Raw genomic sequence first — 243793 nt, 5'->3', positions numbered from 1 at the left:
AACGAAATATTTAAAGACCTAATATCAACTCTTTGTCTGCGAAGCCGAGTTTAGTTTGTTTAAAGAGTAGAACCTCACACAACGTTCATTATGTATTTCTATATTTGACCCCAACCCCCCCAAAAAATTCAGTTTTACCTAAAATATCTAACATAAATTTAAACTTTTACAGACTCTTGCACTTCTTTTGTTTTTCGTTTTTTTATTGATGGCCTGTCTTTAATAAATACATAAAAATAAAAGGCAAAATAAAACAATATATTAACTTAAATTTACGTTTGTTTATTTATTTTTTATTTTTTTTACAATTTACCCTGCAAAATAGATCACTCCATCATGACTAAATGGGTTTGTGGTTCACCTTGACAGTCACTTTGGAATCCTGAAGTCATACAATGACAATTCAAATCAGTAACTTCTAAATATTCAAGTCTTTCCTTTTTTCCTTTCTAAAAAAAAAAGAAATAATTAGTGTGTCATGTCAAGACACTGGAGTTATGAGAACTGAAATGGCACCAAGAATCAGAAACCGAAGAACATTTTACAAAAACGTAAAATCACAGAAACAATGATCAACAGACAGTGGAGAGAAAATCCCACCTGAATCACTTTTTTTTTTTTTTTAAATAAAAGTGTTTGATCAATACACGAGAGTCAGCTGAGCTTTGGCTCGCGGTGTTTGACTTTGGAAAGTCACATCACTGTCCTATGCGCACAAACCAGGTCCTTGTCGTGGACGACGCTCCACATCCTGAGAAGTTCCTCTGGGCTCAGTTTGTGCACCACGATGAGGTTTTTATAAAAGCAGGGCTCTCTGTTCATGGGGCTCACCTTGCGCCTGGTGATACCAAAGGTCCTGAAGCCCGGGTGCGTCTGTGGACGCAGGTGAAGACTCTGCAGACACATTCCCATAAACACGTCATCGATGGGGTATAACTCCCGCTCCTGTGAGGCCACGAACAGCTTCCTGGTCATCTGTGAGGACATCAGAAACCCCCCACCGCCGACGTACGGCGGGTACGGCTTGTCATGAAGCTCTTTGGGAATGTAGTACTTGCTCTGTCGGTTTCGGATCGGGGTCGCCTTGTTGATGGTGTCCCCCACAAACAAGTTGTCCACCCTGCCCCCCTCCACTTCGAAGCTGATGAGCTCCAGCAGGTTGTTCGTGTTCACAAATATGTCGTCGTCTCCCTTGAATACGAACTGGACGTTGGAGCAGTAGATGTGGAACCACTTGAGAAAGTTGACCTCTTTCAGTGTCAGGTTGAAGAAGGTGTCCATGAAGTCCCACTGCAGAATGTCCCCGTAGATCTGGTCCTCGAACTCGATCAGTTTCTGGAGGTTCTTTGTGTCCTTGCCAGTGGTGGCTCTTCCCAAAAGAAACAAAGTTTTGATTCTCTTCCCGTCTATGGTTTGCTCCTTTCCCCAGGTTTTACGCACAGCGTCCCGCCGGTCGTGCTGCTCGATTACGGACTTGACCACAATGAGGAGGTGCGCGTCTCCGCCTGCGCATTTCTCCGGGTGGTTGATGAGCATTGGAAAGTATCTGCAGTGTCTGTGCAATACAAACTGGTGAAACCTCGCGTCCAGGCGCCGGAACCAGTCCTTCGTCCTGATCGACGCGTCCTCGCTGCAGTTGAGAACCTGCGCGTCCCAGGAAGTCGGTGTCCCATTGGAAGCCCGGTGCGCATCCAAATCGTTACGCACCGGAGAGACTGAGCTGACCGGAGCACTTTTCCCCGCTCCCTGTTTGAATGAAAAGCACTCGGGGCCACACCAGTCAGCACCCCTCGTCTGTTTCACTCCAACCCCGTCTTTCTCCGCCAGCTTCAGTTTGTGGATCATGAGAAAAGACGCAAAGACCAGAGACACACTGAGCAGCGGCTTCAGCAGACCGAGCCGCTTTCTCCGAAAACAGTGATCCATGTCAGCAGTGAGCTGTCAGCGCGGCGTCCTCTGTGTCCTCAGATGCTGGACCCTCTGTCTTCATGCTGTTCCACAGCACAGAGTGTTTGTGGAGCAGCGTTAACCTCCACCACAGTGTATCTGCTCCTACTATCCTGCGTCCTGCGCGCTGACACTCGAGTGGCCCCGGGGCCTCTTTTCCATATCACGGCACGCTGAGTCATTAATAGTCGCTCATCTCCCCGGGCTATGTCTTTACAGTGTGAGTGTGTGTGGAAATATGCTGCAGGACAAACCCACAACACCATCCTCCTCCAAAATATCTCCTCCCCTAACGACACGCACTCATGTGAGAGCAACAGCTTCACACCACATTACAGTCCAAGTCTTCTTCTTCTTCTGAAAATATTGCAACATATTAGAAAGGACATAAAATGGACACAATCCTCAGGTTGTCAGAAAAATGTTAAATCTAAATCTAAATGATAAATACCAACAAATACCGATATCAGCCCTTTGAGTATATTATATGATATCAGTCTAATTTACTAAATCAGCTATTTTGATTTTTTTTTTCATTTTATCGTTATTATGTTTAAATGTTGTGTATGTGTAAAATACCAACACTGAATATTCTATCAACGTATTCCTAATTAATTAACACATAACAATTTAAATATAACCTGGACTAAAGCTTATAAATAACAAACAAACACTGAAACCTGTACTGCACTGTTGTATTTGGATAAGCGAAACAAAACGACAGTATGCAAATCACGTGCAACTCGCATCGAGGAAGTTAGAAAACAAACTTGTTTTTTTTTAACTTCCTCGATGTTATTTGCATGTGATTTACATAAACTTGTGAAACAGCAATGAAAAGACATATGGCGCCATCTTGTGGACAATCTGCGCAAATACATTCTCCCGCTCACCCTATAAAAAAACTCGATTGAAACTCGACTACGTCAGTAGGGGACGTAAAGCGGAACAAGCAAAATAGACCTTCAAAATAAATGTCTTTACTTGCAGCTGATGAATAATTTTGCAGTTTGTTGTTTCTGCACGGAATAAAAAGGCATCTTATTCCTCGTCTCAACAACAAACGAGGAAATGAATAACAGGAAAAAAACAACAGGAAACAAATGAACACAGGAAAAATGTATGTATTTATTAACTAACTAAATTTGCAAAACAAAAATAAAGAGCATTAAACATAGTCACGAATGTGCTTTTATAAATTTAGAGGTGCATTTTAATTGTATTCCCTTTATTACATTTTCCTGTGTGTTCTGAGTAATAATACAATGACAGCAACACAGTGACCGTATCTATGACGAATTATAAATACCGTTTTGAAGTTTGATGACAGCAGCACAGTGACATTATATGACTGTTTATTCACTGTGTGTGACAGTATATATGACGGATTATTAATCCTGTGTGTTGAAGTTTGAGGGGCAGGGCGACCGTAAATACTCCCTGACCTCTGCGTGAACCCGAGCAGCAGCAGCAGCAACAGGAAATACAGCAAAGCGGCTTCAACAGAGCTAACGACGCCACACATCATGGACACAGCCGTGTTTGAGTGGAGATAACCGGGCTTGAGTGTGCTATTTAAACTCACTATGAACCACAGAGTCGAAACTTTATCACAGGAGTCGCCAAAAAAAGTGAAGAAATACTCCCGGCACATTACACACGAGGTAAGCGTTGAGCTAAGATGGTCGTTGTTAGCATTGTTAGCTTGTGTTTACTTTGTGTGTGTGCCTTTATCGATAATCAAGAACTGTTTTCAGGTCGTATTTGAACATGAACATTTAATTGTAAGCACAATCAGGGTGCGCTAATTTCTACATTTGTATCTCTATTTATTTAACTTCTCTAAACGCTCGGCTACGGGACACGCGCTGTTGTGGTACCAGTACGTTTACGAATACTCTATTTATTGACTTCAATATGAGAGGTTATAAAATGATTTACTGTCACGTTTCCTGGGCGAACTTTCAGAATTTGAAGACGGTCTTGAGAACTTGTAACGTGAAGTTAAGTCGACAACTTGTTTGGGAGGAGTTTGGCGAGCGGAGGGTACAGTGGCGTAGCGGGGAGGCGCGTCTGATAGATTTCAGACTATGTTCATGCATATGTCTCAGCTCTCTATCAGAAGTAATCTGGTCATCATCAACACATGCAAATACGTGTACCATGTGACTGTTCAGGTGTCAGAACATGGCTTTCTGAAAGACAAGCAGGTGAAACTCCTAATATTCAAACAACCTTGTGTTTAAGCCGGTTACAGAAGCCTATGTTATGGTGTTTCTCAAATATGATGGGTTTTCTTTTCATAAAACGACAAAAGAACGATTTCTGCTTTTTAACCCAGGTTATATGACATATTGTTCATGGTAAGTACATTATTCACTAGATTCAATCTCTTGATTTATCAATGAGATGACTTTAATAAAATAGCCTGACAAACAACAAGCTCAAATTATTCACACTTACTAGTCCAACAGTAACAGGTCACCCATGGTCCAGTATCGCTGGAGTGAAAGCCGGATCTATATGTATATGTGTGCGTATATGTGCACGTGTGTGTTGAATTTTTTCCCATCTCTACCATTAGGGATTGAAAAACCACATTGTTGCTTTGCAGATGTCAAGTCAACTGGACAGCTCAACTTCAAGAAAAAGGAAGACCAGCTCTGCAGTCAAAAACTCCAGAAAGGTTTGTGTTGTGTGTGTGTGTGTGTGTGTGTAAGGAGTAAACGGCCTTTATAAAGAGCAAGTGGAGAAAAGAGAGCAATTTATGTGCTGCTGTCTGCAACTTTAATTTTCACAGGTGCATATTGTACAGTTAAATTAATGCAAATAAATCAATGAGTATATATCAGTATTTGTTAAGCAATGCATCATCCTCACCTTTGTAATTAATTATTATGTCCCAGGTTTCTGCTACCAAGAGGAGATATATGAAAAAATCAAAGATGCACTCAGCAACAGAGAGCACTTCATTAGCCGGTGGTTACAGCGAAGCAGCCATTCCGCTGAGGAGAAACTCTGGCATCAGCTGTGAATGCTACCAGTATGCGGACCGGAGGAGATGCTCGGCATCGCCGGAGCCCGAAGGACAAGAGGGCAAAGAGAACAAGTTGAGGACGAGGCTGGACGTGGATGGCTGCAGCACGACTGACATCCAGGACAAACCAGAGTGTGAGGAGATGGAATATGAAGAAACCAGCAAGCACCTTTTCCCAGATGATGACAGCAATCAGATTCTTCCTGTCGAGCAGTTCTTTGGAAATTTGGATATTGTACAGGTGAGATGTTTAAGGCTAAGTCATAGACTGGAACATCCTGTGACTGAAATGAAAGTAAGTTAAGACAAACATATTTTAAAGACATTGTGGACTTAAGATGGCATATATTCAAGTATGTTTGAAGTGTCTACCTCATACAACCACACTTCTTGTCAAGAAAATGACTCAGCTTTAAACCCAAGTATTGCTTATGTTCTACCAGTGTTATATTTAGGCAGAATTGTAATAGTTGACTTTGCTAATTGTTAATTCTCAAGGACTTAATGTAGGTTATCCCCACTGCATGACGTCTGACAGCTCGACACGTATGACTTGTGTCCTAAGGTTGAACAAGGTTGGACTTTTCTTTGTATTCCAGGACTTTCCTCAGGGATCGTCGGCCTCTTCTGTCCAGAAGGAGAACAGGAGGCGACATTTTTATGCACCAGAGGACAGCGATGAAGACGAGGTGGGCTTCAGCACTACACCACAGAACTTCACGAGAGACATTTAGTAAACTGATCTGATGACTGCGGTGGACTCAAAAGTAATGTCAGGGGGTGGACATAAACCCCTCAGCACTTACAAAAAACAAAAAAAAACGGCCAAATGAAACCATCCAGACTCTCAATCTAACCAGTTCCTTGTCATATAATGTGGGAGGATTCCGTGGCCCCATATGCTGAAATGATTTGTGGCAGAGTTGAACTAGGTTGTCCATTGTTTGAAATGTCCGTCCATTTGCACAACAAATGCCAAATTTGCTCTCTATACACAAACACTGGGTTGAGCACTAAAGAGTTAATAGTTCAATTATTTGTAGAAAATGACCCAATGCAGTTGTACTTTAATTATTTATTGCTAAATTTGGGCTCAGACCACCCCAGTTCTAGTCACGACAGTCTTGTACCTAGAGGGTGTGTTGACGGCACTTTAGATCAGTCCATGTTAGGATTGGGCGGATTCCATACTCATACAGGACTGTATATCGGAGAAAGAAAAAAGGTCAAAACTAATACGATCTGAAAACATTTAAAATGAGACACTGTCACATCTGCACACAGATGGAGCATTATGTTTCTGAAATGGCTGCTTATTGATAGGCGGTAAATGCATTAACAACTAAGTTGCTTAGAGGGGCAATATGTAGAATTAATATTTTTTTTGAATCTCATGGTTGTTGCAAGATTCTCAAAGTGCGAGCATAGTGATTAGGCTGCAGATCAGTTACGGCTACAGTCGTCACTGTCGAGAACTGTTCCTGGAACTTAAGTTTAGGAAGGTTGGACTGATACCAGCATTGTATTTTAGGTAATGGAACCATCTATATTCCATGTGTCATCCTGCTTCATTATTTAATTTAAAGTTTCAGCTTGAGAAATGTCTAATGTCTAGTGCTGGGAGTTATGTATCAACAAACTTTGAAAGAATTCATCATTATTTCTCTCAAATCTACGTCGTAAAAGCAAAAGAATGTCAAACTCAATAGTCACATGTGGATCAAAGCAGCATAAGGAAGGGTTTCAGTCTGTTCATGGAATGGAGGAAAGAGTGAACACGCCAAATTAAAAGGCTTAAAAAGTCATAATTTATTAATGCATTAATTGTTCAAGGTGAATGTTAAGTCTGTAGTTCAGTTCTGTTTAAGGCTCATTATTCAAGTCTGTATCAAGTATTTGTGTGTGCAGTTTCTTTTTTGGCAGCTTCTTAGCACAAATACATCAGTTTATACAATACAATAATATACATATCAGTGCAGCTAATTATCTGACCTGACCTGTTCCCATTTGGCTAATATTTGCAACATTTGACAAAGTTACATACAAAAAGGCATTATATATATATATATATATAAAAAAACAAATCAGAGGTTTACAGTAACTGCAATAGAGATGTCTGATATAGATTTTGTATATAGTCAATTATCCTGGTATCTATATTTTTACTGTCATATTTATGCAAAAGTGATTTTCATATTATACTATGCAACTTTTTGACTGAGCAAAATGCCTTGCAAAGTAAGCAGTCATTGTAATCAGTTTGTGCCATTTTACATCACTGTGCCAACATAAAGAACAAATAAATGTTTTTCATGATTTCAAGTCAGTCTAATTCCTCCTGTCAGCAGAGTTCTGGTTCAGAATTCATTATAGTGAGGTAGAAATTAAAGTAGTCTTACAAAATAGGCCTGAGAATTTGTCTTTCAACACATACCATACCTACATACCTCAATTAATCACAAACACTTTTTAAGTCATTAAGCGCCTCTTTTTTCTCTTGACCCTTTGATTTGTCTTGCCGGTGTTTGTGGCCTGTCTGAAAATCTTCTTGGTATCACACAGCAGGTTGTGAGCTCCTTTTTTGTGGCACACGATGTGAACCAGCTTCAGGTTGTCAGTGGTGAACAGCAGGCCGTAGAAGTAGGTCAAGTTGACATCAGCGATCTTGTGATTTTGCAGAGCTTCCAGCAGAGTGGGAATGATTGTCCTTTTCTTCTCGATCCTGGACACAAGACCAGGAAGAAATGTCATTTGTTCCTACACTGGCTCCTACGTGGCATGGACACATTAATTATCGATTAATTACTGGTTTCATAGTGATTAAGTTTACATTATAATATGTAGTGTAAATTCTTCTTCAACAGAACATGACGCCAAATTTAAATTATGTTCTCAGAGAAAAATAACTCTTGGCGCATGCATACAAACAAATATTCTTATATGTCCATTCTAATTCATGTTGAACAGCCACATGTCTGATCTAGGACAGATTACCAGATTTAAAAAATCTGGTAATCTGAGTGAACCTTAATGCCGCTTTTCCATGATACAGTTCTAGCACGTTTTTTTTTTTTTAGTACCTGCTCAGAGGAGCTTCCAAGTGAGATGAGCTGATAATAAAATGTGACGTCAACAGACTGCCGGCCACTGATTGATTGTCGTCACTGGAAGAGTCATGAGCACGACGTATGACACAAAGCAACAATGCCGGACTGTAGACTAGTTAAAAAGACTTAAAAATCCTGAAAACATGTGGTAATCTCTAACATTTAGTAAAGGAAATTTTTGTATTTCAGTTCAGTGACTGTGTCAGACAAAGTCTGTGCTCTGGTCATGCAGGAAGTACTGAACTATTTAAATGAACTGATTCTAATGATTCTGTTACACCGAAAACAATTGCTTTGCTTGTTACTATTTTGTGTGTTTGTTGTAAAAAAAAAAATCAATACAGCTTTGTGCATCCGTGCTGTGGCGTCCACACTGAGGGGGTACGATGGAGTAATGGAAAAGGAACGTGGCTGGAACTATAGAGTGGAAAATACTGTCCAAGTGTCCAACCTGTGGTCCAGATTCCACGTGCTGAAGACAATCCTGCTCTCTCTGCTGCCGTACGGGTTGATGGAGTGGAGAGACTGACACATGTCCTGGTCAAATGGTCCCTAAAGAGGCAACAGGGATGTTCAAAATATGGTCTCTTCTTTTTTTTTTTAAATGATGCATCAGTTACTGGTGACGCTGTAATCTATCGTACATTTATGCAGTTCTGGTAAGTATATGTGTTTATGTTCATGTGCTACCTGGCAGGTGAACCATCCCTCCTGGGTGCAGAGGCGATTCCGCTCCTTTTCAGTCCTGTCAAAGTAACAGCCGTTGAACTTGGCTGCTTTCAGCATGTCTGCCAGACACTTTGACATTTCCAAGAACTCTGCCCTGTCTTTAGCTTTCTGAATGGTTTTGGTGGCATCGTCCACCTGAGAACACACAAAAAGGCCGTCAGAGATGAAAGACCCGAGGAGCCGCGTTTCTGTTGGTCTCTGAGTTTGACTGACCTCCTTCATGTAGCCCCGTATCCTGCTTTCACAGTTGAACTTCATGTAGGCAGACTTTGTCTTGAAGCGAGTGTCGATGCCTGGAATGAAACCAAGCTTCTTTATTATCGTTCTCCACTGCAGATAGTGTTTCTGTTTGCTTTCCTACTTTTACTTGCAGTGCTCGAACCACATTATAAATGAGTTGTCAGTTAAAAAAGCAATGAAAAGTGCTATAAAAATACAGACTATTCATATTCAAGTCCTACAGCATTTGTCTCTTGTGTTTGAACTCCCCCATTTGTCGTGTAGCCAGCAGCCACCCTGTGTTTCCTTTCATCTGCTGTAATAATTCTGCACTGTGTGAGTTGACGCATGACATAGCATGGATTATAAAAAAGACATGACTTAAAGAGAAATGTTGGTAATATCACTGAACAGAAAATCATTCAGACTCTACTGATTGAGTCAGAGCAGGACAAGAGAATAACTGGAGGCCAATATTTCTAATACAATAGCAGATTTTATAGTTTTACATAACACGGCCAAATCAGATCACTGCACTTCCTTGTTTCCATTATCTCTTTTTGCTTCACTATTCATAAGCACGCTTGCAGCATGATGCCTCTTTCAGCCTGACATGCATGCGAGATAGGAGGCTGATTATAGCCGGTAACAGCTTCCCACTTCTCAGACTTCAGAACCAAATGTTTCAGGCTCGAATCCCCAAAGCTGTGCTAATGGTCCCTAAAGAGTGCAGCGTCCATTACACCTCACAGCGTGAAAAGCATCTGTTGCAAAGAAGTGACTGAGATTTTATGATTTATTTTCATTTCATGGAGCCTGTTTGCAATAAGACCATAAATATAAAGTGTTGACACCAGAGGAAAGCCACAGTGTCAATATAGTTACAATGGTTTATCCTTCTGGGAGCGTAAATGCTTGTTTTCATGGCTGATCTGCTATGTGGATTAGGAGTTAAAAATGAGCACATGATGCCACAAATCCAAGAGGTTTAGAGATTTAAATGAAATTGCTACAACATTACATTAGACCGCAATGTTTTCTTGTTTTAATAAGAATAAACAATGTCAATATTATTTGTGGCAGCAATATGTTGCCGCACCACATCATGAAGCATGCAGCGGAGACCTTGTACCTTTAAACCACTCCTCATCCTCCTCTCTGCTCTCCACCTCAGACCTGTCCTTCAGATTCAGCAGCAGGTCGGTCAGAATTTTCCGTCTCTTTGGAGACTGTGTACCAGACAGGAGCTCCTTCGCTGCTTCGATGAGGCCATTGGTGTGCTGGTCTGAGCTCAATAAATGACCAATGTCACACATGACTGAAATGGGAAGCAGGTGATGTGAAAACACGTACACAGTTTGATTTGTTAAAAAGGTGTTGGGAGTGTTATTTCTCTTACTCCCGCTCCACGTCTGCTCTCTGGAGAGAAGAACCAGTTCAGTGTGGTCTGGCAGAGTTGGGAAGAATTCCTCCGTCACTTTTGTCCCATCAGAATACAAACATACATGTGCACCTGCCTCTGGCAACTGGAACATGTAGAACATGATTACTCAGGACTCACAATACAATAAATAGGTTACATGAAAACACACTTTACAGGTAATGGATACAGTTTAGTGTGAACGGTGCAAGAATTTAATGTAGCTGTTGCTTTTGGACTTTGTGTAGATGATTTGGTTGCTGCAGCTCTATCTTTTTAGGTTGGATTAGATTTTATCCCACACCGAGGAAACATAATTATTTTTTTTTTTAAATAAAAGCAACATATAGTTTTGAAAAATAGAAATAGACTTTTGTCAGTTTATGCCATCAGTGTCTTGCACTGTGACCATCATGACTGTGACCTTGAATACCTTTATACATATGTGGACAAAAATGTGTAACACAAGTCCAAAAGTGGGGAATAATTTAGACAAGAGTCAGCTATATTCTCAGAAAAGATAATATTGGTATGTAAATAGACCTATGCTTTAAAGTCTGTCCTAAAAGGTGACATGTTTTTCAGTGTTTACACTACAGAACATTTTATTTGCTGTTAAAAATTAAACTAATTATTATTATTACATGAGTCAAATGCCTAACCCTTTCTGTAAAGTGAACTGTATGAATTGCCTGGGATTAGGAATTAATCTGTCGATTATTTTCTCAATTAATCAAGCACTTGCTTGGTCCATAAAATAAAATGTCAGAAAATGTTGAAAAATGTCGATCAGCTTTTGTCAAAACTGGAAATGATGATGTTCTCGAATGTCTTGTCGGCCCATAAACCAAAAAGATTCACTTTGAATGATTTCTTTGTTATATGCAGCAAATAAACCAGAAAATATTCACATTTAAGAAGCTGACAAATCAAAAATTTAAATTTTTCAAAAAAAAAAAACCCACACTCAAACCAATGAATCAGTTATCAAAATAGTTAGCAGTTTTGCAGCCCTGCCTGGGACACATTGAAAATGGCTGACTGTAATTGACTATGCCTTATGTATTATACTGTTGGCTGGAATTGCAGTGTTTGTTTTAAGTTAGTTGTTTTTTCAATATTTAATACTAATTAACATTTTGCTATTTTCTTAAACATATACTTTATGCATACCATACCAATTCACACTTGATCTCTAAACTTAATAGACTGATCAAAGTCCATAAAACTGGGCTTTGATCATGGTCTGTGTTTATACCAGAGAAGCTCCTGAAGAGGCAAAGGAGTTACACACCGTGAGTACACTCACTCACTCACTACACATTACTGAGTGTAGATAAACTGGTCTTATCGTGTGCGGGGACTCGGACATGTCAGGGAAATGTTAGCGGTGTAAAAACGACAGATATGGACCAACAGCAGGAGGTAATCTAATCCGTCAGAGCAGCATTTATATCCAGTAACTACAGTTACGTGGCTAATATCTTGTGCATTTTCCTTTGTTTATCTACAGTGAAGACATTTCTTTTCCCTGTTGAGCATAAACAGGGACGAACGATACACTGGTTAAAAAACAAAAAAGAAACACACGGACTCACTTGTAAAGTCTTGCAACCTTTTTTGAGCAACTCCTTAAGATCTTTTGCTGCAATCCCATATTTTCGGCTTTCATTACAAGTCCTGATTTTCACTGGTTTAATTTTCTTGAAGAACCCAAACATTGTTTTGTACCTGCCGTTGTCACTTCCTTTTCCTCATGAAAGCTGACGACAGGCGGCGCTGTGTTGGTGTTGCTGCCCCCTGGTGGTCGCCGCCAGTCTTCTTCTCCTCATTTTCAGACTGTCTAGAAATGATTTAGTGCACTACTGCCTCCAGCCGCTTTCACATCGTCATTGCAATTTTTTGCCAGATTAGACCCCTAGATTTATGGCCCCACGAATTATAATTAATACAATAAATATGTATATAGCATAATACGGATCCTGAATGCAAATCCGTATCACCACCAAAACCTAGTAATTCCTGTCGTGGGAATTACCTATGCTGCTTATAGGCAGACAAACTGTGTCATTGTTTCATTTGAGATACCCTAACACGTTAAAATAATTCATGATGAAATAAAATATATTATAGTGTATGAAATTATATCATATTATAATAACGTATTCGACAATTATCATAACTTAGAGTTATTATTATTCATCCATGCTTGAGACGGCATGTCAACGCGTAGGCGTGAACGTTACATTACCATAGCAACTGATGCAGCGCGGCAGGAAATACCAAATGAAGGGTCCAGAGGGAAAAATGCGACCTTTGTGACATCATATTTACGAGCTCCGTGTCTTAGTAAAACATTGCATGATCATATTTTTTGTCATAGATTGACTGTTGCCATGTGTGTTGCTTTATTTTCTCTTAACTACCCTCAATAAAAGTTCGGGTGTAGTGGGAAAAACCCCTTTGTACAGAATAGTAGAGTCCGATTTCAATATGGCGACCGCGAGTATGAAACATGAAAATCTAAGCTGGTGGTATAAAGATAACATTCTCTGTCAAAGTCGCTTTTGTGCTACATGTTTGAGTAGTTTGAGATGCTAAGTCTACATTTCCACACACGGTGGTCTTGTGTTCTTCATTCATTATATTATTGTTTCACCAGTTTCCGCTGTTTGTCGTCGTTATCTTCTACATTTGCCAGCCGTTATAAACACTTCTTACGTTTTTGTCCGTTTATTGTCTTCTACAGAAACTGAAAGGTTAGTACTCAGGACGAGAACTCATAAGTGAATGAAAAGAAAAAGACGGACTCACACACACGATGAGAGAACTCAGCATTCTCAACTGTGTTTTCTTTCTGATTTGTCCTCCCCCAAGTAACCCAAGAACATGGTGAAAAGTGAAGATATGTCCATGATGGCGGACGACTGGAGGGAAGTGTTTGAGAAGAACCGGGTTCTTCCTCCGCCCAGCCAGACAGTCCGCCTGGCCGTGGACAGCCACCTCGCCCAGTCCCACGGCTTCCAGCTCAGCCTCAGACGACTCACCGCAGCTCACCTGCCGCAGGTGAGCGCTCACAGAGTCACGCGTGGTAGAAATGTAGATGGCGTTGGTATTAACATTGACTTCATTAGGTTTTAAGATGATGATATGAGTCTGTACACTCTTCTCCTCAATTCGGCTATGAAATAATCCACCACACTTCATCCAAACATGCATACATCTCTCACACTTTATGACAACGGTCTCCAAATGAACTGATGTTACCTCAGAGATGTGTTGGGAGGTTAGTGGAATGTAATATTTCAGGACTAGTATTAACCAGTGACATTACTTACGTTCTTCATATCTTCTCCTCATAGTCACTGGAGATACCAGAGGTGGAAGAGGACTTGAACTACCAGCTGCATGTGACACTGTTCGATCAAAATCGTCAGCACTTCTTTGGGAAAACATGGAAGAGCCGACCTCAGAGGATGAAAAACAACAAGATATCCCTCAATGAGGTACAGTAGCTTCATTATGACAGACATTCCACTGTTGGCTGTTCTACATGACACACACTGCTGAAAATCACTGGGTCAAATGTGTAGACTCATGTCAAAATGTGTAGATGTCATATAAAACTCCTGATGTTGATTTCATAAGCAGTGGATTGGTAATAATCTAATATACTCTGTGCCCATTCAAGCGTAAACAACATTAATTTAACATCGTCGTTATTGAATTAAAATCAGCTCAAAAGCTCCACCACTCACAGCCAAATAAGCACTGATTGCAAGTAATTACGTTCACTCGTATCTTACAAGTCCCTCATCCTAAGTGTTCCAGTCCATTTCCTCACACTGCAAATTGAATAACCTTATATTATGAAGTTGTGTAGTCTAAGAAACGGGTATTAACTGCTCTTATCTTCCCTGAAATTTCTACTATTAAATCATTTTGACATTTAGAATTTTAAATGTCACACTCACCTTGTCACCTTCATCTGCACTGAGTGCATATGTGTTAGTTAGTGATCTGTCATCATAGACAAAAAAGCCAAAAAGCAAAGTAACATGAGTAAATATCCTTTATTATGATAAATGTTATTTCACACTGCTGTATCAACGTATAAGGCAGTACACTACATTTACTGGAGGATTGAAATAGAAGAAGCCCTTAATGGAAAGAACAACCAGACAGCTATAAAGCAGTCCTGTGCTCTGTGCTCAGGCTTTGCAGCGTTGCAAATCAGTGCCCATAATGATATAATACGTTACGGTATATTACGAGGAAAGCTGTCATTGTGTAAATCTTACAGAAGAAACTCTGGCAGTGGGAAAAAAATGGAACAAAATGAAAAAGACTATGCCAGAAGAGGGGAGTGACATGCAGCAAAGGTCCATGACAAGTAATAGACTCATGGTCTTGTGCACCTCCACGGGGTTCCCTTCCTTAATTAGACTTCTGCCCAAGTTGATGTTTGATGGAGCAATGCTAGTATTCCTGTGTAACTTCACCATCCTATAGCATAGTAGCTACAGGTTGGTGTTAGAAAAGTGACAAACAGAGATGAATGATCTTGCAGCCAAAAGTTTGTTCATTTTTAAATGTGCTGGTCTAGTGCTGTTTCTAGCTTCATTGTCCTGGAGCAGTTGCACTTGGCTTTGCATTTCTGGAGCCGGAATACAATGACAGCATCCTGTTTGTGTGTTCCAGTTGTTTTATGGCCGTTACCGCGATCCACTGGCGGTCCCACAGCGCAAAGACTGTGGTGAATAGATACAGTAGGATTGAAAAGCTTTGATTGATTTCATCCAACCTTCACATACAATTTAAAGCTGCAGTGTGTAACATTTGGTGTTTGTTGTTGATTGGTTTGGTTCTCTGGTTTGTTTTTTCTTTATCTGTAAACGGGCTCTGTCAAGGAATACTATCAGACATGACTGAGGGAGTGTTTGTGCGTATACACCGGCAGTGCAGGGGCAAGACATGTTTTTGAACAGTAGGATTCACTTCTTCGTTTTCAGTTATACTCCAACCTTGTTCCTACTGTCTCGATTCATTAGCACAGAGTTGCGGTTGCCTCCTTCTGTCTTGGTGTTAAACAAACCACTTCATGTGTGCAGTGTGGGAATGTTGCGACACAGGACCTAAACAGAGCTATGCTGAGTTTAGATCAATTCTGCCTCCTTGAATGCGTTCACAGCTGTAACTCAATTCTCTCCTCATCCACTCAAGTGAACAATAACACAGTTCAGCCCAGTTGTCACAGTCATTACAGGTTTAAGTATAACAATCAACAGGTTCAGCAACCCTGCTAAGAACCAGTCGCAGCTTGTTAACAACAGATACAAAAATATCTGCAAGAAGCCTGATGTATTCAAAGTAGACAATTTGACTTAACATCAGTCTCTTTAAACATCACATTCAACTAGGGATGAAGTTACCCTGCAGCGCTCCCTGAGGTAGGCAGCCGGGCATCCGAACCCAAGTCTTATTATTTGTTCATTTGCGCCCAATATCCTAAGTGGAGGATATCCGGATATTGGCATTTTAACTGTATTTAACCTTTTTTGGCTTTAAAGTTGGTTGTTCATTTGTACTTGTTTTGTACTTTGTTACTTGTTTTTAATATGTAGTTCCTACGGTTGCAGAATTACTTGAATTGACAGGATAGCGATTGATAAGTTTGACTTATCTTATGAAATGATCATTTTTTATTTTTTTTCAGATTGATTTTGAACGTCAGATAAACTAAACAATTCTCAAGGCATCACATTTAGCCTAACCTTATCACCTTTGTACATAATTAGCCTGACACTCTATAGCTTAACCTATTCATCAAGCCGTTGGAAAAAAGAATCAACAAATGAGTGCTTAAGAAAATAGTTGTCACTTGCAGCTGCACATGCAGTATATGTCTTTGAAGAAGGTTGCAGCAGTGATCATCTCCTCACTTTTAGCTTCATGTCATTTGTATTAAGCCTGTTCTATTGCAGAGACCAACATTCGTTGGATACTCTTATTCAACACCATCCGCATCTGTTCCTGTTCCTTTGCAAGGTTGACACTGCACACCCCAGTGTGTTCTTTGAAGAGCGTTCAAGTGAGTGTGTTACTGCCATGGTTGCAGCAGAATCTGCACATATAGATCAAACGGCGGTGAGTGCGGCGTCCGAGGTGAAATCGGCTCGTTCAGTGACATGTCTGTTGCATTTCTGCTGATACGTCTTGTATTTCTCGGCCAAAGTCGACACCGCACACACTGGTGCTCTTAGTAGGTCACCTGGCAAGTTTGAAGCCTGTCAAGTGAACTGTAAGCGTAAATACATGTGTTTACTCAGGTGTTTAATTTAAAGTGTCAGTACTTAACTTTTTCGTTTATTCATTGTCTACTGCTTTATCCTTCACATGAGGGTCAGGGGGATGCTGGTGCTCAATGACCCTCTGCATGTTTTCGGACCAGTGTGTAACTTCTGTAACTTAAACACCACTAGTGTTATTCCCCCCCCAGATTTACCCCACACTTCAGGTGAGCCTGCAGAGCTCTTGGTTCATATTCCAACTGTTCTCTTTCAACATTGGTTTTGGTAGCTTACTCACCTCACTCATGTTTCAGAGAAAATATTGGATTACACGCTGCAACTTTAACACCTTTTTTTTTTTTTTTGGTTGAGCTCATCTATACAATCCGTAGTGATGATTTACTGGTTGCTTCACTTTGAATTTAACATCCATTGTCATGGGGGAGACTGTGGACGACATTGCCCTGCAGTGTCCTTTAAAAGTGGGGTCTGTTTCACGAAACTCATTTTTTCCCATTTGCTTTAGTTTTCCCAGCCATTGTTCTTTTAGTCTGTCCTCCTCTGCAATCATCATTACAGAAAGGGAACAAAGAAACGGGCTTTTTGATGTCAAAATATGTGGTGTCGTCTTTGAAAGATGTGCTTTGATGATGAAATGCTCTATTGGTTCTGGAAATTCAAAAGACAATGTTGCAGCAACGGAAGACAGAATGTACAACACTGATATTGAAATATGGCACCGATCAGCGTATCTTCATGGTGTCCATTTATCTTGAAAGGATTTCTCGTGTTTAGCTCGGGACCCTCTGGTCCTGAATGTCTGTCTGGGCTTGTTTCTTGTCCGATGAGTGGAGATGAGATCGAACTGTGCAAACCTGTGGCACAGCACTACTGTTTTATAAATAAACTGTTTTCACTATGGTAAAAACAACAGTGCAACACAAGAACTGCAATTATTTTAATGTGGGGGAAAAAGGTAGTTGTGCGCTCAAGGACTGACTTTATCTTCATCAGAATCAAGATGGACACAGGTGCTTGTAAAAGGACAGGGCTCAACACATGAGAGAAAAAAAACAACAAGGTCAAATCAGGTTGGTTTTATACTTCCCTGTGAGTAGCCATGTTTGAATAAAGCCTTTTTAACTGGTAACAAATAGACTTAATCCTCCTGTTTGAAAAGTAAAGCCAAGGAATTAGGGCTTAAGTAGCCGATAGCCACTGGGGGCGACTCTACTGGTTGAAAAAAATAACTATGGGAAAATAAGCCCACTTCTCACTTGATTTATAATGTCAGTAAACGTTTTCCTGAGGCGTTAATGGTCTCAATTGCTAGTTTCAGGTCTTCTTCAATAGAGTGAAATGTCAGTTTTGTAAATGATGTTCCCATTTGGACCCTCATGTGGAGGATAAAGCGGTCGAAAATGGATGGATGGATGTTCCCATTGAGAGGAAAATAGATGGAGAGGCACAGCACATACGAGTGGACACAAGTGTGATTGACAGCTTGTATTATCCAGTAGATGCCTGGTTACAGGTCACATCTGTTCACTATAGTCAAATCGCTTCACAATGGGAGTTTGTTATGCATCCCAAAGATTTCTATATACATAGTCTTATGTTTTTGGGCCAATTTAAATTGATACTGTGTATCAGCAAGAATCTGGCTATACAACACACATGTGGATACAGGGGTTATGATACCATGTAGTGGGATGTGCTGGTATACTACAAGCAAGATGATGTATTTTGATTTGCCTCCAGCGCCAAAATAGACTATTTTAAGTAAAACTCAGGTTGTTGATATAGCAATGATATATGCATGACCACTACAGTTTTCTTAGTCTGGTGGGAGGAGTGCAGGAGGGGAGTCTAATGGCTGAAAATCTGCTACTAGTTAGTGGTTAGAGGCTTAAATACAAGACTAAAATATATCAATATTGATACAGCACTTCAAAGAATCATGTTTTCACAATGTTTTACACCCCTACTCCACCCAGTGCCGAAAGGTAAATATTATTTTCTCATGCAATTCGTTTTTACTTTTCATCTAAATCTTCATTTATTTCATTCTGTTACATTTATCCTTGGTTAGCATACTGTGGCAGGAACTTTTAACTATTTAAAACCAGAACGCTTATTCAGTTAGCCGAAATTAAAAAAGCTGTCTAATTGAGTTCAGGACTGGTCAGTGAATTAGTGGAACAAAATGATGAGCCTGACCAAAATTCCACACTGGACTTTAATACCGTTATGGAGAATGCAGTTGGGGATCAAACAAAGCTGAAGTCTGATACACAGCCCAATAAAGCCTCTCAGTGATGAATGATACTGTACTGTGTAAAACAACTAAGGCTTTCATGGTCGTCAGGGAAGAGGAAATAAGTGTAAGAAGTAAACTAATGTTGCAATCAAATAGTTTGCTCAACCAGTAAACGTATGCATTATCATGTCACACTTGCCTTGGATTTTGACGTGGCGTCGAAACAGCTATTCTTTTTTTTTTTCTTTGAAAGAACAATGATAGAAAAAATGGACAGAATGTTTTTTTTCCTCGGCGTGCCTTACTTCATGTCGTTTGGCAGTCATCTTTCATTCAGGCTCTCTGTTATCTTACCCCCCTCTGTGACGATCAAAACCAGATTCCAGGATCAAATGGAAACGAAGAGAAAGGCAAACCTCCAATGGCATCGCTTTACTCAAGACTCAACACCTCAGGAGGGATTTCTGCTTTTACATGACCTTAGCCTTGATCCACCAGCTAACAGACACAGTCTCAGTACAATGCTTACCAGAGGAGTTTGTTGTGAATGGATCATGAACTACAAAATGCACCCTACTTTAGTCTTATCCCTTGAAAAGCCATCTCATCCCGCATTGTTTATTCCGTCATTTCTGAACAGATAAGCAGTAATAGCAGGGCATCTGTGTTCTCTCTCCATCAAACATCTGATGATCGCTGTGTGGTCGGTGGAGGCCAGTCACCCGCGACTTGTTGATGTCGTCAGAGCACTGCTGAACTCTCTTCCAGCGTCACAAGACACCTCATCTGTTTGTATGGTGTCTGCTGTAGAACAAAATGTTTTCGAGAGAAACACTTTCTGGTGGAAAGAATACCCGGAGCTCTTGCTGACTGTTGAATGCAGAGCGTTGCATAAGTCTTTTTTTTTTACAGAGGCACCAATGAGTCACAGCTACGGCACATTCTGATTTCCACTTCTGTCACCATCTGTTTTCTACCCTTTCCTCTGCTTGATATTATTTTGATCGAGCAGTCTCTTACAGTGCGTGGCCTTACTTTGATCCAACATAATAGTCGTAGCCTGTATTCAAAACCACTTGGTATCCCAATAAGCATCCAAATCCCATTACCTATCCGGGGTAATAATACAAACCACATCATATCCTATCAGGATGATAAAGTGGGCTTGGCCCTCTCTGTGTCGTGCTGTAAGAGCTGCACCAGCTTTTTTTTTTATTGGTTTTGGCCTGATGCACTCACATTTATGCTGGTGTTTATGAATGGCAAATAGCTGTTTGATATCCAAATAAAGTCAGAGGGGGGATCATCTCCTGAGTTACAGGAGTGCAGTGAAAATTGTAAGGACCCCTCCTCCCCCCTCGGCCCCCACTCACTCATTGAGTTTCACCAATAATGTGGTGAAAAGCAAAGATGCTGTGTGATCGAAGACAGAGAGGAAGTGCTCGTAATGGGTCTGTTTTCTTGCTTTGTCTGTGTATTTTTCTTCCCTGGATAATGTGAGATTCATTGACAGTGACATTGTCACTTGGTTTTTGTGCCCGTCTCTATACGAGTTGTTTATGAATTGTCAAGTCTGTCTTTTTTAAAGTAGGGCACGCTTTATGACAGTTTGATGTGTTTGTCAATGCTCCGGATGCCTTCACATCTTCTGAAAGCTGTTTTTTTTTGTATGGAATAGCGCAAGTTTCAAATTCACACTGAAAATGTGGGACTTGCGTCGTCTGTTTGCTGGAATGCACAAAGGGAAATGTTTACATTCCCTTTGATTTGTGTCTGATACTGTGGCAATAAGCCATAGGATTTTGTGTCTCTGTATTTTAATTTTTTTCATAGTCTTCATTGTCTTAAATCACCCAGACTACACATACACTTACACATTCTGCCAGTTTTGTCAGAGTGTTTGACATTTTGTTTAGATATTTTCTACATGGTGTCCCTACATTTAGTAGTGAAAGCGTTGGGCAGTAGAGGGCAATGTTGAGCTACTGTTGGTGCTGGTGGCGGAGTGGAGAGACCGGAGGGGCAGAGAGGAATGTGCATCTTTCTGCATTGTCTCTCACTGTGATCGCTCCATTTGAACTCCCTGCCTTCACAGGGAACCAGCGGTTTTCTTCTCATATGTGCAACATCATCAGGCCGACAGCTGGGGCTTTGGAGAAAAGGCCACGTTTTGTCAGTGCAACCTCTGTTTTTCTAAAGATCTCTGAATGTTGTTTGGTGTGATGTAAGCAGAGGTACTTTAAACAAAGTGGGAGGAACATGGACGCACAGCCTTTTTTTCTTTGTATCATCTCCTGCCTTTAACCACACGTCTGAAACTGTAACACCTCCACACACACATGCACACACAGAGCCATATTACAAGACTTCACAACACTGGAAAGCAGGAGATGGCTCTGTTGCACCGATGGGAAAACGTTGGAACATCAGTCGAGAAATTCCTCTGCTTTTGTTTCTAGTGTAGTTGTTCTCTAAAGATTACACTGGTTTCAAAGTGTATCCCATATGGCTCGGTGAAATGAATGACAGTCACATCCTGTACAGTTCCTCCTTAAAGCACAAACTAGGATGTCAAATTTAAGCTGTCAGTACAGTAAAGAAGCTCCTGTTAAAGCCTCCACTCCTCCCTTCTTTTCATGCTCTCTCAAAGAGACACTTACTCCAGACAGGCTGGCTCAGCTAAGGAGAAACTTTCCTCTTTGCTGTCTAGTATATTGGTTGTGCTGTACTGTTTTGTACCGCACCCTGTGTCTTTGCAGTCTCCCACGTATGATGGCACATGAGTGTTGTCTAAGAATGAGTGTCCATTCACAAACTTTAGGTAAAAGGTGTCACGCTTAATCTGTGTGTTACTCTGTGTTCGTCCCTCTTGGTAAGTTTACTAAATAAGCAAGCGTGTGTGGAAGGAGCACACTTTAGTTTAGCTGGTTGGTTTATGGGTGGCTTGATACCACTTTTTCCACATCCACTACAGTGCTGATATCACAGTCTTGATTGTTTGCCAGTACTGATGTCAGTCCAATTAAATAATTTGACGTCTTTTAATATTCTGCGCTGTTAACAACACATTTTGTCCTGATGCATTTACCATCACTTTAAAAACATAAAGCTACTGTGAAGCAAATATTCTTCTATTCTAAGAAGAACATACAGTGACTCAATTCAAATTATTTTGCTGCTTTTATTTACATTTTTGAAGTATCTACTTAATAAAGCAATCAAGATTTTTGGATTGTATTAGATTTCCAATATTTGATCTTGTGATTTTGCCCAGTATTGCCAGACCAATACTGATCATTTCGTATTGATTCATCCTTAATCTGATTCACTGTAGGGCCCCAGGAAGAAGAACCCAAAGTCCCTTACAACACCTATGGTATCTTCTTCTATACAGTATTCCTGCTTGTCACTTTTACTTTTAATTAACACTTAATTTTAAAACTACTGTGCATAGCCATAACCCACACATATTAACCAGTCCACTGTAATTGCAGCACACAGAATATAAGTAGAACAACTCTTATTGGACAAATCACCTGCAGATAATTACATAGAGGGGAAAACATTGCCTTTGCAGCTCTCATGCGGAGGATAAAGCAGTAGAAAATGGAAGGGTGGATGGAAAAGTTGATTTTACAATTAAAGTTTAATTTAGTTGCTGGCATTCTGGAAAAATCCTATCAATAAATAACTGATTGGCATTCAAGTGTCCTTTATTTGAGTGGGTTTGTTTCTGAGGAATCAGCTAATGCTGGTACCAGAGAAGGCCTCAGTATCATCCCTACTTACAACGTAAAATGATTTATTTTTAACAAAGGAAAAATGTGACAGTATTCCCACTGAAAAACAAACATGACTAAACAATATATGCTAAATGCAAGGTTGAACGATTATTCATGAAGCCTTTATTAATTAATTTCCTCGCACACCCATGTATTCTTTGTTGGATAAGAAAGGCTTAAAAATGTATGACGCTGACGGTACTCTGCTTTGGCTTCACTGTGTTTGAGTCGTCATTGCCCTTCAGGTATTAGGCATTATAAATCCATGGCATAATAACACGTGCGACGCCAGAGATTATCGAAAACCATCTGCTTTCCCTCACTGTGAATGTGTGCCTGGGTGAGTTTTGAGCATCATAACTGGTTTGGAAATGTTTAGTGTGTAATACTATAATTATGTCTGCAAATTGTTGAATGTAAAGCGCAGTTAAAAACAAGAAGTGGGCTTTTTGTGAAAGAGTTATTGTGAATCAGGAAACTCTGCGATCGTCAAGTTTGGGGCTCACAGTGTATCACACGCAGCTGCATGTGCTATTCAGTGATTGTGTTGTTCCCACTTGTACAATTGGCTGTATACAGTAGATAGTGTAGTCAATCTTTGGGAGCCGCTACTCCATTCAACATTCAGCTTCTTTCAGTATTTCTTGAAGACATGCATTTTTTTTTTACCTTGTTTGAGAAGCTCACACTGTGCAGTGTGTATGTGATTTCTCGTTCATGTCTTATTTTTCGGGACATTTTTCCCAGTCATTTTAACCATCACTGCCACTGTGGCAAACTATTTTGGAAAGAAAATACTCTGGAGTGAAATATTGACAGTTACGTGTTCTTGTCAGTATTCAAATATCATCACATCTGACCCAGAAAATCTCCTGCTGAGTTCTTGCAAAGTCTGGAAAAATGTCATGACTGAGGTTTGCGGCACTTTTCCCCGAGTCAATTTCTGAATACAGCTTATGAGTCGTATACCATTCTGCTGCTGTAAAACCTCACCATTATATATAATTAAACAAGATCACCCAAGAGGGAGTGATGTTGTACTGAGTATCAACTCGACTGTGATGCGGTCATAAATATCAGAGCCGCTATTTAATAGTTGAAAGGTAGAGGCTACACCAGATTATGATATGTTTTTTTATTTAACCAGTTGTATGGCTCCACCAGCAAGACCTGGGTTCCCGACCCGAGCCTTGCATGCAGGTTAATTGAATGGGAGAGTGAATGGTAGGGTTCTCATGAGTCCTTGAATTACTTGAAATTTCAAGTTCAAGAATGAAGTTAAGTTGATATATAGGTAAATTTCTCCCTTGTTTGTTACGACGCTACCTACTGTTTCATGCCCTGCATTGCAGACTAGGCCTACGCAGAACAAACATGGAGTCATAATTACTAGCGGCTTTGTGGACTAGCAGCGTCCGTTGTCTTTCTCTGCCTCTGACGTGAGATTCCACACAGAAGAATGAGCGAGTAACGTTAAGCATGGGAGACCAAATGACATGATGTCTGGGAAATGAAAATTCCAAGATCTCTGTCTCGCCAAAGAAAATTTCAAAGACCGACTTTGACCAAGATGCCAAGGACAATCACTTGTCCAGATACAGAGCGTGCTGCAAATCAATATAAGTGGATGCCATGGGTGAGGTGGCTCTTATAAGTTGCCCTCCCATCTTAAGCTGTGTCAGCACATTCAGTCCTTAAATTTGAGGGAATTAGTCCTGGAAAGTCTTTGAAAAGTCCTTAAATTTGAGGTCAGCCAAGGTGTGGGAGCCCTGGTTCATCTCTGTGTTGTTCCTACAATGGACTGGGGGACCTGTCCAGGGTGTACCCCGCTATTCGCCCTGTGTTAACTGGGATTGGCTCCAGCGACCCACAATCCTCATGCGGAGGATAAAGCGGCAGAAGATGAATGAATAATTGAACACCTGTGAAGCAGAGTGATGCTACAGTTCAAGTGTAGGCACTCATGGAATGCCTCTCTTCCAACCAAGTGACTTGCTCGCAACTGGACAGACCTGCTGTATGATATGTATTAATCCGTGTGTAATTTATGTTTGAAAAACCTTTGCTCTTGATCTTGTGAAGAAAGGAATGGGCGTGTAGTAAACAAATTGTAAATAGTTGACCCAAAATATCTCCAAAGACTATGGCACCACCACCCATTCAAAGTCCTCAGCTAAATGGTCAGAAGAAAAACATAAACCAAAATTGAGTCTTTGTTGTATTTTGTCTCACATTCTCTATTTTGTGATACAACGTATATAACACTTCCTACAGTAAAAAGTATCAATGCTCCTCAAACCTGCCGACACAAAAAATGACATGATTGACAGACAAAGGAGTCGCTGCGGCAGCATAGACAGCATTTCAACTTACCTCTGCTCAAGTCCCTCTCTCAACTGCCATTTCATACTCGGATACCGCCTGGGATCGCGTTAACTGGGAATTTTTTTCTACCACGACAGAAAAATCCGAAGGCTGTCCGTCATTTTGACGGATTGAACACTGAGGGCGATCAACTGTAACCAAATAATTCTCACTCAACACCTTCAGTAACCACTCGCAGACCACCTGTAATCCTGTACAATTACATATACTGGCACAGGTAGACACCCAGGCCTTCTCCGTTTATGGCGATACAGCTATCAAAAAAAAAGAGATTCCCCACAGAGCGTTTAAGCATCATCGCCGACCTCGACACCACACTCAATGCCTCTCACTATCCAGATGCTGACAGTGCATTGAAGAGTCTCAGGAGAAAGGTTTGACTTAATTCAGGGCAGGCTACACAAGAGAAGAGATCAGAGTTGATCTTGATTGACGGACAGCTTAAAAGTCGAACACAACCACTGGATATGCTATATACAGTATGTATATATGTGTGCAGCCAAGTGAACTGATCAATATTTTAGCTTCAAGGAGGCCAAACGCCTAGCGGAGCAGCTGCTGTTTAACGACTTTACACATTGGAGTGGCTCACCTCGTAATACACAGTCAGTGTGTGTGTGTGTGTGAGAGAGAGATAGAGGGAATTCAAGAGCTACTGCTGAGGTGATGGTAGGGAGAGACGAGAAGTGTTGGGAGTGTGTGTTTGTGACTTGGGGAGACAGATGAACTGAAAGAAAGTTATCCTGTCTGTCTTGCACTTTGTTGTTCTTTGACATGTCAGTTCCAACTTTACCAACTTTGTTTACTCGAGTTCTTTCATGGTTGTGTATTTGCTGGATTCCTCCTGTATTGTGATGCATTCATAGTCTGTGTTCATAGATTGTCTCTGTGAGGCATTTTAGACAGGATTTATAAAACATGTCAGGGGAGCGCAACCTGGGTGACAAACTAAGACTTTACCCAGCAACCATAGATGTCTGTTGTTGGCAAAGCCGAAGATGTTGTAGAATGCAGGATCTTTGTATTTTGCTTGAATCAGGGACAAGGCAGTGTAACACCAGAGGCACTGAAGCTAAAAATAAGGAATGGGGACTCAGGGAAAAGATTATGGTGCGTTGTTCTAATTAGGAGTTTTTTTTTTTTTTTAGGCACAGGCATATGTTATGAAAACTGGAGCCATGCAGTGCTGGTGCTGACAGTAGGTTAGTGGCAACTTAACTTCAAGGAAAGTGCCAGATACTACATTGTTTTCTCTTCTCATCAGCCTTGGTTGTTATTCAAAGCAGGACTGCAATTCAGAGTCAACATTCTCACTTTTTTAGGAGTTTCGTTTTCGTCACCCAGTCCATTTGGAGCCATTTTCCATCCTTGACCGTGTCTGTTAGATATATTTTATCTGAAAGAGAGAAAGCGTTTGCATGATTGCTTCAGGCAATAACAGAAGAGTGCCATTTAAATGCCCACAATTAAAACTTTTTATTGATCAATAACTCAAAGGATATTATTTTCAGCTTGAACTGGATTTGTCTTTTGACCTTGCGATGCAGACAATGACCTATGACATATTTTCTGTGAATTTGAGGGAGAATATGAGAGCAAAAGACTCGGGCAGCAAATGAAGCAGTGCCTTGGTGTTGATGTGTAAGTGAAACCGCTGCATGGAGCAAGATGGTCAGCTGTGATACTAGACATGGAGCCAGAGCTGCAAGATAGTGGAGCCACTGTGGCAAGATCCACTCATTCTTTCAATGAGTCAGAATCAGTGGTACAGAGAGAAGAGCACTTTTGTGCTGTTTGCTAAAAATGTGGCCCTGCACCTGAAAACCTGAAATGATGTTTGGATTGTTGTTTTCATGACAGGTGACAAGAAAGGCATGACAGAAAATGTGTGTGGTTGAAAGTTTTTGCCCTTCTCTTAGTCAACAAATGTGTACTGTAGTTGACATCCTCTTACTATCACGCTTTAAAAAACAAACAAACAGCCATCACATTTAAATGTGCAAATTTGCAATTTTCACCTTAGTCCTTAGTGTTGCAGGTAATATTTATTTATCATTATAAATTGTTAGACATGAATCGGCCTGCAACTAACGCTTATTTTCACAGTCAATCGATTCATCTGTCAGTTATTTTCTCGATAATAATTGAGCAATCATTTGGTCCACAAAATGTCAGAAAATGTTGATTCCAACCTCAAAATGACGATGATCTCAAATTACATTAGTTTTCTCCTGATTTCTGATTTGTTATATGGAGCAAAGAAACCACAAGATATTCACATTTAGAAAGCTGAACGATCAGAGAGGTTGATTTAATTATTGAAAACCCCCCCCCACACACAAAATGACTCATCAATTATTAAAACAGTTGATTGAGACAACTTGAGAAATCTGAGGTGCTCAGAGGGATGATAGTTAAAAAAGCCTTTGATATTTCATGGCTATTGAATCATATCGACAGTAAAAACATGCCAACGCATTTTAGCCATCAAGTCAAACAAACAGAATGGCCATCCTTTGGCTGTTTTTATACCTTGTGGCCATGTGACCACTGCAGGCAGTTCAGGTCAAATGGCAACATGTACAACAGGAACATAAGAAGTTGGCGATTAATTTATCAACTGATAATGATAGAATCATCACATCACGTGACCCCGCATCATCTGAATCTAATCATTAGTCACTGCATGGCTCCCCAAGCTTTAATTATGGGATACTGGAGCCACTATGCATACATACAAACACGAAAACATATATATATATATATATATATATATATATATATATATATATATATATATATATATATATATATATACATATATATATATATATATATATATGTATGAGGGAGAATATGATTTTTATTGTTGTTGGAAACTGTTCCCCTCTACCAACAAAGCACACGTGAAACACAATAAGATGTGACAACTGTGACATTCAGTGGCACGTTTTTAGGACTTGTGTCTTTGTTCTTAATGCTATGGCAACGTCTTTGTTGGGGCCAGAAATGCATACACAGGCAGGCTCGTCCTGTATACACCTAAAGAAAAGGAAAGTCACTTAGAAATCGTTCCATCCTTCCATTGTCTACCGCTTTGTCCTCCATGTGAGGGTCATGGGGCCACTGGAGCCAATCCCAGCTGACACAGGACAAAAGGCGGGGTTACATCCTGGGCAAATCGCCAGTCCATTACGGGGCCCACATATGAAGACGAACAACCATCCACTCTCACATTCACACATATAATGTATGTACAGTCAATTTTGAGTGTGCAATTGGACTGTGGGAGTAAATTGGAGAGCCCAGAGAAAACCCCCCCACACACACAGGGAGAACATGCAAACATGCAGAAAGACCCTTGTTCTGACCGTTTGTTTTTGGTGCAAGGCAACAGCAATGACCACTACTCTGCCAACTCTGTGTAGCCTCTGAAAAGTTCCACTATGTGTGAAATTGTTTATAGTCTGAAATGACCTGAGATGGAGATTTTTGAAAAATGAGAATGACTGTCTCTGCTGGATAAAAATCACATCACTGTCACCCTCATTCCTCAGAGGGATACAACATAATTGGGCTGTTTCTCCAGTAATTGCAGCAGTCCTCTCATATTTGGCTGTTAGATCAGCTTTCCCCTGTCCTCCGCCTGTTCCCTTTCTCTCTCATTTATATCAAACCACTCTCTTTTAAAGTCATCCTCCACTGCCTCTGTGGGTCTCAGTGCCACTGCAGCTCAGGCCTCATCAATATAGTGATTTTTTTTCTGTTTGTTGCTGATGCTGCTACTCTTTTGTGCAATGTACCGATCTTAATTATCATAGCAGACTTTTGTCTTTTAACAAATGAAAAGCTACATTAAAGCATTAATGATTTTCTTTTTTCTTCCCACAATAGACATAATGAGTCCTTTACAAAATGTCTATAAAGTGCTGAAATGTCAGTGTCAGTTTAAAAATTGTGCAACTTTGAGAATATAAAATAGCATTAAGGAAAAAAAAAACAAGATTCATTTCATGGTTGCTGTTAATTTTGCATATATTTGATTTCTTTTGGATATATTGGGTCTAAATATTTGAAGCTATGAGGAATTCTTGTTAAAAGTATATATTTGCTGACAGCATTTAAACTTCTACCCACACACTCTTGTCATTGGCCTTCACTGGAATGAGTGTTGTCGGACTCATTCCAGTGACAACACTCTGACCAATCAGTGTTGACGTCACATTTTAGTGTCGAAGGTACCACCCCTAATGGAAAATCAAAAAAACTGATTAGTGGTAGAAAGGTATAGTGGAAAAGCGCCATATCATATAAAGGAAACCTTATGAGCGCCCTCTGCTGAATCCTAAGGGATTCTACTTCGAATGGCCTGAGACGGCAGCATGAATTTTCAAACGGGTCATTGAGGCTCGAAGACGAACTTTACTCCCTACGATTGAAATAATATCAAATTTGGAATAAAAAGTGACAGCCCTGTCTCTCATCGGTCCTGTGCTGGTGACCGTCCTAGAATTATACAGTGAGATCGTCTGTAATGCTGATACCCGTGCTGATACTCTGTGACCGTCAAATGACTTACTGTAACTCTCACTCTCTATTTCCATCTCTCGCGCTCTCTGCCATCTCAAGGCATGAGCTAAGTGGTAATGCTGCCAAAATTAAAATCAAAACAACTGTATCCAAGAATATTCTTTTTTTTTTGGTCTCATTTAGCTTGACACTGCTTAATGAGCTCAGTTCTTGCTCGTGTTAAAAGTTGTGTCAAACTTCTTTTTTTATTGTATGACATAATCGTCAACAGTTTCACACCAGAGTTACAGAATGTATATCAAGCATCAAAGCCTGACTGAGGGTTCATGAGCTATCTTTCTATTCTGAGAGATGTTATTTTTCTTAGAGGAACATGGAAATAATTAAAACAGTCATGCAGAGAGATGGAGCAAGTCTATTATCTAAGTCCCAGGTAGCTGAAATGAGTGCTTTAGTCTTTTCCGTGAGTAAATGGAAATGCCCTGTTAGCTCTTCTTTTCTTTTTAGCCTCCAGAGACCAAACACCAAGGCCCTGTCAATTACACTCCTGGTGCTGTGGACCTCTCCATGCAAAACCAGTGTTCATTTATAGGTTCTTGTTACAGGTTTTGTGCAGTGCCTTCCATTCCTTCAGTGCTCACAGTTGCCCACGAGTTGAACATTTGAATGACCACCTCGAGAGGGAAGGAAGGAATTAGCTTTAGCTTTTACACTCTGATAGCTCTGTGAGAGCTTCATTATTGCCTGTTTATAACCAGCAGCCAGTCGCTGGGATCTATGAGTCCACATAATTGGTTTTTTGGCATTGTCCAAAAGGAAGTTCCACGCACACATTATAAAACACGGATTCCTGAATAATGCCGTGGCACACTTTTTGTCATCACCTTTGTGAAACTGTAGATGGTGACAGTGAATCATGCCGCTGTGCTGATGATGTTTTTAATATCAAATTATTTTATGTTTACCCCCTTGGTACCGAACGTTGTGGAGACACGGTGGATATTTAGAATTGATTACTGCTTTGTTGACAGTCATTGTGGAGTACAACCTCTCATTAGGTCCAACATGCACGGGGCCAGGCGCTGCTGCCAGTGCAGGCTGTTTTCTCAATAATACTCCCACTGCTCCCTTGGCACTGGGAACTAACAAGATCGCACAACATTGGCTTGATAAAAAAATTCTGTTGGTGTTCAAACGGTAAGAATTTGAAGGTTTACTCAGACACACCAAGTCAGATTTCAGGGCTTGAAATTTGAAATTGAAATGAAAACCATTTAATTTTCAGAACATTTCTTAGTTCTATTATACCCCTCCATATTATCAGATAACATGTTTTCTCACTGTATGTCCATTGGACTTGATATTGATATTATCTCATATTAGAACTATAATTAAGGTCGATTTAGGGGTATTCCATGGCTTGGAGGTTAATTTGCAAACCATTAAAAGCAATGTTCCCACTTAGATTCTGGGTTTTTATACTTAAGCCCTCCTGTGATACAGAAACTAACACACATCAGCCAGGAGATATCCAGTTTGGAAAGAAGACATTCTGGTGTGAAAGGACCCAGCCCAAGCATGCAGTCCAATCACTTTACAAATCAGCTCATTATTAGAGCTAAAATGTAGCTTGAAATATTTATTTATCCATACATCAGCTCCTCTTTCTCAAAATATTCATAGATCTGGCTGCTTTCTGACAAAAGCACTGACTCTCTGGAAATCTTAGAGGATTGAGAAAGCACAAGCTGTTTAGATTTTTTTTTGCAGGAGATTGGACCAGAATCAATTTGAAGATGTGTCAAAGCAGCGAGGTAGATGGAAAAAGTCATTCTGCCTTTGAATTGGAAGTCCATGCATATACATTTCTCAGAGATTAGAGAGTTCCTTTGACTACGATGGAAATTCTACTTTATTATACGCAAAATAAATATGACTCAACATGAAAACCCCAAACATACAACAATTCTTAATCGCATGTTTACAGAAAATGGGATTGGTTTTAGAGAAGTGCATTCAGCAATAAGGCTTTGGTTTGGGAGTTAAGTTTGAAAGGAAATAAATAATATTTTCAGTTTATGTATGACATGTACTTAGGATGGGTGATATTTTTACTTTCTCGGGAAACTTGCTTAGTACCTTGGAAATTGTGAATGATCTTTATTGCGAGATGAGCCAGACATCAGATAGGGGCGGCAGATAAACTGTATCAAGATTTCATAAACAGTTTTTATTGAATGCCTGGGGATGAACATTTACCCACAAATTCTGAGCCTCTATGTTCAGCTCCCAGTTACTCATCCCATTCTCTCTTATTTCTTCATGTTGACAAAGCCATGGGGAAAAAAAAAACCATGCTATTGTAGAATCGCTTTTAGCTGGACACATTTATTCCAGCCGATGAACCAGTCTTTGAGCCACAGTGTTTTGTGAATCTCAATATGCTTGTGTCAGCAAGGCATATAAATATATATACGTGTAAAAAAAACCAAGCAGGTAGACAAATAACTGAATCAAACCATGGCTTGACAACTATCTTTGCCCCCATGTTTTTCATTTGTATTCAGCAGTGTTTGAATTTGAAAAAAAACCCCAGTCATTTAAACTCACCATGTCCAACGATAAAAGACGGATGTAGGCAAAACGGAGACGCCTCTGAGGTTCTGAATTTGAATATATGGCTCTGTTTTGGCTGATACCTGGGTCTTAAGTGCAACAGGCTATATTTTGGGACATTGGCTTTTGTATTTCAAGGTAGTTGATGCCAGCTTGTGTCTCTTTTCATTGTTTTGAGAAATCAAGCGTTTTGTGTATTTAAATCATAGAGACTCTGTTGTTGGTAGACTATCATTTTCAATTTGAATGGCAGACGAGAGCCTGTAAACAATAGCACCTACCTGTCGAGGACTAAATATAGGCTCCCCAAATGTCCAACTTGTAAATTTAAACCCCCAAAACGTTATTGTACACTTCAGTTCAGTCCATCACGCAGTTGGTACCAACTGGTACCAAAATAACCGATCTGCACCATCCTCATTTTTGGTACCTTCACATTGTGAAGCCGGACACACTGCAGTCCGTTTATTTGTCAGCAGAGACAAATATCTGTGATAAACAGCAACATTCCACGAAGAAAGAACACTGAGTCCTCCATGTGTTCCACTGTCGCTCATTGTCTACTGTGCTTCGTTCTTCTTCTGTTCTTCTGAGCTACACTGTGTGATGCTGGTATGACGTTGCACTGACGCAGGTGCTTAAACTCCATTCCAAACTGCACCGTGGTGAGCTGAACTGCACTTTACCGCTTGGTGTAAACGAGGCCTAGAGGGCCTCCTCACCGGAGAAACACACAGTACCCGCCCTCTCTGTGTGTTAGACATTTGAAGTCTCATCCCCACTGAACAGGAAGTCTTCTCGTCCCTTGACTTGCAATATGGAGATGCAAATGTGTATGGTATAACCACAGAGAATCTAAAACAGCAAAACTACTGGATTTCACTCATCCTCTCGAGGAAGGGATAATACAACAAAGTGAATGTTTCCTGGTAGTGCTCAAGGCATCAAATGGTCATTAGGACCATTTTATTTACCTCGCCGTTCTGTACATTCAGTTATGTCTACATTGTGACCCAAACACGACCTTTACCCAGTGGTGCAGTATAATGTGGATTTTTCTTCTCTCCTTGTGTTAATCTTACAGTATTTAAGATTAATAGCATATATTTGTTATAAATTGTTTGTCAATTTCCCAGGAAATTATGCAATCCTCTTGCCACTCATTTCTATTATTACTTGAACTCGAAAGACAAGGCCTTAATGGTAGTAGGCACTCTACAAAGTGCCCTTCTAGGTTTTGAATACAATTATTTATCCAGTAAAGCTTTTAGGGTAATCTCAAACTTTCTGCTAATTTGCTGACGTGCTAATATGTTTTTTTTTTTTTTCACTTGCCAATGCCACAGTCTGGTATTGCATTCAATGACACATTACCTCTTTTCAAACAATTTCTGATTTTAGCCGCAGACCATGAAAATGTTCTGCCACTCGGGTCGGAGAAATTGTTAAGCCTCATTTCATGGCCCTAGATAAAATCCAAGCTCAATTCTGAATATATCAGAGTTGTTGGATTGATTTTGTTGATGTTTCCCTAGGTCCTATACTTCCATACATCTCTGCGGTTGCCCAGCACGGTGGTGGTCCTGGAGCTGGTGTCATTGTCACTCAGACCGGACGGTTCTCAGCTGGCTCTGGGCAGAGGATTCACTGTACTGGGGCTTTTTACCAACAAGTCAGAGGCTCAGGCTGCCGATGGGGACAGAAGGTTAGTAGTCAAATTAGACAGGTCAAATGAAACCAGTCTGGGATTAATGATGTTTGTGGACAGGTGGAGTTCTAGTGTAGAGATTGTGCTGGGGACTTGTGTGGTCTTAAGGGTTGTTCACATGCAGCGAGTACAAATGTGAAAAACGCTTCAAAGGTGTTTTCAACTAAGGTGCTTCTGTCATGTTTGTTGTTGCTAAGCAGCTGGAATCTGGGAGCTGCTGCAGCCTCACTGAAATGCCTTCAATTAAGATTAAAATCAAACAAATCAAAACTAAGAAAATGGATTATGAGCACCGCAGTTGCCTCACAGCAGATGCATGTGTGGAATAGAATGAAAAAACTCTCCATACCAACTCATTCAAGACATTGTTTTTTTGGATGATGGGATTTTCAAAACGGATGGTTGTTTGATGTGGTCCTGTGATGATTGACAACCTGACCAGGGTGGTACCCCGCACTTTGCCCTATGTCAGTTGGGATTGGACAAAGTAAATGTGGGCAAAGACTTTGTCTAACTTAAATGAGTGCAAAAATACTTCATACTTCAATAATTCATTCATTCATTTTATCTCTTAGGCTGAATCTACACCATGGATCGCCCAGAATCCTCCTGCATCCCCTGCTGAAGGACACAGTTGACTGTAAGGATCCTATTTTAAAATAATGCAGCATGAAAGCTGAAAAGGCCACCACACATGTTGGGTGTTATCCGTATTTATTTCCAAGCTCTTAAGCCTGTATTTGTTTCCAAGGTAATAACCTCAAAACCACACCCACAATGGTTACCGCTAACATGGAGGAGGCGGGGTTTTAAGACCTAACCCTAACCATTAGATAGAAGTCTTTGTTGTTTGGCTTGACTTTTACGGGCCGTGGTGTTGTCCATCTTTGTATAGTCCATGGATTTGACTTTTGGAAATCCATAATGATGGACCAGTGTTGTACCAGTTTTGCTTTGAAGGCAGAGAACCTGAAGGCATTGATATAACTCACCAACAATTTCTCCGTGTGCTAAATAGTCAAGCATTGAGATCAGAAAACGATTATAATTCAAAGCATATGAAAAAAATGGAAGTTTGGTCAGTGGCTGCAACTTTTGTCCCATATGTAAAACAATGAACTTAAACTTCTTATCTAAAGGAGACCTCCCCCTTCACAGCTGGCTTGAATTAAATTATTCTCAGACAGTAGGTACTGAAGGTAATATAATTCTCCACATTCCCATTTGAGGTCTCCATGTGTACTTTTATGAGCAGTTTGGTTATTTCTAAATGTGCTTCACTGTTTCAAAGGACTTAGTTGTACAAGTTGAGTCTCAAGCTCTCAGATTTGATTGTTGCCATCGTTTTGATTCTCAACAATTACTGTTACACAGTAATGAAGAAGGTTATTGCATCTGGTTGATCAAATGTAAACACACATCTCTGTGTTGAAGGCTGACAATCCTGACTTTGGTTTTTTGTTTTTTGTTATAAACTGGTGGAAAGAATATTTCTGACTAATAGGCAAACATCAGTAGAGAATTTACGAACAAATGTTCTTGAATTATTAAATTTGCCTCTGAGGCTCTGGGTTGGTCGAGATCTGCACTTGCTTGGCCTAAAACCAAGGCTATGAATTACAAAACGCTGTAGTGCCTCACAGTATGAATAACACTGTGCCCAGTGAGAGCAAGAGTTCCTGTCTTGGCGATCATGTCACATGAATATTAGAAAAACCTCTCTCAAACCGACTCTTAAGCTTGCTAAATTATTAACGGTGTGCCTGTTGTTTAGCGGGAATGCTGCTTTTCTGTTTGAAAGCCTGAACTGCTGTCACTCCTGCTGTGACTCTTTTATGGTCAGAACCCTTTTTCATTTCTCTCTGTCACTTTTATTCTCGTCCTGTGTGACAGGGACTCAGCCCTTGGATCTGCTGCTTGGTGTGAGACATTTTAAGTGTGAATTTGTGCAGTGAAACAAGTACCTAAAGCTCTTTTGTGCTACACTGAAGTATGTCTGGCTGATTCTGTAAAGAATCTAAAATGAGAAAACACGCCCCGGAGCCTGACATTTTTTATATTCTTCATTACAATTTCCACATTATTCAGTTTGCCTGACTTTGTTTTGGAAAAGAACGCGGCTCCCGATTAGAGCAGAATCTTCATTATTTCTGGATGTGTCGCAAATTTAGTTGGGGGCAAAAGTTGAACCGAATAAAAGTGAATTAACGCTACCATATAAATAGCTGTTTTTCAACATATCCATGGTATTAACGCGACATCATCATCATCATCATAACAATAGAGTGTACTTTCTCGTAATCCAAAAACAAGATGGCTTTCTAGATAAAGCTGACACAGACGGGGAACTCAGTTGAGCTCTAATGATACTACACTGGGTGTCAGCATGTATATGCTAATACAATTTAAGCTTGTTGTGATCATGAAGATATAAGAAGTTATGCATCACTTTGACCCTTGCATGTGGAAGCAATAGAGTACATTTCTCAACAAGGGATCTCAGTAAAATTCTCTTTAAAAATTAATGTATTATATTCCCACCTACCCCCTTAAGCCTACTATTTTTTTTTTTTTTTACTACTAACTAGTAGTTTTTAACTTTACAAAACCAAGTTACGCATGCAAGTAACTACATGGCATTAACCAATTAACAGTGCACATGCTAGGTAAGGTTTTACAAAAAAAAGGGGCTCAAATGCAGGGCTGAAATAAAAAAAAAACCCAAACATAACCTTTAACAGAGAAATACCTTCTCCTGGGAACACAAGGAACAAATACAGTGACAGGGAGAACGGACAAAGCAACACAGAGGCTGGGGAGCAGAGAGACAACACACCCATGGGAGACAGGGATCATTTGGACATAGGTGAAACACATCAGGGAGAGGCAGACAATTACCACAGAAGGAAACCACAATGACATGAAGTAAAACTAGTTATAAGGAATTAAACAACAGAGGAAATCAGGGAAAAAAGTGCAGTCATGGTCCAGGACACATGACGCACACATCATATGTACAACGTTACCAGCAATTGCACACCACTTACACAAATATCCTGTAGCAATAAATTCCTGGCTTTACTTGAGCCAAAAAAACAACACAGTGGGTTAAAAATGCTCTGAGACTGTTTTTAAAACTGTAACATTATCACAACAGAATGCATAATATTATATTAACTCCAGGCTATAACACAAGCTTGTTCTCTCATGTCTTTGAATGTCTCTACGTCTTTAGTGCTGTGCGAATATACTGTATGAACTTCTGTGACAAGAGCATTCAAACCTTGGCCTCGTCCTTTACACGATGGAGCTTATTTTCCATTCCAAGGCCAGCAATTGTACTCTGTCCCTAGAAAATACTGCAGGTAGGTCAGTAGGCTGTCCTCTGTTTGCGGTGTAGAAGATGGTCTTTGTCTTTACGCTCCACTGAGAATTGTTGTCTGTATCATAATATAGCAGAAGCTGATAAAATGAAAAGAAGGTCACGGAGGGGACTTTATGCTTCACCACTACATGAAAGGTAGTTTCATGCTACACTTTCAAATGGAAAATGTGCTTATTTGGGTTCTTCCCACAGCAGAAATAGCGACAGATAAATGGACACTTCAACCCTTATTTGTGGGAGTTGAAGCTCAAATGTCAGGGAATTCAAGTTGGTAGAGTCTACTCACCTACATCAATCCATTGCATGTCAGTGTGATGTGTTTTTACTTTTTGATATTTTACATGTGTTTTTATTGGTGTGGTCACAGAGAAATATAGCGAATAATGGATAGGACACAACATATAGATTACAGCTACCATGTGATGGTGTTGTGAAGCTTATTGGATTCACAGTTTCATGAAAACCTGCTGGTGGTGCTAGACTGTGTGGATATGGCTTTAGTCTGACCACATTAGTTAATTAATGCCAGCTCTTTTGAAATAGTCATACAAACAGGGGATAATTAAAAGAAATACTACCAGAATCTATAATTTAGCTATAATTATCTTTGACAACAGACCCTTTGGAAACATGGAACAAATTGTATCGCAGTGCCACTGCTATGAGTGTGAGTCTTTGTGGTGTGGTAGATGTAGGGAGATGTCAATGGTTGTTATGCAAAACAGGGGCAGGAACAGACACGGTACATGTACACTATATACTGCATCAGGCAAACAATGTGCATGCATTCTTTTAAATAAAAACTTAACCTCGTGCACAGAGTATAACTCAAAACAACAAGGTCTAATGCTCCAAAGGTCCAGAGTTATACACAGAAAAACAGTCGGCACACTCGATCTTACACAAAGATTGTCTGGAAGAGAACAAAAGAGCACAGGGCAGCATTATTGGGTTCAAATGGCAACAGCAAGGCCAGGAAAAGGGGTGGAGAGCAGGTGTGGGCGATCAAGATGCTGGGAAGCACACAAGGACACAAAGATAAATCGGTAAAAACCTGATCCATACAGCGAGATTGGATGGTACAGTTCTGCTGCTTCACCAGGCTCTGGCTGCACGAGCATGCATGCACATAAATACATGCACTCACACACGGTCAGGGTCAAGAGGCTGAAAATGGAAAAGGGATGGAAGATAAGAGAGGAAGTTGCCTTGGGGCTTTTGAAAGTCTTAAAGGAGGGGACGTGGAAACAAGCGCTGGAGGGAAACAAGAGGCCCAGTGGTGTGAGCAAAGCTTCCACTCTCATCCAACTCGGAGAAAAGGAGAGAGAAACAACCGAATGAGAAGGATGGAGGGCTCCTCTGTGGTTCTCCTAGTGTGATGAGAGGACAAACAGATGGTAAAATGTGTTCACATTTACATATCTTATTGAAGCTACAGCACGGTGCATTAATTTATTGTTTATGCCTGTGTGGATATGGAGGCCAGAGTACAGATTTCTAGCACACACTTCCAGAGGTGCACGAGAAGAAAGAGAAAAAGGTCCATCGGGGTCAAAACTTAGACTGACGAGTCTCCGTCTATGGCCTTCATCATGGTCATCCCTGTGTAGTGGTTAAACTTTTACTTTCTTTGTAGATAAAACAAAGATGTTTGCCTGTGTCTTCAGTAGGATTTTCCATGAATATGTGTCTCGGAGGCACCTCACCCCACATAAGTGTTTGTATCTACCGCCTACGCCGAGTTTTATTGCTGTTTGGGTGAACTTCAGATTTCCAACAAACATAATGAAGTTGAACAATGCTTTTCCTGTTGTGGCTTCTGCAACTGTACTTGCACCACTTTATGCTCATATCGAGACAGGATAAACTCTGCTTTACGACTTTGTCTGCAATTAATTGTGAGGAAAAAACATTTTCCTGGAGACACTTAATCCACCTACAATAACATTTTATTAGACTCCGATCTATGAAATACTGTGTCTTGTCAAAATGATTCCTTGAATGTAAACCATAGACTGTATATAAGAAATGGACATTGTCTTCTGATGAAGTGTTGCCCAGGACGTAGGACGGAAGTAGCAGTTAGCTCTCAGGGAGCGACCCCGCGAGTTGTAAGAACTCCATTTCACTGGAAATCTTCTCCCTTGATTTATAACATCAATAAATATTTCCCTGAGGAGTTAATGGTCTCAATTGATAGTTTCATGTCTTTTTCAATGGCACCCCATGTAAATCATGTTTCCATTTAGAAGAAAATAGGCAATAAAACACAGCACAAATTGGTCACTGGTGTGACTGACAGCTGTAATTGTCCAGTGACCGTTGATGGCTTTGTTTAGTGTTTAATTTAGAGAATTTTCGATTAGTTTTATGTTGACCTGTCCATGATTCTGAAAGTGAACATAATGCTTTGACTGAAGCCAGTTGCTGATGCCATACCCCTCCAATGAGTTAGACAGATATTGTGATGTATTGATATATGACTTTGTATATCACAGATATCATGATATTATTGGTATCGTGGACCATGTATTTCATATCGCGTCGTATTGTTTACCATACCATACCAAATGAGACGAACAAAAATTGCAGGTCACCATCCTCCATGCTTGGCAATAAAACAAAACCTACTCATCTCATCTTTATTACCTTCGTCTTTCAACCTTCTCCCAGAACGTCTGCCTCTGTTTGTCTGATGCTGAGCCATTTTTTTCTTTTTTCTTTTTCCCTTTACCTTGGTTTATCTCTTGCCAAAGTGACTGCGAGGTACCACACCACTGCTGTAAGGAAATTCCCAGGTATTTTTCTAATCTATGCACAGCATCTGACTGAAACCTGAGTTTGATGCATAATGAATAAGAAGAAATAAATGAAAAAGTTGCAGACACCTGGGCACCATCTGTGTCAAGAAAGTTCAGTTTGATTTTTGCCTCTCTTTTTCTCTTCCTTCATACCCAAGGACTTTTTTTATATGTCCTTTTATGAAATGTGCTCTCATGGAAAGCTGCCGTCACCTTTGAACACGGTTGAAACTGTGCTGCAACTTCAGAGATTGCTTCAAACTGTTGCCTATACTGGCTTTGGATGTAAGCACATTTTCTAGTTAGTTGGGAAGAGTTAACGGGTTTGACGGGGAAGAGTCACGGGCAGTGTGGGGAAGAGAACAAGAGTTATAGTCCGTCATCATATCTTGCGCTGTCGTGAAAATCAATGGAAGCTTTTCTACAGTGGATCCTGGCTTGTGTGATTGGGAAAGAGCAATGTCATTAAGTTGAAATTTACTCAAACAGATCCATCGCATAATCTTTTTTCTTTACAGCCATCCGTGCAGCTCATCCCACTTTGATTTATTTGTTATGAAGCCTTTTTTTTTTGTGAATCTTAAAATACCTTGCATAAATTTTAGCTGAACGCTTGTACTGTATTGATGTCAAGCTGTTTCTCCATATTTTGACAGATAAAAACAACAAAAGTCTCTTTTGTCTTGTGGAACATATAGGAAGCATTACTTATGTATAGTTCATTGAAACAACCAAGTGGTCTTGATATGAACAGCTATTATACCACTTTTTACCACAACAATTACTCAACCCATCTCTTAACTGCTCTCAGATCTCACCTCCATTTCACTATGTATAATTACTCTTCTTCGAAAATTTCACTGTCAGCTTGTAGAAACACCCCATGGGACTGAATGGAGCTTTTTGTATTGATTGCCACTGATATTGTTGAAGGTGCAATCATTAGCCCTGTCAGACTGAAAGATTGTGATGCTTGCTCAGGCTTGATGGAAGCCGACACTGTCAGCGCATCAAACGCCACATTGCTCACCCTCCAAATGGTCCATGCTTTGTGTCGACGGTAGGAATTGTGGGTTGTCACTTGTCTGTGGATGACCTGCCTGAAAGATGCAAACGTCTGCCACGTTGCTCATACATTTAGCCTCAGCTACGCTGCTGCTCCACATCGAATGTTCACAATTTCGTCATAGCCTCTGTAAAATGGCTTTTGCGGTGTAATGGAACGTCGCACCGAGGTCACCAGCGGCCAGATGGAATATTGAAAAATTAAAGTGTTTGCATGTTAGGTGTCATGTTGTCAGGTTGCTCGCTGCTTCTGAAGAAATATTAGACTAAGGTGCACCAATGGGATGGATGTCTTTGGGAATGACGGGGAACATTAGATCCAACCCATTTGCATTTTCCATAAAATGCCTGTGAAATATTGGATCCTTATGTTGTATGTCTTATTTTTGCAGACAGCATTCTCCTGAAGACTATTGATGGTGCACATTTGGACTGTGAGGTTAAAAGACACCCTGCATTGTTTTCCATGATGCACCTCCTACCAGAGAATGTCCTCGCATCTGGAGATGAGAACATCCCTGGACTTGCAGCTTCTCCATCAGGTAAATTCACAACACAAGGGGGACACATTGGTAAACAATGGTTTTTTACTTCTAGATACGAGTATGTGAGAAGGGTAGAAAGCAGTAGTAAGCAATATTTCAAACATTTCAGTCTTAACTAAGGCCTAAAGGACACTTAGATTTGCAACTATGAAACAACAACAACAACAACAAGGAACCAACTCCACCTTTTTGAAGGAACTGAAGAGAAGAGTTTTCAGAAACCTGGTTCTATCAGAAGTTGAAAAAGTCTATAGTACTTAGGAAGTAAGTTTCTAAGGGGGAATGTAATGAAGTCTGACAGTGCCGAGCTATAATCATTGGGAGTCAGTGGGAGGTATGGTAGCAAGCTAATCCTCTTCATGTTCTGGGGCTGTGAGCAGCAAGGACCTAAGCTGCCTTTTAAGACCACAGCCACTGGCTTGATATTCATGCTGCATTCTCTGCTCAAGAGACGAGGACTGCAATGAAATGCATGGTGGCCACATTTCTCTGGAGGAGATTAGAATCATACGAGCCATTTTCTCTTTGTTGTTTCTGAAAGGGGCTGTTGTGGACTTCACAGGCTTTTCCACTTCATCTACTAGCTGAGACACTTTCGTCAAACAATAATAATTCAGCTTATTTCAAGTGTCCACATGGAAACAGTTTGGGTTGGACTGTTTGGCACAAACTTTGTTGTCTCTCTGTATTTAATAATTACACCAGTGACTGGCACTGGGCAGTCCACCACTTGTGTGAAAAGTCATTCATAATCAAAGTGCGAGGGTTGCTGCCAAAGAAGTGAGTGTTTTCATCGCCCTGCTGGACTGACGTCTCCATGAACGAGTACGAGGTATAACAATAAATGATGATGGGGGTGGAGTGGCTCAGTGGTTAAGACCCTACCTTGTTTACCAAAGACATCATGGTCGCAAGTTCGATTCCACCCCTGGCTAATTGTACTTGATTCCATTGTAAGTCGCTTTGGATAAAAGCGTCTGCTAAATGACATGTAATGTAATGTAATGATGCATAGCACAATAGTCTGACAGTGTTTGTTGCAAAATTACATTCTTCTACCACTCATACACATCGCAAATTCAGTCACTCTTCACTGCCTTCCAAAAATCTCATCTTCATAAAATATTACAAGGACTACTAGCAGAAAGACAGAAAGCATTTTTATTTGCCCTCCACTGCTCCCCGATGCCAAAACAAACCATTATCAGTTCTTAGCGGAACGTTTAGTGCCACTGTTCGTCAATAACTTGCTGAATCAAAAAATTGTACTGGCACACTATTTTGCACCCCCGATGGCTGTCTACATCAAGCTTTTTAAAATACCCATCACACACTCTGTAGGTATATGCTTATTACAAATGACTACAAAATAGTCATATATTATGGTATTGGACAAATCAATATTTCCTTTCCAAGTTGTCAGTGGATGAGTACAATTCCCCTCTTGACATATTAAGCCTTCAAACTGTTTCTAAGCACTAGAGAGAATTAAGAATCACCATCTTTTTGGGGATTTACCCTCTGGGCACCATGAGTACCTCTGACACATTTCAAGATATTTCAGCTTGAAGCAAAGTGGTGGTCTGACCCCCGACCAGTCCACACAGACGAATGCTGGTCTGGTTAAAAATACAAACAGAAACAGTGGAGGTTTTCTTTAAAACATACATTCAATGAACACATGGAATTTGAAGGAGAGAGACTGGTGTTGAGGCAGACAGGTGAAGTAAAACTGCCTTTGAAAGAGTGTCACCCTCTGGCACTGAGGAGGAGAGTTCAGCTTAGATGACACACACACTTTAGTAGAATGTCATGGCTATAAAGCTAAACGGGTCACGCAAAGCAATATATATATGTATATATATATATGTGTGTGTATATATATGTATATATATATATATATATATATATACACAGTACATATGTATAAAAAAACAATATATATACGTATGTATGTACATTTATTTAATTATATCACAACTTGTTTCACTTATTTGGTATAATTGTGGTTTTCAGATTGTTTTCCCTTGCAATTGCAATAGCAAAGCCAAGAGATCCACCTTTACTGAGCTAAAAACAACATTTGCACACCAGCAGAGGAGTAATCAAGTTACATACCCAGAAGGAATCTAAATATTATATAACTGTAAAAGGGAATGGCCCGTTGACTGTTTGATTCCATGTTTTTATCATCACCAGGAGATGCTCTGCTGAGGCCTCAGCTGCTCAAGATGCTGCCCTTCACCGTGAACAGACTGACCATCTCCCTCCAGCCGTCTCTAGAGAAGTTTGAGAGCCAGCTGCTACAGCTGATCACTGCTGACTGCCATAACACGGTGAGACCATAACACACACACACACATACTCATACTCATAGACATAATGTAGCCCCTTACCCTAACCCTAGGAACAGCCAACATGTTCTCACTTTGCCAAAATTCCCTCACTCCTCTCTGTTTTTAAATGTAAAGGTACCTAACAATCTCAAGACATCACTTCCATCCTTCTGTGTGAACAGTTCACACCCTTCAAACCAAAGATTTCCTTGATGCACCTCCACCACCAAGATTATTTTCTCCAACCTTCTGTTTATCCCCTTTATCGTATATTTCCTGTCTTTATGAGTCCTTATACAGCTGTCATACACACATTCACCTCGCCTCCCAAACTAAATAGAGCTTATCTGTTTTCTCTTCTTATTGTCCTGTGTATGAAAACCCCCACATTTTTCCCTCTATTTGACAGGTGCAAGTATAGACCAGCAATTATCTTTACTGCGATTGTGCTCAGGCACTATCTGCTCACTTCAGGCTAAGGAGATGTGTCTTCGGTTTGGATGATAATTGATATGACAATGTTGTCACAGGGGTGATACCGCTGGGCCAGACCGTCAAACTCCAACACAGGGGGATAACCGTTTGTCATGTGGAGCAAAGGTGGTCACTACTGTCTTTGTTTGTTCCTTTTGAGATTTGTGCTGCATGTGAAGTGGAGCTAGAGGTCGACCCATGTTCTATGGCTGATGCCAATGGCGAAATCAGTGCAGCTGATGCCAATTACTTTAAGCCAATTTGCTTTTGTTTTTATTTTTATAAGAGTTCAATAATAGAATGATACACAGAATTGCTTCACTTAAAAAATATTGAACAACACTTCAAACTGCAGTTTATTCCTGCACTGAACTGTACTTACATACACAAACAAGGTCATTGACAAAACTAAACTTTGTCAAATAAACTATTGGATGGAAAAAAAATGAAGATTTATTGGCTAAGCAGCGTTTACCAAGTTTCTTGGTACGATAGTTTTCTTCGTAGATAGTATTTGCAGGATTCTAAGGGCAGTCTGGCAACTGTAAGAATCCAAGGGTACAAACACCACCACTGGCCCCATGTCTAAGGACATACAACAATAAAACCAAAGGGTTTTCATATTTTTAGCAGCTTTTAGCAGCTTTTGTTTTTTAGCAAGTAGCCTGATAGTGTGAGGGCCAACACAAAATAAGAATAGAATGTTTATTATAAGAATGCATAAAATCTCAAGTAAGCAACCATGTTAAGCTTCTAAATCCAGTTTTGCTCCCTTTTTTTAAAAGCGTGAAATGTTTTTACGCTTACATAAAAATGTGTTTATGTTTTTACGCTCCCTCCCGACCAATAGGGGATGGAGCCAGTTCTTTAGGGACTCCAAGGCCTATTTAAGATTAATTATATTTAAATGGAGGCTGTATAGAGAATTATCTCTCCCTGACTCTTAATGCTACCTTGCACTAATTCAGAGGGTCTCAGATAGCCACTGTGGCAAAGAAGCAGCAATAGAGCAGTTTGTGCAAGTACCCGGTGCAGCTTATGTGGCCAAAAATGAGAGGAGAGCGATGAATGAAAGAATTAATTAATACATGGACACACAAGGACAATCATAAAATAATAAGCAGATTGCTGTTAAATTTGCTAAGGCACATTTTGTACTCTCAGTGGAATAAACTCCACTGCCAGTGTCGTCGTCAGGAAGACAGTTAAAGCCTCAGAGGCTGCTAATCAAGTGAAGGATTTTGTTATGTTACTGTTTAATTATTGTTACTTTTAAGAGGCATTTTTTTGGGCAAATAGCTTGTCAGCGATTAGTTATAATAGTGGAAGTGAAAAATGATGTCAAATATCATTTTGGAAAATGGACCCCTCTGCTTCACGAATGCATCCCTTTCCCAGAACCATATCCTGATTATTTGATTTAGGCTTTTATAGGCTTGGGAGTTTTTGTAAGCAAATTTTATGTATGTGAAAAATATAAAAAATAAGTGGATATATGGTATAGTGAAGTATATAATTAACTACAACTTTTGGAGTAAGCTACAACTTTTCTGTTCCACTGTGAGGTAAGTGACATGTTAGCGTGAATCATTTTCTCACCCCACGTGAAATGTTCCGTGAAGCCCTTCACAACTAGCATAAGTTGCGCAGATTAGTTAAGTGTTTGAGACTTTTATAACTTCAGTGGTGTGACGACATTGTCAGGTCTGCGAGAGGTGTTAATGTATGCAGAAGTCAGCTTGATTGCAGCTTTTAATTAAAGTGTGTGTGTGTGCGCGTGTGTGTGTGTGAGAGAGAGAGACAGACAGAAAGAAAAGGAGTGAGTGTGTGTGTGTGTGTGTGATCTGTGTGACCTTTAAAAGTGTGACTCCAGCTGGATTGTCATCAAGCTGTCTCTGAAGTGATGCTGACACCTCACCCGCCAACTCAGATTTACCATTGTGTGAATGTGTGTGTGTGTGTGTGCGCTTTGTTGAGCGAGGCTCCAACCTAATACGTCTTTTCCTAAATTGGTTTCGAGGCAGAATTGGAGTGACACAGATGAGGAGGACTGGGGTGGTGGATGTTTGTACAGTGCAGCATGAGACGAAACCTTTATGCTGGTTGCTTGTCTGACATACAGCCAGAGTGTGGCTTCTTCTCACAAACCACTCTACCATAGTTGAAGTGCGCTCATGTGAGCGACTGGAGAAGTCGTGCAACCATCATAGTTTCCTAGCCGACTATAATAAGCACTGGGCTAATTTCAGCTGGGGTTTCGTAACTCTTTGCTCAAAGTGTGACTTCCAGTCTGAAAATCCAACATTATTCATCTTAAGGGTTGCTTGTACAAATCTTCCTCCCCCAAGTTTAAGTAAAGCTGGAGGCTGCATCCCCTCAAGTGACCCATAACAGCAAGTCACCTACACATCTCCCTATTATGCTTGATGACAAAGGGCTGAGCACTTGTCAGAAATTATGTAACATCTTGGCTTGTGATCAAAAGACCAAGGAGCGCAGAAGATGGTGAAGCGGAGGAGCGGAGCAGAAGAGGAACTGACGCCACACCGCAGGCAGAACAAAACGCCTCCGGCTGATTAAATGAATTTAGAAAGACTGGCAACAAAGCTCCAGGAAGTTTTCTTTTGTCCTAAAAGAAGAAAACTGGGACTGCCCCAGTGGTTGTGGCACTATAAAGAAGACAAAGGAAGTGATACATTTCCATAGTAGGTGGCATCTTGCACTTTGTTCTCTGAGGACACAGAGTTGGGCTGCACTTTTGAAAGTACTGGCCGAGTGCGAGTGGCCTTTTTCTTATCTTAATCAAGCCTGTACGCACTGTAGCTGCTGCAGTGTGAAGGAATGGGGTTTAATGCACTTAACCTATATAAAATATTTATGAAATGCAGCACACTGTAATGGCTGAAGATAAGGTAATTAGATAAAACAGACTGCGGCTGGTTATAGACTCTATACAGTATGTCAAACGAGATGGAGTACGTCCAGTGACTTATGGTGAAAGCAAAGCAGAGAAGTAACCCGATCCTTTATGGCGTGTTTCCATTGAGATTTTCCATTAAGAATAGTACCAAAATACGACCCTATTACATTTTTTGGTATCCTTCCATTGGTGTACCAGAGTAATGGTATGGGTGGAGCCGCTTTCCCTTTCGGTTATGTATATTGTGTGAACTGCAATGTTATGTGATGAGTGATCTAAATGTCATGACCGAAATAAATAAATAAATAAATAAATAAATAAACCCACGTTAGTCAGCTGGCATAGGAAAGCATCACTCCCTCGCCTTGACGTCATGTCGGCCTCAAACCGAGCAGAAAAAACGAGCTGCTCGATGTCCTCCGTTGTCCTCTGTTGTGTCGTGTTCTATGCAGTTGTTTATTGTTATTGTACTGTACCATTTTGGAAACACGGCTTTAGTGTTAATCAGATAGATGCAGGGTTTGGCACAGAAAACCAGTTTCACTGGTTCATATACGATTGATATGCACAAGTCGGTCACAATGCAAATTTAGGTCTTCAATTTTGGTTATCTGAGCTCTTACCATGAATCACTGTTTCCTCCGCTTCACATCGTTTCCTTTGCACCTTCATGCAAAATCACAACTTCACCATCATTCCACAGACCTCTGCCACAGCTGTGCGGTGATGGAGGCGAGCTGTGTGCTCGAGGCAGTGGCCAGCGTTTTTATTCCTCCTTGTCTGTCTTGCTCGATCACAATCCAGATGGACACTATGCGCTGTGGCATGGAACAAAAACGAACCCTCACGTGCGCACTGTGCAGAGTTCATTTAGATGTTTGATTCCGCCTGGTGTTAACAGATCTGACAGTAACAGTTTTTGCACCAACATGGGTAAAAACCTCAAAATATACCCAACGCTAGGAAGATGTTACAAACGCACACGTCACTGACATTAACGCTGACTTCACCACTGAACGTCCCCGCTTAGGTAGTGTTAAGAGTGCTCCAATTAAATCCTGTCAATGAGGCAAGGAAAGCAAAGTACAGTTTCCTAAATGACCTTTTTTTGTATCTGGTGATAAAGGAATGCAGTCGGTGATACTGTCAACAAATCCCATGAAGACCAATGAAAGCACATCACAAAGAAATGAGAATTTCTATTGTTGATTGTTGTGTTTCATAGAATCTGTTGACTGCATGTATAATTTGAACAACCGTATACTTTTAAGGTTGTGATGTTATGTGTCTGTTTCCATCCCTGGACTGGACAGAGTGAGCAGTGGGTGTTTTATGACATGCTTAGAGGGTTGCGTGTGATGGGAACGGAAAAGGGAAGGCAGCAGTACGAGTGTGTTTGACTTAATATTTTCGGTTGTGAATTATGTGAGTGTTTCAGCAGTAGGGCAACAGTGATTTATCGGTGGAAGCGCTGTGCCAGTTAAAATCTGTTAAGGAGTACGAGAGTGGGAGGATGAGAGTGGCATGCTAATGATGCTGCCAGTGTTTCTTGCCATGGATGACTCACTCTCAATATGGGGGATTTAACATCCACTGTGTGGGTAGCGGCACATTGGCACGCATGCACGCACGCACACACACACACACACACACACACATTTGCAGATTAACAAAAATCTAAAATGATGTGAAGTCTGAAATAGGTTTGATATTATTATGGAAAAAACACGAAACATTTTCTGTTCCAACACAAACTTGTACTTGGTCAAACCATGAAAAATGACCAACCAATAAACATCTTGTTCGTGATTTTGTGAGACACATGAAACCAAGAAGAACAGAGGCATTTTTCCTTTGTCTGCTATAGTTTCACAGTGAAATCTGCCCGAGTTGTGTAACTCACTTGGTAATTGTCATATTTAAACTCATGCGGGACATCATTTCACCTGCTTTCTCAGTCTCACACTCTTTTGCTCTTTCTCTCCCTCATACACTCTCGCACACACCTCCTGAGATGACAGTTGCCGTCTGTAGAGTTATTATTACCCAGCCCACACACTCATTTCACAAACACAACCAACACAACTTACTTTTCTGGTAGAAGCATTTATTTACACAGAGAAATGTTCTATTGTAAATCAAATCCAGTTTTTTTTTTCAGCTCAATCTGTTTTTTTTTTGCCAAGTGAAACTGGACTGATGAATCAAAAAGTGCAAAGAAATGGTTAAAGCTATGAACCAAAGGAATACTTTTGATTACCGATTTGCATTTAGCTATTAGCATTTGCATTAGCATTTAGCTCATTACTAGAATAGGGGTAGTATTTTTGAAAAATTTTGCTTCCCAACCTCTGTTTCCCCTGAGTTGAGAAATATCTTCACTTGGTCCTGTTAGCGTAACTGTTGGCAAAGATGGCGGACACTGTTTACATCCTGGGAATAAGGTCCTGTCCCCCTACGAGTGGGTCTAAAAAGTGCAGAAATAGGTGTTGCAGATTCAAGCCTCGGACCAAGTGTCACTGGTGGGCACGTAACAAAGAAAAGAATGAAGATATTTCTCAACTCAGGGGACAATGAGGTTGGGAAACACAATTTTTCAAAAATACTATCCCTATTCTAGTAATACAAAGCTAAATGCTAATTGGTGAAGTATTTCTTTAAGTTCAACCTTCATGCTTTTTGTTTTGACACTGTAGTTGTGTAAAGACTAGTATTTTCGACAAAGAAACCCTTTGAATGTTGTTGCTGTCCTAAGTTATTATTAAATGATATAAAATATGGCCAGGTAAATATGTAGTATGGTTAAGAAGAAAAGTAGACATCGGTTTTAGTGGTTGTTTCTTACCCTCTCTAATTGTTATCCCCAGTGAAACTGTGTGGAATAAAACTTTAATAATTCAACAAATAAATATCACCTCTACTTGGAGGTCTCTACATTTGTGGAGAGGTTACTCGTTTTTAAATTAGCTCATGAATAATTGTGGTTGCTAAAGAGCTGCAGTTTGCCACACACATGCACAAGTGTGCGGGGTTTGTGCACAGAAACACTAATATAATGTGAGAGGGAACATCATTAAATACACTGTCGCGCCAAAATGGAAGATATAATAAAGACTGTGATACAATATTTGAGCCGAACTCTGCTTTGGCAGCTTGGTCATCACACAGACATGAGGACTTTACTCTTACAGTTAGTTGTAGGACTGCAACAATTAATCCATGAATTGATTACTGATTGATTACTAAATGGATCGTCAACTATTTTGATGATTGGTTAATGTTTGATTTTTCAAATGTGAACATGTTCTGATTTCTTTGATCATGATTTTTAGTATTGGAAACTACTGATCAACACTTTTCAACATTTTATGGAGCATACTTTCTTGATTCATCAACGCATTAATTTATGAGGACAATAATGGTTAGTTGCAGCGTTAGTCGGTTGACATGGCTTATCGATTTGTGTTATTCAGGGTCAGCTAATGATGAATTGGATTTGTTTGTACCTCAAACTCCTCTTCTTAAAGAGTCTTTCCTTCCTCTTTTTCACAATTCAGAGTGTCTGCTGTGTGTGTATGTGCACTCGTATTTGGACCTTCTTCTTCGGCATACACATTGACCATGTAGTCAGTAGTCCCCAAGGAGACCAAAACCTGGTCCTAATGAGGCAGTGATTAAGGTCAGGGATAAAGAAAAAAGATGAGAGGAGCTGAGTGAATCAAAGCTCTGTTCATACTGATGTTAAATGAACACGAGAAAAAATAAATCATATGGCGATCAGTGTTAATATTGTGACAGCTGCTGTAAATAAATTAACATATGGGCACTGATGAGCAAAAAACAACAAAAACAAAACTGAAACTGCTGCAGATGAGGCAGTTTTCTAATGCGTCCTGAAGATAAATTGCATTCACAAAGCTCCTAAGCACCATGTGCCTCCTCAAACCACCTCCGATTTTGGCTTCTGTGATTAGATTGAGGATGCGTTCAGGACAGATTGGTGTTCAGACCTGTTCTTAGCCTGATCAGCACGTGAACAACTTGAATGACTCAGGATCGATGTTAATGCCAGGTCTGTACAGGGTCTATGACTCACTTAATCTTGTCATGATTGGTCAGCTCTTTATATTCATTCTTTTTTTACACAACAAAGTGTGTCCAAATTATTAGCCTGCCTTCCACGGCTCTAATAGCAACAGCTTTTACTGCAGCTACTTCAAAGTACTTCTCCCCCCGTCTGGTCAGATCTGTCCCGTCCTCTTGCGACTAAATGGTGAAAGATTGGTTTCAGAGATTTTATAGCAGCAGAGTAATTAATAGTCAGTGGTTATAGTAATTTTTATTGTGGATCAAGCTTTGAAATAAGTTTACATCATCAGAGTTTACATCGATCATGTTAATATATTTGAAATCTCTCAAAATCAGAGGTCTGTGACCTCTAGGGGGTCCGCAGAGATACTGCAGGGTGTAACATTTAAAAATGTTGTGGTCTCTTATTTCCGTTTCCACATTTATTTTTGAAATAAAATCATAAATTTAAAGAGCTTGTATGGATGATTTTCATGCAATTGACAGATATTGTTGCTATTGGCATCATCAGTTAATGTTTATAAATGGCAGTGGCACGACCACCCTACTCACTGTACCTTGCACATGTATACAAACATGAATATATGAACCTGTGTTTTATTTGAATAGCTTTGTTAATGAATGCACAATAACATGTTATGTTTATACAGTATATATAGTAGTGGCTCCCTGTTCTACCTCTCCATCAGTTTGGGGGCTCTTTGTGAATGTTGAAGACTCCGGCTTTAAATCACTTTGTCCTGAAAATACTGTAACCATGGTCTCTCTTGTGAACGACACCAAGTCTATTTTTCAGTAAATGAGGATTTTCATGAGACCATATTTAATGATTTGTCACATCAGTTTTTGAACCTACCCAGAGAATGAAGGAACAAACCCCCTTTTGTTTTTCCTTGAACTTTGTACTGTATGTCCATGTCAGGGCCATTAAAAAGTACCACGTTCTCTCTCACTTTGTCTCCTCTCCTTTGAGCACAAAGAAATAACCTTCAGAAACTAATTTATCCTCCTCTGGAAATCTACACTCATTTTCCTCAAGCTCACACCTGGCAGCTGCTGCCTGCTTTCCATTTCTCTCCCAACCCCTATTATTTCCAAAATTGCTCTAAATGACTTTCTTTCTCAAAAGTTCCATTTTATTTGAACATCAACAGTGTCCCCAACTCAATCAACCTTGCTTACTTACCTTTTTCACTGGCTCCCCTGCAGTTGGCCCTGCAAATTGAATGTATGAGAACCTTTCTTGTTAATATTAACTGTTTACCTTTCTGCATTGAATGTGCATGTTCTCCTCATGTGTGCATGGGTTTTGTCCAGGTTCTCCGGTTTCCATCCACAGTCCAAAAACATGCAGATTTGAAGGACTGGGCAAAGTGGACACTCTAAATTGACCATAGGTGTGAGTGTGAGACTAAATGGTCCATATATGGCCATGTGATGGACCTCATTTGGAGGAGAAAGCAGCAGAAGATGAACAATGATAATGCTGTTTTCAGGTGTAAATTAGGAAATGATCTCTTATCTCTGTACTTTGTCATTTTATTTTAGATTGAAATTCAAATGAGGAACTGGGGACTCAATAGAAAAGTTCAATCTAATAGTCCTCCACAGGCCAGCACTTTATCCCCGACACAGACTTCTAAGGAACCCAGTCATTTTTCTTAGATATTGCAGATGCTTTAAAAGTACAAGTTTTGCAGTTTAAGGAACATTTATGTTGAGCCCTGAAGGCCATGTTGGTGTAAAGTCTGCTTTGGCTTGATGTTGATGTACTGCTAACAGCCATAAGGAGAAACATCATGGATAATAGTGATGCACTGTCTCTCCCTCAGTTTATAGTTTTTTTTCAATAGGAAATGGATGGTTGAGCAAAATGTTTTGTTTCCCTTTTTACGACTCCCACACAAGGGTGACTTGTCTAATTGGGAGACAAAAACCCACCACCAACCCTTCTCTTACAACGTTCTCATGCTTTTGTTTACTCCGTTAACAAAGCCCTAAAACAAACTGCCTCTAAAAGCATGTAAATGAGTTTTTATTCTGCCTCCTCCTCCTTCCTTTCCCCTCTAATGATACCTAACAACATTTAAGCCCATTGGCTTAAAAGAAATTCCACTTTTTCTAACCTACGTGTCAAGTTTGCCTCATGATTGCTGTGTGGGGACCATGCTGATCGCTTACGCAGCTGTTACCTGGCTCGGTGATGGTAGAAGCAATATCTGGGGAAATATCAACAATATAAGATAAAAGTAGGAGAAAACGAGCCCGTGTGTGAGTGTGAAAAAGAGGAGAAACACACCCGCGTGGCACTGGTGCGCTCATCACTCAGAAAGGTCCTTCCTCAGTGACTCTGGAAATGGAGAATAATTTAACGTGGGGACCATTTCATTGTTCCCTTTAAGCTTCTTAGCTCTGAAATATTCATATTTCAGGCGGGGGAAGGAATCTGTGACGGAAGCAGACAGAGGCGAGAGGGAGAAGAAAGAGGATAGTGAGGCAGAGAGGTGGAGAAAGAGAGAGAGAGCAAAAATGACAGAGTAAGAAAAGAAGAGCAATGAAGTAAATGAAAGGGAAACTCGGTGGATGGGAGTGAGGGATGCAGGGAACAGAACGCAACACTCAAAGTTATCTTCTATAAACAACTTTCCTCTCGTCTTTCTTTTATTCTCTTTCAGAAACACTTGCTCAGTAGAAGACAAAACAGTTTCTTTGTCATCTCCGCCAGCACTTACTGCCGTGCGGAGTGAGAAGGAATCAACTGGGGCTCAGTCATACTTATAATCTGGATGTGCTTGAAAGCAGTTATTACAGATATTCTGTCATACCTACTTCACTGATGAGGATGATCTATTTGTATCGGTCACGTTCAGGCAAAAAAAAATTAAGTGTACGTAGGTAAATTACCCTCGCTGTAGTAAGAACTGCAGCTCGCTCCAAATGATCCACAGTAAGATACGATTGAGCTCATTCTTCCTAAAGGAATTTTCTGTCTCCATAATACTGTGATAGTGCAGTACACTGTTTTCATAACTAAAGCGTTCATAGAATCACATCTGATCCATTTTAGATCAAAGGCTGTGACTGGACACAGTCGGACAAGATGTGGACATGAAAGATACACATGTGGTAGTCCGACTGAAATCATACTAAATTGAATTCATGAAAGTCAGACTAACGCACCCAGATAATGCGGTTGGGAGTGCAATTATTACTGTTAGTCCAATCAAAGGTGATCTGCATGTGCTCCACAGTTTCCACCCCCAGGCTTTGACCTTGGAATATGCTCTGCCCCCTTTAAGATTTTTTTTTTTTTTTGAACTACCAACTAGCCGCCAGGTTAAGACGTTATTGTAGGTCGACCGGAAAAACGCCTAAGCTGAAAGGAGGCATAGTGAAGTCGGGCACAATTATTCTATAAATTCATTTCTTTCCCTTTAGTTCTTGTAAACTGGGACAAGGACAGTTGTCCAATTAAATGGCAACTGTTGATGAGCCACGACTTATAGCTCAAATATTTTTAAGAGGCCTGATATAAAAAAAATGATAACAAAATAGTTGAGTGACACAGCATTGAATTAATCTTCATTAACCCTTTAATACCTAACCCTTAACATTCTTTTTTTTGTTGTCTTTTGACCATTTTTCCAGAATAACTTTCATTATCTATCAATACAATTTACTGCCGGTTAAAATGCTGTTTGAACGATTGAAAATGAAGAAGTTTATTTAGAAAAAAGCACTGCAGTTGAACACGAACAAACACGTGTTAAATTAGAAATGTTAACAGTTTAAAACATATTTACAATAACATTACATTCAGAACAGATAGTGTGAAAGACTGACATTTTTAAACAATTCAGTTATTTTATTATTCCAAAGGTTTTTCAGTGTCCCTGCTGCAAAAGAACAACAAAACAATACGAATCGAATGTTTTTGTCTGTTTTCTATGGTGCTAATTTTCAGATACATGCAAGTTTGTATTGTTTCACTGCGACACCTGATCTTAACCACACATGGGGATTTCAAGGATGTTTGTTTTTCATTATTTTCTCTGGTAATTATACCGCTCATTATGATGCGTGCACCGTGCATGTGGCGGAGTCCCACATTTAAAACATGTGATGCAGGCTCCTCTGTGAGGGAACATCTTAGTCTTGGCACTCACACAGCTAATGTTAATTGAATGAAGCCTCAGTCTACATTATCCAGCTGGAAGCTAGTTATGTTAACACGCCCAGAGCCAAATCAGAGCTGACACCGTTTGAAAACTACACCAAGAGCAAGACATTAATGAGTTGCCACGACTCCCTTTTTTGGTCAATGCAAAGCAAATATCTGCACAAAAACACAAAACAAGTATCCACCTTATTTCTGGAGGCAGTATTGGTGAAATGATTATGGGTGGAACTTCCGGAGCAGAAGCGGGTAAGTTAGCAGTAAGTTAGTTATGTCCAGTGTCAAAACACTGAGGCTAATTGAAACTAAAACCCCGGCTTGGTGATGGAGGACACCAAGGCTATGACTTGGTTCAACGTCTGCCTTTAAATCAATAAGATTGTGTCCCATCTATTTTGAACAAAACACAACTGAGCTTGTTGCTGTGTAAATACTGATACACCTCAGAGCTTTTCAGCATGTTTGTTGCTTCACCGTCTCTAGCTATGGAGTTAAATTAAATTAAATTCTTAACATTTATTATTATTACAATTATTATGTGGGAAATACAGATGCTGTTGCATTGCATTGTTCTAATGTGATATTTACACACAGCTAAGCAGACTAACAGTGTTAAAGTATCTCCAAAAGAGTCAGTTTAACTCTTTATATTTAACTCTGTTAATGTTATGTTCACACTAAATGTGTTTAATTGAACACAAATTCCAGTTTTATCTTAATGTGACACTTTTAGTGTTACTTTCACGCTGCAAAATTGACTCTGCAGAAGACGACAGACAATGATCTCATCATCCCTCATGAGGTGTAACAGGGTTTCATGGGCCAGAGGGAGAGGAGGGAAGGAATGAATATCAGGAATTATTTGAAGTTGTGATGAGAACGCTAATATTCCACTTCTCTATCGGCTGTTGTTGCTGGTAAGTGAGAAAATGACCAATGATAACAAGGGGACAAACAAGGAGTCAGTCAGTGCAGAGATGTAATATGAGGAGAAGAGCAGTGAACAGTGGTGTATGTGGGCTGTGTGGTAACCAGGCAGGCTGAGCTCCTGCTGTTTTAAAAGGAAAGTAGAAAAGAAAGGAAGGAAAAAAACCCAAAGCTAATTTGATATGCTAATTTGATTGAGAAGATGTGGGTGGATATGGAGCAGGTTTTAAGTGGTGAGATGGAGAGAAGGACAAGGAATTGAGAGGGAAAGAAAAGGAGAGTGGGAGTGAGACGTGACGGAAAGCGAGGGGAGTGAGTGAAGTGAAACAAATGGGAAGGAGTGGGATGAGAGGCGAGCTCAGCATGGCTCGACACATGGGGCACGAGAGTTTACAGTTCACACTGAGCAGCGGTTGGTCACTTGTGCGCTGACAGCAGCCGCCATTAACACGTCGGCTTGCTTTTTTAGTATTTTAAAACTGTATTGTGCAACTTTTCTTTTTTTTTTAAACTGTCTGTAAAACTAACCACTGTCAAATGAGTTCAGACAATGACAATTAGGCCTACCAGCGCCTTGCAACTCTCTCTGTGTTTCTCAGTATAGCTGTATTTAGATTTCGTGTTGGAGGCAACGAAAACCTTGCACTAATAAAGCGAGACATCTGCAAATAGGTTGGAGAATGACTGAAAACAAACCATTTAAAGTCTCAAAAGGTAATTCTACGGCTAAAAAACGTTGCGAGCATGGAAGGATGCAGCATACAGATACTGTTGCATCTTTACGGTTCACAAAGACTAAGCAGACGCAGAATAATAATAACAGCAGCAACAAAAATCACCAAACGCTACGCACTGTAGCTTTACTGTTATTGAAGTATAATTAAAGTGGTAAATCTAGGAGGGCAGACGTTGGTGATATAAAGTCCAACAGAGGAAGAAATGGGAATGATCGGACCAAATCTAAAGAGGCTTAATCAGATTGTCTACACCTATTTTTTAGAAACATAAAACTGAAAGTGGCTTTCTGCTTGGATGGAGTGTGCTTGTTCTTCCTGTGTTTGCTTAGTTTTTTTGCTGAGGGTTCTCCGGTTTCCTGCCATGGTCCAAAAAAATGCAGGGCATTAGGCAAATTGGACACTTTATATTGACCGTAGGTTTGAGTGTGAGAGTGGATGGTTGTTTGTCTCTTTATGGCCCTGTGATGGATTGATGACCTGTCCAGGGTGTGACCCCGCCTTTTGCCCTATGTCAGCTGGGATTGGCACCAGCATCTCCTGCGACCCTCATGTGGAGGATAAAGCGGTAGAAGATGGATGGAAAACTGAAAGTGAAATATTTGGAACCTGTTGCTGTTACAGTACATGTGTCTTGCCAGATGTGTGGGATGGGCCTGAGCAGGTGCGACATGCATTTGTATAGAAACTCATGTTTATTTCTTATTGATTCTCAGAAGCAGCTGGGACCAGAGGGGACACTGAAGACAGTTGTCATCCAGGAAAGGAGACTCCATGTCGGTGTCCACAATGGCTGGTGCTTCCTTGATAAGCCACAGGTGGTGGTGCTGGAGCCCCTGGCATCAGGGAGCAGAGGGCGAGCGGACAGCACGTTCAAGCAGATCACCCTGGTCAAGGACAGGTGAGCAGAGGAAACACATGTTTGACTGCAGGTTACCAGACACGATGAAGCATTGATAAAATATCCCCGACAAAATATGTTCAGGGTTGCATTTTCATGGTATTCCATCAGCCTCCCTAGACTCAGTTCCTTCTGCTGATGGATAAGTATTGAAAACTAAACTAAAGTAAAACAGTGAAAACTGTCTTTTTTTATTTTTCTCAAAAAAGTGAAAGACATACAATTTTATTTTCTCTGGTGTCTGATATCTGACACTTTCCTGCTTTATTATGCAACAAAGAGTATGGAATAGGAAAAACACATTTTAAAATATATCTCATATTACAACAAGGAGGGGATTCATTTCTATGTCAAGAAGAAAGAACACTAACAAATCCTTGATTTTCTCCATTATTTCGGAATAATTACGGCGGTGCACGTGCTGGTGCGATTTCACGCGATACTTATAGCATAGCTAACACACCTATCGCCATCTGGCATGTGGAAACAGAAGCCAGCTCAGCGTTTACTGTTTTAGACTGCACTGTGCTGCTTGACTTCCCTGCTTTCATACAAGGAAAATAATGGTTTGGTAAATATGCTTTCATATGCTTTCACATTCACTGTGATGACATAAACTCTTGGATACTTGGAGAATCTTTGCAGAGAAGCAGTGAACCTGTACTCGAGGCAGTCTGCCATGTAGCCAGACATACTGTAACTGCTTCAATTAGAGCTCAAACTCTTTCAGAGTGAAAGGGTTTGAGTGATTGGTCCCCATTCTCTACTGTCATTTTCTCCATAATGTCCACTCCAGTAAATCTATATTGCTTTATATTGACTACCAATCCAAGATCTTTTACCCTCAAATTAAAAATCTGTTTACCTAGAATATTCCTAACATAATGTGAACATGTCCAATCTTGGTTATAATATGTATACAAATACGGTTTTAAACACTTGCAGGTTATGTGTCCATTAGAGCTGAAACAATGAATCGATTACTACTCTGAAACTACTCTGATAATCGATTTATCGGTTTGAAGCTTTTTTAATGATTAAAACAAGATTTCCGATTGTTTAAGCTTCTTAAATCTGAGTATTCAAACGTAATCATTTTGGTTTGTGGACAAAACAAGACATGATTAACACCAATCAACATTTTTTTTTAAGGTTTTCTGATACTTTATGGACCAAATGAGTTGCAGCTCTACTGTCCATCAACTTCCACTGAGTGAAAGTGAAATTTGCAGCATAAATAGGCATTACAACATGACTTCAACTGGTTAACATGCAATAACGTTTCAATTTAAAAACAAATGTCTCTTTTTTTTATGACTTTGTTAGTCACCCACTGACTTTGCTCATAGTGGAAATGCTATTCTGGTGGGGGCGTATATATGTCCTAACCCAACACCCCACCTCATAATTCACTCCGAATCCCAAAACACACTGGCTTTTACCCCATAAAACAGCCTCACAGTACAGTCCAGTGCATCCCATCTTTCTTTATAGCCAGTCAAAGACATATGAATCCATATAAGCTCCAGGTAATGTTGATTTATATTGACTATATTGATAGTTTTTGTTTTCTGTGTAGAATAAAAAGAAACCAATACTTTTTATTTTATTTACATTTGAAGAATCCACAAATGCCGGTTTTCGGTTCACTGTGTTTTGTTAATGAATCAGCACTGGCTGTAAAAAGCCAGAGCACTTAGGATACATTATACTTCGAAATACATTTCTTCTCTGGGTATACCAGCTGTCATAAATGCCATTTCCATTGATTTAGCATTTAATGTTAAATCACTGGATTATTTCCTGTGACAAATGTAGCAAGTGAACAAACAGAATGTGCTGTGAGTGGCACAAGTAATCAACAGCCAGCAGTTTCAATTAATAAGTTGTCAGGGTGTCTCAGTGAATCACTGAGCAGAACTGCTTCCAGTTGAAAATGTTGAGTGCTTTCTTCTGTGACATTGTGCAGGTGTATAATGCCACTATTTTTCTTTATTTTGAGGATTGGGAGAGGCTGTGACTGTGCATGTATATCACATACATGTGGGGATGGTCTTTGCTACATCAACAGAAATGAAGAGATTTGAAAATGCTCGTAATGCTGCGATCGTCCACTGCTGGTTTATTGCCTTTGTTACTTACACCCCTAAACTTTGGAACACATATCCTTAGATATCAGGGAAGCCAGCTCACTAGATATCTTTAAAAGAAGACTTAAAACTTATCTCTTTACTCTAGCCTTCAACTAGTTCCTTTTTATTCCACCCTGTGTTGTGTTTTATTTGCATTTTCAGTTTATTTTGTAGTTAAAATGGGGTTTTTAACCTCCCGACTCGACCTCTAGTCTTTTCCTATTTTATTCCACCCTGTGTTGTATTTTACTGTTTTATTTGCATCTTGAAACAGGCTTTTTACTTTTTGACTTGAGACTTTTTCGCTTCTCCAAAACGTGTGCTTTCAAACTCAACAGACGACACAAAGACGGTGGAAGGGGAATTTAGAGTCTTATCTGAATCAAAATGTATTGTGTTTGCTGCTTCAGTTGATAGAATAGCTGATATGATGATTACGTACTGCGTATGATTACATTGGTATCTAGGATAGAAAAAAAAAGTGTGCAAATGCAAATTTGTAATCAACCCAATCACATGTAAACCAACAATCTGGATTTAATTACTGGATTATATGAATAACAATAATCATCATCACCATCATCATGCATGTTTGTGTTTTCTTACCAAAGGAACATGCTGTGTAAAAGTGGTTAAGTATGATGGCAGCAGTGTAGGCAGTAATTATGTTGTTTGGATTTTTTTGTTGTTGTTGGGTCCTACCAGCAAAAGCTGACAGTCTGTCTTTACTTGTGTTACGCCTGGAGCTTCCAGACAGCAGAGAGGGAGAGAGAGAGGGAGAGAGAGGGAGAGAAGGATGGAGGAAAATAAAACTCAAGCACTCGCTTGTCCTATTCTCTAAAGAGTCCACGAAGCGGAAAAAAGAAAAGGCGCTTGGCCTTACCTCATGACATGCCAGCGCTCTGCAGTATGCTCCCGCCGATGGTGTATGCAAACTGTGAATGACGAATACCGAGTGTGCTGTTCCACTGCTCACACAGGAGGCCAGAGCTTGCCAGGGAACATTTAGCAAGCGAGAGTAAAACTCCCATCACATTGACTTCTTTTACTTTTAATTCAACATTTAAAAGACACAAACATTTTTTGTATGTACACAGTCTTTATTATTTGTCAAAACACAATATTTGTCACAAATATTTCCTGTAGTTTGTCCCCTCACGAGTGCCTTCACTCTGTCCTCAGCTCTGCTGCGTCACCCCCGTCTGACATGCTGAGCCTTCGCAGCAGCCTGGAGCTCAAGTTGACCAATCATCAGGCTCTGGCAGTCGTCTTCCAGCTGGAATACGTCTTCTCTGCTCCAATTGGACGAGAGACTATGGTAAGTGTGAGGCGCATGAACACCACCGTTTCAGGTGTTAATCCAAACCCAGATCTCAGTTTGAAAAGTAACCCCTTGGTAATCACAAAGTTTCTAACTTGAATGCTCTTATCCGCTCACTCTGAAGTTAGAAAACTCTTGACGCGTCGCCACAGTGACAGATGGTGACAGACAATTGCACGCACACACACACGCCATTGTGTTGTCATCCCTCCTTTCTTCTCTCGCCACCTCTCTTGTTCTTGATGAAGTGTGAGACAGAAGTAAGGAACCAATGATGATTTGCTTCTTGTCTTGCCTGTGCATCCACATATCTGTCACAAGGAGGTTCATCTATGCCTGAGCCAACCTCCAGCTACTCTTTTGAAATTCCACCATTACGAGTGGCGCCAGTGATTCATTTAATTACTATTGAGAAATGATCAGAAATCATATGCAAGGTATAGCAGATTAGCTTGTACAGTGGGAATTTCAGTCCATTGGTAGTGCCGCGTGTCTTATCCAACATTTTCTCCATCTCAAGGGACTGAAGGTCTTTACACACCAGGTGCATTTCTCATGTGCAATTAAAGTGTTGAGCTCCGGAGGTCACGTGATGCAGTTTGTTTACAAAGTGAATATGGTCAACTGCCAGAGCTGACATCAACATCTTCTATAGCCCCTTGTCCACCTATGGTCCCAGCTCGCCTCGGCACGACGCGGATTAGGTTGTGTCTCTATTGCAATATAGTACCTCCACAACGTGGGTGGAGTTAACGGAATTATTAGAATCAGTTAATTGAAAAGATTTGTTCAGCACTTCATCCATGACCGGAGCGCAGACACCGCCTGACATAGTCACTGGACTGAAATACAGCGGCAGGGTTTGTGATGCCACTCGCAATTCCGATAGACTCCTCTTTAAATAATGAGATTTTAGACATTTCCCTGGTCATCTTTGGAGATTAACCCATGTTTTTAGGATCGTGAAGTCTTTTTAACCGACCTACAGTTCAGCTTGATTCTTCTGTCAGACGTCTTGCTCATGCCTCTTCCTGTGACGGCAGTCTGACGACATCACGCATAGTATCACGTCAGCTCGCTTGGATCCTCGCCAGAGCAGGTACTAAGAAAAGAACCAGTTATGTAATGTCTATGGATTTGAACAGCATGGCTTCCGGCCAATATTGCATTTTTTGGGGGCAGATTGTTGCACGGCAGGATTGCGTGATGTCAGCCACACGCTCTATTGTCTTTCTAATGCAGAAGCTGTGTAGACGTACTTGTTTTGGAAGGAGGTTGATTTTTCTGGGGCAATCACATCTTCGTATGTTCCTACCTCCCCAGCAGGACCTCAGCTGTCTCACAGAAATTCCAAACTCTCTCTTAAATGTGCGTGTGGTGGAGCTACAGCTCCTGTGTTAGACAGTGAGTCTCGTATTTATTTTATTCTTTTGGGATATACCCACAATTTAGATCTTCATATAGACCAAATATCAAAAAAGCCTGTAGTCTTCCAGTTTCCTCCTTAAAGCCAACCTGGAAGTAACAATACATTGAATAGCCTATAGTTTTGACTTCTTAAAAGATTTTCTTGATTATCATCGTAGTTTTCAGTAGATTCCCGTGAACTTACATCTACTTAATGTTCTTTTTAACATAAATCAGTCAAACTCAAGTCAGTCTATCTCTGTTGCACACAGTGGATATCCAGAGAAAGTGTTGTCAGGTGCAAATGTAACACCTGAGATTCAACACCAAACCTGAAATGATTTCCTTTTTTTCAAGGAAAATTATCCATTTTGTGTTACTTTTGCAAATTATGCTAAGCTCCTCAAATGTGTCTATTTTTAAGCACATGTCAACGCAACCAGACACACAACTAAATAAGATGGTCTTTAAAGTCTTGACAGTTTTTGGTTCGTTTTCTGTAATTGTAAAAAGATTCAGACACAATTAGAACATTTCTCATTTCTCTTTTAGCACGAGTCGTTTGACACTACCCTCACTTTGCAGCTTACTGTAATAAAGGATGGTGAACAGCATGTAATAGTTATTTTTAGGCGTCTAATCTTTTAAAACTGACCGAGACTCATCAGAACTGGAAAAACATCACAGTGATAGTCCTTTTCACACGATACATTACATTTCTTCAACATATTCTATTGTACAAACACACTTTGAGATAGAACATCAACAATACTTTTGTATATTTTACCTCAGATGTGAAGCACTTCACTGTGTTTGTCATTTTCTGTCCCTAAGTGAGTGGTTTCTTTAACTGTCAGTCAGGTTTAAAGAAATCTATCCTTAATTATCTGACAGTTATCATGATACTTCATAGATATTGATTGATTTAGTATTTTGTGATAACATCTCCTGCCATATCACCCAGCCCTAGGTCTCACCATGTTTTTTTCTCTTTTTCCACGTGACTTACTTAACTAGAACCACGGGTGGCACGTGTTGTAGGCCGACACTGTGAACACATCCCCAGGGAAGTCGTTCCCTAATTCAAGCCACATCACTAAACGGTGTCATATCACTGATGGAATGGAATATCACTGAAAAACTGTGGTAACTCATTACTGTGTGTGTGTCTGTGTGTGTGTGAGCCTTTACAGTAATGCATGCCAAGGCTGTGCTCACGCTGTGTTCGTGCATGTTGTTCTCAGCACAAGCAGGGGGTCAGAAGGTCACCAATTAAAAGCAGCATAAGCACTATTTGAGGTATTGTACCTTTAGTTAACACTTTTTTCATTTTTATCATGGATGAGTGTGACTACTCAACCGACCTGTTGACACATGATGTTTGTTCACATAAAAAAACAAGTTTGTTCAAGTGATTAAAACACATCCCAGCTCCTCTTATAGCTCATCATCATCACCTATCCACCGTGTTGTTGCATACACAGGGGGAGTCGTGTTAATCAGCATTGTATATTTAATCAGCATTTGTTGATATTTGTGTATGTATATATATATATATGTATATATATGTGTATATATATGTGTATATATATATATATATATATGTACACTAATATCACGATACAACGATTCTGTGATATTGCATACATTGCAGGACAATCACGTAGCGATACATGATAATAACTGTCTAACTTAAGAAGACAAAACATCTGTGAAAAGTCCCTCTTCTTTAGCTATAGGTAACTTCCGCCCTAAATTTCCTTCATTCATTTGAGCAGCGCCACCGTGAGGAGACATCAAGCAGCGACGTCCAGCAACAGGGCCTGTTTACTTTAGAGTGCCTTAAGTTTTAATTCAAATATCGATGTATCGTTTATCATATTGCACAAGATGATATATGATGCGTATCACCAAATCGATATTTTGACCCACCCCTAGTTTAATATCATACGGAATGCGACAGGTTAAACAGCATATTGCTACCCACCCCTCAAAGTCAAAGTTGCTACCTCTGAAGTGAGAAGAAAGAGGTTGGTTGTCATTGTGGGGGAGGAAGTTATAGAAGTGAAGTTTTAGTTTGCACAGGAGATTTATAAACAAAAAGTTCTATCCATCTTTATTCTCCACAGTGGAAGAAAGCTTCCCATTTTGGGCATTTTTCGAGCTTTCCGATCACACCTCCAGTCCAAAATGTTAACTGTGCACACAAGATCTCTAGAAACTTGACACATTGTCATTTTTTTATTTTTTATTTTTACAAAGAAAACCAGTTCTTCCAATGGGATTCTTGGTTTTATTGAAAAAAAAAGAAAAGAAAACTCATCCAAGAAATTCTAATAAACCTGTTCAAGCCCATCAAACTGATGTCTGTCGCCATCCCAGAATAGCAAGGCAAAAACTGTCGTGTGGGTGACAAAAAAGATCTCCTGCCACACTCTTCTTCAGCACCTTCGCCTTCTCTGACATCAACGTTTGATGAGGTGAGAGATATTTAGTGTGTTGGAGAGTAATTTGTATTTGTGTGTGGGAGTGGAGTTTGTGTGTTGATGTGAGCATGTGTTATTTGAGAGTGTTAACCCACAGCGAGATCTGTCTTGGGTGTTGACTGACGTGGGTTTCGTATGAGCTTGCCTTCCGAAGACGGCAGCAGTCATGACACCCTAAATCTCAACCAACCACCCACCCACCGCATCGTTTCTAATCAGCTGACGGCTTAAACGTCAGCGCGTTCTGCTTCAAAAGTACAGTGTGTGTGTGTGTGACGGGATGATGGGATAGAGAACGTATCCTTGCAGCATGTCACAGCTTTCCGACATGATACTTTTGAGGTGTTATGGCAGTGTCAAGCTAAGGTGTATACTGAGGGCAAGCAGCTGCTGCGCACTGTCACCAGCACTTCACACCACTTGACGTCACCTGTGAACTAAAGATGTAGAGGTTCACGCTGGATTCCTGTAGGTCCCACTGTGACGTGAACCTGCAGAAGAATAACATAAATCAATCGATCGTCAATGTCGATTGATGTTTCTTATCTCACATTTAACTCCCTTATATTCTTGGAAATCACTTTAAATTGACTCGAAGTGTGAGTATGTGTCCCTGTGACCCCGCCTATCGCCGTATGTCGGCTGAGATTGGCACAGCTCCCCCCCACGACCTCATGTGGAGGATAAAGCGGTAGAAGATGGATATTCTTGGAAATGCAGCAGAGGCTTTGGCCTATGACCTTTGTCCAGTTTCTAATCTATATATATATGTATATATACATATATATATATATACATATATATATACAGTGTGTGTGTGTATATATATATATATATACATATACTGTACATATATACAAAAGTACAGGATATTTTTTATCCTGTACATTTGTGTCATTTTGTTATTCTTGTTTAAACAAGAGCTTTGTGCTTATTTTTAACTTAATTATCTTATCTTTATTTTAATTATCTTAATTCTTTAATTCTTTTTTCTTTTTTTAATTTTTTTAATTTTAACTTGTGTGCTGTTTGGAGCAACTGTAACAAAACAATTTCCTTCGGGATAATAAAAGTATTCTGATTCTGATTCTGATATATATACATATATACATATATACACATACCATTTTTTTTATAACCAAAAAATGGTTGTTCGCAGCAGTATTATTATTAACTTGAGGCGATGGGGAAGAAATCTTCCCCAACAGCAGCAAAATAAATGTATAGAAATGCAGCAGAGGTTTCTGCAAAGTAAAGAAAAAATAAAAATAAGTAGAATTGCACCATGAATCACTATTAGAAAGAAATAAACACACACACACAAAAGAAGCAGAGTAGAGAATACATTGAAAAGCTCCCCCACAGATTTCAATTAAAGAGCTACTGTACACTGTGTATACACTCCACAATGCAGTGTCCTCGGCTTTGTTACTTGTAAATGTGGATTAACTGTGTGCAGACAGAAGAGGGTAAGGGCAGAGAGTAGGTGAAGTCAGGACATAGGCAGTGGTCAGTAACGGGAAAATAATGTAGTAAAAATTAGGTCTGAAACAGTTACCTGATTAACTGATTATTAAATTCATTGTCAGCTATTTTAATAATCGGTTTGATGATTTTTTTTTTTTTTAAGTTTTCTCATTTTTCATTTCTTCTTAAATGTGAAATTTTTCTGTTTAATTTTTGCTCCATAGTACTAAGAAATCATTCAAACAGAATCATTTTGGTTTGTGGACAAAAACAAGACATTTGAGAACGCCATCATTTCCAGTTTTGACAAACGCTGATCAACATTTGCTGACATTTCATGGACCAGAACGATCACTTCCATTAAACGAGGACGTAATCGACAGGGTTAATTGATCGTGAAAGTAGTCGTTCTAGTTGCGGCCCTATAGTAAAAATGAACATGCAAGGCGAGAAGCCTGGGCAGCAATGGCGTGAAAAGCACAGTTGTGATGGGGAAACGTGCAGTAAGAGCTGATTAGGGAATGGGGAAAGGGTTGAGTGGGTGGGTGGAGAAGAGACAGGGGGTGAAAGATGAAGGCGACTGCAGGACATGTCAGGGTCTGAAATGACAGCAGAATTGGTAATGTGGTGAAACGAAATGAGTGCACAGATGAAATGTGACAGCAATGTACAGTCCATGTAAATTTTTAATTAACGGCCAAGTTCACTGAGTGCAGTCGTAGAATGTAGAATACTACAGTGTATATATGTATATATATACATTTACACTTTTACATTTATATGTCGTTAAAATATACATACTTTTTTCAGCATGTTGTGTGTTTCATATCGCACATAAATTGAACGTGTAGAAGCTTACGATACAATGAAACGAGTGGCATATTGCGTTTACTAAAGAATAATAGAACATGTAAAGTCATACAGAAATGATAAAATACCTTATAATACAACATAAGAGTATTTACTTCACAAACAGATCACAAACAAATTTGCCACCACCCTTATGTATGTATTCTTATTGTGTGTGTGTGTGTGTGTGAAGATGATAATAGAGCAGAAACCTCATTCTCCATCATTTCTCTGTCGTTTCCAGTGTTGCCATTCCTCTGACATTGTGCTCTGCCACTAGATGGTGCTGGGTAGTGCAACTTGAGAGAGAGCATCTTCTGCTCTGGGGCTGTCTGATTGTGGATGGGTGCAGCAGCAGCAGCAGCAGGAGGAGCCTGTCTCACTGTTGTTCTTCCCTCTTATTAAATAGAATTATGTCTTTTGATGTATTCTGAGGCGACTAAGGTGGATGAAGAAAGTGAAACAGTTTTGTTGAGATTGCTTCTCCCTCAAAACATTCCCACTGCAATACAGAGGCAATCTCTCGGTGCACTGAGGCTGCCCACGTCTCATCTGTGCTGTGTTGCCAGACTACCTCTCATTGTAACAGGACAAAAAACGGCCTCTTTTTTTTTTTTTTACAAAACTGCTTTTTCCTCATGCCTTTGGCCATGAGGAAAGAAAATCATGCAGTGTCGTGATTTGTCCTCTTCTACATCATTTGATTTTGGTTATGATTAGGTTGCTCTCTCGGCTGCATGCCGTCTCTCCCTCAGAGCCTTTGAGCAGACTTTTTCATGCTCTTTAGCAAAAGTCAGACAGATGGAGATAACAGTTTAAATGAAGGAGGCTGGGGATGAGGAGAGGAATTGGGAATTAGTCTGATAGGCTGTTCCCAGCAGGAATCCGAGTTCAACGAACTTCAAATAATCAACTTTTCTGGCAGAAAGATCCCCTGTCCACTCCCTGAATGCCCCCCCTCTCCTTCTTTTGTTAGTTAGCTGTTTTATTTTCTCTTTTTCTCCATGTTTTTTCTCTCTCCCTTGCTCATCAAGAGCTGCATTACTTTACCCAGCGTCTCTCTCAGTGATTATGCCTCAATGGTCTGCACTCACACAGGATGGACTCTATCCTTCCATGTCCACTCCAGCCATGTTTCCACACCGTTCCACTGCCTTCCGAAGAACAATAGTGAGAATAGATGGATAATGAACCCCTGGAAACTGTGGAATGGAGAGAAAGTACGTTCGAGGACTGCAATTAGTTTCTCTTCTCACTGCTTTGCTCAGTAATTATGACGCCCCAAAATATTAAGATGATGGCAGCCCTAATTACAGCTCCCACCATATTATTATTGAATCTCGTTTATGTACTGTATTGACACGGAGGCGTGGCAAAGTATGACGCATGCTGTTAGTAGGATATGATAAGCATAATTTATGTGGTGAAGTAAACTGCCCAGGACACAATTTAGATTCTTCCTCTTTCCATTCCATTCTATTCCATTCTTTCCATTTGCACATAGTTTTAATTTGCTTACCTCAAACTTAAAAGCCCAACAACTGCAACAATTCTCCTTACACAATAAGTGTCTCATTATTCTGGACAGTCCGTGGGTTTCATACAGTGGAAGTAGTTTCATTGTATCTCATTGCGTTTTTATTTCTGTTTGGAAGTGAGTCTAAAATAAGCCATTCATTCCTTTTTTTAAATGTCTGCTATTGATGCTTTACATGTGATCTTTTAATGATGATGACATGCATGCTACACTTGTATGCTCTGGTCATACCATGTCAATGTGACATTATGTGCTACTTCTTTTGTTTAAAGGGCCAGCGTGTAACATCTTTGAGTGTATGCTCACTTTAAAATAAAAATGGTTTGGCTTTTGTAGCCTTAGAATAAAGTAAGGGCCTTGCTTTATGAAGGCCATCAGTTTGCCCTGCCACGGTTTTGCAGCAGCCTGACCAGACAAACCAAAGTTTACACAACGCAAACTGCTCCGTTTACACAAAGCATCTAAAAAGAAGCACAGAAGAGTGGACAGAATTGTGAGAGGATGCTTACATCTTTTCTGGTATGTCAAGGCTACTGTATTGATGTGCCTGAGAAAGGGGTGGGGTGTGGGGGGGAGGTTGTAAGCTGAGGAGTCCTCAGTTCGTTGCACTCTGCTGCCTCCCTTGCTTTTCTATTATACAGTCTAGCACAGTTTGGCTACTCGTTTTTCCAGCTTTTCGATTTGGGAAAGTACCTGGTTCCTGGTACCTGGTGCTTTTTTTAGTACCTGCTCTGGCTTCGGAAACAACAATCAAACTGAACAATGCCAAACTGTAAATCCGTTAAAAACATCCAGCAAAATCCAGCGCTAATCTCCACAATTTAGCAAGGAAATGTCTAAAATAATTCAATCAATATTTAAAAAAGGAGTCTGATGTGTTTGATGACAACCCTGTCGAAAGTCGGCAATCACGAGCCGAAGTAGAACTGAGTAGTGCTAGAACTGTACAACGGAAAAGCGCCATGGTCACTGAAAGAGCTCATGCATGTCTTCACAATAACTTCAGAGAGTTTTAAAATGAGCACATTTTATGCGAAAATAATTTGTATGCATATTCTTTGGCTGGACAGTTTTAGCCTTGAATCTGCATTTAAATGATATACTTTGTCCCAGGAGTCATTGAAGAAAAATCAAGGCCGGTCACATTCAGTGCCAGTGACGGTCATTAATCAGTGACGGGGGTTTCAGTCCTTCAGTTAATATACAACCACATGTTCCCATGACAAAGGTCAGCATGGTGACATGTTGTGGAAGGAAATGTGTATGAAAAGTAACATGAGAAAACATGTACACATTACAAACGGTTGTTTGTAATTGTATTAAAATGATTGTAAATGAAAGAACATTGAACATGGTAGGGTGGCACTAAGGTTCCTGGTTTATATCCTTCTTTAACCCTTACAACACATAGTATTTCGGCTGCTTTTTTCCATATATGTTTAAACGTACAGTATACAGAGAGTATAAGAATGTGCAATATAAAGTGTCTTATATCCTTTTCTTCAGCACAACCTGATGGCAATCAAAACTATATAATATTATATATATATATATATGTATAAACACACCTCAGCAAAAACTACTCAAAATGTTTAAAATCAGATTTCATTTGTGAAATTTGGGAATAATATGTCACAGTTCAAAGTTCACTTGGCTCCTTTTTATGAACAAAAATAAAAGTGCAATATAAAATGAATCATAACTTTGACTCAACGACACATAAGCTGGGGAAAAAAACACATTTTTTTTAAAGCCTGAATATGTGACCTATAAACACACCCCAGGATGCCCATATAAGGAGTTGTGCATTATTCCCATGGCAATTTGCTGTGGGTGCACCTGCGGCACAGATCTGTGTCGCATGAGCACTAAGGGTTAACCTGAGTGCTTGTTGTCTGTGTGTGTGTGTGTGTGTGTGTGTGTGTGTGTAGGGTACGTTTCCTTCCCCCAACACAAAAAAGATAAGTAGTAGTATAATGATCATATAAGTTTATTTTTCCTGCTTGTTTACCCACACGTGCCCTTTTCACGGGCCTCTCATAGAAGCCACACACACGTGTTTATACAAATACTTGATGATATGAATGATTTGACCTTTTTTAATTGCACCTCACTCCGCTCCTTGACACAATAATCGATTTTGTAAGTGAATAAAACTGTATCCATCATGCATTCAGTTATCCACTGAGGACACCTTGAACAGTACATGATTTATTCACTTGGGTCACTGACAACTGATGCGATTCAACAACGACTCTCCTAATTGTGTTCTGTCAGCACCAATTTAATCCTGCCTGTAACTTGATCTGAGACATCTCCGCCTCATCCGTGCATGTCCACCGCTGCCTCTTCTCAACCTCTTCTCGCTTGGCATTGCTCATCGGTTGAGCCATGTAATGCAGTGGCATACGGTTTAATGTGAGAGGACTGTCTTTTGCTGACAAGCACTAGCTCATTGCTAATGGAAGGGGACGGTCCAGGGGAAATCAAGGCGCTGACTCACATGATGTTGTCCTTTTGCCAGGAAATAATGTCTCAGGAGGCGTGACAGCATTTTTAGTCATCCAAAGCACTGAGGGATGAGCGACTCCTCGCGTGTCGCAGCCACAGAAAGGATGGAAGCTGAGCAGTTAGATGGATGGACACTGAGGAGATGGTGAGATGTGGGGAAGAGATTGTTTACTGCATCCTCAAATTGACCTCTGTTATGTTTCTGAGAGACTGTCAGACATGGTTCACGTCCTTGAAACAGTAATTGGCAACTTTCCCAAGTTGATAGCAAACTTGTGTTGCTGAAAAAGGATGTTTTCAGTTTTGTTATGTGCCATGCACGAAAATAGGTTCACTGCTTGAATAACTGGGCCAGCGTACAACCAGTAATGAATGTGTCACCCACATCATATTTTCATGTTGTCACCTTTAACCCCGACTGGGCTTGGTGAGTGGCACAGTCGATTACTTAGCGTCTGAGGAAGTGTAGCCATTAATGCACGACCTTTAAACATACTTAATGTTTTGCCCTTTACTAAGCTTTCGTATAGATAAATGCAGACGTACAACATAACTTGGCAAGAAGCCCATTTCCTCTAAAGCAACATTTCCTCTACATGTCTCTGTGTGCATGCAGCGCTGCCAACAAAGAATGGTTATGTTTGTTTACACTATAGCATTATAGTAGCATTAGTATAGCAATATTTCAACAACCTAATCCAAATTTATATGCCCTATAATAATAAAAAAAAAACACCAGTGTCCTCATTTTGAAAATTTAGGACTAGGGCTGTCATTTTTTCCCCAAAATGATGTTAAAATAATTTTTGGGACACGCTTATCCCCATTCCTGTTGCACCCAAAAACACTTCCACACACTTTGTGATCGTAGTCGTCGTGCTCGTCTTATTTTTCTGAGGGGCCCAACAATATCAAATGGATCTTAGGCGTACGGTAATTACTTCAGACAGTCTAATGCCCTTCTAGGCCTTTGAACTCGCCAAGTTCAAACGGATGACACAAAGGGGATGAAAATGATAGCCGCTTTCATGACTTTATAGACCAACTTGAATCGGAATCCTTGACTCAAGTCCTTCAGCATCAATACAGTACATACAGTTGACTAATGGGCTGTTACAGTGGTCAAGAATCTTACGCTATATTGTCAGACATGCTTTCATGAGCTGTGGTATCTAGCAAATGTCCCTTTCTAACTTATTCGTCTGTCTCTGATGTCACTGCCAGAGGATTTACAATAAACAGTAAGTGGTGCAGAAAGCGGTGACATGGGTAGCGGCTGGGTTTATAAAAGGTGTTGGTGTAAAGTGTCTCCTCTGTGCCACAGAGACTCTTGTTTGGATTTTAATTGGCTCACTGACAGGTGCATGCCATATAGATTGTTGTGTGTTTTCCCTGTGACTTCCCTTAAGTGGCTGGTTGAATGTGGTTGTGTGGGGATTGTGTGTGTGTGTGTTTGTGTTTGCACTTGTTTTGTTCCTCTGCGTTCTTTAATGATGCTTGCAGAATGAAAAGCATCTTGTGTAGCTCTCCACAATCTCATTAAAATGCCCAATAACACCATTCGTGAAACTTACGAACCCCTCTTTTGATTTTTGTTTCCGTGCGTTTCATGACATGAACACAAAGTGCCCCGCAGCCACTGTGCTCTTTCTTCAAGAAATCCAAATTATATTTTTCTGTTTGGTTCGGATTTCAAATGTCATACAAATGTTAATGAAATGTTAATCAAGCATCTTAATCACAGTAATGTCATCAGGATTGAGAAGTGATATATTTAGCTGATTTGTGGTCTATTGTTGAGGTCATTCTTCCCTGGGGGCCTCTTTTCTTTTCTCGCAAGTAGAAGAGAAGTTGAGGGGAAGGAGGCTACATGCCACAGAGACAATATTTCACCTGCCTAATTAAAATGAATGTCAGCTCTCCCCCCACTGAGATGTGCATCAATCTCCCCCTACGATAAGCCCAGAGTGAGTCTTACCCTGTCAGTGCCTGCCAGCAGTGCCATCCTTCTCCAGACGAATGCATTGCCCTGGCAGCTGTAGGGAGGCAGTGGCAATGATGTTTGCACATCTAATGGTTGCCATGTGGATGACCACCTCAGACTGAGGCCCCATTTCAGTGTAAAAGAGCTGCAGCTCAGAGTCTGAATAATTTTCACTTGAACCTATTTGAAGCTCAGGCAGCTGTGGGAGCCTTTGTCTCAGTTGTCCATTGTTCAAATATCACAATCCACAATAAAAAACAACAACACGATAGTTATGATCTAGGTGCCAAAAATAAATGCACAGAGGAAAAACAATGTCCGAGTTCAGGCTTAGTGCTAATGCTTTTTTTCCATGCAAAGGAACTCGACTGAAACATTTGTGTATTTGTTCTCCTGCCTTTGCCCAAAGTCATTAGCCCCTTTTGCCCTCCAGCATCCACTTTAATGCAGTAAAACAAATGAACAGGTTTCATTTCAAAGCTGAAGCGATGCATAAACTTTACGTCTAGTCCATAATGTTACACTATATATTTCTCCATGTCCTTGTTTCTATAAAATGTGTTACTTATTTATTTAAAAATATGTGCCAAACATGATGGAGTATCTAGATGCTACTTCCTCCATTGGCAAAATGTCAAAATATGCACACCAGAAAATACCTGCACACTTCACCTTTGACAAAGCTTTGACATCGAATCATCTCATGCAGCGAATATGAAAATATCCTCACAAGATTAATATGACAACGTAAGGAAGATGAGGTATTATCTTGACATATTCTGTTGAAAGATATTTATGGAAGAGGTGTTGCTGTACAAGTTTTGATGTGCATCTAATTTATTTTCAGTAGTTCTTTTAGTGATCATTTTTCATCTTTATCACCTTCATCTTGAGGTGATTCTGTTTATTCAATTCAATATATTTTTTAGTGCAATGTTACTACAATGTGCAAAATACTGTAATACCTTAAGTTTAAACCTCAATTAACTTTCATTTAGGTTCACAAATCCTATTTTTAGTGACCTGACATTTATCGCGATAATTATCAATTTTATTTATTGTGATCGCGATAATTATCAATTTTATTTATTGCGATAACCTTTTTTGACCACATATCACAGGCCTTTATTTATCACCCATGCTGAAGTGACTGTAAAAGGCAGTAAAGACGAAGACAAAGGAGCTGCTGGATAAATGATGACCAAAGTTAGATTTTTCATCCCACAAATTATGTTTTGTAGTGAAATAAACATGATGATGATCATGTTGTGAAGGAGGTGTTTTTATGTGTTAATGAGCGTTGCTTTGTACATCTCAGATCAACGGGGATGTCATTAACTTTGTGGGTATTTGCTAATAGCCAGAAGTACTGGGCTGAATGAAACTTTGACCTTATAATGGCTCTAGAGAAAATGTTAAGCGGTCCACAAAGTTATTACAATTCACCCTGAGTGGAGCAGATATCTGCGTGCAATTTCATGGCCTTTTACTGTGTAACTAAAATGTCAAGTGGCTGATGGCACAAGAGGAAAAATCAGGGGGGTCACCAAAGAAATTACATTCACCTGGGTCTATAAACCTTTTTTTTTTGATCAGTTATTGGTAGTAGAAGTATATTTATCCCTGTATTTGTTAAGATATTCCCATCTAGACCAAAGTGGTAAGGATTGAGTCAAGTCAGTGTTATTTATACAGCCCAATATTACAAACACCATTTGCCTCGAAGGGCTTTACAGTGTGTAGTAACAAACTCTGTTCTTAGACCTTCTGTCTTTAGACCCTCACATCGAGTGAGGAAAAATTCAACAACAACCCTTGTACAGGGAAAAATGAGGGAAACCTCAGGGAGGATCCTTCTCCCAGGATGGACAGTGGGTGTCACATTACAAACATTAATGCTAAGTGCCACGATAACGGCTTTTATGGCGGCTGGAAAAATTGATGTGTGTAGCAGCATGGCAGAAATAGAGTGGGTGATGAAGAACTTCACATTTGTAAAAACATACTACTCCAATGGTTAGTAGTGTAATTAATGCCACTTTCTTCAAAGGAAGGCATATATTTGTCAGTATAGGTTTAAAACATGTCTTTATATTGTTTTAAGACTATTCTAAAAAAGCAACACAAATCCTGAATTACAGCACAAATTATATATTAACTACATATGCAGTTTAATCATCATCAGCAAGCACCTTTTTTTTTACTGGAGCATCAACTCTAGATATAAAAATGAGCACATTTGCAGTAAATTGGCCTGAACGATGAAAATGTCTTTCATGAACATCTTTTAAGTTTTGCTGTCATTGAAGACTAGATCTGAAACTGGGCACAATTCTTTCAAAGTCTCATTTGGCCTGAGTGAGCTGGGTAGTGCTCAGCAGCCTGCTGGGCTCATTTAGACTGCTTGTGCAGGTAGATGAAAATGTGGAGTGGTTTACTGCTCTTAAGTTAATGATCTCTGTGCATGTTCCCTCACTTCCTCCAGGGCTTCTCATTGTGGGGCATAAGTAGCAGGAGCTGTGGGCTGGTGCTTGTCACAGGGTCTTAGCTGAAATAATGACACGAACAGCCCAACAGACTGCAGTCATAGTAATAACTGTCAGACTTCGTCTCCCATCAATGCTCACATCCTCCTAATTTAGGATTAATTTCTGCTGTACTCCAGAAAGCCCTGAGTTGCTCAGTGTCTTGACATTTACTTTCAAAACTATGTCCCTTCTAACTGCTTCATTTCAGCTGCTCACTAACTGTGCTGTTTTATATTTGGACCTATATTTTTTCCACTTTTATGTATAAGTAGACACTTCTCAAACTTTTTTGCCTGTCTAGTGAGTGGTAGCGAGTTGGACTGGTTGTGTGTCTGCTTCCAGTTCCAGTTCCTCATGTCTGTTGAGAAATACAGTTTCAGCCCTTTGATGTGCAAAGCTCTCCATCTGTCACCTTTTGATAATTTCTGCCTCTTTTCCTCCCCCTCCTCTCCTCAGTATTCGCCCCAAAACTTTGATGGTTACTTTTGTAGCTCCAGGTTACAGACGGGGGATCTTTGTTTCCATGCTGTTGTATGTTTGAAACAGACTTCTTAGGGGCTGAGCACTAACTGCTGCAAAGGCCCTGTTGTATCTGTTGAGATGATTCTGTTTTTCATCATCATCATCATTGTCGTCTTTTTCTTTTTCTATCACTTACTGTTTCAGCGCCCTTTTGAGGGCCTTGCCATGCATGAAATCTCACCAAACTTGATGTCCACGCATTTATCCACCAACTGGTACGACCACTGCAACTGTGGTAAACAGAGTTCGAGATACACGTGGAAAAGAGTCTAGGCTTATAAATGGCTTATAAAAGCAGCTTACCCGATGCATCTGGTGAATAGGTCATTATATGCCCTCGTCTAGTCGGAGGTGTCTTGATGCAGCAGCAGTGTGTCTTTTTATCGTCGTCAGATGTATGGCATTGTTTTCTCGGCGTAGCCTAGTCGCTCGCGCAAATTGAATGTGTTCATTTAGTGAACACTGGTCTATCACCATCCAGAGAACGGCAGATTTCTCAAAATTCGAGTCGAGACTGGGGTTGGGGTTAGAGAATGAATGGGATTGAGGTAAAGTGCAGCATTGTAACATGTTACTCCCTGAATCACAACGGAATAGAGGTATGCAAGTAGCCTTAGGGGGCGAGCCGATGACTTTAGCAGGAATGAGAGTTCAAAACACATTTAGAATAAAATGGCTTTTATTACCATTGCACATAAAATACATAAACAGTGATGACTAATAAAACACATACATTACAATACATATAAGCTGTACACTACAGTACATCAATCATAATAGTCAATAGTAAATACATTCACACACACACACATATGCACATTGTGTGTTCCCACTAGCCACGCAGCAGACTTTCACCCAGATAGACACCATCCTCACCCTCCTTTAATCTGTATGCGGGTGTTACAGCAGCAACCATGGCAGTGGCCAAAATAGTATCTTTGCAGAAACAATCGTAAAGAAAATGCTGCACCCATTATCTTTTAAACCCCTGAACAAGGTAGATACATTCTTCTAATCACAACTGCTCTGTCAGTTTGAACATTTATGTGTGCAGTGGCATCTCCTCTTATCGTTTTCTCATCAACTTTATGAAAAGTTTCTTGTTCCTTGTTGTTGCCTCAGGGCAATGTTTATACTTTCTTCCCCCTATAATGCATTACTGAAACAAATGCCACTGACTTAAATGTATTCTCTCTTATTTTAGATGTTGTCTTTAACATCCAAAACAGCACAATAATCACAAAACTAGCCATTGATCATTCTGCCTGTAGTCAGACATAATGACTCGTGACTGGGAGCAACTTTTCCTTCAAACGACAACAATTCCTTGTTTAATTTGAATGTTTCTCGCCTAAAACAGTGCAAGTGAAGTCATACTTTACTTCCACTGTAATATAATATCATCGATTTGATGTCTTCTCATTGTCACCGGCAGGCTTTGCAATGGATTAAGACTCCCTGAGTTACTATGGTGACCAGAGTGAGTCGATGTGTCTGACCCTCTCGGCGACCGTCTTCTTGCTGGAAGCCTTTAACTCATGCATATATCAGCGAACCACCTCCTACGGTTGGTTTTTTCCTTCTTACCACAATGTCATCAAACCACCTACACTCTTTTGGTGATGTAACATAAATCTCACTGTCATATATTCAAGACAACCACATATTATAGTTCTTAAGCTCATATGTTGCCTGGTCCTTCCAAACCTATTGTTTCACAGCCTAAGCTGTCAGCTCTTTATTTACTTCATTTGTACATCAAAGTAGTGAAAAAAAACTATACTACAGTCCTGATATTGACGCGTGTCCATAACAGCTTTGCGTCTCAAAAACAATGATTATTTTGCTGCGCTTTCTTTTTAATCCCAATGTTAACTGATCATTAATGTCAGAATTCAAAGTTTTAGAATTTACTTTGAAAGATCCTCCCTTTTGCCCATTGATAAATCATTAATGGTTTCATTCTGAATAATAAAACACGTTTGTTTGTTTGTTTAAACATTTTTAATTATGTTACATGTTTTTTAAATGTGGATAAGTCTCAGTGGATTTGTGTCTCACAGCCGCTTTTCTTCTCCTTTTTCATCCAGTTCAGTGCAGTTTTGAGTATTCTCAGTCCGTTCCTCCTGACTGGAAGACTGAAAGTGTGCGATAAGCATTGAGTGTTGGACAGATAAAAGCTTTTTCCAAGACTGTTGGCATCCCTGTAGAAATGGCCTCTGACTGGTCCCTTGACTGTCTCACAGCTCAGTCACTATTTCTGCAACTGAATATTTTTCTTATATAAAAAGCAAGTGTCGGGTCATGTGCCAGAAGACAGTCATTTTGCTCTTTCCAGTGACTGCTTCAAATAAAGAAAATGAATTCAAATAAAATCAAAGCAGGACAAAGGGGATATTAGATCAGTTGGCTCAAAGTTTTTACTGACCACTCCCTGTGCCATAAAATGATTTCACTGGAGTTGGATCAGTTTTACAAAATCATCACTTTGAAAATAGACTTGTTTGATTTAATGTATCATATAAAGTATCTTATTAATTAAACCCCATGAGATGGAAAAACAGGCAATGCCTCAAAGGGGTGGGGGTGCGGGGGGTGTCTGTCTGTTTTATGACTGCCATATAGACTGCCATATATTTGTGAATTTACAGCTCATAGGAATCGCTGTTAATGTCTGTGCTACTTGGGGATAAAATTATAGTCTGAAACAAACTCCCTCTTGAGAGGAATGGAATATTGATCTGCATCTGGGGGGGCTGCTTGAAATGTCTGAAGCTTTGGAGAGGTCTTTCTTCTCAGATGTACATACCTGTTGTTTAATGGTAGGATTTGGTTCCCAGCAGGGCACTGTAAATGTTTAGCTTAAACTGGGGGTGAATTCTTTTTTTTAACAAACAAGATCAAAGCTCCAAATATTGACAAAGGAAACAACAATCGTGCAACTTTACAATACAGTATTTGTGGCTGTTGTAAAACTGAAGGCTGACTGTAGAATGTAAAAAGACCACCAGTGTGAATCTCGAGGCTTCACACAGAAGTTAGTCTTGCAACGTGGAAGACTACTTCAATTTACATGTATATACATACAGTGTATATATATATATACATGTATATATATATATATATACATGTATATATATATATATATATATATATATGTGTGTAGAGAGAGTCCAAAACCTTGACACCTTCAGTTCTCTCACTCCCTGCTGCAGTTTTCTATTAGCCATGGTGTTCAGAATGTCAACTCCATTAAGGTATCCCAACACTTGACCTTGGGGTTAGCTGCTTAGGTAACTGGAAGGCAAGGTCATTTTGCATGATGCATAATAATAATAAATCGAAACAGCACAAAACGTTTCATAAAATCATTCAGCGTAAAGTTACAATATTTCTGTACACGACTACCAAATTGAGGCAGAATCATGAGATCAACAACATAAATAATAAAATGTCACGTACTGCAGCTTTAATTGCCAGCAGTTGCTCTTTGCTCTACATGTTTCATCTTTTTCCCCTCCCTTCACCAATTAAATCCTACCAAACAATCATTGCATAGCCAGTACGTATGCTGTATGTATGCTGTAGGTTTGATGTCTAAATAATGTATTTGAATGGTGTATTAACTTGCACTATATATATCTTGCACTTTGACCCCTCCCCCTTAGGACTACAGATGGAAATTAGCCACTAAGCTACAGTCTGGTACAAGCATCTCTGCTGTTTTACGCATCATGTAACTGTCCTGATAAATAAAATGAAAAAAGCTTGAAATAAAAAAGTGTTTGTGACACCAAACCTTAAACATCTGAGTGACGGATCAGAACACTCAGTCCTATGAATGTTGGATTTTGTCATTTTAAAAGGCATTGGCAGACCTGTTTGTTGTTGGAGAGTTTTACCTCTCAGATACTGTCACTCTTCCTAGCTGTCCTCCTTTCTCTTTTTCTAGCTGTCTGCCAGCTCCTAGTGGAGGACTTTTTGGTTTTATCAGGTGCCTGCAGATAAGGTTCTGTCCAGCATCACTGTTGTCCTTCCCTTCTGTTTTATACTTGTTGTCATATGCAACTTCAACTTTCATTCTCCTGGGGAGCGACGAGTGCAGCACTGACAGTGATCTGCTGTAAGCTGTCCATCTGTGGGCATATACTGAAGGGCTGTGGTGGCTGAGGAGAGAGTAAATGTATCACGGAACTATAATCCTTGTGGAGCTTACTGGAAATCTGTTTTTGTCCACAGAATGTTTGATTTTATTTAGTATGATTAGTTTATTTTTTATTTTATTTTTCCTTCTGGGATTTGCTCTTGGATTCTGAGGACAGTGATAACTACAACCGAGTCTGGAGTCTCAAGTCTGGTCTGAATCTGGGGGAAACAACTTCTCATGGATGACAGTGTTACTGCTGCTGTTTCACTCCTAGACAGACCATAAAACACAGCACTGCCTCAATCTCTATCACTCTTTCCTGCGTATGGGTCGGTCTCAATAGTTATTGGTCTCAGTCACATGTTCCCACTGATGCATTTATCTTAATAAATCATCAAGATCATAATGATGAGTGAAGTTCTGATGTCATGATGATATAACAACAGCACTGATGGCACAATCTGCACAATATGACTATAGGCAGTTTTTGTTTGTTTCAGTATCACACTATGTGCACTGCATGACATTTAGAATAAAGAGACTCCTACAGTATATGAATAATGATCTATAGTATTGGATTAAATTATTACATGTAAAAAAAAAAGGTGTGCTCAGGGAGATTGTACGCATTGTGTAAATCATTATAGGCACCACTTGATCTTGAAACAATGTGGACTAGCAGGCTCCTGTGTATTCTTTACTGTCCCAACTATGATTGATTACAATCGTCGGAGGCTGACCAGCTTATTAATCGATTCAGCAAAAGCTGTGGGTCCCCTGTGGATGATTTAAAGCAAAGGGGTTTTTAAGTGCTCCTGGGATGCCTGAAGTTGAAGCACAGTGGAACTGATAGTAAATCATGTTCAAATACCACACAACTGCTTCTAAACTGCATGCGTGACCTAGTATTTAGGTCCTTTTATGTTTTGACTGCACACAGAAATGTTACCTGTGCTAATATGCAACCTCACTGCAGAACATAGTTTCAAAGCTTTTTGATAAACTTATTTTCATGTTTATGTAGTTTATAGTATCTTAACGACTTCGTTCAAATGAAGAAATGTAATAAATCATTAAAGTCTGCACACCCCACTTAAATCCATTGTCTCACTAAATCCTCAAGTCAAGTCAACTTTATTAATATAGCTCAACATCACAAGTACAATTAGCCTCAAAGTGCTTTACAGTTTGTACAGCAAGTGACACCCTTTGTCCTTATACCATCTGACCTTAGACATTCTGTCCTTAGATTCAAGATTCAAAGTGTTTATTGTCAAATGCACAGTAAAGAAACACATTGCCCTGTACAATGAAATTCTTACTTTGTAAGAATACCAGTATATAAATAGTATATAAATGGTCATATAAAGAAAAAATAATAAATATTAAAAAAAGATATGTACATATATATATATGTATATATATATATATATATATATATATATACATACATACATATGTATATACCCTAAGTCCAGATAATGGGGATGATCTGAAAAATATAATTACCTTGATGAAAAATGTACCATTTCTGTTGTATGCTGTTTGCATGTAAAGTAATCAATACCTTCACTAAAACACAAACCTTTTATGTCCACCCTGTAACATCACATTTGTGTCTGATGTAAGACCCGGAGTGTGACGTTGATCCTTTACATATGCAGTGGAGAAATAACACACACCGATGTTGCCGTTGAGGTGCTGATGACTGAGAAACAAGACTAAAAACAGGACAACACCTGCTGCATCTCCCCATTTTGCATGTTAACAAAGAATGTAGAGTCAGACACAACTGGAAATATAGCAGAAGACATACAATATCTGCAGCATTATTCACAGAAGCCTGAGAAGTCAAATAAACAGTATCAAACTGAATGGTATTTTTGAATCATTAAATTTATCAGCCATTTTTTTTTTGTAAATACACATTGCAAAAGCCTGTAATTATTTTCAATGGCACCCTTTAGGATTCACACACATAACATGCAGACAAAAGTTTATTTTTTTGTTGTATTGCTGTCATTTTATTTTCTCATTGTGTTTGTCTTATAACAATCACTGTGATAGATTAAAGGCTTGAATCTGACGAGAGAAGAGTTCTATGTCGCTTCAAGACTGATGATCTTCAAATGAGTCATGCAGTGATTAAAACACAGGTTGTTTCCATTCGTGTGAGAATAATAATAATGTCAGTGTCTGAATGTGCTCTGTACTTGTCTTCTTTCATTTGTCACACAGCTGTCTGCCACCTCCTCATCCAGAGCAGCCTTCTTACAGTGCCTCCGCTGGGGGATTTTTTGCCCCTTCCAGTCGCCCACTGACTGGAAGGGGGAAGAGATACAGCTTGTTTTGCAAGGAGGTGCGAAGCCAAACCCTTTCGGGGTCATGGTCTACAGCACAGAGATGTCTGCCAAGACTCAGGGCCTCGTGCCACTCTCAGCTTCAGGCACAGCTCAGGTAACACAAAGAATTCAATGAAAGGTGTTTTTTTTTTTTTTTCTCGCTGCCTTTCCTTTCACATTTTCTGAATTATTTAAGTTAACAGTATGTGGTTCTTTATCACAGCTGTGATTAAAAGCCCTTTATATGTTACCTGTAGGTTCATGGACAAATTAAATAGTTATTTTAATCTTTATAACAGTTTGCATCACGCTGTCAGACAAGTAACTGTATGCAAGTCACATCTATTTAGTGACTGTATATAAAAAAAAAATTAATGGGTGCAAAATTTGTCATTTTGTGAGGACTTAACTGTTCACACCTTAGCTGTGAATTTTCACACTTCTCAGATAGTTGGAAATAACGGCCTGTCACTGCTACTGTTTGCTCTCTTATCAAATGCAATTGTGTTCTTGTGTCCAGAACATTAACCTTTCAGCCTCTGACTGCGTTTGTGTTTCTGAAATGTTTGACAGCCTGTCTCGGAGGCGAGAGATACGATAACTTTTCGGCTGTTGTCGAGTCTGGAGAGGAAGGTGTCCAGCCCGAAGGCATCTCTGAGGACAAAGCAGGAGCAGGCGTCTCATGAGAGGAGATCGCCTTTATCACCCTCACAAGGTAAATTACGATAGTCGCGTGGAGAGTTTTCCTCTAACAAAGAGGTGAGAGAGTTTTGCGGGACCAGACACTTTTGTGGGTGTGGCAACACCCAGCAGTAATCAGCCACAGCTCAAAGCAATGAGCATTAAACCAACCTGTCTTTTGCCTCTGTAGCGTTATCTCAGTGGCACCACCTGCTCGCTGTACAGTATGATTAGCACACTCCTTGATTTGTGTCTAAGGGGAATAATGGGATAAACTCATACGGCACTTTTACACTCTGCAGTTCTAGCACCACTCGGCTCAACATGACATTTTTTTTTGCTTTTCCATCAGTGGTAGTACCTGTTACTTGGTGTTTTTTTTTAGTACCTGCTCTAACGAGGTTCCAACCGAGCTGAGCCGATACTAAAATACGCCATGAGCGCGACGTCCGACACAAGAATCAAACCAAAAAATGCCAAGTTGTTCAGTAGTTCAGTTAAAAAATTTTTTTTGTTTTTTTTAAAATCCTGAAATCCTCCATAAATCTCCAACATTTAGCAAAGGAAATGTCTAAAATGTCAATATTTAACAGAGGAGTCTGTATTTAGTGACAGCACTGCTGAAAGCCAGCGACCGCGACTCGAATCGCAACCCATTGAGTAGTATTTCAGTTCAGTGACTGTGTCAGATGGAGTCTGTGCTCCGGTCATGCAGAAAGTACTGAACGGTTCTGTGAAGAAATCTTTTCAATGAACCGATTCTAATGATGGAGTTACACCGAAAACAACTGCTTCGACCGTCACTCGTTTGTGTTTGTGTCACATCTAAAAGGATGTCACAGCAGTTTCGCGCAGCACCCTGCCGCCTGTTACCAAAACTGAGTAGAGTAGAGCTGAGTCCTGCTAGAGCTGTATAGTGGAAAAGATACAATATTGTTAGGAGTAGACTTTGGTTGTCCATTATATTTTATGTCCTCATGGGAACATCTGCTCTAAGAACCATTGGCCTGAAGAAAACATGTTTAACATTTACATTGGATTTTAAATAAAACATGTTTTAAAAAGTAAATACTAGTACAGATAATTAGTATTTTTTAGACCTGGCTATCTTTCAGAATCTTAGTCAAAGCAAAGTCAAACTACTATAAAACTTTGTCTGACTGGCTCTGAATAAGGTGTTTCCTGTGTTGTTGCTCTATTTCTGGAGCACAGTAATTCATTTGCTGAATTCTGTGTTATTAACTAGCAGAGGTCTGCCCAAACCTTTGTTCTTTGTTTTAGTCGCTAAGTCTATAATTGTATCAAGGTAGGTCCCAGTTCTTTTAAATGTAAATATATGTAATGATATTGGTCTGAAGTTTAGACTGCATTGTGCCACATTATTATTAATAATAATAATAATAATAATAATAATAGTAATAATAACAATAATAATAATAATGATAACTGTTAACATCTCTCCAGTATTCCACAAACTTCCTGCTCCACAGAGCTGACTACACAAGATGAACACTGTCGCCAAAAATCAGCACGTCATATTAATCAGCTCATCAGCGTCAGAGTACATTAAAATATTAGTGCAGTGATTAAGGTGAACGTAATCAATCATTTCCTCCAATCTGTATATGCCCCAGATTTCGCTGCCAATTTTCTCTTTTCTTACTGGATCTCTATTTTCTCTTCTTTTTCCCAGTCAAACATGACCGTTCCACTATATCTGAACAAAAAAAAATATCCCCCTAATCCTGATGTTCCACTTCTCGCACACAGCCAAAGATAAATTATGAGCCAGTGTCGGTGTCTGCTCTTGAGTCCCACACCTCTCGTTTGCTCCGTCTTTGATTCAGTTGATTAAAAGTGTAGTAAACACTCCACACAGCCGCTCTGTCCTAGTGACAGTGGAAAGACCTTGGAGTGGATTGTGGTCAAACTCGCCCCCTAATGACACTGTCAACTTATCTCAAGCAATAAGGAATAAAAGTGTTTAAACAAAGAAACCCAAGTTTCCAGTGAGGATTGCACAGATTTAAGCTACCGTTCAGTGGAGAATGATGTACACAAATCTATGTATCATTCTTTTGATCCCCAATGGTGGAAAACCTGTTTAAACCTGTGAATCAACAGGTTTTTTTTTTTGACCAATAAGAATGTGGTACTGTATATCCCACTGCCAACAGTACATTTAGACAAATGTGAAAATGGCCAGTCTAATTTATGTTATTCTCTTTTCACTGCACACGTACTTATCAATGTGGGAAGAGCTCAGTGCTTCTCACAACATTTGAATCAGTCATTTACTGGAAAGAAACGGGACACTTTGCCAATGATGCATTCTCAGAATGGACATTTAAGTTATTCATGATGGGCATCGACATGACTTCCAGTTCCACCCCGGGTCCATGCATTTACATTAATCATTAATTAGCCACAGAATCCCCCTGTTGTTTGCATCACCATTACAGCCCACTCTCTATCTCTCACAATGAGATGGAGAGAAGGAAAATATAGAGACTCTCTTGCTTCTCACGTGCTCATGAATGAAATTTGATGATGTGCCATCTTCGCATATTGACGTCCTCCATCCCCGATGTCTTGTGCTTGTGTACGTGATTGCATAAACCTCATGTACATGTGAAGTTTGCCTTTCACTGATGACGAATAAACGACCAGTTGCATTTCGCTCTGACTAATGGGGCGACACACGTCTTCCATCAGCTTACGATGTAAAGCAGTGAGAATTGAATGGAAAGCCCTAAAATCAAAATGGCTTTCAGGGTGCAGGGGCAGTGTGCGCGTGTGTGTGTGTAGTGGTGGAGATGCCAGTCCTGCACTGTGTCCACGCTGTTTGCATGCAGTCTGAACAGATGGGAGCTACAGTACGACTCCCTGGGGCAACTGAAGTCATTTCCAAAAGGCCAGTCCAGCCCAGCCCAGCACAGAGAGCGAGAGAGAGTGGGAGATGAGGACAAAGAGATACTGGAAAGCCTTTCATTTCACTATCACCATGGCTACAGACCAAAAACTCAGGGAAACATTGTTTGACTTAAAACTCAGTGTGACATCCAAATCTACCGTTGCCTCCTGATCTGTGTGAAATTGGATAGATTTGTTACTAATTCTAAATAGCTTATGGTGCCCTGGCGTTCAGTGGCAGTATTTAATTTGAAGCACATATAATCACAGTATCTTCTTTGCTCAGGACGCCAACAGACACCAAATCCAATCAACAGAAAAGCAGTACGAAGAGACGACTTTTCAGAATGAACTCCCAGACTAATAATCTATCAAATGTTTGAAGGCAACTCATTCAAATGAGCAGTTCCAGCAGGTGCTGTATGCAGAGCATGGGGAACATATTATAACGTTGTTAATGGAGCTTGTTGAATATTGAACAGGGGCTGTTTGTACACAGGCAGTGATGAGCAGATGAAGACCTCAACAGGAAAACACATGAAGGGGATAGACTTAATGAGTTATTACTCAGCGAGATGGATATGATGTTGTTGTTTTGTCTGCATCTTCATTTGATTGTGTGTGTCTTTCAGGTCAGAAACGCATTCCAAGTTCTCCTCCAGCTTCTCCTCAAGGCCCCGGGGTAAGACAACTTTTTACCTACTCAACTGTAATCAAACCCTTAGCCCTAAAACAGCTGCTGCTCTATGACATAAAGTTGTGTTTATATTTCTCATGCCTTTTGTACCTTTATGGTTAAAGCCTGTGGTTGTCACGGTCTCAATGGCACTGCTCTTACCTCACCCACGGGTCACTCACATCGACTGCTGTAACCATCCGTAGATAATCGCTTGCCTCTTCCAATCGTCTGTCATTCAAATCTTCACTTAATAGATTGTCTTTGTTCCTCTTGGCCAGTTGAGAGCTACAGAACAAGCAGGAAACACAACCTCTGACATAATATCATCATATAAAGTCTTTATGGCTGACAAACTGTTGTCTATTTGCACAGCTTGTGTTTCTGTCAACCTCATAAATCTGGTGTCACTCTCATTTGCTCCGTCTCCACCGTTCCCTGAGAAAAATATTTGCGCTGCATAGTGAATGAAATTGTCCTCCAGACGTTTTTTCTTTTCTTTTCTTTCCTTTTTTTTTTTTTGCTCTGAACTAGCCGCCTGTGTCATCTGTAAACAACATTTTTAGAGTAGATAAAATTGGACCGTAGGCTCATTTCTCAGCTTTTGATTAGGTGTAAATTAAAAGTGAAAATAATTGCAAGCATAGAAGAAGTTTCAAAATATAAAAATATTTTATTGTATGTTTTATAGTATTGGCCAGGGTTTCCTAAAATATATATATGGGCACCCACTTTTTGCCATTTTAAACACTTAAATAAATCAGACCCAGTCTCTGGTAATGACTCTGGTGTGCTTGTGTGCTGTTCAACGGTAACAAATCAAACAGACAAACGGAGGAAAAACATAAACGCTGTGGTTTGGCCAGACTTTGGTCGTCACCTCGTTATAAAATATTTTTCTTTTCTCTGTTGCGAACAAGCAAATGATTATTTGCTTGTTTGTCTGTACTTGTCAAAGATAAAGGATACAAATGGATTCCGTTTAACAGCTGACAGCATTGTATTCAGCTTTGACGACAGGATCAGGAGAAGTCTTTTGCAGTTCCCTGTACATACTGTCCCTTAGACCAAAGAAACCATAAATCTGGACTAATCCATAGTTGTGCTTTGTTTAGTTTGACAACAAAGACTATTGGGCAATCTGTTACTTTGAAAAGGTCAGAATAAATAAATAAAATAAGTTAAAGTATTATCTGTCCTAGAGTTTCAGGATATTTATATAATTCACCTCAAGACATTCTAAAATATTTCTTAAAAAATATGAAATTATTCTGTAGCTGACAATCCATGCTGCTGGCTCGGTAAGGGGAAAATATATAATCATGTGTGTGCCTGTGTGTTAAAAAGGTACATTTCTGCTTAAAGAAGAAATATTCTCAATCATTCAACTACCACACCACTCCACAAACCTATAGAAAAACTAGTAATAATCATCATAATCATTCTTATTTGCATCAAATCAGATTAAATGTCACATTAGCATGAGGCACTATTCATGTGACAGAGGTTTTCCATTGGGAGTTGCTGTACATTTAATTGCACTGTGATTATCCATCTATCACATTCCGCGTGAGCAAGGATGACCGACTCAAAAACTACCAACGTCGTTCATTTGTAATATTCGGTGTTCTGTTTATTGCCATGTTTCTGTTTTGGCTAATGGAACATTCCATTTACATCAGAAGTCAGACGTTGGAACTAGGAGTGATGCCACCTTCGAAGTTGACTGCGATCCAGTTAAAACATGGATCTTATCTCTTAAACTCTGTTTAATGTGAGCCAAAGCAGCCAGTATAAGTCGGTTTCGACTCGGTTCAAATTTACACCAACAGGGACTGGGAGAACTGGGAGTGTTGCACCCATGAACTTTACAAATCTACCCTCATTCCCATCAAGCAGCCAGGGCAACTGGGCAGCTCCCAGTGGCTAACAAGAGGAGACCGTGGTCATACTGCACAGCTCTTAGGGGAAGAGATTAGTAGATGGTGGTGCTGAACTGGATATAACACTTGTGCATGCACAAAGTCTTTTATCACACTGCAATTCCCCGATCATCTGCTCTACCAAACAGGCGATTAATATATTAAAAAAGAAAATCTTACATTCCCTCTGAATTTTTGACAAGATGTCTATAATATTCCCACAATTCTTTCCTCTGCATTTTACTACATTTGCTTACATCATATTTACCAATATTTTGGGTTCTTCTTCTTTATGTTTTGTGTTTTACAACATTAATGCATTATTGCCTTCCTTTAATGGTTCTGCACACATGTAAGCATCGCGTGAATGCTTGATGTTGGGCAGGCCTGATGCTTGGTGCTATCATGCAGCTGTCAGACCTGAGTATAGCTGTGTTGGTTATGGCCAACAATGTATTAAGAGTTGCTAAATGTTACTAAAGTAATGGTGGTGTGATGTTTGCCATTGTTTGGTATACACTTTGTCCAACAAAAGGTGAATAACCTTATCTGAGAGCTCTGTTTGGGCTGTGTGGTTTGAGCTAAATGCATAACCCTTTAAAACCTAAGCCTCAAAATGTCCTTATAGACTGTTTGTCCTGTAAATGTCCTGTAACTAAGTACTTTTGCCCATTTTTCCAGAATAACTTTCAATATCTATCTATCTATCTAGCAGTTATTTACAATTTACTACAAAAAAAAGGATTTAGGAAAAACCTTTGCATGTTAAATTTGAAATTTGTACAGTATAAAACATGTTTGCAATAACATTTTTCCAGTCTTTGTCTCTCAATGTGCAAAACCTGGAAACTATCTACAGGTGTTCTTCCCACTCTCTCCTCTCTGGCGACAAAGTTCTGCGGTCTTTACCTTAATAACCTTATTTGCTTTGACCGGCAATTTCTCAGCTTTCAGAAACCGTTGGATAGCTCAAACCGTTGCATAATTACGGCAACACAACAGTGCAGTTTGGCAGTGCTCATGCTGTTCCATTCAATGTGAATGCGAAGCATTTAAGTTGACACCTCCACTGTGAACTGGCTGTAACAATAAAATGTGTAGAGTGTAGTTTTATGGGAGGGAATAAAATCTGTTATCAATGAATGGTAAGTAAGAACGGTGAATGCATGGAATATTATTTATTTATTTATTTATTTTTATGTTTGCTGTAATTGTCCTGGATATACATATACACACACACATGAGTGAGCAGTCATTAGCGCCTTGGCTGCTTGGTGTGCACACCATAGATATACAGTTGACTGTCATCCAAGATTTTGCTTAAAGAAGTGAAAGGGAAAACTGTGTGTGAAGCCATGCCACTGCTGTTGGCAGTCACCGCTCAGTCCTTCACAACTCCAGCGTTAATGCAAAATCCACATATAACAGCTCTCTGTTTCTCCCCATGTCTCTGTCTCCTCTTTGTTCCAAATATACTGTTACCGAATAAAATGATTTTCCCTCCGTTCAACAATTATTATTTTTTTTTTTATCTCCTCTGCTCATCATGGCTGTCAAACGCTGATTAATCAATGGCATCCAGACGGCTCTGTAAACAAGCTGTATGCTCTGGCTCTGCTCGTAGCCATTGTTGGATCTGACAACTTTCTCTTTCTCGCATAAATTATTGATCCTTGACACTCTCGGCTTGCCTCCGTGCAGAATGCTGAGGATCCGGTGCTATTTATAGTCAACATTTTGGAGAGCAGCTGAGTTTGTTTGCCCCTGTACATGATGATTACTTGCACAGAGCTGGGCTCATATTTCAGGGTTGTGCCCGTGTTGTGTTGACCCAAGAGGTCTTGTAGTCCGTGGGCCGGAGGTGAGGCCATGTTTTATTTTGTTGCTGGCAAAGGTTTGTTTGGCAGCTGGCACTGGTTCAATCTGACAGTCTTTGTTATTGTTACACTGTGTATCATATGTCTCTTCAAAAAGGAGATGACGCTGTATTTCTGAGCTATAATTCAACATACGTTTTAGCGCTCTGTTTTAGCGCCAACACTGAGCAAATTGTCATTGTAATTATCACCGTTTAACTGCAACTTATTTCCATGCGATAAAGTGAATGCTTCGTTATGTAAAATATTGACTCAAGCTAAGAAAGAAAAATCAATTTTTGTGTTAAATTGATTTCTCTGAAATTACAATAGGTTTATGTGTTGTGTGATAATTGGTCCTTGGAGGTTACAGCTCCACCGCGACTGCTCCCCGTGATTAATGGGGCCGAAGAAATACTTCACAATCATTTGCTGGGAAACATCGAGTTGGCAGAAATGCTTTAGCGCAATGAATCAAATTTTAACTAATAATTATGCCGGCGTGGTGGCGTTGTAGGGGTAGTCTTGTCTAAATGGAAACTGTAGTATTGCATTAGAATGTTGCCAGATCAATGGGGGCAGTGTGGTTTCACAAGATATAGACGTGTAATGGCACCTCAGCGTGTGTGATAAGAACAAGCAAAAATATCCAGATCAATATGATAAACATTCTAAACATCACTTCAGTCCAAGAATGCCTGGTGATTACATACTGCATATATCAAGTAGAGGTCACGATAATACTCATTAAAAGTCTTGTATTCTACCGTTGAGGTGAATGTAGAGTTAGTTCCGTTCAATACTTGCTACATCACAGAAGCGATGCTGCCTGCAGAGCCACTGTACACAGCTGTGTGGTGGTTAGCAGTGGTGCTTCATAGCAAAACTGTCTTTCTTCATATTGCAGTTTCTCCACATAGTCCATCTTCCTGCCGCAGTCCAAAGACATGCAGATTAAAGTTAGGTTACTTGGAGACTCTGAATCGAGCTATGAGTGTGAGCAAGATGGATGGGTATGTTGACCGTTTTCCTTTCACAAATCTTTTTTTTTTATTCAATTGCGTCCAAACACATACAGACAATGGCAGCACAGGAAGGTGAAGCCAAATGTCAGTAGCACAAAGGCACGCACCAAAGGTGCTGTTAGACTGCTACCATGCTGTTTTGAACCAAACCCATCCGACCCACAATGTGTTAATATGGGGGGAAGGGGGAGGTGCAGGTTTGTAAATGTATTTACATTTATTCTTATTTTATTCATATTCTTTTAACTTTGTAATTTTATTTTTAGGTTTATTCTCACTTATTCTTATAGTTCTTAACTTTGTAAAAAAAATAATTTTTTAAAAATTGCTGCTGTAATATTCGTTACCTTTGTACACTGGAGCGCTGTGACGAAAGAATTTCCCGCAAGGGATTAATAAAGTATATTCTATACTATTCTATTCTAAGTAAAAAAACAAGAAAAAAAAAACCCAATATTAATACAAAATAATACCAAAACAAAGAGTGAATTTAGAGTCTAAAAGGACATAATGACCATTTTTAATTGCAAATTGACTCCAGTTGACTGGTTTCAACTGGTTGACATGTTTTCTTCTTGAAAGTAGCTGCACCATTTAATCTTATTACCAATTATTATTAAAACTCTAAAGGTGTTTGGTTTGTCCATTAAAAACGCGGTAGTCCAACATGGCAGTCTGCATGGAGAAGACCCGCTACTATAACTATAAAGCATAATTACTTTTTTTCCAAATCTTACTCAGTAGATCTTTAAGATAGACAGATTATCATGCTTGCTGCAAAACATCTTGTTCAGTGCTATGAATGTGACGCTGGCAGATATTTTAGATTTTAGATGCAGAGGGCACGGCGTGTGTTGAGATAACAGGTGTTATCTCTACTCACAGTCCAATGTATCATAATCAGTCACGAGCTGGAAAGAGGCAAGAGCAGAAGCAAAGCTCTAGCTTAAACACTAGCAAGTGTCCCACATGGAAAAGCAGTGTAAGAAAGATGCTGAAGTGCAACAAGACCATCAAGCACTAGACTAGAGCAAAAGCTGACTATTTAAAGGGGTTCACTGCTGGTAAAGCAGGGACAGGAAACTAATCTGGTGACAAGTGAGCAGTGGAAAGAGATACAGGTGTCCCACTACATGTACAATGCATAATAACTAAAACATTGATACATAACCCTACTGTTATAGTATTTTAGTTTGTGCTCCATTTTAATTCCTCTGCTATTTCTCATGTTTATTGTATCCTGCGTGTCTTTAAATCACTGACACACAACTATCACTCATCCTTATTTCACTTTTATTTTTTAGTATTTCATTCCACGGGTTCCTCCACCTTTCTCACTGCATCCCCCCCACCCTTCCTTGGTTCTTTGACTCCACCCTATGACATTATATTAAACCTCAAACTCGTAAATAAGTTGAGTTGTTTGTGAGTGTACTGTAAAAGTTCCTATATGCAATGCTTTGGACACATTTACACACTGACATACACACACTAAACTCCCATGGAGTCGGAATATATGAACAGATGAACTTCTCTGCCATCATCAGGGCAAACAGGCTGAGTTAAGAACATTGGCAGCCACAGGGATTTCACAACTAACTGCCTTTCTTAGTGTGTTTAAAGGCAACATCGAATGCTTGTATCGCACATATATGTTAGTTATGGAGGTCTACTTACATATATTAACTTGTTTTCATGGTTAAAAGCCTAATAGTCGCTGCAAACGAGCCGATCAAAATATCTCCTCACTGACGCTCTCGTCAGCCACGCTGTTTCAGACCAAAACCACACCCCCAGAACGTGGACTGTGTTGTGATTGGCCAGCCAACGAGAGCTTTCCTACTGTCCTGTGATTGACCAGGTACCTGGAAGTGACGTAATTGGTAGGCCAGCTACGAGAGTAGTTCTTCTTCTTCTCCGGTTGAATGTACGCAACCGGATGTGCCCGGACTAGTGCCGCACCAAGAGGCGCTACAGTGGTGAGAGGAGTGGTGAGGATTTCTGATGACGACATCAAATTACGGAAATGCCGATCCGCTTCGCAGAGCCCAGGAAAACAATACAACACTATTTTCTCAGCAGTGGCTGAACTGTGTGTTCTGAAACTTTAGGGTTTTCATAAACGAGGTAATGACGCAGCTATACACACACAAACGCAGCGTTAATTGGAGCTTCCTGTCTATGTGGCCTTTTAGGGCTTAGATTTGTGTTGCGGTTAGGTGAAAGACAGAGTGAGGCATTCACTGGTTGTGGCTAAGGTTATAGATAAAGTGTTATTTTTGGTTGTCCCAAGGAATGGAAGTCAATGCATGTCTTTAAATAAAAGAGAGCAAGAGAGGGGTCCTCACATGCAGAGAGAGTCTGGTGTTTTTCACACCTCTGTGTGTCAAACGCAGTGACTCAATGTGCAATTGTGTGTGCTTATGTATATGTGTATACATTGTGTGTAAAACATGAACTGGCTTAACGATGGTTGTAAAAAAGCGACTTGTAAAAGCCCGCTGGTCTTGACTTTAGAGTGAAGAGTTCTTGACTTTAGGACATTTTTATTTGTACGCCATCCAAACAGCTCATGGTTGGGTCAGCTATAAAACTTGTGTTTCCATGGGACAGATCGTGGTTTTGACAAATGGAGAAAATGCCAATGTAATTGTGACTGCGTGTTAAGTTTTGAAGTTTTAAAACCTATTAGCTCACCTTCATTTGTCAGATAAAGGTATCGGCCTCTGTTTATAGTCAAATATTGAATTAAAACTGTATTTTATGGCGTTAAGATTATGATTTGGCCTGAGTCCATACTTTTGCCAAGTGCAGACATGAAGATATACATTGTTAATGATTGATATGGAGTATTGGAATATGTGTGTCTGAAGGATCAATGGGTAAGTGAACATCATCCCTTTTACCGCTCAGTATGGTTCAATGCAGTATCACTATTGATCCCAGAGAGCCATTTGTTTTGACTTGTCATCTAACGTTCCTGCAGGGGAAGCAGTGTGTCCAGTTTCTGTGTAATAATAAGTGCCAAAGCATAAGGCTGAAACAAAAACCCAACCCCTAAAATACTTCTTTGGTTTCACTTTGTGGAAAGGGACATAACTTTTTTTTATGTTTTACAAAATAAATGGCCACACAGTTGGTGTAGTGGTTAGCACTCTTGCCTTTGCAGCAGAAGAAGTGGAAATGGAGTTTGCATGTTCTCCCCATGTGTGCATGGGTTCTCTGGTTTCCTCCCACAGTCCAAAAACATGCAATATGGGGATTAAGTAAAGTGGACACTCTAAATTGACCATAGGTGTGAGAGTGGATGGTTGTTTGTCCCTGTGTCCCTGTGATGGACTGGCGATGTGTCCAGGGTGAACCCCCGCCTATCGCTTCATGTCAGCTGTGATTGGCACGTGACCCTCATGTGGACGATACAGCGGTAGAAGATGGATGGATGGATGAATTAAAAATAAATAGACCTTTGTTGAGAATGTCCGATTATGTTAGATGAGCTATAATTAAAAGCCCAGAATAGATTTCTGGGCTTCTTGGCAAGGTGAAAGCGTCCTAAAAATGCTCAGATTTGCAGGGCGTAGAGAGCGAAAATTTCAAAACTTGGGGCATATGCATGCCAGAGGGGGAAAAATATGTTGAGCCTGGAAGGCCATAAAAAATACCTAAGCTCCTACTTTCTTTGCTTCCTCTGGTAATCAAAACCACTCTGGATAAATGGCAGGAAATGATGTGGATTGGAAGAATTGAAAGAGAATTTCTCTTTTTAAATTCAGTTAATTTCAGGTTGTTTTCCTGTGGTGTCAGCTGTTGACAATAGCTGTCTAGCTGACTTTGACAGAGTGAATGTAGACTTGATGAACCATCTGCTCAAATGACTGATGCTATATTAGAGTACCAAACCTCTGGTCTCTCTCAGTGTAGATGTGAAGCTGAATGACTTTTATCTCTTGTTTTCTATCATGCTGAGGCAAAGGAGCCATGCTGTTCTGTTGATTGTGTTTTACTGTTGATAGAAGTGCACTATTATTAGTTGTGTACCTGTTGCTACCGCCAATGCATGGCCCTTATGACAACTGTAAAGAGCAACGGCAACAAACAGAGCAACATTCCATTTTGTTTGCATTCAGAATTCTTCACGGGGGATGACAGCGCTAAAGGATTGTGGGTGGAGTAAGACGGGCTGCCAAGACAGTGTAATGTTCTGTTGCTGTTGTCAACTGAGACGACGCATATGTCTCTCTGGTGTAAAGTGTATTCCTGGGCCCTGTTGTTCATAATCATAATAATAACAGCGAGTCATTTGTATTGTTTCTCTGCAGCTCTCACTGTCTCAGCTGGCAGCTTCATCACGTTACCCGACTATCAGTCCCTCCAGCTCGGCGTTGCCGTGGCAACAGTCGTTTCCTTCTGCGCTCCATCCTTCCCCGTTGGCATCGGCCCACCAGCTGTCACATGTCGTAAGATTCCCACCCCCGTACACACAGACACACACACCCTTTCACGTTACTCACAAAAACAGGAGTCATAGATGCATTGAACACAATGTACACACTGGAATAAAGTGTCTGTGGAGACTCTCAGTCACTCAGGTCATTGTATCTTCAAGAGTGTATCGGCAAATGGAAAAGTAAGTAAACAGTGTACTCCGGAAGATTCAAATAATGCAAAAATATGGAACCGATGCCTTTAAACATCCCCTATGAGTCAATCAACTTAAGTTCACTTGCACCCATCGCACACATTCTTGTCTTACTGTATTATGACTCTAACTGTAATAATGCATTACTTAGCCTAAGTCTTTGAACCAAAGTCTGGCCTCGCACACAGACGCATGCCACAGCGACTAACTCAAACCTAACCACTCACCTGTAAATCAGCTTTTTTGTCACCACACTGCCTCGGTCCCCAAAATTGGAGATGTCATCCACAATTCGGCCCTGAACGTAACCTATGAGTGAAAACCACAAACATAGATACTGATTTACAGCTTTTGTCTGAGAGGCTACTGAAGCTGCTGGTGGAGCTTAAGTATAACATTGTTCTTTTACTCGTCTCTCACTGAAAAGAGAACTTCAATTGTCTTGTTGCATTCAGTTTGCTGCATAACCTTGTGTTTTGCCCTCTGGTGAAACATGTTTAATCTACCTTGTCCATGACTACATTTATTAATGATTTACCCTGTGTCTTCCACATTTAACTACTGTAGTTCTGTATCAATCTCTACTTTCAAGTATAATACATGGCCTTTTAGGGGGTCACAGCAGCGGTTTAGGTACATTTAGGTGATTATAGTGGCCTTTTCTAATCCCTGCAACTCCAGATGACATCATAGCACTCCAGGGGCGTCAAAATAAATGTCCCATAAAGTCCCCATAAAGAAACACTGAAGTGGTAATAGGAATCATATCTGAGAAGATATCTGGCTGGCTCTACTTGCTAACAAGCTTTATGCATCTGAACAAAGTTCTGTCATTGCTGCCAGGGGATAGCAGGAAAGTGAAAGTCAGCTTTACTGTGCTGATTTTAATAACTGTGCTGAATAATTTCCTGAAATGATGTGTGGGTATCTGATCCACTCCTCCAGCTGTAGGTGTTTGCTGCTGGGAATTAGCAGACAGAGACATTATGCCTTTGAAAGCCACCTTGTCTTTGCTAATGTAGACAATTTTCAACCACAAAGACTCATATATTCGGGAATCACCATGCTGCGCAGTAAAAAAAAAGCCTCTTAGAATACAGAGACAATCATAAAGCTGCAATCCTTGGATTAACCCTGAATCGTTTTCTGTGTATCAAAGTCAGTTTTCACCTTCTTAGATGATTTGCACTATCTTTGATGTAGAAAACACATCATCATAACAACATATTGCTGCCATTTGAACAGTGTATGGATTTATGTGGCATCTGTAAATGGTTTCAGTTCTTTCAGATGCTATAGCAGTGGATGGCCTTTTTTTTTTTCTTACCATGCATGTATATGAGGTGAATGTTGTCCTTTTCATGCTACATCTCATGCAAAGTCTTTCATTGTATATAACATTTTCTAGTACGTCTTTATTTCAGTCATAATCTTAGATCATAATTCTGCAGTTGATATTGTAGAAAGCGCTTTGTCATACTATGTGGTCTCACTGAAAAAAACAACACTTTATGTTCATGTATTATTGATTAAATCTGTCTGCCATTTATTTTTATGATCCTCTCAGTGATTTTCAATGGCATTCTCCTTGCATGTCATTATGTAATTTCACTAAATGTGTATTGGTTAACCCTTATTTTGTCCTTGGCCATGACCTGAACACAGCTACCTATAAAAGGCAGTTATTCCTGTTCTGTTTCACAGCATACGTTTGACGGCTATGGCTTCTACGCCACATATTGGCATCCACTTAGGTTATTATACCACAAGTAGCTTGATCAGAGAGGGAGCATAGATGTGTGTTGTAGTCATACAAGCACAGTGACATTGGATGAGGTTATTACCACCGTGTTTGATGGAACACTCAATAATGTACGGCCAAGCATGATTGGCCAGCTGACACGTTCACATGTATCAAAGACCAGAATAAACACTACTTGACTGGGAAATCGCACAATTAGCACTCTTTAGCTAATTATTGCTAATACCCTTCCAGCTATGTGTGAGTGTGTGTCAGTGACAATGAAGACGGAATAATGTTTACCACAGAAAGTTTAAAAGAAACATGACAACTGTATCCACAGGCTTTAGCTGTTTGTTTTACATTTCACAAATAAGCCGAAGGAAAATGGAAGAAAATGAACAATAAACTTAATTGTAGATTATTTATCCAATTGTGACTGATCATTTCCTTGTTCCAGGCCTGCTCAGCTGTCAGCAACATTGCCCACTTGGAAATGGACCTTCAGCGGGAAGGTGATGTGTCGCCTTCAAGTCAGAAAGAAGGAGAACAGCTTCAGGAGCTTCCCTTTACACCTATCCATGCCCCTGTCATCACTGTGGGGATGCACGTGCCCAGGTGAGTGCTTCCTGTTGTCTTCTTCTGACATGAACAATTGTCTGTCTTCAAAGGCCAAGAGGCTTTAATGTTGTATAAATTATTACTGACAGTTTTTGTTGAAGCTTCCACGCTGTTAAAGTCCCCCCAAAAAAGGAGAAAATTGTCTCTTAAGTACAGTATCCCTCTTTTCTTCCCAGTAACCTTCATAATCATCATCGTGTTATTGTTAATTATTATATGCATAAACTAAACTAAATCCAGTATCTAGGACTGTTTTCATTCCTGGACCTCTGTGAGGAAAAAGGGAAACACCACTCCATGCATGTTGGGTGTTGGCATCAGCTGTGTAATTTGAATTCCAATAAAGAGGCCAGCTGTTGCTCAGCCTTAAGCACTGGCCAATATAATGATAGATGTTCCTGATGGTTAACCTTGAAAAGCCATCAGCTGAACACTGTCTTGTGAAAATCTGTGTGCTACGAATATTTTAGTAGTTTACCTCAGACCTGTGGAACCAGCTTGGTTTGATCACCTGGCCATGAATGAATTGTTTCAGATTATTTTGTGGTCTATGGCCATTTAAAAAAATGCAGTACATAATAGGTAGGAATTATTCCTATCTTCAAGCTCGTAGCCTTGTTTTAGAGTGTCATAGTTGCTATTTCTGATGGCATCTCATGTGGCGATACATATTCAGGTGTGCTAGAAGTGTTTCACACAGTTGACAGGAGACATTATTTAACGAAGCTACTTTCAACATCCTTTTACTTGTTGCTCTTATCAGGTCTGGTATCTCCGGCCTCTCTTCACAATACGTGACTGTCTTGCTCTCTACAGAGGGATATCGATTGGCTCGCTAATTGGCAGCATTTCTGCACTGTGAAGTATAGAAGCGCTGTTCGTAAAAAAGCTCTGAGCCCGTCGTTCTGTCAGCCTATACATTCCACTTTAGCTAATGGTCTCAGCATTGTTTGTTTGTGTGAAATTTCATTTTTAAATCCAGCATTTGGATTCGATTCAGTGAAGCACCCTCAATGAAATAAACTCCCAATTTACATGCAGCACATAATGGAGATTGGAGAGGATATCCTAATGGCAGTGGAAATGCGGCCAGGTCTGCTGAGGTGCGACACAGAATGGGAATGTACACTGTGCAAATGATGGGCCCCAGTAACTCAGAAACAAGGCATAGCACTAGTACAGAGAGTCATCATAAGTCAGAATAAGCATCTGGCACCGAAACAATCTCAGAGATTGGATCCAGACGCAGCGTTGCTCAGTTCAGTGGACTGAAACATCTCTGCCTCTCCACTCACAGCCACAATAACTTTTTGACTTTGTTTAGTGTGGAATGACCCACTTCTTTGAGAAGAACAATGAAGTCTAAAGGAGTTTAATTGAAGTTGCTGTGCATATCTGATTGAGCCCTTTTTGAACTAAAAATGACAACTTGAATATTAATTGACTGGCACTCAATTAAGCCGTAACTATTAGCGTTTAGGAAGAAAGGGGAAGCATGACATTGCAGCAAATTCGTTTGATCAAGGCTCCATTCTGTCACAAAATGTGACGGTGGGTGATCGACTGTTTACTTTAGCAACGTTATATGTAATTATCATGATGATAAGCCCAAATATCTTTTTTTCTTTTCCATGCATGCACTTTAGCCAGCCATCTGTGCCCCGTGTTTATCATACCACAGTGTTTGGTGTCAGTGTTGGAAATATAAGTTATAAATGTTTCGATAGTTGCAGAGAAACAGGTGGCCACCATGATTAGAGGTAAATGCCAATTACACTAGAAGATCCTAAGGGAGCACTTTGGCACCCATTTTCTCTCCCTCTCTCTTGTGATGCTGCTGCTTAACAAATCTGACTGCTGTCCTCATGCTGCATAATCAGTGTTTCACTTCTTTTTTTGTGACGTCCATCTGGATATTGGAATTCAGGTTCAACTAGATGGCATGAAGAGAGTTATTTGGAGCTTTGCCCCCAAAGGTGAACATCTTGAGACAGAATGAAACAGATCCAAGATTAATTGTGCTGGATCTCAAATGATAAAACAGCATAGGGTTGTTTTTACTTTGATTCAAACATTTGAACGTGTCTTAACTCATCTCCTCCGCCTACTTATAAAGCATCATTTTTGTTGCTTGATAAATGACTTTAACTTCAGCCTTCTCCTGTAGACCCTCCTCAGTCAACGCCAGGAGCTCATTGGGCTCCCTCTACTCTGCTGGCTTCCCTGACATTGTCAGCTGTAACGGGGAGGTGGCGGAAGTTCTGGACCCCACAGAGCCAATGCCCTTTGACCCCCAGCGTGAAGAAACAGACACTCTCCAGGGCAACTTGCTGGTCTTCCAGTTCCTGGCATTTAGCAGGTGAGGCATGCAGTGCTGGGTCACATGAGTGTATGTGTACTATTGACTGATAACAGCAGATGATTTTGTGATGTTGTGATGTTGTGCACAGTTCATTTTCAGGTAAAAAGATGCTTTCATGGGATTATTTACAACCCAAGTGTTACTGTAAATATGATTATTCATGTCACCGGATTGTAAATTTCATATTGAAACTGAAAGAGGTCAGATTTGTAATTTAACCATTTTACTATACACCCAAACACTTCCGTTTACAGTGGCAAGAAAAGCTGAGTGAACCTTCGTCGTCACTGCACAAAATGGTGGCATTAGTAAGTCACTCACCAAGTTTGAAGCCTGTTAAGCGACCCATTGGGCAGCTTAACTACACTACTCTCTAAATTACCACACGCTATTCTTTACACAACAAGAAGTGTCATCACAAATCCAATCTCGTGCGAGTACCTTATATGTGCAACTCCAGTTTTTGCAACATGGGGATGCTTTCATCTGCATTCATAACAAAAAACTGTACATTAAAATGGCACAATACGTTCAAAGAATTAACCACGTTCTATTTTAACAAATAAAACACAAACCGTTATGTCACTCATCCACACTGTGTGGATTGTAGGCACAGTATATAAACCTTGAGTCAAGAGTTATTAAATCTGGAGTTAAGTCAGTCTAACCCAGTGGTTCCCAAACTTTTTCTGTTGGGCTCCCCTTTGCAGGAAGAAATTTCCCGGGCGCCCCACGACATTTTTGCTTTAGCGATACAAATAAGCTCAATATTGCTTTGTGAGAAAGCAATTTTCAAATAAAAATATGAAATGTGCAATTATAACTATAATAGCGTCATTTTTTTAAACGATAAATACAAACAATACTTTGCTGTGCAATTCATTTTTTTGTTTTAACAAAACAAATGTGGTCCCCTGCCAATGTTTTGAGACACAACACACAGGGATGTCTTAGGTGGCATTTTCTGGTCTTGGGTTTTGGTCGTCGTGAATCATGGTTCCGTTCGGCCGACGTTGGCTTATTGTTAGTTGCACAGTTTTCTTTTGCCCCTCAGAAGCTTCTCTATTATCCAAACCTTGTCACCAGTGTAGGTTTTGTTGTGGTACGTCACTTAAATGAGTCCAGCTTACAGCGAGACCAAAAGATCCGCCTGCTAAACTTTAGTTAGGACTCGTGCCACCCTGGAGAGTCTCCACGCCCCCCCAGGAGGGCCCGCCCCCCAGTTTGAAAAAGGCTGGTCAAACCAAAGTAGATGTGTCGGCCAGCGCTACCTGGACAAATCGTCTTTAAAAGTGAGAAAGATTCAGCTCTGTAGCTGCTCGTCCTACAATTTCTAGTCCAGCTAAGGTGACTCCTAGTGCAACAGAAGCTCCGGTAAAAAGGGAACTGCATAATAACTTGAACACATCCTCACAACAGTGATGCATGGTGGGCAGAGGACTATAATGTAAGGCTGCCTCCTGCTTTGGACTGCTAAACACCACTGAGAGGAAAACAAACTCAGAATATGTACTCAGATAATGTCATCTGAAGTCAGTGATGCGGCAGGACAAGTAAACGCACTGCAGAATGGCTTTAAACTAAATGTAACACAGTAAATATTGTTCTGTATCTTGATTAAAAAAAGTTTTATCGCCACTGAAATTGCTGTCACAATGTACACTGCCTGGCCAAAAAAAAGTCGCCACTTGGATTTAACTAAGCAAATAGGTAAGGGGTTGCTGCAGTTGGTCAGGTCTAGGTTCAGCAACATTTTTTGCCCAAAGAAGGAGGTCAGCTGACTACCTGAATATAATGAATGACCAGATTATTCCATCACTGCATTTTTTTTCTTCCCTGATGACATGGGCATATTCCAAGATGACAATGCCAGGATTCATCAGGCTCAAATTGTGAAAGAGTGGTTCAGGGAGCATGAGACATCATTTTCACACATGGATTGGCCACCACAGAGTCCAGACCTTAACCTCATTGAGAATCTTTGGGATGTGCTGGAGAAGGCTTTGCTCAGTCGCCGACTATCCCATCATCAATACAAGATCTTGGTGAAAAATGAATGCAACACTGGACGGAAATAAATCTTGTGACATTGCAGTAGCTTATGGAAACAATGCCACAGTGAATGAGTGCCATAATCAAAGCTAAAGGCGCTCCAACCATGTGACCCTTTTTTTAGGTGGCGACTTTTTTTAGGTGGCCAGACAGCGTAAAATGGGATCAGTCGCTAATTACGTGTTTTACCCAAATCGTCCAGCTCTTATTCCACCTGAACATTTTGTGCAGTTTTTATTTACAGCTTCTGGAAGCACTTGTTTGAGTATATCACTGTCAAAGGAGATTTCAACCAGTTATTAAGTCAGTGGATCACTTCCCCCTCAAAAAGTAGTGTGAATAAGGTGTATCCACTGAAGTCCGTAAATGAAAATAGAATCAATTAGATGAGAAAATAAATCAATTAAATAAAGAAATGAAAGTATATACTCCGGTAGTAGCTTAAGCATGTTGTTTCTCTATTATTCTGATATCAGTTGAGATCAAATCACATCTTACGATCAATTCAAACAACCAGTTCACCTCCTGTATCATGCCACTGTAACTGCAAACGAGAATACATATATCATATTTATGTGTTTTGTTTGATGGCTACAGTCAACGTCCACTGAAGTGTGGATGTGACTTTTAACTGCAGGCAATACTGCAATGCACTTAAACTTGGCATGGAGTCTCTTTCCTCTCATTCTTTACTCTCATGTCATGTAAATACACACACACACACACACACACAAATGTCTGTGCGCGCACACACACACAATCACATCTAAACCCATTTCCCGTCACTGGCCCATCACAAAAACCCTGGAGCCAGCATCCTCTTTGTCAGGGGCTGACAGGGGAGGGGGGCTTCTGATGGATTGGCACAAAACACACCACTCTTTGTGTCCTATCTTGTCATCAGTACTGTCAGCAGTTTGATACACCCAATTCACATATGTCGTGTTTATCATAGACTGATCCAGCCTGCTGCCATTTCCCGTGCAGCCGTCTCAACTCTCTAGATTCGCTTGCTGTGACGCCAAATGCTCACCTCGGCGCTGTGTGAATAGATCTGCTTTCAGTTTTACATCTAAAGCCTTCCCTGTGTGTTCAACTCAAGGCTGCTGTAGACGGAAAAAACCTGTTGATTTAAATAGCCAATAACAGGAATATATTTTTCATATCGTAATTTGTATCACAGCTGTAAACTTTCCTTTAGTTCCCAGTTTGTATTTTGTAGATATGTAGAGTTTGCTCCAGGTGTTGGCCACTCTTTCTGTTGATATACTTTCAAAGTTGTTGTGTAATTTAAATGTACTTTAGTCACCACTCATCCTAAGGGGTGTCAGTAGCAATTGCAAGTACGTACATGAAATGTTGTTCCAGGCCAAAAAACGTTAAAAATTGTTAGTGCTGCAGCTGTCTGTCCTTCTAAAGGTTAGTAAGTCATAAACATGTCAGATATGAGTGAAAAACTATGTAAAACCTTTAGTTTATGTCTCATAGAGTGACATGTTGTTTTTGTTTTGTCATTCTTTTTTCTAGTAAATGGTCTGGTAAATGCTGTGGTAAAATGGCCTGTATTTACATAGCACTTTCCTAGCCTTGATGACCACTCAAAGCCACTTTACACTACATGTTTTGCCATTCACTCACAGTGCATCTATGTGCAGTGCATTTTCTATCACTCGTCTTTCAAAGTCGTTCACGCGCTGCCGGCACAGCCGCCAGGAGCAACGTGGGGTTAAGTGTCTTGCCTAAGGACACATCATCGGCATGTAGATTAGCGGAGCCAAGAATCGAACCCATAAACCTTGGAGGTGAAAGACGACTCGCTCTATGACTGAGCTACCGTCGTAAAGTTCAGTACCTTTGCTACTTTTGCTTTACGGGCAGGCACAGACAGACCACGCTGAATTGAACTGGCCATTTGATATTCAATATTAAAGCATTTATAAACAAAACCAAAGATTAACCAAATGATTACATAAAATGCTGATGAAATCTTCCATCATAGTTCATGCTCCCTCGTTCATTCCATCATTCCTGAACCTGCCGTACTGCTGTGAGTGTTTGTAACGGTATGTTTCTCTTGAACATATTATCACTGTCTTCTTTATTTCAGTGCAATGAAATCTCCTTTTCTGGGGGCGAGTTTGGCGTAAGAAGCATAGTTGTATTATAAGTTTACAGCAACACATATTTGAAGCCTCTGGGTACAACACTGTTGTATTACCAACAATGGAAACAGTCAAACAAAATAGATATTTTTATATGAGAAAGCCTGGGATTTTACTTAGATTATTATTTTTTGTCCCAGTAATATGAGTTCTTATTTGATTGCTCTGCTTCTTTGTAACAGTCACCTGAAGGCAATCACGAGTGTAACCTGAAACTACACAGTGATACATTCAGTGTATATTTTGTGGCTGGCTGTAGTGTGTGGTTGAGGTTGCCTCATAATTATGACAAACAGGTATGGCTGGCAAGGTTTAGGCCGTCGCAGCAGTCGCACTCAAGCAGGCAGGGAGCCTGTGGATAGGCAGCGTCATTTCTAGCTCTCACTCGGGCGCCATAATTATCAATCTTGTCTGTTTACAGAATGAATATTAATGTGGGCTCCCCTGTGAAGATGGATCGCGGTAGCATCTTTAACAGTGGAATTTCATAACGTGTGATTGAATGGGAGGTTCACACACACACACACACACACACACACACCGCTCTTATTAGAATCAACTTTGAAATCTCCAGCTCTGATGGCTTGTCCATGGTCATGGGGAGCCTCACGGCTCTCCCTGTTTGCTGATTGCTGTGCTTACTGTATTCATAAGATCAAACACAAAATTCGCTAATCCTGCAAGTCAAACTTAACTCTTTAACACCTAAGCCTCAAAATGTCCATCTGGGTTTGTTTTTTTGCCTACTTTAACCATAAAAAGGGCCAGAAAATGTCCTGTGAGTAAGTTCTTTTGCCCATTTTTCCAGAATAATGTTCAATATCTGTTTAAAATAACATTCTTTTGAGTCTTCGTCTCAATGTCCAAAAACAAGCCAAGAAAGGGAAACTGTGTAAAGGCGTTTTGCCCTCACCGTTGCAATTTTTTTTCCAATGGCGCAAAACGTCGTGTAATTGCAGTAATGCAAAGTGCGCTTGCACAAACGCTCGGTGTCAAAGGGTTAATTCAGTGAATTCATGGCTCACAGGTTTGCTGGGACAGTTTGAAGGCCAGTTTCAAGTGTGTGTGTGGATGTGATGGCTCAAAACCATCACTGTGAGGACATTTTGGCCAGTCCTTACGACCTGTAATGGCTTTGTGAGAGAAATAGATTTTAGAAATGGTTAGAATAGGGTTCAGGTTAGTCTAGGAGGCATTAAGATCAAACATCCACAATATGGATGAACCGATAAGACACTTGGTCTGGTACTAGCCAGAATCCCTTCAGATCAGATCTCAGAAATGAGAAAGTCAAATCTGATACAGTCCATAAACCCCATGTGGGATGCCTTACAAACACAGGCAACGTGCTGAGAGATGTCTGAAACCTTGTCACAAAAGTGTTTGTGAGGCTGTAAATGTCTGCCACATAGTTGGAGCATTTTGGTTTTGGTTGTGATATTGGTATCACATTGGCCACAAAGTGGTATCGAGTCATCCCTAATCCACAGGCATCAATGTGTATGATGGTTTGTGCGTGTGTGTGTGTGTGTGTTACATGTGATCCACCGTATCAAAGTTGGAGTTTAGTTGCTAATTGAGCAATTCCAGTTATTATCAATTTTATGTTGTGATTTATCCCTTTAATTTGTAATGCAGAATTTGATTCAAGGATTTTCACTCTTAAGTAGCTGTGAAGCCAAATTACTCGCGCTGGTTGGACGTGAATGTAATGCATATTTGATTTTCTTTGTTTTACTTTCCTTTAATTGTTTGCGATACAGTGAATCATTATATGAATTGTGATTTACCCCCGGTTTTAATGGCATTTTTAAACACTAACTTTCCAATATATACATACTGCATCACTCTTCTTATAGATTTTGCCACAGTTAGCATTTAATTGATAATATCATAAGTAGGTATTGCATTATTATTCTTAAATTATATTAATTGTGTTTATTTATTATTTTCTGAATAATAATTGACCCTGTCTTTTGGCAGAATACCTGGAGCGGGTGTCGGTACCGATTGGCCAGACAACATCCACTTCACCTTCCAGTTCTATCGCTTCCCACCAGTGACATCGCAGCAGCTCAAACTTCTGACCAGTGACAAAGTCCCACACAAAAGTAACAGTCCACTTCCCTGTGTCCTCACCTCGGTCAACAAAGATGGCACTGTCAATTCCGGTAAGAATCCACTGCTGCAAATCAATAACACTCTTTATTTCTCCCTCCATCAACCAAGTCAATGTTTATGGTGGATGAAAGATAATTTGTGGGATTCATTTAGCCACTGGCTTCCAGTAATATTTGTATCGCATGAAAGTTGTTTAATAATGAACGATACGTGCAACAACAGTGTGCCGTCAGTTCATTGTTTCACAGATCGGGGCATTGATGTCCCTCTCACAACTTTATATACATTACAAAACAGTGTTCAAGCCATGTTTACTTTTACGCTCTCCAGGTTAACGTTGCTCAATCAGTGCCTACGAACTTCAAACTCGCTCCGTGATGCTCCGCGATGACGCAGAGGCACTTCTCTCTCAGTCAGGCAAGCGGGTGCTGATTGATGTCAAGTCTATTCATGTAGCAACTAATGAAATGGAAGCGATATTACAGCTTCTGACAGAGCGTGATATTGAACACACAAACAACGCCTCCCCCATTCCTAAGCCTACCCGTATTCTCCATTCCCTAGACACACACTCCAGTCTACCTCCGTCAATATTTCTTCTGCCTGTCTCCGCATCGCTCTCAGTCTATATTACCCATGGTGCACTTTTACAAGGCCCTCCTACATACACACACATCCTTCCTTATATTATGAGGATACGACCTATACCACTTTCTTCCTGACAACTGCTGAAACTCCTTATGCTAATGTAGACAATATTCTGTCTCTCTCCTATTATTTAACCAGGTAAGTGTTTCTGCTGCTTCTGTAACTTCAGTGAAGCATACAAATATACAGTTTGGAGCTGCTAAGAGCAATTTGATAGTACATGACATGATGCTACTACAGTAAATGGCTTCAGGGTAAATTGTGCCATGGAATGAATTCCTTTTTTTGTTTTTACTTCTGTAATACCATGACAAGCACAATTTTGTGGAAATGATCTGTAATTGTCCTCCAAATTAAGTCTCAAGTTAAATATATCGGATTACAAACAAGGCTGGACGGAAATCTAGACAAAACAAATGGGAACGTAATCCAATTTTGTTTTATATAAGATATTAGTAGTAATACAATATAGTGTAGTCATATAAGATGAAGAGGCATATGGGCGGAGACAAATGGAAACTTAATTTCTTTTTATTTACATAAAAGGAAAAGTTTGCAGGTGACATTTGTGTTTAAACAACTAACTTCTCATGGAAACTCGTATCATCTTCCATTTAAGACTTCACAGAGATGCTGTTGACATAATTCAAAGTGAAGACAAAATAATTGTCTTTTTCTTCTCGGAAGTCAAACTTTGAACACACAAGCAATTAGCTGCAACTTGGCTTAATTTAGTACACTTGTCACTATAGCTTTATTTGAAGAGCGAGGGAGAGAGAGCCGGGGGGAACCAAACCAGCTCCAGAGTTAAATAAGATTTTACCCAATGTAAGCTCAATATACAGTGTGTATGTGGATGTAAACACTGCTATTGTGGTAGGGAAACTGCAATAATGGACAAACACTGAAGCATAAACACATTCAGTTGATTGTGAAATCCTTGCGAGTAGTTTGTCTTCACTGTAAACCCCACGTGTGTTTTCATTTATTCCACGTAGTCAGAGTCAGAACCTGTACTGAGGGACATGAACTCTTTAGACCATACTTCAACTCCACAATCATACGTGGACTGTTTGTACACGTTAAGCTCTCCCACATAAAACACTGGAACTACTGTATTTGCCTCACATCAGTTTTAATAGATTTGAACAGGACGTCAAGTATATGAGCAGACAGTTTACATTTAATTTATAGCACTTGAAATGATTTGCAGTTATAATACAGTGAGAAATATTGCCATATTGTACATAGTTAATTTAATTTCCTTTCCTATAACACTATTGTAGTTATCTTACACTCGCTTATTGGACAAATTAATGTAAATGTAAAACACTGAACGCTGGCTGTGGTTCAAGTGATCTGTAAGGACAAGAATAACTCAAATATTGTCTAAGATCAATTACCTACTGACTGCTCTCATCAGTCAGTGTGTGTGTATGTGTGTGTGTGTGTGTGGGTGTGGGTGTGGGTGTGGGTGTGGGTGTGTGTGTGTGTGTAAGAGACATAGACAGAATTTGAAAGAGTCTGACTTTGAGCTTCAAAGCTGCTACACTTTCTCAGCGTTGTGACTGTGTCCTACTGAGTGGATTCCTAAACCCTGCTTCAAGCTGTGGGTGGACAGACCCTTTCATGTCTCTTCATGCACTCATTAGAATTAGTTTCGGTCTTCACTATCAAGTCAGTTTTACAGCAACATTTGATCAGATTTTACGCCACAATGTGGCTGCAAAAGAGGAACATCTGAGATCTGATCGCTCTTCAGATACATTTTGGATGATGTGCCTGTTTCACAGGCAGGAAATCAACTGTGCACTCAGGAAGTTTTACAATGAAAACTTCATCGTATTAATGCAAACTTTATATCACTGACCTGACAGATGCCGTAATTTAGAAGAGGTGTAATTCAGCAATGGTTCATTTGGTGTCCGAAACATTCAAATTTGCCAGTGCAGCATTTATTGCCTGGTCCCACGTAAGCAGATGTCTGAAATGACATCATTATTTGAGTGCTTGTACTGAACTTTCATCAATGAAGTCATAATCTTAATTTGAGCCAATGAAGTTTGGATGACTAAACCGCACTAAGCTTTCATTAGCTGTAGTTTCCATGGCGAGCCAAGGCAAAGGAGATATTAGACGGGAACATTAGGATGTCAGACTAAACTGCCCCTCGGAATACAGGCTGTGTGGCTGGCAGTGAGCCAGGATATCGGGCGGTGAACATAAGTTAACCTCAACTACAACCTCAAACAGATTATATACCATAAAACTGATTTCAGTGTGAGTCACACCCTGTGCACTGCACATTCAGCAAGCAATGACACATAATTCTCCCCGGCAGTCCATCATCCTCATTCTTTGCATTTGCACGTATGAACATCCGTTCATGTAGGGAGACAGTGCTGAATATTAAATGCTAGATAGTAGGTTTATATTTTCTAATACAAAGAGAGTCGGCTTCTTTTACTCTTTAAACTTTTACCTATGAGCACACAGTTTGACATTAACCTCATGCTAGTTAGTTAGTTAGTCAGTGCTCTGTCTCGATGACAACGATTTTGCTTTACTAACATTTAAAATTATGCACAAGCACTTTGATTGTCTGACCTGTAGGAGATAATAATTACACGTATTCAGCAGCGATGAAAGGTGAGAGTTCAAATTATCTAATTATGATTGTGGATCAATACTTTAGCTGAGTTATTCTGAGCAAGTATTTTTCTCGTAATAATAATTCTATACATGCCCGACACACCCACACACACGACTGTTTGTATTGACTTCCTGATTAGAAGTCATCTCAATACTGCATGGTTGTGTGAGTCCTCCACTAAAAGATATATTATTATTAAACAGTTATTTTGCATTAAGTGAATAATTAATGCATTCATTAGTTAGTTTAGTAGACGGGGACAGTGTACAGCTTCGTGACTGCTCCAATAATAAGTCAACAGCTGAATAAAAACACATTTACACACATAACACAACATAATGTGAAACAAGAATAATAAAAACACATAAGAACGTTAAATCCCAACACATATTGAATACACATTAAATATGAGACCAGTCGATAACATTAAAATACTACACAGCTTTACAACATTAAGACCTGACATGTGAGTGTTCTTGTGCCGTGATTTCATCTGAGGTTTAAATACGACAAAGCCCCAACAGGTGGTAGCTCTTACAGGGTAAACTATAGACCTGCATTATGTCCGTTGGTCATTGTGCACTTTATATACAAAACAGACACAAAACTACCAAGGCTCAAGAGGTTATATCTCCAGATAATGTCTTAGTGTTGGTCTCTTCATGGCTTTTTTTATCCTGTTTCTTCAGTGTTTGCGTGTAAAGTGTCTGCAGTGGATCTGTGGCAAAAATCTTCTGCCCCAAATGGCTGTAGCTATTTTGCAATGTGTGCAACAAGCGTTTGTGTGTGTTCTGACTGTTTTGTGGAACAGCGACGTCACTCTCCTTCCTATTGATTTTGGGCATTTGATGAAAAATCCGCTGCGATGATTCGTTTCTGTTCCCCTGATAAGCGCAGTCTCACTTAAAAAGCACGTGTCGTGACTCGATAAGGCAGTTCTTGCCCCTCAAATCATTGCTTCAGATAAAGGAAATTGAATTTGTCCAACAATGTTGTAAATTATTGTTTTAGATGTGCCTATGGAAAAAAAAAGAAGAATGCCTTTGTGTATGTGTGTGTGTGTGTTAGTATAAAGCACAGTTTCATATATATATGTATGGTGGTAAGTGTAACTTCATTCATTCCACTGTGATGTTCTGGTTTGCATCAGTCTCTACATCTGTCTGTTCACAGTGCATCCTCATTATTTCCTTTGCCTGTAGGCTTCACAGGGTTGTTGGTGATGCCCAGCAGGATGTTCTGCCTGCCTGGCCTGCTGTGTACACATGTGGCCATCCACTTTATTTATTTATTTTTTTTATTTGGTTGCGCACACAAACACGCACGGCTTGTGCAGCTATTTGTCTCCGGACACTACACTGACTTCCATTCATTTTGGACAGCTCTAAACAACGTATCATCCCTCACCTTAACCAAAACTAACCTTAACCTGAGCACATTTCACATGCAAGCCCTCAATTTGGCCAGTTCCTCAGAAATTAGATTCTGCCTCATTCCGACCAGGTTTCGGTCTCCATGACGACTACTGGTCCTGACAAGGTCAGTGTTTATGCTTGGAAAGGTCCTAAAGAGCTAACAAATACAAGGACACACACACAAACACAAACCTTGTACAACCCTTGAGCCTAATCTCTCATCTGTCTCCCTCAAATACATACACAGCACGTGCTCCTCTCTTGATTTTTCTTGTTCTCCCTCTGTGCTCCCTTTGCCACCCGTCCACAGCACACGAGCCCCAGAGCATGCTGGGATAATTAATGGTCCAAGTGGAGAGTTGTCGGATGGTTGGAGAGAGAGGACGGTTCAAGGAAGAGAAACTGTGAAACAGCACAGAAGTGTCAAGGCTACTTTAGTTTCTGTTTCCATCCAAAAGTCTGTGATTAAAATCTGATATACTGTTATTGTTACCACATAATGCAAAACTCAAGGTTTCCCTAGTCAGTATATTCATCTTTTTCTTTCCAATATTGACACTACATGGATGGATTTTACTCTTTGAAACCTGAATTTAAGGAAGTGCAGCCCACAGAGATTAATTCAATTTCTGAGGGTTTTTTTTTGTCTCCTTGTGGCCCAAATGCATGTTTTCTGACCTCGTTAGAAGAAAACGGATGTGACACGTTCAAACTAAACAGGTTCTGTACTTGTAAGTTCATTATCACCTTTGAAAATAATGTGAAGCTCAAAGTGCTCAATGTTTGGCATTTCAGAGCTTTCAAGTCCATTTCACCAAAGTCGATAACATGTGGCGTCTGTGAACACCAGCCCAAAACCACAAACCACGCTCACTCTCTCACACAGCAACGTTAACCCCCTGCTGCGTGTTGGGTGTGTTTTCACTCACCAGCTGAGCTGCATCATTCATGAGGCCATGTTTCATTTATAGTGCCTCAAGTTCGAGGATGAGTCCATTTGCGGAGCCGAAATCGAATAGATTTACATCCTAAACTTTAACATGTATTCTGTCTTTAGACTGCTTTGATTATAGTGTTGGATAAATGCAGAGATCCCACTCTTTACACATGATGTATGTTAGATATATAGTAAACATGACAACTGTGGAGTAAAACGTTCCTATCCAGGCTTCTGTTTTCAGGATTTATTAGGCGTATGGATCAATCGTGCACCAGAGCCATAGTTAGCGTAACTCCTCCTCAAATGCTGGAAGGATTTAAAAGCACCAACGGTTTACTTGCAACTTCGTTTAATTCTTTGAGGCAGGCTGTACACTGAGAGGTGTAAATGCTGGCTGAAATTATTTGTAGTTCAAAGCTCCTGAGCACCACTGAAGATAAACTACCTACGTAGCGACAGTATATTTCTAGCCTCCCAGCATCAGCTACTACAGCACCAGATCTACACTCGACTTTTCCTAAAGGTTCCTAGAATGAACTCAGTAAAACTGTTTTCTCCTTCTATGCACCGTGGACATGGAAATGAGCTGCCAAACAGAATTTCACTCCAGACACTGCCTTCTTTAAACACTTTCAAAGGCGTTTTATGGGCCGTCATTAAAGAAACATGTTGTTGTTTCACATTTAGCCTAGACTTTTGTACTTTACTTTTATCATGTCTCTCTTTTATTGTTCCTTTTAACTTTTATATTCTGTTGTGAGTTTTTATATCTGAAATTGGTTTGTCTCCTAAACTATTTGTACAATTTGTGCTGCTAGCTTGACCAGGACACCCTGGAAGAAGAGATCTTGTATCTCAATGGGACCTTCCTGGATAAATAAAGGATACAAAAAACACACACACACAGAAAAACTACTGCCACTTTATTTAAAATTCCTAAAGATGAGGAAAAGAGGTAGAGAAGAACACAAAGAAGAGCAGACTCCTGCTGTGAGGCTGCAGGAACCGCTGATAGAGCGCTAAAGAGGGAGAAAGAGAGAGGGAGGCAGGACTGTAGCTAAACCAGCTCTGTGTGACTTCTCTACATGTTTGTGCTTTTGCTTTAATGTTCAATACAAACACTCACAAATAGCCACCTTCGCCTACTTTGGTCCCCACTAATGTGTGTATATGATTTCAACCTCATTTTTAACACTTTGTGACTTTTTTAATCACTCAACTTGTCACTGGCAGTTAAGTAACACAGTTTCCTGCAGGATGACAAAGTGAGAAGAGATATTATTTTTCTCTTTTCACAGACTTAAATACACTTAAATTAGCTTTCAAACAAACACATCATTTTAGAAAAATCATAAATAATAACAGAGATGCCATATAGTGTTTTAAGAATGGAACTTGTTTATATCCTATGCACACACACCAATAAAGTAGGCAAAGCAACTGCCTCGCATTTTCCTGCCAACTGTCTAATGCTGTACTTCTGACTGACAGTTGGTGCCAGTAACATGGCAACAAATACAGCAATATTTCTTTGAAGGCAAAGAAGACAGCGATAGCCAGAAGAGAGGGATATACAGGGATATAAATAATATTTATGATTTTACATATCATCATTATTATTATTTTTTTTTTAAATCTGCTTTGCTAAACAAGAAAACCTCAAACAGGAAACCTATACATTTGTAACATTTGATGTAGAATGTGTTCAGCCATGAGTGTCCCCATGTTCAGGCTTTTAATGGGGTTATATACTGTACATTACAGTCCATTAGCCTTTTGGTAGTAACACTTTTGTGCTTTGAGTCTGTAGAATTCAAAATTGCCTTTTATATAATCAGTGTATACTTCATGCTTTTAGTCTGTTTTTTTTGAATAGGCTCTCCAGGTCTGCAGCTGCAGTTCAGAGTAGATGATGGTTTCCTGAAACCGGGGGAGAAGTGCTGGTTCCTTCGCTACCTGGCTCTTCACACCATGCACATCGACATCTGGGACAGCGACTCACTGCTCCTCATAGGATCTACTGCCATCGAGCTCAAGGTGAACGACTCGATTCCATTGAAGGTTTTTCCCGAATCGAGTTGAAAACGATGAGTAGCCGTTGGAGTGTTAGCCTCCACATAAACTGCAGTTCAGCAGAATTGAACTTCCAGATTATTAAGCATTCAAAAACCGGGAACAGACTCTGTTTACACATGCATTGTACACTCGTGACGTGCTTTCGTCACGATGGATTCATGCAACCTGATTTTTTTCAGTGGAGTGAACCTGGCTTTGCCACTAAAATACAGCGTCACATACAAAGAGATCTCATTGCACAAACCATGTGTTCTCAAAAACATGCGACTGTAATAGGTTCCCTAAGTGCAGCAGAAGAGCAAGAGGTTGCAGAGCTGTGTTGAACTTGGCCTCTTCCATTTATGAAAAAGACAAATTCTCTCTCTTCGTGTTGAGGTGTGCTGTGCGTTTCTCGTTACTCTGTCATATTGTTTTATTTTTCTGCTCGTCTTGAATGCTACTTTTGGATTTACATGCAGCCTTGGGAATAAACACATCGCGTGTGCCTTCCTCATGCTGTTTTTTTTTCTTGCTTCCACAGTATATGTTGCGTCAAGGTAAATCAGCAGTGCAGGCGATTCATGAGGTTGAGGTGCTGACCACTGATTATGTGGGAGAGGACACCCCACTAATGAGCCAAACCGCAGCTTTCAGCCCCATGAGCATCCACACCATCATCAGGGGCCGACTGCACATACGCACAGGCAACATCGGTGAGTATGGGATTCATTTTTTCACTCTGAATAGTGAAACTTTAATATTACATCAGCATGAAACAGCAAAAAAAATTAGGAATACTGTTGTGGGATCAAATTAAAATCTCAAGAATTGTCCTTTGGCATTATTAATAGCATTAACAAGTATTGTTGGACAGATGAATCAAGCAGGCAGCCTCCTTAGATTTGACACAATGATGTCAAATCTTGTGTCTTGGCTGTTAAATGATTTACCCCGCAAACAGAATGTTCTCAAGCGTTCTCAATTATGTTTGTGTATTGAGCAAATTTTAACATTTTTGACATACTAAACTAAATTATGTGGGGCAAACTTCTCAGCGAGCAGAGGAGGAGGAGGAGGAAATGGTGTGTAACAAAGTGAGACAACAGCTGACCACAGTTCAAGAGTTTTATGGTGCTATGAGACTTTCCAGGTGTTTTTAGGGACGCAGCAGACAACCACAGCTGGCGAAAACCATGATCTTTTCATTTACCTTGCACTTTGTGCGCATGTTTGTGTGCATGTTCTCCCTGTGTGAGTGGGTTTTCTGCATGTTCGGTTTCCTCCCACAGTCCAAAAACATGCAATATGTGGATTAGGTCAATTGGACACTCTAAATTGACCGTAGGTGTGAGAGTGAATGGTTGTTTGTCTCTATGTGGCCCTGTGATGGACTGGCAGTGTGACCCTATTGCCCTATGTCAGCTGAGATTGGCACAGGAAATAGTCATCATCACCCTCCTTCCCTCATTGATGGCAAGTAATTGAAAAGACAGTTTATTTGAGCATAAGGTGCTGTATGGTTTGTGCACTTGTCTGAGCATTCCATGAAATGTTTGACAGGAAAGACCCGTTATTGCAGACAGTACAGTTATGGAGACGCTCAGAAATCATATGCTAAATCTAGCAATGCGCCTACTGGGACACTGGGAAGTGTTTAGAGTGAATGTATTAGATCAGGTCTGTTGTGTACAGCTGTCAGTTTTGTTCCCAGAGCATAAAGGTATATGTGAGGAAAGCCCGGGAAACAAGAAGTTGTATTTGTTCTAGCTTTCAAAAGAAGATCTGGTTTCAAATCACCAAAATCTCCTCTGAAATATTTACAAGAGTGTTTTATATTCAGGTTATATTCCATGTGGAGCCTCAGATTATGGAGCAATGTTTGTCTGTTTACTCTTACTGAAGTGTAGTTGGGAAATGACACTGAATCCCCAGGGCTGCTGCTGCTGCTACTGCTGTTGTTGAAAGTACCCATTTTCTGGAGGTGTGCAGGCTTCCGAAGAAAACACACAGCCAACGTTAAATGACTTAATGTGATAGTTCCACTCCATCTCACATCTGAGAAGCTTTTCTCTTCTCCTCTTCTCATTCAATTTGGGCCGAGTGTGCCCCTGTGGCACGATGGCAGCTGATGATTCTTCACCATTAATCAACTGTTGAAACAATACTCCCCCTCATAAACAATGCATCATTCCCAAGCCTCAGAAACTCTGTTGAGTGCCATTGTTGGGGCTAAATATGCCAGCACTTTCTCATTGCGCTTATCACTCGAAGCACGTTGAGAGCGCAGTGGGTTATTGGGTGTGCTGGGGATGGAAGTTGGAGGGTTTTTTGTCTGGCATGTAAATTCCAATCAAGGCTCAGATATCCATCAGGCGCCCTGGCCTACAGTCAGAATCAATTTGGCGAGGGAGGACTTGCAACCACTTTTCTTTGTTTCTGCTTTCATCCGTCTTTGCCTTTCTCACACTCATACTTCTCTCTTCGGTTCTATCACTGTCCTGTTTTTTTTTTCCTCCATTCATCCATTTATCTCTTACTATATTTTCCCACACTTTTTCATCCCATCTCCGTCTTTTTTTGTTTTCCCGCTATAGCCATTGTGTTTCTGTTACTGTCATTAAGTCCTAATGAATCAGCGCTCTCATTTATTGGGTGGTGGAGGATGTAACGCGTGCACATGCATAGATGCTGTATGATGACTTTTACAGAGATTTGACTGGTAGCTCAAAGACAAACATTCACACACACACACACACACACAGATTACTCACACATGCTATGGAGCGACACTATCAAGCATATGTACAGACTTATAGACAGGCAGGTGTAGCCGAACGTGGACAGGTTTTGTGATGAGGCAGGAAGGCAGAAATGAAAAGCAGCCAGGAAGAAATATAGCTGATATCTTATTAGAATCTCTAAATATCAGCAGCTATAGGGTTCTATTGAAATGTATGATGTCCACAAACGTCCATGTCACCCCAGATAAGAATGCTCAATGTGACGACTTTAATAAAGGGCGCTAAACAAGATCAAAAAAAGTGTGCGATGAAAAAGCGTGTGTTGTTGCTTTTTTCCCTTTCTTTACAGTAATATCTGCCTTTGTGAACCAAGATGAGAAATGAGGTTTCCTCATCTTTCCACACTTACATCCTCTCAAATGCAGATACTAATGTTTCCATAGCACTTATTCACATTTACCTCAGTACCCTCCACCTCCCTGAAGCATAGAAACGTTAATATTGGAATTTTTTTGTTTCCATTTAGGTGTTTTTTTGTTGCACAAATTGAATATAAACAAAAAAAACAACAACATGGAAACCCACCTATTGTTTGATTTTCAAGTGCTGTCTGTAAGGCAGAAAAACAGTGGAGTGGAACACAAATTATATCCTGGAATATGGAAAAAAGACTGGAATGCGATGAAACTCCATAAAAGACTGGGCTGGAATTGTAAATGACACACTCTCACATAACGTAACATAAAGTTGTAGTCACTAACAACATTCGTAACAATGGCAGCCACAAGAGTGGCATTGTCATTCAGCTTTTTTTTATAATAGTAGTAGACACCAGTAATAAACATAAGCAACCTTTAAGGGATTATCAAAAGTAACATGTATACAAACCAATAATACAAAAGTTGAACTATGCTGTGAGTGATCAGTTTCACTGTGACGTCTCTAAGCATGTGATACACTGAATGTGGCCTAAAATAAATGAGCTCTATTTTGAAATATGCTCTGACTAAGCGCATATGTCATTACGTCTTGGGAAACAATTGGAGGTGATAAGCTATGGTGTAAAGTGACACCTGACGTAGGTAACCGTCATTTTCTGCCACGAGTTTAGCTCGAACGTCATTGCCACTCGCTGTGCTAAAAAAAAGTCTATCGAAGGATTACATGGCATTTCCATGGCTTGGGGAAATTGTACTGCCTCTAAATCGCAGTGGTGTGATGTTGTGAAAAATGCACACTGTCCAAGCTGTGAGACGAGCCGTGTGTCTGTGTTGACGCCGTGCACACATACAGCTCCTGCATGGGTTTCAGCTCGAGAAGTGAAGTCGGGCTGCTTTAGAGCAGTCGATGACGTCAGACAGAAACGGGAGGGGAAGCCTTATTTTATTAGGGGACAACATATTGTTTTATTTATTGTATTGATTCAGACAATTGTGCTGATTTATTATTAGTCATAGATTATTTTATGATAATGTTGACTAGTTTATGCCACAAATTCTTGGATAGGAGCCTGTAATTAGATTAAGTGGTATTCTGATTTATGAGAATGTCTGAAAAAGACTGTTTGAATTTGTTTTGTTTTTTTATTTAAATTTAAAGCTCCCTCCAGGTCTGTCTTCTGTTTTGATACCTTCAGCATTAGATTTGATTTTGTACAGCACTATAGCTATCAGTACAGAATCTTAACATTATCTGCTCAGATAGACATGCCTGTTTTTCTCCACAAAACAATGCTTTCTGTGATTCTCCACATGATTTGGTGTGAACTTGGTGTGACTCTACATAAATTATAGTCTAGAAAGATTGAATCAGTGCTTTGGAATATTTTACATTTACCATATGAGCCTTGGTTGTTGCATAACCACCCTAAAAATAATATAAGATAAAGAAAAAAAGGAACGGTTATATAATCATATTAATTATGCCATTATACTACAAATGCAAGATGCATTCTTTACTGAAATCTCTCACTTTTTAGGATGCTATGCTGTGTAGGAAATAGCGAGTGACACATTGTCTTTTTCAAATAAAAAAGAGCGAAACACTAAATTATATACTTTAATTATAAGATGATTGGGATTGACAAGGAATTTAATGAAATGTTAATGCAATACGCCATCAGCACTATATTACAGTTTTTATTAATAGCTTTGTAAAAAGGTAACAGGAATGTAAGAGAGTTGTGAAGTTGTGGATGGAACGTTATGGGGTGTGTTAGGAGGTATGACGTCTCCAGGAGGGAAACAGAGAAGTGGAGCAGAGGAGGAGTGAACAGAATAAACCATGACGACCTCCTGCTCGTTCCAAAGAAACCGAGACGCAACTGGTGAATTGAGAGGAAAGCTGTGATGCTTTATTGATTCGGATGGACTGTGAAGTGAAAATGAAGATGCAGGTGGTGGGGGGCGAGGGATACACTTAAGAGAGATGCTTAATGTTGTCCCCATAACTACAAATGATTAAACAGTGAATAATCTGCTGTAATTCATGTTGGCATTATCATGTAAAGCCCAAAGCCTCTTCAAGGAATTCTAACTGTTACCATGTTAATTATGATTAATTTATACTGTCTCTCTAAACAGACAAGCAATTAAAGCATTAATAGGTGACAGATGGATATAAAGGAAATGAAATGCATTTTAAAGAGTGGGAGAAGCAAAAGAAAAGAAGGGCCATTACAGATTAAGATTAAGTTGTGAGGCTGTAGAAAAGTAACTACAGATCAATAGAAGAAGGCACATGTCATCTCAAGTCAGCAACAGCAGTGTTCTTAATGGGATTCAAATACAGATTTCATACTGAATATTGTGTATTTGTTTGTGTGTAACCAGTCTCTGATGATGATGGTGTTAGTCAGTCTCTTGACCAAACTGTGTTTCCCCATGTTGATATTTACTTCATGCAGATATTTATATCAGGTATTAATGGTCATTGCAGTTTAATTCTTAATGACTTTGTGAAAGTCCGTACACATTTACTACATCCAATACCACCATTGGTCACATTAGGTGTAATATGCTGTACATGTTTCACATTTTACATAGTCGTTTTGTTATTTTGACTTAAATGACTTATTCTTGTAATTCCTGGATCAATTTTTGTCTCGGAGCCAAATTTCTAGGGGTTTGTATGATAGCCTGTGATGGCCCAGTTCTATCTTACACACATATTGCTTCATAAAAATTGAATAATAGCTGCACTGCCAAAACATTAAGACAGTGAATGACTTGGATTTTCCAATTTGGAAAGGCATTGCTAATATTTGCCAGTAGTAGAAAGTCTCATGTGTGACAAAAAGGGAAAGCCATTGATACAAAATGATTTTCTGTCTATATTTTGTTTATCTCCTTTTTGTCTTTTTCTCACAGAGCTTTTTAGTTTTTTTTCTTCTCTCTCCACACACATATGTCCACTTCAAACAAACACACACACACACAAACTGATATAATGTATCTGCTTCGTCACTGCAGAGTAAACACATTAGAACCATCTCCAGACCTCACAGTGCTCCCCGTCTGCAGCAGCATGATAAGCCCTGGAGAGACTCACTGTTGTGGCAAGACAGAGTAAAGAGCATCCTGCGTAAACCTGCCACAGGTGGAACAAAATAACACTGGAATTTAACTTACAATTAGTTTAGTAAGGTGAACTCTCTAAGGGAGGCACAGATACTGTAGTATGTCTCACTCATTAAAGCCTGCCGCTGGCACGTTAAGGCACGACTTCATCAACCTTGCTTTTAGCCCCGAGGTGAGAGAGAATCTGCTTATTCTGAAAGGTCAGTGGCCTGGAACAGGGAGGCAGAAGAAATCGAATATTGCAGACTACTTTGAAATCCCCGTAGTGCTTGCTCCCATTTGTTCTGAGGGCCAGTAAATCAGTGGTTTGTTGTGGCCTTAACCTCAAGAGCTGCCAGCAGAGCAAAGGAGGCGGGCAGGTGGGGTACAGCCAAGTAGGGCTATTGTCATGCAACAATGAGAGGTAGTCAATAAATCTGATAGAGTTCAACCTCCCAGCACTTTGTTCACAATTACTCTCCTCTGCATAGACAACACAGAGCAGCGAAGGCTGTGCCAGGCTGTTTTCCTGCAGCAGGAACCTTCAGTATTACCTTGCATATCATTGATAAGCATCATCGTCTCTGTCTTAATACTATAACAGCATGATTCAGTGGGCGGGGACAGATAATGTGACCGAGAGCAAGACATCTATCAATCTGGATTAGCGCTAAAGTAGATATTATCTGACGAGCCTAAGGATTTTCCCAGTGATAGGTGATTAATTAAAATGATTGAATGATTAAATCACTGGGTCATAATTGGGTTTATCATCAGTCCACTTGTTTTGTTTTGGGCACATAGCACACGGTGTCCATCTTATCACGTCCTTGCAGAGTAGAATCATTCGATCCATCATCATGAAAGCATTTCTTTACACAAAAGAAAGACGAGTGAAAGGCCCATTATGAGACACCGGGAAGGAGCTTAGCGTGGCTTTGTAGATGTTTATGCAGCAACACAAATAATGTCTCCAAAGTAATATTTTGGAAATATGACAAATACATGTGGCTAAGTTGTGTGACCAGGGAAGGGTGATGGATGATGAGGGGAATGCATTGGGACGGCAGACACCTCACCCATTAATCTGCAGGACTGCGCTGTCTGTGTCTGTTTGCATGGCAGCACCAGCTCCCCATTATTCATTTAGCTGACGCCCATTATCAGTTTGTTGATGAAGGAGTTTGCCTCTAAAAGATTTGGAGTGTACTTTTGGCTCCCCTTCTAAAACTCCTGCAGCTCACTGAGATGTGAGTAAAGCCACTTGATTGCTGCACCGCACCATATTTCACATGAAAGTGTCCTGAATGAGGTATGCAGGAGCCTCTCAGAAAATGCTAAAATGTCTTACGCTACAATTAAACACCCCTGTTGGGTTTGTTCTTAATGCTGCAAAGTGATGGGAGTAATGGGAGCATTTTGTCAAAGTGCACTATCATTTAAAGAATTCTAAACTTTCATTTTAATCACTTCTTCGTGCAGCTGCTGGAAATTGTATCCAACGGTTTTCAAGAGGTGGCCAGATTATACCTAGAATTGCACACAGCACTCTTGACCCGTGGTATTTGCAAGTGCTCTTGTGAAAGTGCAGGCTGCTGCGGCTGTAGTTGTGACTTTGCGATCAGTCATATGTCACACTTCCATTAGCAGCTGCTTTGTGTATAATTTGATGTTCTAAACTGTAAGCAAGCCTTTCCATCAGCCACTGTATGGGTTAGCCACACAAGAAGATTTCTAATTAATACCCATCTTTCTGCCATAATTTACTGCCATAGCACAAGTGAACCCTGGAGTGCTCACTTAAGTGATTATTTTGCCATTTAGGAAAAACAAAAAGGCTAAAGATAAGTATGGTTATAAAGAGGCATGCATTGCAGTGTATGCCCATATTATCAAGCAGCCCATTCACAAAGCTGCCTGTAATGGCAGGTCTAATACTCCATCCATCCATTTTCTAACGTTTTTATCCTCATGAGGGCTGTGCCCATCTCGGCTGACATCGGGCGATAGGCGGGGTACACCCTGGACAGACACAGGGACACATAGAGACCAACAACCATTCACTCTCACATTCACACCTACGGGCAATTTAGAGTGTCCACTTTACCTAATCCCCATATTGCATGTTTTCGGACTGTGGGAGGAAACTGGAGAACCCGGAACAAACCCACGCACACATGAGGAGAAGGCCTAATACTGTGAAAGATAATTAAAACATTTCAGACCTGATTTCAAGGTATAATGACGTTGTTATTCCCACTTCCAGAAATAAGGTTTCTGGTTATAGATGAATGAAAACGGTATCCCTGACAAGTTCAGCCAAAGTGGACAGAGGCTAGCTTTAACCATCCATCAGCTTGACACTCATCACATTGCCAGCTCTCTGTGTCTGGACCTCTTTGCCAATTTAAGGCCACTAATGAACTGCTGTAGGCTTGTCTCTGTGTATTGATCGAGCTTCAAGTGTTCTTAGCAAAAGGTTTAAGGGCTGTTCACTTTGGCTCTGAGTGCAATGGAAACGTATGGTTTCACATTTGATTTCAAAGGCCACCCCAAGTATCTGGACACAGCTGCAGTGTCACACGTTTGGTGTTTTTAACAGTAGGAATTTAAAGAGGCTACAGAGTTAATTATACCTCCGTAACCTATAAATAACCTGGATTGTGATTCACAGACATGGATATTTTAGACATAACAGCTTGCTTAATGATCAGTCATTAAGGAAGAGCATTGATCCCTATTAATCCTATGTTGGCTAGCTCAGCTTGTTTGGCTTGTGGAAACATTTCAGCTGACCTTCAGTCTGAGGTGTCTCGTTATACAAATACGTGCTCCAAAAGGAAAAGATGGAAAATGCAGATGAAATCTAAGTCTCAGAGTTTCAGACCTGCAGCCTTGGACATCCACAGGCTGTAATTTTAAAATTTGCATCACCTGCAGGTGGCTTTAAAAACTGCTGCCTGCGTGTGTCCACCCCGTCCTCATATTAGAAAGTTAATTAGTTTAATTGCATAGATATGGACAGTAAAGAAATGTTACAAATGATTTAACTTTTATAAGAAAACATTTTGTGACACACACACACTGACATTTCTTGCTGAGCTTTTACTTTCATTGTCGAGGTGATACCATATGCAAACCTCACCATAAAAACACACCAAACAGCAGCAAACAACAAAACAATTCCACTCAGACTCTCATTGCCAATGGGAGGCACAAAATGTTAAAAATGCAGCTGTAAATCAACTCCTGGCCTGTAGGTGGTGTGGGACAGCAAGTGCAGAGATGGCTTTAGAGGGACCAAATAGCTCATTCTGCAGGGTGCAGAAATCAGGGTCCATTAATGACACTGTCCATATGATGCAAAAGACCCACCATAAACATACCTGTATCTCCCATTTTTACAGGCTGTCCAGTGGATCCTAGCAGGAGGAGAGCTGCAGATGTGACGCCGTCTCACTCTCACATCATCAGACCTTGCAAAATCACCAGTGGTTTCAGAGGCGGCAGCCTGTCCTCCAGCAACATCCTCAAACTCAATGGTAAGCACTTTATTTCTTAGCCCACGGAGTCCTGTCCGTTTACGGTTAATCACAGCAGTTGACTTCTCCACTTACCTTTTCACTGTATTTCCTGTGTGCCTGTATGTTTTCTACAATAGATTAATTAGTGCTGTCCATTGGGGCAATGACCACACTGCCTTCATGATGAACTCCACCAGATCCATTTCACAGTCTGTCTCTTGGCTGCACGACTGAAATGCTCAATTTTCAGCCTAATTGAGCTTGCAGAAGCATCTCTGGTGGCGAGCCACAGTCCTGTCTGCGTGTCTGCGTGCATGTGTAGTCCAAGCAGAGACACCCACACAAACACTGAGGAAACCAATTTTTTCCTCAATTAGACAGGCTGTCGCCAGTCAACTGTTGTCTGTTCCTCAAATGTGGACACACACACACACACACACACACACACACACACAAACTATTTTAAGGCCTCACACTGACCACTGAATTGAACAATTGGCCAGCTGTAGCAAAGCATAATCCCCAACCATAACCATAATCAGTTAATGTCTAACTCACACCTTAAACTAATCATAATTCAAATCTAAGTGCCTCAAAAATGAGGTTCTGCCACATTAGGACTGGGTTTAGGTCTCCATGAGGACTACTGGTAGACACACACACACACACACACACACATAGCTGAACTGTATCAATAAGAAAAAGTGAATGCGAACAAGCAGATAATTGCTAAAAGTAAGTCTAAAAGGCCTCTGAGGAGGGTACATATAAAATCCTGTGTAATTATATTTCACCATTTGTTCCCTAACACACTACATACAAATGCACTGATGAACAACATGTGTCAACACAGACAGAAGAAAACATGTTTACAAGGCAGTTGATGTAAATAAAGGTTCTCTCCAAATGTATTCCCCAAACAAGAGCGATCATTTATTCGCAGCTTATGTTACTGTGCAAACACGGCGTGTTCACTGTTTGCTGTCTTTCTTACCATCAACCCTCTCTCCTCACTATACTGTTGTCTCCTCTCTCCACTTCACCTCCCAGTGGTTCAAGCCAAGTGTGTGTGTGTGTGTGTGTGTGTCAGTCACAGTCCTGTCCCGCTCCTTTCTGTCTGCTGTGCCTCTGAAAGCGAGCAGTGTAGCTGGACATTATCTAGTTAGGTGAGTGGCAGTCGACTCAATACCTCTTTGATAAGGCACTTGGGATTAAGAGTGTTACTGGGAGAGGAAAACAGAGAGAGAAGTGAATATTGTACACTGAAAGTCTAAAGTCTAAATCAAGATTCAGTCAATTACACAAAAAAGAATGAGATTTTTATATATATATATATATATATCGCTCCTTCTTTTTAACACATTTGATTTGAACTATTTAAATGAGAGTTTGAGTTTGACTAGTTACAGGTGGAGGCTGTAACATGCTGTACTCATCTTTATTAGGTCTACCCGTTCAACTGCTTGTTAAAATGTCAATGACATGCATAGACCGTATATAGAGAGGACATGGTCTATCAGAGCCAACGTCTCTCTCATTTCAGGTCTTCAATAGCATGATGTCACTTTCGTAAATTAAGTTTCTATTTAGAGGTAAATAGATGATAAAACATGGCACATAGGACTTAGAAACCGTCTCAGTGACAGGTTGGACTGCACAATCTGTGAACCTTTGGTTTCAAAAGCTGGTCAAATTGCAAATGTCAGGGCTTCAAATGGGAGTTAGTTGTGTAACCGGAAGACTACATAGTTTGTTGTATATGGTCTGTGGCATGTGGGCGATCCATGCATCGGAATGAAGAAGGAAGGTGAGTTAAGTTACTTTGAGATGGGATGGTGGTTGGTGCCAGACGGGTTGGTCTGAGTATTTCAGGAGCTACTTATCTGCTGGGATTTTCTTTTTCAACCCACTTTAAAGTTCACAGAGAATGATCCGAAAGAGAGAAAATATCCACTGAACAGCCGTTCTCTGGTCACTGCCAGAGGTTAGAGGAGAATGGCCAGACTGGTTTGATACAATAGAACTGAACCTTGAAGCAGATGTGAAGCAGATGCATACAGCAGTAGTCAGCACTTCACCACTGCTGTGAAGCACACAGAGGCATGATTCTGGGAGCTTTGTGTTTTGGGTGTCTGTCTGTTGTTTCCAGAGGAGGATTCGGCAAATTCTTTGAAAGCTTTTAAGAGCATGGGTGATTTGCATGATCTGGTTGAAATAACGCTGGATTCTTTGGTGAGGAGTAGATGAATCAGGTGTTTAAACGAGATAGCCATGGAGGTGAAGGATAATTTGGGAGGAGAGCGTTGGTCTGCTTTCCCAACCGAAGGGCTTGGGTCCAGTTGTAGTGGTGCCAGTTGTTTGACTGCACTGTTGTCAATGAACAAGCTGTTGTTGCCTGTGTTCCAACAGTACTTTAATCCATCGGCCCTCTCTCCCTGGGACATTTGGAGGGTTTTTAGGACATATGGTCAAAATGGCAACAAGATTACATTCCACGCTGTTCAGTAAATATATTCAAGATTGTGGCCTCTTTTTTCTTTGGCAGAGAGGAACACTGCACAAACACAGAGGCACGAAGTTGGGGACTGTGTGCCGTGGTACAGACGACAGAGCAGACCTGACATCACGCCTGGAGAGCACAACCTAAATGAGTCTGACGGCGACCACCACAAGATTGATGGCATGGCTGCCATGCACCAGCGAGAGGGCAAGGAGGGCATCAAAGCACTTAAGGTCACGGTGAGGTCAATCTTTGCACTTGAGCCGAAAGGGGAACCAAAATAAATCCTTATCTCTAAAGCTGAGCCACAATCGTGTGTTCCCTTTCCTCCGTACTGAAATTGCTCACAAACAGAGGAAGAGCAATAGCTTTCATTATTGTCAAGAGGGAGCTTTCACAGAGACAAGGGGCTTCTAACAGGCAGTCTACCAGTGTTACAACTCACAGCACGATGTACCCTTCAGCCCTCTGTGTTTTCTGACTGTACAAGGTGTTAATTGTTCTTCCACCTGAAGGCGCATCTTGTACTTTCACCCATGAGTGCACATGCTAAATATGATTTGGGTTGTGGTGCATGTCTGTCTCAGATATTTTACACATTATATTTCCTCTGGTAAGACCTGCTTCACATGCCCCTCTGACATCCCAATACTGATCCAAAAATGAAAAGGAAAAAAAAAGGAATGTGTTGCTTGTGCATGAAAAAAACACAAGAGGTTCGCTTTGCAATGCAATTTGTATGTGACTTTTCTGTGCTGATGGCTATGACTTCATCTGGATCAGGTTCATCTCAAGTGTAATTTAAGCGCTCTAGACAAGTAAAAAAAACAACAATATTTTATTTTGTCACACACTTAGCTCCACCATCCTCATTTTGAAATTCAATTTGATGAGTTTAGAGTTCCAGTTTGTGACATCTTAGAGTGCGACACATCAGGGTACATCAGGGAACGACAGTAGCCTGTGCATACTGGAAGGGATGTAAACACTCTTTCACAACTATCTCCACTTTACCAATCTCTGCCATTTCCCCTGTCTGTTTTGTCAGTGTATGCACTGAATTGTTGGGGTAGAGCCATTCTTCTTTGTTTGTCTTTGTTTGAAATACAAGGGTGAAAGATGGCCACCTCTGTAAGGCAAGGCCCTGACTTAAAGTCCATATAAAAGCCTCATTCTGCGGCTATGAAAACCAAATGATTTCTGTTTTAAAGTGATCATGCACTCACTGTATAAAAAGGTTATTATGGGTAATATATTCTGCAAATTATCACACAACACACATTAACACACCAAGTCAGATTTTGGCATCATATTAAGGACATCAATCCTGCATTAGATACCTCACTGTATTCATGGATTCTTTTTCTAAGTTTTATAGGATGTTATAGTCACAATTATGATTGCCATTGTGTAGCTGCCTTAAATTAGACATACACATACACACACAATCACATGTGCATACACAGGCACCTTCTTTAGACGCTGCATTCAGCATTCATTTGGCCAGCTCAAACAAAACATCATCACCTATGCCTATCCATGACCTTAACCGAACCATATAGATATAGATCAATTCCAGTTCCTCGGAAAATTAGGTATCTCTCTCATTAGGTCCAGGTTTTGGTCTCCATGAGATCCACTGGTCCTGACAAGGTTCATGTTTATACCGGAAAAGGTCCTAGAAAGGTAACAAATACAAGTACACAGACAGTTGGCCTCACAACTCAGTGGCGTGAACTTGGTGTTAAATTTTGAGACTGTTTTTGTTTATAAAGTCATTTCTGAAATACCTGTTCCCAGTGTTCCAGATTTGATGGAAAGTGCTAAACCTATGAAATTTTTCTAAACAAATAATGCTGTTCCAAAGCTTTGGAAAAGGTCACTCATGTTGTTCTGGGGAAGAAAACATGTCATTAACTCTGACTGCCTGCAAAGCATTGATTTCTGCTACACCACGTTCCAACCATAACATGTAGACATGGATGTTTATTGTAATGAAAAATGCAATGCCTGAGAATGCTTTGTGAAATGTCATGGAGAAAATGATGGTTTAGTCCAACCAAAAGACAAAACATACAGTATATAAACAGCAGTTTACTCAATTTAACTTACTATAACATTAGAAATGAGTGAGTGACAACTAAGTCACTCATTAGATTGGATGTCAACAATGGACTCTTAATCCTTCTTGTTACACTGCATCGTCATTTTCAGCCTTTGCCATTGTTTCCTGGGTGTTAGGATCAGACTGAGGACGCCCATTTGGCCAGAGAACCTCTTCAGAGCAAACCCGGTGAAGAGCGAAGCAAGGCAGAGATTATTGCCAACATGCTGAGCCACGCAATCACCACCCAACACCTCCTCTACGCCAGCCTGGGCTCCGCTGAGTACATGGAGTTTGTTCTGAAAAATCCCTTCAATGTACCGCAGACTGTCACCATCCACTGCGATGACCCTGAGCTCAGGTGAGACGCTCCAAACAGCGAGTTGACACTTACGTGGTGTCAGACTTTGTTTAGTCTGGTTATATTTTTGAGTGACTCGTCATGTGCTCCAATGTTTTAAACTGGGTGGATTTTACACGTTGATAAGTGTTTCCCCCAGCTTAACACACCAACTGTGCATGTGTTGCTTTGCTGTGTGTGTTTTTCTATTATCAGATTGTAACAAGCCATGCCCCACTGTGAAACTCTGTTCACACATTCTGAATGTGTTACCAAAGGTGATAGTGTCGCTCTGGAGACAATTCTTAAAACCTATTTCCATCCTGCTTTAGGAAATGATGATGTATCTTCACACTTTCACCCTGCCATTTTATGAGACACACATGTTAGTTCTGGATTTGTAATTTTTAAGATAATATAGCACCTCCCCCTGCTGCCTAAACCCTTTTGGCATCAGGTGTTGCTCATAGCGGCTGACAGCTACTGTAACAGCAGACATTATAGCACTGTAGATCACCAATTATTATCAGAATCAGAAATAACACAAGTGGAAAAAGGCCAAAAAAAAACAAGCTGCCCCTCCTCTGCATCAGTGGGCAATCACCATTTGCAGTAAACCAACAGTCCTTTCATTATTTATACCAGTATTTTCCTGCTGTCAGAATGTCTCCTGTGAAACAGTTGTTAAAGCATTACGGTTGTCAGCGCATGGACGCTGATTAAAGCTAAATGATCTGGTCATAAATGTGGCTACACGTCTGATTCTGCATGGATGCGCTTTTTTTTCCCCTTGAGGTAACAGAAGCTTCACTCATTTGTAAAGAAACCTGAAGAATCACAGTGGAATATCTTTTTCTTGAACTAGTATTGTCTGCAAACAATAAACCAAAACCTAAAGATTTAAGGAGTTTAGGGACTTTTCATCCCTGGGTAATGTCTACTGCCTTTACACCCTGTGCAAATACTAACTGAAAGGAGAAATGATGCAAGACTTTGCTTTGTGCATTTATTGCTCATTACCCCCTTCGAGAGGTCAAATTGTGGCAGTATACAGCCACTGGCTACAGTATAAGCAGAGCTGCAGCTGCTCTGCTTGGCTGCAGTGGATGAAGCTGACGACGACGATGTCTGCATTTCTGGATGAATGCTTGGCCATGGTCGTTGAACCTGCAGTGCTTCCACCAGATATGACTTGTCCTCCACCGCGGCTTCGACGCAGCATTCACAGACATGTCAATGCACCACACGCAAACGACCCCTGCATGAATTTAGCGCTGTGGTACGTTCACAGCGACTGCAAAGTGTGTTTTATTGCTGCGTTAGCGTCACTGGATTATAGGTAATCCCTCTTTCTAGCTCACTTTCTGCCAAGCACTCTGCCCCTTGACCAAGTCTTTACTGCTCACTGCGTTGCACACTTATAGCAACAGTCATTCATTTCTGATACATCAGGACTTTGGTTGAATCTCTACGCAACATTTCATCCATTTAAAAATTCAAGTTTTTGCACTGGAGCAAATGTTATTGACTTTGTACTGTATTTACTAATCTTATCGTACAAACAAATGTCGCCATGTCCTCCCGTGGCTATAGCTTTAACCACAGCAACATCCAATCTCAGCCAGTCTCAGTAGTAGTAGTTTTCTACCTGTGTTTCATCTGCCAGCACCTGTGTTTCATCTGCCAGCACCTGAAGGGGCACCATTATGTACGTTATAAAACGTACATAATACTTTATCAGAATAATACTCAGCTCAGCTTTCTCTATGGATCAGAGGAAGTGATGAATGCACGTGGTAACACAGGCAAAACAGCGCCAGAGTTTCAGCAAAAATATTCCAGTGTGACCTTTCGGGGGGCTGAATTCAGCTGCATTCAAACAGCGATGGATTCTGCTTGAGAGCAGCTCAGCTACACTTCAGCATTATCATTGAAATCTGTGTCTACACTTGTGGTTTAAACAAACTTTTCGAAGCATCAGGAAACATTGGCAGACTTAAAGCAAAGTCCTGGATCTGTCTTTGAACACCTTTAATGTTGTTTGTTGAAAAATGAAGTTGTCTAGTTATTCTGTAAAAGCTTGTCACAACAGGCTACAGTCCCCCCGTCTGTCCTCCAGCTGAGGCTCCACCCTCAAAACACACAGAACGAACCCACGATGAAGCTGAAGCGGAGTTGAGGACACATTCGTGTCACTGACTCCATCAGGTCTGAATCACCTTTAGGAAAACATTTAACATGGTCAAGATCTTTAAATAAATGACTGGGTCGTTTAAATGTGCTACTTAAAAAGGCGATGTTATTTCACACATTATATAAACATAACAGCAAACTCCTCCAAACAAGAGAATGACAACAATGGTTTCCAAATATGATTAAGAAATCCCAGCAGTCCAAATGAAAAGGGATAAAAATACATGAATATAAAAACCACACCCCCACATCAGAAAGCCAAGATAAAGGGATTAGATGAAGATGTTAGCCTTTATGTGACTGTGCTTTTTTATCCAGGTTGTGGGCGTCTGATTCACTGCCTGCTTACTGCTTTGATATGATGCATGTGTGTGTAGGTGTGAACAAAATGTGTGCACCTTATTCAGGTCTTGAAATTGGTTTTGTCTACGGTATTAACACTCCTTGTCTGTTTGTGGTGGGTGCGTTATTCAGTCATTTGTGCATTTTGTGCATGTATGTGCTTTGCACGCTGTAGTCATGCTCACACCTCTGAGAAGTGTGCGCATAGACGGTGTTCTGTGTTGTGTGGCCATGGGAGAAAGTAGGATAAATTCACAATTGTTCAGCACTGCGAGCAACCACTTAGCACTGTATTTATTACTTTTCACGTATACACACCCAGAGAAGCTCCTTCAGCAGCACAAACGCTCGTCCTTGACACAGATGCAAACATAGCGCTGGTGAGATGCTGTGTGCCCTCTTTAATCCTCACAGAGCAGAAATAATGGCTGATGTTTTGCGGAGCCACCGTTCTTGGTAGCCTTGCCGTGTTTGTTTGAGTTTGTTGTTAATTCCCCAGCACTAAGTCTTTTGTTATGGATTCTGGTCATGCCTGAGCTCTGGATTAACATACATCACGTTGATCAACAAAGGCTGGAGTGCACTGTGGATGAATCATTATGGCATTAGCCCAGCCACCGGGCCTACCAGGTCTAATTGAGAGTCATCAATCCCTGCATCTGTCCTTTCAGCAGCTTAGCGCCCTGTGACTTTATTTATTTATTTTCCGATGAGACAGCATGACACTTTACACCAAGTCGTCTGCCACCTCCACCAAGAGCCAGATTTGTGTGAATTAAGAAGGAAGCGTCTGACGTGCGAACAGCGCTGCCTGGAATGATTGTATGTTATTGCACGGTAGTATTTTGTCGTAGATCTGCAGCGCTGTTATGAAAGCTGTCTTTGTGTATGTGACTGCAGGCGTCACAGATGAGAAAAAGAGCCGGCATTTATTCATTTAATATTTCATACTTTCCTGTTGTTGTTGTTGTTGTTAAACTCTCACGTCCCAAGTTTTGTCTCACTTTTCACCACATTTCTCAGATAAACACTTCATATGTGTGTGTATCGTAAACAACAGGGTGACTGTTGGCTGTTGCTCTTCACTCTGAAGCCTGTATGTGTGACTAATCCATCCACATGCATAATTCTGCCACACGGATTTTGTACTGTGCCTTTCTCACAAACAATTACGCCAAAGAAATGTATAGCTGCCATAGATGGCAGGCAGTCAAATGGCTGCGGTTGAAAGATCACACTGCAATAATGCTTTTCGGTCTTCAGCATCTAGCTACAGGAATGGATTGGAAATGAAACTATTTTGATTCAGTAGAAAGAATTGTCTCCAATGCATCGGCAGCACACCATAAACCAAAGCACATACTAAAAATCTCAGCAAGTGAAAACCTTCCCAAAGAAAAGGAAAATTATTTTGATCATAACCCCTGAATCTGTATCCCCTGGTGCACAGCCCATCACATCACATCACGTCGGCATATAAACATTAGCTGTATTTATGGGTTATCCATTATCCTGGACTCCAGAGGGTCAGTGCATTAAAGCTACTTTACTGTAACTTCCTTGTCAATATTTCAACCAACATTATGAAAAAGGAAATCTTGAGTTCTTGAGAGGCCTTGGGTTTGCTTTTTATTGTAGGGAAACAAAATATAGTCAGACTTGAATTTCAAGTGTAAAGTCCAGCACCAGACTTTGAAGAAGACTTTTGATGTCTGCTGTGGTTTTAAGCCCGGAGACACATCTGCAGTGTGTTGCTGTCCATTTTGCATGGCTACCTTTAACACATGGCCTCACAGAAGCTCGTGTGAGCCATGGCTGCTGACCAGCTCTGAGATAGCTGAGACTGTGCAGCTTGTGTGTTGTTGTCCACGCTGCTGCTTTCCTCTCTGTCATTATCCGTCTTTCTCTCTGTAAACCTAAAGTCATTCATTTGTCTCTCTTTTTTCTATCCTTTTGTCTTTATAGTGTTCCTTTTGTTCTCTCTGTCTTCAGTGTGTGTTTTCTTTTCTTTTTTTTAACCTCGCCCTATTCTTTTTTGTAATAATGAATCATCCATTTGTTTTTCATGGAGGTTCAGGTGAATTCTTCACACATTTTGCAGCTTTTGTTGTACACGGTAAGCCGCAGGCATGTGTTTTATTTTAAATGCAAAAGTGGAGATCTTCAAATAAATGTAATGGAACTGCCTGGGTCATCATGCCCGAATGTTATGGAGGTGGGGCCCTGAAAAATTCCTAAACTCTTCTTCTTATTGATAGACTGTCACCTTTGAAGTTTAAGTAGCGCTGCCATGTATGTATATGTGCATGAATCTTTTTATGCATTCAAAAGAAGGGGAAACACTGGAGGGGGTGTGTTTCTGTTCCTTTTGTTTTCTTCCACATCACTGCACAATTCTTCCACTTCTTCCACAGTAATAAGTGGTTGTTAGCAGTGCTGGAAAAGTCTGAATTGTTCCTATGTTATCATGTTAATTTCCCTTGTGGACAATCAATAATCTAATGTAATCTAATCAAAAATGTTGTTATCCAGTATACGTCATGAAACATAAGATAGATAACGTAGAATAAATAGCTCAAAAAAAGTACAGCAGATGCATTTCCACCATGTTTTAGCCCAGAAGGTGAATATTCATGACCAAATGACACCATAATCAAATTTCCCTTTCTGCAGTAAATACAAACAGAAATACTAACCACATTTGCTCCACAGTTGATGAGCCATTTCTATTTTTGAGATTCCCTGTAGCACCAAACTGGAGTCCAACTATTGTCATGATGCTGCTGCCAAACTAAATCTAGATTTAAATTGATTGAGCATATTTATGTTCCTCAGATGACTCTCAAAAAACAAAACAAAACAAAAAAAGTAATAATTATGTTCTGTTCAACACGATCTGAAGAAAGCTGCATATTTAAGCAGTGCGGGTTTAGACTTCTATTCGTGATCATGTAACAAGTCCAGGTCTGATCCTGGCTGGACCTAAAGATATAAGAGCCTTCTTTCATCTCACCCGTGTCTTTTAATCTTCCCATTCAGTGTCATCACGAACACAGAGGAGTGTGATTACTTCAAAGCGCTAACTAAATCTGCAACTCCACTGGAGGAGAACATGTTCCGCCGGGAGAAGGACGCTCCAGGCCCGAGGGTTTACCTCCGCCCCAAAGAGAGCGTCCATATTCCCCTCAAGTACCAGAGCTTCCTCTGTGACCAAACAATGGCCCCTCAGGTACATGATGCTGTGGAGACGTACATTTCTTTCCTTTTTTAAAATCATGTTATTGAAATGGTTATTCAAAGCATTTTAAAACGGGAATTGTATTGTAGAAGTCAATTAGAAAAGTAGCTTTTTGTCTTTTTGAAACACAACTTTCAATTAATGCTAATGAAAGTGTCTTCCTTATTCACAATATCACACCATTGCACAAGTCTGCTGTTTGATTCCAGTTCAAGAATATGTTTGAAATTGATTTACTCTGATGGTACCGGGATTAAAATCTTATTGATATAAATGTCACTGCACCTCAAGTAACCATAGTTACTTGAGTTCCAAGGGTCTGTTTGACTTGTTTAATGGAAACTCAGGCTTGACAGTTAATCTGATGCCCGAGGGACATTTTAAATAAATGTCATTTATACAGGCGCTGCCCTTATCTCCTGAGGATGACTGGTGTTTATGCCCTTTGCTGCTTTTAGCGATCATTTACAGTTTGCTTGCCTGGTGTACAGATGTTATATTTTCTTTGCTGCCATTTGTTGCCATTTGTTTTTCTGGTCTCATCCGGTCTCTTATCAAATCCTCACAGGGACCGAGCTTCTTCCCCACAGGCAAAGGTTCTCAGATGGCCAAAAAGAATCTGTCCAATATTGTTGCTGCCAAAACTATCAAGGTACAGATTTTGCTTGTCATGCGCAATATCTTATGTCTATGGGACCATTTTTTATCTCCATCTCCAGCCTTTTAATCCCTGATCTGTTTTTCCTTAGGCTAGAATTATATATAGTGAGATGTACAGTATGTTTTTCTGCAATGATAAGAGTTTTAATGTAGTATCTGGATTCATATTGATTAGATTCAGGAGAGAAGAGGAAGATATAGCCACCTTACCTTACCTTACCTTACCTTACCGGCGTAAAGATATATACGGTTTTGATGCAGTGTTCATTCAGGTTAACCCTCTGCTACACCCAAAGTCTCACATCTCCCAGGCAACTCTCTGTGGAGTGACAATGCCCCGCCTCTTCCCTCCTCTCCTCTTCCACAGTCACAGCCAAGACACAAAGAACTCTTTGAAGTCTCAGCTCTGAAAAAAAGTTACACTATCCAGACAAGATTGCCAAGAAAATGATATGCGGCAAATCACTTTTATCTTACTGAAGTTTATTTATTTTTCTCCAGCGGGCAAATGTCAGGTTGGAGAGTTCAAGTTGCTCTGATTGGACAGTTTGACAAATGTGATGATCCACTTTAAATGAGCTGTATATATATATGCAGTATTACACTGAAGTTGTGTTCTCATTTCAAACTTTAAACTTATTCAGTTGTTTATATGTTAGGAGAAACAATGTGATTTACCTTAGATTAAACTATATTTGGTGTAATGTGCTCTACGGCCCCTGAATGCTACAGCTGTCACCAGAATTAACTTTAGTTCCCTATGAATTGATTCAAATTGAATTTTAATCTCTCTCTCTAAAAATGTGAATTTAAACCTTTTTTTTTACTTTGACATACGGCTTAAGACTTTTTGAAAACAAGATACAGTCAGTATGTTTCCATGTAAAGTTGCTATATGTCCAGCTTGACTACAACCTTGAAATTGGACTATTGTCCTTGTCCCAGTTAAGCACCAGCAGGTAATAGATTTATTGAAGTGTGTCCGTGGTGATATACCCCCTTTGAGCTTGTTACAGTTAGGCGTTTCCTGGTCACAGACAGCAACAGCTTTAGCTGACGGGTAGTCGTTTAGTATGTCGTGCACCATTCTGTCTTTCTATCGTCCACTAACGTGAACTGGCAGAGCATACGTTAGGTCTCTCTGTGAGTCCAAAAATGCACCACTCTGGAGTCTGCCATGTTTTCCTCACTTTTTCTTCTGCATTGTAGCGGCTTCTTCTATTATTTACAGGTCAAAGTCAGGGGGCAGGAATATGGAGCACGTGCAGCACGCCCGAGATATACCTGCAGTTGTAATTTCATGTTGGTTCAACACAATTTCAGTCATACAATCACGTCATGTGAACATACGAGTGTTCACCGGAACCTCAAAGTGAAAATGTGAAAGTGTGTTGCTCGTGTGGATCACAGCACCCTACAGGGTGATATTCGAACTATTTGCCAGCCTGCCAAAATTATTGTGTGTCCACCTGCAGTGTTTTTGTGTCAGTGTCATCACTGCTGCTCTGAGCTAAAATCCTGTCAAGAGGTCAAAGAGGTCAGGTTTAGATCTAATCAGCGTCCAACTAAAACTGACAAGCCTCTACAGCAGAGCTGTCAGGACGCCAGCTTTGGCACCGCTGTCAGTCAGCACACATCACCACTGCCAGATATAGGCTTGTACTCTAGATTAGCATGGACCCACAAATCGGACACACCAGTGACTTGGAATCAGCTTTTGTGAGTGTGCGATTCAAAGACCAAACATGTACAGTATGTACACAGTTTTGACCTACTGCATATTTTTGATCCATTAAGCCGCATTAATTCATCTTTAATCTAATATTATACACCACAATAAGTATACGCCACAATCCGAGGTGCACCGAGGTCCACTAGAGTCAGCGTGATTTAAATGTTTTCATCTGGCCATTTCCGCTTCTGTCTTTGTGGACCCTTAGTGGACAAATCCACCCACACCTCCAGTTTGATTCAGTGCAAACAGTACATGCTGAACGCACATGCCCCCTGTCGCGCATCACTTTCCAGGCCAGTTGGTGGTCTGCTCCTTTGGTCAGAAGAGATGACAAAGAAGATGGTAACCATGGAGACTTGCTTGAGGTTTTATGAGGAAGTCTGTCAGTACATGTACAAGTCAGTATTCAAAAAATATAAAGAACACAGAACAGATGCGCAGGGTAAAATCAAACTTGGTGTCAGTGATGTTTCCAAAGGCCAAAGGTATTAAAGGAATGCTTCACCGATTTGCATGTAGCTTTGTATTACTAGATTGTGCTTCCTGTTCAGTTCACATGAAGTCAGGACAGTGTGCCAGCATTCACCATGAAACTGAGGAAGCCCTAATAGAACTCAGCCATCATTAGATTATTTATTGTGCTCCTCCTACTGTGGCCTGTCATTAAATACTGAAAAAAATTCACATTCCCCTGCGAATAATTCCCCAGGAAATCAGGCACTAAGACAGGGATTAAAAGGCAGCCATGACAGCCGACCTTGAAGCACGTCATTTAAGATATCTGATTCATGAATATACAGAGCTGTAAAGGCCACAAGTTCATCCCAAGAGTGTGAATGTTATGAGTCATGAACTTTCACTGGTTTATCCACGTTGTGCCAAGTCAATTTTGTGGTAATATGTCCATTAAATATTTGCAGAAGTGGACAGTTTGCCTTGGTTGTGACATTACCAGCTAAAACATTAGGGCTCATCTATTTACAGCAGCTTTCATGTGATCGGTCCATGAAGTCAAAGATGACTTCCTCTTTTTTAAGCGTTGGTCATAGAGAACATCTTTTGAGTTTTGATGCTAACTGAAGGCTACGCAGGCTCTTTAACACACTCAGAAGGGAAGGGTGAGGTGCAACATCGCCAATAAGTGGCGCTAAAGCGTGCACACTCAACTTTCCAAATATATAATGTATAATTCCTAATCTGCTCTTTATTTATGTATACGTCCCATCACGTGCTTTTAGATGGTGCAGAGTGTGACGTTACGTGAGAAGGTTAGCAATATCAATGTGTGAGCACAAGTTGGCTTGCGTGCTTATACCACTTATCATATGTAATTAGTACATGTGTAGGAGTACATTTGTGCTGATCTGCACAGGCTCCTGAGGGCAATATCAATTCAGCAAACTTCAAAGCACATTCAGCAGGTCTCCATCCTCATTATTCTTTGTGGTGATATTTGTTTTTATTTTTGTTAAGAATTTTTTTTCAAAGACTTTTTTTTTTATATATATATATATATATATAGCTCAATATGTTATTTAGAGCTGAGCTGCCTCACAAAGAACCCAGGCTCAGCTTAGAGAAGAGAAAGGAGGACTTAGAGTGCAGATTTTCTGTATGTGTATACTGACACAGAACCAGAATTATTTGATTGACACACACACACACACACACACTCCCTCTCTCTCCCTCTCACTCACACACACACACACTCACCTACCCTCATGCACAGTAGGGGTGGGTGGGGGGATCAATACAGTGAAATTTTTTTAGTATATCATTTCGAACTGACATAATACATTGTGGATTACTATATTAAAAAGAAATCAAGGGACGTTTCAGTCCACTAGATGTTGCCAAGTGCTCATTCTCACTAGATCGCAATACGATTTCGCAAATATCATGATGATCGTAGTGTCGCTGGCGACTTCCCACCCCTAATGCGCACATATGCGTACTGTACGTACACTGCACTCATGTTCACATGCATGCACACACACACCAGGAGAACAATTCCACATTACAACATTAGGGCCTTTAACTATATCATTAATTGACTGTTCTCTCCATGTTCACTGCAGAGATATGGGAATATTGCAAGATCACAAATAAGAAGCCCGATGGTGAACAAACACTCAAACATTTTTACATCTGAACACCAAATCCCTACAGACAAAGCTGGAGGGATTTTACTTTCGTGTGAGCTTACTTTTGGATTGGTTGGATCAGTGTTTTCTGTGGAGTGGGACCTCCCTAGGATCCTCTCTCTCCTTGCATTTTATATAGAAAATATATGTGAAAACCATGTCCCTCGATTGTTCAGTGCAGTGTTTTCACAACTGATAGAAATGATGAACCAAACTACAAAGAAAACAGTGAGTTGCTCTCTGTTTTCCCAGAGCTTGTAACCCAGCGGTTAATGTTTTATTAGTTTAGCTTTCCCTGCAGAGTTTTACTGCCTCATAATGATGTAAACACTCTTTTATTGTACTCGATATCCAACATCTTGCAGGGGAATGGCGTACCACTGATACTGTTGACTCTCTCTCTGCAGGTTACTTTCAAAGCAGAGGACGGTAAGCCGATGGCCATCTGCCAGGTCAACGTGGAACCAACACCCCATGTTGTGGACCAAACATTCCGACTTTACCATCCTGAACTGTGTTTCCTGAAGAAGGCCATCCGCCTGCCACCCTGGCACGACCCCACAGGTGATTACAGTTACCACACTTGTCTCCCATCGGCCATTAATCCCTGTAACATACTGTAGCTGCCATCCCCTGCTCCCCTGACTGTGTCCCCAAAAGATAGATTCATGTGATTTGTATCATTTTATTATTATTTTATTATTATTTATTATTATATTTTATTTGCATGTTATTGCATTTTCGGTATTGCTTTCTAAAAACAAATGTGCACGCAGAGAAATACAATAACATAAAGACAACATGGGTGGGCATACAGTATGGAAATAAATATACAAATGCATTCTATTTCCAATTTATTGTGTTTTTTTGTTACTAATATATCAGCATGAACAATCTCACAATATGGTAAACAATAAGAACAGAGAAAGCAGGTAATGAAAAGCAAGAAGAAACTAAATTGATTCAGTAAAGAATAATACATGTAGAGCACATCTACAGGTTTATGTGTATATGTATGGACATAATATAAAAGTCAGCATGTTGGGTCTTCACAGGGGATTAAGTCCAAAAAGGTCTTCTTTAATCATCAAATCTTTTATGTCAGTATATGTATATATAAATTTTTTTTTTTGTCATATTTTGTGTTGACCAGTGAGTGACCCAGATACTAGACCCTACATTTCTGTACGCTGCAGTGACCCAAACATCATCTGCCAGACGAGGATGCTGGTGAGTGGATACATTCCTTTTCTTACAGGTTAAATTGTCTACTACCACTATTATTTGTAAAGGGAGTAATTGTTCAACTTAAATATTCAACTTAATCCTTTACTGTGAAGAAAAGTGCTTTATTCTATAGCTCTATAACTTTCAAGCTGTTTTGATGCACAAAACAAAGGTTTGTATATGTCACATGTGTGCATGACAAGTGCTAAAGTTCAGTTTCTTTTATTTCAGCCTCTTTTTAATTATTTTACCTTGCATTCTAACATCTCTCTGCCTCTTTCTCTCTCTTTTTTTGTCCAGGTGCCAGGGGAGCCTCAGGATGTGTACTTGAAAGTGCCAGGGAGTCCCAGTCCACACATAAAAATGTTCTTTGTGATGGTTTTCACGTATGTATTATTTACTGTATAGGCATACTGTGCGTTCACACACACACACACACGCTCACATTTCAGTCTAAAGAAGCATTCTTGGACATTTCTGCAGGCTTAAATTATTTAACTCATCAGATTAAGGTTTGCTGATCAGGCACACCCTTCCTCTCATCTTGCAAATCTCCACCACAACAGTGTTTGGGGCTGTAGAGTCATTATGTGGGATAAATGATGGCTTCCTCTTTAATGTTGGGGATTCATCATCATCATTCAACTCTAATGTAATACCTGTGAGGGCATTTTGACTGGACACATATTTATAGTGATGAGCTGATAGTCAGGATTGGTGTTGGTCCAATAATGGTTGAAATCACTGCATCATACACGTCCATTACAATCCAAGTATCAAACGATTCTCTACGACTGTGAAATGTAAATAAAGCTATTGATATCATATTCATAAGCTTTTATTCAAAGGCTTATATGTTAACTTGTCTTAGCATTAATGACAATTACTGGTTAATGTGAACCATTGCCAGTTCAGCATCATACTTCAGCATCCACTGGGGGAAGCAACTGCAACAATAATAATACAATTTTGTCGACTAAAATGATCATGCTAACCACCAAGCTTTGGCCCAGGGATGAGACGGGACATACCAGACACTTACTGCATGGATAAAGTACAATTATGTCCTTGGTGGGGACAATATGGATTGAAAATAGCTAAGTTAAAAGTAGCTTTTGGGCCTTATTTTATTTATTTAGTTATTTCCCCAGTCGCTCATGATGCAGAACCCCTCTTACAGATATTTTACCTTTGTGGTGCAAATTGCAAAACCTTAGCAGAAGGATGAGAGTAAAGCCTTGTTAAACCTATACATGATAATCCAGCCATTCTTTTAAGAAAGCACTGTAGCGGATTGTTTAGAATCAACTGTGTCTGGTAATAACACACGAGTGGAACACCTTCTATTCATTTTGTCCCTTTCTTTGCAATCTATAGAAATGTTTAATAGCATCTGACAATGTACCACAGCAGCAGCTTTAACTTAGACATACTGATATTGGGTCTGCTTGCAAAAACACACATTACTTAAAGTCTTTCCCCCAAATGGTCCTTGAGTGCTGTTGTCACAGAGCTAGGCGGATTACGTGACTACTCCGCTCTCCTACTTCAGCTCTCAGAGTCAGGCAGGACCACTGAGACTGAACTCCCTTAATGTCAGCAGTGAGGAAATGATGATGATTATGTTTCTGCTTATTACTACAAGGGTACAGCAGCAGCTTGGCGCGCCTCATCTCTGACCTTATGCTGCTCCTGCTGCATCTCCAGGGGGCTTTAGCTCAACTCTTCCTGATGATGTGTTGTTCTTCTCTGTAGTGATAAGTGGATGGCGGCACCATCACAGATCTGGCAGATGTACGTGCACTTCCTGGAGCGGGTGGATGTCAGCTGTGTGACTGGCCAGCGCACCCGTCAGTCACTCGTGCTGAGGGGAAAGCAGACGGTACACAAGGTCAAATGTTTCTCGTCACAACCAAAGGAGACTCAGGTACAAACTATCACTATTAGCATATAAATATACATAAATAAAAATCTTATTTTGAGTTTGTTCATAATACATAATACAGTATATTAACTTTAAAGCGCCAGTGTGTAACCTCTGTCTTCAAAACACTGCTAAGACCATAATTCAGTTTTCTTAATGTCATAGAAACATGTTAGTCTGACTAAAATTGAGCTACTCTTAGTCAGGCTAACAAACCTGGATAATGCGATTCATAGTCCGATTACTCCCGCCGCATGTACAAGCTTAGTCGGGAAGAAGAAGGAGACGAAGTAAAGACAGCAGTGGCAAGTTCTTTCTCTGGACAACACAGCAACCACAAGAGCCGTGCTCGTGCTAATTTGTATCACGATTAACATGCACAGCTGGGACGAAACATACAGAACATTTTTCTGTGACTTAAAGGTAAACAAGAAACTGATTCAAAATGCACGAGTTTACAGCGCCATCTACGGGGGCGGAGTCAGAAATGCACAGCCAATAAATGGATTTTGTCCTCCACATGTATACTCAGACTTGTCCCATTGCCTGTCGTAGTCGGACTATGGCCTTAGCTTGATTAAACTGACTGAGAAACCCCCGGAGTCCCGTGGAGGCTTAATCAGCATTGTGGGTAGTCATTTAACAATGGTCTGAGTGTAACAGACATTAGTTTATCTTTAAAAGTTGTATATCTTGTACCTGAAGCATCACATTCACTCCAGCCCTCTCACAGGTCTTCTAATTTTCTTATAAGTGAGTCAGCAGGGTCTTGCTGTGTTGCTGCAGGTCTCTGCTCTGTGTAACTATGTGTCTTGTTCCCAAACAGACCTTATCTAATTGTGTTTGTGTCGAAACAATTGAAGCAGAAAATGTATTTTTTTGAGACACATGGAGAGAGTAAACTAAGTTATTGAAATATCGACATGTATTGCTGCTCCTTTGGACAGAAGCTGTTCATTAATTGATGTGGCATCATGCTGTTTCAATCCCACTGGACTGGTTTTTGTTTTTCTGTCAGTGATTCTTTTTTCTTTCCCTTTTCTTGTTTTAAACTGAAAACTGCACACACTGCGTTTAAGTCCATGGGTCGGATTTGGCTTTTAGACCCATGAAGAGTTCATGTTTTCAAGTTCTTTTTTTTTGTTTTGCGTTGTAATTTGAAAAGAGATCAATTTCTAAACCCAATTTTGAACATTTTTTTAAGATAGTTGCAGACACATATGGAAGGCATTGTGCAATAAAGAGAAAAGTTGAATCAAAATTGCTCAAATTATGTCATTGAACATGAATGTAATGAAAAGAGCTTCGTTGAGAGCGTCTCTTTTTTGTGTGATGATTTCATTCAAATTGCTCTATTAGCAGCAGGATACAATAGAACAGCAGCAGCCTCCTTTGTAAGAACACCAGGTTAAGATTTGAGTCATTATCAAGAACGTTCTAGTGGAGATTGATGGTGTAATGGCTCTTTTCATGGCGTTCTGTCTTGTTGTATTAGGCGCCCACATTACTTTCTGCAATCATGTCAGATCATGTTGGGACACAATTTGACACAATAGGAAAAAAAAACACTTTGATGGCTTTTTGCACCCTGAACATTTGGAAAATATGTTCCAAGAGTGTCACATGGCTCTCCATTTTTAATAGATTATTTCTTATTAATGACTACATCCAAGAAGAGGGGGGAGTTTGACAGTGTTTCTCATTCAGAGGTGCAGTAAAAGGGCTTTTCATTTCTCAGTAGTCATTCCTATTAAAACAAAAGCAATGGACTGTCACAGTCACTATATACCATACAGCACGGCCCAAACGTGTACACACTGAAGAAATACTGGCTGGAAGAGGAACAGATGTATTTTTAATAGATTTTAACATATGCATCGGCAGCCTCTTTGATCTGCCTCCCGGCAGGTTAGCGCACTGTGGTGTGCAACGGAAGAGTCTTATGAAACTGGATAAAGCTCACCGCCAGAGAATTGCTTTGCTTTTCTCGACAGATTAAAAAGGAGCTGCACAGTAAATCTCATTCTCACATCCTTCTGTCTCTCTGTCACTCTCCTGCCTCTGCTCGCTCTCATTTCATTGTCTATCTATCCTCTGCCTCTTTAACCGAGACCCACTTTCTCCTGTAATGTATACATCTCCAATTCTTCTGACTTTGCCCCAGTGAAGACCTCTGTTTTCTTTACTTTCTTGTTTTACCTTGTGTGTATACAATCTCTGTTTGACTTGGGCCTCTTTTTGCCTTTATTAAATGAAATGTGTATTTACTGTCTCCGCAGGTGGATCCAGAGGGTGTGTTTGTTTTGCCTCCCTCAGCGGTGCAGGAGCTTCAGCTGAAGGTGCAGCCGTGGCGGCCGGGCGGCCGCTTCCTGTATGTGAACGCGGTGGACGTGGAGAGTAAGCGGCTCATCACTGCCTGGCTGCTCTGCCTTAGCGTCCATCAGCCTGTGCTGTCTAAGGTATGAGGTGGTTGAGGCTTTGGTAACTGGAGGTTAAATCATTACTTCACTGTGTCTGCAGCCATGATGTGTTCGCTGCCGTTTCTGTCTCTTCATTACCCAGACTACATTCTGGACAATGTGGTCAATACCTTGTTTTTCCAGAATGTACAGTATGAAGTAAACAAGATGGCATCTCAGGTTCTGCTGCAGCTGTTTTGATTTATCTTTAGCAGTTCATCGGAAGTCCAGTGATGTTACGGTTCAAATCGGTGGAGGACACTTGCGCTGTAATTTCATTCACTTCACACGTCTCAGTGATATAATGAACAAATGCGTGTAACTCAAAGCTGTTGGTGACTTGGAGTCCCAATCAATGCTTATTGAATCATCTTGGTGGTTTCCCAGCTGTTCATTCCCAACCAGTTTAAGGTAAGTGTCAAGAAAAGGCTAAGTACAGCTGATCCCAGGTCAGTGCTCAAATCCTCTGTCTTCTGTAACTGCAGTCTGGCTCCCTAACTGACTGACTGGCAGGTTATTACACAGGTTACGTCAGGTCGTATGGATCTAAATCAGCAAGATATGGGTTACAGATGTGCGTCCTCAGGGCTTGTTTGCTCATAGTAAACCCACTATTTTTTGTATTCCTTCACAAATCATATACTACTGATACTTTGGAATTAGAACAGCGCTGACTGTCTGCATGCACGTGTGTGTTTACAGGCATTTGAAGTGTGTGTCCCGGTCAGTGGCGGGCGAGGCAGCTCGAGAAAGATCACCTACACTAATCCATACAAAAGCAGCCGCACCTTCCTGCTGCGGTCTGACCATCCGGACCTGCTGCAGTTCAAAGAGGATACATTCCAGGTGAGATAAGATGGAAGTAAAGCAGTTGTCTCGCCCTCATGAGGACTAAAATCAATACTTTGATCGACATCTAAACACAAAAAGTCAAAACCTTATTATTCCTTAATTCAAAGCTCACATTTTCGATTAAAACAAAGGGTTTCATGGGAAAAAAAGCTATCTGTGATGTTACTGTCTTGTCAGTAACTAAATTAGCTTTAGCTTTAATTGAAAATGCTATTACTGAGCACCGGTAGTAAGTCTTTGTCTTTAAATTGAGAACTTGATTATTACTACACCAAAAAAATAATGAATTTGGAAAGGAGCGACTTCTTCTAAATGGAAGAACTTGTTGCAAAGTGTTTTCAGTGTTCTTGTCGTGAGAGACGTCTGAACCCTATTGCAAATGTAGCCACTGTAGAGCAAGTTGTTGAGGTTTGTGAGACAGCAGCATGTTAGCAGATCGGAGGCAGCCTCTGTCCACAGCATTGAGTGCAGGTCACCGTGTTTTCTGCAGCACTCGCGGCTCACTACACGGTTACTGCTAATGGCTGAACTGTGGAACAACCACTACACTGCATCCAGTGGACCTGACACGTTAGTTCATTTAATAGAAATAGAAATAGAGGCCTTTATTGTCATATTGTGCTCTCACCAAATTCTGCTTCAGAAAACATTCACAACACAACACACCACACGAACAGTATCTTCAAAATAACTTTTCAAAAAAAAGTGTCCCAGGTTTGACGCACACACAGACATTGACGTTGATAAACCCTGAGAAGGAAGTTACAACTTGCAGAGTGTGATGAATTTGGCAGTAAGAGATGAACAGCCGTCTCCGCCTTCACCGTGAGTGAAGAGTACATTACATCAGGGATCTCTCACCTCACATTATGACTGTTCATTTCACAGCTGAGAAAGTGAGTGATTTCCTTGTTTGCCCTTAGAACAAAACAGGAGGAATCTGACAAAGTCATTACAGCTGTTGTCCTGTCGCCGGGTCGTCAGCCTTGATGTAGGGAACAGCTGATGTCCCGCCCTTCATTGCCTTTCATGTGTAAAATGACAAGACAAATGGCGGAGTCAGCATTTAAAATGAACAATCACATGAATGAGATCCAGTGGTCGTCTATGTCCACATTAACTATTGAAGAGTCTCACTGCTGCTGTCCATGAGACACTGCATCCATTAGCCAGGAAGGAGGCAGAAAGAGTGAAAAACAGCCCATTGTCTGTTTTTCCCACCTTGTCAGCGAGACTTCAGGTGTCTTGTAAAGAATTTAGTGTGCCCCGAGCATTAAGCAAATGTGGAGACACTTCTCTTTTTCGAAATAACTACCCCGCCATGATAAAGGAAGCTGTCGGGAGGGCAGAGATCAATACTGCCACACTTTTTGGGGGAAGATTACAGCATAAATCCCCAAAATTGACCCATAAATCCATTGTGGGCTATTACTTGAAAATACAGGGAGACAGTCCTGTACTGATTAAAATACAGCGAAAACAAAACGACCAAATAAAAAAAATGTACGCGCTGTGAGCCCTGGTGGGATAAGAAGAAAGCACCGTGTGCACTAACGCTGAGAATAGAGAGGAAAAGTCACTCCTTTTGCAGGGCAGCCATTTTGACAGGTCACAGTTGGAAAGTCACAGGTGCAAATAATCAAGATAATGATGGCTGAGTTCCATTTAGCCTCTTCAGTTTCAGGGTGCATGCTGGTTCACTGTCACACTGGCTTGACTTATGTGAACTAAATGGTGCCACTGTTAATATAAATAGTAACACCTGCCAAAATATGTCAAAATGTCTTCCGTGCCAAGGGCCCATTAGGACAAAAACAGAGACACATTAGGACAAAAAAATCAACACGTACAGTAGTACATTTCTGGTTTCAGATAATCCTCATCAGACTACGCCCACAGTGAGAATACGTGGTAATGTCGTGTGGATAAGCCACTGCTTCACGTACAAAATGTTTCTTTATAGTTTAAATGGATCAGTGAATGTATTTGTCAGTGGGATTGTAAAAGAGTATGACTCTGCTCAAGACCATGAAGATCTAGAATCTCATTTTGAAGATGATGGTGTGTAATACACACTATATAATCAATATCTTTTAAGAAAGTGTTAAATTGTGTTGTTTTAACTGAGACTTTTTCAAAACTCTTGAACCCCTATAATGTAAAGGTGTTATTTATACACATCCCCATCCCAACTCATGAGTGAGTTTATACCAAAGAGATGATTTTTGGTCTTTATGGACATGGACACATTCCCTGAAAAGACAGAAAGATAATGACTCCCCTTCACAAAGCAGATTATTATAAAGGATGTTTCGCTGTGTTCAGATCAGCGGTGGAGAGAGCTACACCATCGGACTGAGGTTTGCTCCCAGCCAGAGTCCCGGCTCAGTGGAGATCCTGGTCTACGTCAACAACCTGGAGGAAAAGACGGAGGAGACATTCTGCGTGAAAGTCAGCTACTCATGAACTTGTGTGTGTTTGCTTCACTCAGCAAGTAAAAGAAAAAAGCAACCTGGAAATGTTTGATTATTATTATTATTATTTTTCCATTTTAAAACTGCAGTGTGTAACTTGTAATTCAAACCCTCGTCAAATGGTCAAATTTAAAATCAGCATCTCCCCTGTTTAGAATAAAAAAATATACTAAACAAGTAATGGTATTGCATCGAACTGATTCGAATCAAATTGAACTGTTTCATAATAAAAGCCACCATTCTTGAATTTAACTAAAGCCCATGTATCAAAATATATAGAGAATCGTTCCTTAATGGAGAGATGCACAGGAAGTCAATTCTACTGCTCCAAAGAACCCAGTCGTTCAGCAATGTGATGATGAGATAAACACTTCTTGTCTCCGCCCACCCCTGTGCTGCCGCTGTATACACTCAAACGCTCCCACAGTCAGGTTTGATAATAGTGCAGGTGAAGGATCCAGCGCACAAATGATGTTACGTCGTTTGTGTTCACGAATGAAGACCAAAAAGAGGCAGAATAATATATGATAACATATATAATAACAAGTTCTGCACTTCAGTTTCTAATATGATAAATTCAACACAAGCTGTTGTTTTTCTAGTTTGTATATATGACCAGATTTAAGACGGAAATAAAAACATTTTTTATCACATGCATTTCTCTTTTATGTCCGTATAAATAAAATGTATTAATGTAAGCTGTGACCTCACACACACACAAAATACAATGTTTAAGCTTCCCAAAATTGTCCAAAGGGACTATATGTGCGAGAAGATAAAATGTCAGCGTGCTCATGTGAGAATAAATCTCCAAGTTTACTAATTACTAAAGTTTACTCATTTGAACACCAGTGAAGTGGAAACTAAACCAAAAGTTCCTTTGCACAAAAACAAGTGGTTCGACTGCAATCAAGAAATTCAATGGAAAACTTGCAAAACCTGATTTTTTTATGTTTAGTAGTCACTGAGACAGCCGTCTCACTATAGAGGCCGAGTCCCTGCAGTGGTGTGTCCTGAAATGTCCGGCAAATGTCTGACAGTTCATCCTCGACCGGCGGAAGGTGCGGCCAAAGGGTGGAAGCAATAATGTTTTATCGACTTTAATTACCCCGCAAACCCACTTGAATGCCACTTGATGGTTGAGTTTTAATCTAAGCTTAGCCAGGCCCCACACACACACACACACACATGCACAAACCTCCCCACCTCCTCACCTCCCAAACAACGAAGCCTCATCACTGGCATTATTAGAAACAGTGCCATAATGAGGTGTGATTTTCTAGCAAGGCACACTGCTCTTCCGATCGCCCTCATTAACACCAGCACCCTTTTAAACCCTCCCATCCTCTGCTCCTCGGCTCGTTCTGCTGTGTTTGTCTGTCTGAGCCACAGAGAGAGGGGGAGAGAGAGAGAGAGAGAAGGCCATGCAGATTGTGTTATGTAACGCCGAGTTACACAATCCCCCACCCACCCCCACACTCCCTCCCACTGCACTTCTCTCTTATTAGAATGAAGGCTGCAAAATAAGCCCCAGCACAGCAGCAAATGCTAATAAAAAAGAAGCCAGGTGCTCCCCAGCTTCACCACCTCTAACATCTTGTCTGAGACAGAAACCTCAGTGATTTCTCTGTTAATGTAATGTTAACGAACACAAATGTGCACGTACTAAAAACAGCCTGGATTCTGTAGGTCCATGTTGCCACTGATATTGTTTCTTGGTCTATTTGGACCTTGCTCCTGGTATTCTGGACACCTAAAGAAGTGGCAGTGTGAAATCTCTTCTGCTGCTGAGGATCATCTGCTTCGACATTTGACATGTTGTGCGTTCAGTGACTGTTGTCGTCCTATCTTTTTGATCCTGTCGGTCCTGTGGGCATACTGGTGAGGGTCAGCTGTTATGTCCATGGACTAGTCTTCTTATCCAAACCAACTGTAGTATTTTTAGAAATACAGAGAGCTAGAGAAGCTGCAGCACTGGCGTTTATGTTTCATGACATGGAGAGAACTTGGAATCCCATTGCAGGCTTACAGCTAATGTTGCTCTTTGACTCCACACAGAAAAAGCTAAACTACTGGAATTATACCCATGTGCAGCTTCCAGCTTATGGATCGACTCTTTGATTTCGCTGAACTTCTGTTCACTCCTTTTTTTTGCCAGCTGATGTCTCTAACACATGGTTCTTTCTTTTCTTTTCTTTTTGGCTCACTCCCTGCATCTGTGGCTGAAGAGAAGGCAGACGATGTTCCACTGCCGTCCATTTTCATGATGTATGTGTTCAAGGCAGCTTGGTGAGGTTAACTTGAGGCGTCTGGCCAAAAGTAGCTATAGCTACAAAAAGTGAGTTTAAAACTCTAAATGTGTACAAGTGAACTTTCCTCTGTCGATTCTTAACGTCGACGGACTCACAGCGAACCAATCAGGACGAGTGTTGTTGATGAGCTTCAGTGGGAGGCTGTGTCAATGAAGCTTCAGGCTGGTTTTCAGCGACGTCGTCTCTGATCTGCTGTCTCCACTCTGGTCACAGATCATAACGCAATTTTTTTTCCCCACGTCCTCATAATTTATTAGTTTCTCTGAATCACGCTTGATGTGAATAGGAGGGTGCGTGGTAATTTGCATCCGAATGATTCACACTTGTGTCCTGTCCTGTGTGCAAAGACCTTTTACAATGACATGTCTCCAAAGGTCTCCAATAACACCACAAAAAACAGATTTGTCGCATTGTAAGTCAGGGGCCACTTACGGAGCAGTCTGATCTCAAGTAAAATAATAGCATAATAAAATATAAACCACAAGAACTCCAATGTTTTCCCTTGGTTTTACGTTGAATGAATCTTTTCACAAAACATCTTATTTTAGTCACAGGTATCTGGAACTAAACATTCTAGTATTTCACATATGATTAGAAGATGTCAAGATCTAGAAATGACAGTGAAAGCTGTGGCCGCTCCAGGTTAACACCCTTACTTCTTCAGAGAGGGGATGAACAGGCGGACACTCAGGTGATGTGGAAGAGTCTGAGTGTTTATTTCTCTCAACAGAACACATATTTACCCCACTTCATAGTGACTAATGCTAACTCTGCCCGTACGCCAGCTTCTCTCTCTGCACGTACACTTGCCTGGTCATTCTTACAACAGTAGTTTACACAAATTTATCTTGAGGCCCGTATTGGACCTTCTGGTGGGCCCGTTCTGGCCCGCGGGTCGTACGTTTGGCACCCCTGCTCTAGAGGGATCTGAATACTTACTGAAGACAAAGACGTTGACAACACAACGCCTCCAAGTCGACCGACAACTCCGTATGCACAAACTTCATCATCAGGTTGTTTTCCAGTGGCCATGTTTCACGGGTGTCGCTGCACCGAGAGTCTCTGAGTCAGAGGATGACCATTGTTAATTCCACCCACTGCGATTGTTTCTCCAACTGCCTCCGACTGTCCCGCTGAATCAATGAACAAATGTGAGATGTGGGCAGTGAATTGAGATAACACACAGCACCTCTGGCATGTATGAGATGCACTTTTCTGTTGCTGCTCTGATTCAATATAGGCTGACAGTACAGATGTGTTTCATGTAAAATTGTTTTTTTCTCTTTTTTCTTTTGCTTTTGCACTTTTCGTCGAGTGTGAGCTGCATGGTAGTTCTCTCGGCGAGGGGCAGAGCTGCGCTGACACCTTATTAGCGCTGCCAGTCCAGTTGTTGTCGGTTCCTCCTGAAAGAGCACAGACACCCACCACAACGGCTCACACTGTCTGCTCACCTTGTTAGTGTGGTTTGGACGGCTCTTGTCTAAATGCCCAGCGGCAAGGCCGCCTTGATATTTTGCTGGATGGAAAGGTGCCTGTTATTGTGTGTGGAGGAACCCAGGCCCTGTAGCCACAGGTGCATGTCTTTGTTTTATATCATTTTGGTTGTGGTTGTTATTGTTTCTGTTTTGTGCATGTATATGTTCCCCGTGTGGGCCGTGAGAATCTGCGTGTGTGTGAACAGAACAGAACACTGTGATGGAGGTATCAAAGATCTTTGAAACTGGAGCCACATGCAACCTAGCAACCAGCCCTCCTCCTCATGTTGTGTACACCGCTGGCCATGATCTGTTCTCACACAGCGGAGGGAGAATAGCTCGTGTGTATAATTTCTATCTACTTCAACTGGAGAGAACACACACACACGCTACAGAAAAACTTCACCTCTTTCCTGATCAGTGATCACAGCGACGGCTGACAAACACCAGCTGTGACATCACTGATTCAGATGTCACTTCAAAACGTCGGCTTCCAAGCCACAACTTCTTTTTCAAACAAGGCTCGAGGTGTAAAAAGTTGTGTTTTTTTACAACTTGGAGAGTTTTTTTGATCAAGGAAACAGAAAAAAAAGAAGAAAATAGGAAGGTGAATTTAAAGCAGCTGTTGGGTCTCATCTCAATGAGGGGGGACCTGGATGGGATTAGATGTGAAGTGTGCGAAGGAGCTCTTAACAAACTGAAATTCAATTACCTCATTACTAGTCTCTGCAGGACCTTTGCTCAACCACGAGTGTCGCGCACAAAGACTATTTTACCGAGGCAGGATGACTGTTTGTCTCTCTGCAAACACACAATCCATTTTGAGGACATTTCTCAGTAGATGGCAGCCTCACACACACACACACACACACACACACAGCTGACTTTCACTGCTCTTACCATGGCAACAGCAAAGGAAAATAGACTTGGATCTGCACTGTGGACTTAAAGTCACAGACACTATCCCACATGCAATAATAATAGCAAAGTAAAAAAGATTTTGACATGTTGTGATATGGTATTGTTGTTTGTAGGACAAGTTTACTTTCTTCAAATCACTTCATGGTTCAGATAGTATTTCAAAAGAAACCATAGTATATTAATAAACGAGCCACAACAAACAAACAGGTACCAGTTTGGGGCGGATAATTGTGATATTTTTGCTGTTATTGTTCTTTCCCATCTTCCCATATCAAGATATTCTTTGCATGTCCTTTGAGGGCTTTGCAGTGTATAAGTGACATCAAACAGTAAAATAATGTGGCTAACATATCCTTATCATGTCCCCTCGACCTGGCATAGATTTTATTGGGCGAGCCTTTTGTTAAAGCGACACAATGTCGGACTTCCACCCCTGAAATGATGTGTCTCCAAGATTATATTGATGGTACATTAACTCATAACAGGGCGCATGTCACTTCTGTCAAGGCCACAAAGTGACAAAGTTACGCAGGTGGAACTATTCATCGAGAGGATGCCGTGGCAGAGGCACCACAGAAACCAAAGAGGGTTAAGACAAGTTATAGAATATCTGGACAGGGGAAAATATTGGTCTGGCTTCAACAAGGGCGACCTGATCTTGTTACTGTTGGACTAGTTAGTGTAAATAGTGTTGCTTGTCATCTATAGTGAGTGCGTTTGAGCTCGCTGTGTGTCAGGCCGGGTGCTTGAAGTCGTCTCATCCTCTCGTCCGTCTCGTTTACAAATCAATTGTAATGTGCGCACAGTGAGCAATAGGTTATAAAACCTGAAGCCCTACGGTTCTTTTGTCGTTTTCATAGGGGGTCAGTTTGGAAATCTTACATTGTGTTACTTTTTTATACAACTACTTAAACGATCCTGATTCTTGAACAAGGCAGCAGTCATTCTGCCAGAGAATCTCCTCTCTGTAAGTCCATTCATAGAATCCAACCCGTGCTCTCTGTGACTGTGTAACATGACGACTTTCCATACATTCAAATGTGCACGTGTGTGTGAAAGAGAGAGAGAGTGTGTTGATGCATACATGAGTCATTGCTCAGTGTGAAGGGAATCACATGACAGGAGGATATCCAGTCTTGTATTGGCCATCGGGAAAAAGAAAAGCCTGTTGGTTGACTGCATCAGTAACCAAGGAACTGTCAAAAAAATCCATGACGTTTTTACCAGCTTTGACTCTTAATCGTCCCTCTCTGTGTACATGTCATTCAGCGAGCCCATGAGATCGTGCTGTGTGTGTGTTCGAGGCACTTTTCAGCCAAAAGATCTCGGCCTGAATGTTCAATTTTCCTTTTACCAGAACGCCCTCGAGTCTTTTTACTACCAAAAACTTGACTTCACCACTAAATGTGGGACAGGGTTCAAAATATTTATTTTCTGATTCATATCAACCTTCATTTGAAAAAGGCTGGTATCGATTCAGAAAATCCTCAGACTGATCCTCAGCACAAATCCTGTGAGCCTGAGTTTGTAGGTTTGTCCATTAATTTGTCATCTATGGCGTAAAAAACCCAGAAATACTCACTAAACAACATAACATCAGTATTCTCAGCACAGACGGTGTGAATGCAGGCCGAGCTGTGCTCACAGGACCCTCTCCTGGACAACTTAGTAATTACATCAAACTCTCTGCTGGGCTTCTAGGCTGTAGATTTTGACCACGAACAGTGTTTTAAGGGTTAAAAAAGTGCATTAATGGAACTACTGGGGTTAATTTTCTGATGTAAATGAATGAGATCCACTAGCAACATTGCTCCTATGAAATTCTGTTTCTTAACCAAGAGAAATTGGTGACTTGAATCTGAAAATTGAATAAAACCAAGATCGTGTGAATCAGAACCAGATTGATTCAGGAAATGAGTTAGCTCTTCATGCACCTGACCTGTTCTGAGTATCCTTGAACAAACGCTGTCAACCATCTGTTAATATGCTCAAAACAAAACAGAACAAGGGAGAGGAACTGTCTAAGATGAGGTGCCAAAAAATACAAATAATAAAAATAAAATGATCTTTTTTCACTTTGGCCTAAAATTCCTGAGACGACTTACCCCTTCAGTTTCCTTTAGCTTGTGTAGCAGTAATGCCAGAAGCCATTAAATAGAGGGTTCATGTGGGTTTGTTGGATAATAAACCAAAGATATATCGAGGGCCAGTGCCCTCTTAAAGATTTTATGATAGAAGCAGTTACACAAAGTGAGTGATGGTGCCAAATGGAGGGCTTTGTGATCATATTTTCTTGTTTGCATGCACATACTGTCTGCTGAGGCTTAAATATGTATGTGTGTGTGTGTGTGTGTGTGTATTCTCATGCATCACAGAATGGGACCGCCACAGTAGATTCAGTATGTACATGGAGACTATTCTGAGTAAAGGCAAACAGAATTGAAAGCTTCTTATAAGCACCCAAAAAAAAAGAATAAACAGACTCAAAGTGAAATTTCAGCTGGTTGCAGAACCTTTTCATAAATCACTTTCCGCCTGCACCCCCTCACGACAGACCCTGCAGCTGACACCGGGCGGTCAGATTTTGTCCAGCCCACAGCTTCGGTTTTAAAACGCATTATTCATGACCCGCGACGGAGTATGACAGACTTCAAAGACTTCAAAGATGGACGATTAACCTAATTTCTGTTGCAAAAAGTGAACTTTGACCCTGGGTTACTCCACAAAACCACACAGTAAAGGTACTTCATACTACTCATGCATAAAGGGCAAGAGGTAATCTATCCAATTAATCTGAAATCATGAAGTACTGATAAAAATGGTTTCAAAATGGATGATTAACCTTTTTTTTGTTGTGAAAAGTGAAATTTGCTCAGCATAGATTTGGTTGCATTGCTATTTAAATGATGATAAAACAGTGCATTTGTATGTGACTTTTGCTGTACACAGTACACAGTAACAGGACAGAGCTTTGTCTTTAACCATCATTGGCAAGAAATTCAGCACTGACAGACACTGCGGTGCTAAAATCTAAAAGCCACCTCCAGCACCAAGGGCTGGTTTTATGCTGTTTTTACGCTGTTCTGAAAGCTTTCCTTTGCTACATTCAACTGTCTTTTGCAAACCTGATGTGTTTTTGCTTTCTTTTGTTAGCTGCAGCTGAAACACTCTGCACTGTGCCTCACAGATGCTCTCTACTCTGCAATCAGTGAGATGAAATCTCTGAAGATGAAATCAAGGCTCTGAAGGAACAAGTTTCCATGATAGAAAATGGAGGCAGATAGAGACCCAGGTCCAAAATGGAGTGCAGAGCGAAAGATGAGCTATTCAGAGGAGTCGGGCAAAGAGGCAGGTGCACACAGATAGCCCGGCCTCGGTCACTCAAGAAGACAATGAGCTGAAGAGGAGGGAAGAGAGGAGCGTGCTGAAAAGGAGAAGTGTGTAATACAGCCCGCAACAGGACGCACAAGAAAACTAGACTCAGAACAAGCAGAGGACCAGAGACCACAAGCTCTTTTGGAGTTGTTTCATCCCTGACAGAAAGTGTCTAAAATGCCACTCAGACACATGTTGATGTCGGACCTGGGTCTTCATGCTGCAAAGGCATGAGTGCTAACCACTCCACCAACTGTGTGGTCCACAATGTGGACTTTACTTACAGAGAGGGAAGTGACCTGGGCAGCGCCTGAGGTAAAAACAACGTGTGAGGCGGACCAGAAGAGCTAAACCGTAGTGCTGAAATAACCACTGGCTGTGTTTAGTTGTCCCAATATTTCCCTGTGTCCCCAAAAGGCTCAGTTGCAAGTATTCAGTGTTAGTGTCACATGCACTCACGTATGCGCTCCACCATCCTCGCACAGCTTCACGCATGTCCTTCTCCGGCTGTGCATCGATGGTGGACAGCATAAACTATAAATCCCAGCCCCGCCTCTTCACATGGGCCCCTGCTGCACCGCCGAAAGTTACAGTTATAGTTTAAGTTTTAGAGACACTGATGCTCGCTTTTGTAACTAAATATCTCGTCAGGATTATTTTAATTCTCTACATGCGTGGCATCATCTGTCCGACGACTCCAGCGCGTCCAGAACACGACCGCTCGCCTTTTGACTGGTAAAAGGAAACGAGACCCCATCACAGCTCTGTGTTGCTCCATGATTGATTTTAAAATGTTATTGTTGGTTTTAAAAATAATTCTTAATGGTTCGGCACCACCTTACCTCTTTAGTGTGCCCTAGAAAAGCAGTTGACTTGACCTGACAGCACCAAACAAAGGATGAAAGGTCATATACTGTTCCTCGTCCCTGCCTATCAAAGGGGAGCGGTAACACACAAACAGGCAATAGGGAAACATACAACTGTTCCAAAAGTTCCACATGTCTGTCAGATAAAACAAACACAGCTCAAATACAAGTTGTGGAATTCTACTTTTAATTAACACAAATGACGTTGTCATTGTTATGCAAAGACAAAGCGAGGGTGGAGGTGGAGGAGGAGGAGGAGAGGATCCCTGCTTTCTTCTTCCCATCTTTTATGTAATGTTTTAGGTGAAATGATTGTGTGTTTTGCTGCGTGTGCTTTGACAATAGTATACTGACGGAGACAAATGCACGTTGTATTTATCACTGTCACACACAAACCTGCTCTGATTACACGCGTCAGTACACGTGAACACCAGGCTATATAAAGTGAAATGCATGAAAATGCACTGTCCCGTGTGTGAGGTTGTTTCAGCCAACAACTTCATTATGTTATTAACGGTGTTTCAGTGTTATTTAAAGATGATGGGTTGATGGAACAGAAAAATAAATATAAAAATGGGTTTTAGGTCTTACGGGGGAGGTATTTTGGTCTTTTCTCTCTCTGTGGAGCTTCACCTGTGGCTCGTCAGCAATCCAGACACTGAGGTTACGAGGGGAGTAAGGTGGCAGTCAGTCTGCGGCTGGAGCAGGAGCTAGGTGTGGATTTGAGATGCCTGTGTTTTTAAATTATTTTACTATTGTTTCTTTTTGCTCTCTGTAGTTCTGAAAATTGTCCTGCTTCATTTTCCTTTCGACCACTTTCTCCTCCACACGAGGGTCGCGGGGAGTGCTGTGCCAGTCTCAGCTAACATAGGGTGAAATGTGGGGTCACACAGGGACACATCACATCACAATTTGCCTAATCCCCTAACCTGCGTTGGCCTGGCTTCGTTTCGTTTGTAGTTATTATTTAATGGAGCTTGTTTTAGCTGTCGTTAGCTTCTTTTGTAAGTGAATCTTCTCCCTCTCTCTTCAACCCTGTTTTTCTTTATTAAATGTGATTTCCTCTCATCCCTTACTTTCGGGGGAAAGTGTTTCAGTGCATACAGGGGTGCTGGTAGAGAGGGAATTAAGGATTCTGAAGATATATCTGGAGTGAAAAAATATTCTCTTAGACTTTTGCTTCCAGGAGCTTGTTAAATGGAAAGTTTGGATCAAAGTTAACACTGAGATATTAACATATTCCTTGATGGTGACTGGTTGACCAATAGTAAGAGAGAGGAGGCTGAGGTTTCTCACAGCTTGACACTCCATTTTTGCTGCATTAAAGGAGCCAGTGATTTTGTCAGCCTTGCAAGTTTTCCGATGATGTATTGTATAAGAGTACATTATCCATGGCGGTGAAGTCTACTGTATATATTTCAGTCAAAGGCAGCACAAAGTGATGAGAATACAGAGGCGGAGTGATGATTCATGCACGCCACACACTGCTTTGACAAATTAAGGGTCTTGATGAACAGTGTCTGATCTGAAGCAACAACAACACAGAACAACAACTAGCAGTTAACGTCACCGATGCCGATGCAACTGCATCTTTGACGATTTTTATTTATTTATTTTTTTTGGTTCAAAGAGAATCTTAATGGAAACTGTGCTGCAGTCGCCAAACCCAGTAATGCCTGCCACAAATCTACAGTAATGCTGACGGCAGCATGAACGCTGCTGTGGGAGGGGTTTCACAAACTCCCGGGCCAAGTCGAGTGTAGTGGTGTATTAGCCAGAATTCTCAAAAAGCTCTCCGTGCCTCTTATAAATTGACCTTCCCACGCTGCACGTAGGTAGCGATTCATTTTATGTCAAGACGAATGGAGGCAACATCGCAGTGTGAAAGTGAAACGGCAGCAAATGGGTTAGAGTTTGACGGAGGACACAAAGAAGTGTCTTCAGAAAGTGAGTTCTGCTGCTCAAAAACAAATTGCTGCTGCTGTATACACACAAAGGCTCCTTCAGTCAGGCCTATTGTCTGCTCAGATCAAGGACGCGGCATAAAAATACTCTTCATTATTTCAATTCAAGAAGACCAAACCGAGGCAAAGAGAATAACAACAACAAAAATCACCAACCGTTATACATTACAGCTTTAAATCTACAATTGAAAGAAGACTCTAAGAGAATTGATTGGATTTTATTGCTTCTTATAATTCCACATATATATATATTTATTTATTTTTTGAATGAAACACTGAAGACCTTCTCAGGAAGTATTTCCATATACGCACCCATGTGCAACCAAATGCACAGGATGTCATTTTGCATTTGTGGACACACACACACACACACAGTATTATTTTGAGTGCATTAACAGTGTTTCCTCAAACAGCGCCCTGGGCTTTATTGATCTGTGGAGATTGTGGCATTTCTCTCAAATGTAAGCTGAGCGTCTATAAAGGAGGTGATAAAACCTCAACTAGAGAAAGCGAGAGAAGCTTGAATGTGAATAACTGCTCAAATTTAGCTGTCGACGAGCCCTTTGCACAGCGGCTCCATTTACTTTTCCCAGTTTGGAGGTGCATGCTGATCCCTGTCACACTGTCCTGGCTGTCAGGAATTGAACAGCACCATAGTTAATATGATCAGCAACACCTGCTTTCCCTGCTAAATCATGATAAAATGGCCACTGTGCCAAGGGCCCATTCAAAGCCCACTAAAGCTCTCCTGTAACCATTAGTGTTTTAGTGACAGAAACCCTTCATTTGTTCACAGGGTTGGGATTAATGAACCACTGGCGTGACTACTAAGTGTTGAGAATAGAGTCAGAGCATCAAATTAACAATGAAACAATTGAATTAAAGCGGCACAAATACACAGCAGGCAAAGGGACTTCATTCAGCCTAGTTTGGTCCCTGATCTTCATTTAGGGCTTGGCCTATACGCTTATTATTGTCTGGCATCAGACAACTGCTTCTTCATGGATTACTGATGTCTTCAGAGCTGCAACTAACATTTGTTTTCATAATCAATTAATCTGTCGATTATTTTCTTGATTAATCGAGTTATCGTTTGGTCCATGAAACGCTATAAAAAACCTTGATCAGTGTTTGTCAAACCTGGAAGTGACGATGTTCTCGAATGTCTTGTTTTGTCCACAATGATTTCTTTGTTATCTGGAGCAGAAAGAAATATTCACATTTAAGCTGGAGCTAAAACAGATAAATCACAAATCTTGTTTTATTCATGCGAAAAGCTTCAAACCGATGAATCGATTATCAAAATAGTTGATGGTTAATTAAGTAATTGATTAATAATCAAGTCGTTGTTTCAGCTCTTCTCAAGCAGGAACTGTGAAGTGTCACATTCTTCTAGGTGGAAATCAGAAAATCTGCAAAAATGTGCGTAAATCAAGTCCCATGGCTCGTCACACACACTTCTCCCTCCCCATCATCCTCACAGACCATTGGTATTTCCTTTTCATATGCCTGAGTGTAACATTAATGTCTTCTCTTCTGCACTAACAGACGTTTTTAAACATTTCTAACCAGTTTCATACCATTTACGATCCCTTTTTCCATCGGGGAGCGCCACATCAGCCATGCCACTTCACCACAGTGTTCAGCAGCAGTTAGACAACAGATTATGAACATTGCTGAAAGGGTAAGTGAATGGAAAATTTATATGCACAAAGGCATCTTCATTTCCCATATACAGCCTGTTTCAATTATAGCAAACTGGAAGGTCAAGCTAATTGAATTACAAGCAGCAGTACACTCTGCGAGCCTCCATGTTGATTGCCAAAGCCTTTGACAAAACTTACTCACGAGGGTGCTCAGACTGAGTTTGCGATCCAATTGGAATAAAATGGATTGATGCGGTATACATGGAATTATTCAATCCGATGCAGATACAAACTGCCTCAGTGGGAGATGGGATTTAAATTACTTAAGTGTTTGTCTGTTATGAATTTTCATTGGGAAATTATGTCCAATTTCTTAAGTTTAATCAAGTCTCTTTGAAAATCAGCTGCTGGATTTCTGGTTTAATATATCAACTGTAAAAAAAAAAAGGAGTGGCAGGTGAAATTAAATAACATGTGGGGAAATGATTGGGCATCACAGTGCACTTTCTGTCTGTCAGAATACCTTCTTCCATAATTAGGAAAAGCAGCACAATGGGAGCAGTGTGCTCAAAGAAAAGAGCTCCGCTCTTGTGTTCTTTTTCACATTCACACCGATTGGACTCTTTAACCACTGCACATCAGAGCGAGCAGCCACTTAGCGAGGCTGCGATGTAATGAAGCATTATCAGTCTCATCAGAGACACGACCAAGCTATACCTCCCACGTCTGTCTTGTCGTTTTTTACATTTACACACATTTAAAGTCAGACACAGACAGCCGATCTGCCAGAACACTACTATTTAGATTCCCATGATTGACTATAACCAGAAAATTCATTTTAATCTAATCAGATTAGGCTGTGAGACAGACACTAAATTGCAGTTATTAACCTATAGCTTTAACGTTGATTGAAGAGTGCAGGCGTATTGACCTAAGCGCACCGCTATAGACATATTGTAAATATTCATGAGCGAGCTGCTGCTCTCTGGGAGATAAATCACCTGCGTCCACCTTATCAAGTGAAGGGTCAGAGCTCAGGTAATTTCTTACTGCAGCGTGGAGGCAGTTCAGAACAGCACCATAAAATCCAAAACAGGATGGAAAGCTCTCACCTGACATCATTTGTTATTGCCCTCTGTCAACGAGGATCCATTAAGGTAAAAAAAAAAAAAAAGGAAAAAGAGACAATTTTGCAGTTTTAATGCTGACCAAGTCATGCAGAAGCAGTTGGTTGTAGTGGATTGGTATTTTCTGCTTTTTGTTTTTTTACAGCATGGCCCATTAAATATCCATTATGTTGTTTTTTTACAATCCTCATTAGACCGGCAGAATTAGGCATAAACCTGGCATGTTCTGTTTGCGCTGTGCTTGTTCATGCAGTCAGTGTATAGAGTTTTCAGCAGACAGGCTTCATAAGAAGTTGGCTTCACACAGACGCATGCTGCGTGTCTCCAGCAATGCACGCAGAGTAATAATAACAGTAACAAATAACAATCACAGTGGTCATCCGCTCATACTGTAACGTAAGCTTTAGTGTAGGTAGGTGAACCTGGCCCTCTTTGTAATATTTATTAGTAAATGTAATAAATATACATATACATTATACGCTTAAGGAACTGTCCTGATTTGTTTAGGTTAATAAATGTTTTGGGTTTACGATCAAGGTTTGTGTTTGTGAAAAAGTCCCACGTTTGTCATGATTTACACACAAAGGTTCCAGGTAAACTGGTGATGAGATGAAGAGAGAAGCATGAGACACAGACCTTCAGCTTCCAGCGTAAATGATGACATTCATGACATTCATGCCATCAGTGACACCTGTGCTTTTCCTGTTAAAGGCCACATAGACCGGAAGCTCCAATTAACGCTGCGTTTGTGTGTGTGTATCTGCGTCATTACCTCTTTATGAAACCCTAAAGTTTCAGATAGTGTTGCATTGTTTTCCTGGGCTCCGCGAAGCGGATCGACACTTCCTTAATTTGATGTCGTCATCAGAAATCCTCACCACTCCTCTCCTGGTGCGGCACTAGTCCGGGCACATCCGGTTGTGTACATTCAACCGCAGAAGAAGAAGAACTACTCTCATTGTAGCTGCTGAGATGCAGAGCATCCACCGTGCCAGAAGGGGGAGCTGTGTATCTGAGAGCTGGCCTATCTATTACGTCACTTCCAGGTACCTGGCCAATCACAGGACAGTGGGAAAGCTCTCGTTGGCTGGCCAATCACAACACAGTCCACATTCTAGGGGTGTGGTTTTGGTCTGAAACAGCGCGGCTGACAAGAGCGTCAGTGAGGAGATATTTTGATCAGCTTGTTTGCAGCGACTATTAGGTTTTTAACCATGAAAACAAGTTAATATATGTAAGTAGACCTCCATAACTAACATATATGTGTGATACAAGCATTCGATGTCACCTTTAAAACATGTCTGACAGCCTGGTCGTGATGAGATATTATCACTTTCTTCTGATGTTCTCCCTCATTTTTGTGGAAATGTTTGCATCTTTCAGCTTTTACTGTTTTGGTTACGTCTCAGTGCTCTCACCCAATTAGTATCAAACAGAAGCAGTCAGCAAAAAAAAAAAAACAGTTATCATTGACTGACTGCACACTCTCTGCCCAGCATTATAATCAGCAAACCAGCTGGTGAAGCTAAAGAAGAAATGTTAGCAGTTATATTGAGCAGGAAACAAAGAGACACAATTACTGTATGTCTAAGGGATTAGTGATGAACAAACAGCTAAAAAAAGACTAAAGGTTCCTCTATATCTGCTTGCTCACATATCAGACGTTAAATGGCAAATGTGTGCGTGTGATGGGCTGCCTGTTGTTGATTTATTTCAAATATTACTGGACTTTGAGAACTCACTTTGTTTAAGCAGAATGTTTGTGTTTCGTGTCTGATGCTGAAAAGTCCATCCATAACCACAAACTCCTGACATTACAGGGACAACCGCTCCACCAGGACGTCCTATAAACTGAACCATGATACCAGGTTCTCCTCACCCGTCCACTTTATTTTGCTAAATGTGGGTCATTTTAGATTCCTGCCGTTGATAAGACAAAAGCAGGACTTGCTCCCGAATCTGTTCTGCTAAACTGACAAGATTTTGGGACTAATATCAGAGACAGAGTGGTTTTGTTGATAGTGTTATTGATTTTCTTTCACGCTAATGTTATTGTGATGCATGAAACCAGTGTTTATGCCAAAAAATGGGCCCAAAACTGCATATAATGCATGAAGGAACTCTAGAGTCTCAGTCCGTAACATGTTTTTATTTCATATTTCACCATTCGTCCAGATTTACTTTTATTTACGGCCGCAACGATTCTTCAATTATTATTACATTTCTAAATTAATCAACTATAATCAAGAGTTTTTTCAATAGTTACATTTGTGTTTTTCGATTTTTCAGCCTCTTAAATGTGATTATGTTCAGGTCTCTTCGCTCCATATCACAAACAATTATTAAAATGGAATCATTTCAGTTTGTGGACAAAACAAGAAACACTGATCAACATTTTTCAACATTGACTGATATTTTATAGACCAGACAAGTACACTCGATGAAACGATGATGAAAATAATCATTAGTTGCTGCTCTACTTTTAATCAAAGCAGATGGAGAACAATTGAGGAAACAGCAGGGTGTTAAACAATTGTTTCACGTCAACTTTAAGTTTGACGTGTAGCCATTCCTGCTTGGAAAAAGTATAACTGTGTCATTCATTTTACATTTGATGGAGATGAATCTATCGCAGGAAAATAGAAGCAGCAGAATTGGTTTTGCTTGGGGCAAACTGAAGTACTGTTACTTTTGAGGGTTTACTGCAGTCAGTCATTTAAGTGACTGATGCCTTTCACTGTATTATTTTATTTTATTTGATATTTCGGACCACTGTGTGATACTTCCAGGACTGAGACCTGGGAAAGTCCATATCATTGCACCGGTGGTAACATCTGCATGACCTCTCACTATCCAGCACCTCTTACACTTACAGCACATTGATCTTACACTTCACTATCCTGAAAGATGAAAGTCAGTGTGTGATCCTTTGGCACTGCAGCCTTCGATGGTACTCTGTGTTCACTGAGGTCGGCCCAATCCCCTTGCCCTCAACCTGCACAGACTCCATGTCTTGGCTCCGGGCAGAAGGCCAAGCACCAGCCTCCAGAGCTGAGGGTCAGTTTAGGTTCGTTTACCCTTCAGGATGAACGTGATCCAACGTGTGTGGACAAGCTCACAGTTCATAAAACAGCAGGTGTCTTCACAGTGGAATGAAAAAATAATAACTGGCTCTTAGAATAGACCGATGTAGATTTATGTGTTAATCTGCCCTTAACGGCACAGTGAAAGCATAAAATAGGATTGCACTCAGTATTCACGCTCTAGTGACATGATATTACATTCACTGTGGAAGTGGTCTCTTAAATAAGAGGAATCCTTAAGACTGCATAATGGTCATTGTTTACAGGAATTGATTTAACAGTAATAATGTTGCATGATCTAAATGCTAAAGCTGGGGCTTTCTGGAAAATCTCAGTTAAGCACAGAAAACCCTGTGCACTCTTTGGGTTTAGTGTCGCACATCCATAAAGCTGGAGGATTCACCGGAGACGGATTAAAAACAGAATGGCTGCAATCACAGCAGCAGAATTTGACACAGCCTGACTTTTAAACCCCAGAATGGATCAATGAATCACACTTTTCATTATGCAACCAATAGCAATGAAACTAAAAGTTTGAGTGAAGGCTTGGGATTCATTTGCCACCACTGTCTTCAAAGGTTAAACCTGGTAACTGAATATACAGAAGCTAATTTTGGTGATAGTTATTACATTAATAAATAATATAACACTATAATTAGTTTAACAATTCGTTCTTTCCTTAAGGTAAAACAAGTAAGTTTATACCATATAAACTTACAATGATGGTTTGTTACTTACCTTTTCTCAGTCCATGATGTGATTTTCCCTTTTGCAGGGGTCTGATATGGCTGATTTAAAGTTTTCTTGTTTTTTACACATCTGGGATGCTGTCCTCCACAGGACAGCAGGGGGCGTAGTTTGTCTGATGAACCTTTGTAAACCTGTATAAAACAGGAAGCAAGACATGTCACATGGTACATCACATGTAATCTCAATGATATTACCAAGAAGACAGAATTAACCTTTTTGGACTGATTTGACTATTACACTGAATAATTTGTACAAATAAATTTGTTGGCAAACCTAATGACAAGTAGTTGTAAAAGTTCGATTGATATTTTCTGTGCCTGTGAGTGTCGATGTCCAAGATGGTTCATCCATGATCCATGATATGTGGTTGTGTTATTTGCTCAGTGATTTGCAGTAAAATAATGATAGGAAGAATTGAAGCAACACAATCAACAAAGACAAGATATGTTCAAGTTCACGAGAGCTGCTGATAAAGTTCCAGGAAAAAAAAACAAGAATAGTAAAATCTATTAAAAATAATAAAGATGGAAGTCAAAGGAGGACTGAGTTGATTCAGAAGTGGATGAACACAACAGGACAAATCTCTCATAGATTTGTGTAAGTGAGAGCTGCCGTACACCATTATTTTACTCTGGTTTCCTTTATTTTTGGACAGATCATTTTGGTTTTACAGGGAAAGGTAGCCATAAAAAGAGATTAAACAGAAATATACAAGTATGAATGAAACACCAGGCTTCTCTGCATGAGGGGAAAACCTTCTGCAGAATTATAAATGAATGTCCCTTACATTTGAGCCTTTGCCAAGTCAGTTCACACAATGCTGATTTAGCTTCTCAGCTCCACATGACTCTCTCTCTCTGTGTCTCTGTTTTTCACCTGGTGATATGCTTTCCACGTATATTACTGCTCTAAAACCTGGCCATTCAGCAACTGGGTAGTGGAGGGCTGGTGGTGGTGCAGGATCACCATGACATAATATGTTGTGTAGAGTGTTTTAGTAATTACTTGTAATGCCTAAAGGGGACGACAGAAGTTCCACGCACAGGAGGTTCAGCTCTAAGGGAACTGCAATATGTTTGACTCTTGTGTGTCAAAACGTTCTCAGGTCTCATCTCAGTTCTGCAGATAATTTGATATTGTCCACTCCGATCCACAGAAACGATTGTCTGTGGTTCTAACATTACAGCATCGTCCCCATCTGTCACCTTCATGTCCCGCTGTAGAAGTGACCACCCAGGCTTTTTAAAGAAGTGACACATTATTACAGGTTGGGAGCAGCCGTGTTATTTTCAGCACTTGCTCCTGTTTCCTCTCTGACTCAGCTGCCTCCTGTGGTGTCGCTGTCCATGGTGCTGACATCCTCCTCACAGACTGCAGTGGAACATCTTTTTGTACACAGCATGTGAGCCCACTCTAACATAGGCTACAGAGAGTGCGCAGGCCTGAGAAACACGTCCACCGCGACGTGCGTCTCCCAGAGAGAGCTTTGACAATGACTGCATGATCAGTCAGACCTTGTGACTGTTCTGCTCTGAAACTGAAGTAATTTCTATGTCCTTCTGTAGTTGCTTGTACTGTACATAGCAACACAGAAAATAATCCCATCTGACTTCCTCATATCTCTGTCTCATACTTGCCCAATGGGCCTTCCTGAACATGAAATTCCACTTCTCTGCTTCATACCAGGCACTCATGTCTATCCCTGCCTATTAAGGCTGTAATGTGTTCTATAAATAACACCAGCAACGGAGTAGTGTGTGATAGAGGGCATATTGCCATACAGCTCAGTAAGGAGGAGAGTTATAAGTCATTAAAGATTTTTGTGTAATTAATGCAGCATATGGTGAGACACCTGCCTCAGAGACTTGGTGATGTTACAGGACTCCTATTAAGGTTTGATAGTCTAACTCTTTGATTAAGACAGAGGAAGAATCAACTAGCTTTGTTCAGGGCAACCTAATGAAAATGTCAATGTTTATCTTGTGTGAGCTGCAGCATCTGCAATTTAATTGGCTAACTAATGCATGTGCTTCTTCAAACTAATCAGAGCAAATTGTGTTTATTTCTGAGCGTTAGTGTCAGATTACACTTGCTTTCTTTATCGGTGTGAAATTTTTTGTTTTGCCACAAGTGTCATATTTTGTGTGTAATTACATGGTGTTTTAATTCGCGACAACTGTGCAGGATCCAAATCCATGGGTTCTCACATGCCCATAGCTTTTCTGAGCAGGATGCATCGTGACTTAAGTGTATAAATGTCTGACTTATTGCAGCCAAAGCAGTGAACGACGTTGCAAGAATAGGTCTTTATTGATCTGAAATGTAAAGCAGGTTTACTGGAGGTCACGATAAAAACAAAGTATGGAATGGGTGCAATGCCAATTTTGACCCTTCCAGTCAGGGCACTCTCATCGTGATAAAGTAGGTGGCTCTGATCCCAGAATGCTCAAAGTAGCAATTATAAAGACAACTTGCAGTACACGAGCCTCCGTACTCCACACGGACTTAATTAATACTGATGTGTGAGTCGTGCGCTGTACTGTATGTTGGTCCGGCGATGGACTGGTGACTTGTCCAGGGGTGGACTCCGCCTCTCACCCTCTGTCAGCTGGGATTAGCTCCAGCCTCCCTCGACCTTCATGTGTAAGATAAAGCAGTAGACGATGAGTGAGTGAGTGTTAGTTGAGATAATGGAGGAAGCTTGGGTGGTGGAAGGTAACAGAATCACCAGGAGTAACGGATGGCAAGTGTGTGTAATGGGTGTACTGTATGTGCAGCATGTGTGTCCTGCATAACACTCACATTGATTTATGTCTTCATAACTGCAAGCAGGTTCCAGGCCTGGTAACTGTCCGGATGACTTATTAACCATAATTATATAATTAAAAATGATGGTGTTTATTTTGGTTGATGTGTTTTTCATGCACAGCAGTCACAGGAACACTGTTAACAGTATTTCATTTACATTTTCTCTTCACAAATGAATATATTTATCACTCAAGCATGTGTTTTTCTGCAGGCAACGCAGAAAAATCTCCATGGCTACAACTTTCCCAGGTCCACTGTAGGTGAAATGATTTTTGCTAGTTTCTTGGAAAAACAACAGGATGCATGTACATGTACAATGTCTTTGTTTTGCTGATGCCAGAAGAGCTTTCTTTGGCCCCTGTTGAGCAGCTGATATCACTTAAGGGAGGAAGGACGGTGCTATTTCTGTCGACTGTCTGATGCAACTCTGATGAAACCCAGTGAAGTTGTTTATTTTTGTTTGTTTTTATGAAAAGCTGGCTCCATGAGACTCTTCAACTCACTCCACACAACAGATTCTCTCAAGATGCAAATGCAATAAAGTAAAACATTTAAAAATGCTTGCCTTCTTTCTGAATCACATCACTCCATCCTAAAACACTTTTACTAAGCTGCCGAATGTGTCTGGCTTTCAGAATGTTTGCTGCTGATGTTAAAAATGAGTGTAGATCTGTAAAAGTCTGACATGACACTATATGTGACGTGCTGTTGACGAACAACGTCTCTGGCTTAAATCTCAGCCTGACCTACTCACACAGCTGAGAGGTACATTTTGGAGGGGTGAAGCCCAAAATGAGCAAGAGGAATTAAAAAAAGGTGCATAAGACTGTAATGAAAATATAAATAAAAATAAAAATGCCAAGGCTGCAGTGTATTGAGTTTATGAAAGCAATACAACTTTCTTATGAGACAATATTAGCTCTTACAGTGAAGCCATAGGGAGTACAGGAGGAATCAATCCTTTTAATAATGACCTAAAACACAAGACCATAACTTGTTGAAAGAAATATTCAGGCATGTGTTTCCCACTTACATGAGAAAACATCCCAAACAACCAAAAAGCAGACAAATCCTGAAGATTCAGCAAAAAATGAAAAGTGGGAATTGATCTATCTATCTATCTATCTATCTATCTATCTATCTATATATTTATCACAAGTGTATACCAAATACACATACATTGAAGGAAGATAACTGTATAAATTAGGATTTCGGGTAATTAATATACAAGCTTTTAAGAACGAAAATATTCCTCTTGTCGTTCCTTTCATGCCATTATCATCAAGTGTCAAAGCGCACACCTGTGAGTGATTAACTCAATCATAACCTGCTGCGTGGATGCGTTTCCTATTGTTGCCCAATCAGAAGCCGCGTGACAAACGCCGCCATTTTATAAACGCTTTCTGCGTCACACAGCAGGAGGTTGACGCACGACCGTTTGACACGCGACCTGTTTGAAGTTTTAGTTTTTTTTTTTTATCTTGAACTTCATTCGGGACTGTAGGGAAACTTGCGGAGCCTTAGGGGACGAAAATTGTAGACGCTGCTTCAGTTTCTTGGGGGAAAAGTATGACTTTGAACTGGAAGTGAGTGCAGCGCCGTGGAGGAGGATTTAAAACCGGACACACCTGTGCTAATCATGTCCGCGTCATTTGCACCGTTTGTGGATTCGTCAGCATCGTCTGCGGACAAGTGGAGAAGCTGGAGGAGGAAGAACCGTCGGCGCTGACGGAACAACAGGCGGCCTTCACAACTGTGAGTCCCCCTCTGTCATTATTCTGCTTTTACTTTACTGACTGTTTTGGTTTTGAACCTGTGAAAAATCCCCGTGTGGATTTTGGTACTTAATTGGGCTTGCAGATGTGGCACTGAGCTGAATATGTTGTTTATTTGTTTTGAGAGACGTGAATCGTTGAACTCTGAGCTGTTGAACTTTGTCATTCCTGTGCGTTTATGTTACAGTTTTGGTTTTGCTTGTTGTTGTTGTTGTTGTTTTTATTGTTGTGTTGAAGGTGCATCTTCAGTTTCTGATATTTAGACATTTTGTTTTTTGCTCATATCATGAGGAATTTGACTTAACATTTTTTGTTAAATGTGCTTGTGGACATTTCCTCAAGTTTCAGGAACCTTTATTTATTCACAGTCAATAGAAACAATCAGCCTGGCTTGTGCAGATCAGTGAGGTTATTTAGGGCTGTGCTAACATTTTTACTGCACGCCCTGACCATTCCCAACAGTTTGTTCCTGTTCTTACATGTTTAAACACCGAACCAGCAGATGACGCTAAAAGTTAGTAAAGACTCGATAAAACAAGTGACACATTTCAAAGAGACTCAAATGACGAATCATAACCCTTTTTAACGGTGACATGCAATGACACACTGACTCATTCATTTACAAATATGTGAACCTGAAAAATAGCCTATTCACTATTCTGTACACATGCATAGGTAAGGTACATGTTTGCACCCTCCAAGAACCACAGGAACAAGCACCTGTTGGGTTCACATGCGCTCCTTTCAGTGTGGCGAGTTAGTGTCTGCCTCACCACTAACTATGTAACACACATTCATTAGAGGTAATAGCCAGTGTGTGTATAATAAACGTGTCTGCAAACATTATATTGGTGACATACAGAGAGACATTCACAGGCATCAACTCAGTGTGTGAGGGACAGCACAGTCGGAGGCTCGGCTCACAGCTGATGCACTTCGTGTTTCACCCCTGTATTTGAACAGAAAATGCACAGAATTCTAGGAATCATACAGAGAACAAATGTATTGTCCAGAAAAGTGGACAAATTTGGCCTCTGCCTCCCCTGACTGCACATCCCTGACTCTGAATCACCGGCAGTCGCAGTGGATGTGGCACAGATGAATCTGAATTTCTTCTCACGCTATTATAACACTCATACTGAGTGAAAGTGTGTCAGAAGTAAATACCTCCAGCTGGTTGAAGATGAACCAAATTATTTCTTAATGGAGTTTGTTACTGGAACCACTGTAAGTCGGCCATTTATTCCCTGGGCACCTCATCACAGAATGGAGCTGTTGTTCAGTGTGGCTCAATATGGCTCCTCTGGGCAAGCTGCCACATTTATATTAAGAAATCTGCCAGTCTGTGTAGGAGAGACGTCAAATGTTTTGCAGGCACAAATAAACCACTAGGAGGCGCTCCAGAGTGCAATAAATTTAGCCAGACTCACAATCTAACTCACAGCACCTCTTGTCGGCCACAGTGGACAACATGGGGCTAATGGCAACCACATACATTATGGAACAACAAAAAGACTTGTGATGTAGCTCACTGAGACAACACAGTCTGAAGTTGTGAATCATTTAGTGCTGTATTGTTGTCTAAGCACTGCATCCATTACAACTAATCTGTCACTCAACACATGTTTTTCCACATGGTCCAAATAGATCGACCCTGCACCGCACTTTGCCACTGCCCCTGTATAATCCAGGGTGCCACTAACCTTTTATGTGTGCCATAAAAGTAGGTCACACATTTTTACTGAAACAACATATCTCTCTGGCAAAAATGGTGTCCAGAGGACATAGACTGTGGATCCACCTGAGCTGAAGGTGATGAAAGAGCTGAAATGGGATGCTGGTGATTTCTCCAGGTCTGCTTGTGCCTGTCTAATGCACATGATTCTCCAACTTGGACAAACTTTGATTCTGTGGGAATCTGAGTAAAACATAGCAGCTTCACAGTTCAATAAAGGACCGAAACACACACACTGAACTTGTTGGTGTCATTAGACTGTGGCATTTGAAAAGAACAGCGTTTATGACTTTTTCCATCTCCCAAGAAAATGCTTTTTGGACACAAGAATGACTATCACACATAAACTCATCATATTCATCTCAACATTTCTACAATGTTATTGAACAGGACACTGAGTGAATGTGATGATGAAATAGGTTTTCTTGTAAATCTCTGGAGATGTTTGCGACGTTGGTTGACCTGCTGGGTGCGTGTTAACTGCAGCTAGAAAAATAAATTTCAAGACAGAAAAAGTCAGTGTTTTCCAGCAGCGTCTGAACATAATTACTCGTATCGTACTTAAACTGCGGTCTGCATAGTGGAGAAATAGAGGGAGGCTACTCTGAGATGGAGATGTGGGACGATACCATGTTTTTTTCCTGTGGGTTATTTACTGCGAAACCCAGCACTCGGCTAATCAGATGTACTTCCAGGCTCCAGAAATGTATTTTTGATTGCTCTATACAGACAGGAAAACAATGCCATTCACCCTCTCATGAGCCCCATAAAGACATCCACTCTCCATATCCATTTGGACTTTCCTCTTATCTGCCTCCTCAGTGTTGTCAAATGAGCTTCTATTTTCCCGCTCTGGAAAGAATGGCTGGGAAATTCAGCATGTGCCGTTCAATTAAAAGAGCAGGAAATTTCACAAATGACTGACTTGTTTAAAAACTGTTGTTGTTGCTGTGTGCATGAAGTTTGGTAATGAAGGATTATAGTCTGGTGTTTTTTGTACGAGTTCCTCTGTAAATCACCGAGGAACAAATCTGATCAGATCTGAATTGTACTGAACCGAGGGCAGGGACACACAGATGAATGAGTGAGGACATTTTAAGAGTGTGTACTGCATGGTTGAAATGTCACTCATGTGCACACAGTTGTCACAAGTGCACTTTAGTCTTGGACTTGGATTTGCTTGCACTTATGTGTTAACTTGCTGTGAAATGAATGTGCCCCCATGCATTTATTTCTTGTTTCTGGCTTTGGTTGTCTTTCACAACAAACTGTTTGAACTTGTATCTGTTTGCCATGCTTTTTTCCCCTGTGTGTCATCCATGGGAGATAATCAAAGTCAAGGTTTGAGCCTTTGATATTTTCTCATTTATTGTCCAGTTTGATTTGACTTGGAAATTGTATAACCAATATTATTTTATTAGATATGACTCTAGCTGCCACATTGCTACAATAATCCACTTTGTTTTCATACACCAGGGAAGCTTATTGTTGCTTATTGGTACAGCTTGTCCTGCAAGTGCTGGTAGTGACCTGAGCTGCGAGTCCTGAATACCTGTCAGGCAGGCTGTAATAGATTAATACAATGTCGGGTGCTCTATAATCCCTTTGCCTGTTTAGCCTTCACACGTTCAGGATTATCAACTATACAGTGACGTTGGTATGGAGAAAGTTTGTGTCATGTTGAAGCTGTTCTCTTTTTCAGTACTGGGCTGACATTCATTGTCATGCTGCTGTCTCCACTTAAGACACGTTTTACTATTCCTCTTTTGCAAAGAGGATTATAGCAATAGTTAGTACCATGTTTTATATGATGGCCTCGACTAACTTTATATGTATGTAAAAACCAGCTGTGCCTGTAATTCTGTCTCTGGGATGTAGTGAAGTCTGGCTGATATCTGCTTTAGCTTGTAAACTGTTTCAGAAAGTGCTGCTTCATTCTATGGAAGAAATAAAGGGCAGAGTCACAGACTGCTAATAGGCAGGTTTTGTCTTACACAACCCACTACTTGTGTGACTTCATTCTTCTGTATATTAGCAATAACAAATGGAGAGTGGAAATGGAAGAAGTTAGACATGCTGAGGTTTAATTATTATCTCTTAATACTTAAGGCTTAATACTTCATTCTGCTAAACAACTTCAAGTATGCCCTTAACAATACAATGTGTCCATGCATCTGCTACACTTCTGGTCCGATGAAATATTCCTCCATATCATCACCCAACAAATGGGTTTTCCAGAAATATGTAGTTTTTTAAAAAAACAGTATCTTCAATGAACAGATCTCTTAAGGACTTTAGTCCTCCTCTAAACTTCATTAGCACTCATGCCATCACACCAGAGACTGAGTAACCTTCTTCTTCCCACTTTGGAAACCTTTACCCATTATTTTTTCAATATTTGAGATTATATCTCTCTCTTCAGTCTCTTTGATATTACTTTATATATTTATTAGTTGACCATTACCATCTTGGAAGTGGTGTAATTTTAATCTTTTGAATTAAACATCCATGTCTTTTTAGAAATCGTGTTTTAAAAAAAAAACCCTCACAAACACATTTGTTTATTTGTGATCTGTGTTTGATCGAGAGCTATTAAAGGATGCACAGAAACATTGTCAGTACAAGGATCCTCTAAGTGAGTAAGTCTGAGTTAATGATCAGCAATGACTTTTTAATAAAAAAAAAAACCCAGCATTGAGGAACTACCTAAATACCATAAGCTTTGTCCTAAATTGAATACTGAGGGTTGTGTTATTGTAACACCTATTTACTTGATTCATGCCGGTGTGACTCTGCTTTTCTTCAGCAGCTTTTGTGTATATGTTTCAATATGGTGCTGGCTCTGACACCAGACTGATGCAATGAAGTATTAATGTGAGAATAATTATGTGCAAAGGAGATGGAAAATACATATTCTATAAACAAAAATTCGCTTAAAATATGATTATAGTTATTTTACACAAACTGTAGATTTAAAGCTTTCGGGCTAAACTGTGTAATGATAATCAGCATTTTCCTCAACGTTTAGGCCAATCCAATATGTGCCAAAGTGAGCAAGAGAATCAGCTCGGCAGCTGAGTGATTTAATATCTACTTCCAGTTTTTCTGACAGATATTGCGTTCCGGATTTAATTTGACTCAAAAAAAGAGTTTGAGTTCAGTATTCATATTGTAATAGATTTAAATGTGAGAGAAATATCCTCAAAATATGAACCACTCTGTATGTAAAAAAAAGTTGCAGGATTAGAATTTAAAGCCTTGAATTACTATCAGTGAAACCATTAACAGAATAATAAACCCTGCATCAGATATTTGTAACAAATATCCTCCATTAAATCACTATAAATAGGCTGGCAGCTATAGTTGCTAACATTTTATGGAATATTTTACAATATGCCTAACTGTTCAGTACTGTAAACAATATATTGACTGTATAGAATTAAATTTTACAGTATAATACTGTCAGCTATTATTTAAGTGCTCTGACTGTAATCTCATACAAGAAATGCTTTCACAATATCAAGCTTTTATTAAAGCTACTGCAGACTCAAGAACACGTGCCGTTTCAAGTGTAAAGCCATACAATTATTGTAAAATCCATCAAGAGTTGGACGCAACTGAAGCTGTACTGATCTTGAATGAATGGTGTGCTAAATGAGGTGATGGCACCAAATCTCAGGAGTTATTCATGCAGATTTGACCAGTCAGTTCAAACCTAAATCATTTAGTGCAAATGCGTAAGTGTGATATTGCTGAAGTAAATGTTGGTGATGGAAAAGGACCATGACCCGAAAAATCAAACTACATTTACTTTACAAAGAAGCAGTCAGAGTCCAGACCTTATGTTAATAGACATACATGTGGCTGAACTGAGGCAGTTCTGAATAGTGTAATGTTAAACAAATGCTTTCAAAGGAGGTTTGACCTTGGATCAAGCTCAGTTTATATTTTATGACCCACTTCTTCAGACACCAGGCAGTTTTCTTGCCACCATACGTGTCTGTACACTACAGATATATTTTTTTCTCAATTTCTTTTCTTCTGATGTTTTTTATGGGATATTTATTACGTAATTATGTTATTGTTGAATAACGTGCATCCATACTGGACTATGTGTCTAGAAAAGTGACCTGATCATTCAGTTGAACTAATTCAGTGAAGCCTTACAGCAGGGGTGGGCAATAATTTTCCCCAAGGGGCCACATGAGAAGCAAAAATATTGTTGAGGGCTGGGCCCAATTTGAATACATTTTATCTCTTATCTAAAAAAGCAGTAAATGTTATTGTTTTTTTTTGTGTAAATTGGGCAGCAAACAAACACACAATGAACAAAATTACTAACCAACCATTAGAAATATCAAATGACTACTGTTGAATACTATTATATTATACCACTGTGGTGTAGTGCAGTGAATATGTTGTCGAACACAACCCCCCGCACAGAGCGCACCTGCACGCTTGCGCACACACACGCACACACCCACTAATGCTGCAGTCACACCAGATGAGTTTACATAGGAGGGAGATGATGATAACTCCTGAACTTAAACCGAGACACTTGTAGAAAAAAAGAACCACGGACATCGTTCTTGACGTTGTCTTTGATATAGGCTGCCTCTGACTCCTTTGCACGATCTTCATCAGATAAGTTCTTGTATTTCTCTTCGTGTTTGGTCACGTAGTAGCGATTCAGATTGTAATCCTTAAACACAGCGACTTGTGTTCCACAAACTAAGCACACGGCTTTACCTTTGACGCCTGTAAAGAAATATTTAGCGGTCCATGTCTTGTTGAAAATTGCGCCATTTGCAATTAACTATTCTTTTTTTTTAACATGTGCTGACATTTTTAGGTGGCCAGGGGTAACTGGCTTGCGTCACTTGTCGCTGTGCAGACAGATGCAGATACGTGCGTCCATACGTCAGGCTTTTCAAAATAAAAGCAACACAGTTGTATTGCATGCGCAGCATAAATACTTTTTCATCTGTGTTTATGACTGACATACCGTGGGAAATGCGCTAGTGTGGGACAGGGATGCCCATAGGGCCGTATGTGGCCCACGGGCCATAAAATGCCCCTGTCTGTCTTATATTCTCAGATATAATAAGTGAACAGAAGACATAAAAAGAGAAAAACGAATAACATCCCAGTGCATCACAGACAAAATCAATGCACTTCAGGGCCTTTTGTAGCTGAAAGTTGACTCGGTGTATTAAATGATGCATTCTCCTGTTTTAGATTTAATAAGCTGTGGTCTGGGTATAAAAATGGCAAGCAAACATTTTACATCATGATGAAATTTTATGTCTTTGGGAGATAATCTTTACAGATATAAATTGGTCTGTCTTCAAGATTGTAAGAATAAATAAAAGAATGGATTCTTGAAGCCTGTATTATTTGCTATCAATGGGGCTATTAAAATTGCAGACCAATTCCTCAAAATGCACCAAATGGGTTAGGGTTAATCTGAGGCATCTCAAAGTCATTATGTGATCCTTAATGTGAAGTGATTTCATTTTTTTATTTATCTATATAATAGAGGGCTGCAATGAGAAATGATTTTTTCAGGATTAAATCAAAGGATATCAAATCCCACAGTGACCGTGATAATAACAAATAAATGCCGCCAATCACAGACTGTTGGGATAGTAAAGTCTTTCTGCCATGTTGTGTGATTTATTATGCATCTTATAGTTGGGTGGTTGAGCCACATAACTACAGACCTTTTTTTAAAATGTGTTTGGTATAAGACGGAGCAAACAGTTATTTAATCAAAAACATACCTTTTTATTTGTGTCTAAAAAGTTTTAGTTGTGAAATATGTGCAGCAGTATGGTTTCTGTCTACACTATGACATCAAATAATCAATTTGTCATTTATTTTGCAGAGGCAGTTTATATATATTCTTCAGCTCTGTGGTACATATGTTCTACTACCTCTGCTTTACCATGTTAAAATCTTAAAACATGAGTGGTCTGACCCTACAGTGCGCTGATTCCTGTATTCAGTCGATAAATCTAGTGAGGCCTTGATAGAGGGTTTGGGGGACTCGGGCGTCTTTGGCAGAAGCATTTTATTGATGCTGCAGGCATTTAGTAGAAGAGTCGTGGGCACTACAAGTTAACACTGTGTAAGCCCCCCTATTGCGAAGGCTGTTGCTTGCAGGACAGATATGCTCTGCAAATGTCCTTTGGCAAAGACTTCCCAATTAAGGTTTTTCCATTAACAGAGACTAACTGACCGTAAGACACAAATGTTGGCTGTTTGTAACGGCTAGCTAAGTGATCACTGAGGTCAAAGCTATCCACTCGTTTAAAGCAAGACTGATTAGAGGGCAATATGTTTACAGACACACTTTGATACTACAAGGACTTAAGACCTAGTAAATACTGCCTGAAAAAGTTGAAAACAAGTTTTCAATGTTTTCTCTGGCTTATATTTTATAGCGGACAAAATCTATCCATCCACCCATATTGTAATTTGAAAAATAAACAAAAGGCTGCAGCTGCATTGCAACAAATGTAAATTGTCAGTTGTTGTGAACATAATGATACCTGCTGTGGCCATATTTCCTCCTGAGAACTCATTGGGATGGTTTGTGTGAGCTGCCCTGCAGATAGTATTTCACTTTCATGAGAAGTCTCAACACAGGTTATTGAGTTTGTATGCAAGATACAAACTTGTAGTTGAACTGCAACCTTTGAATACAGTGACTCCTAAGTAACATAAGGCATGAGGTTGCAACAATAGCACTGATTCACCATGTAATTTGTGTTTAGCCTGTGATTAAGCCTCTCACTTTGGCCCAGCAGGTGTGTCTGCAAATGTCTCAGATATAGGGACACAAAAGAAGACTTTCCTTGCAGGTAAACACTCATCTGAAGCAGACTTACAAAATGTTTACCCGATCTCACCCTCTGCTGTGAAACTCCAATGCTCCTATTAACAAGCAGGCTCTCTGCAACAACTCAGGGTCTGTGGCCCTGCTTGTTTGAGCTCCGTCCCTCGTCTGCCATTAGTTCGCTGTCCAACCTTGTTCCATCGAGCGTGAAGTGAGCAGAGACAGGAGCTGGACATTCAGACTACATTGACTTAATCACTCTTTTTTGCATGGGTGTTTATTTCCCCACTCAGTGGGAGTTGGCTGCCAACAAGTGCACTTGAAATCTCACTCCATTATTGAAATGGAAAATGAGCAATTGGAAATGTGCCTGTGCTTTTTATATTATGGGTTCTGCAGGCTTGATCATATTGCATTGGTTATAGTCCGTAGTGTAGCTGCTTGTTCTGTAGTGTACTCTTAAAATGCCAGCTTTACATGGTAGTGGCACAAATGACTTTATCACATTCCTTCAGTTTTCCTCTTTCAGAAAATTGGTGAAAGTGGATTTGAGGTCACTGCAAAGTCACAAGGGAAGGCGAGAATGCACAAATTAGCGTGTTCAAATATTTCAACAAATGACTTTTACATTTCTGCCACAGTTTCTGTAAATATACCATGTAGTTCCATGCAGTTGCAATTCAGTCATTTTGGAGAACAAAGGCATATAGCAGTATTCTGATTTAGCCCCCAAAGCGCTTTTCTATTCTATTGTACACTTTTCTGTTTCTTCTCTTGACAAGAAAAAAAATAAATTTTCCACTCTTATATTTACCTCTGGACCCGGATGCACCCAGGTGGCTCCACTCATCAGCTCGACCACATCCTAATCAACAGCAAATGGCTGAATTCCTTACGGAACTGTAGAGCACACAACTCGGTAGAGCTGGATTCAAACCATCGTATCTGGAGTATATTGCTCACCACCAGTCTACGTACATCCAAGGGGAAACCATGCCGGAGGCCTAACTTCAACTCGAGGACGTTAAGGGTAGCCCAAACTAGGGAGGATTTTCTGATCGAGCTTTCAGATCAGATTCAAGGATCTTAAATGTGACGATGCCTCATCGTTGATCCGATCCTGAGGAACAACCAGGCTGGCTTCCGTCAGGGCAGAAGCTGTGCCCAGCAAATACACATCTTTCGTAGGATCATTGAAGCATTTCAAACCCACCAACTGCCACTTATTACATTCATAGATTTCAAGAAAGCGTTCGACTCTATCGATAGGAATATCACGTTAGCCGTTCTTTGCCACTATGGTATCCCGGCCGATGACATCTCCTTACTCGAGTCATCAATACCTAAAGCACAGGCACAACTTACCAGAACTGCCGCTGCAGGAAAACAACTACAGTAAATTTCGGCCTATTGAGCGCACCTGACTACAAGCTGCACCAGCTAAATTTTAAAAGAAAATACATTTTGTACATATATAGGCCGCACTTGAATATAAGCCGCAGGTTTTCATGTTGTAACCAGTAGCGGCGCCAGGATTCAATTTCTTATCAAAGGAGTTTGTTAATGAATGCATCAACTTTATGAATGGCGAGTGAGTGCACGTGACTAGCACTGAATGATGCGAGTGGGCCACGGACAAAAGTTGGCCCTCCTGTAACACCGCGTATTGTTGTAACATGAGATATTTACATAGAAAGACGATACACGGAAGTTTTTCATTGTTTTAATATTAAAACACGGGGTGAACATGCCTGCATGTTTAGAAAATAAAACAACACCGACACGGCATCAACATGCCTGGTGAGAAAATAAACACTGCACCAACATGACGGTAACACGCCTGGTTAGAAAAGAAAACACTTTAGCCTACCAGAAAAGTCATTGGTCGCTATCTTTATCTTCTTCTTGCGCACTAAAGCCACTGAAGTCTTCATCTTCAGCACATAATCTTGCCCCACGTCTGTCTCACTTTTGCGTTTACTGCTAGAGAGTGCCCCCTGGTGGCCGTTGGCCAGTAAAAATCTATAAATTAGCCACACCGTTGTATAGGCCGCAGGGTTCAAAGCGTGGGAAAAAAGTAGCGGCTTATAGGCTGAAATTTACGGCAGGTCTCATCATTAGTGCTCCCAAAACCGAGTACATGACCAACAACTGCAACCCACAGCCACCACTGGAAGTGTATGGTCAGCCTATTACACATGTATCAGACTTTAATACCTTGGATCCATGATGGCATCCAGTAAGAACGACTTGAGCAGACGAAGGGCACTTGCTTGGACTGCATTTTGAAAACTCCAAAAGATCTGGAGAAGCCCATCGTTCCCCACTGCTACAAAGATCAAGCTCTTGAATGTCACTTGTGTGTCTGTGTTTTATGAATGTGAAACCTGGGTACTGTCGTTCAACATGGAGAACAAGATCAATTCATTTGCCACATCCTGCTTCAGAGTCATGTTGAACATTAAGCGCACTGACCATGTAAGCAACGCTCAGATATGTAAGGCCACAAATACCCAGCCTGTCATGAACAGTCAGACAGCGACAATTGCACTTTATTGGACACGCCCTCAGGATGCCCATAGAGGAGCCACTCAGGACATATGCCCTCTACGTCCCATCTCAGGGTAGAGGGCGCCCAGGACGTCAAAGGACGAACTACCTGTCCAGAACCTGTTGGAGGACGTGGAAGGTGAACTGATCCCTGACACTATTGCTGCGCTGGCTGCAGACCGTCTATTGTGGACTAAACTTGTGATGGACTGCTACGCCGCCGACTGATGATGATGAGGATTTACAAGAACAGCCCCTTGATTGTTTACTATTTTTTTGAAGCAGGATCTGTTTCACATGGCCAGTGAGTGAGTGAGTGAGTGAGGGAGGGAGGGAGGCGCAGCCAGTCCTACTGGACGGTGATAGACCAGCTTGCGTGATACTGTGCATAGACCAAACCAATGTTTTCACATAGAAGAGATTGGATTCCAGCTGTGAATTACATGTATTACGGCAGCTCATTTCGATAGTGCCATGAAACCAAGCTCTTGGTGAGATTAAATGGGCACAGAGAGAAGTTATTGATCTTTGTAATGCTGTCTTTCTCTGTCCAATTCATGACACAATAGGAAATTCCAGATTGAACTGCCAGTCAATGGCACTGAGCTGTGACCGCGTTTTAATATTCATATAACTTCTCGTAATGAACACGTCAAGTCGAACTGTAAGTCTTTCACAGTGAAAACACTATCTCACCTACAATAAGCATCCATGCAGGGACACACACAAACACAAGTGTTGTTGTGCTTGTTTGTTACCTGCAGTTGGTTGTACTGCCATTCTGGTTGAAGAGACACAATAATGAGGGAAGGTAGCAGGGAATCAAGTGACATCTCAAAAAGGTTTATATCAGCAACATCATAAAATAAAAAAACAGATGTTGGAGAGATTCTGCGCTCTCAATTGTCTGCCTGTCAAAATACAGGAGGCTTCATATTCTTCACATGAGCCTGTTGTCAAGCTCCCCAGACAATCCTTTCTTATTCTCTGTGCCTTTCAATCGTGTCACTTATTGAGTTACAGAAACAAATGGAGCTAGACTAAAGTTGCTCTCCCTTCCTTGTGGATGGCAGAACACTAAAGAGTTTTTGGAGCCGCTCCATCACAGCTGGGAGAGCAGGTGGTGGGAAGGAGCTCTGGGGAAACTCCAGTGGAGCAGACCTGGCCTGTGGGCAGCCTCAGGTATTGCCGCTGTCTCACCAGAATGACAGGCAGAAAGCACTTTTACTTTCCCTTTGATAACTCCTTACTTAAGTTATACCAATTTTTCTCATCTTTTCTTTCCATTAAACATCACACTGTATGGTCCAAATAGCATATTTCAATTAGGATATCAGTATTATAAGTCTTGCGTTTTTTAAATGTCATGCAGTTTTTATTCATACATTTCCATTGTTCCAGTTTTTACTGTTTTATTGAGTTTTATTTCCGCTGCCTGCTACTGACCAGTTATTCACTTGAGTTGCAATAAATCCTGGTGCGCAATTGATTTTTCATCACATTAAAAGTTCCATTTGTCTAATGCTTCTTTAATGCACATGAATTCTCAGAAGGACTTGGAAGAATGATTGTCCCATTGACCTCAGCTGTATTTTGTGTTCAGGGCTGCTTTGTGTGTTGGCAAAACTTAACATGTTAAAATAAGCCTCACAAACCTCATCTGTTATTAATGCATGTTAATATTACCATTGTTTTAGGAAAATTACCATTTTTATGTGTGCCTCTCTTTGACTTTATCCATCTTGTGATTCAGTTCAATAATTCAGTTTCATCACGTTAGCTAATCTGCGCAAGCCTGTTATTTGTTAAGTTTGATATTCAATGGATGTTTGCTGATTCTGGAATATACAAAAGTTATTGTTACAACGTCGTTCAAATTCAGAGAAGCTTTTCGAAAGATGAGAAAATGACTGTGTGGAACAAACTGGCTGTATCCATCCATTTCCCATCACCCCTGTTCACCCAGATTAAATGCTGACTAAATGCATTTTTTTATTCCATCTTCCACTAGCTTCAGTGTATCTGACACTGATAACACATTGTTTTAGAATACATCTGTCTTGAAATTCTAAATCATTCAAAACATTTATTGCTAAATCAGTAAGGATCCTATAGATACCACACTTAAAGCCTGGTGGAAAGCAAATAACACACTGAACTTGAAACTGGCTCCTCGTGTCTGATATAATAACAATAAAAAAAAACACGCTATTAAAAAGAAAGTGATTTCCAGAATTTCAATAGCTATAATCCTCTGTTTCAACCACTTCAGACCCAATTAGTGCTGCTGTTTCTCATCACGACAATTCTTTTTCATCCCAACAAGATGATTGGATTTTGATATACAGCAATCAGACATGTCAACAGATTGTGCAAGAACCAGTCGTATTTATTTATTGATCCGTTTGTGTCAGACGTTTTTGCATTATTGTTGTGGATTTGCTCCAAGAGTCGACTTTGCTGTTGATAAAATCGGCAGATTGATGTTGCACCAGACGACAGATGTAGTGCAAAATCCAATACAAAATTTCCACCACAAAAACCAACGACTCGCTTCTGGCTGCTTCATTTCAGTGAACCTCCCACCTGCTTGTTCTTCTCCTCCCAACCTGTGCACCATGTGCTCTGCATTGTGCAACAACATACGACACAGATGGGCACACGTAGCGTCATGGTTAGAAAAACTGGAGTGCTGCTTGAAGTGGTTGATGTGCTATCATGAAAAGGGACTCCAAAATAATCATTGAAATTTAAGGTGATAATTTGAAAGAAATGCAGTTGCATGTTGTTGTTCTGATTAAGATTATTTGTGCTCTGTGAAGAACAACATCCTTAGAAATAAATCCCCCCTTTTTATATGGTGATGATGCAGATAAAGATTTATAGCAGACTGGATCTATATACTGTACTGTGTCTCCTTTCCCTGACCTCATTTCATCCTGATTCTATCATGGGGGGTATATATGAGATAATATATGAGGAGGGAAATGGGCAGATTTTAAGCATGGCTGTTGGTAGATTTCCCGACCTGACACGGTGCTTATCGTGTGAACATATGTTTGGACAGGAGGTCGGTATCTTAACACTGTTGTTCATGGTATCATTGTTACATTATGGTCTCTTTGAGGTTTTTTGTCTGCATTATTTTAATTTTAATACAATATGCTGTGTTCCGTGTAAGCTGTAAAGTGGGTTTGAATTTCAGAGTAAAATATTCACCACCTGCTTTTTCCCCTTCACTAGTGTCTTAAGTGTTTTTCCCACTCTGAGAGCCATGTCTTGTCACTTCTGCTCACAGTAAAAGCCTCCCCCTCGAAACATTTCTCCCTGATAACAAAGAAAATTAATTTGTTATGAGGCATTTCATGAATTATAGCCTTTCAGTGCAGTAACACCTGATTGTCCTCTGTACTCACCTTGTCACAATCAAATACAAAACATCAAACTCTGATGTTGGACATTATGAAAATCTTATAATAATCTGTTTTTGTAATCCGGACAGTATAACCCACATCTAGCCGTGTAAAAATAGCATTTTTAGAGGTTAGGATTAGAAACGCGTGATTACACTTGTCAAGCTGCACACTGGGTCTTGTATATGATCTTTTTCACCCCTGCTGCTGCTTTCATTTTGCTGTGGCAGAGCCATTACTAACATAATTGCATCTTCAAACCACCCAGAGATGCACCCTTGTTGCAAAATCCATCAACACACCACAACACTCTGCCTCTGGGATGATGATGGGGATTTCCAACAAGGCTTGATGTCACTTTGAGAAAGTAAATAAAACATGGTCACTTTCCTCCTCTTAGCCTGCTGCTCATTGATTGTTTCACAGAGACATGGAAAAGAATGACTCACTTTTCCACAATGAAACATTACAGTGTGTGCTTGGTTTCTCAGTGCTGCAAAGTTATTTTTCCAGCACTCCACGCACCTCGGAACAAGTTTCTGATGGCACTTGATTTTCGCCACACCAGGTAACGGAGAGAGTTTGACATGGAGTCCACAGTTTCACAACACTGTTCTGTAATGTAACCTTTTCCGTTGTGGAAACATCTTTGTTTTGTTTTCTTTTTCATCTTCCAGCTCTACATTATCTGTTATGTAACACACATGCACCACCTGAGGGCAACCATTCTCATAAACACCCATGCTTATTTTTATTTTACATTAAGCGTGATATTAACTTCTTCGCACTCGCTCTCAAACTTGAGACATGACGGTGAAACATTCATAAAGCGAGTAATGAGCTCTGGAATATTACAAGAACTTGAGCAATATATGAAACTCCAGGATGACAAAATGTAATTCGCTGCTGCTGCTGCTGTAACTGCTCCAGCAGAGAAATGCAAATCTTTGCCACAGATGCAGGCTTCTGGCAAGAACTGTACTGATTGACCACAGGGGACATATTTGTACAAAATAATGCTGCATGAACAAAAACTTTTAAATGAAAGTGCTGTTTTTTAATCAAAATGGCTTTCGATAATAAGCCAAGCTAGCAGTGAGGTCTTTGGTACGGAGTGAATGGCTAAGCATCTATTGGATAGATTGCCTTGGAAATGTTTGTGGACACTCATTTCTCCCATAGCATGAAATATAATTACATTGTTAGACCTTTGTGGTTTATCCTCTAGTCTATCAATCAGGTCAAACATCTGCATTTGCCCTGCTTTGGTTTATTCCAGTCAGCAAGAACTATACTGCGTTTAGTACTAATTAATGTTTTGGTCATTGTCACAGGAATGGGCCATGTCACTGCTTTCTTCATTGTGGAGGTAACATGTGTTCATGCAGTTGAATCTTATGTGTTGGAACAAATGGTGAACATTTTAATGCTTGTACGCCATTATTCAGTAACATAATTTGAAAACAAGTACTTATAAGTTGTTTTTATATTTGCTTTTGATTAATGCATTCACTCATTTATATAACCGGTTATCAAATTTGTAGTAGCACGACAGTGGGAAGAATAAAAGGGTGACAACAAGTGGAAACGATAACATGTGGTATGCTGAAGAGAACCTTGCTGCTGCTCAACACAGTGTCACCAGGTGTTTGCCACAAAACCATTAGCATGTGAAAATAGATGTGAAGCAGCAGTATTTATCAGAGCTGTCTGACAGCTGTGTATTGCAGACTTGCACCATATCACTGTGGTTATTTGTTGAGATGCCAGTCACAACAGAACACAAGAACATATTACTCTAAATTATGGATTATGGCTGTGTGAAGATGGTAAAGAAATGCCCAAGAAAGACCTGCTACAACGGATCTGTGAGTAGAAATGAAGAGAAACAATGGCAAATGGTAAGAAAGAAAGTTTATGAAAATGTAAATTTATAGTAATGTTACAGTCAATTCTCCTCTGATATTGAGTGGGACGGTGTGAATAAGTATTTATGAATTCCCTTCAGCTTTTTGGCCACTGGTGGGTGTCCAGTCTTTAATTGACCGCTGCCATGACCTCTGTCATGAATTAAATATACGCAGCATTTTGGCGACTGCACACTGACTTCCTCACCACTGGACTGAAGAATTCAATTAACTGAGCTTCTTCCTGTCCATTAACACTGGCTGCACCAGGGAAGAGTTTCCGCTCCCTGGGAGTTCACTGTTTGTGCCTCCAAATATTATTTAAAATCTGAAATGCACACAAGGAATTCAGAAAGTCAAGGAAGGAGAAGCACAACTATACTAAAACACATTTACATTCCATGGCTCCCTGCAGTCCACTGCTCTCCCTCATCCATACAGAATTAAACATTCAAGCAATTTACCCATGGCACTGTAATTTCTCTGTGCTGCATGGGGTTTACTTGAAAACATAAAGTGGTTTTGCAACAGCAAGAGCTCAGGAGGACTGGGTTTGAGGCATTCGAGTCGTTGAGCAATTCCTTTCACTTGCTTGATTGTTCAATTACAAAACGAAGTGTGGAGAAAAATAGTCCTTATTAATGCGGGAGCTGGATACACTAAATGTTCAAGTAATTGCAGTTGATTATTGAGCTTACACAATGAATTGCTAATGATGGAAAGAATCAATTGACTTGAATGATAAATAAATATGAGTATGTCGATATGGCTTATATACACACACACACACACACACACTGTAGCACCAGTATCTCCATCTGACTTACTGAGAGAACCCGCTGCTCCACAAACAGCTGTTCGCTGGTGTCCCTCGTGGCCCTTTGCCAAGCAAAATGTGTGCGTCAGCCCACAACCACACAAACCCACCTAGTATGGTGAGCCGCACTGTGACTAAATAAATGAAATGTAGAAATGTGTTCAGCTGTTGTCTTTATCTAACTCCCATGAGCGTGGCAGCTTCTGACTCCTGCAACATTTGATAAAGGCAAGTTATCACAGAGAAAGATGAGGATCTTGTTGTCAAGGACAGTGCGCCTTAACTGTAAACACGTGTTGAAAAACAAAGGATTATGAGGATTTGATGGCGTAAATCAGTGCAAGGCATTCTCCCCCGATGGAAAGTTGGGGACTGTATCAAATATCTTATCCATCATAGCAATAATGCTGTCACCATATTGACTATGCACCAACAAACAATATCTAGGATGAGGGCTAAGTGCAATTCCCAGTGCAGGTCATATTGTAGATCACTCCTCTGCCAAGGTCTATGGGGAGCACATTGAATTATTGACAATGCATATGTGTGAGTGCAGAGCACAGTCAGTTTGAAAGAGTCATTCCACTGCTGGTGGATTACAGCAGCAAATATTACGAAAGGTCACATTCAGTGTAACATATCAGAGGCTAAAACGGTCTTTTAATGCTTGTTAAATGTTTTTTACAAAGCTATGCAAAATGTGTGGGAGACTATTTCAAGAATTATGCTAATAACAGTAATTCAGAGGTGCTCATATTATGAGCTCTGGCTCAAACTCAAACATGAGTCATATATATTTGGCTCTCTAATGTTTATGTGATATTTATACTAGTGACCACTGGCTTGATTTACCAATCTTGCAAGTCGTGTTGCTGCAGTAGGTGACTATTTTTTTTTTTGTTTGTGTTTTGTGAAAGTTGCTAAGCAACACCATGAGCAGAGAAATAATAAAAATACATTGTTTTATATAATATTCTCTATGGCTCATCAATGACATCTCAGATTGTTATTGTTATGAAATAATCTTATTTTCCATAGCATTCTTGAGTCTGTTTTTAAATGTCTGTTTTTTTGTTCTAAAAAGTCAATCATAATAGTGAGACATGGAACTGTTCTTAAGAATGTAAAATCTCTACATATACTGCCCTTTAGGTTTGTTTGTTGATCACACATGCACACACTGTTGTTTCACTTGCTTAACTGTGAGAGTTTGGGGATAAGCGTGATGGACTCTGTGCTCCTTCTAGCTGACCTGTTTTGGTTAAGAGTCATGTGCACCACAAAGCATGACATTCATTGCTTAATTTAGCAATCAGAGTGCAGTGAAAACTCTAAAGAATTGTGAGTGGAGCCAGTCTGGTTTTAAAGCTTGGATTGCAGCATAATATGTCCAGGCTCTGATCTTCCCAATTTTGCTGTGTTATTTAAAGTCCTAACAAAGGCTTTTGTTGCCAAGATTTATCTACTACCCACCATGTGTGTATGAGGAGAACGTGTGCAGCTTTTAATTATATGACACAAGAACATTGGCCTGAATATCATACCCAGAGGACATCGAGGCAAATTTTCTTCCTTGTTGTCATTGGCCATAGTGCAGACACACAACTGCACATGGTGGTTGTCATCGTTGTTCTTGCTGTTCACGTATTTCCTAACGAAATTGCAGTTTTTCTAATCACCAGGATCTTCTTTTCCCACTCAGGATCTGAAGCACTCTACACTTGTTGTGTGGCAGAAGCTGACATCTGATTTCCATCTTGGGATCAAGTAGCTGAAGTGTTGTAATGTAGATTCTCCAGTGATTAACCAGTGTTACGGCCCTAGGGTCGTGGTTTCTTTTCCTTGTGTCTGCATGTCTGAATGACGTGTGTGAGTGTCTAGAAAGATCCTGGGTTCCACTACAAAACTTCACAGCGAACTTCCTCGAACCACTCACAGCCACACTGCCAGCAGACATGTTGAACTTTTTTAATAAACCTTTTAAATTCTTTGTTTAGTGTGTTGCTGGTGGTTTCTTGGGAGTTGGGAAGAGGGAGTCTACACACTCTTGTGATCAGGTTTTCCCCTAGGCCTGATTGTAACAGCCAGCATTGTCATATTTTTGCTACAGTTAGCAGTTCCCTGTATTTTTCCAGAGAACGGTTTCTGTGTTTCTGTAAACATGCCGGTGGAGAGGGCGACAGCAGCGGTGCAGGGAGTGCGAGAGAAATGGACAAGAGATGGGAGGAGGAGAGTAACTGTTCAACATTGGTACAAAATGTAGTCCATTATCTGTTTTGTTATTTTGGTATTTATTTTCTATCTGCCATTCAAGAACAGTCCATGGCCCAGACTGTAGGGACATTTGCACTTTACAGCAGCCATATTACCCTCCACTATGTTCTGGGAATATTGTTGTAACTGGAGTGCAGTTATTTGGTCCCATTCAGCCACAAAAAAGAGAGCCATTGATAAAAGGAACCGAGCCAGAGGACTAGCACATTTAGCCCAGCTACCAGCATCCTGAGAACACTGCAACACTGCCAGGATGTCAACTAGCCAAAGTTTGCTCCCAAGTGTTAAGACTTCTCAGATCCAGAGGATGGTTGTTTGTTTCCTGCTCTGCTTTACACCAACCTAAAGGAAGTGCAGCAGGGGCGTAAGTGCTCCAGGGTTTGGTTTGAGCATATTGAACAAGGCTGGTGTGAATGCATGCTTAATCAGTTGCTACATCAATTTCCATTTTAAAACAAATAGATGTTATTAATTGTGATCGATCATCACAAGTTCTTTGATTTAATTTAGTAAATGTTTTATAATTAGTAAATGTTTGATTGACAGTCCTAGTAATGAAGCTTCAGATATACCCTTTTTTTTAAATCTCAGTGTGATTCTGCAAACTTGGGACTTTATTTCAAGAAAAAGTCATCTTTTTTCCCTTGTCAACTGTCATGGTGCCTGTCAGCATTAATGGGCAATGGCTATATATGCTCTGTTGCTCAGCCTGAGGTTTACAGTCCGAAGACACTGCCCTGAAGTAGATGTTGGTCTAACGTAACTTAAGTTATATTTCCTTTTCATGGCATAAAATAATTACTGTTGGTTACTTTTGTTCAAACCTGTCAATCCAATCCAACTTTATTTATAACACACTTTAGAACAGCAGCTGCAACAAAGTGCTGCACATCAGAGATAAATAAAATAAATAAAACATAATACCTGAAATACCAAAAAAACCAACAATAAAATACTGTAAAGAATATAAAAAGATATACAAACAACAAGGGTATACCTTGTCTCACCTGTAAAACATCGCAGCAACACAAGTCAAATACTTTTTGTTTGATTGTTGAAGATCTGATTAATCGCTGTGTCCTCACCTGCAAACAATCACTGCATCACACACACACTGCTGGTTACTGTCATTAGGTTTTGAGGTTAATGATTGTGTGCTTTGTCAAATCAGATTTATTATCTGAGCATGAATTAATTTGTCAGTATTGTGCTCTCTATTTAGACACTACCAAGCAAAGCCCTAATTAGAAGCATGCTAATAGCTGTGATTATCAGCCACCTCTTGAGGCATTGTGGGCAGGCAGAGCAGCAGAATTTTCCACCAACTTTTGGGAGTGTTGCAAAATTTAAAGTGGCGCCGTGAGAAGTCACACACTACGACAGAATGTGAAGCTGTGCTCTCTTTGTGTTTTCTCCAAGAATGTGATTTCCTTAATCTGTTTGGAGAGCCTAAGCAAAATTACTGGCTGATTGCTCAAGTGTTACAAACGTAGATAATGTTCTGTGTGGAAAATCATAACAAATTAAATAATTCCTACTGAAACACTATTGTATGTAGTGGAGGGGCCTAAAGGCAAGTACTTACCGTACAATCGCACGGGAAAGACACAAAAACGACTCAAAAATACCCTCTGCTCTGTTGCCAGTGCGGGTGTTTGTTTGTCTGTCACACTGATATGCATATAGGCAATCGGATAAGACTGGAAGGCTGCTTGTGGATTTGAAAGCCGAGCGTAGATATGGCAGAGAGAAGCGTGCTAGCTTATCTCCAGCTCTGCTATATGTTGTCTTTTTTTGGGGCTTTCTCCATATGATAATGCTTCTCCGTTTACACCATCTGCAGGTAAAAAGCAGCTGTGTGGCTGCTGTTAAGATGATCTGTCTTTCCAAATCTTTATTACTCTGTTTTATATTGATAGAGCTCAAGTAGGGGGGGAATCTGAATACCAAAGCTGTGAAGCGGTTTGTGATTCAGTACTGTCATCCATTAAAGGAATGCCATCATATTCCTTTGAGTTGAAACATCATTTGTGCTGTGTGTATAGGTTAATTTCAATCAAATTAATACCATTTCCATCACATACAAATAATATATTTTCAAATATTCATTGGTGCCGAACTTTAACACCACATACAGTATATGTAAACATATAGTGTCTGTATACTAAATGAATGAATAAATGAATACTACACCAGGTCTATTATAGTGCAGTCAGCACTACATTCATTTTGTTATAAACAACCTACAACCCTTTGGTATTATTGTTGTTGTTATTATTAGTAGTATTAGTAGTATTGTTAACCTATGAAGTTTTAATCCATCCATTGTTTATATTATGTTCCATCGGTTTATCCTCCACATGAGGGTCGCGGGGCTGCTGGTGCAATCCCAGCTCACATAGGGGGGAAGGGTGAGGACAGGTTGCCAGTCCATTGCAGGGCCACAATATAGAGACAAACAACCATTCACCTTTTAAACCCACACCTATGGGCAATATAGTATGTCCAATTAACCTCCACATGTTTTTGGACATGTGGGAGGAAACTGGAGAACCTGGAGAAAATCCACACACACCCACAAGGAAAGGCCTGGGATGCCAACTAGCAACCGTCTTGCTGTGAGGCAACAGTGCTAACCGTGTGCATCCCCCACCCCCCTCCATTATAATTCTATAAATTCAAACATATATGTAGATCATGTCTCTACCTTTTCGGAGCATAAGGGGGTAGACAACAACTGTGCCTTGTTGTCATAGTAACAAAACACAATACACAATATCCTAGGCTCAGAGGACCTTTGTCATCATAAATGCGTGAATGTGGAACTCTCATGTTTAGAAGGAAACTTGTACAAGTGTAATAATTCTTGCGTTCCTCATAAGTGACACCATTCATGCCACACTTCATTTGTTAATTTTGTGCAGCTTTAAAAATACAACAATCAGAGATCTGTTCTATTCAACATCATATGTAATTATTTGGGACAGAAGCAGGAACAGGGAGGCTAAATTGATAGAATAGAACGTAATGAGACCAGATGGGAATGTGAAAAAATAAATTGGAAACTGACAAGAACCAAAGACATTTTTTACTCCCTTGTCATTTTGTCACCATTACTGTCTCATAAAATATCTTGAAATGTCCACAACCTCTAACTGCGAATTACTAGTTGCGTTTACATTTTTTTCTGAGCACATTTCTCCACCATCCCCCTGAAAGTATCCAAATATTTAGAAGTTGTTTTTTAATCAACTCATGGTTAGTATCAGGAAAATTACACTTAATGATGCTTTTGTTGTTGTTTCTATGTTGTGTCATGATGCATGGAAGAAAACGTGTAGTCAGAATGTGCTTTTTGCAGAATGGAGGTTGTGTGTGTGTGTGTGTGTTATCCAGATGGAAGGGCAAATAGTCTAGAATATGCCATGTGGCTGGCACAGCAAAGGGAGTTTTTTTTTTTAATCAAAATCTCATTATTCACACTAGTTTAGACATTTCACAACAACATAAACTGAAGTGCACCTTCTGTGCATAATGTTTGTTGGAGCACACATTTATGTGATTACCACAACAACAGGGGCTACACTAGATTATTAAAAGCATATATCACTCTTGCACTAATGCAAAATAACTGCTTCTCTTAGGTGTGTCAAATGTCAGACGGTAGTGATGATGGACATGGTGTTTGCAGCTGGTTTCCCAGATTTAGGTTGAGTTTGAAAAGGACTGATCACAATAGTGGATTTTACCAAACAGTCCACATAAGTCACAGTTCAGGACACATCTGAGTTTTGTGGTCACAGTTCGATGTGGATTTCCATGTAATGGGAAACATGCAAGTAATGCAACATAATGTTATACCACCTTGTATTTATTGTCTACACACTATATGAACATGCTATCTACACCATCTTCACGATGGCACTTCCTAATTCAGTTTCATTATGTTGTGTTTATTAAACATATTTACATGTCACAATGAAAGTATGACTGTGTGAGAGCGTGATAGAGAGAGGAGGCACAGACACAGTCTTGCTCGTCTCTTTACATGTTTGTATTTACATAAACAACTTGTTAATGTCTGGGTGACGGTAGCTCAGAGGTAGAGCAAGTCGTCAAGGTTGTAACTCAAATTTTGTGGGATTTGATTCTTGGCTCCGCTAGTCTACATGCCGATGTGTCCTTGGGCAAGACAAGTTAACCCTATGTTGCTCCTGATGGCTGTGCCTGCAGCGTGTGATAGAAAAAGGGCTGCACATGGATGCACTGTATGGAAGTTTGAGTGTATGGGTGAATGGCAAACTGTAGTGTACAGCAGCTTTGAGTCATCAAGACTAGACAAGAAAAGCACTATACAAATACAAACCATTTACCGTCATATATGTTGCGAAACAATTGAAAGTATCATCAGGGTTTCTGCTTCTATGAGCTCCTCGCTCACTGCACTCTCTCTTCTGTCTCTCTCCACTGGTGTAGCACAACATTTGAGAGAAACTGAACAAAGAGAAGCTGTTGAACTTAACACCGAAAAATAACACATTCTGTTACACCCCTTCACACTAAAGTGCTTGTCTTTGAAGATTGGGGAAACCTCAGTAATTGTAATTACTCAGTGTTTAAGCCCAATTGTTTAGTATTGTTTACTCTAAGGCATTATTAACTTAAACAACTCTTTAAGCTTTTATGGTCACGATAAATTTCACGCATTGTCTTAATTAATAATTCTGTATTTGTGCAGTAGATGGTATTTATTCATTCTGTGTAGTAATAATAATAATGGAAGTAGTGCTGTTTCTCTCTGTCTCTTCTGTTCTTATAATTGATTGTGGTCGTCTATGGCCATCAATCTTCGTCTAACGGGCTCAGGTGCCTTCAACTTCTGAACCTGCCGCATGTATTTAAGCAGTTGATAGCTATCACATGAGAAATAACATATCGATAGTGGGCAGCATTATAGAATATAGCATCTAGCTGCAGGCATATTTTAAGACTGAAGGCTGTTGTGCTTTTGGATCCCTTGAGGTTTGTGCAGATGGATGTGTGTGGGTGGTGGTGAAGTTCCCTTGGTGGGGAAACAAGTCAGTTGCTTTTAATTGACAGGGTGCATGGACTTGCTTTCCATCCAGATGTGCTGTCTTTCTGTGTGTACTTGTTTTGATATGCTTGTGAAATTGATTTTGCTTTTTGACCTTTGAGTGATGACATGAGGCCCCTTTTGAGATTCTCAACCTTCTAAAATGGCCAGTTATGGCCCAAGGCTGTGTGAGAAGTAATTCAGGAATTGTTTTTTTTAAGAGGTCAGTCACATTGGGGGTTACAGATGGAGGACAGTGACCCATTATTTTATTAGTTTTAATTAAGAATAAATGTAAACAGAACATTTTTTGTCTTAAATATTTATTTTTCATTTTAATCTTCTCTTAAAGGCGACATAGACCGGAAGCTCCAATTAACGCTGCATTTGTATGTGTGTATCTGCGTCATTACCTCGTTTATGAAACCCTAAAGTTTCAGAACAAACAGTTCAGTCACTGCTGAGAAATCCTCACCACTGTAGCGCCTCCTGGTGCGGGCACTAGTCCAGGCACATCCGGTTGCGTACATTCAACCACAGAAGAAGAACTACTCTCGTTGTAGCTGCTGAGATGCAGAGCGTCCACCGTGCCAGAAGGGGGAGCTGTGTATCTGAGAGCTGGCCTGTCTATTACGTCACTTCCAGGTACCTGGCCAATCACAGGACAGTAGGAAAGCTCTCGTTGGCTGGCCAATCACAACACAGTCCACGTTCTGGGGGTGTGGTTTTTGGTCTGAAACAGCGCGGCTGACGAGAGCGTCAGTGAGGAGATATTTTGATCGGCTCGTTTGCAGCGATTAGGAGGTTTTTATCCATGAAAACAAGTTAGTTATGTAAGTAGACCTCCATAACTAACATATATGTGTGATACAAGCATTCTATGTCGCCTTTAAGACCACTGTGTCATTGACATTTGATAAGACTATAACCAGTGGATCTTGCTCGTCTTTGTGTGACGGGGAAAACAAAGAAGGAGCCCCACACTGGTTGATCATTGGCTTAGACTAAGTGTTTGTGTAAAAGTCATAATGCAGCCGTTAGTCACAGTGAATGAATTGGATAAAACCACTTTCTTACATTTACTGAATTCCAATATTGTAGGATTGATTCCATTGTGTGGTTCCTTCGGATAAAGACCACAGTGAGAAAAGGTAAGTTATTTTTCAGCACCATTTATATGAAAGGAAAATCAAAGTGCTTTGCAGAGACCTGGAAGTAAAATAAATAAACAACAAATTAAACAACAAGACAAAAAGACATAAAGATATTATTCAAAGAAAACAAAACCACAGCATAAAATTATTAAGTCAAGTTAGATTTAAAATACAGTAACAAGATGAAGCACAACTGGATTTTTGTAAGCAGCAGGAACAAAAGTGTTTTAACCTGATTAACCAAATGAACTGACAGAGGGCTCATTCCACAGACGGAACACTTACAAACTAAACTGGTATTAATTTGTCACAGTGTTCAGGATGAAAGTTCATCATTTATAGTTTGTAAAACACTGTTCTTCCTCTTACGGCGTAAGAACATCAATTTTAATAGAGCTCTGTGATTGTTTTTTAATAATGATCAGATTTTGACTGTGGTCTGTTTCTCTCGAGTAAAGAAACACTTTTTATGACGTGTCATGACTAAGTGTGGAAGACAAACATGGCTGTAAACTTAGTAATTTCACTTAGTACTGGGTGGTATACTGGCTCATACTAGAATTTTTGTAAACCACAAGACTGGTTTATGAAAAACAGAAGATAGTGCAGTAAAACAACTTATGAGTCACTACTGCACTGCATCTGTGGTAGTAATTGCAGGAATGATCAATTTACCAATTTACTTCACCACCTGCACCACTCTCTTCTTGGAACGCTCATGCATAAAATATACTGTTGTATGCCATGAAACTGTTGACATTTTGAAAAATACCATGATATACATTTGGCTCATATCACCCAGCACTAATTTCATATGTGGCCCTATTTGACATGAAGCTTTGACGTTTTTAGCCAGAGCAACTCAAAAAGAAGCTCATAATCAAGGTTATCACTTATGATCACTCTAGTTTCTTCTCTGTCATATGTCACCCCGTGTTAGAAGCGCTGCAATCATTTAACACTACTTTAGTTTAGACTTCTGTTTTTCAGGTAACGTGGAGCGAACCTGATGTGTGTTCTGTCAGCTTGTCTGTTGGCTACCTTCTGTGTGGCATTCACCTGGGACAGACCAAACGGCAATCTACAAAAGCACACTGTGGTGAACTGTCAGGGTTGAAGCTTGTCCTGCTGTCCTTCCCTCTGTATCAAAAAGCCGCTCTCCTCTCTTTGATACGCTGGCACCTATGTGCTGCTGGGTACGATGCTCCGTGCTCTCCCTTTCCATTCTTTCCCTGTCAGTCCAACTGACATCAGTCAAGAGTCTGCATAAATGAATGCTCTCCAGTCTGTATGAAATAGTTTTGTCACTCAGAAACAACAGTCCACACTTGAAATGCACCATTACAGAACAGGCGTTGATGTGGTTGTTTGTGTACATGGTGACACGTGAATATCCAGATGTTTCTTTTATGGCTTGCACAGTGCAGAGTCTGTCGGTGGGTATCTGATTTGATCTTTTGTTTCTAAGATCTGATTTTACATCATTTATGCAAATCAATGCACTTCTTTAGGACACCCTGAGCACCTGCTTATTCCTGCAAGTATCAAATAAAGCAAATGTGTGGTAACAGAGCAACGTTCATATCTCACATCACCTCAACTGCATGACAATGGAAGCAGAGACACGTACAGATATGTCATTTATGCGTCATTCCATGTCTCACATGTGAGTCATCCAAATACTGTAACGGAGTCTAAAATCTTAAATGTGAAACCTCCAGTAGATTCTGTCACCTGAACTGTGGTATCATGTCTCACCTCTAGTGACTCACTGATTAGTGATGACGCACGAGCAGGTCCAATCAAATGTGTGAATGTTTTTTTCCGTATTCCATTTACTACACATACTGTATATAGATCTGAGTTACAATAATGAACATCGAAAAGAGCCAAAAGGATGCAAACAGTGTATTCTAAAAGCCGTGAATTTTGTCCTTTTAACCTCTTTTCCACTATTGTGGCACACCTCGACTCGCCTCGGCGAGGTCATCAGACTGCTGGCCACTGATTGGTCAGAGTGCCGGCACAGCAAGAGTCATGAGCAAGATGTCCGACACACAAATCAAGCCGAACAATGCTGAACTGTAGATCAGTTAAAAAGACAAGTACCAAGGAAATGTCTACAATCTCATCATTTAACAGAGAAGTCTTGTGTATTTAGCGACAGCACTGCTTAAAGCGGTAATTGCACCCTGCGAGCGGCATCACAAACCCTGCCGCTGTATTTCAGTCCAGTGACTGTGTCAGACGGAGTCTGTGCTCCAGTCATGCAGGAAGTACTGAACAAATCTTTTTAATTGCCCGATTCTAATGATTCAGTTACACTGAATACTAACGAGTTCCTGCTCTTTAGTTAAAGCACAACACCTGGATTGTTTGTCCTCTAGGTTTAGAGAATTTGCTCTCAAATAACATCTCCAGAAGCTGTCTGTAGCCCAGTGCAGTTCAAAAGGGTAAGTATCTTATGTTTTGGGTGTTTTAAGGCACAGAATATTTACTTGTGACAATTGCTGGTCAAGAGGGCAGCGTAACTGTTTGTCTAAATAAATGCATCACATCCCACTGCATGCTCCCACTGAACCTGAATTAGCTGTGTGTATTTGTCTTGCTCACCTCGTGTTATCGTCCAAGAGGCTGTCATTGTCCTGGCAAGACAATGAGCAAGGGATTGTTTCTAGGTACGCGTGAATGGCCTCCTTTATCTCCCTTTAAATCCTTTGCTTGATTATTGCCACGTAGATATTGGGCTTCACTTCACAAAGGTCACTTCACAAATCAAAAAAGCAATTACAGCGTGCAGAGGAGGAAAACCTTTAAATTCAAGTAAGGATCCCAGGCCTGGAAGGCGAATTAGTGGATAATATCTGCATATTAGCGACATTAGGAGAGATGCAAGCTGCATGGCTGTACATTACAAGATTTCAATATAAAGTTTACATGGACGCTTAAGGAAATCGCTCGTATGTATCTACATCAGTTATTAACCTGGCTGCCCACCTAATTAAGGAGCGAGAACGGTAATCAATCACAGGGCAAATTGGATTTTGGTAGGATTCCTGTGGTCTCCGTGGTGAGCTGCAAATTGTCCAAAGCTGGAGGTTTGACTTTGACTGTGACATTCCACGTCAGCTCAGACTGAAATTAGTCACACACTCTTTGTAGAATGGTGAGATAAGAAGCAGCTTAATGACACACGGGGGAAGGTTTTTAAAATGAAGACATGCCATATAGCTCATGAAATAAATCACCACTCTATAGGATGTATAACTTTACTATGTTACTTAAAACGATAGTGGGGCAACAAAGAGAAAACAGTAGGGGGAGAGAGGGATTAATGAAGCACCATTACATCTTTAAGCTTCAGCACACATTCAACATAAATGATGCAGTAATTACTGTATATATTGCTGACTATATGGAATAAATCTCTGTAAATAAGACATGTGTAATTTTGCAACCACACTCAGCCAGGCAAAGAAAAATGATTTCACAACACACACTCACAGGATAGGCTGTATCGATTTTGGGTCTTTCCTAATAAGAGTTGGGAACATTTTAATGATGGTAAATGCTTTAAAATACCCACATAAATGTGAATTCAGTGTGGCAAACAGTGAATCTGCTCTTGTATACGCTTCAGATAATTGTGTTCCTCACTAACAAACTGAGCCGGCGTTGGCTTGTTGAACACCATAAGGTTACAATGGGTAAATCTGCCAAAATGCAGAATAACCTGTAAAATATCCAAGCATGAAGCCGCTCTCCATCTGTCTTTGTGTTAATAATGAATGTTGCTCTGCTTGTTTGGACAAGTCCGACCAACAGTGTTACACATGTTCAACAGACCCACCAGGGAATCTGACAAAGCACATTCAACTTTGAACTTGTCGCTAGTATGTTGGTAAGAATTGTGTTATTATTGTTGTTGAGGGAAGACCAGGTTTCATTTGTTATGAAACCTTTTATCTGAAAAGTAATGGTTGGATTTGAAAAAAAGAAGTATATAGGTTTGGATCTCAGCCGATACCCAGATGAATCCAAAATACCAAAATACAGATGTTTTTACAATTCATAAAATTAAAGGCTTCATACAAGGGAGTTTGTCACGTGGTGATGGCTCAAAATAAATAATAAATTAATAAAAACTGCCCATCAAAACATGGTTTCCACATTTCCCAATAAAATATGACCATTCTATCGCAGACTCTCAGGTTTGTTTGAGTCACACCCACAAGCAGAGATGTAGGTACAGTCACCTACAGTACATTTTCCAAACTTGCAGTCCACAGTTTTTCATGTTGCATATATTCTCTGGAGCCATAAATGACCATATGAAGGTTTTTCTACATTGGCAGTTTTCAGACTCTGGTGTGTAAAAGGACTTCACCTTCAAGTGTGGGAGTAATTAAAAGACAGGCCGGTCTCACACAAATATGTAGTATTTAACTGCCACATTTTTATTCATAGTTACTTCACAGTTTATATGATGATTTTTAATTGAAAATAAGACCTTTAGACCTTAAAAAACACCCCAAATGCTGCAAATACAAACAATTTCCACCACAGTTTGAGATTGAAATTGAAGTATGTATTTCAAGAGCCAGCATGCGGTGATGACTTTGTACGTCTGCTCTCACGGTTTGCTGGAAATAAGGTTGATAAAAGATGAATGCAGTCCCAGAAACACAGACTGATCGGGCAAAGTCAACAACTGAGTTTTTAAAAAAAAAACATTTAAATCCACATGGAAACAATAACCTGCCAGTATAAATACACACACAAGAACAAACATAAACACTCTGATGTTTTGCATAGTGTTGAATCCACACAAGAGACAGACTATCTGGAACACACCTACTGAATGAATATTAACTCACCTTGTGTGACACTCTTCATGCACCCCCTGGTTTGTCTCGCTTCACTCTGCAGGCTTCTGTCTCCAGTTTTCCCTGTCACTCAACATTTTCCAGCCTAGCCCAGGGCTTCGCTTTTCTCCTTTTTACCTCATTTGTGACAATAATTTCAAAGAATCTTAGATTCCACTGCTGGTAACTGAGTAAACATGAGCTTTGTTGAATGATTGAGCATACTATATGTTGTTTTTATTTAGTTTACCCCAAGAATTTTGCATATTCACTAGACCTACTGCTCAAAACATTTGTGCCCATGTGATCAGGCCTAAACATTTGGCTGTGAATTGAGCATAGTAGCATCCTTTTGGTAGATGTCTATTAACGCCAGCCGACATTACTGGAGGAGGCAAAATAGGGCCTCAAGGACCCCAAGGTCATACATCCACTCTATGCATCTTAGAAATGCAGCTAATACAGACAAAAAATTCAAATGTATACATGGCTGTATAATTTATATAAATGTGTATTGATTCTATTGTTTTCCATCCCCAAAACTGGTGTAAAGTAACTGTTGAGAAGCACAGTTATGGTTTGCTTATTTAAATTTTTTTCACATGCCCACATGAATCGTTCTGTTTAAAAATATATAAGTAATGAGAATGTTGATGTCGGTAAACTCAGATTAGATTCAACAACTTTGCCACACATTTAGAAAAGGCAAGACAAGTCAATCACATCAGGTGGTTATGATTTGAATGCATATGTTAATCTTCATTTAAATGTAAGTAATCTGACATTAGCAGGAGCTTAAATTATAAAATCTACTTAAAGTAAGACTCTGACAAAGCGATAGATGTCTAGACTCTTGGGCAGTGACTCTGCAGTAAAAAGTATGGGGATTCTTGTATGAGGTAAGCAGACTATTTTCTCCTCCAGGTTGTTTAAGGTTATTTTTACTTTTTGTTCTAAAAAATAAAGTAAACTTTGGTTTTGTCTTCAATGTGTGAATTTCAGAGCAGTGGCAGAAGCAGCCATGCAGTATGCACACAGTATGACCTCTCAAACAAATGCAGTCCTTTGTCTCAAGGTTACCTTGCTGAATGTGTATACAGCTGGATATTATTTTATTTGCTTTAAGCAACAAATGTTATGAGTTAATGCAAATTATTCTGTTTTTTGTTTTACAAATTAATATAAACTAATAAGACACTCATTTGTGACCTGAAGTGGCTTAACTGCTATCACTGACCAAAATGGTCTGTATTTAACTGTATTTACTTTAGACTTAACAAGACAAAACTAAAATGACAGCAATTTAATATTTCCTTTTACATATTCAGTCTATTTTTTTCCCCCCAAGATAAAAAATAAAGTTGGTTACTAGAAGTTTGGAGAAGATAAAGAGGCAATGACAGTTGATTTAAAAGAAGTTAGTACAAGAAGAAGAAAGTGGTCATTACTAAAGGAATTATATGTAATGTGCGAGAAAATTCTAATCTTCAGTCGTCTTTAAGTTTAATAACTCATGTATTCACATAACCAGACCTGGTGTTCAATATAAACAGCCATAACTTACGAAAAGACTAAATCTGGGCGTCCATCAAGGTTCCCTCCCTAGATACCAAGGTGCCAGGCATCTGGACCGGATACACTATCTCGAGGCATACTATCCATATGTATCAGGTTCAATCAAATCTTAACTCCTCACTGACTCCAGAGGTTCCATTATAGGTCATCTCACCTGATAATCGAAAGTCTCCATAACATGTGAAATACAGAAAAAAACATCCACCATGTCTGTTTCTGTGGATTGTCCAGAATCACAGCTAAAAACAAATGATCGTGGTTCAAGTAGCTGCAAAAGGTCTATGGACAGATGTGGGCTTTGTTTTCCATTCACAGAGCAGACACACAACCATCTCCAGATCTGTTGTTGTTGTTTTGTTTGTGGTATTGTTGTGTGAAGATGTGAAGGAAGATGAAAAAGGCCTTTTCCCAACAGGCTGCCTGAAGGATGGAATAATGTTATCCACAGGGACGAAAGAGAAGATGTTCGTTTAAGTAAATGTTACCATCTTATGTGGATATTTTCTGTTTCTGACCAATGGAGAAAATAAATCTCACAGTTGAGATTTGTATGTGTTGCCTGGAGGACATTTGTGCGATCACCAGTGAGTGGAGATGGCTAGATTCTAGGTGATGGGTCTAGGTCTTTGTAAAGCAGACAGCACTTTGGAACCATGTGTTGTTTAAGGCTGCCTCTTGCCTCACTGTGCACAGGCAAGTGGGTTAATTAGGGAACCCACTTTGCTGATGTGTTTCAAAGGATGGAATTAAAAATTTACTGAAAGCCCTTTCACACCAGCGGGACACCATGGTGGATAAACAAGAAGAACACCCCGTCCTGGTTAGAAGCTCTTGTAGAAAGTATTTGGGTGCTCCCATGACAAGGAGCAGAAGTACCATAGCACAGATGTTTTGATCAAAGTGGATTGTGTACTCCCCTTAAAAAAATTGCCTTCTCAAAACCGTTATGGCTGCAAAGTGTGTGAAGTTGTAAAGCATCCACTGCCTTTCTTGTCGAGTCGCTCCAGGATATTTAATACCACAGTCAAGTATGTGCCTCTGCATGTTACCACTTACCGGCCCTTCTCTGCTCTAAAATGATGTTTTCTGTGGGCATGTTAGTTCACACTTTCATCAATGTGGGAGGAAAACACATCTTGCATCTTACAGGAAGTTATACTTTTGCACCAATGCATATTAAGGGGATGTTTAAGAGCAGATTAAAACCTAAATTTCAAGCGCTTAGTTGCATCTTTTGACTGTCACGTTGGACTTGATTTTATTGAGGGATGTTACTGCAGCGTTAATCTAATAAGAGCAGCATGATTGTGGCTAATTGGAAAGTAATGGCATTATTGATTATGTTCACATCATCTTGAGGACCTTTTATAATGGAATGTGTGTTTGTGAATTTTAATAACTTTGGCTCTTAGAGGTAGACTGCCTTGCTCTAAATGGGAATGAGGAGAAACACTAACAAGCAGACAAGATAAATGAAAGTCACAGTGATGGCCAAAAGTGTCAGAGAAAGTAAAAGTGAAGAGGGTGGCATTTACATTTGAAGCATAGCAAACTAAATTTTCATTTGATGTATTATGGCTGTCTAAAGTTGATATGGATAAACAGTGAGCACATTGTCCATTTATGTTCCTGTTGCTCCAAATAACATTATCATTCATTTTTTGGTGTTTCCTTAGGTTTGAGATTTGCTTTGCTTTTGGCTCCACCTCCTCCTAAGACTAATTAGAAACAGGTATACAGCCACCGAAAACGCTTTTTTGATGTCACTATGCTTGATATGCCCATATAAAAGTAAAAATCCCAAGTGCATCGTATTGTTTTGTTTAAGCAGATTTAAATAAATGTCAAGGTTGTACGTATTATTTATTATTTGTGTGAGTCTTAAATATTCTAATCAAATGGTAAACACAAAGCACCTTCCAATATTTTAGTTTCTGAAGGACAAGGTATCAAATTGACATGTGCTTCTCCATGTAGATCATTAAGAATTAAGAATATGCGTGTGTGTATGTGTGTGTGTCTCTATGACTGTGTGACTATGTTTTGTATGCACATCTGCAAGGGAGCATCGTTGAGGCCTTAATATCTGAAGACAAAGATTAACTCTAACTTAATTGTGTGGAGTTAATGGGGCTATTTTTCAGTTTACATACACATAGAAACTTGTCAAATTAATTCACACAAAGCTGATGAAGCCTATTAGCTCCACATTACTCCCTTATTTTCTCAGTACATCAGTTTTTTTTGTGGTGACATTCTCATGCTGCACACCGAGTGACACATAGTCATGAAACGGCTTCACACATTCTACTGCTGAACATAAACCTGGGCCTTCAGTAGGACTTGACCATCATATTTGAACCCTTTAACACCTAAGGCTCAACATGTCTGTATGGACATGTTTTTTTTTTTTGCTTATTTTAACCATAAAAGGGCCAGAAAATGTCCTGTGAGTGCTTTTGACAATTTTTCCAGAATAATAATTTAAAATGAAAAAGAAAAAAACACTGTAATTGTACATGAACACCAGATTTTGCATGTTAAATTTGAACAGCATAAATATTTAAAATGACATTTGTTTGAGTCTTTGTCTTAACGTCTTAATGGACAGGCCAACAAATGTAACTTATGTACAGGTGTTTTTCCAACTCTCTCTCACCTCTCTGGTGACAAACATGCTAATTTGTCAGCTTCCTGCAACAGTGCGAGTGAAATTACCGCACTAAACACATGTTGGCTTTGACCTGCAATAGCACAAACTTACTTAATTACAGTAATGCAAAGTGCACTTGTGCAAACATGTCATCTAACACTCTGTGTTAAAGGGTTAATCACAATCATGTTTGTGGCTTTTTGTGAAAGTGATCGCGAGATATTGAAAACGTGTGCTCAGCCCACAGCAATCAAGTGCTCCCTGAACAGCTGCTTGACTGTGTGCCAACATGTCCCAATCACAGCTGCTGCTGTTTCCTTCACCACGTTGCTCCAACTAAGTTTGTTGGCTGGATTGTGGACAAGTAACATTACAATAACATATATAACACACACCTCACCAAAGTACACACAGTGTGTGTTTGTCTGTGTGAGAGTAGGTAGGGGCGGGGTAGAGAAAACTAAATCATAGACCGTAGACAGTTTTGGTTATTACTAAGTTCCACACTGGAGTATTAACATGTGTTTTTACAGGCCATTGCTTTAAGTATTTGGAAGAAAAACTCTTAGTTTTTCAGCAGTGGAGGACAGTGTTTCATTTGAGCAAACATCAAATCCTGTCAGTCTTCACAAAAAGGTAAACGTTTGCTTGATTACATTTGTTGTGTTTTAGTTTCTGTCCAGCGTGTGAGGCTGTTGTGAGACCTCCATGATTGACCAACAATACCATATTATTAAAGGGTCAGTACACAATCACAAATAGAAATGTTACTCTTTTTAAAAATATCCTTTTATAGATGAAATCCTGTATAGATAGAATGATGTGTTTTTCTTTTTCTTTTGTGACATTAGAACTTTTTTAGCCCGTGGATTTGAAAACATTTAATTAATCCCCTTAGGGAAAGTATTCCTCTACATTTGACCCAATCTTAGAATTGGGAGCAGTGGGCTGCCACACTGAGTAGCGCCGGGGGAGCATTTGGGGGTTGGGTACCTTGCTCAGGGGTGCCCCAGCCTTTTTTGGCCAGGTGGGGATTTGAACCGGCGACCCACTTGGCCCCTTAAAGGCTGGTTATGACATAGGCGTCTTATGACTGGCATCTGGATGACTTGTCACCATGTGTAACCTTTGGTATTGAACTAGGCGTATGGTATTTTTCATTAAGTGATTTTCATTTTTCTAGCTCACCACACTGAGGTGACTATTGTAGGAATCTTACGAACACCATATGTGGGTGTCCTTGGTGTCACTGAAATGATGCATAATAATTATATTCTGGACGTCTTGTACTTTGTTCCTCAGAGGCTTGAAAGCAATTGCTTGCCTGTTCCTCTGACAGGAGTCAATAAAGGTGATCATATGAAAGGTCAACTACCAGGTTTTTTTTTGTCCACATACTTTTACTGTTGCTGCAGTATCTCCCGATCCCTGTGGAATACAGTTTGACACATTGAGCCTTTTGACCTTGTATTCATTTCAAAGAACCCATCTCCTATAAAGAAAAAAAAACAACTTGGCTCATAGATCAATCTGTCATAGTTTTATCCTGAATCAATATCTGACTGCAAATGGACATATTTCACCACTTGATGAAAGCTTCTGGGAATGAGTCAGGAGGTCATTCACATTGTTAGCTTGATTAAGTTTTTTTAGTTTTCTTTTTCTTTCTTTTTTTGGAGCTAAATGTGGTCATTTAATATCTAACCATGTACCCGTTTAGCTTTGGGTGCAGTGCACTTGTGACTTGTCCCCTCAATAATTCAGTTTGTTAAGGCTTTTATTTAAATCTCCATCAAATATTTATTTCTTGTTGGAGCTTCTCAATCTCCTCCCTTTTTATCATAACCATATGAGGAGTTACTCTCACTGACAGCCTCTTGGGACGCTTGGTGCCAACAAGCCAAGCATGTTTCGCTAATTGTTTATAACTCCTCACTATCAGAATGCTTTTATTCTCCACTGGTGCCAATCCCAGCTGACGTAGGGCAAGAGGAGAGGTTCACCCTGGACAGGTTGTCGGTCCATTACAGGGACACAATCGGAATGATTTTCTTATATCAACCTTGAGGTGGGGATAAATCTTAAAACACACTGGACACAGGTTTACATTTGAAATAATGTGAATCATATTGTGGTGCATGGAATTAAATAATGAGCAAAATATTAAAGAGTCATCTTTGTCCGAAGGGTAAAAGATTAGAGGAGATTTAGGTTTTGCCGGGAGCATAAGGTGCTGTTTCACTTACATCAGCTGCTTACTGGAGCAGTAGCGCTTGTGTGGTCTCTCCAGGGAAGTGGCTTAAATGGAATCACTTGAACTCACAAAGTTGTTGAGTGGGGCAGCCAGTGGGCGTCTTGTGTGGCTTTACAACAGAAACCAAAACTGTAAGCTGAAAGTTTTCTGGTCATAAATCAAGGTGCTGTATATGCCTATTTCAAAAATGGCACACGTATTCAAGCATAAGAACAAAGAGTGAGAAACTGTGATGCAGTCACACAGTACAACAGACGCACCACATGGTTTGTATTGCACAGTGCAGAGTTAAAATAGATGTATGTCTGGGTTGTGAAGAAACCCCAGTATTTTTGTAATTAATGGAATAACTTTTTTAATCCTCATTTGTTTGCTTAGTAAATGGCATAGTTTAATTCTTTGCTTCATTTAATATGCTGAATAATATGCAGTGAGGAAGTCAGTGATATGAAATAATCCTCGTCTGCACAGAGAGATGTCGTACCACTCCGTCTGTCGCAATCTTTCATTTGTTCCTCAGTGAGAGAAATAGATCTACTGCCCCCAGCATTTCCTATGGTGCATTGCAGTTATTGAAAGTAGTTTAGCAGAGGTGGCGTTTTTTAACAGGTTGACGACACGTTCACGCACCATTTCATAATCAGTGTTGTCAATTAGGTTTTTTTCAACCAAAAGGTCATGGCAGCTTTAATTTTCTTCTTCTTCATCCTGAAAATTGTATTTAGATTAAGGAAGTCTTCAAGTCATGTACCGTTTCATTATTTCTTTGCTGCAAAAGATTCAAACCTATTCTGAGACTTTCTGAGGTTATCTTTTAATGCAGGCAGTGAGCACTGGGAACACTTTTTCAAACAGACACATTAATGAAAACCCTCAACACCTTTACACAATAAGGACTAAAATGCTCTCAAATTCTGATGTTTTTCTCAGAAGACCTTCAGCTTTATGGTAATGCAGCCAGCAAGTTAATTAGGTAGTATGTAATGGAAAGTATCAATAAAAACAATCAGACTACCTCTTTGGTTTCTAAGGAATAATTTAAGCAGTTAATATTGACTTGTTACAACAGGATCGCGGATGATTTATGTGTAACAGGTTTGTCTCTTATGCACTTTACTCGACCCTATATTGTTCTGTCTGTAATTTCTGTTCTGCATTTTATGCAGTCTTGTAACTTTGGTTTTAACTTTTTATTGCACTCAGCACTTTATTATTACTTTCTCTGTGTTAAAGCATTTGCCTTCCCTTAGTGATGAAGTGAAGAATATGTGGAAAGATCTAATTTGTCATTATATTTACATGGCAATTCTATTAGAAAACTGGTGTGTTGAGGAAAAATAAAAACGTGTTCAATTTCTCGCATGTGCTAAACAACACATGCACACTCATCTTAAAGGTATAACATGTAACATTTCTGCACTAAAATTTCATTTGCCAAATATTTCACTCTTCAAATCCATATTTCTAGTGAATGTTACAGAACGTTTCAGTCTTTTCAGCCATTTATTGACTTCATCTGCTTTGCGGAGCTGCTGTTTTACACAAGGTTTGCCTTTAACGACACAACTAAATACCCTTAATGCTCACTAATATGCTAGGACTTTTCAGTGTGAAGCCATGGCTCTGGTCCTGCAAATATCTAAATATGTATATTTAGTTATATTTTCACAGGTAGGTGGGTACAGGATGTGTTGTTTTTGACACATGTGACAGATGTTGTCATTGATTTTTTAAAAATGGGATTATTGTGGGGCATAAGCAACTTAAAAAAGCCACTTTGGAAAAAACATCGAGAGGATCAGCCACTTAAATCACTTAAAATCAGGAAGCGAACTAAAGCTCATGAGATAAATCATATTTTGTGCATTTAAGACAAGGCATGAAAACATACAAACTGTGGTCGGAAGCCACCGAGTTCATCTCTAGATCACTTTAGTGTTGATAATCATGAAAGAGCTCTTCCTTCTTGGACATGAACCAATAAAGTCCCTGTACAAGTCGGACACATTTTTACTTGGACTGAGCAATTGGTGCATTTAACCACGCCATCTGGGCAGTATATGTAAACCACTGAATGCATCATACTTCCCACCAGCCACATGGGCCTCCCCGCAGCTTGCTGAGTGACCCTGAACTCTGACAATTACTGTCTTCTGATGCGCCTCACATCACAAATGCATGTAACCACTGAGTGGTGGGCATGATGAAGCATCTCATTGAGAAACATAAGCCAGGACAATTATCTCTGTATGGTTTCCATTGCAAATGGGCCAATTATCAGCACTGCCACCTGCAAGAATATGAAGGACCACACCATAGTTGCTCTGAAAACCTTTCATAAACTGTACTATGATTTAGCTTAAATTGGGTTTGATTTCACAAGATGTACTGCTACTTTGTACATTCAAATCTGAGCACATTGGAAAAAAAATTGTATGACTGAAACGTTGCACTAATACATACTGAATAAATGCATGTTTGTAGGTCAACTGCTGCTGCAGGCGGTGGTTTGCAGAGTGACTCCCCTGACACTGTCATGTGAAATCAAATCCTCACTTTTGTCATATTGGAGCAGACGGCATTAACTGGCTGCCACTGTACTAATCACTATTCAACACCAGTCTGTCATAATTTAACAAACGGACATATTGGTCTAGTGTCGGCTGCAACATGAGCAAATCTTTGACCTCTGTTATGTCAATTCAGCAACGTGTCTCGTCATGGCTTGCCATTCAGAATATTTCACTTACAGTTGCTCGACCCCCTCGCCCCTTACCGCTGTGATGATTTAAGCGCAGCCGATCTCACCTGGGAGCAGTTGGGTATAAGGAATGAGGCAAAGAGGAAGTATTGATCGTAATAAGCCTGGCAAATGACCTCTGGAGTATTTTTAGAGTGGAGCCATGGCTGGGGAGGAAGTGGGACCATTTCAGGAAGGAGTCAGTCATTTCTTTCCCACCCCCACTGTGATGTTGAAAGAGTATGCAAAACCCTCCTGTGAGGGTTGTTTAATTATTCAGCCCCTTTCGACTCGATGTAGCCCCCACCGATTTCTTGTCCCCTGTGCCCTCTAGAAAACACCACTGAGTGATTGAATTGTTTGCTGAGAACAATCCCTACCATCTTTAACTTAAAAGCCACTTGCCATAAATCAAAGCAAACATTTCTGCTATGTGAATGATTAATGCATTTTAATATCCTTATGTAAATGGCAGTCTCCCTGGTGCAGCACAGACACATATAGAGGAGACATGTAGAAACTAAGGTATGAAGCATAGGACTGAATGAGAAAAGGGAGTGTAATGATTATCAAAAAAAGTGCTTCAGGCTGCCTCCATGTTCTTGTCCGTCTGCTCACACGTTGTTCCCTTGACACTGTGTAATTTCCCCTCTCCCCATGAATTACTTAAGTTATTGACCCCTTTGTACTTGAGTATTAATATTTGACGATGAGCAATCTATCCACTTTTTTATCAGAGGAAATGTTTAAAAGCATCGCCATTTTTCAAATTTTCTGTGAGAGTGCTTCACTTTCTCACTCCAAATACAGGAAAACTCTTACTAAACGGGATGAGGGGGTCATGTAACTCCAGGTCTTGGCCCAACATAAAAATAGATCATTTTGGCTTAAATAATTTGAACCCAATGAAGCCTAAAATCCCAGTTAGAGACTTTTCAGAACATAAACATATAATGTAGTTGGTCTTTTGCTCCCGTCTGACAGTCCTCTGCAGAGGGGGCACATTTCATTTTCCTCGATTTGTGATGTGTGCGTTTGCATTTTTGTAAGCGCTGCATCTCTTTACAGCTAATTCCTTCAGAGGAAAATGGGTTTGCCTTCCCTCTCAACAGGGTTCATCCACCCTCCAATCCAACTATGCGTTACTTTGATTACTGACATTAGACAAACCATCCATAACATGTTAGACCCTTATTGGGATTTCAGTTTGGATACACAAGCTGAAGTTTTGAGGTCTCAGGTCTGCGGCCTTGTAAAATGGTGTTTCATTATAGTTTCATTATATTGCTGGAGATGCTGCGCCTGGTTTGTGTGTGGTCACTGCTGGTGTGTAAAAAGGATGGGTTAAAGGCAGAGGTCAAATTCACTATCATTAATTGGTATGTCTGCAAATAAATGTAATTGTAATTTGATATTGTTTGTAGGTCGGGCTGAGTAACAATCTAGTAAAAATGTTCGTCCAACATCAATGTCGTTCACTCGCAATAAAACAAAGGTTCACTGTACAAACACTATTTGTAGTGTACAACCCCATTAAGGTTTCTTTAACTTTCACTCCAAAAGCTTTAATATCGGCTTATTTGAAAATGTTTTATCACAATCATTTTGACTATGTTGTCCTTTTCCACACGTGGAGATTTGCATTCAAAGGAAGTCACATTTGACACACCGTTTGCTGTAAATTATGTTATTAATCACTTCCACAACTTCGTAAGACTCACCCGGAGCCATTACACAATGACACTATTTGGATGCTGTGGCATGGGATTGTTTTTTGTTGCGTGTTTTTGTTGTAATGACTTTGGGCAATGCTACATTTTTTAAAAGCATATCCAACCACAGCAGCAACACTTAAAACAATTATTATAATTATTATTTGCACAGCCAAAGAGGGCTGTTGCTCAGGCAACCTGTAATCAGATGTCTGTCATATGTTGCACTTTGTTTGTTGGAAGAATCCATAAACAACTCTGGTAGCACTTTATTTACTTTGACATGCCTTCAGCAAAACACATTAGAATTATATAAACATGTTTTGTTGTGATCTCCGTCTAGGATGATGATTATTGTTAATTTTTCTTGTAAAACTATTTGTTTGACTAATGCATAGCAAACTCTGAGTGCCTTGAGTAAAGAGATATTTTCTCTGACATAGAGAGTCTGGATTATTGTGGAGATGTGACATCATCACACCGAGTCTCTGGAAATCAAAAGTCAAGCTCCAGCTCTGTTTATTTTGACTTCACTGCATGTATGATCAGGGCTTAACAGGAGTATTTACATCTTAACTGTGTTGTTTGTTGATCATCTGACATCTCCCCTCTACTTGCAATTTGTGTTCATGCAATCACTGCCAGAAGTGATTAGACATGAATAATGCATTTCATTTTTAAAATTCAGCACTCAGGGGTTGATTTGCACAGTTGTTTTTTTTGTTTTTTTTTCATCTCTGTTCACTTATCCCTGATACTCTGCCTCCACCCACTACCACCAGCAATTCTGCATGTGCTCAATAATTCAAATGGCACAATAATCAAATGCAGAGGATCCCCAGTCTGTGTAATCACCCGGCTTTAACTACTATCTTGTTTTGCTTGGGAATGATATCTGAGAGGAAACTTCTGTGTGGAGTCTCTGTCTCAGCCCGATGACAACGGCACAGAGATGCAAAGAAGAAAGGACGAGGGACTCTGGTGAGACCCCCATCCCCATGACAGTGCTGCATTCAGTGCTTTCGTTAATAAAGCCTGCTTGAACTCCTTAATTATATTATGTAAGCTGAGAGATCAAGGAACACACTAAAAGGCTTTAAGCCCAGTGCTAAGTGTGGATCTCTGACCCATGTCTTCAAAAGCTCCTTTTCTACCGCTACACTCCTATTCCACACTGATTTTAAGTGATGTCTACAATTAAGACAGTGACTTTTGCTTGAACTTCACTTTTCAGATTTCGATTGAAATTACAAAAAGGTCTTTATGACAACAAAGTGTTGGTTATATCTCTTTGTTGCATAAATTGACACAAAGTGTGCGTTTTTGCGTGACACACTTTGTAGCTTTGGATGGCTGCGTTTTGCACACTTTTATTCATAAAACATGTGCTGGAACCTTAAAGTGGCACAACTCTCCTCCTTATCAGTATAATGCAACACTCTGAATAATATTAAATTTTTCAGCATCCAAAGGAGGATAAGACGCTGATAATGTAGAAGAGTAGCTATGATGGAGAGTGTCGGAATGGAACTTTTGGCTATTTGGCCACGGCTCTTGCTTATTTCATACTGAAAAACTGCATATCATCGCTGCACAGTTCAGCATAGGGGGCCCCTATGCTGTGATTTTGATCCCTCAATTCCGCTTTGCTGTTGTTTTTTCCTTTTTTTAATCAGTACCGTTGTAATAATAACATCTCTCAAAATGCAGGAAATAATGTTTCAGAGTGTTATAAATTTTCAAATATGCCGCACAAGTTCTCCCCTATGCTGTGAAAAAGCAGTGTTTGTGTTCCATAATAACTAATGAAAAATACCATAGCTGCTTGTGACTTTGTGTCTGTTTTTTGTAGAAACCTGTGAAACACAATGACTGACATGCAATGCTGTATGCAGATGTGTATTGACCTCTTCAGGGTTTACTGATGTGTGAATACAACAGGTGAAATAACTGAAGTGTATTTAATGTGTTTGAAGGGGACAACAGTGCTGATGATCATGGCACAATTCTCTATCTAATGACAGCAGAGCTCAGAACAATCAGTTTCCACTGAAGGCCTATGGCTCACATGATTATAAAACTCAATATTAAACCAAGGATGCATGGCGAGGCAAAAATTATTAGGGATATTAGTTCTGTATTGACCCCAGAGCCATTAAAGAGATTGTGTCAACTCTCTGCTCATTGCTGGGAAAATGGGAACTATTTAGCATGTCCATATGTTGCGTATGACTGCTCACAGATCAATATTTCCATCCGACTGTGATATTGAACATTAAATACTCAGCCATAATAAAACCCTTCAGATGTCGCAGCTCAAGCTCAAACACAGTGTCCCATAATATTTGTTTGGGTGCATCGTGCGGATGACTGTGTTTTTTCTTTGACTTAATTGTGACTGCATGGCGAACATTTGATCAAAGGAACAGTGCATATTAGCCATTTTCTGATGTGAGACTTAAAATAACAACCAGAAATGGTTGATATGGGAGATGGGTCTTACAAGTTGACTGCACAGTAATTACATCTCTTGAGGATCCAGAAGAGGGAAGTTTTTTTTCCAAAAGAGGAGGAGAAGCTGGGGAGTCGGGAGATGCTCTGCAGGCGTCGTCATGCTCTCCTCCCTCTTGAAACAAAATATGAATCCTAATATCTCATCAACAAACAGATGGGAAACACTAGAGACTCTTTTTGCTGGTACATTCATCCAGTATTCCTTATGTTCTTAATTTTCTTCTTCTTTAACCATGAAATTAAATGATTTGTTGAAGCATATGGAAAATGACTGAGGAATTCTTGGACATATTTGGTCTTTTCCTTGATGTTTTAAGAGCGATTTCAGCCACAGTGATGAAGGTTGCCTTGTTGTACTCAAATCAAGGCTTGATTTCTGAAAAGTAAGCACTAAATGATGCAAGGATAGGCCAACTGTCAGGAGGAGACAAACTGATTTTTCCTGTTGAAATTCATGTCAACCATATGCATAGTACTAAAGCCAAATTTTAAATGTCAGTCATTTTCTTTTGACTTTTAATTTTGTGTCGACCCCCTGTATGATCTCATACATCACAGAACATGACCTTTTACCACAGCAATCACACACACACAATCAACGGTGACATCTTATCTCTCCTCAGACATGCTGCTGTCATTGTTGAGACGATTGGGAAGCGTAAAGGAAGAGCTGCAGGCAAAACAAGTCGCAAAACAGTTATGACATTAAGAGTCATAACTGACCTGACCACCACATACTATTTAATGCCTCGTGCACAGGTGGCTAACACTGGATTTATTTATTTACTTTAAAAGCATGAAAGTGTGATTTAAACTTGGAATCTCGAATCAGACACTTGTGTATTTAAAGTCCTACCTGAACTTGAATTTGTCATTTATTTTCATGCAGCTGTAACCAGAGTTGTAACTTTCCACTGGCCTTGGCTCGTGGCCCAGCGTCGGCGATAAACCTTTTACCTAATTTGCATTTTAATAGGAAAACACTGTCCAAAACATTTTTCCGATTGCTTTCTGTCAGCGTTTGTGATTTGTTATGATGAACTGCTTTTGAAATGTTGATTCATGTGCGTTATGATCCCTGCCTCTCTCCTGTCCTTTTGTGATCAGTTGTTTGATTGTAAAGTAAGACCCTCCCCCCCCTCCCGTTTGCCAGGTACACAGTGTTACACTCGCAGTGTAGAGACAGGTAATTTTTTTCTCCAAATGGAGAACATTTTTTTTCTTTGTCTGGCTGCTGAAGCGGAACATTTCATTTCATCAAATGAACTGGCAGTTATTGTGGGAAATCAACCCTTAAATAGTTTTGATTTAAACTGAAGGCTTCAGTTGTGCCCACATCACTGTGGCCATTATCACTGGCCTTGAAATGGTAATTGGTCTTGTTAATGAATATTTACAGTAGTGATTGATGTGACACAAACACACTCATTACAAGCCATATACCGACGACATTTATTCAACATGACAATTGCATTGATGAAGGCATGCTTGAATGCATATTTGAGTTTGCATGTCTTTGCAGATAATTTTCATGAGGTTGTGTCTCTCTCTCTCTCTCTCTCTGTCTCTGTCTCTCGCTCTGTCTCTGTGTTCCTCGTTGTGGATGCTTTTATGGGGCTGTCCATACATACATTGTGATTTAAACTAAATATGACATGAATTTTTATTTACATGACACGAAAAGCATCAAGCACAGAATATTAACCCTTCCATTACTATGTTAAAACATATGCAGAGGCTATAAGAATGTGTAATATAGAGTGTCTTATATCCTTTTTAGCACAACCTAGGCAATGTGACGAAAAAAAAAATCATTTTCACCAACTATATAAGCCCACTTGAGATAAAAGTACTGAAAATGTTTAAAATCAGATTTCATTTGTAAAATTTGGAAATATGTCACAGTTCACTTGGCTCGTTTTTATGAACAAAAAGAAAAGAGAAACGTTCTATTTTGTGAGTGCATTTTTAAAGCCTGAATATGTGACCTATCAACACACACAGCCAGGATGTCCATATAAGGAGTTGTGCGTTATTGGCAAATTATCATGGGCACCTGTGGCACAGATCTGTGCCACGTGAGCACTAAAGTGAAATGTTGAATAAATGGTTATCTATTATCTATAGCTATGAAATACAAATCTGTAAAAAGGTCTGAAAATCTTTAATTTCCCTCAACTGATAGATTTTACTACCACTACTACGACTAATATTTATTTATGTATTGTTTTCTTTGTTTGTTCAGTTGTAGCTAAGAGCTTGTTTTCATTTGTTGTCCCCGGGCAGGAAGCAGAGAGAAGCATCTCTACTCTGTTCACGACAAATGTAAAACATGGTCAGCAACGATAACGACATTAAACCATGACGACAACAAAAACACAGCTTCACAATATGAAGACATTAAATGTGAGCGTGCATGTGACGGGACGGGATGAAATGTGTACATGATCGGGATGATTTTAGCCATGATTTCATCTGAGATTCCAAAGCAGCATTCAGCCATATTCTCTTTAAACATAAAGGTATATGAACCAGAGATCTCCCAGCACCATACCCATAGGAAACATGGTCGGTCATGCAAAGCACAGAGTCACGAAAATAAATAAATAAATAAATGTGTTTGCTATTCAATAAAAATGATGGAAAGTGATGGAAATATATATTTTTGTCTACAGGCTATAATATTGGACAATATTGACATTCCACTGCAACAGTTAAAAAGGCCTTAAGACAAAATATGACACAGTACATCATATTGTAGGAAATGTGAGTGAGTGTTCATTCATTCATTCATTCATTCATTCATTTTTATCAGCATCCATTTGGTTGTTCGGTTGGAGCAAAATTTTTCTATAAATAAATGGGCCTTCCTGGTTTCAAAGACCAACAACCACCACTGCACCATCGACGGGTAATCTTGGTGTTAAAACCACAGATAAATTTCCTTTTACAGAATCATTGGACATTTGGTTAAAACTTGGGTAATGTATGAATAAGATGCAGCAGAAGAAAAGATGCAGCTCAATGCCACATGACGTTGCCTTATTTCCAAATTGAATAGTCTGAGCAAGCTCACCAACCCTGAAATGGGATCCTAAGATAAGGATGAAAATTGCCTTTCTCTCATATTTATTTCATAGTAAATTAGTCAAACACGTAGTTCTGTTTAATTTGTGTCTATGGACATGTTGCTTTGCTGTTTCTGTATGCAAAATACAATGTGGAATTTTTTTTATAAACTGGTATTGCTAAGAATGTCTGGCATGAGATCTGACTCGTCATGAAGGCGGTCAACTCTGAGGTGACCAGTCCTGACCTTCAACATAAAATGTTAATGGAATGCACACTGTGCGTGGAAGTATACCGGGGCCTTTAAGTCAGTAAAGCGTGTCTGTGTTTGTGGTTTAATTTACTGCAGTGAAATTTCCTTCACTGCGACAGTAAAAGAGTTGTAAAAGAGCTGAATATTTGCTGTCATTATGTGTGTTTACCTGTCTATCTGCTGATCTGAATTAGCTACTGTGGTGTGTAATGTGGCACCAACATTTAGTGGCTGAGAAATGACCGTTTTAAAATGCTGGTGATTTTACCTAAAAAGGTGGGAGAATGAGAGTTTAATATTTAAATTTTCTAAATAGACTGTATAAGGCTTTAATTGAGGTGAACATTTTGAATTTTTAATGTAGTTTTTATGTTGAAGTGAGTGGAACTTGTATGATGCTTTCAATTCATTTTAATTGGGAAAAATGAACAACATAGTTTATATATAGTAAATGTATAGAGGTTCAACCTTGTCTTGACTAAAGCCACAGCTGAGAAAGAAAGGGTAGACTGGTTGTGTTTGCATCATCACACACTGGGATAAAAGCAGAGAGATGCAGGAGAGCCATTCTGTCAGCTGAGTTGACTTGTCTTGGCATGGATAAGGTGGTCTGAAGCTCTAAGCACCATGTGTACTACACCAGCCTGCAATGAAAAGCACAGTCATTATTATCTAATTAGGCAGACTAATGATGTGCCACAGAAAGCCATGAGGCCAGGACAGTCTCCTTCATGCTGGTCTGTTTTTTAGTAAAGGCTGCTGTCTCAGGGCCAGACATACCCGTTAAGTTATTTATACATTCAAGTGGAAAAATGCCACAATTTTGCTCAAATGGACGTATTGTTCTTTTGTTTTTAAAGGATGTAGAAATAAAAACCGCTGCTAAAAAGTCACTAATTTAAACAATATTTCCTACTTTAAATGATCAGTGTTTCAAAATTAGTGACAGGTAATTGTGAGAATTGCAGATTGTGGGAGGTGTGCAATGTTGTGTCTTTTCTATCGAAATTTTAAGGAGCGTTAATGGGTCGTTTAGATTTAGCCGCTGGATTTTAGTGGAAAGTAGCAATGACAACGGACATGTGATCACTTATATAGTGATTGTGTGGAAGTGCCATAATGGAGACTTGTCAGCCTGAGGCAGTGGGGATGGATTGCATGATTGCCCAAAGGAAAACTTTGTCTGAAGTTTGTCACAATATTTTACCATTTTCATTATTGTGGTATGAATACGTGCTTACATAGGCTGTTACACTTTCATTTCATTTACTGTGCAGAGACGTGTTCTTGCATATGACCTGGCAAATCAGCACTCATTTTTCATATCTTTCTAATTACTCTCTGGCCCACCGTAGTATAATTTGCCCTGCCCCAGTTTCATAGCTATCAAAAATATTTTGTTATGGTTCTTTTTTGCTATAGCTGAGTGTGCTCCCACTGTGTTCCTGCCATCACACCTTTCCTCTCTGTGTAGCTGTCATTTGGGTGAGCAAAAGAGCTTATTGATGGCATGTTGTTGGGCAGTTGCAATAATCAACCATCATTTGCTTGACCCAGTCACCCACACCAACCCCACCGCTCAGCTGCCACTCAAATGCTGTGGGAAAAAATTGCAATCTGCCAATGTCCAAATGCAACTGGCTTTTAACCCTTAGAACACAGAGGATTTCCGGCTGCTCTTTTTCATTACTATGTTTAAACATACAGTATATACAGAGGGTATAAGGATGTGTGCAATATAGAATGTTTTATATCCTTTTTTTCAGCACAACCTAGGCAATTTGATAAACTATACACATAACTATATAAACACACCTGAGCTAAAAATAAGTACTAAAAATGTTTAAAATCAGATTGAATCTGTGAAATTTGGAAATACGTCACAGTTCAAAGTTCACTTGGCTCTTTGTTTTATGAACAAAAAGGAAAGAATAACTGCACAATTATTGCTACTTTATATCACTACTAAAAATGTTTAACATAACTTTGACTCAATAACACATAAGAAGATAAAAACTCCCCACATTTTTTAAAACCTGAATGTGTGACCTGTGAACACACAGCCCTAGAATGTCCGTATAAGGGGTTGTGCTATTCCCACGGCAAATAACTAAGAGTGAAAGAGTATGGGATCATATTAACACTGAGGAAGAGACAACATCAGCATTTATAAATATTATTTTGGTGACTAAGTAACTACAATAGCCCACATGATCTCTTTTATTTGCTAAACTTCTGAATAGTTTGCTGGTTATTGCTACTGTACCTGTCATTCCTCTCTAAATGCACCAGTGTCCTTGAGGAAGACATTACATCTCTATCAACTCCTCAGTGCCAGTCTGTGCTGGTGCCCAACCTCTGACCTCAAGCAAGAAATTGAATTTACCTTTGACAAATGAATAAATTATTAACACCTTTCTTCTATTACTGTCAGAGGGCATGTGGTAATTGACAGAATGAGGTCCATTGAAGAGGGTGCTGGTGACAAGGGAAATAAATGAACTCTTCATTGTATCACTCATTGCCACATGAAGAACTGCTGAAAGTAGGGTAGGTGTTGCGGTTGAATAAAAAAAATAGATTAGACTTGGGAGCACAATTAGTTTAACCAGTTGTATGGCTGGACTTCAGGGTTTGGACCAAACTGTCTTTGTGGCTCTGCCATTTATCTGCATCTGTGTGTGTCACGTTTCACAAGCAGATCCTAAGTTTATCCAGCGTTCACACTGCTTACAAAACAACTGCCTACTGTCATTTGGCCATTTTATAGCATCAGTATGTATCTTAGGAGTTATTATACCTTATTTGAAATTGATGTGGAAATGCCAATGGCAGATGGTGTCTTAAGACACACACTCCTTCAGAGTATAGTGAGTCCATCGAAGTCTTCTGTCTGTGGATGCCTTATTTTGCAGTGGATGGTGTTTTAGAGGAGTTAGTTTAGTTTAATTTTAGATGACAATGACGTCCAACACCAACTAAATGTCATAAAGGATTAGTCTGAAATGCCGTAATAAGGATAAGTGTGAATAATAATGAGGTCAACAGAAAGCTAATGATGTGTGAACTCATGTGACATCAACTCACCCAGCCCCTCGTTGGGTGAGTGGATGTCAATCTTACTGATAAATCCAGAAATAAATCTGTCCTTTTTGACTTTCTGGATTATTACTCATCTGATCAACTTTAAACATGCTGGATTTGGTGCTGGGGACTCTGGGACAGGAAATGTTTTGGTATTGCACTTGCACTTGTTTGGCAAGTAATAAAACATACACAAATCAAACAAAAGGTTTGAAGGTCCACCATGTACGGATTTCATGCTGAAACTGCAAAAAATAACTATATACTTCCTATCATTGTGAAGCAGAATTCACCAAGTGTTGAATTGTTCACCCACTAATGGAGAACGTGAGCTGCATTTTAGAATGCCTTTAAACGGGCTACTTTTACCCTATTGATGATGTGTTGTTGCAAGAGTAACTCTAAAAACACACACATTATTATTTGAAAGCACTTTACACTTATATAAACATAGCTATGGGTAGTAAATTACATTTTTGTCAATCAGCTCTCCTAAAAGTTAGGCCCGGGGAGTTTATGTATACTGTTCTTTTTTCAGTGGGACTTCTCCCAAGTTCACGTATCTTTATTCTGACTTCCCATGAATCAAAGCACATGGTTGAACACATGCTCATGTGAACAGATTTGATTCAAATATTTCCCGTGCTATATCTTGTACATGTTTAATAAGGGCAAGACTTAGAGAGAAGAACGAAGACAAATACATACACTGTGATGCCACATAGGTATGACATTTTACACTCAAATCAGCTGGCAGACTTTTTATTTATTTGTTTATTTCAGTCATGTCAGTTAGATCACTCATCATCACACATCATCTTAGAGTAGTTCACACAATACACATAACCGAAAGGGGAAAGCGGGAGAAGCAAAAGCTTATCTAGTCCCGCCCCCATTATCCACAGAATACATACATATATTTTCATCATGCAATACATCATTTTTCTTTTTCTTATGACATTTTGACAAAACATGTTTCAGCATCAGGTAGCACTCAGAGATGTAGTCTAGCTCTAGACAGTCAATCAGACTCCATGTATGTCTGTACATGTGTCCATAATATTCCGTCGTGAGTGACAGTCTCCACTTGTTGCCTGGCATGTTCAATGTCCCAAAAGTCACAAAATGATCCAGTCAATAGAGGTCAATTCATCAGGTCGTTTTTTTTTTTCCTTTAGTCATCCATCTCATCTGTAGCATTCGCCTCGCTTTGCTTCTCCATGCTTTTCACGTGCTCGAGGGTTGTAGAGACGTCGGAGCGCAGCCCAACCATGGCCCTCTGTGCTATTGCGCTTTCCACCTTTACATTGATCAGCTCATTGCCGATCTTTCTCAGTTTCCGATATTGCATGAACACACCACATCCCAAGGAGAGCATTCCAGTTGTCATGAATGTGAATATGTACACATCCTCGACACCCTCAACTTAATTGGAAGTATGACATTCTTGAAAACAGGATGGATTCTTCCTCTCTTTGTTTCTTCAGTACAAATATAATGAACGTGTGGCAAAAACTGGAAGAAGAGAGTGCACAGATAACAAAGTCATCTTGCAACTTTTTGAGCTGTAATTATTCAAAACTGTGCCATGTTGATTTCTGCCCCCTGATAGTCTGAGGCAGGAAATGAGAACATTTTAAAGCACCACATGCATAAACAAACCAGGACAATTGACACAATTTAGGACAGTTTGTTGCAAATGCAAACAGTTGAGCAAATCACCATCAAAGTGATTTTCCAAGGGTGAGATGAGAAATGTGTGTGCCTGAAATTCATGCCTCACAGCAGGCGCCGTTTTTTGAAGTTGTGCACAGAAACACTTGCAGATGCTGTCCAGAGTGTAAATGTGTGGAATGAGTTGGTTATGTAAGGACGTACATTTTCCCAGCACTTCTCTGTCGGATGTGAGGCTTGAATTAGTGAAGTATACTCATAAAAACATGAGATCATTCATTAATAAGTCATCAAAGTTGTTCGTCATGCCAAGGTCATGCAACAGTAGTTATCGATGGAAATGAGCGTGTGCAATGACAACCAAACCTCACACCGCCACATTTGCAAGGTTGCATTTCTTGTGAAATTGTGTATATAAAGTTTCCAGAGGGACAGGCTGTGCATTCAGATTGCATTAAATGTTGACCTGTAGAAAATGGCAGCAAGATTAGGCAGCACCTCTTGTTTCGTTTTTCCTGCCTGCAAAGCCTCGTCTGCCCAACACTCACTTCTTAATCTTTGAAAAAATGGTAGAAATTCAGAGCCTTTAATTTAGTGAAAATTGCAAAAACAGCAGCTAGAAATCCTTGCTTATAAGTTAAAGTCTTGCACTCAGTGAAATTCAGTGAAGTGTAGAAATATAGGAGCAGCATGAGCTAACCTCTAGTTTCACAAGTTTAAGAATAGTTTCTTTATGTCTTATTTATTGTTTAGGCATTTTCATGAAGGCAAGATGTTCTTATTGAATCTGTTTTAAGGTTTGCTTTATACTGAGTTTATTTGGTCTGTAGCAATGCCTCATATTCTGTGTGTTCTGAAATGATATGAATCAGAACAGCTCTCATATAAAGGCACTGGATCGCACACTCAGTATTAAAATAAATGCATACAATTGGTAACACTTTAGATTAGGGAACACATATTCCCTATTAACTAGGTGCTCACTAACATGCATAAATAGCACACTGGCCCTTTATTAGTAATAATTAAGCAAGGTATTAACACCTTATTCTACATAACCTTATTCTACCTCTATTACGACATGAATTAAGATTTTTCCTGATTAAGGTGTCAATACGTGCTTAATAATTACTAATAAAGGTCTGGTATGCTACTTATATGCATGTTAGTAAGCACCTTGTTAATGATATAAATATTAGATTCCTTCTGACTGTTAGGGAAAAACTTATTATTCAGCCTTCTCTAAAATTAGCTGATTACATTCCTAAGCATAAACCTCAACAACAACTCAGGATGGTGCAGCCACTACTCTCTAATCACAAAGGCCTCGGTGTAGCACTGGCACCAGTCATTTATCTACAAAATGTGCCTCTTTATGTTTTTGCTGTCTGGCCTGACTGGGACAGAGGACTGATAACTCAACTGTGCAGTCATCCCAAAGGTCAGCCCTAGCAGAGAAAGGCCTCCAAAACCCTTTAAATATCTTAACTCTAGGACTTACAGGCAGACTGACAGAGGATGCCCAATTGTTAACATCTACTTGTTCATGTTTGGCATCGTCTCAGTTCTCCTCAGATCTGAGCTGCTTCCAATAAAGCCTTTCAACTTAACACATCTCTGACTCCAGAAACTCCATCCTTGGTCGGCTCACCTAATAATCAAATCTCTGCAACACTGACAAACAGAAAACTTTCAACTAGTGCTAAGAAGTCAGGTATTCTGAGTTCATATGGCAGTCATTAAATATTAAATAAGTGTTCACCATCACTGCAATGCCATGCCTTTTAACATACAGTATGTCTGGGTACTGTGAAGCCAACATTCCCCCTTGTGACATGAATTACAACACCGTGTATCAGAAGCCTTCCTGACACACGCACTGTTGAACTGAAACCACCAATCTGTTCCCTCAGTTTACCTCGCATTGGGAATCAGCAAAGGAATGATTAGTGGCCAGGATGAGGGGGCAGAGCAGGGAGGACCACAGGGAGGAAGAATGTGCAGCCTTAAGCCTCTGTGGATCTCATTATAACAAAGCCCACAGACAAACAGATTAGAGTCCAACGCTCAGAAACTGCTCATTTCAGTCTGTTGAAAAGCAGCTAATGCTGCCAAAGTCATTTTGCTAAACCAGGAGTATTTGTAAATCTAATGACGATCTACAACTCGCATGTTAAACTGACCTTCTCATTAAGCCGGGGCACAATTTTCAAGTAGCTACGATGTCTAAACATGTTATGTTAAGTTTTTATGAACCATGGTATTGTGTCGTAGACAACTTTAAAATCTGGCATCTGTAAAATTGATATTGATATTTGTCAATATCGTCCCCATTTTCTCCCACCCGAACAAAAAGTCTAAATAATATTGTGATACTGGTTTTGATATTGGCACTGGATTAGAGAAAAATTTGATCTGCTGTCATTGAAGACAATTTTTTGGAATATCATTTTTACACATATTTACACAAGCATCAAATACTCAGATTCAAACTGGCCTCGGCTTTCTTGGGTTTAATTTTATCACCACATTAGCAGCAAAATGTGTCCCACTTTTTGACAAATTATTTTGTATTAATCAGCTTACTGCTGCTAATAAAATGCTTCTTGTTCAATTATTTAGTTATGTCTAAATTCAATATAAAAATAATTAGGCAAGAATTGCTTTATGTTCATTAGTAAGGGGTCAAAATATCAATTTGGTTATATATCGTCTTCCTTCCTCTTGTAATAAGATAATCGATATGTCAGGTTAAATATTTTAATTTATTTTAAGTAAACCGCCTCCCAGTTTCACTCGCCGGGCTTAACTACTTCATGGTGACGCTGCTCAAATTAATAAGGGAAACTTGGATGGAAGTTTCCTGATCAAAGAGAGTTTACAGCAGGATAATGGTGGAGAAAGCTACGTAGAGATGCTCCATCCATGTTCAATACATAGACTTAATGCCCTTTGTTCTCTATGTTGTGACTAAAAGGAGAAATCCTGCACCTTGAACTTTTCACTGACATTCTGTTTTCTCCAGTTAGTCAGATATTGTGATGTATTGTAATATGATTGTCTTGTAATATATTGATTATCGTCAATGGCATATACTGCATTCTGGTCTAAAAAGTTGACTTATATCCAGCCTCTTATGAATCTCCTCACTGGTGCAGAAAATAAAACGAATAACTTTATTAGTATGGGATGTGTTTGTTTCCAGGGCTTCAAATAGATAAAAATAAAAGTAATTGTATAACAGACACTGCACTGTCTGGCTGTTTAAAGTTTCATTTTGGTAGAATTCAGCAAAAATAAATTTGCAGCCCACTCTGCTCTTACATGCATTTTTTTTTTAATTTAATGTTAACCTTTGAATAACAGGAATAATCACAACTTCCTGACCCTAAAGTGCCCAAATACCTTTGCTTTGAGCTTAATATTTGGCATCACATTAAAAGTCATAGATGTCTTGAACCGACTGTCATAGGCTCTGTTGTCTAATTGCTTGGTAATAAGCGTGTAATGACTTTCTGATTCACAGACTGTACGTCTTGGGAATTTAAAGTACCGTTCCACGGGAATGTAAGCGTGACAAATGAAGTGATTGTTTTTGTGTTTCGGGGCATCGTTTACCACGATGAATCTGCCTGCCAATTTAGCCTCCATTTTGGGGCCTGTCGGTGTATTTGGCTGCTGATGTTTTCAGCAGGCAGTAAAAGTTGATTAAAATAACAAACAATAGATGATTCCATTTTATGAGTGTTTATAAGCCCTACAAAGTACAATGTCTATTAAGATCTCTGTCACTATTTGTTCATAAATGATACCAATGCAGTTATTATATTTAGTGTTTTCAAATAATTCTTCGTAGCAGAAATAATTTTAAGTAACTAGTTATTTTATTGAGTAAATGTTTTTGCCTCGTGGAAGTGATAAAAAAGATGCTGAATCTCTTTAACATCACCGATTTATTTAATTAGACTTAAAAAGGGAAAGAAAAGAATTAGAGCTGGCAAGCAATCAAATGATTGCACGGTCCTATCAGGATCCAATCAGCAGCTCAATGAGACTCAATTAGGAATGAAGCGAAGGAGAAAATCAGCTTACATGTCACTATTTTTATTTTATATTTTTTTACTTCTAACCTGCTGAGCATGTAATTGATAAAATGTTGAAACTTATGAACTTGCATAGACTGAACATGAGCTTAAGTCTCAAAGATAGTTATTGAGTGGAAGAGGAAACTGAATATCTTAAAGTTTTTCCCCACTATAATTTTCACTATCACCTGTGACTGATGTACAAGAAAAGGGGAAAGTGGTTGACAAAAAAAATAACCCATACCAAAGAAAGCTGTCAAAGCAAAGTTTAAAATGAGTCTCATTGTTTTCTGCTCCGTAATCATGATGGTCCTTGTGTTCGTTATTCCATCCTTCATGCTGACAGTCAATGAGAACATACAGCTAGAGCTGCCACTAACGATTATTTTCATAATCCATTAATCCGTTGATCAGTTTCACGATAAATCGAGTAAACGCTTGGTCCATAAAATGTCAGAAAATGTTATGGTTTTGTCAAACCTGGAAATGATGATGTTCTTGAACGTCTTGTTTTGTCCTAAAACCAAAAAGGATTCAGTTTTTAATGATTGCTGATGATATGGAGCAAATAAACCAGACAGTATTCACATTTGAGAAGCTGAGACAATCAGATCTTGATTCCATTCATAATCGATTAATTGAGTAATTGTTTTAGCTCTACATACCATACAGCAATCTTATCAGTGGGACGGACATGTGGTGCCTGACAACAGGTGGCTTACTTTGTGGCATGAAGCATGCCTGCCTTATGTTGTGCAGTATATCCAACTACAGCTTTATTTATTACTAGCCTGTTCAGTTACTGCTGCAGCAAACAAATAAAATAACATTATGTTTTCTTCGTGTGTAAGGAGAGTATCTTCATCATTTGAAATTAATTAAGTGTAAAAAAATAAGAAACGCTCCTATTCCCCATCAAAAATATCCAATAACGTTATAAAATAGATCTAGCAAGATCTGAATACAGAAAAGGTTTATAGGGATTTTAGATTAAAAGAAAAAAAAAATGACCCCAAAGCTTCTGTGTGGGATGTGGACTGCATTTTTATTCCCCTCCCATCTCACTACTTTGTCATCTCATGAATGTGTTTGGTGACAGTGGGCTGGGTTTATTCACTGTCAGAGTGAGTGAATAAATGAACAAATAAACATTTGTTTAATGAATAAATGAATAAACAACCCCCGTGAGCAGAGAGGACCATCTCTTTCTGATGTTTCTGTCTCCCGAGTGGTTTAAATGTTGTGGGCTACTCAAGACTGTCAGGATATTGAACACATATTTTGACTTAAGCATTGTGTCTTCATTTTTGACAACTTCAATCCTATTTATAGGCTGTTTTGAGAGTCAGGAAGAGCATGTGGTCAACAGGACGAGCACTTTCCTCTGCAGCACCGTTTCATTGTTGTATCTTATCTTTACTAATGCAGCTTTAAAATTCCCTCACATGCTTTTAGTGTGGGGCAGCACCTGATGTAGATGCATGAGATAGATCCTGATTGAATCTCTGCCTTTGTGCCTTTGATTAACTGTGACATTTCAGTCTCTGTGACCCCACCATCCTAACAGATACTAATTAAGGCTTTGGTCACTTTATTGTTGTTATTCGTGGGGGTAATCCTCTGTATGTGCCATTCGTTTTCCAAATCCTAAGCCTGAGATTGATTTAAACCTCATAATTTGACTTAACCTCACACAGATCTCAATTAAATCAGCCAAGTGTCAGGATTCAAATCTGACACTTGGCTTCCTCTCCCCCCCTCCTCTATCCTGCCAGCTGACAGAGGGTGGGTTCCCTTTGTGCCAGTGGATTAAAAAGAACAGAAAGTCACTTCTGCTCTGTCCGCTGTGACAGCAAATTCATACTCGCATGCTGGACAGACAGCAGGGTCATTTTTGGGGTGAATGTGTTAATTCAGATAACATCAGTCATCTTTCTCATTCAATAGCTCATCGGTCAGCGAGGCTGGATGGTGTGACAAAAATCCACCGCAAGGTGAATATAATTCTCAAAGTGCATCAATTTCAGTGGACCTCCGCACTGTAAACTCACTCTCACCAGAAGTACTTCTTACATCTGGTGATGGATTACGGAGTATTCTTTTGTGCATCCTTTTTATTAATTTAATCTCGACTGAAAGAAAAACAAGCGGCCCTAGAGAGAACAGTAGATGTATTTTAGTAAGGAGTCCAGGGGAATATTCAAAGACAGCTGCACTTGTCATCAGATTTCCCTTTTGGGGAAAATGAAAAGACAAAATGAACATCATTTCAACTGACAAAGAGATGACTGACATGTCCACAGTTATACTTCAGGGCCTTGGAAATATGTCTCACCCCCTAATAATATAGTGAGTGTTTGCACACAAGCTGCATATTAACTCTTTAGACACTCTTTAGACATGAATTAAGTATGACCACATGGTACAGAATATGTTTTTCTATTCATGTTCATTTAACACAACTGCTGCTTATGTTACTGGTAGACGTCACTGTCTCCTGGTATATGGGATGTTCTGTGGATGTATTCTGTCTGTAGATGCATTTACACCTTAACCCTTTACCGGGCAAATAAATCCGCATTACTGTGCGTTACCGTGAGATCTTTGAAACACCTGTACTTCACCCAGCCAATCAGCAGAGATCCATCTATGTCATTCAGTTTTGTTCTCCATGACATGTGATTGGCTGCAGGCAAGTGTGTTGAGTTGTGGCTAAATGAAGACGAGAGTGAGCCAGTTGTAATGTCCTTATGAACTTATGAACGCAAAGTTTCATTTTTAATTTCCAGTGGTAAATCTCTCAGTTGGTCTTCAGTCGTGATCTTACACTAATTAAATACTGGAGTGGCCTGAAAATGCACAACTATGTTTATCACTGCAATGATTTCTTGGCAGAATTTGATATACTTTATGTCTTAGTCAGGTTTAAGATAAATGTTGTTTTGAAACTAGTGCAAAAAAATCTCTGAGGTCTGATACGTCATTTGTCTGATGTGCAGTTCTCCCTCAGGTACCACACCACATCAGCCAAAATCAATTATAGTAAACTGGTTTAATATACCAGTACTTCACTAGCTTTTTTTCAGAACTTCAAATTAACCTAAAAAGTGGGATGGGAAGAAATAAATAGTCATGTCTTTTTTCTTTTTCTTTTTTTACTCTTCATTGATAAGCAAGATCTGAAAAGATGTCTCTGTTTCCTCTACAGGTCGGAGCAAACTCTTTCCCAGTTCATGTGCTTCATCATCAGCTGTCCAAATTATCAATATTAAAACCACTAAAGTGTATTCCAAAGGCTCTGATAACTGCGCCCGCATTCGGAGGACTTATTCTTTTCGACCTTGAAGACGGTGTTATCCATTATACACAACAGCACAGAATAGCAAAAGTCCAGTAAAGTCAGATCATATTGTGTGATCATTTGTGGAAAACACATTTAAAGACTATTTATGATTTATGTTATACTGAAATGGGCTGCTACAATCTTTTGGAAATCATGACTCACTGATGATTAACCACTGTAATATTCTAAAAAAAATAAAAATATTGTAATTTCTTTCATGTTAATAACCACTGCAGTTTGTTACTCTTTCTGTGGATCCCTGGAGTGTTCCACGTTGGAATTTAGTAAGAATACCGAGATGTCAAGGTGAATAGATTAAAGAAGTTCACCTCTCACCTCACCTTTCCCCTCTGCCATGATCGTTTTACACCAGATAATTACAGACTTTGATTGTCAACACTCAGTTGAAGATTTGTTTAAGAAATATCATTGCTGTATGAGTGTATGTATTGCCTATTTTTTTAAATTTATTTGTAATATGTTTTTAAAATATGAAACACTCAAACAATGGCTCGCAGTGATTCGTTTTTTTTCCCCACGTTCTGGATTAAATGAAAAGAGCTTCAGCTGTGACAGCGACAGACTTTCAGCACAAGTGTGTCACAGGCATCGGTAAACACGTTATCCTTGAGAAATAATTAGTGTCAGGATCGTGGTGCCAGAATTTTGCATGTAACAAATACGAAGACAAAAAAGCGGCAACATGAAAGAAGGTGAGCTGGGTTAGCCTAGTGTTAATCCCAGAGGGAGCAGTTGTAAAGGAGGAAAAGAAAGGAACACAACTAAGAGAAGGAAAATGCATTATCTAGCACAGTGGCTGTGCCATGACCACTGCCATTGGGGAAACAAATTGGGACAGGAGGAAAAAGAGGCAGGAAAGGACAGAAGGCAGCAATGTTGAGGTGTGATCTGAAAACACAGAACACTGGTGAGTGGGTGTGGGGGTCGGTTTTGTGTAATTAGTAGGACAAGAAGCTGCCATCTATCCAGAGAGCAGAATGAGACACAGGGGAGCTTTATCCCAGCCCTAGGCACATATTCCTAAATTTTGAAAGTGAAGTATTGGCCCTGTGGTACACCATATGGCTTCAGCCAGCCTGAAGTAGATCACTTCCTCTAGATACACTTTTCAGTTTCTTTGGTGAATAAAAGGATTAGCAGCTTTATCCTCGCCATTGGGAAACATCTTCTGGTCCCAATTGAAAATATATTGGCTGAGTGCTTTCTGCACTGGAGGTGATGTGAGCTGGATGCAAGCTGGAAATAGACCCTCTGATCATCCAGTGGTTGAATAATGCTTTCACTGAGCAATGCTGTTTTTGGGATCATGTCAGTGACTCATGTATGGTAAACCAAAACATTCTGACAGACCTGGAGGCCATCTGACGGCTGCTTTTGGACCCCTAAACAGAACAAGAGAGAGATCTGAAATGTGAAGGCCGGAAGCAAACAGAGGCCTGCAGCATTGTTTGAAATTCCTGCTGCTCTGATCTTTCATCCTGGTTCCCTCAGCCTGTTTCAAACTGCGGTCTTTGATGATGAAATGTCGCCTACATCTCCACTTTGTCATGTGTTACAACCATTATCAACAGACATTATGATCAGTGGTGATGCACACAGTTTGATGTCAGATGAACTCAGAGGTTTAAGTTGAAACCACCCGTGCTTCTGATGTGTTTTTGAAGGCGGGAAATGTGTCCGCACTGGAGACATTTCCTTCACACTCATGTTTACCAATTAAGATGTCAGACAAACACATTAGCCAATTAACTTTTTCTTCACTTGCTACTAACAGGGGGGCTTTTCTCATTATCTTCTTCTTACATTGCCTTTGGGCTACTTATTTGATCTGGATTAGGAAACACGTCTGTTGTCGGTAACATGCCTCCAAATGGTCGTCCGAGGCGAGGAGATATAGTGACTGCCGTGCCCACCTCCTGTCAGTGTTCCTGCAGGAACACTGTGACACCACCGCTCTCAGTTCACCTTCTTTCCCCTATTTTATACAATCTCATAAAAAATGTATTCAAGCTCTTCTGCAATTCTGGATGCTCTGTTGCCCTGGCAACTAAATTCACCCACCAGTATTAAGTGCCTGAGGCCTGGAGCTTGTACAATATTGCTTCACTTCTTTTCTCTCCCACTCTTCTTTCATTTAGTGATATTGTTCTCGGTGCCTATACAACAAAGCACATCCAGTGACATCACTTATTATTTCATTAATAAGTAATATAGGTACAAGTGGAAGTTTATACAAGGTTACTGTCAAGGTGCATTATAACTGGAGAGAGGCAATGTCAAGAGGCTTTGCAATAAATGGAAAATATGCACATATTGTGCATTCTGCACCCATGGGTTATATAAGGTTATAGATGTAGTTGGGTGACTTGAAGAACACACTGAGCTTGGCCTAACAGCTTATAAAGGTGCTTGCGATGCACTTAGCCAAACCTACAAAAGAACAAATGTATCATTGGAGCATTTAACACAACCAACTGCTTACTCATAGAGTAGAGACCGTCTTTCAGGAACTTGGAGATGTGAATGAATTGAACTACGTGAATATCAAGCGGGGTGTTAAAAATTGAAAAAAGGCTCATCTTGTGCTTTTTATTCTCTTGTCTACATCAAAACAGCATGCTCTTATCCCTTAATTAGAGACAGTATGTGACACCGTCCCCTGTCTCCACAGACAGGAGATGGGGAAAAACAAGCGCTAACACCTTGGCTGCCCCCGCACACTCACTCCAACCATCAGGACAGCATGCTCTTCCTGAGACATTTTACACTCAACACATGGAATGGCCTCATACAAGTTTAAAGTGCATACAGAAGGATGGCTAAAGTTATCTGTTGCTTTTAGAGGTTAGTTGGGCCGAAGGCGAGCCTCTGGAAAGCCCTTAAGTCCAATGGAAACCTTGTTAGGATAAAACAGCCAGCTGTTGATGTCACAAGGGATGAGGTGAAAAAAGTAATGTTGCTCTGCCACACATGTTATCTTAATCACGGCCTAAATGGCTTTATCTTGTGTTTGTTCAGCCTATTTTCGAGTGTCGCCAAATTATCTCAATATTTTTTTCAGAAACAATATAAAAATATGAATGACAGCTTTAACTGTGGAAAATAAGCATGATGTGTTTATTTCTATATCTGCTTTGGTTCATCTTTGATTTCAGTCAGTTGTGTTGGTTTACAATACTGAATCACGGATTCATTACAACATTGTTGCATAACATGTTTTGAATTATACATGAATTAATCTGAATTATATTGTAGCTGTTGCATATGAATCAACCATTCCTACAGCATTTATAATGAATGAAAACACATTCAAGAATAACCCTCAGTTTTTATGATTGAACCTGTTTTGCTGAAGGAAATGAATATTTCATCTTGCTGGTATATATGTCTTTCTCCAAGTGTTGCTTGAATGAAGTTAACAGTGTCATCAGCTCAGTGAAATAGTAAGGTAAATCTTGTAGGATGGAGAAATTAAGTTTCTATTGATGAATTATGCCTTAAGCGGACAGGAAACACCAGGGACACTGGACAGATGAGTGGTACAGATTTAACTACTGTGTATTGTCATAATGAAGTCGGAGCTGTACTTGCAAAATGGGCTTTCCTATTGGACAAACATACTGGCCTAAACACTGTTGTGCCTCCAACAACGTCAAAATGCATTGTTTTGGACTCTCCTCTAGTTCTAATGTATTCTCAGTATTGGGTCTAATGAATACCAGGTTAAAGGTTTAAATTTAAAGTTTTAATTCCCTCAAATAGCGGGAGGTAAAAGTTTGCCACTTCTCTGATGTGTTGTCACAGATGTTGACAAAGGTTCGTAGTCATGACAGCGATATATTCGTCTGTCTATGTTAAAGTAACGTTTACCACTGTGAGCTACCGCTCATGCAAGACCATTCAGAGTACTCAAAACTGTTGAGTGCTCTGCAGAAGACAAACAGCACTGACAGATGTGTGATGTGTTGCCGTCATCCATCAGTGATGATTATTTCACGGTGAAACGATGAAGTTCTGTGTCCAGATTAAAGCCCTTCGCCAGGAAGGCGTCATTAAGAGTGTTTGGACATGAGCAAAAAGTGACAACACTCTATTATACTTCCTGTCGAGTCTGTTTTACCGTGTTGAAATGACCAATTCTGACAACACTGGCAGTATTTTACTCTGGGAAGGATAAATTGTTTTGTTTGGATTGAGATGCTTCCCTGACATTATCTATGCATGGCATGGAATCAATAATACCGCCCCGCTCAGTGTGTGTGTTGCTCCGGGGTAGAAGGGATCCTTTTCATATGCTTTTTCTTATGTTTAGGCACAGATTGTTGTGGACAAGAGATAATAAGTCAAGGCTTTAGGAAAATACTTTGTTGTTCATCCAGTGGTAGACAAAGCAGAATACATGGTATTTTATTTACATTTAGATTAATACAGTGGAAACACAGAAGGATGAGAGTTGGTGGAGTTTAACTTTACCTCTGCTTGTTTTACCACTCTGCCCAGTATTACTGAAACCGGCATTTATGTTGTGTAATTGATCGCTGTGGCCACCGGCCACCTTTCAGCGGAGCAAAATGATCCCGCTCATGACATTTTAATTCAGCTTAAATCGACTTTAACCAGACAATCAGTGGGCCCATTAAATATTCAGCTGGACACAGCAGTCAGGTGGTTCATCTGTGACTCTGTGACCAAGCAAAAAATGTACGTCTTCGATAAAGTCACGAGTGACCAATTATTTCTTATTAGATGTTTTTTGTTGGATTTATTTATGCTTTCTTTTCTGTTTTGTGTTTTTGAGTGTTGGTTAATGGGTAAGATCAGAAGCTGTAACATTTAGATTATGGCCTGTGCTGCAGTGTATAAAGGCTTATTTGGAAAACCCTCCACAAATGTTTGTACGCGTTGTATTTCACTCCATGACGTTTTGTTTTCTGCTGAAATATTATGGATGACATTTAAAGGTGTCGTCCACCATTCAGGAAAAGCTAGCAAGATGTATTTTGAAAGGCTTCAATTGTCAACTTCTGCGCCCGCGTTACGCACACCACCACAAACTTGAACACGCACATGACTACACAGCTTGGTGGCAGACTGGAGCAGTACCTCCACACTCACTCACACAGGTTGGGAATACCTGGCCATGCATCAGTTGGCAGGCAGGCCTAAATTAAGATTGACACAAGCCAACCCAAGCTGATCTGAGCCAATCCCACCAACCAAATTCTGGAAAAAGAGGATAAACCATGTTTATTACACCATTGTGTATATTGCCTAGTGTTTATTACACACAACTGTTTTCAACTATATCTATGATTCCTATCAGGATGTGACAAGGGTTTAAGTGAATAAGGTTAAATAGTTATTAGAAACCAAATACACACAGCACATTTAAAGCATCAATAAAACATGGGGCATCAATTATCAGAGACTTGCTGTATTACACAGAGTAAGTTATTATCCCAAACATTCCCATTGATGATGCTATTTCTCCATCAGTGAGGCAGTCACCATTTTTTAGAACAATTATATCTCTGTTAAAAATGTGCCAACACAATAGAATGGCACTTTACTCCATCAGCAGGTCTCTAAAATTAATAAAGAACTCAACGTCCATAATCATTACTGACTCACGTCTTCATCAAAATAACAGATATTATGTGAGCTACAGGTTTTAGACATCATTTTTCTCTTGTGTTGTATTATTTAAGGTCTCTCCATGTTGGTAATAAAAAAACAAAAATGCCTCCATATCTGCCAGGACTGAAATGTAATCATTAAATAATGTGACATCATTTTAGTTCACTAAAGTACGTGGAGATGCAACAAATGTCAGTATATTTGTAAAAGGTAAGCTATGGTTTTAAGTTCAGGTAGGAGTATAATGCAACTATCACAGCCGACCTCCATAATAACCATGCATCATGTGACAAACACACGTCAAGCTGCTTTCACAACCATATTTGTTAGTTTGGTGTACTTTAATTAATGAAAATCACACTATGCAGTGACTGCAGGAGGCTAAATGATATCTTCACTGCTTTCAGTGCCATGGCGATACCCACACACAAATAAGTCTAGACTGGAAAAGACCTGCTTCATTAACTGACCATTGATTGTGCACTTGGATATAAATGTAGTTTTCCTTGGAAAGCCTTGGCTGTTTAAAGTGTATTCAGGTGTTGTGATTTCTCAACCCGTGACTGTGTAAAGATTTTCCATGTGGGCTTTGTTCAGAGATAAGAGTCCTTTCAGACATCAAGTGTTGCCTAAAAGCTCTACACCTGGCTGCCTTACAGAATGTGAAGACACTGAGGCAGATTTATTCTATACCTGTTTGGGCCATTTAGGCAAAAATGCTGAATACAGGCAGACTCAGCTCACACTCACTGGTTACTTAATGACACTCAATATGAGAGAGTCAGGCTGGAATGGCTGTGTGGGCTTGACTTTCTGTGGAAATTCAAGCCCACACACATCACATTCTGAGTTACTTAACTCAGTAACTTGGGGATTCATGGTCAGGGGTTGCATCAGGCCACACAATGTCTGGCTCTTGCTGGGAGGAATGGGATGTGAGGGTTGAGCGTTTGCATTTTAGGAGTCTGTATGACAGCAGGGGTTGGTCTAGAGGCCTAAAGGCAGTTACTTACCAACGTGAAAGGAGATATATCCACATCCTCCAAAGCCTGGTCCAGTCAATGGGTCTGTGACTTTAAAATACCTTAACAAATTCATTTGGAGCTGGAAGAATATTTAAAACCAGCAGTTGGTGGTTTTAAATTTTTTCTTGCTCCTGCAGTTGCTGTTGGTTTTGGGAAATTGTTCCCTCTTTGGTGTCATCTAAAGTGCGAAGTGTCAAACATCAACGTGGCCTTCTTTGCTAAATTTTGAGTGTGAGATCAAGTTACATAGTCGTGTTGCACATGCAGTAAGCACTTAGAAATGGAGCCATAGCTTTGCAAGTTAACTTAAAGATGGGATGAGAGTGCATCTTTTCCAAACGCCCTAGTCTGAGGAAAGGCTCATATTTTTTTGAATTTAGAGTCATACAAATCTGTTTTACCCCCACAGCAGAAAGATAATGGACCAACCACAAACACGTTTGTGCTTAAACTGTGCTGAGGGATGTTTGACACAAAAATCTGGGGTTCATCAATATGTTCTTACCAAACTGTTCGTACTCTGCAAACACATTTATAACTTACTCAGACCATGCATATGCACAAATGATGAAGGCTTGGCTGTCCTAAAATGGATTCATGAATACATTTACCAAGGGTATTAATGAAGAATTCAATGTTTGCCCTTTCATCATCCTCATCCTCCTCCTAATTTACTCTATTGTCCCACACTTTTCATCTATACCAGTTGAGTTGGATTGTGTTTACATTAAGTGATATGAGGTTGACATTGCTCCTGCATCATTCTGGCCTACAAATGATATTTAATTGATTAACGCAAACTTCCACTTCATGATGACTGTTTAATAACTTCTTCGGCCTCATCCTGAGCTGTCAGATGTTTCTTGTCCTCCTACTATTGTATTTTACTATTTTTTCCTGTGGTCTGTGGTTAGTTTTTGGCATCAACTTTAGTGTGAGAATTTTTTTTTTTATGTGCAATTGTCAAAACCTCTGAGGACAGAGGACATTCACAGCGTCAGTCAATCCAGCGCAGGCTCCCACCCTAAATGTCATCACTACAGAGAATGCAAATGTGTCTCTTTTACCATCCACCCCTGACACATTCTTTTCCGAATCCACAACACATCTGCTGTTGTGCAACTCTTCTGTTTTTCACCTTTTGTGAGCCGTCTCTTAAAACTGCAGTTGCTTCCTACTTCTGTGTTCGTGCTGAAGAGAGAACGAGAGCTCTTTCCTCATGATTCACAAAACAAACGAGTGGACACATGCCCGTCAATTTAAAATAATTCAGATTCACAAACATACGCATGCACAGCAGTGATTTTTTGCACACACTAAACTGACAAAGAAAGTGTGCTGCATGCGATGCTCTTTACATGAGTCAGATGTAAAAATGGACTTTTTGAAAAAAGGAGTACCTCATACACAGATCACACACTTTTCAATCTACATGCATTTCTCTGCTGCTTACAATATCATCGTAATATTTTTTCTCACTCGACCACTTTTTTTGAGATGGAAATGCATTAGAGAAACAGTACTGCTGTTTAATCTAAATAAATTATCCCCAGTTGGAGGCAGTAATAATGGAACACAATAAGCTCCTGTCTTGAAACAAAATGAAAGCAGTAAATATCCGGTCTGCTCTGAGCTCCACTGCTTTGGCATGGGGAGCTCCCTCTGTCTCACACCGAATGCATTAAACCTAATTTAAAAGCCCTAATATGAGTGTTAGATTGAAATAACATTGGGTTACCACATGATTTTTATCCCAGTACCTTTTCTGCCTACCTAGGTCTTGTTTTGTCAAATGGCAAGCTTAATCGAATATTCCCCTTCCTCTATGGGGAAAAACTGAGAAGAAAATATTTTACCTCTGAACATTTCTAAGCCTTTTGCCGTCTTTTGTAATTATGAGTATTCTCACAATAGCACTCTGCTTTTCCACCTCTAATATGCTACAGAAGACTGACATTTTGAGCTTTTCAACATAATACTGGCAATCAGAGAAATTAGCCTGTAATTTGTTTTTTTTTTTGTCTGCTGTACAAACTTTGAAGTTAAATCAGAAAAAAACTGGGAAAACAACACTTAAAAAACAGCTAATCGATTTTGATTTAACAAAAAAAAATCAAATGCACAACAGTTTTTCAGAGCAGAGAGAGGGGAAGAGGATATCAGACATCAGACAAGGAACACATGAGGTTGCCAATGGGTTAGTGTTAGACTGGTGCTTTTACCTGCATGTTAAAAGTCCGATTTTAGTCCGACTAAGACAATAATTTGGTTTTCTTAATGTCATGCAAAATCATTCGTCCAACAAAAATTTAGCTAGTCTTAGTTGGACTAACATACCTGGATAATACAATTCATGGTCCGATTACTCCTAGTCAGACTTGACTTTCTGTGCTAACCCTGTACCAAAATTTCCTATGTATGTATATATATATATATATATATGTATGTATGGATATGTGTGTATATATGTATGTATATGTATATATATATATGTATATATATTACATTACATTACATTACATGTCATTTAGCAGACGCTTTTATCCAAAGCGACTTACAATGGAATCGAGTACAAGCCAGGGGTGGAATCGAACTTGCGACCATGATGTCTTTCGCACACAGGGTACCGGTCTTAACCACTGAGCCACTCCACACCCCATATATATATCTCTTATTTAAGCAGTAGCTCACAACAGATGTGTGATACATTGTTATCATATCACAGGTAAAGGTGTTGTTCAGCCCAAGGCGAAGCAGAGGTGTAACATTTGCTTGGAGCCTCATCAGTCAACCTTGCCTCGTAACCTGTGTTATCAACCAATAAATCAACCGTTCATGTTTATGAATCAGGTCTTGTGCTGCTGCAGCGGTTGTTAAATGTAACCTACCTGTAGCTGGGAAAACAAAAACACAAGTCTTGTTGTGCTAGATGTGAGACATGCCAGCTGGAGTTACTTGCCGTGATTGTGAAAAGGAAACATCCATATTTGCAGTGTATTATTTCATGCCCAATAAGCAGATCGCTGGATTTGAGTTATCCATTTTATAAAAATGTTTACACCTTTCAAGTACACGGGGTAGTTACAGCAACAGCCCCTCAAACTGTCTATGTTTTTCATATTGTGCAGCCTTTAATAAAAAACAAATGGTGCTTCAATGAAAGTGGCCATGATATGTGGTATGAGTCCACAATTACAATGATGTATAATTGCTTATGTGCTGCAGGCAGTGTATATGGACCCATGAATAGATAATTGCAGCTATCAGTCACTGCACAATAGCTGCTTTATGCTTTTAGTGGCTTATATTTTTCGGTCTTTGTCTTGCCTGTCAGGGAGCAGACACCAGTCACAAAAAGTACTCAGACAGTTTGCTTGTTTATGACGCTGAATCCGTCCCTTGACTCGAGGTGGTTCTTTGTCAGTTCTGGTTTAGCCAAGTGCATCGACACAGACTTCTCCCGCAACATTAAGGAAGCTCAACATGTCTGTGGAGTTAATCCTACTAACAGCATTACTAGAGCTCTGATATCGGATGTTGCTCTGCTGGAGTTTTTATAAACATTTTACTTTCCCGGCTGGCATCACACAGGCCAAACACAATTATTCAGAATTGCTCTTCGCCGGGTTATTTAGCTGGGATGCTTACAAAGTGAGAAATGTTTGGACACGGCTGGTCTGTAGTGTACTGTGTGTCCTCAGGCAGCTGCATGCTCCTGTTAAAACAGGAATTTGGAGGGTGCTCTTTCACCTAGCTACACGTCATCAGTTAATACACACTGTGCCTTGTTGTCCAGTCTGCTCCCCTTCACGCTCCTGCATACACAAACACAGTGGCAAACAAAACCTTGCATATGCACAGTAGCAGGCATACATTTACACACCAGATGAATTCAAGTATATCTTGTTAAGTATCTTTTTACTGTCGTGTTTGACAACCTTAAAGCTACCTACATCTGCATTAACACATGTATAAATGACTAGACTAATGTTATAGATTTTATTGAGCAGTGTATGTTTTACCCATCTTTAAATCCGTACAAATCCATATATCTATATCAGACTGTTTCATTTTGGTTGCCTTTTAACGATGTGTTCTGTTGTCCACGTCTTTGTGATAACTTCCAGGGGAAACCCTTATAAAAACATCACAGTGGGGAAGAAAATGTTTGGTACTACCAGTTTGCCAGTGTGTTGCCTTCTCCCTCATGTTAGTGTGTGTGTGTGCGTGTTTGTCGTGCCTTGACTACTCGTTGCTGTTTTCTGTGCGTTCTGCCTCCAGATCTTCACCATTAAGCGCAGACGTACATAGAAAGCAAATGAGACAACAACACAACAATTCTCATGATCCTATGCTGCTTCCCAACGTCAACAAACTAGGTCTTTTGTTATTATTTTGATTGAGAGACCCCTGTAGTATTAGATTCTCTGTTGTCCTTTGTGATTTCCTTATTTTATTCCACAACAAAGATTCAGGCTGTGCACACAGGTTAATGTACCCTACATAATAGGCTTCTTTGAATGTCCACATGCACCACTGTTATAATACTCACATCAAGTGAATATACAAAGCTTCTGTTGCAACAGTGGTCCTGACATTATTAACCTTTTGACTCTGGCAGCTACAGTGATTTTCAACATGTTCCCTATGACTAATGTCTCAGATTTGATTTGCTTTCAATAAAGGATGTCATGATGTGTCAAACAGTTAATTTAGACACTGTTTTTTTTTTTTATGAACATAAAGAAAGTGCCTTTTAGAAAAGAGTTTTGTCACCCTTGATTTAATAATTTAATAAAATAAAATTGTGAGAATGTGCACTTTAATCAACAGTCATGTCATGCCTGTCACATGTTACAGTTTTTGAAGGCTCTGACAAACATCACCATCACCCTGCACCAGGTTCCGCGCTGATGATGGTCAATTACGTTCTATTTGTCAGTTTATTATGGACATGTTCCTACAACAGCTTGCAGTTGAAAGCTCTTCATAAACATCACTCTCAAACAGATAAGGTCTGTCAGTGAAGCTGTAATGATACATGTACACGACAGCTGTATCATTTCTGTGAACCAGCATTTAAGCCCCAAGCAACGTTTGTGGTCAAACTTGTCCGAGTCTTTCTACTGTGGAAGCTCCTTTTGATAAATTACACCTGGAGTGACTCCAAGTGTCCACAGTGTACATATGACCCTCGGCAGTGTCGTATAGAAAGATGCTTGCATGCTTGCCTTAGGCTGCTCATGCTGGCAACAGTTCTTTCTATTCCCTCCAGGCAGTGATGTTGCTAGGTTTTCAATGTAATGTGT

The 243793-nt window shown here is 40.0% G+C and overlaps 4 protein-coding genes across 5 annotated transcripts; 2 read left to right on the top strand and 2 right to left on the bottom strand.

The window, feature by feature from the left end:
• Positions 1 to 586: 586 nt before the first annotated feature.
• b3gnt7l (UDP-GlcNAc:betaGal beta-1,3-N-acetylglucosaminyltransferase 7, like) lies at positions 587 to 2202 on the bottom strand. Its single transcript, XM_044038767.1, has one exon. It carries the CDS (start codon positions 1924 to 1926, stop codon positions 694 to 696), a length of 1233 nt encoding a protein of 410 aa, XP_043894702.1. The 5' UTR covers positions 1927 to 2202; the 3' UTR covers positions 587 to 693.
• Positions 2203 to 3413: 1211 nt separating this feature from the next.
• On the top strand, positions 3414 to 7052 carry lg11h1orf174 (linkage group 11 C1orf174 homolog). Its single transcript, XM_044037703.1, has 4 exons — positions 3414 to 3611; positions 4562 to 4633; positions 4854 to 5225; positions 5584 to 7052. The coding sequence occupies exons 1-4, from the start codon at positions 3534 to 3536 to the stop codon at positions 5716 to 5718; spliced, it is 657 nt and encodes a 218-aa protein (XP_043893638.1). The 5' UTR covers positions 3414 to 3533; the 3' UTR covers positions 5719 to 7052.
• On the bottom strand, positions 6770 to 12240 carry dffb (DNA fragmentation factor, beta polypeptide (caspase-activated DNase)). Of its 2 annotated transcripts, XM_044037702.1 has the most exons (7): positions 12058 to 12239; positions 10439 to 10565; positions 10172 to 10357; positions 9034 to 9113; positions 8782 to 8955; positions 8543 to 8643; positions 6770 to 7706 (listed from the first exon to the last, which is right to left on the bottom strand). In XM_044037702.1, the coding sequence occupies exons 1-7, from the start codon at positions 12178 to 12180 to the stop codon at positions 7454 to 7456; spliced, it is 1044 nt and encodes a 347-aa protein (XP_043893637.1). In that variant the 5' UTR covers positions 12181 to 12239; the 3' UTR covers positions 6770 to 7453. The 2 variants fall into 2 exon arrangements, with proteins under 2 accessions (XP_043893637.1, XP_043893636.1); XM_044037701.1 differs by having other exon boundaries at positions 10172 to 10565; positions 12058 to 12240.
• Positions 12241 to 12941: 701 nt separating this feature from the next.
• nphp4 (nephronophthisis 4) lies at positions 12942 to 150766 on the top strand. The gene is made up of 30 exons (XM_044037700.1): positions 12942 to 13218; positions 13337 to 13525; positions 13822 to 13965; positions 33858 to 34027; positions 34606 to 34670; positions 41674 to 41823; positions 44026 to 44162; positions 58200 to 58384; positions 61699 to 61834; positions 83514 to 83732; positions 84191 to 84332; positions 87844 to 87893; positions 97010 to 97147; positions 99531 to 99688; positions 101859 to 102050; positions 108251 to 108438; positions 115921 to 116081; positions 116641 to 116812; positions 125805 to 125939; positions 128467 to 128660; positions 130663 to 130886; positions 136440 to 136629; positions 137207 to 137290; positions 141585 to 141741; positions 142331 to 142407; positions 142705 to 142790; positions 144160 to 144331; positions 146608 to 146787; positions 147490 to 147633; positions 149965 to 150766. Exons 2-30 carry the CDS (start codon positions 13349 to 13351, stop codon positions 150103 to 150105), a joined length of 4368 nt encoding a protein of 1455 aa, XP_043893635.1. The 5' UTR covers positions 12942 to 13218; positions 13337 to 13348; the 3' UTR covers positions 150106 to 150766.
• Positions 150767 to 243793: the final 93027 nt, after the last annotated feature.

Source organism: Solea senegalensis, linkage group LG11, assembly GCF_019176455.1.
Source record: "Solea senegalensis isolate Sse05_10M linkage group LG11, IFAPA_SoseM_1, whole genome shotgun sequence".
Taxonomy (NCBI): Eukaryota; Metazoa; Chordata; class Actinopteri; order Pleuronectiformes; family Soleidae; genus Solea; species Solea senegalensis.
Note: the sequence above shows the minus strand (reverse complement) of the source record. Positions and strands in the feature narration are given on the sequence as shown.

Excerpts from the sequence above, each read along its gene's own strand:
- b3gnt7l (XM_044038767.1), bottom strand. The coding sequence starts at position 1,926 with ATGGATCACTGTTTTCGGAGAAAGCGGCTCGGTCTGCTGAAGCCGCTG.
- lg11h1orf174 (XM_044037703.1), top strand. The coding sequence starts at position 3,534 with ATGAACCACAGAGTCGAAACTTTATCACAGGAGTCGCCAAAAAAAGTG. Across the intron at positions 4,634-4,853 it reads CAGTCAAAAACTCCAGAAAG|GTTTCTGCTACCAAGAGGAG; the intron begins GTTTGTGTTGTG and ends ATTATGTCCCAG. Across the intron at positions 5,226-5,583 it reads GAAATTTGGATATTGTACAG|GACTTTCCTCAGGGATCGTC; the intron begins GTGAGATGTTTA and ends TTTGTATTCCAG.
- dffb (XM_044037701.1), bottom strand. The coding sequence starts at position 12,180 with ATGTTTGGGTTCTTCAAGAAAATTAAACCAGTGAAAATCAGGACTTGT. Across the intron at positions 8,644-8,781 it reads AGGGATGGTTCACCTGCCAG|GGACCATTTGACCAGGACAT; the intron begins GTAGCACATGAA and ends TTGCCTCTTTAG. Across the intron at positions 7,707-8,542 it reads ACGTGGAATCTGGACCACAG|GATCGAGAAGAAAAGGACAA; the intron begins GTTGGACACTTG and ends TCTTGTGTCCAG.
- nphp4 (XM_044037700.1), top strand. The coding sequence starts at position 13,349 with ATGGTGAAAAGTGAAGATATGTCCATGATGGCGGACGACTGGAGGGAA. Across the intron at positions 13,966-33,857 it reads ACAAGATATCCCTCAATGAG|GTCCTATACTTCCATACATC; the intron begins GTACAGTAGCTT and ends ATGTTTCCCTAG. Across the intron at positions 34,671-41,673 it reads GCTGAAGGACACAGTTGACT|ACAGCATTCTCCTGAAGACT; the intron begins GTAAGGATCCTA and ends TTATTTTTGCAG.